This window comes from Lampetra fluviatilis, chromosome 2 (genome assembly GCF_964198595.1).
Source record: "Lampetra fluviatilis chromosome 2, kcLamFluv1.1, whole genome shotgun sequence".
In the NCBI taxonomy this organism is placed as follows: Eukaryota; Metazoa; Chordata; class Hyperoartia; order Petromyzontiformes; family Petromyzontidae; genus Lampetra; species Lampetra fluviatilis.
Window position 1 is genome coordinate 8900945 of NC_136276.1, and position 243804 is coordinate 9144748.

Here is a 243804-nt window from a genome sequence, read left to right on the forward strand (position 1 = left end):
TGAGCAAACATTGACAGATGTTGTCTCATTGGAGCCAAAATAACTGCAGCAAGGATATCCGACAATGGTATGTGCAGGTTGACTTCAGACAACTCAGTAAATAATAATGCTTCAAAACAACTATGGGAATGAATGAAGTGGGCCAACTTTCTACAATTCCAACAAAGCTCTTTCCTTGTGACATTGAATGGCCAGTTTCTATTGCAATGGAGTAGATTGGATCATACCGCCTTTATCTGTGCCCATAAAATGAAATAGTTTAGCCCAATTCATGGACTTTTCAGAAGGCCATTTCCAAACAAGCAACGCACTTTAGGCGTATTTGTTTAGCTATGCCATTCCCATAATGCTCATTACCGATGGGCCCAACGACGAAAGTGTTTAAATGATGTACATTGGCTTGTTTTGACACGGGGATCGGGAACATAGACATTGACAAAGAACATTGCGGAGAAATATGAAAAGTACGCAAAGAAGCACGGCATTGCACTGATACCCAAAAAGAGCAACACGTGGATGGGAGAACATATTGCAAGTTGGAGACGCGACTGTTATTGAACGTTAAGAAAAGTGAATTGGGCTGCAGCAGGAGACGTCGTTTGAAGGGATGATTTCATATCCGACCGTCGAGACCAACAACGCAGAGGATGGAACACCCTCATGGTGTTGCCGGTGCTGGGTGGACTGTTCCATCGCAGGACCGTGAGAGATTGCGACGGCCTTTGGAGACCATCCAGCAGTGGATTGACCATGGCTGATGGTGATGATTAATGCCCCACAATACGACACAATATATATATTTTTAATATAATACACAGGAAAAACTCGGCTTTAAACCAATGCATATACAGAATTTATATACAAAAATTCGCAATTTTAGATGTACGCAAATGCGTTTTATTGTTATCGCACCTTTATTTTCTTACGTGTATGTTAAGAAGACAAAGGCAAATGCTATTTGGGAGCACCTATGAAGGCCGACAGCAAACAGCAAACTCGGCGTGACCAGCACCACGCCCGGACACCTTTGTATCTCCGGTGTGGATATTGACACACCGCAACAGGAATTTCTCACGTATGACTGAGTCGACCTATGGGGAGGCCCAGCCAGTACCAGCTCAGATATTCGCCACTGATGTTGGCCGTGAGCGGGAATCGAACTCAAATAGTCGCCGAGCTTGGCAGTGCAGTTTAATGGCCATTAACCTACCGCTCACCAGCGTAACAAAACACACGAACTCCACGCACTCGTCGCACGCACGCACACACACACAGATACTAAAACCACCGCTGACCAACCCGCAGCTCGTGCCTATTTTGCAGGTCACCAGCAAGTGGCGATCTCAACATCGCGAGGCGCGTGGGGGCTCCTCCGCGCGCGTCCGATGCCATCGACCCCGCGGGCTATTGAATGCGGTGGCGTTTAAACCCAGAGCGCGGGGTTTGTGTGTGTGTGGGGGGGGGTGGTACCTGGGTTAATTGCGTCTCAACACCGCCGGTCGCGTGCTCGCTCGCATCTTCATTAAAGGCCCCCACACGACGTCTTGCTCCTGGCGGCTTAACGCGTGTCCAACAGCGGCTCTCGCAAAGGCGCCGTTGCCCGGGATGACTATTAATGAGCCTTGCAAAGAGAAACAAAAAAAAGTTAAACTCGGCTTCTCCGGTGGGTTTTCTTCTCTGATTTCTGTGCACCACAGAAGTCTAAGAGTAATTATCGCGCTGGCTGGCACGCATATAAATCAGGTGATGGGCCCCCCCCCCTCCACACTTATATCGTACCTCCACCCCCACCCGCCCCCCACGTCTCTTCATTATATATTGATGCCCTCCTTATCACGTAAAACATATTGAGCCGTGAACATAACGGCCTTGACACGTGTGTCCCATAATCAGAATGGAAGTGTTTTGCGGGGTGTCCGTCTCTCTGTGTTTTCACTGCCACATCGCGGGATTCAGTGCCGCCTTCATCTCGAACATGACGATGGCAGACCGCCTGCATTAAAGACCCAGCCAGTTGTCCTTGCTCCTGCGACTACCCACCCCCCCCAAAACAAAGACACCCCCCCCCGTATAGCCTTGACAGACTGTTGGGGCAAGCACTGTGAACGAGCACCTATGAAGACCGGCACGGCACACGAGGGGGGGGGGGGTTGGGTGGCCGACACCACGCCCGGCCGACACCACGCCCGGCCGTCTTTGTCCCACCAGTGGCGATGTTTTTACACATCGCGCCGAGGTGCTTATTTGAGGCTGAGCCGACCTAGGCGAAGTCCCGGACCCGTTCAGATAATCGCCACTGGTGTTGTCCGTGAGCGGGAATCGAACTCGGGTGGCTGGCTTCGTCACAGCGACACTCTAAGCCGCCCGCCTTACAGACCTCGCCAGCCGTCCCTGCTCCTCCGACTGCCCCCCCCACCCCAAATATTCCCATTTGACTGAGTTAACGATCTTTGGGATTTCCAACACTGAAAAGTTAACATCGACCTGAGGCTCAAGGCTAATTGGCGACTTCATGGACTCGCCTGCCGCATGCGCGATGCATTCAAACGCAGCCTACGCCGGGGCCTCTATGAAACACGTGGTCGTGTCCAATGATTTAGTTGTGTGCGGTTTTTTTTCTTCTTAAAATTGTATTCTAATTGTCCTGTCGGCGTTGTGTCACGAGAATAAGTGCTCGTTTTGTAATTCTCGCCCAGCAGCAGTGCATCCACTCCGCCCGTGTTCGAGAAGGTCGGGCGGAAGGAGATACTGTACCACTTGGTCTGAAACACATGGAAGTCGCCTGTCATCCACACTAGGGGCCGCTGCAATTCGCCACACGCCCTGATCTCGAGGCATGTTCGTCATCTAAGACGTAAATATGCGTCAAATAAACGAGAAAATGACATGCGTTTTTGGCATTGTTGATTGGGTTAACATAATCAGCCTCACCTTACCATATTAATACAAAGTGTGCCGTACTTGGCCCTTCCCCTCTTCAACCATTATATATACGGAGTGGTAGCTCTTGTAATCTCTCACTTACTTGATACAGCTGTCGTGGCTGTGACGGTTCCACCTGAAGACGGAAGCTTGTGTTGCCTCCGAAACGTCGTGATTTTTATTTTATTTTACTTTTATTAATTTAAATTTTTTACCTACGTGACTTTACCGAAAAAACCTAAGAATATGAATCCTTGCAGTCACGAAAGCTTCAATTCTAGAATCAAATCGATAATTGAGAACCCGGTGTAATCATGGGTGGCTGAAACTAGGATCGAACCCGGGATCTCACTTGTGCTGCCTCAGCTCTTAGCTGATCGAGACGATCTCCTGCTCGTTCTGGATGCCGTGTACTTTGCGAACGTTTAAACCGCAGAAGCCGTTCCAGTAACCTTATCCAAAGCTGCACTAAGTTGTACGTTTTCATTAAATCGTGCCTGCGAAACAATGCGATCACTTTAAGCAATGGGATAACGCAACACATTCATCATTTTAGGCGGCACTTTGGCTCCTAGAGCCTCCAAAATGATACTCTTATCACACAACGCTTTATTGTGATAGCAGATTAGCTCCGGGTTGAAGGGTGTAAATAAATCACAGACACACTCAGGATATAAACGGATGCAGCGAGCGGCACGTCAGGATAAAATTAATCACTGCCTGACTCTCGCATCCCATGGGTGCCCCACGTCACAGCCACGACATCAAGCAGACACGCCAAGCCTGAACATGAAACAAATATAGAAGAGGCGACGTTTCGGGAAATGGCCCTTATTTACAGCACATAGGCCAGAGAGTTATCGTGGATACGAGTTGGACAGCACTCTGTAAAAACCGTGGTGTCTGGAAAGACTTATCGATGTTTTATGATTGACAGTTGTTTCCATCATCCAATGCGTCGAGTGTTTTTTGAGCATCGGATTGGGTCAGTTGGATGGGGATGGATTTCTTCTGACGCAACAAGGGTGTTTCACCACCATCAGCCCTTGGTCAATAACTGCACCTAGCACCTATTTTGGGGGCTGAGAGTGTAAGTGTGCGCACGCGTGGGTGTGCGCGCTCCTGTGCTTCGTGAAGTGACGGCGGTACAACGGCAGTCGGAAGCAGTTCGCGAGCTGCACCACGATGTCGGCGCATGCACGACACGGGGGTGGCAATCTGAATCTCCACCTAGCCTCCCCATCGCCTCCGCTAGGTTGTCACAGCCTTAAATTACGACCGGCTACGGTGTGTGAACTTCATCGTCATGCTGTTCCGGCATAATTCAGTCGGCAACCACCGCATGCCGGGTGCGACCCGGCCTCACAGCGAACCAGCCTCAATCAGCGCTCACTCACAGCGTCTGCTGCCACAACACTACTACAGCGGGGGGGATGTGTGTGCATGTCTGTGCACGCATGTGCGTGTGTGTGAGTGAGATGCACTCGAGCCGTCCAGCGCGAACTGGGGAGCACGGTGACCCGGCAAGACAGCGTGGAGTCGCAGCTGAGCCTTTGAGTGAGACAAGGACTTGAAGGGGAGATCGGCTCGTGCGGACAGAACTCGCGACCGAACCCCCAATCCCAGCCCCCCCCCCAACCACCCCCCTCCGTCGGCAACAACAACAAAAACCCCCCCGCGAGGGAGCCGATCATCTGTGGGTGAGTGGGTGGGGTTTGGGAGAGCCCGTGGTGGCAGCGGCTCTCTGCACGCCGTCCCTTCTCGTACCGCAAGCCGAAGGCAAACGCGAGCGAACAGCGGCGCAGCGAGAGCGACCGGCGCGCACGCTTCTTCCATTCACCCTCCCGCACATCCCATCCAATCATAACAGTCGTCAGTCCGGGCCGGCAGCCAGCGAGCCAGCCGGTCAGCCGGTCAGACGGTCATCAGTCCGGACAGGCAGCCAGTCAGCTAGGCAAGCCCGTCAACCAGCCAGACAGTCATCAAGTCAGCCAGCGAGCGATCCAGCCAGCGAGTCGACCAGTCAGGCAGTCCAGTGAGTTAGGCAGTCAACCAAGCAGATAGTCAAGCAAACACGTAACCAGCCGGCCAGACAGTCAACCGTCCAGACAGTCAACCGGCCAGACACGATCCGTCCCGCGGGTCAGTGAGCGAGCCCGTCAGCCAGTCAAGCACTCATCCGTCCCGCCAGCAGGGACATCCCCGCGGGTCGCGTGAAGGAGACGCGCCAGCGGTTGTGTGCGCTGAGCAGGGAAGCCGGTAAGTTCCTTATTTTGCTTGAATGCCTTGCACATCGGCAGGCTATTAATTAACGCGCCCGCGGCAGCGACGCAGCTTTGCCAGTTGTCTTGTATCGGCAGCGGGATTCTCCCTATATTTATTGATGTGAATGAGCTTTTTTTTGGTTACAAATAATCATCATCATCGCTATTGACGCGCAGTAGTTTGTTGCTCTGGCCCGCGCGTGATAGCAGCGAAAGAAGTGGAGGATGGATTTTTATTTCGAGTGGAGTTTTCGGCCGATAGCCCAGCGCCTCGCCGGATGATCTACTCACGCTATATCGCCGTGTGTTTTAGCGCTGCTGCTTCTGCTGCTTGCTGCTGCTTGCTGCTGCTTGCTCCTGCTGCGGTCACATTATTGGCTGTTTAGATTTATTTTGCGGTACGTGGGCGCGCGCGTGACTCGCAGTCGAACACGTGCGCCGCTAACTCGGCTATTGCGTTCGCCACAGTCGCACCGCGGCACTGATGCAAAACGCCCGCGCCCCGTCACTGCGATTTACGGAGTGATAAAGCCGCGTGTGTATAAAGCGGGAAATTGCCAATCGTTTGACCCGCTGTTCGCCACATGATGGATAAAGGCGCGTCTGGGTACATTTACGGTCCTGAAGGGGCCACTGCAATCCCTCGTTATCGAGGAGTCTGTGCTGGGTGGGTTGGGTGATTGCAAGGAAATGGGGGGGGGGGGGCACTGCCCGGGTGGTTGAGTGAGTTGGAGTATGATGCGCATGCACGTGTGTGTGTGTGTATGGGGAGCGGCAGCGTAGCGGTTAGCGCATTGTGCTACGAACCCGGCGACTCGAGTTCGATTGCCACTCCCGGCCAATACCAGTGACGATGATCTGAATCCCTCCTTGGCCTCTCCTAGGTCGACTCAGCCTCAAATTAGTACCTGGTGCGATGTGTAAACAGTCGGGCGTGGTTGCTGGCTACCCACCCCCTCGTGTACCGTTCCGGCCTAATAGATACTCGCTAACAGCACTTGCCCCAACAGTGTGTCAAGGCTATACGGGGAATCTTTGTCTTTGTTATGTATGTATGTATGCAGTCGCCTGCTCTTATGACAAGGCTGCTGTTTCGCAGTGATTTTATTTGGGGCATCGATGACCCACGGGAGGGGTGCTAGTGGTGTTACCGCCGTGACAGACGGCAGTGGGGAGCTCCACGTGGTGGTGGTGGTGTAGTGTCGTGCTTGCACTGAGAGCCACGAGTCATTGCCACGGCGGCCTCGTGCTTTCGCATCGCTCACTGGGCACGATTCCCGTAATTCGTAGCGACGGGAGAGCGCGCGATCTTGAACCGCAAACGGCGTGAAAGCGACGCGCACGTGCAAAGTGCCCACGGCAAACACCAACAATCACGTTCGCATTCACGCGCGTGCTCGCGTGCGCATTCACACACACACACGTGCACTCAAATGCACACGCGTGCACTAGCGCATCCATCGGCACACAGGTGCACGAGTGTGCAGTCACATAGACGCTCGTGCACTAGCGCATTCACCAGCACACACAAAGATCCCCCGTCTAGCCTTCACAGATCGTTGGGGCAAGTGCTGTTAGCGAGCACCTGTGAAGGCCGGCACGGCACACGAGGGGGTGGGTGGTCAACACCACGCCCGGCCGCCTTTGTCTCCCTAGTGGCAATGCTCATACATCACACCAGGTACTCATTTGAGGCTGAGTCGACCTAGGGGATGCCCAGGAGCGGTTCAGATAATCGTCACCGGTGTTGGCCGTGAGCGGGAATCGAATACCGGGTTGGCAGATTGATAGAGCAGCGCGCTAACCCCTACACTACCGCTCCCCACGACGTGCACTCAAACAAACACACACACACGTGCACGAGTGCATTCACATACACGTACAGTCGTGGACTCACACAGACACACACGTGCACCAGCAGCGCGCACGCACACGTGCATTCGCATAGACCAGTGGTTCGTAACCTTTACCGCAGCCTTGCATCCCTTTGGTTCTCACTCGTAAAAAAAATGTAGCGATGTGAATAAATACACACAGAGGGTTTGATGAAACAAAGTAGTTGTACTTACGTGCCCGTACTTAGTTTGTGTTTTTGATGATTTACCTTCTAAAAAAAAATCCGGATTGTCGTGCACCCCCAGAAAGGGCATCTCGCACCCCCAGGTGGCGGTGCGTGCACCCCCGGGTCAAGAAGAAGAAGAAGCAGCACCACTGGCACAGACACAGACGCAAGTGCGCGTTGTTGATTACATCAGGCCGTCTCGCGAGGTGTGTGGAATGATGCGTCACCGTATACCTTAAGAGAAGGACCATCGACCCCCACGCGGTACATTTCGCGAAACGACCCGTGCAGCATCTGTGCACTCTCGAAATGACATCAACTTCACGCGCTATATATATATTACGGGAACCCCGCAGAGACGCGCGCACCGGCGAAGGTAATATTCAGTGCCGTTAGGAATTCTCGGAAAAGCACAGAAGAGCTGGGGACACGAAATGCGCTTAAAGTTTAAATTCGGAGCCATTTTCGAGTAAAATAGCGATACAAAAACAGCGATTGTTTCAATCTGTGTCCGCAAGGATTAATTTCCTTTATGAATAGTTGTCAGGTCGCTGGTAGATTGTAGGAGGCACGTGACTATGAGGCCCACCCGGAATGAGAAATATTAGGGATGTGGTGTGCCGGGTAATGCATATTTCTTCCGTATCACTGAACCGCATAGACCCCGGCTGAAATGAATCCCTGACCGTCAGCAGTGTTCAACGTCCACGGTGGTCCAAGTTGTTTCGACCTACCATGCAGCCATCAACCACTGCACGTGCCGTCTCATTCGCGTGCCATTTGAGGATATCCCGAACACTTTGTCTGGTCTGCGGTTCGTGGCGGGAGGCCCGAAGGGCGGAGGAGTTCGATGACCTCCGGGTCTCATTGTGTGCCCGCTTCGATGAGACGCGCGCGGTTGCAGAGAGGAACACCGTCGCTCTGTCACGACCAAATTGCTTGCCGCGACATTGGAAACTTTGTTGATTGAGACGAGCGTCATTCGCGCAAATCATCTCGTGTAATAAGACGCCCCTCCTCTCGCGCCAAATCACTGCGAATTAAAATATAAGTTGGGGGGGGGGGCGCGCCTCTGGCAATCAGACCGGCGTGTGTTTTTGTGTGACAAGAGTTGTATAACTGTATTGACGGCGGTGCACAGGTTCGGGGTGCATCGCATAATCCTGACAATGCGAAGGGATGCGCCACTTAATCTCGGTGTGGGTCAGAGTTTCCACATCCGTCGCGACCCACCACCACGGCGCGTCTCCCGAGTCGACCAATTTGCGCGCCTCAGTGACGAGTAAAGTGTTTATAACGCCGCACGCGCCCTCTGGTCGATCAGCACACGGCACGCAATGCAGAGCGCTCTTATTTAAATTGAATCAGCACCCCCGCTCCATCCGTCACGCGGAACGCACGCGCGCGCACGATCCCTTGATTTGAATTGGAGCACGTGGGTCGCGTTCGGCAACCGTCGGGCGTGTGCAGCGTGGAACGACTTAATTTGCCATTGCAGCTGGGTGTTAATTAGTCAAGCGGCGGAGCGGTCGCGGTGAGCGCGCTGCAACGATTCGACTATCGGCCACGGTTGGCGGCAGTGGATTCTGCGGCGAAGTGATGTCTGAACCGGTTTCGATGACCTCGTTTTTTTTGTCCACCCGCACGCAGTAAACAGCGTGGTAAAGTATAGACACATACACCCCCACGACCAGCACGGCGCGGCGAAGACTTCATCCAGAAGTTTATTGACGGAGAGCTGTGCGTTATCACCTTTAACGTATTCTCCGGAATGAGCCGCACTGTTGCCACTGGATATAAAGCAGAGGTTCGCGATGTGTCTGACCATATTTGTATGCATTTATTGACGCCGATGACACATTTTTGTTTGCGGCTTATTTTTATGATCAGGTACAGAAATGAAGTGAACTCGAAAGTCGTTCTCGCTGGTGGGTCTTGAGCAGTGGTTCTTCTTAGCCTGGGGTGCACGCAACCCCTGGGTGTGCGAAATGCCCTTTCTGGGGGTGCGAGGCATGCCCAGATTGTTTTTGTAGACGGTAAATAATCGAAACACAAATTAAGCACGGGCGCGTAAATACAACTACTTTGTTTAATCAAACCGATGTTATTTGTTAACATTATATATATTAACAACAGCAAAAACAACCATTGTGACTTAACCGAAGGGCTGCAAGGCTGCAGTAAAGGTTACGAACCACTGGTTCTTGCTGAGTGAGGATTGGCTTGAATGTAGACGATTGAAGACAGGGACGCGGTGAGTGGGACCTTGTGATGTGGGGAACTTGCTGGAGGTTTGGGTGCTGCGGGCAGCGTGCGCGCGACGTGCCTTGTCACCGCGGTCGAGAGGCATTGCTCTTGTGCGCGCCCTCCGCGCCAGTGTTGGTTCAGCCAGGATTGGTTGTTTTCGTCACGTTCGTGGTCGTCGTCGTCGTCTTCGTAGAATGTTCGTCTCGCAAGCTCTACCTCCACAGTGTCATCCGGTCGGTTTATCGGTGAGCTCGGACATTATTTGTGTAGAAACACACATCATCTTTGGTTCTTTCGGTAAAGTCACGAAGGTATAAAATCAAATAAATCAAGGCGTTTCGGGCGCAACACAAGGGTCAGTCATCAGGTGGGAAAGCTTGGTCTGCTGCTATATACACACACACAACCAATGATCGTGATCTTTGGTCTACTTTGGTGCTCTGCAGTGTCGAATAACGTTGCCGTATTATCCTAACCTGCTCCTTAATTGAGTATCGTTAATTTCGTCTCGTTATAGTCTTGTAAATTATATTGTTTTTTGTTTTGTTCTTAACAGTTTGCACATTCCCTCCCGCAATGTCCTGTGACAGCCGCCACTGCCGACGGTCTTGCGCCGTGGTGGTTTTCGTATAAGGTTGTTTTGCTTTGCTCAATGGGGCTTCGGCAGCTGAAACAAAGTCCGGGTGACGCTGTGGTGTTTGTTTGGAGGTTGTCGTCCTCGTCACGCATTCGCGATCTTCATCCACTCGCAAGTCAACGATGACAACAACAACAGAAAACACCCCCCACTTTTTTGCGTGGAAATTTTTTGACACTTAATTGTTGTGACCGAGTTAACTCTCAGCAGCAGAATTTTGATTTAGAATGGAGGAATCCGATGAGCTATAAAGATTTTGTTTTCTTCACAGATGTCCAGTAGGGCCAGGTCAGAACGTTACAACGACAACAATACAAAAACACGACAGCAGTGCAAAGTATAGGAAAGGTAAACAGATCACTTATATATACAAATAAAACTAAACTACTGTATGTAATTTTTTTCTTATCGGGTAAAGCCCACTGGGCTATTCGCTTCTTTTTCAGAAGCCACCTGGCCACATGATAGCTCAACGAAGTGGCTTATGCGGACATTTATAGCAGCAAAATAATCTAAATAATCTTAACTCGGGCGAGCACTTCGCTGGAAGTGCGTGCCCGGTTACTTTTTTCCTGTTCCCATCTTTCCAGCGTTTGGACCATTCGCAGGTGCAGGCCGTGCTGTAGTGTTGGGCGAGCGCACGCTATTGCCCATATGTTCGTTTTAACACCGATATTGCCTGCTCTTGCTGATAACCCAGATCACTGTAAATGCGGCTGATATGAGCTAGATTTTTTTAAGCTGAGCCTGGCTGCAACTTGAATGGGAGACTGCCTTGGAATAGGCTTTGGTTGTGAGATGACCAGGGGATAGCAGTAATAGCAATAGATTATTGCATCTATTTGTGCGACTCCTTGAATGCGTGGGGTTTTCTCGAACTATTTTGGTTTCCTCCTGCATGCCACACTCGCCAATATAATTGGTCAAACATCCCCGTTGCAGGACCCTCCTGAAAACGTTTTGAGACCCGGCGAGGCTTTCCTGGGTACTTAGTATGATAACGATTAAAACTGAAACTCAAGACCTTTTCAGGAGGGCCCTGAATCGTGATGCTTCGGACAATCCGTTTATTTAAACAAGTATTTTGCTGTGGAAGGAAATCGGTACCCAGAGAAAACCCCACGAATGCAAGGGGGTTAACAACACCGACCTTGTCCACGCACATTTGGGTTCACGAACACAGTGGCTGAATTGCAATTTCCTGACCACTTAGGGGGCCAGCAGGTTTGGGAATTTCATAAAAAATCTATGATCCACCATCCCTTGCTTTCAAAGGCGGTTAGATCAAGGCGCTTCGCGCTTACCCGCACGTCAAAGTGTTAAGTCAGCCCATCGAAAAATGCAACGTGGACATGGCAGAAAGGCGAACTTATGGATTTTTGAAGGTCACTTTTTATATGCGATAAGCAATTTTCATATGTTCCTATGCTCTAGGGGTTTGCATCCTTTATATTCATGCTTAACTACCAGTGGGCCAAAGTGATTTGAATAGACGTTGTTGTTTCTCCTCTGCTCTTTGTGGTTGACGGCAATTGTTTCACATTGTGAAGAAGGTCTGTTATCGATCTAGATGTGCGTGAGAATGAATGAGAGATATAGAGATTATTCACCAACGCAGCATTAGTGGAGCAAATGTGGCAGCTGCGTCGCATCTGGAATAATTACACTCGATGCAGGATGTGACAACAAAGGCTGTCGTTACACGAGTTGACACGTGTCACCGACGCAGTTGCATGCCTTGCGATGCGTCAGTCAGCGCACAGCAATGGAACCCAACTTACTCAGGGTTTGTTAGTTCCCTGTACCCATCCCACTGCTACCAGTTGCTATATATTTTTCCAAAATATGTCAAGGTCGAGTAAAAACGTGGTTTCCCATTCCAACGAGCCCGAGGGAGTGCTGGTCTCCTGCAGAAACGCCTCGGTCATTTGTGGAAATTCCACATTGCTTAAGTAACGGTTCGTATAGATTTGAAGTTTTCGTGACTGCAGGGATCCATGCTCTTTGGTTCTTTCGGTAAAGTCACGTGGGTATAAAAATAAAATAAATTAACTCCATTAAAGAGGCACTGTTGACTTCACTCAAAGCGGGTGCACATTTATCAATCGCAGACGAATAAAGGGACCGAGTTGACCCCGGACTGAGATTTGACCTCACGACCTTTCGATTGCCATGCACACAGTCTAACCACAGTGCCACTCAAGTCACCCAGCTGGCTCAAGCATACCTCTATGCAGGTTTTTATTTAATCTGTGCCTGTCCGAATCTGTGACCCAGAAAATATACATCCGGCACACCAAATTAAATATACATTTCGCTACGGTTGTGGCTACTAGTTGCGTGCCTACTCCAATCTACCAGGGAACTGAAAAACATTGAATAGGAAATTAAGCCCTTGCTTGTATATTAAAATGAGCATTTAAGAATAAATCTGAGCTCGTGGTGAGAGTGGTTTAACAGAAGTGTAATGTAATTAATGATAATACAACTATTTTAAACAAGTTTCACTGTTACACTAACAAAAATCAGTTCCATTTAATTTTAAAAATAAAATATAATTATGGTAATGCATACTGTGCGTACATTTACAGACCGCATGATGCAAAAAAAAAAACAGTCAGTAATTAATGCACTCAGCTCAATCATATATTTCAGCTTCATGAGATATCGACGCACACACTTTTTTGGGAAAATATGAAATTATTCCATTGGTTGGTTTGGGTTCTGCTCCAGTGTTCAGAAACAGAATCCTTTATTTAGACTGGAGGAATCCGATGAGCAATGAAGCTCTTTGTCACAGTTGTTCAGTAGGGGCGAGTCAGAACGTTACAAAAACCGCCTGGAGTGCAAAGTATAGGAAAGGTAAGCAGGTCACAAAAAATAAGTAAATCAAACTAAATCCAGTATATAAGTACACATTGCAAAAGTTTCTCAATTCCTGCCGATTTTTCAACAATGAATGCAAGCTTGGGCAAGGCAGTAAAACAACAACAGCCCAGTGTTGTGTGTCCGTGCGAAAATACTTGGGGCGCATGAAGTGCATGAGGTTGGGCTCGAGCTCGCGGGAGAGTGGCCCCACTCGTTGCTGTGACAATTGCACGACGGTGGGAGACCAAATGTGCACCGTCTTGTGAGATGTTATCACGTCTGGAACCAATGTGGGACTGAAAGCCAAATGGCCGGCATCGCACCTATCCTCTTACGAGCGCAGCATTGGCGTCGCAGAGAGACTGCGAGACAAAACAAATGACATGATATTGCTATTAAGAGGCTGCGTCATTGGCTATTAACCAAAATTAAGCATTTTGCACAGCCACTCACCTCCGCAAAGAGTAGCTTAGGCTGTTCACTCGGTGCATTCGCTCTTGATTTTGCGACAATGTAATCATCAGCTTACACGGTGATATCGAAAACCCACGGGGATCTCCCCCATGTGGCCACAAAGGGGCTCCCAACGTTTCAGAAGCATCTTAAAGAAATACACAGCCACGGCTTAACTACGAAAGGACTTTAACTACCACGGTGGCGAGATATGAACTACCTCGCTTGGTAAACAGGAGGTCGTGGTCCGATTCAGAGCCCTTCATCTGTATATTTAGAATTTGCATGTTCTCCCCGTGGTCGCATGCCCTTCCCCTGCACCTCAGATGAGCACGGTTGGCTACGTACGGTGCGAAAGAAGTTCTACACACATGCATACATTTACCTATCAATATTTCGCTTTTGAAGGTTAAAACGTCGTGGTCATTATCGGCCATGATGTTTCCTCTGCTGGATGAAGGCTTCCACGTGTCATCGCCCATCCCTCACGGGCTCGCCATGCCGCGATCCATCTCCCTCCTGCACGTGGGCCGATCTCATCGCTCTATTTCTACAGTACTCACCCTCTTGGGCATCTTCCCTCCCAGACAACATAACACAATAATGAATAGTCGCAGCGCTTTGTCACTTCTCTACTGAATGTTGGTCTATATCTGTGTCACGTTAATCAACATTGCTGGTTTTGACTCCACTCTATCAAGCTGGTCAATGCAGCTCCCAGGACCGTTTCAGATATTACTCAGAATCTAAAGCAACTAACTATTGCACCACTACTCTCACGGTTTTATAGAACATATCCAGTATCTTGTATGTTTGTAAAGCTGGAGGTCAGGCGTGGTGGGGGTAAAGTGCAGGTACTTCTGCCTTGTCCAAGATGTCTGGCCAACATGGAGGAGCAGGTCAAATTCCCTACAGGGGGCGCTATAGAACTCCTTCCAGTTGAGGCCCCTTTTGCCAGCAGCGACACAAGTTGGCAATTGCAGGGCTGGACCTTTACTTTTGCCCTATATATCTCTTGTTTTAAGCCATAATGTGAGATTGGTTTCACATTTACATACCCAGTGCCGTATGCTGGAGCAAGATAATTCACACTAGCCTAAGGCGTATTCTGAATCTCTTCCACACACATACACGTGTGTATCCAGTACATGCATATACGAGGAAGGCAGCTTTCATAGTGGATGCTGCTGGGAGCTCGACTGTTAAGGCAATGTCTGAGAATAAATGACGATGATTTATTTTAATCATGACGGGATGAGTTGTCTGAAGAGTTCTCACCTTTGAGCCCAGCATATGGGAAATTTTTAAATCGCCATATGCAATGTTTAATGTGAATTCTCAGATTACTTTTCTTTAGCTTCCAGTGCAAATTGGGTTCACATCTTGACCTTTACCCATGGCACCAGAAACTAAAAATGTCAAGTCCATCTTTGCGCCGAATATGTGGTGGTGGTCATGGTTTCCATGGTAAGATTAACCCGTTCATGTAGGAAATAACCTGATTCCGAGTTTGTTCTCAAATTGTTTTTGGAAATAAATGTGTAGAAGGCACAACACAATCCACAGTAGCAGCTGTGCTACAGAAATAGCTCGATACTCTACCGCAATGCGTTTCACAGGAGACTCGTGTGACTATATGAAGACGAATTCAACCATTGCGACTGCCGATTGCCGATTCCTTGTCCCACTGACTTGAAATCCCATTGGCGAACTCTCCAGCTCAACGAATACCTCATTTCCGTGGAAGGCCAACTCGAGTTTATCCATATTTCTCCCAAAACTCTAATGGACAAATCAATTTAGAAAAGTGAAATTTCCATTATTTTCCCAACTGTTCAAGTTATCAAGCGAGCGAGTGTGTGGGGCACGGCTATCGCAGAAAAAAATTATTCCGAGTACCAAGACTTTCCCATAATTTTACTGGCGAGTAAAGCGTCATCACTGCGTTGACGGCAGAATTAAATACTACATTTAATATAATATTCATATTTCTGCCGTAATCAACATTTTTTTTTATTGTGACACGTTTGGTGATGTGTTCCGATGTAAGCGATTTAGATGAGGCCCATTAAGCGAAATTTGCCCAGAGAATTTGGGCTCCAGTCCGAAGCACCAGCCATCCCATGGTGACTAAAGGATAGGAAACATGGGGATGGGCAAACGCAACTTGAGCGCGTACCCGAGTTGTCTGGCTCATGGAGGTAGAGAAACATTGTCCAAATATCCCCATTCAGCTCCCTTCCCAAAAAGCCTTGAGATTCAGTCGGGGCTTTTGAGGGTAAATAGAAGACATTGCTATTTATGTGCAACTATATATATTTTTAAGTGGACAGGTGGCTCGGTGGTAGAGCAAGCGGCAATCGGAAATGTTGGAAGTTTAAATCGTTGTTGGAGTTTGACTCGGCCCATCGTCCCTCAGAGGTCGATACAATAGGCACCAATTTGGTTGAAGTCAACAGTGGTTGTCCTCCGGATCGACTTACCCCCAACTCACAGGCATTCAGAATTGCTGGCTCAGGGCTGTATACAGGAGATGAGCACCGCCTTCATGCTCATTTGACCAGGAAATCACTTTGACTTTTGTTTACTTAAAGAAAATAATCCACATTGTGCTATTAATTTAAATTGAGAAATGATAAACAATGATTTATGTTATCAATATGATCAATGATCTCGGGCAGTACATTGGCAATTTCACGTGCAGTATTGGGACAACGGCCTAGCAATAGCAGTGATACTTGGTTTAGGCAGTAACGAATATCCAAGTGAAAAAACGCTGGCTTCGTGTTAAACGGACGTTGGCTTTGTTCGATTCACCTGTAAGGCTCGCGTCATAGCTCTGCCTCTGATGCTCTGATGCTATGAGGCATGCACAATCTAAAGCTTCTATTGAAGAATAACGTTAAAAAATAAAACAAAAAACGACGTTATTAAATGTTGCGTGCAAACGTATAACTAGTTTGTTTATTTTATGCAATTGTTTTCTTACAACTGGTAACTATTTATACAGAATGTTCCATCGCTGTATTTTGAGTGAAAAAAAAATCTGTTTGCTGTGAGATACACATAGATTAAAAAAGTATTTTAAACCCCTAATGAATGATAACTTTTGATGCTGCCTTTGATTTCCTAAGGAAACGCGTAGGAAGCAATTCTTGCCGGGGTTAAGTTTCATAACGGCTTTGGCATTCGGCTTGAATGCTTTAATATGGAACCACGTGGATGTAGAATATTAAGCAGCGCTGGTCGGAGAAAACACATTCCCAGTGCCTTCCATCCACCAATATGAGTCGGACCGTCAAGGACACTCGGAGGCATGGGAGATGAGGATTTGCGATGGGAAATTCTGCCACGGGGAGTCCTGTACGTCGGTCTCAAGCTGGCTTCTTCACTGAGCATCTAAATTATTTGGCGATGTCGCGATGGCGGCGGCGGTGGTGCACACGCACAAATACGAAGGGGGCCATTGCCCACAATGCTATGAGGAGCAATTTCCCGAAACATCTCCCTATTACGTATTCTCCCCCCCTTTTTATTTTAAAGAGGCGCTGTTATTGACGAACGGTGTTGCGTTTTGTGTTGTGAGAGTACGATTGCTTTCTTTGTTAATTCAACTTGACAGTCCTGCAGTGGCTTATTGTACACATTAACAAAACTACTGATGTGCACGAACGTTGTTATCGTACACACAAACAATTTCATACTTTTTACACCATTTAAACGTGCTTTTCCTAAACGATAATACGAGTGCAATATGTATTACCAGAGTTATAATTGCTATTTATTTGCATGGGTAATTCTGTAACTCAGACGCTCGGTTTTAATTTCCCTTTCATTTGATTCATCACGCCCGAACCATGGCTACAGCAGCAGCAGCAGCCGCGTGCGTTCTTAGGAATGGGAAATTATGTTTTGAAATTATGAAAATAAGCCGCACACTTTATTACATTTTTGCAGATATTTGTTGGAGCAAACAAAATGCACCGTATAAAAGAAACACTTTGTAATATTGCACGATAATTTGCTGTATAACAGCACACCAAGTACCAATCTCGCACGTGAAATTGTCATGCTTTGTGTCTTAAAACACTTTGAGAATTGCTTTGAAAATCTTTATTAGTAATGCCCATCATCGGTCGTGAATTGTTAACATGAAAACAATCTATATCCTGATTGTGAATCATGACTTTGAGTGCTTTGTTCTGAAGTATTGATAATTACAATATCGATTTAAAGTCAAATTTCATAATGTATCCTCATTATAGAATATTGATTGTAAAATATTACTCATGCATTTATTATTTTGCCAAAAAAGACAACAATGACTGTAATGTCCAATAGTTAAAATTCACTATCATGATACATAATCGGACTCTATGAGCGTCAGACAGTGTGGCTAGAGTGTGAACTCAGAGAATCGCAGTTTATGAGTGCGACACAGTACAGCTGATGTGCACATGCAGTTGTGTTGTTGGAGCCATGATGTGATGGTAAAACGGGTTTCTTGACACAAATTGGACACGGCTGCCAATACCGTTTTGGCCGTGGCGATTTTGCTGGGACTGCCGCGGAGTAAACGCAGTGTAAAGTGGCGTCGGCCAAGAATCTATAATTCTTCGTTGGACGGCCACACGCGCGAGGCCTCCAGAGGGACATTGATTACCATCGCACTTGAACGTACAATGTTCACACGCTCACGTTGAAAGTTTATTTCATTGAACAAAATTAGAACTCAAGAGACCAGGATATTTTCGTTCTTTGAGAGTGACCACTGCCCCCGGCTCGCCAAAAATGACAAAAGCAAGAAAGATAACAAGTACAACAATGCAGCAAATAGACATCGGTGCAAAAAAAATAATCGTATTGTAATTAAAACCAACTCGATAAGAAACATAAACCAACCGCGTTACAGAAATCTAAAACGGCGCACAAACGTAAATTTTAAATGAAATTATTTCCTGGAACAAAATCTGCCTCGGACAAATTACTTCACAAAGAAACTGCAGTTACAGAACAACCATAATGGATTTAGGATGATTATTGCACGCGTAAATCTTGACTTAAAGCTTTCGTGATTGCAGTAATTCATATTATTTGGGTTCTTTCGGTAAAGTCACGTGGATAGGTTAAAATAAAATAACAACAACTACGACGTTTCAATCGCAAGACAAACAGTCGTCGTTTCCTGATGACGACCGCTTGAGTTGCGATCGAAACGTCGTCGTTTTTTGTTATTTTCTTTGAACCTATCATCGCGACTTTACCGAAAGACCCAAAAGAATATCGCACTGGTATATAAACAGATAAGTGAATGTGTCGAATGCAATTGCAAGTTATACAGAATCGACAGCTTAGCATCACGTTGTGATTTTAGATGGAAGAGTAACCGAGGGCATTTATAAAGCGATGGAATTCCAGGTGTGTTTAGTGCAATAATGGAGAATGAATGATAACCATTTGAATTGCTTTATTCTCTGTTACAGTGCAATTCGGCGTTGCAGAGGGGGCATTGCACAAACAACACAGGTCCCATGATGTAAAGTGCAAAATATTTTTTTTTACAAAAAAAACCTTCAAGGAGGGTATTGTGGCGGGCAAAGTCACGCGGCTGGGCATTACAATGCAATTGAAATGGACAGGGACACGTCTGATTTACATAATTGACCTCATTGAAAGTTAAACGATAAACAATGCATTCCTGGTTATGGTTCATTGTAAGAGACGTCATTGTGTTTTGCACACGTCACAGCGTGTCTTCTGCAGGATATAAATTCGCAACAGCATGCAAACAAATCCGGCAGACATTAACCGGCCTTCAATGTGTTTAATCATTGGTATTGTATGCAATTATTAGCATCCAACTTATTATTTTTCACCGCACGATATTGCAGCATTAAAATCGATGTTCATCGTGGTATTGAGCGTGCACAACTTGATGTATAATCAGGGTATGGTTTCATGGTATCCGTACAATTCATAAACAGCCATGTTCTGTTCACTGCTGGATGAACGCCTCACCACGTCGTTACCATCCGTCATAGTGCTGCGACGCGACCGTGCATCTGAGTTCTGCACGCACGTCAACCGATTTCACTGCTCCATTTCTGCGGTGTCGTCCTCTGGGGCTTTGTTTTCTTTCTTTGGCAGCCGTCCCTTCAATTGATGCGCTCTGCCCAAGCCCACGTGCTTTTGCTCATCGGTGAATATGATGTCTCTCATTTCGGTTGGTTCCTTGAGCCACGCGTTCCTCCTCCTGCCTCTGATTGCTATAAGCAACGTCATCTCTCCACGCTTCTTTCAGTACAGTACTTATGAAGTACCGTTGATGACTCTTGGACACCGTTGGTGAGGCACACGTATTTATTCCCATAAGCTGCCATGCATAACGGCTCTCTCTCTAACACCCCTACACTTATGCAGCTTCAGTACCGTTTTCTTTGTCAGTGGCCATGTTTACGATCCATTACTTTTCCATAATGACAGAGAACAATTCTGCCATGAAAGCGATGCAACGTGAAGATGGGACACGTTGTTTTCTTTCTTATATTCATCAAATACGAATATCCCAAAACACTTCGACCTGCTCTCGCTAATCTCTTTCTACGATCATTTGCATACAGGGTACACCTTCAATAAACTCCCTACGTATGCATAGTCTAATGTGTTTTCCAATTGTGTCACTCCAACAAACTGAATTTTGATTTGTCCAGTGAACGTGTTGCACTGTATATGCATTTTATTTTGCTCACTTATCTTTAGCCTGGCCCTTCAGGTACCTTTGGTAGATTCTTTAAATAATTTCTTGCCATCCACTTGTTATAATGATTCAATTCTAATCGGTCTAATTTCTCCTGCCATCCTGAACTATGTATTGAATGTTAACCATCTTGTTTTTTGCATGTAACTTATTCATAGTTCACGTGAATGGAGCAGTCACACAGTGGCTAGCACACATCACTATGAACCCAGTAACCTGGGTTTGATTCACGACCATGGCAAAAGTCAATGGCGATCGATACCCGAACCAGTCCAGGGTCCTCCGGGTTTTCCCTCCACATTCAGAAACACGCGTTTAGATTATTGTCTGGTATACATTTACACATGATAAGCTACTTCGCTGATCTATCATTTGTGGCCAGGTTGCGCCTGAAAAAGACGCTAATAGCTCAGTGGGCTTTGCCTGGGAAAATAAAACTAGACGACTTAAAATGTTTTGCTGATTTGCTTACCTTTTCTATACTTTGCACTCCGATCGTGTGTTTTGTATTTGTTTTTGTTGTTGTAACTTTCTGACCAGCCCCTCCTAGACATCTGTGAAAAAGAGCTTTATAGTTCATCGGATTCCTCCAGTATAAATAAAGATTCTGATTCTAATTGAGTCCCAGCCTCTGCTCTTCACTAACCCGCACTGGCCAGCAGCCCACGTGACGGCGTTGTTGAGGCCTTCATCTAACAGTAGATTGACGCTGGGGTGTAAATTGTCAAATCAACAGTCCCATTATGCCTTCTTGGTTCTTTTAGTAAAGTCACGTAGAAGGGACATAATAAAATAATAAAAAGAAAACATACAATTTTTTTTATTTTATCAATAATTATTTTACTTTATTATTTTATTATCTGCCTTCTACGTGACTTTACCGAAAGAACCAAGAAGATGAATCCTGCAGTCACGAAAGCTTTAAATCGAAAAAAGCCCCATTATGTATGCACGTGTGAGTGCGAATTTCTCTCATTCAAATGACGTCGGTGACCATATGCGTTGATGAACAAATAGAGAGATTAAATAAGTCCCGTGTCTTATATTTACTCGGAGGACTTATCAAAGACATTGCACACGTGCGCACAGCGATACTGAAGTGTGAGGCACGTGACAAATCCCAGCGTGTTTTAATTTGGTGGCTGGCGATATTTATACGATTTCTCCCTCCGCTCACCTGATAGGCAGCTCTGCCTTCACTGCGCATCGCCGCTGCTGCTTCCCTCCTCGTGCGTTCGATATTGTCTGCTGTGATTTGGGTGCAGTCTCTCCTGACTCCCGTCCTACTCTGCCTCAAAATCGGCTGCGGGGTAGTGTCCCATAGGAAATGGGCAGTCCACAATCATTTGCCATTCGAGTAAAGAAGAATAAAAGCCGTCTTTGCATTCCAATGTCGCAATCACGATTCTACACCTGTATTCAAGTCCCCATTGTACATATGATCAACTCTGCACCGGCGTTGATAATAATTGAGGTTATGCAGCTCCCCCCCCCCTCTCCACTCCTCTCCCTGATTCATGTCCAGTGCTGTTCGTCGATACGCACCTTGGTGATGGGTGGCGCAGTGACACCAGCACACACAGGAGGATTGGATGGCGATCTCAGCCTGATGGACGAGCTTCCTTGCATGGCTTCCTTTGCTATGGATTAAGAAGAGCTTAACGGCCTGATTGCCATCCTGGAGAAACGGCACATTATGCCAGATTCCAACCGACAAATAGGCGCTTCTTATTTAAGTATGGGATGGGGTGGGGGTGGGGGGAAATGAAAAGGCTCCGATTTCGGAATGAAATGAGTTCACCTGGTTTCATGCTGTAGTGGATCGCAGTGACCCGATGCATGCATTGTATTACCTGTTCAGTCCTTCTCGACAAGATTGTCTTAACATGCAACGCTCAACCGCGCGCCATGTAAATTAAAGCTGACAGCGTCTGCGCCTTAAAACCAGTGTGACGTGGTGGAAATATCTCAATTGCGCAAACGTATCTATGCAGGCTAAATTTTTTTTAACCACGCATGCGGGATAACAGTGGAGAATGTGTGTATCATTACACGGACAAGCATTAAACACATCCTCTGTAACAAATTAGCACGGAGCAACGCGTTTCACCGAGGTAGAACATTTCACATCGAAACACAATCAAGGCTCGTCAAAAAACGAAGGGCCTTCAACATGGAGGTTCAATATATTCTTGTCGACGAGGGAATGCTGCGGCGTTTCATATTCAAACCGTCTCGGACATGTGAGTACTGTGCAAAGGATTTGAGAGCAAATACTGCGGTTTTTCCAGGCTAAGTTTGTGATCCAATTGTCTTTTAATGGCGGTGTGATGTTATCTTCCTTGCCCGGTATATAGGAGGTCGGGGGTTCGATGCAGACTCTGACATCTGCTGTATATTTGGAGTTTGTATGTTCTCTCTCCCCGTGGTCACGTGGATTTTTTTCCGGGTCCTCCGGTTTTTTTCTCCATATTAAAAAATATGGGGTTTAGAGTGTTTAGCTGCTATAAATTTCCACGTGATAAGCCACTTCGTTGAGCGATCATTTGTGGCCAGGTCGCTTCTGAAAAAAGAGCGGTATAGCTCAGTGGGTCTTACCTGCTAAATAATTTAAAAAAATAGAAAAAAACGTCTTAAACCGGGTTGTCACGTGTCGCGAGTGGATGGTTTCATCCCGATCAGCAACAAACTGCAAGAACAAATCTCATCATGTTAAACTTGGCATGTAATTGAATTTGTCTTAAGTCCAGTTCTGCAAATAAAAACAATGATCAGGTTGACTGCCATGTGATGAGCATTTATAATTTTGCAGGGTGTGTGGAAAAGTGGACCCCGAAAGTTTGTGAATTAAAGCAAGTTCTGTGATAGCCTCCTTCTGCAAGCCCCGTTATCGGTATTAACAGGTTGATACACTGCTCTGCAATCGCTCTCATGAGCATTGTTTTGCATCTCGTGCTATGACTGAAAGAAAGTAGCGCATAACGGCAAGATAAGTGGCAGAGAGCCACAATACTGGTCGTCATGGAGAAGGCGACCGGCAGGGAATGAGCGAAGTGCCACTCAGTGGGTACTCCGAATCCCCATGTAACAAAAAAACAGCTGGTTATTTCTTGACTTATTATCACCGTCGTGTGCTCGGTCACACAAGGTCCATAACGCCTGAGATCGCGGTGTTCTCTAAACACAATGGAAGAAGACAACAATGGTTTTTGGGGATCGTCAGTTCCGTGTTATACTCTGACCCAACACAGATTTGCACAGGAAGTATGGCATCACAGATTTTCTTTGTTGTTGGGAGAACGTGATGCTGTTGTTTGCTTATGCCTCACATGTCCCCAGCTTAATTATGACGATGACAGCTATTGCTATGCCATTGCTTTTTCTGTCAGTTGTAATTAGCGTTGGGCTACAGAGATCCTAACGGCAAATGAGTGCATTGCACTAAACTGTTGAGTTGAGCAGAGTACTGTATATATTCAAGATGTGGCCTTCACAGCCTAATATATACGTGTTCCCCCGGAGTGATGAAGTCTGCTTCTTTGCAAAACTTCAAAAAATACTTTGCAGTGTCAATTTCCACCGATTCTATTCCACGACATCCAAAGTGATCAAACAAATTACTCTCAGATCAAAATCTGACCGCAATCTGAGGCAGTTGCAGCTATTGGCTCACCGCCAGGAGAATTTAGTCTTGAGAGAAAGATTGCAGTCATTAACTGGAAGACTTGAAAGCTTTCATGCAGTCGGCCAGAAAATGTTATATCGCTGGCGAAGGAGCAAATATTTCCGACGAGCCTGTCATCTGACAGTCTTCGTCTTCGCATTCCCATCTGCACGTTTCCACGTTATCATGACAGGACTATTCTCTGTTTATCGAAAAGTAAAAAAAAAGAAGTTGTTTCTAACGGCTCAAACAAGCGTTGGGTAGCAATCATGTCTGTTGGAAGGCTGAAGCCAGTGATGGACATTCCACATTACCATGGCAAGGGCCAGTTTGTCCATAGGGCAACCTATGAAAATGCTGTTAATGTCCCATAAACTCGTTCGTTCCTTCATTTCTCAGTCCGCTTGTCCTGGTGAGGGTCGTGGCTCCCATAAAGTAGTACTCTTTTTATTCACCCAAGAGAGATATAGTGCTTATTTAACCCCTGGTTAGGATATAAACTTGTGACCATTGCACCACCTGGCTGGGATATTAAATATTTATTTCCACTTAGTCTTTTGTCAAGCCACAGTTGGTTGAAGGCCTCCCTGCACACTTGGGGTTGTTTGACCATATTTCACCATGGAGGTTGGCAAAAAGGGGGGCCAGGACTGTCAGATTCTCAATCTCCCCTCTACCCCTCCCGATTATGGCAATGGTGAAACAAAGTCAATACAATCTGAGGCAATGGATTAGGAAAGCCACTATCAAGCTAACAAACATCGCATCATAGTTGCCAAAATTAGGATGTTTTAAAGACGCACAAACGTTTCAACATTTATTTTTGCTGCAGAATTTTGACTGCTAAATCATTTTGGCTCCCGCAGGAGTACAACGGTTTACGAACTGCACTGAATCCGGTGGCCAGAGTTTAATTCCTGGCCATGGCTCACATTGATGGCAAGTTTTATCTGAGCCCTCCCTTTCCAAACACAAACTGATCATCGTGGTGAAGCCTAGGTCATACAACTCCCATTATTGAAATGGAGTAGAGAGGCCTTCAGGGGCGGTTTCTTCATTAGGGCGATTGGGCGACGCACCACCAATGTCATTCAACCACAGAGTCACGCTAGCCGTCACTGTGCCTCTGAATATAGTCCAATCAGCGTCATGCTACGTTCTGTGGAGTACCGCCTCTTTTTGGGCGATTTCCCTCCAGCTGAGAATCGCCCCGAGTGGTCCCATAGACTTGCATTCAAAGATGTTTTTTTTCGAACGGGGGCGCTGCAATGCATTCTCTATGGCTTCCGGGAGGGCTCGTCCTAACGTGCTTACGTCATCATACGTGCTTACGTCATCATACGTAAGCACGTTTCATCCAACAATATAATTTGTCGCCACCTAGTGGAATCTTTAATAAAATAAACCTGAGTGGTTTGTTTTAATAGTGAGTATAGAAACTAACAAGATGTATTGTAAGAGTCACTTTATTTTTCATTAATATTAAAGAAGTGAAGTTGCCTTTACATGCTTAAGCTGTTAATTTATCCATTGCATGGGTGGACCTTATCCTTATCAATCATCCAGACATTTGCCCCCCCTGAGAGATTTTGCAGGAGCCGCCACTGGAGGCCTTTATTCAGCAGCGGATTGACAAAGGCCTAAATCTTTTAATTTATGTATGCTAGATACACAGATTGTTGATGGACAAGACTGGTAATGGAATGACAGCCAAAGGAGATAATCCTCCTGATAGATGGCTATCACAGAGATCAATTGATGGCCAGGGGGTAAGTCCATCACAGAACTGTGACGAATTGTGGCCCCATAAGGGGACTTTTCATACAGCAGTAGATAGACCATGGTTGATGATGGTGATGAGATTTAGAATGCTTATAAAAGTTACATGTAAGTATTATGACCATGAACGCAATATCAATTTGATTTCGGTCGATCGTTTCGAATGCACAAACAAAGTTCCACTCAAGATTATAAAGGGCAATTGGTGTTAGCATGGTCAACAGAGATTAACCCTGATATTTTAAAAATGCCTAACTTATTTATCCGAGCTGTTTCCACTTTGGAGACATGGGCACATTACAGTGCTAAGAGGTTGGGTGATGTGCTTGTGTACCAATCCCTAAGCAATGCCTGACCTTTGTCCGTTCATGTTCGGAATTATAAATAACTCCCTTGTCCTCTGGATTATTATATTTTTGCCAACCCATCGGATTAACGCTTTTCCTATACATTTTTAGCGTTTACCAAAGGCAGCTTTTGGCATGAATTGATTTAAGCTTTTCCCTGTGTGTGTGGCTCTGCAAGAGACTGTTCATTGTTGGCCCTAAGATTGACAAGAGGGTTAGAACATTTAATTGACATTTTCATGCTGCTTGTGTCAGGCGATGCTTTTTGGTCGCATTACAGCCCTGAAATGACTTGCTCGTGCCACTCATGGCTCAACATTCTCCACTAGAAGGAGCTCCAAAGAGCCCCTCAAAAGGCTATTTTGATCTGCTCTTCTATGGTAGCCAAGCATCTTGGAGGAGGTATGAGTAGCCACAATTTACCCCCACCACCAGATGCGACGAACTCTGGTGTGTTCCCATTTACTGTACACTGCGGGGTGGATGGAGGCATCGGGATTTGAGACGCGTCCATAGTTTCGACTGCCATGGCTGGCGAACGAACTCGACCACCTCCTGGAATGCAAGTCCAGTGTGCCAACCACTAACACCGTGGCAGCATCCCACTGGCGTCTGGTTTGTGGGGTGTTTTTATTTAGTTCAGGTAAACGTTGAAAATTTTACTTCGATTTTCAGTTGCCTCAATTATCACACGTTGATGGTGACATCGCTCAATTAGCACGGTTGGCTACATCTGGTGCAAAAGACGTTCAAGTTACATACATACATTACACTGGTCAACACACTTTTTCTGGCATAAGGTATTCCAACGGTTTAAAGGTAATTTTGGGGTGCTGATTCCAAATCTGGCATCCGTTTTTGTCTATCACATCAGGTTCTTGAGATATCAAATATTGCATTTTCAATAAAAACTGCAGAAGAAAAATATTAAATAAATGTGGATATCTACTATCCTAAAAATACAGCACCATATTTTAACACTAAAGCAGTCACTGACTCGCAACAACTTGCAATCATAAGTGACAGAGTTAATTTCGGGTAAAATAAATGAAAATGGGGTATGCCGATAGCATAAAAATGAGATGTGATAGAGCAAATCTGAGATCAGATTTGGAATCAGCACCCTGAAATTAGTCTAAAACAGCTGCAAAAGTCCAGGCCAGAAAAAAATGTTTTTTTGTTGTTGACCAGTGTTATAGCTCTGTTTGACCAATTTACCTCTGGCATGTAGTCAAGGTCAAGCAATTTTCCTTTGGGACTGTATATTTATTGTATGATGATATAATAATAATAATGTCATAGATAAAAAAATATAATTAGGCTGCACTGATTAATAAACCTGAATTCCCAAATGTGGGAGATTCTCAACGTGATTTGGGTGTGTGGGCTTGGCAAGGCTCTGCTCCTATCATGCTTTTCCTCATAGCTGCTTATTTACACCTTGGGTGCGTAATGCAAAGGGATTAAACGCTGTTCCTGGCCGTGTGCACACTCTGAATCAATTTCAGTGGGCCACAGATAGTCGGATACGATCTGTTTCTCCGCCAGCTCCAGGGCACACAGATGGCTCTCGGAGGCACCGTTCTGTCCGCAGCACCTAAGCATTTCGGGCTAATGTGACACGGCAGTGGAGGCTGATTGAGGACATTGGGCATCCAGGCCAGCCAAATCAAGCCATTAGCCGCTTGCCGCAAAGAGGCGTTGTTGCAGCCAATGGCTATAATATCTCTAATGGCTGCTTAAAATGTGTGCCCATAGCACGTCGGTTATGGTGGCATAATTAAAGTATAGCGCTGGTTAGTTTTGCACGATAGAACAATAATGGCTTTCTTTGAACATCAGCATGCATTTGAATGGGAATTGTTGCTGCCGCAGTTTTGTGTTGTTGCCTTTTTACGAATTGTTCATAATAGCCCCATTATGTCAGTGTTAAAATGTAAGAAAAAACTTGCCCAATGCTTAAAGCTATTATCAAGTTTCCCCCCCCCCCCTATTCTTTATTTTTTATTTCAGCCTGCAAATGGGCATATAATGTATTCATGGTGCTTCCATCTTAAGATTAAAATTGCTTTTCCAATATTGGGAATTTAATGAACACTCTCCTCGTAGGATTACAGAGCTTACATAGGATTAGTGCAGCTTTCTTTTAAAAGCAATGACATTAGAAAGAGCACTAACACCTCTCTTTATTGACGCTAACGTGATGAAGATTAGGTGTTTCCTTGATGGCCGCGCCGTAGCTTTTGCACGGGGCGTGGAGGGGAGTGTGCACTCACGAAACACGAAGTAATGGCTCTGAAGTAATGGCGATCGGTTGTAGTGTGTTGGAGCTGATTTTGCATTGTTATAAGGAAGATGGCCTTTGTGGGGAAATTGTTTTTTTGTGTTTATTCCATTGTATATGCGTGCCATTTTGCTCAGACAAAGATCGCCCCTCGTAGACTTCACATGCTCGTTTATAATTCGTTTATTTTGGTTAAAATTGCGTAGGTAAAATTGTATTTTTTAAAACTATAATCCCCTACGACCCGACAAAGCCAATGAAATCAAGTTGTCACTTGGACAAAACTAACCCTCGACGAAGAAATAATTATACATCGTAATTTATTAATCCTAATCTTGGTAGGGAAAGCCAAAATATAAAATGTGCCTTAACAGACTGTTGGGGCAAGTGCTGTTAACGAGCACCTGTGAAGGCCGGCACGGCGCACGAGGGGGTGGGTTGCCGGCACCACGCCTTGCTGTCTCTGTCTCAGCAGTGGAGATGTTTAGACATCGCACCAAGTACTCATTTAATGCTGAGTCGACCTAGGGGGGGCCTGGCAACTGTTCAAATATTTGCCACAGACGTTGACTGGAGCAGGAATCTAACTCGGATGGCATGGTTTGTCGCGCACTGCACTAACTACGATACTACCACTTTACCATCAATACAAAGACCCCCCCCCCCCCATAGAGCCTTAACATACCATTGGAGCAAGTGCTGTTAGTGCACGGCACACGAGGGGGTGGGTGGCCAGCACCACGCCTGACCACCTTTGTCTCCCCAGTGGTGATGTTTGCACATGGCACCAGGTACTCATTTTAGGCGGAGTCGACCTAGGGGAGGTCCTAGACCGGTTCATATGCTCATCGAACTCGGGTCGCCAGGTTTGTAGCGCAGCGCGCTAACCACTACACTACCGCACCATCATGCACATTCACACACTCACTCACCTCAAAATAAATAATGGTTTCATATTGGCTGTGACCTTGTCAAAGCAGTTCCAGCTGTACTGTACCATGCAGGCATTGTTGATGTGTGTGTGATGCATGATTGTATCATTGCCTATTAGCAATGAGTTTCAGGTTTATTTCCTTTTTTAAATCCTTTATATTAAGTTCGCGTGCTTGCTTGCTTGCTTGCGTGCTTGCTTGCTTAGGACCGTGCAAATCTTTCGGTCGTTTTTTAACCCACTTCCCGTGATCCAATCGAGCTGACATTTTCCACACAGACTCGTTGTGCCAGACAATTATTGTTCGTGAAAAAAAATTCCCAAAATGTTACACTTTTTAGGCAAAAAAAAATTATTTTACATATATTTAAATAGAACGCATTCATGGCTTTGGCTGAACGTCAGAGTGTAAGAGCCCAGAGCGTAACCCCTCCACAGGCCGTGGCGGAGTAGCGCAGTTGGTAGCGCCCTCGCTTCCCATGCCAAAGGTCGCGGGATCGATCCCCGCGTCCTCCACAGGCGAATATATTTTTAAATCCTTTATATTAAGTTCGCTTGCTTGCTTGATTGCGTGCTTGCGTGCTTGCTTTCTTGCTTACGACCGTGCAAATCTTTCGGTCGTTTTTTAACCCACTTCCCGTGATCCAATCGAGCTGACATTTTCCACACAGACTCGTTGTGCGTGACAATTAATTTTAGTGAAAATTTTTTTCCAAAATTTTACACTGTTTAGGGAATTTCTTAAAAATATTTAATTACCAATTGCTTAATGCTGGCAGACAATCATCTGACCCATAGGTGGCAGCCATCTCAAGCCAGAGGACGAGAGGACTCTAGCCGCCACGCATATAAAGGATTTAGAGTGAAAAACTTTGTTTTTACGGGTTAATTTTTTTGCATATTTGATTCAAATTTAAACAACTTTCATTGTTTTGCATTGCACTTAATGGTTTAATTACTTTAAAAATGAAAAAGTTGAAGTAAATAAAGTTCGATAAGTAAAACAATAACTTTTATAAAAGCATGATTTGTTTTTCTTGCTGTGGTTGTCCCACCTGATGACGATTGCTTGTGTTGCGATCGAAACATCATGATCTATTATTTTTCTACCGACGTGACTTTACCGAAAGAACCAAAGAGTATGGATTCCTGCAGTCACGAAAGCTTCAAATCAAGCATGAATTGTTAAATTAATCAATCAAAAGTGACATGTGACAGAGCAATGAGGGGAAAATGTGGACGTGACTCTGGATAGGTGACGCGATTTGCCTTGATGACACACTTTGTATCCATTTCAAACAAAAATGTTTTCAGATCTATCAAACAAAATTCATAACTAGGCCACAGGAACCAAAAGTGTTACCACTGCACCAACCTCCCCGATATTTTTTCCAACCATTTTTGTTCCTGCGAAACAAGTTTTTGTATTGCTCATTTGACAGCCTCAGCAGCACCTCCCCAATGGACACCTTCAACATATACATATGTAGATTTGACCGTGCTGTATACTGGCACATCTGAAGCAGAGGATCTACAACAATATCTCTTGACTGTGCTTGGCCATAAAATGAGGGAAACGAAGCAAACGATCACATTTACATCAGGAAGAGTCTGTGATAAGGCATGCCAGCGCGCCATATGTAAAACTGGTTTGCCTAGTTGCCTGTAATCTGCAATTCTCTTACATCGTGATGGAAATTATTTTCACTGAGATGGTGCAGAGCTTAGAAACATTAACCTATTGGAATGATATGCATTTTCACTAGCTCTGGATTCGGTGTTGTGTAAGGGAAATGAAGTAAAAAAAACATATATTTGACATCACCCTTATTTTAGCAACATTTAATAAAGCCACTTTTTAGAATATGAAAGGATGACTTCAGAGCAACATTTTGTTGACCAAAACAGAGGTAATATGTTGTAAGTCTATTCTATGACAGATGGTTGAAACTAATGTAATGTAAACCTGCTTTCGTGCACTGAATTGTGTTGCCTTTGAGTTATAAACATTCATCTGTGTTTGGCTCAACATAAATATAAATTTTCTACCGCAGCAGCGTAACTCAATGAGGTATTGGGACAGAAATACAATGTCCAAATTAATAAAAAAAAAATCAACAAAAGAAATCCAACAACTCTCAGCACAGGTCTATTACTATATATTTTATATAGACGCTAGGCAATGTATTAATATTTATGACTTGTGAAATGTGATGGGAAGTTAATTTCCTGGCTACACAAAACAAATGGTGAATTGTCGTATTGACAGTAAGCAGGGCTTAATATATCTGTTGTTTGTTGCTGTGAATATTTGACATTTTCTGGCAGCAGATGGGAGGCATCCATTGTAACACTTGCAACACTTACGCACAATTCATGGCACCTATCTAGCGCAACGGCTTTTTTTTTTTATTCGAGACGCGGCCTTCAAAAGGTGTCCCAATGATATTCTCATGGTGGTAGGACACTGATTCAAGCATTAATTACATTCCGGTGTGCACATGCAAAGATCCAGAGCCCTGGTGAACCACATACACCTTTTGAGAATTGTACTTGAAGATACAAGCACGGGCGACTTCAGATGAATTTCAAACTTGAGCTCAGGTCAATGTTAACATGCACTTATTCCATCATGCCAGGAATGTAAATTCTGCCATGAATTGGATATTTTCAGCTCACTAGTGTCAGTAATTCTAATTCATGTCAGTGTCGTGAACACTGTGGAGAAAATTATATATCCATGGACTTGGTATAGTCATGAATTTGAATTTTTTGGCACCATGACTCTCACTCAAATCAATAGATGATGCCAACCCAGGGGTCCGTTCAAGCAAATGAAAGTGGATGAAGATTAAAATGATTATACCAATTCAATTGACATTCCTAAGTCACTTGGTGTTAGGCTAAGTCACCCTAACACACCATGGGCAATGTACTGAAGTTATCATAAGACGTACAAAATAAACATCTTAAAATAACAGAATACAGGTAGCCTGGAGAGAATGTTTTTACTTGAAGTAACCTGTTCACGTGACGTCAAGGGATTGTACAAATGGCTGCCAACAAGTAAAACAAGTAAACCCGTAAAAACAAAGTTTTTCACTATAAATCCTTTATATGCGTGGCGGCTAGAGTCCTCTCGTCCTCTGGCTTGAGATGGCTGCCACCTTTGGGTCAGATGATTGCCTGGCAGCATTAAGCAATTGGTAATTAAATCTAAAAAAAATTTTCCTAAAAAGTGTAAAATTTAGGCAAAATTTTTTTACGAAAATTTATTGTCACGCACAACGAGTCTGTGTGGAAAATGTCAGCTCGATTGGATCACGGGAAGTGGGTTAAAAAACGACCGAAAGATTTGCACGGTCGTAAGCACGCAAGCAAGCAAGCGAACTTAATATAAAGGATTTTAAAAAAAAGTAATATGTTCACACGATGGCATACTAGTGTTCATTTTGTTGTTGCCTACATGTCATCGGATAGGTGACCGGGTGGTTTACGTGCATCACATCTCACGGATGATCAGAGAGGAAATACCTCCTGAGTCACCTTTCCTCATCCATTCATAATCATGGCTGTATTTTTTGAAAGTAGTTTTTGCGGTTTGTAGAGCTCCATTTCTCCTGATGGACCGTGAGGGATCATCCCAGGATTGAGGGGAAGGGTGATGATTACAAGTGCTGTGGCAGGAATGGGTAATGCTAATGCTCGCGATTGATCGGGGGGGTGGGTGGGGGGTCCGGAACACTCTCCCCACACCCTGGCAAGCCCTTTATAGTTAGCGCTGATGAATGACACAGTTCAAGAGTCAAAATGCGTGTTCAAGCACCAAGCAGGAAGTTGTGCAGTATTTTGTGCCCTATTTATGGACAACATAAATAACAATTAATCCTCCTTAATGAGTTTTTTTTGCTCCGGTGCACTCGGGCTATCGTCAATGGGAAGCCCGCGAGAAGAGGCTAAAGACCAGGACAATAATTACGTCGCTCCCAGCAGTGACGAAGGGATACACTGGGTCTTACGCTACTGGTGCGGATAAATGTTGACAATTGCTGATAAACTTTACGGAGCTGCACAAATTGTAAATAGAATGCAAATGACTTAAATCCCGAGGCCATGATGGTTCAATGGTGTTGTGTTTTCTCCTATTTATTCCCATGAAATAAAAGACATTGAAAACAAATACTGCTTTGGAGCAAAGTGATTTAAGTCAACCCCCCTTTTCATTGTTGTTTGTCAGACGATAATTTCATGAACGCAAGCTAAAACACATTGTAAAGATTCATTTAAAAAAACAGGCTTAATGAAACATTAAACTGCCATTTAAAGGCGGAAAATTTAAATGGTGGAATACAGTATTTTTATAACTTGTTTTTCTAAATTGCTCTTAGTTGCTTAAATACCCCATCATTGAATGTGCAGTGATGTATGCACTGCAATTTGATGACCTCGAATCATATGCAACAAACAATATATTCATGTTTTCTTTTATTTGGATTAAGCTTAAATCCAGAGTAATGCATAGTATGCTTGGCCAATTATGAATGTTTAAATGGTGCTCAAATCTAAATTTTTATTTCAGTTACATGTGCAGTGGCAGTGCAGTCATTTGCACTGTGGACCTGAGGACTGAGCTCGATTCCCATCATGGCTAAAATGAGAAGTGAGTGACGTGTAAAATAATTCCCATGTTTGACCCCTTAACCACCAATTGGCACTGACCCGCTTGATGAAATATGGTCAAACAACCTCATGACTGACACAGCATGGCGAGACCTCCATTGAGCAGTTAGTTGATTGATAAATGGCTATACATCATGATTATTATTATTATTTAATATAATGGAATGCAATGCGTTTCATCACAATGCTAGACATGATCTACTAGGTGCAGGGAGGCGGGGGAAGTGCTGATGGGTAGAGTGAGATCTCCGTGTGGGCTCGAACGCTGGAATTGCTTTAAATTTGACTTGCGACGATGATGATGGCGACGTTTAATCACGACATTTTGAATGATTGTGATGTGTGATGCATGAGCTGTATTCCTTAATGAAAATGATCTCATTTCCCATGCTGGTATTGTCTGAGCACCAACCAGTCATTAGTTCTATATTACGTGCTTGATTGGGTGCTGGATAAGTGATTTATTGGACACTGGGCTGAAACAGGTGTTTTGAAATGATTACTGGTAAGCCTCATGTGCACAATAGTTTATGCTCACAACATCGTATTCACACCACACGCAGAGAGCACTGTACATCAAACCATCATTTAAATGTGTCAAGTGAAAAAGGTTACATACAAATTAATTACACTTAAAGTGAAATTATATTGCGCAAGATTAAGCCGATATGATGTGGTAGCATCGGTAGAATGTGAACTATCTTTGAGAAAACAAAGCCGAAAAGATAATGGCATCTGCACTGTGAAATTTCTTGCAATGCCAATTTAACGAATATGTAATTTTGAACGTATTTGTATTTTGGATAGCATTCGTTTTTAGAAAATGTGCCGTTAGTACATTTATCAATCGTACATTCATTATGTTAAGTAGCCATACATTCGGATATAGCCACAATCGGATGGATAAGTACAAGCACCACAAACACGTCAAACAAGTAAAAGTAACCACAGTACATTCCGAATACGACTTAAAAACACAGATCATCAAACCACACGCAAACGCTTGTGCATCGTTTCGCTGTGCATGAGATTCCCACGTTGATTTGATGTACATTGCACCAAGACATTTAGGCCAAGTAAAAATGTTGCCCTGGGCTAAGCTGAAGTTGGCTTAACATGAATCAGCTACTGCCCTAAGCCTTTGCTCGATAGCACCGAGTCGACCACCCGAGCAGATTTGATTTTGGTGCTGGGCAATTCCAATCCAAACCAAAGCTGCCCATGGCTTATCGCTCACCAATGCTGGCAGCTCTAAGGGGACTGTTTCTTCGCTGGTGGTGCCACGTATGAGTGGCAAAAAAATAAACCAGAGTAGACTGTTGGAAGTAGGACATATCACTGTACTTGAAGAGGGGGATAACGACATGTAATTGCATTGTTTGAGTGGTGTTTTAATATGCGACGGACACAATCCAGGACTTTTAAGGCTTACGGATATCCTATGGCAGCTATCGAAAAAAAGAGGACAATCCTGGAAAAAAACGTAACAGGTGGCAACCCTAACCTTCATTCGAGGATGCTGTTTGGGCGTAGAAGCTACTGGGTCCTGTTGTCGCAAACTGGAGCAAGTGTGCCAAAACAACGAATTGTATTTATTTTGGTTTTTCACTCTCACTGGAGCATGCTGATCCTGCGTGTATGTGAAATGTGTCTGTGTGGGGAGCGGGGGTGTAGCGATAGCGTGCTGCGCTCCGAACCCGGCGACCCGAATTTGATTCCCGCTTACGGCCAACACCAGTGAAGATTATGTGAATCCCTCCTGGGCCTCTCCTAGGTCGACTCGGCCTCAAATTAGTACCTGGTGCGATGTGTAAACATTGCCACTGGGGAGACAAAGGCAGCCGGGCGTGGTGCTGGCCACTCACTCCCTCGTGTGCCGTGCCGGCCTTCATAGGTGCTGCTTGCTAACAGCACTTGCCCCAACAGTCTGTTAAAGCTATACGGGGGTAGAGCGGTGGAACGGTGGTTTGGCTCATCTGCGTGTGGTTCCCTCGCGATGGGTGAAGTCAGTGGCGAGGTGATATCTAAAACGGTGCAGGGTGTTCCACCTTCACCAACCCACACTGATCCAGTGAGTGAAGTGTGGTCAAACATCCCTCATCACTGGTACGGCAATGGCAGGCCTTCATTTAACAGTGGATTGCTAAAGGGTTGTAAGCGATTCAACAATATTATTCAGTATAATTATATCATACCTACTAGATAGAAGCTTCCACCTGTGTACGAATCTAAAATATTTTTTGACAACGAAAAACACCAAACGGTTATTTCTACGCGTCATATTGAAAGAATTCCGTGTTGTCATCGAAACGTCGCACCAAAACTCACCGTTTTCTTGATCGATGCAAAGCGCCCTGTGTTTTGTCGCATCCGTTTTTTTGGGGGCTCTGTTGCGTTCCAGTCGGCGGCTGTGAGTGATGATGCCCCCCCCCCCCCTGTGGTGGAACAGTGGTGCAGCGGGGGGGCATTTTGTGCTCGTGTGGTCGCGCTAGGCCTTGGCAAGGTAAGGTAATTTACCCCTTTTACCGGGTAAAAGGGTAAAGGTGTCGACATGCCAAGGGTAAAGGGTAGGGTAAAGGTAGGCTCGTTGCTTTTTACCTTTTACCTTACCTGCTAAAGGGTAAAAGGTAGGGTAGAGTGATTGTATTGTGCTAAGGTAAAAGGTAGGGTAAAGGTAGGCTCTGTTTTTTTACACTTTTACCTTACTTGCCGTCATCTCAAAATGTTTAAAAAAAGAATATCCCACCCCAGTTGACGTACATTTTAATCGGCGGCTAAAAATCAAACACTCAAGTGAAAATGACCACGTTAAACGTTGCACTGAAAGGATGAACTGTGTTCCATGTAAACGATACTGGACTTGCAGGTACATTCCTTTCTTAGAAAGGAAATGTGAGAGCTTTTGAGGGTGGCGTTTTAAATGCTGCTACGTTGAGTCCCCCCCTCCATGTTTCGTGAAAAAAGGTGCACAAATTTGAGGAATATGGAAACGCTGTGCGCACCAAGATGTTGTACGGCTGAAAAGTTTGGAATGTGCGAACCTTTCGTATGGAATGAAGCCATGCTGTCAGGTTGGTGTATTCAATGAAAGAGTACTCAATCTTGAGTACTCTACTCAATCTGTTAGCAATGTGTATCGTACCCACATTTGACTACAGTATTATTATTTGCTGCACACCCTTTACATTCTGATTCTGATTACCAGTTGCGTTTTCGCGTGGAAAGGTTTGAATAGTCTGTACATCCTTATTTGACACGAACATTCATGGCCAACCAAACTAATTCCTGGCACCGGCTCAACACATTCTGGCACACTGCAATAATATCGAGGCAGCAGTCAGATATGTTTCCCCTTGGGATCAAATGGAAGACATAAATTATAGTTACGGTAAAGGTTTGGGATGTGTCAACTTACTTCTGATCGCTGATCTTGATAACATGTTGTGGGTATAAATAGATCTGTGATATACCAACTTTGTTAAACTGGACTCTAATGATTTTGTGAATAGGGAGTCGCATTGTGTTTAAGTGCTGTATTTTTTTTTCTGTGGCTGCTATTGCTGGCAATTTGCAGCCATGCATATTTATTAAAACCTTGCCTCCTTTCGCAGTTCACATATACCGCACACAATTATATATTAGAGTAATTACATTTTAATTGAACTTGCTTCAAGGCATTTGTTTATTAAAATTGTCTTAATTGCTAAGTAAGATTTGTTGGTATGAATATGGTGATTGCATACCAATCCACGACTCTTCTACGGTGCAATAAAATGCATTGTTGGATTGTATTTCATGCTCGCACATCGAAGCTTCTTGCCTACACTGACCCTCACTAACTAGCGTGGGGAAGTATGGTCAAAAACACTCCCACGACTCATACGGCGTGGGAAGGCCATCATCCGGCAATGGGTTGTTTAGAATTACTGTCAGAAATTATGACATTTTGATTTAAAGCTGCCGTGACTGCAGGGATTCATATTCTTGGTTCTTTCGGTAAAGTCACGTAGAAGAAAATTTTATTATTTATTATTTCCCTTCTACGTGACTTTACCGAAAGAACCAAGAATATAAATTATTACATGTTTAAAACGTTCAATCATTTACCTCTGCAGATCTCCTTGCCTTGAAACTCATCCTATTTGTCTTTTATCGAGTTCTTTATGCAATCTCAGTGTGCTTGTTCCATATTTAAAATATATATAAAAATAAAATATTTTATTTATTATGGCTTTAGTTTGGGATAGCTTGAATGACTGCGCCAGTTTCCACTTCACTCAAAACACCTTTCTCATCGTCTACAAAGGTCAGGGCACATTTGACCCCTTACCCATTGTGCGTGGTTATTGGTATAAATACAAATTTTTTTTTTAATCCGCTTATTCTCATGAGTGGTTGGTTTATAAATTGACCGTGATTCTGCTCCCAATGATCTTCAAGAACTCCTTGTGTCGATGTGTTTTAAGATGCGAGGCTTATGGGCTCTCAATTCTTCACATCGGTTGTCTCTCACCTCGCTTTTAAGTTACATTATTAATTTCTAATTATCATTATTGTCCATTTGTTTTGTATCACGTTGGAGAATTACATCTAATTTACATTAACTTTCGCTGCTCTTATTTATTTTGCGTTAACTTTTAATTTACTGTAGTTTGTTTGTTTCAATAATCAGAAGCATTTTGGATGATCCAAAATTTAATTTGGCAGCTTCTTTTTTATGATTACTAAGTAAACTGTATGGAATCAACGCAGATTTAAATCAAGAGATAACACACCGCGATGAGCAGAAAGCTAAATTAGCAAGCATCTGTCATGTCCTATGAAGAGCGCTCTTAGTAATTTATTTTTGATGTTTCTGTCATCACTTGTGTGTGTGTGTGCAATGCTACAATCCCGATGACATCGGTTCAATTCCTGGCCACGGTTAATGTCAGTGGCAAGTAATATCTTAACCGGTCCTGGGCCTAACCTAGGTCGACTCAGCCTCAAATGAGTACCTGGTGCGGTGTGTAAACATCGCCACTAGGGAGACAAAGGCGGCCGGGCGTGGTGTTGGCCACACCACCACCACCACCTCGTGCACCACGACAGCCTTAATAGGTGCTCGCTAACATCATTTTCCCTCCAACAGCTTGTGTAGGCCATAGGAGGGGATCTTTGTATTTGTGTCTGTGTGCACGAGTGTATGATTGCTTGACTGTGTGTGTGTGTGAGGAGCGGTGGTGTAGCGGTTAGCGCGCTGCGCTACAAAACTGGCGACCCGGGTTCGATTCCCGCTCACGGCCAACACCAGTGACGATTATCTGAACAGGTCCTAGGTCGACTCAGCCTCAAATTAGTACCTGGTGCGGTGTGTAAACATCGCCACTAGGGAGACAAAGGCGCCCGGGCGTGGTGTTGGCCACCCACCCCCTCGTGTGCCGTGCCGGCCTTTATCGGTGCTCGCTAACAGCACTTGCCCCTACAGTCTGTCAAGGCTATACGGGGGATCTTTGTCTTTGTGCGCACACACACATTGGGGTAAACGTAGCCTTAATTCAGAGCTGGTTCTGCGGCTCATATATCAGTGCAGCATGGCACTCCATCATTGCCTGGCCAGAAATAATGACACAGCTTGGAGATGGAGCCATGGGGTGGGACAGAGACGTGGTGACGCTGCGATTTATCGACGCTCGCACGGCGCGTTGTGTTTGTGCCATTTCTTCTGGGTGGTGCACGTGTCACAATGTCCAGGCTCGGGTCACGGCTGGTTTTGAGCGATGGCTATGGGGGAGGCTAAGTTGCGTCGTGGTGGACAATGGATGGAGCTCATTCATGCAGATGAGATGTTCTTCGTGAAACACTCGCTACAGGTGGTCAAAATAAAATTTCAAAATCGTCACTCTTGGGTGAAAACATTGTTGACAGTACTTGTGCGTTGACGCTTTCATATCGCGCATTAATCGATAAGCACAACATGATATGCAACATATTTCGGACACGTTTATATTTTTTGTGGTTGGTATTTGTATATTTCCTTCTGTAGTGCTTCATGTGTACAGATACATTCCCAAGAGTGTATTTAAAACGTGTCATTGCTAAACATTCAGCCGTCTAAATGAGAGCTAAAGAGCATCAAGTTTGTGCAATTTTGGAGACTTCGGCAGTATAGAGCTATTTGCGAGCATCCAGATGTGTTCTTGTGAGCTTGAGATTGTGTTTATTCATACCGTACAGTATCTTCTTGTTATTCGCGAGGGATACATTCCAGAGATGCTCTTGATAGCAATAGTTAGTGGATAATGATATTGGCATACGAATATCGTACGCGCAACATCTGCAAATGCTTCTAAAGCTTCGAGAAGTTTTTTCTATATCTCTGTCATCTCTATCGTATCACTTTCTCTCCCATCACTTTATCTCTAATCACTTTCTCTCCCATCACTTTCTCTCCCATCACTTTATCTCTAATCACTTTCTCTCCCATCACTTTATCTCTAATCACTTTCTCTCCCATCACTTTCTCTCCCATCACTTTATCTCTAATCACTTGATCATTCATCACTTTATCATTCATCACTTGATCACTCATCACGTTCTTTCTTTCTCTCTCGAAGCAGTCGTGTAGAGTTCCAGATGCGATTCACATGTAGCCAAAATTGCGGAAAGCAAGTTTGTAAATAACGAGGGAATACGGCAGTATTCACAAACACCACGTAGTCAAGTGATCAATGCAGGACAACAGCAACTACATTCAATACACATAGCCTATATATACTGGTTTTCTGGCAGGAAGGGGCCATACAATACTCCATGTTGCTGTTTCGTCAATAACAGATTACTGCAGTGCGTAATGTCCTAATCTGATTTCTGCACATGCTGATTAATGAAGTGCTCTTGCCTCGCTCCATAATAAAATTTGGAGGTTTCGTATCTGACCATGACTCCAATTGCCTGCCTTGCCGAAAGCCCATTCCAAGGGTGTCTGGCCATCTGCGAATGACCGCATGCTTTCCCCGTTTGCGTGTTTGCTGTTATGGGAGTAGAATGCCCTAGGCCAGAGTCAGTGCAGTGAGATTCTAATTTTCAGCTCTTTCGTGAAAACAGTAAAACATAGCACACGTTTGTGGGACTTGATGTTAACATTGAAATAATTCACATGTGTGTGTATCCCTCGGAGAGCTGAGGTATCTCAATGGAATCTACTCGCGTTCCGTATACAGTGACTCGGTTAACCGCAAACGTACTCTGCAGTTTTAGGGCATATATGGTAGACGCCTGCTGCATTCGCTTGTGGGAGCCAGAGCTTTGGCTAATCGCAGTCCAAGCAGGTAGATGTTCAAACTCGTTTCTGTTGCCCTAATTTTCAGTAAGCAGGTAATAATTAACAAGTAAGCTATACCCTTATCATGTTTCGATTTAAAGCTTTCGTGACTGCAGGGATTCATCTTCTTGGTTTTTTCGGTAAAGTCACGTAGAATGGAAATAATAAAGTAATAAAATAATAAAACATAATAAAATAATTCTCACGACGTTTCGGCCACAACGCAAGCAGCCGTCCTCAGGTGGAGAACAGGTCTGTCGAGAAGACAGAGTCTGAATGACACACCCCAGGCTTGGAGCGACTATTTAAGCTGGGATGGAGGGGGGAAGAGCGCCTTGACAAAATAATTTGCATATCAAGAGGAATTTAGCATATTCGCATTTCACATAAATATGCTAAATTCCTCTTGATATGCAATTGCTTTTGTCAAGGCGCTCTTCCCCCCTCCATCCCAGCTTAAATAGACGCTCCAAGCCTGGGGTGTGTCATTCAGACTCTGTCTTCTCGACAGACCTGTTCTCCACCTGAGGACGGCTGCTTGCGTTGTGGCCGAAACGTCGTGAGAATTATTTTATTATGGTTTATTATTTTATTATTTCCATTCTACGTGACTTTACCGAAAGAACCAAGAAGATATTATCATGTTTTTGAGTTAAATATTCATATTACTTTTTTTTTGGCGCTTGTAAAGAGTCTTTATTGAAAGGTTTATGAATTACATTTTAAAATAGCCATACAGATGATTGTGCAATACGTTTTCCTTCTTATGAACATGAACGCTACCGATTTTAATTCAAATGAGTGCAAGTTGTCGAAGAGATATTGACCAGATAAAAAAAAATACAATTTAAAATTGAACTCCATATGAAAAGGTAATGGAGTTTGAGTGCTGTCTGTGCCTCTTGTAACAAAGTATTAGCGATAACTTGATAATGGAGTCTGCTTCGGTGCCATATTTTCACAAAAGGATTAGATGTGTATATTGTAAGTACGTACGTTACAAGAATTGCATCGCGAATTCGTTGAACATCTTAAACGCCGAGCATGTCGCTCTTTGCAATGCTGTGCCCTGTCCTCTGATGTTGCCTTCATGCGGCGCAAAGGCTTGAAAGCTATCGGTTTGCTCTCGGCATATCCAGTTGCTCAATCAGCCTTTATTTTTGAGATATTTATGAGGGTAATGTGAGACGCTGGGAGTGGAGGGAAGGACGTATTGATTTTTATCATGTCCGGCCATCTGGCCTGGCAGGTATTGGAAGCGTGGTTTCTGTGAGCTCTCGGGCAATCGGAAGCAGCATTAGCCCAGGGGGTGGCTCGACAAAGGACGTCTTCTGCGAATGCAGTCACTGGTCGGCGATATCTCACAGCGCCGGGCGTGGCACGGTTAGACCGCTCACCCAGAAACTCCCGTAACAATGAAAGCGCAAGATTAATTAAAATATGTTTTTAAAGGCATTGTTCAACCCTAATTAGAACCTACTTTGCTTTAATGGCATAGAATATGCATACGCAAGTGTTCATGCAGCAAGAGAGCAGAACGGCAATTACAATTATATAATTTGTCAGATTTTGCGAAGTGTGTTTTATGAGGCATGTTTTTTGTTTGTTTACAAAGTCTTTGAACGATGTTAATGAAATAGAAGAGTGAGCCTGAGAAATCTGGTGCCGGCATATTTTACAAGTCATGCGATTCTTAATTTTTTTTTTGCCACACAACAAATATAATTATCTGGATTTTTTTTCATGGATTCCAAAAAGTAAATGCAATAGACTTTGTACCACTCTCTTTGTATTGAAGAGCCCGACAAAAACGATATTTCACGCAATAAGTGCGATATCAATAATTCAGTTACTTCCGCATTGATTTTTGCACCACCTCCAATAAATTTTCCTAATTGCCTGAATGCCAAATTACACGGCCAACAAAAGTAAAGCGAGATAAAATAGGTGCATAGAGGTGTTGCGCAACAACTGCATTATGTACCATCAACGAAAATGCGCATTACAAACTTAATTCACTAGTATGTATATTTGACATCTAGGCGACGTTTTCTAAATTATCCTTGATACATGTAGAACTACTAAACACTTAGTAATAGAACACGCACTTTCCCGTCACCGTGACATGTACGTATTCGCGGGTTCTGTCTGGTGTGCTGTTGGCGTGGGGGGGCTCTGAGATCACTCGGGTAATGCCCCCCGCCACCAGTAAAGGAAGCAACACATATGTTACAAGAAACAAGTGAAAGAGAGTAATTGAGTAAAATAGCAAGGCTGTTTTCAAAAAGGGTAAGGTGGAAAGTCGGGGAGGGATAACGCGCATCAACTGGGTTAGTTGTTCAATCCATTATTCATCTTGTTCGACTTTGTAAATGCTTCTGGGGGGGGGGGGGCACTGTGCGATAATTCAACTCAAACTCGGTTCTGGGTGATGGGAAATGGACTCGTGCTGGCAAGGAGTAGCCTCAGGCTAAACAAGCTACATTTGAGAGGCTCCACCCAGCACCACCAAAATCACGAGGCACCTCCACCCATCTCTTTCCTTTGAACATGATTTGGCCAACACCAGGGGGACCTGGATCAGTTACTACAGCACGGTCTTGGTGATTTATTGGGCAGAATTTGAGGGCGCAATGTTTGTAAAAATATAATTTTACAAATTAACGCCCTGAGCCGTAGCAATCAACCCGTCGGCTTCTAAGATCAAAGAACGTTGAATAAATAGAACATTCGACAGTTTTCTTGTAGATTAAACAAAACTACATAGTTGCCACCATGGTTCGTACACTGGTCGAGCTATCTCGAGGTCGGTGTGGCAGTTTAACCAACTGTGCGAGTTTCTCAATTCCCCCACCCGTGTCCAACCAAACAGTGGAAATAGGCACACCACAGGCGATCACGTGGTGGGGCGAACGGGGGAAACTCCAACCTCTTTCAAGATGTCTTGGCCAGCATGGAAAAGTAAGCCAAATACCCTCTAAATAGGCTCTGGAGATGTTTTTGTGGTGCTCATCCGCCAGTGGTGGCGCGATGTTAACTATATCATCTGGTATTCAGGAGGCCATTGGGTTCAATCCGTATCCTGACACCTGCTGTATATTTGGAGTTTGTGTGTATCTCTTCCCGTGGTTTTGTCGGTAAAGTCACGTAGGTAAAAAATTAATAAAAGTAAAATAAAAAATCACGACGTTTCGGAGGCAACACAAGCTTCCGTCTTCAGGTGGAACCGTCACAGCACGATTGCTGTATTAAGTAAAGAGAAATTCCAAGAGACCTGACCTATACAAGGTTCCACCTGAAAAAGGAAGCTTGTGTTGCCTCCGAAACGTCGTGATTTTTATTTCACTTGAAATTTTACTTTTATTTTTTACCTACGTGACTTTACCGAAAAAACCTTAGAGTATGAATCCTTGCAGTCACGAAAGCTTCAAATCTAGAATTCTCTTCCCGTGGTCGCGTGGATTCTTCACGGGGTCCTCCGTGTTTTCCCTCCACATTTAGAAACATGCGTTTAGAGTATTTAGCTGCTATATATTTCCACGTGATAAGCCGCTTTGTTGAGCTATCATTTGTGGCCAGGCCACTTCTGAAAAAGAGCTACATAGCTCAGTGGGCCTTACCTGGTAAAATAACAAATTAATTTAATAGTTCAGTTCAATAGAACAAAAATGCAGGACTGCACCTTTACCGTCTGTGCTTCAGCCAGCAGTGCATAAAGAAACATTATGTAATGGGTCGGTGATTTACCCCACACCCCCCCTCTACCTCTCCATCAAAATTCGATGACTCGTTACAATTGTGCGGTCGCAATTCTATTAAAAAATACGATTCTTTTTTTCCACGTTGTAGGACTTCTCATGGCTGCAGGAGTCACACACGAGTGTTTTACTAAGAAAAAATATACGACTCAAATACTCGATGAGTTGATGCACATATTTGCTTCCTTAATATGCAGCACAGAGAGAGAGAGAAGCAATTCGATGGCAAAAAAACCTACATCGGGCTACACCCTTCGATTGCTGTCAGTGAAACAGTGATTTGGCATATTACAGCAAGCAGCTAGCTTTTACCAAGCAGAGGGTCCAACCCCAAGCAGGTGTTTGCTTAAATAACAAGCGGTGTGTGCGTGCAGTATGTGTCACGAATGCCCATGAGGAAAAGAAGCCCTGTGTGTGTGTGTGTGTGCACGTATTAGCAGCTCTCCTTGTGGTGCAGATTGAGTGCTGCTTCAGCCACCGAAAAACAAGAGCACCGTCCTTTTTATTGACACTTATTAAAATGGCTGCTGCTAGGCAACACAATATAACCTGGCTCCGCTTTGAAATCCAGCTCCCACGTGTAACCATTTTCTCTCTCTCTCCCAAACTATTGCCAGCAGCAGCAGGAGTCCTCCACTGTTGGTAATTACGATCAACAACACCACCACCATCATCATCATCATCATGATGATATTCCATCTGTTGACGACGTTTTCTTGTCAATTCCACTCCATTCGTATATGGATCTTCACACTCCATCAGCCCATCCCTTACTCGGTCGCCCTCTGCCTCCGTTACAACTTTCACGAGCTCTGCCAAGACGCGAACTCGGGAGACGGGGAGGCATCGCCTCATGGGGTGGAGGGGAAGGGCCACCAGGAGCCACCACCCCGAGTGTTGACGTCCACACGTGACATGCGGTGACAAGAGATCACGGAGGTCAGGGGTCAACTGTTGCCAATCTGGCTGCGGGAAGGAAGCGACGGCACGTTATTGTGACATCAATAGCATTTGGCAGCGGTCACCTCTAGAACTTGACGTGAGTGCCTCCGCAAGTCACTCGGAGAAGCTGCCTCTGCATTGTGGGGGGGGGGGCACGTGGAGAAGCACTGCTGATCATTAGTGGGGGGGGCGGGGGGTGGAGGACTCCTTGAACTCGCCCACTGTCTCATGCCGCTCTCACCAACGCGATTCCTTCACTGTCCATAAGACCCACACTCAACTGCACCTTTGTTGTTTTTGAGAATATCAGTCTGACTCCTTTGCAGTGGATGAAAGGCGAGAGCTCCGATTGCCCTTGGTTGGTGTTGGGACTGCGAGCGGTATTTTAAACACATCTTGGGTTTCGATGAAATAATACAACAGCGGCATGTTATTATTATTATAATTATTATTATATAGTCTCAATCTGTAAACAGAATATTTGATTAAAGAAATCGTCATCAAAACACTGCAGAAGCATTTCGACATTGCTTGACCTAATGAGAAGCTCGTGAAAAATGCACAGGCCCTTTGTTCAACCCATCGCTGGATGAAGGATTTCCCCACCCCCTATTAGTTTTGTGGAGGTTGTTTTACCGTACTGCCCCATACTGGTTTACGTGGGTTGGGGAAGGCGTTGGAAATAGGACCAGCTCAGATATCACCTGGCACTTCTGTGAGCTGTGACCAGGAATCGACCGAATTCAGGTCACAAGGTTCATAGTGCAGTGCGCAAGCACTGTTCCACAACATTGTATTTTATGTTCTTTATATTCATTAATAATAGCGTAATATAATGCTGGTGTTTAGAGTCTTAAACTTGTTTTTTAACCACCGCTGCAGTAATCACAGCGGAGATTGAAGGTTTTGTTTTCAGTTACCCAAGTGCAAATATACATATATTTTTTGAAAAAAATCGTGACGCCTATTGCTGCGTGTGCAAGGCGGTGTGTAACAAGACACAGCCACGGACGATCATTTTCTGCTGCTTCCATGGCCTTTGTATTAAGTCATAATTGTATCACGCCACTGATATCACACTCCGGTCAGGTGTAAGCAAATCAGCGGCACTGCTACGACTGTGTGAGCCCTTGATGCGACCCATGGAAAGCAATGACCTGGCACACACGCGGGGCTGTAATTAATTTTTCATTTAATCACGTGGGTGGCGAGAGCCGACGTGTGAATGCATTGAGTGGTCCTCTGCATTAAGAGCCCCATCACTGGAATCCAACTTAACGGATACTCCTGCTGAGACGAAATCCCTAACGTCCGAATGCTACTGACCGAGAGACGTTGGGAATTAATACTGGTAGGAACCACCTGGTTACACCAGCCCACAGGGGATTATTGTGTCCGTCGTGCAGGGAGGGGCTGGGTGGGGAGGGAAGGGTGGGGAGGGGCTGGGTGGGGAGGGTGGGGCTGGGTGGGGCTGGGTGGGGAGGGGCTGGGTGGGGAGGGTGGGGATGGGCTGGGTGGGAAGGGGTTGGGTGGAGAGGGTGGGGCTGGGTGGGGGGTGGAAGGGGTGGGGCTGGGTGGGGTGGGGCTGGGTGGGGAGGGGCTGGTCACCCCGTGGTGCCCTTATAAAACTCAACGTTTATCCTACTCACGCCGGCTTGTGCCCGCCCTCACAGTCGGGCATATTTGCGGAATACACCACGCCGCCGTTGACCCTGGCCATTGACCGAGCAACCCAACGTTCCTACCAGCTCCCTCCGCAGGAATGTGTTAAATGCACAAGGGCATGGAATTTAGCAAACGGTTGGCAAAGCCGGCAGAGACGTTGGGAACCCTTACCCGCACGTCTGACGGGGGCTGTGTCTTGTATTGAAGCTGTTCCCATCGCAGGCTGCCCCTTCCGGACCATCTCCCCTGTCCATTTCTCACATCGTGTATTTTATTATTCATGCTTGAAATATTTGAAAGGTGTATATATATATCTTATTTTGAAATTTATACGTGTGCGTTTTATTCCAATGCTTTAGAGTCAACAGCTATTTTTGGCGGTTCTGCACTTTTTCACGGGCTAGTCTATTTTCTCTCGCCGTGTTTGTCACAGTGAATTGAAGATGGCAAGTGTTCGATATTCTGACTATAATAAGGTGCGCTCAGCTTTGCTGATACAAGCTATTACCGAAGGCTGGGAGGGGTATGCAGCCTTGGCTGTTCTGGTTTCTTTGAATGATATACGTCTGCAGACGACTCATAATTAACAAGTGCAGTCCTGTAGCTAGGATAATGAAGTGTATTATAGAAAACTAAAGTAATGCTAAAATGTGTCCGTGAAGTCCCATGAACTTTTGATATTCTCATTCTTGTAAATATTTGTTTCCTTTGTATTTTCAAAAGCAGGTGTGGTAGGCCGCTCGTATCTTTGTATTTGTTTTGCCAATTGTAATTGGGGGCTAACGGAGTACAAACCAAAAACACATTCACATCCAGAAACAGCAAAAAACAAGCCCATCGTCATTATCTGCCACGATGAATCTACTGCTGGATGAGGCCTCCCCAAGCCGTCACCACCTCTCATGGCCCTGTGGTGTAACAATCCACTGAGCACCGTCACATGACCAGATTTTATGGCTCCATCTCCGCGGGGAAACATTTGCTCAGACAACAAATAAGGGTGAAATTCCTCAACCTATTGCATCTGGTCGTAATGTACAGTATCAAAGAGTCATGCTCCGGTTTACATCGGAGATGCGTTTCCGAAATGTGCAGCGAATATCGAAACGAGGAAGATGAAAGCGATTTACAGGGTAGGTGGAGGAGTCTTCTTTGTTCTTTCGGTAAAGTCACATAGAAGGGAAATAATAAAATAATAAAAATAAAACATAATAAAATAATTGTCACGACGTTTCGGCCACAACGCAAGCAGCCGTCCTCAGGTGAAGAACAGGTTTGTCGGAAAGACGCTGTGGCCGAAAACGTCGTGAAAATTATTTTTATTTTATTATGTTTTATTTATTTTATTTTATTATTTCCCTTCGACGTGACTTTACCGAAAGAACCAAGAAGATGAATCCCTGCAGTCACGAAAGCTTTAAATCGAAATGTAGGTGGAGGCGTTGAAGGCTGGGGCGACGGACACGAGTAAGGACGGATAATGCTGTCGGTGACGTCACGTTTTTGGCTGAGGTGATACAAATCGAGTCGTGGTATTAATACAGTTGACGACGTATTTAAGAAACAACCTAAACCGAGGTATTACTGTATAAAATTCACTTAAGTAAATTTTTAAGGGATCGCCATTCTCGAAATTGAACGTCTTTTAAAAATTTACATTCTCGAAATAGCCTTGAAAGGAGGTGCGCCATGCCTCCCGGAATGTGTTTTAATTCATACGGTGTTATGCTGTAGTAAGTATGCATGCATGCTATGCTGTACCGTTCAAACTAATGTTTTAAATTTGAGGCAGGAATTAAAGGGTCCACCTTTTCGAGACTGTGAATGCTTGATTTTAGTTTTGCACGCAAGCATTTTATTTGAGAATCAATTCCATCACTGCAAGAAGCACATACTACTGTTCTCCTCTGAGGAGCTCTATGTGCGCTGTTGAGATTTTGTAACCTTGTACATTTGTTATATTGTGATTACACCGTTAGGACAGGTCTCGGATGTCGTGGTTGTGGCGGCGGGGACAAAATGATGGCGAACTAGCGGTGGCATGTAACGGCTTTGGCCATGACTTCTTGATCTCGAATTTGTCAATAACAATAATAATTCAGTTGTGGGAGTCTTCGCTCTCCTAATCGGAGAACATTCCCGACACAGCTCGCTTGGATGGTCGTGATCTACATAAAGCAGACAAGCTGATATTGATTACTTTACGCCTTTTGTTCCTTGCGTGACAGTCATTTTCAGAGAAGGCAAACGGCGACAATCAAAGTGTTCCACCATCAGTCGGCTTAACAAAGCGGCACATAAAAGTACACAGCCACTTGTGTTTAACAATTGCCATATAAATGGAAGGAAATTGAATGATGACAGCGCAGTTTGAAATCGGGCCCCAAATCTTTGTCTACACAAGGTACCCAATTGCATTTTCAAATACTGTCATTGGCAACAAAAGAATGGCACCATGAAATGTCCTGTTTTTTTTCGGTTTGAAAATATTCAATAAAGATTTTAGTCATTCTTGGTGGAAACATTAGAGGCAGGTCGATGTTTAAGCGTTCAAGTCTTCATTGGAACATGCGATTATTGTGATTAAGGTAATTTGTTTACGCGTATGTTTTAAATATACGTGCTTCATTTATAGCCTTAAAATGTTCAGTGTTAGTGGCATTTTATTATGGTAAATATTTTTGTAAAAAAAAAATCTTAGTCTTATTCCATTAACAAAACACATGCGTTTTTGTTTTGGAGGAGCAGTGGCATAATGGTGAGAACACTGTCATGAGTGTGATTCCCAGCCATGGCTGACATCAGCGGTAAATCTAAAACAGTCCTGCCCACCCCCTCCATGCTTTGCCTGCCCATACAATGTGGCGAAGTATGGTTAAACAACCCCTACAATGGACACAGCAGGGGATAGGCCTTCATCAATGGCTGTACATTTGTTTTATTAAAATGAGGTTATGAGACAAGACTGCTACATGTATAAATACGGCTTGGATTTTGGAGAAAAAAAAATTTTTTAGGAGAAACTTTTTCCTGAAAACGTGCATTGCGGATTTCGAGAAGCTATATGCACAACCTGCTGTTGCAACATCATTTATAATGACAGTGCGGTAGATTACAATGTGGGTCGCTGTATATTTTACTGCAGGGGGTTACCCAAAAGTGCTGCACAACCATGTATCACAATGGACAAGGTGCTACCACAGCTGCTATAGACTAAGGTTATTATCTAGCGCAGTTGTCATTTCTAAATGTTGATCATTAATCTGTGTGTATATTAATTTACAGGTGTATTTATATATATACTGCATACAAAGACAAACCTCCCGCCCGTATAGCTTGTACAGACTGTTGTGGCAAGTGCTGTTAGCGAGCAGCACCTATGAAGGCTGGCATGGCACACGAGGGGGTAGGTGGCCAGCACCACGCCCTACCGAGTGGCGATGTTAACACCAGGCACTCATTTGATGCTGAGTCGACCTTGGGGAGGCGCAGGACCAGTTCAGATAATTGTCACTGGTGTTGGCCGTGAGTGGGAATCTGGGTTTGTCGTGCAGCGCGCTAACCGCTACACTACCGCTCACCACACATATACACACACGGGTGCACTTTGAGGCTTCAGGGCATGTGAAGTTCTGTAAATAAACATGAAAATCTGCTACACACAGGTGCGCATTTTTTGCTATCTATAGAATAAATACTGATTAGATAAAGAAGGCTTTTGTTGTTCGTAGAAAGCATGAGCAGTGGCTCATGGGCCTTCTGAAAGTGTTTTTAAGTAGGGCTGCCTGTGATGTGAATGCTTTGTTTTTCCATGAAGGAAATGTGTTTTTAGGTGCACAAAGACTGACCAAGCAGTATTGTTATTATACGCAACCCATATTAAAAGAGACATTGTTAAACATTCTTAATTTCACGTAGAGTTTTTTTATTACTGCAAATTGCAATTATCTGTTCCACTGTCCATTTATTTCAGATAAAAATAAACCTAAGATATGTTTACATGATACAAGATTGCAAAATTTGAGATTTAGCAAAATTTCTCCCAAAGATTGCAAAATTTGAGATTTAGAATTTTTTAGCATTTTTTGGAAGAACGTAATCAACCAGGTAGGGTGTTGACTGTTGTGTTAGCCGACTCTCTGTGTTGTATTGCATTACATTTCTAAGTTTACAAGGTTTGTTTTCTCATTCATTCATACCTGATGACGGTTGTTTGTGTTGCAATCGAAACGTCGTATTCTATTACTTAATTTATTTTCTTTCTACGTGACTTTACCGAAAGAACCAAAGAGCAATTCTTGCAGTCACGAAAGCTTCAAATCAAGTTGGTATTGTACTTGTACCTGTTTAACGGTGGGATTTTATAGCAGAATACACAATGTACCACGAAGACAAATACTGGAGCTACAGCGGCACATAAACTTATTTTAATTTGCCAGATGGGCGGAGGAGCAGCTGGTGCTTTCGAGCCAGGACAGAGTGTGAGGCATGTTGAGTAGTGGGGGAGGTTGTCTGTGATTTGTTTCTTCCTCATGAGCCACATTGCGAGTGTATGTGTTTTTGTTTGGGGAGTGGTAGTTTAGTGGTCAGTGTGGTGCACCACGAACGCAGCGATCAAAGTTCGATTCTCGCTCATGACCATCACGAGTAACGATGTTCTGATCCAGTCCTGGTCCTTCCCGAGGTCTATTTGGCCTCGAATGAAGTGCCTGGCACGATTGTGTAAACATGGCCACGAGGGAGACGAAGGCAGCCGAAAGTGGTGCTAGCACGTACCACCTCGAGTCCCTTGCCGACCTTCATCGGTATTTTCTGACAGCACTTGCCCAAACATTCTGTTCAGGCTATACGGGTGAGCTTTGTCTTTGCAGAGTGTGCGCGAATTGGCCTCCGGCTACGACATTCGTAGCAGGGTCTGGTGAAATGTCTGGCAGCGGGAACAGTACATTGAGTAGTGTATTTTTCTTGTTCAAAGTCTATTGATTTACAATTTTAGTCGCACTTTTAAAAACGCTGAGACCAACTGGAAGAAATTTAATACATGTTGACGAAACACACGACTATGTTTTTGCTGGGTTGTGGTTCCTTCATAGCCGTGGCTAAGAACTCTGGAAGTCAGTATTGCTTGATTTAATTAATGCTGTGCATACACTTGTTTCTCAAGCAGCAGAGTCCTTTTATTCATGTTTTCCAGGCACTTTTATTTGTCTGATGATAACATTAATTTCGTGTGATAACAGAGGTGAGTTTTGAAGCGTATACTTATTTTAATTGCATCTGCCTCTGCACATTATGAACAAAAATAAAATGATAAAAAATATCAATAGATATTTAAAAAATAAATAAATAATAAATGCCCAAATAATTACAATTGCAGTAATAATGTAACATTATGTACCTATTCTACATGTTGGGCATGCATTGCATATGAATGGCTGAAATCTTTTATTATGAATACAATCTTAGTCAACTTATAATATATATGTTGGTAAACCTAAACAAAAATATCGACTTTCAGCCATTCAAACAAAGTTAATTTTAATAAAACAAACCCATGGTAAACAGAAAATTAGAAAATGGAAATTATCTCTAGTTCGGGAAAATTAAATAAGTAAATGATAAGCAGGCACACAAGCAGTTCAATAAAAACTAGACAAAGCGTGCTATCACTTTACCTTTGTTCTGCCCTTTCGCTGAAATTGTTCTGCCACACGATCAGTCAAGGTACTTATCAAACTGACTACACATGACTGTGAAATACAAGTTTTGGTCCACCCTTAAGAATGTCTGTATAGTTGTTCTACAAAGGTCCACTCAAGAATGTATGGGCCACTGTCAGAGAGAAATGTGTCTCTTTCAAGAAGAAATACCTCTGAAAGTAATTTTTAAGCCAACGGGTAAAAAAAAGAAAAAAACTATTCCCTGGCTCTGCCACCCCATCACCTTTTTCTTTTAAATGGCTTTGTCTCCTGTCCTGGGAGGTTTTGTTACATACAACATATTACATTACCATGCAAAGTGTCTCAGGGGAGTCAAAAGAAGAGACGCAGCAATCCATCTATCACGTTTGCAATTGCTCAATTCCCATTTCTCTAAACAGGCATTATCACGATGGACTTTTGTAGCATGCTTAGCTCGTCACGCACTTTGTTTTATTTAATTCGTTTTTCAAAACCTATGTTTAATCCTGAGCAAGAGTCTTAAAAGTAACGAAAGGTCTGCTTTCCGTACAGATGTGTCAGGAGGCAAAAGGCAATAACGTTTGACACTCCCGTGTAATATTTGTGGCCTCTAAAAAAAAAAAATCTTCTACTCTCGCGTCTGACAGCTCCAAAAATCGGGCGCTGGCATCGCGGCCCGATGCTGTGTCCGCGCGGGGTTAATTTCCGTGATCACATTCGGCCAGAGGTGAGTGGCTGCGCAAGCCCCTGGCTGTACGTGGATTTGAGATGGAATGGAGCACCTGGGAACAGATTGCTCGCTTTCAAAGCTGGGATGGCTGCCTGCGTGCAAGTGCCTTTTATCGGCGCCGAGACCGACGAGCAAAGGGAAGCAGCACATTGGTTTCCCTGGCGTGTGCAAGGGGTGAGTAGTGGGGAGAGCGTCACGGGCGGGTGGGAGGGTGGGGGAGATGTGGAAGCTGCAGCAAGGAGGCTCTGCAGGGGATAATGTGGTGAGTCTGCAAGGTCCTTCATTGGTCAAATTTGCTCGTGTTCGTGCGGGCAGGGAGCAAGTGCCTCCCCATCACCCCTTGTCGTGTGGATGATCCATAGGTAACCCTGCATGAAGACAGAGCTGCACGGTTTTTGCTGTTGTAAATAAAATATATTTTCTTGTTCTTGTGCACGTTTATGCAGCTCTATTTATGTATGTTAATACACGCACTGTAGTTTGATTCCCGCTCAACAGCCACTAACACCAGTGCCGATTAATGATCTAAACCTGTCCTGTGCCTCCCCTACGTCGGCTCAGCCTCAAATATGTACCTGGTGCGATCGTGTAAACATCGTCACCTAAGGAGTCAAAGGTGGCCGGGCATGCGTGGTGCTGGCCACCCATCGTGTGCTGAGCTGGCCTTAATATGTGCTCGCTAACAAGACTTGCCCTCACAGTCTATGAAGGCGAGATGGAGGGATCCTTGTCTTTTGTAGTGGGGTGTCTGTGGTCGAGTGTGGTCACTCGCAAGCAGCATTTTTGCTTCTTATAAAATACCTCTAGATTTGAAGCTTTCGTGACTGCAAGGATTCATATTCTTAGGTTTTTTTCGGTAAAGTCACGTAGGTAAATTTTTTTTTTAAATTAATTAAAGTTAAATAAAATAAAAATCACGACGTTTCGGAGGCGGAAGCTTGTGTTGCCTCCGAAACGTCGTGATTTTTATTTTATTTTACTTTTATTAATTTTAATTTTTTACCTACGTGACTTTACCGAAAAAAACCTAAGAATATAAAATACCTCGTCGGACATGCCTCGGCGGTTCATCAAAAGGGGTAACCACTCTGTGGGGAAGTGAATGGTTAACAGTTGACCTCATCCTCGCCGCTCACCTCCACCACTGCTGGCTCAAGCCCATAGGAGACGAGCAACCCCCCACCCCTCTCACCATGCGCAATTGAGCAGGGAACTTCTTTGACTTGGATTTTTTCGTTTTTGAAATATTTTTTTTCCCACAAAATCCAAGAAAGTACATCAAATATGAGACTCTTTTTTTTTTATTACACCAAGAGACTAAAACGCGATTGTAGAACAAACAAGAATCTGTCTCATTGAACGCAGTTTTTGACAAAAGAAAGGCACCGGCGCAGGATGCTACGCGACAAGCATTTGGCGATCGGTGGCTAAAACTCAGTGGCGTGGCTGACGATAGTGGAAACTCACTTTGTGGGATCACCAAAAGGGAAATGGAGTAGAAAAATCAAGTCGCACAAGGAACTGAGCTTCACCTAGATGCAAATCAAGATGAGCATGGGAAGGCCTTGATTCGGCAGTAGATCGAGATTGGCTGGTGATGGTAATGGCGATGGTGACACCTGAAAAAGTATCGTTCGGTTCGCGTTTCGTTTGCATATTCTAACGTTTTTCGCACCGTACCCAGCCAACCGTGTTAATCGGAGGTGTGTGGCGGAAGGACAGTAAACTAAACACAAAAATAATTTTTAAAGAAATTAGTTTTCAATCTAGATTTAAAAGTGCATAGCTCCAGTGGCTTCCTAGTATTGGAAGGAAGAGCGTTCCAGACGTCCGCAGAAGTGCATCTGAAAGCGCGCGACGCAGAGACCGTCTTTGTTCGATGGCCAGCCAAAAGCCGCTGCAAGGATTGCTGTTAAGATTGTTATGACTGACCAAATGTAGTGTTTGCCGCTCAGTCTGTGTGCGACGACGCTGCACACGCGCTTCGCAACACAAGTATTAGAGACCTGGCTTCAGTGAAGCAAAGTAAACGCAATGAGGTTGTATTGATTTTGTGGCAGACTCCAGCCACTCCACAATAATGTGGATCATTCACCACGCTACTTGTTGTATTTCACAACTTTGTTCAATAGAAAAAGCTCAATAAATTAGTTTCTTTTGGACTTGTGTGAGAATGTATTAGGACTGAGTTTAAGGATTACATTATGTTGATATTGGATTTTCATGTTATTTGGCCAAAGCTTTTTTTTTGTATTTTAATATTTAAATGTTGACGCCTTTATTTGTTTATGCATTAAAACGTAATCTCTTAAGAATTATTATAAAAGTTTAAGTTTAGATTTCTGTTAGTAAAACAGTCATTTTAGTGTAAATTTTTTTTAATATTAACGCTTTAAGTAAAAGTGACATCACGTGATCAAAATTCCGTCTCATCGCAGTACTTTTGGCAGTAAAACCACAAGTGATTCTATGGCAGTGATGTCACTTCCCGTGCAGTCACATTTTCAGATCAAACCGAAACAAACTAAAAATTTGCATTATCCAAGTAATATAATATCCAGACTGGATTTTCTAAATGTTCACATAAATCTGAAAGCCAAAACACATTCGTGGAATACAAATCTAACAATATACGCCAGGTGCCTCTGGTTAGGATGCTTAACTCAAAATCTCGGGAAGTAAGTCCACCATCCAGTCACGGGTCAACTCAGCCCATCATTCTACGGGCAAAATTCGACATGGTTGTCACGAACACTGCCTTAAAAGGAAAAAAAAGTATATGATAGGCCACGTATTGTGCAATCGCCCTTCTTCATTGCACACCATCAATTTATGGGGGTCGATAAAATGAGTACCTATTTGTGGGTTTGACCTGAGATAGATATATATATAGCATTAAATAAAACGACGTTCTTGTGGCTGAGCTGTACGTCCACCTTATTCTGCTATATTTGATCATACATGTCATGCACACCTTTGTCCAATGTATCTTAAATGTAATTGTTGCTTCCTTGTCAAAAAGTAATTTATCCACACAACCCAAGGAGTGTCTACTTATATGCTTTATCTGCCCTCATACGTGTAAAGATATCGTTGCAATCGAATCATTTAGTCAGCCACTGGATCCTCTGCTAAGAATTCACAAGGCAGCCTCCGTGCCGCCTGGCTGACGTTTCGCCCCTCTCTCTGGGATAAATGTGCGCCACCTCATAGCCAGCGAGCATGGAAACCATTGCCAGCAGCAAGGCACGCTGTTATTAGGGGGTTACGGGGTGGATTTAAGCCACGCTGGTAAATTCACTGTGCCCCCCCCCCCCCCAGTTCAATATTGCTCGTTGGATGACAGGCCATTGAATGTCGTTGTGGTGTGGCGTCTAGTGGGAGAGAGTGGGAGATCTGATTTTCTCACCACGCAGCCGTAGCAGCAGTGTGTCCAAAGTCAGCAGTGCATTTTGGCGCAGGGTTTAACGCTAATTACGGTGCCATACCCGACCTGCATCCTCCCCTTCCCCGCGGCGCAGAGAGGCAGCAGAACCACGTGACCGCCAGCGTTGAGCGCCGACCGCTGTGCTTGTTGATTTGTTGTCCTTTCTCCAAATTCTATTTTGACTTTTTTTCAGTTTTGGGGCCGTCCATAAATGACGTCACGCAATTTTGGACGATTTTTGACCCCCCTCCCCGCTTTCGTCACACGACGTCACAAAGTCAGATCTCCCCTCAAATGACGTCACAAAGCTCTGCCCCCCCCCCCCCCCCCAAAATTAAACATGCTTCAAATCGCTTTAAACTATTGTCATTGTAGTGCGTATTTCATGTGGCGCTGCACTCTGATGTTGTAGGTGAAAACATTTATTAAAAAGTCTATTTAATTAATTAGAACGTGTTGTCTATATTTATTTAAAGTTGCGCATTTTGATGTGACGTCACATTTCTCAACCCGCCCTCCTCTTCACACATCGTCACAAATGTCTGACCCCCCCCCCCCCCAGGTGCGTGACGTCATTTATGGACGGCCCCTTTGCTATGACACCATGTCATGAAAAAGAAGCGTTCATTAAGAGTTCTGGCAGAGTCACTGCCCGTGGAAGCAGTCAATCAAGAGATTCCTTAAAGCGATCTCTTTGTATCCAGACTAAGTGGGCTAGCTGCATTTCCCCAACTGCCATACAACGTTAAAATGTTCAATGCATGGGGCAGCAAAAACCACTGTTTTAGTCTTTGAGTGGAAAGTTTGCCAAGTAATGTGTAAAACCACATTTGATGTTATTTAATGCAATCATTAGTGACTGCGCTGACAATCAACTCGCTGTACTTGATCATTTGGTTTAATAATGGGTGGCTGGAACCTGGATTCCAGACTCAGGATCTTAGCGACGCCAGCTCAGTGCTCTAACCCCTACGCCACCCAGATACGTCCCCACTGAAGTGTTTATTTTTTTAAATCCTTTATATTAAGTTCACTTGCTTGCTTACTCGCGCTTACGACCGTGCAAATCTTTCGGTCGTTTTTTAACCCACTTCCCGTGATCCAATCGAGCTGACATTTTGCACACAGACTCGTTGTGCGTGACAATTTATTTTAGTGAAATTTTTTTCCCAAAATTTTCCACTTTTTAGAAAAAAAAAATTCATATTTAATTTAAAATACCAATGTGATAAAAATGAAACTCTTACTCAAAAAAAACAGAAATGAATAATAAAATAAAACCGATGCCACGCATATAAAGGATTTATAGTGAAAAACTTTGTTTTTACGGGTTAATTTTTTTAATTATCAGGCCACTCCAAGCCGACCTTTGCACAGTCACGATCCACTGCTTAGTACTTGTACAGATTCATTGTTTGCTGTACACACTTTGAGGTAATTTCTGAATGGTAATAAGAATGCATCTACAGTCAATTAATTGTTTGTAATTATTTTGTGTTCTTCCTTGTTCAGTGCATATTGTAGAAAATTAAAATTCTGGATGTATCAATAATTATTGCGTTCGGATATATTCCTATCGTTGTACTATCAGGCTTTATTTTTCTGTAGCTCATATAAAAAAAACTAAACTATTTTAATTACCAGATAAAACTCACTGAACTATTACCTCTTTTTCGATTTAAAGCTTTCGTGACTGCAGGGATTCATCTTCTTGGTTCTTTCGGTAAAGTCACGTAGAAGGGAAGTAATAAAATAATAAAAATAAAACATAATAAAATAATTCTCACGACGTTTCGGCCACAACGCAAGCAGCCGTCCTCAGGTGGAAAGCAGGTCTGTCGAGCAGGTCTGTCGAGTAGACTCTGTCTTCTCGACAGACCTGCTCTCCACCTGAGGACGGCTGCTTGCGTTGTGGCCGAAACGTCGTGATAATTATTTTATCATGTTTTATTTGTATTATTTTATTATTTCCCTTCTACGTGACTTTACCGAAAGAACCAAGAAGACTATTAGCTCTTTAATCAGAAGCGACCAGGCCACACGTGACAGTGGCTGATTTCATACGTGGGAATTTTTAGTAGCAGCCAAATAATCTAAACGCATCTTTCTAAATGTGGAGGATAAAACCATAGGACCTGGAGAAAAATCCATGTGACCATGGGCTGTCAGGGTCGGGATCGAACCCACGGCCCACCTGTATACCAGGCGAGGGAGCATCCTGTCACCACGGAGTGCCAACTAAACAATGCCATTGTTAAACATGCAACGTATACATGTTTATCACGTGTAATTAGAATACCTTTCTGTGCAAACTCCAGAATATTTACCATGTTTATTTTCGTTTTAATAAGAGCAATCGTTTCAATCATCAATAGTTGTCATGACAATGTCAGCATTCCATCATCTTCAAAATCATCACTGATAGTCGTTTGAATGTGCACTTGTTTTATTACAGATGTATTACTTGTGTATGCAAACAGGCAGCCTAATTGTGTACCTAGTGAGACATTTATGGAAATCACAGAGAAGCCAACATAATCTGAGCCATACACAAAGGTCACCTATGCAGATGCATTCATGAATATACCTTGTGAATATGATTGTCGGACAAAAATGCAGTGATCATAATAAAAAGCTATTTTCATATTTTGACATTTACTTTAAGTTTTATTTTGTAATTTCAAAGACATTTTCCGAAGGGTTTAATAAAGTCGCTGAGCCGTTGGTTACATCAAATCCCTTTGCGAAGAAATGTGGCTTTACACGCGTGCATGTCAGAGTTGGAGTACCGCGAGGTAAGATAAAACCACGCGGTAAGTGGCCAATCTGTTTCCGTTCACTTAATTAGAAGCTAATCCCCATGAAATCACATCTGCTGTGGAGTGTGGCAAAAGTTGAAGAGGTGCAAATGATGCCGGCTGAAGGTGAGACAAAGTGATGTGGGAGCGCGAGTGAGACAGACACAGGCATGAAGCCTGGGATATGGAGACTAAGAGCCATTTGCAGACAGGAAGACAGAGACGTGGGCAGAGCATGCATGGAGAATCACTCGCGAACATTGAGCCTCGAGGGGACGTCAGGTAACGCCACCCAATCTGCTACCAGCCAGCACTATCTCAAGATGACATTAACATGTCACTGAACTCCAGTTTATTTGGACAAGACCCAACCTCAGTGCTCTTGGGCATGTCTGCATGTCACCGTTATGCTGCACGCACCTGACAGCTACAAGAAAAATAGAAACCCCACAGATTCCAGGAAATCAACACAAAGGACCTACCCAATTAAATGGCTTCCACACTCCCAGCTGCACACTTACTTAATTGTTCGCTCTTTTATAGGGACATTTTGTTTGGCATTATTTGTAATATTTCTAATATGATAAATATCTGTCTCGTTCTGGTTTACAATAATACATACACATTGATTTTGTGAAACTGCATTGGCAGTGGTGCACAAGCACTAAAATTAAAAACTCAACACATTCGTCAATAACACTGCCCTTAGAGGACACAAATATATAACAGACGACGTTTTGAAAAAATGCCTCTTCTGCATGGCGCGGACGGAAGGGGCCATATCCTGTAACGTCACCCATTGCGTTTTTGTCCTTCCATACGGAGAGATGTTTTTGTCCAAATGATAATTTATGAAAATAAAAAAGTGTTCTCCAAATTCTTAAAAAAAAAGAAACAGCAATTGGATTTATCTCCCGCCATTTCATAACAAAGTGCAAATAAATCATAAAAATAATAATAATCGCAGCGCTTTGGAGCAGAAGATGAAAATACATTCCCTTAACATCAAAGGTGTGCCGTTACAGGGAAGCAATTAATTCTAATGCCTTTGGTGCTGCTGTGTATATGCTTGAGTGCGGCATTTGAGCGAGACGATGAAAAATTAATAATCAGACCTGTGGCGGAAAGAAAGTCAAGCAGATGGTCTGGCTTTAGGAAGATGGGACACTGGTTAATTTGGGCAGAGATAGAGGCTGAGAATTGGTGTTGGGCAAACAATAATCTGCTGGCTTTTTTGCCATTATGCTAATATAATTGGTTGTGCATGTGGTGTTCATCACGCCTGTTCCAATGTATTTTGCCAAACATTTTGGCAAATATTGTCAGTGATGTTATATCCTCTGCTGGATGAAGGCTCCCAACGTCATCACCATGACATCCAGGATATGTGAGAGAATGGGTGACATGCTTAAAAAGGCCTTCATCCAGCAGTGGATTGAGTGGGTGGTGATTATTATACAATCTGTACATTTTTATATTTGTATTTGTGTCCAACTACATTTTACGTCGACTTCATCAGGAAACGTTAATATAACCTGTGCTGTGCAGTGACTACTGTGCTGTTTGGCATACAAAAAAAATCAATCACTTCTTCACGTGTCATCAACTCCTGAAGCAGAGAAATCCCATGGTATTTCTCATAGGTGAGAAATGAGACCAAAAAGGCATCGTGCTATTTTCACGTGTCACTTGAAGATAACAAAAAAAATCAATGAAATTAATACAGCCTTGTTGCTATGCGTTACTAATTTAACTATTTAAAAAAAAACATGATGGGCAAAAAATAATGCAGTCGTAAAATATTTCCGGTCATTTGAATATTTCTCATTATCCAACATTATGTTTTCATATAATCTTTTTTTCCCCCCCTTTTTTTACTTTCTTAAATAATCCTTCATGCGGCCACTACAAATTTACCCTTTCTACTGCTTTGATCCAACTCTCCCGAAAATTACATGCACTGCTCATTATTCCTTCCTCTACATCGCACAATACTCATAATCGGCACAAAGCATGAAATAGTATTTCGCACACGCATCAAATATATGACTACTCCGGACCAGACGCGAGATTCCCTGTCAAACTTAGGAAATTTCAAATCACAAAGGGGTGGTTGGAAAATTGCAGCGTGACAAGGAGATTTCATTAAAAAAATCCTCACCTACTACCGCTTATAAGAGTACTTTATCTCCATAACGACTCCTAACATCAATATGTTTATCATCATTCGCTCATTTTCTATCCACTGCTGAATGAAGGCCTCCCCACACCATTACCATCCCTAGTGGGCACGGGAAGCCACACTCAATCGCAATTGTTTTGCCTTTGTTTTAATACTGGGAAGGGCAGTGGCTACGTTAAGTGTGATATCTGGAACCTCTTCTTCTGCCTCAAAACATGTTTCCCTAGGGTCTATGAATTTTTCTTCTTGTTTTATTTTTATTATTTTATTACTTCCCTTCTACGTGACTTTACCGAAAGAACCAAGAAGATGAATCCCTGCAGTCACGAAAGCTTTAAATCGAAAAGTCTATGAATTTGTTCATTTTTCTATATATTTCTGTATAAAATGGCAATAGTTATGCCATTTGGTGAGTTTCCCTCATTTCCATACTGCGAAGGGCAGTGATTAGTTATTAAAGTGCAACTTCTGACTCCATCTTCCTCCTTCATCTGAACCAAAAATGGGTTTATGAATCCAATTTTGCTATAGATCTTAAAATTCCTCGGATAGTTTACGAACCATCTCTATCATGCTCTCTAATGGGCTACCATTATTTTTGCTGTTTTATTGCTCCCATAGTGTATCAGACTATCTTTAATCACTTCCATGTGATGAAGTAATCAAGAAAACACTTTCATGTTTTACATGTTTATAACATTGACTTGATACAATTTTAGTTTCTTCAATGTTCATGACATTCTCTTGCATTACGTAACTTTGTCAAGTCATCAAAATCTGCTCAATTTCTTATTCCTGCGAGTCTTTGTATTTTGCTTATTCGTATTTACTGTATTATCTTTAACATTTTATATAAAAAGAAACTGCATTTCATCATATTGCTGGCCAAGGGCAATTTTCAGCTTAAAAGTAATAAATGAGCTGGCTTTTGGCCAGCCATTGGACAAAGACGATCACTGCATCGCACGCTTTCAGATGCACTTCTGCGGGTATCTGGAATGATCTTCCTTCCGATATTCGGAATGTAGACTGAAAACTAATTTCTTTAGAACTGCTTTTTGTGTTTGGTCTGTTGTCCTTCCTTAGCACCTCCAATTAGCATGGTTGGCTACGTACGTTCCGAAATAATTTAAACATGCAAACATACAAATACACTTATCTCTTGTGAAGACTGTGTTTGTAAAAAAAATAAACAGTTTTCATGAAAATTGCACTGATTTTTACAAAATGAAGAGCATGCAATGCCAACACAAAAGTAAAGGTACAAACATATATAAAATATATCCAGATTGAGCGTGGATTCCTGCACATATTTAGGTGGAATTACAAAACAACTCCAATGTTGACATCTCAGTAGAAGCATACTGGCTGTTTGTTATAGGTTATGGGGAAGTTACTAAGCCTCCAACCCCATACCAAAAGCATCCCGCACATTCACTTAAATAGCAATTGCACTGCGCAGTATCTGCAAGCACTCCGAGGCTTTGTCAGCCATTGTCTATTTTGGTTCACCTTTGATGAAGAGAGAACAAAAATGGGCAAATGGTGATTGCGAACAGAAGAGCTACCCATTGACAGTCTCTGATGAATTTACTGGCAGTCCCTGGGCTGAATTACATTGATCTATTTCTTCAAAAGGACCTCTCCCTTTAAAACTCGTCAGCGTGTGTAAGTTCATGAGTTTTGTTGAAGCAAAAAAATCGCCTCGGCGATGAAATTCCGTGTAATTCCATTTGTGTCACAAAGTGAATTACTGTCGCATTTTTCAACAGAGCCAAATGTGATTAGGCTTCAAGGGCTGCCGTTTGGATACATTTTACTCGGTGTTACTCTATCATGTTTAGACTATTGGTTGCACAATTAGCAGTAAGCCATAACTCTCTACCTCCCAGAAATGTTTCGGCAGAACTCATCGACCTTACATTCGGAAACTCTCCGTAACTATATAAATGATCGCGTGCTAAGAGTAGGAATATATGCTTGCATGGACATTTCCAATGCAATGCAGATTTGCACAACAAGCCTCAGGCCTTTGATAAATGCAACAGGTATCTCTGCAATTCTCCCAGGACACTGAATGATGAAAAGCTATCGCTGTCACTTGCATTCGACCCGTCTGTGTTCATATGGAAATTTTAGAAGTTTTTTTTCGTGACCATTCATTTCAAGGTAATTGTATATTCGAATAATACAGCATTGTGACATGCAGTAGACGTGAGCCTTCGTAATTGAGCAAAGCCGCTGGCAATGTCCTATGGCTTTATGCTGCCATAAGCAAGGCAACATTTGAGTTTTCTCAATTCGACATCCTGAATTAAATGTACACAAAAAAAGGCTGAAAATTTTAAAGTTGTGCCAATTACACTGTCAATTTTAATAATTACAATTTTAAACCAAATAAGTACAGACATTCTTAAATGCCCAACATCAAACGCTATTTTCTAAAGCTGTCCACATTACTGTGTATTCAAATAACCAAACTGGAATACAGTTTGGAATTAGTTTTGCATGTGCAATACTAACATTGTACAGATTTATGAATAATACATACTGTATACTGAAACTCCTCTGACTGAGTAGTGGAAAAGCACATTCACGTGTAAACAAAAAATATCCTCTTCCTAATATCTGTGTAGGTTTTTGTCATTGTTCTGTACAGCTGTCTGATGGGGTTTTGGGTCGTACCACATGCTGTTAGGTATCATGACCGAGGTTTTACTCCATATGCCCAGGAGCTACTTTGGAAACAGTATATTCAGGGAATACACATCGGTGAGAGCTATGCACCACCATTATCCTAAACATCTCGTCACTGATTGTGGAAACAGCGGTAGTGATGGCTATGAATATAAAGTAACAACTCTCGTAATCATCATCATCCTTATCTATTTTACTCATGGATAATCAGAGCCCATCCATGTGGATATTACGAGTTATACATACTATGAGTATTGTGCGAATGAGGAGTTTCAATGCATTGTATTAAAAATGCCACAATTCCCTTAATTTTTTTCCATAAACTACTCCAGCAAATTAATGCACAAAGCAGTCAAATTTACTCTCTCTTTATGGTCATCTTGTGCATGTTTGAAAACCCTCCCTTAATTTTCACAAGATTAAGCACGGGCAATTTAACCCCTTATTTAATGTACACATTTGAAATTAAAATATTCTTATATCATCACGGTCATCATTCATTATCGCCACATTCAGCCGTTAACCTCTCTCTTGAATTTCACAAATCCTACTGGAATATTTCTCAAAGCACACACTTGCCACAAATCATTCAAAGTTTGGTGTGCGAATGGCAGCAGTTTTGCACAAAATTTTCACTGCACTAGACAAACTCTTAATTAAGGGATATTTAAAATGTTGGCCATGGCATTGGCACATGATGCCTCATCTTTGAAAACAAAGGCACATGGGGTTTAATACCTCGGTATTCGACAGATGGTGTATTCAGATAAAGCCACAGAAATTAGCAGGTGGTGGGATTCAAACCATGGCATTCATGCGTACCGGCTTGGTGGCAAGAATGCCAAGTAGTTGGTGTATCCAGCGCCGTGCTCAGGAAAGCTATGTCCGGACTAAACATTTCTTTAAAAAAATACTGTGCAAAGTGAATTAAGAAAATGTGATGTGTCCCGCTGATTAAAATTTCAAGCAGATGTCTTCTTGAGATATTTTCAGACACAAAGATCTATATCTGCGGATGAGCATTAAAATATGGTGAACAAAAGCATCTGTTTTTATTAAATATTAAATTTGTATTGATTTATACACGTTTTTATATGTGTAAGGAATGAAAAATGGCCACATGAATTGAACGTTTGGGATGAAAAGTTGCTTCGTAAGGTTTGTCTTTTTGCATTGTAACATCGCAATTGCAGCTTGTTTTTAACTTTTTTTCGAGGGTTTTGTCGTCTGAACTAGGTAGTGAGTGGATGGTTACATAAATGGTTATGGATGAGCATGGCAATAATTGTACAAAGGTTCATTGAAATCACAGTTCTAAGTGTTGCCCTGTTAAGTTTTTCACATTATTATTACAATTCACGAAAGACAGCCAATTGTTTTGAGAATTAGACACCAAAAAAATCAGTGGAACCCTAACATTTGACCCATTTTTTTTAGAAGCCCCATGGTTATGTGCAAATCGCATAACATCATAATTGCATTGCTGTCAAGTGAATATACTGTACTGGTAATAAAGTAAAAGAGTGTTTCGATTTAAAGCTTTCGTGACTGCAGGGATTCATCTTCTTGGTTCTTTCGGTAAAGTCACGTAGAAGGGAAATAATAAAATAATAAAATAAAACATAATAAAATACAATTCTCACGACGTTTCGGCCACAGACGCTGTCTTTCCGACAGACCTGTTCTTCACCTGAGGACGGCTGCTTGCGTTGTGGCCGAAACGTCGTGAGAATTGTATTTTATTATGTTTATTTGTATTATTTTATTATTTCCCTTCTACGTGACTTTACCGAAAGAACCAAGAAGATACAATAGTGTTTTGAACGTGCAAACGTTCATCCAATAGCTCGTAGGCAAACGGTTCTTGGCTGTATTTTTACATTTGTCGACTTTATTCAGAATTCAGCCGTGTAAATTCACGAGACAGCACAGAAAACAGTGACTGGAATTATATTGCTCGAAATTTTCCGCAAAAAAAAATGACAGGCAACAGTTAGGGAGGTAAAGTACTGACAGTAAAAGGAAAGGCCTATTAACTGGTCTTTGGTGTGTGTCCCTCTGCTGGATATCCTTCCAGGTTTGACATGATTAGGCCTCTATAAAGTGTTGCGTGGCAGCAATTTGGCAGTACATTACTGAGCTTGCTGTAGTGTTTTTAAAGTTATATAATAGTGCAATATTTCCTATCTAACAGGTAATTTCCTCTCGAGCAGCGGCTGCTATATCCAGCCCATAATACAGCAGTCCAAAATCTAGGCTGACATTTGTTTAAATAAAAAATTGGTCTCATAAGTTCGTCACACGGTGGGGTTTGATGGATGATGGGCAAAACCCGCATGTAGAGGGCCCCCATCCACAAGAACACCAGCAACCCCAGCGTAGAGCCTGGCCACTTTCCACATTTGTCCTGGCTTGCATGACGACCACACTTTCCCAACTCACCGATCTCCATGGTCATGAAGCGTTTTGGAGAGCTGGACTGTGAGTGTGGTGATGGGATTTGGAGGGGTTTTTTCATGTCATCTTCAAAACATGGGTCAAGCCCGATTGAAGGTTGTTGTGATTATGCTCGCTGAAGACGTGGCTTGTATGAAGCCCCATTGATACAAATTCACTGTACTGCATACGCTCTGAAATATATCAAAATACAGCATTCATGAAAATTATACAACCGCTTTCAGAGGCATTAATGGGACAAACAATGATTGTGTGCTGCCTCGTTAGTGGTGGTAAATCTTAATGCTGTTTAGAGTTGTGAATTATAAGTAAAAGTTACAGCTTTGTCCAGAGAAGCTGCTCCGGCTGCAGATTGTTGTATTTTGCCACATGCACCCTTTGCATTGTATTGTCGTGCTCGTATATAATGTACTGGCAGGTCGGAAACGTCGAGGAATCTGTCTATGGGATGGATGCAATTTACAGTCTGATTGCAACCGAGTAACGCAAAATTGGAAACTCTTTTTCAAAGTGCACCTGCTGTCTCGCTTTGATCAAGCACGTACAGCCACTAACACAACCTGTGTGCATTCACGTTGCTTTCTCATTGGACACCGTTACCAGCATAAACCAATTTAGCAGCACATGCATTTATATACAGACAAATACTTTGGCATGATAGGAATGTGGACCTTGACTCGTACATTTAAGTGCAACGTTGTGTTGCAATATATATATAACTGGTTGTGTTCAGACTTTTCACTTCGTGTAAGTGTTATTATCTTCTGGTCGTGTGGTCAGTTTTGTTGTATTTGTTTAAAAGTTGTAATGTCATTGTGGTTCCAATGGAACTGCGCTACACTCATGTGCATATGTTCACAGAACACGTGGATACAATCAAAATTGGAACCTTAGACAACAACACTCTCGCATGTAACAAATCAGCGCGCATCTATGATTATAGCCTTTCCTTCCAATAAAAAAAGCTTCTAAATCCTGAATTAGAATTTTCACAGAGCAGAAAGTTGTAAAATGTTACACTTGGCATATTCAACCGGGGGAAGAATGAGTGTGCATACGTAATTAGATGACTAGGAGCTAAAGTATCCCATCTGTCTTGAAAAATGCAACTGTGTACAAGGTCACATTTGATAAAAGCCACTCTGCATTGGTAATGCACACAAGAAAACACGAATTTGGCCCCACGATGTGATTAAGCCTTGGCACCAGGCCGTATGCAATTGCTGTCTGGTGGCTCCTTAGTCAAGCATCCGTGGAGCCACGGTAATACAGAGTAGTGGCTATTGCAAATTAAACCACGCACTTTCGGTTGGTTTTTATGTTAAGTGTAATTGGCATTAAATATGACCCAATTTACTATTTAATGGGTCAGCTGAAGAGCATAGATTTAATAGAAAAAAAAGTGGACACGTTTTACAGTTTATTTACACAGTAATACATTAAGAACTAATTTTTACAGATTTGTTACGTAAACAAACGACTTCATAAACCGTATTAAATGCATCTGCTCTTGTAAGTAATCAATTGTATGTTTTAATTCAAGGTGAGCCCTAAATCCTGCGCTCACGCGGGTCTGCAGCTACAGCAATAGTAACTTCTCACCAGCTAGGAAATGCAACAGAGAAGAATGACCATTGCTCAAGGGATCTTTCGGCCGATGCATTCCATAGTCCTGCATTCGGCAATTGCTCAAGCATCTTGTCGGATAACTTGTAGTTGAGAATTACAGTACAGTATATGCATGAATATAAAAATTTGTGCAGATAAAAATGCGCAATTTTCAAATGTATTTTATGGCAAATGTTGTGTGGGGGGGTGCATCTTGTAATCCAGTGGGTGTGAGTGAAACCATACTTTGGAACTCTATTGACTCCAGGCACAAGTTTGGGGTATGTCTCAACTTCCGGAGCATTTTACAATCTGGAGAATACAGTGTGTGTGTATATATAATGCATAACATGCAGCGATTTAAAATGACAGTTCTAATTTCTGAAGAAATCTGTCCTTGACTCAAGACTTGTCCTTCCCTATATGTCTCATTGACTGCAACCGCAAACTCTCTGAATAGAAAAAGTTCTAAAAAGATTCCGCACTCATTCATTCACTGCACGGTGTCCTGCCCTTTATCCCGAGATACCATTTCCCAAGATTATACCTCACTTCGTAGAAGGCAAGCTGGGTAATGTGGCCGAGTGGTAGCACATTTTCCGATTATTGCAGAGGTCTGTGGTTCGATTCCAGAAGCTGCCCTTGGTTAATATTGTGGTAGTATTTACCAAAAATATGCACCGGCTGCTTCGTTGCGGATATTAAATATCCCCTGATGTCATTCGAAAAAGAATAGGCCATGTGTGCCAGCGTTGTGATCCAAGTGTGAAAAATTACTTAATTGGGTCAAACCGCGGAGCAACATTGTACCATATTGGCCGACTTTACTCGTCTGTGAAATATAGTGCCTCTTTCCACTTTATCAAGTGTGAATTATAAAATGTACTAGATTAATGTAAATTATAGCAACATTGTATCATATTGGCCGACTTTACTTGTCTGTTAAATATAGTGCCTCCGAAATAACTTTCCACTTTAAGAAGTGTGAATTATAAAATGTACTAAATTATTCTAAATTATCTACGTGCGTTAGGGGTGAAAAAAAAAACCTACGCAGACAGAATGAGTTTTAAAATAAGCTTATTCCGTGCAGGATTTCTGTTAACATATCGGTACATGGAGTAGTGCATCACACCAGCAATTCAATGTTATATAAAAGCAGATAAAGGTGCAGCCCTCTCATGTATTGCTCATGCTACTGCTGGCAAAAGTGGCTTCCACAAGCCGGAGTTCTGAAGAGAGTTTATGGCCTACTCTGCGATGCTGTCCATAGCTCTTGGAAGAGGAGGTAGTATCCTCGATTTACCTTACCACACGTGACCTGGCAACCGACGTAACTGTGGTATACCCATTTATGCTGCTGGGTGGACAGAGGCGGAGGAGTTTTAAGAAACTTGCACGATGGTTTTAACTTCCGTGCGGGGAGATATAACTGACGACCTCTGTTTGGATTGCAAGTTGGGTGTGCTAACCATTACACCACAGCAGCATCTAATGTTATATTAATATACAAATGGAAAACATCAATATAGAAACAGGACATACTAACTTTCAAGGTTTTACTGACCTTAAATTACAAATATCTTAATTGTAATAGTTTTGTTACCCTACCTTGAGCATTATAGTTTTTAATATCACTATTGTTTTGCATTTATATAATTACAGTATTTGATCTAAATACATTTGGCGACTCTAATTTAATAGCAAAGAAATGATCTGCATCAACGATAAATAAAAAAAACACTTAAAAAACAACTATTGTCTTTATAAATGTATAATTCCGGAAACCACCTATCTCCTTGAGTTATATTCGGTTGTGTTGAATAATTTGCGTCATAATCAACGTTTTTGGGTTTAGATCGCGTTTTTTATAAATGTGTCGTAACCCTCCACCACCCGACACGGCCAATCAGTAAAAAAGTGTCACGTTGACAAAAGACAAATAGTTCGCTGCTTTAGCCCTAAAGCCCTAAAGCAGTGAACTGTTTGTCTTTTGTCAACGTGACACTTTTTTTACTGATTGGCCGTGTCGGGTGGTGGAGGGTTACGACACATTTATAAATAACGCGATCTAAACCCAAAAACGTTGATTATGAATAATATTGGTCGCGAAAGCCTGCTACGTGTTAAAATAATTTGCGTGCTGGCTTACCGATAATTATTTTGTTGTTTCTCTTTCAGGAAGCTGCTGTGTTTGGGTAATTGAGTTTTTCATCGCTCCGAGGAAACTGTTATTTGGCCAAGGACGCGTGCCAGGAGGGAGTTGGATTGTGTTTTCATGGCACTCTTGCCTTGTCTGATGGAATTTGAGTCACAGTTGGCAATGTTGCCATTCTGAATGGCCATTGCGAAACCCATCTCAAAGAGGAAAAGCGAAGAAAGAATGGACATTCTTCTCAACTCTGCTGCAAGTCATCTTTTCGTTTGCTGACACTTGAAAGGAACTCCTCAACCGTCCAGACGTGTGCATCTTTCAAATAATGCAATACACACGGAAAGATTGCTGCCAAATACAGCACCCTCTGAATTTATAACATCTAAAACACTTACAGTTGTATATTGCTGAATCTTCTACAAATAAAAACCATTCATCAACAACCTTATGTACAGGCCTCAGGAATAAATTGTCTTAAACCACGGAGGATTACGTCTGTATAGTTGACATCCCTTCATTTTGTCTGCAGGGGAGGTACAACAGACCTTGGGACAAAAGTATTGACATGAATAAACTGGTTTTTAAAGTTTGCAACTTTGAAACATTTTCCTTCAGATGACGACTTCAATCAGAATCGACTGGATCAGTTTTCCTACCCTGGATGATTCATGAGGGACGTTTCTGTGCTTTCTATTGTTGACTGGCATTTCTGTGTTTTTACTTTTGGAGAAAGCAAAGCCCTTTGGGAGTTAAAAAAAACATAATTTTGAAAAGTGGGAAACTGCATCTGCTTTGTAAAGTTTGCAATACATCTAGCATGACGATTAGGTGTACCGTGTGCAACATTTTTCTTTACGTTATCAAGTCAGAATTAAATTTTCCATTTGTTATTTATTTGATGGTTTAGATAGATAAAAGGAACATTTTCATTTCAGAAAAAAAATCCCATCCCACTGGAAACGCGGAGAAAGAGAAGTCGGAGCAATGAAACGCATGATGAGGATTCAAAAAACGTCATTCGTTATTCTCGAGCACAGGCGCGCTGCTTCGTGGCGTGGAAGAATATCTCTCCTGCGTCTGATTTCCATTTCCCTGCTCGCACTGTGGCCTTCAGGCGCATCTGTACACGCACAGGTATCATTCAGCAGTCCGTACCAGTGGCAAAAAGGTACGTACGCTGGTCGGCAACGTGCACTCCTGCACCGTCACGACTCCTGTATTGTTACGCTCTGACAGGTGAACACATCACTGTTTTCATTTGTGTTCCGATTTCCATTGCTGCACCTGCAAGAATGCCTTCTATAGTTCTTGTGAACAAGTATGTCCAGTTGGAGAGTTCCATTTACGTGGCTTTGTCAGAGTCCTTGACATTTCGAACTCCGTAGTAAACTGAACAGTGATTTTCTTTTTCTCTTGCAAGAGCATATTTTTTATGACCATGGAATTGTGGTAAAGATTGTTAAAAAAATCATTTTCAATAGAAAATATTATATAAACAAATATAACTAGTCAACGAATAATCAAAACCGTGTGTGAAACCATCCCCAATGTTTTGTTTGGGGATGTAAGGAGAATGCAATCGGCTGGTAAAGTGTTTAAAATTCAGTGCAATTAAGATGTTGCTTCGAAATTCTGTGTCTGCATGCTAATCTTTAAATGTGCTAATCAGTGTGGGGCTAGGAATGTGCAGAGTTGATTGAAGTATTGCAACCTTACGTGTTCATTTTTTTAAAAACAACTATCACCATGGCTGATGGTGACATTCATGGGTTGAATAGGGAATTGAATGAGTTTGAAAAATCCTATACCTTTTAACATTCTTTTCTAGTTTCCCTCGAGTAATGCCTGTGCCATTGAATACTGCACTTTGTCAATGTGGATTGTTTTCTTTAGCTGCTACAATGTAAAATATTGCCTGTGTTGACTGTTTCCTCAAACGCATCAAAATAGTATTTCTTGGCTGTTGGAGTAAAATGCGCTTCTAGACACTGATAATTAATGATGAATGAAGATGGATTGCTGGTTTTGATGTTTCAGCCTTTCGGTGTGTTCATTAAAAAAACACCAAAAACCTTGATAAATCAATTGTGGTTATAGCACCGCTAATTGGAAGCATTTATTAAGGTTCTTGTCACTCCACAGACTATAAGAAATGAGTTATGACTTAGCTCTGAGAGCACTGCCATCATGCTGGGAACTAATCATAATGCATAATTCCCCTAACATTTCCACATTATACAGCACAGCATTAAAATAAAAAAAGAAACTCAAGATTGAAAACTTGAAAAAAAATTACGGAGCAAACGGGCGAGAAGCTATTCACGATGCCTTTTCCAAAATTACAGTGTGGAAAAGTGGTGTTAAACAAAACAAAAAGAGAAAAAACCGTGCCGGCGAACGCACAAGCGCTAGCATACATCAGCTCACCGGACGGTAACCCTTTGTCGCCCGTGGCAGCGGATTGCATTGCCGTGAAATGCATTCACCTTCTCGCTGGGAAATTGCCTTGGAGCGTGTGTTCGTGAGATAAACTCATCGCAGCCGCTCGACACTTTGCAACGGCCCCGCGTGCCGCAGCCACAGTTTAGAAAAACGCTTTGGGAAAATAAAACAAAATTAGATAAGCAAGTGAAGGTAGCAGCTCCTAATCGCACAACGCGACGTCAGCCTTTTGAGGAAGAGGCCTAGAACTTGGTTAAGCACTCTTAGGTATTTTTCGGTAAAGTCACGTAGGTAAAAAATAAAATTAAAATTAATAAAAGTAAAATAAAATAAAAAATCACGACGTTTCGGAGGCAACACAATTCTTCCGTCTTCAGGTGGAACCGTCACAGCACGATTTTTTTTTACCTACGTGACTTTACAGGTGTTGTGCATGCCGTGGATGGGAATGAACGTGCGGGGTAATCTGACACTCTCTCGCAGAGATTCTTTGCCCGTCTTTCTCTGTAGCCTCAAGTCAAGGGGGGAATCGAGAAGACTTGTGGTTGTTAGAAATAAATAAATAACGCCGCCAAACGTCTGTTTCTTTGCACCTGAACGGCTTTGTGGCGTTGCACCGATGGACCCAGAGCAAGCGTCGGTATTGACGAGGGGAGGCGGATAAGGAGAACTGCACGGGGACTTATAAGGAAGCAGATTACTGGCTCTGACGCTATTATGGAGGTTTAATGGATTTGAATTTTAATTAGCCATCAGCAAATGTTAAAAGACGAGTTCATTTTGGATATAATTAAACTTTACAACTCTCGGGAAAAAAAGTAAAGCTTTAGAAACAGGTTCTTTTTTTCTTCTTGGTTCTTTCGGTAAATTCACGTAGAATGGAAATAATAAAATAATAAAAATAAAACATAATAAAATAATTCTCACGACGTTTCGGCCAAAACGCAAGCAGCCGTCCTCAGGTGGAGAACAGGTCTGTCGAGAAGACAGAGTCTGAATGACACATCCCAGGCTTGGAGCGTCTATTTAAGCTGGGATGGAGGGGGGAAGAGCGCCTTGACAAAATAATTTGCATATCAAGAGGAATTTAGCATATTTATGGGAAATGCAGATATGCGATTAGTACTACTTGTGAAATGCGTAGGAGGTTTGGCGGGGGGTTTAAAGTCATATTATGCCCGTGCATTATGCAGGATTAGCAGCATCAAAGAGATGGGATAGGGGTAACATTAATAAAGGGAAAGAATGTTAATAGTATGTAGCTGCAGTAACTAAACCACCACGTAAACAACTAAAGTATAAACTACATAGTATCATCAGTATACTAAATATACTCTCCAATAAGCTGAGCTACTAACAGTAAGTAATACATTACAATTCTACGTCGCAAAAATATGATATGCTTCCAGCTAAACTTTATTCTCTTACATCACACCGGTCTACACCATACTATATACTGCAGTATATATAGTAAGATGAATCCCTGCAGTCACGAAAGCTTTAAATCGAAGGTTATTTTTGTCTGCAGTGCATGTTAAATGTGTAAACATATAAATAGGCATTCAATGTATTCAAAAGCTACGGCAGATGTCCAGAAACTTAAGCCACCCTTGATTGAAGCATTTGGCTTTGTCAGGGGGCTGCTGTGATCGTAAGTACGCACGAGAATTTCCGTGACATTTGTCTTCCGGATCAACCTTTGTGTGTAAGCAGCAGAGGCTGCAGTCGTGGTGTGCAAAGCCACGTGTACAAGCCCACTGCTACCACATCGATGCCGGGAGTGGAGTTATATTCGTAGGTTAACTTGGGGTTAAGCATGGTCAGATTTCACAACAACCACTGGACTTTCAAAAAGTCCACTACGATCCGCATGTGAGCCTCGGGAGAAGCTTCAAGGACCCTCAATCACTGTTAGAAATTGTGCTGTTTGCTTTATTCGCTGCTGTTTATATTCCGTACAGGCCTGCCACAGAGGCCGTGGGGAAGTGCGTGACAAATGTGCAAATACACTCTTGCCAGGTGCAACCTTTTCTCCTTTTACCGTGGAAAATGAAAGTGTGTTCACCCGTTCCTTGTCGTAAAAATATGCGACGAGGATGGAAGGTACATGAATGTGGAGAATCCCGAGGGAATGACCGCCAGTTTTTAGATTATTTGACAACATTAGCATGCTGTCATTTTTTATAATATCATGGTAAAAACACGTTTTTTACGAGAGCTTTCAAACCCAGGCCTTTGATGTCAGTGTAGATAGTCATAACAATCGGTTTTTATGAATATGATTTGGTCAAAAGCAAGATTATTTGGTTTGTGGCTATGGCTTATGCTGTTGGCATTTGTCCTACGGAATTATAATAATGTAGCTTTTGTTTGTATGTTTAAAAGATTGCTTCGAAAACATTAAAATGCGGTCTCAGAGACATGTTATTTTAGTTTATGCCTTTTATTACACATGAGTGATTAACGTAGTAATTACATTACATTAATTAATTGATGAATGGTGTTTGAATTATATTTGTTAAAGTATTCATTGGCGAATTAATTGAGTTGTTTAATTAGTTAATGCATTTGTTTTCAGACGCATCTCTTTAAAATCCTTTATATTAAGTTCGCGTGCTTGCTTGCTTGCTTAGGACCGTGCAAATCTTTCGGTCGTTTTTTAACCCACTTCCCGTGATCCAATCGAGCTGACATTTTCCACACAGACTCGTTGTGCCAGACAATTATTGTTCGTGAAAAAAAATTCCCAAAATTTTACACTTTTTAGGCAAAATTTTTTTTATTTTACATATATTCAAATAGAACGCATTCATGGCTTTGGCTGAACGGTCAGAGTGTAAGAGCCCAGAGCGTAACCCCTCCACAGGCCGTGGCGGAGTAGCGCAGTTGGTAGCGCCCTCGCTTCCCATGCCAAAGGTCGTGGGATCGATCCCCGCGTCCTCCACAGGCGAATATATTTTTAAATCCTTTATATTAAGTTCGCTTGCTTGCTTAGGACCGTGCAAATCTTTCGCTCGTTTTTTAACCCACTTCCCGTGATCCAATCGAGCTGACATTTTCCACACAGACTCGTTGTGTGTGACAATTAATTTTCGTGAAAAAAAATCCAAAATTTTACACTGTTTAGGGAAAACAAATTAAATATTTAATTACCAATTGCTTAATGGTGGCAGACAATCATCTGACGCATAGGTGGCAGCCATCTCAAGCCAGAGGACGAGAGGACTCTAGCCGCCACGCATATAAAGGATTTATAGTGAAAAACTTTGTTTTTACGGGTTTACTTGTTTCCCAGGATAGCTCTGTCAACGCACAATCAAACTTTTGGCATTGTATAGTTTCCATATTAGTAGGTTCTGCTCTGTGTCTATATGCATCACTAATTTATTTTGAACAATTAATTTAGGAATCGCGTAATATATGAAGGCTTGCATAAGTGCATCATGTCGAAGGATATCACTGGTCAACAAAAAAAAACATTTTTTATGGCCTGGACCTTTGCAGCTGTTTAGACTAATTTCAGGGTGCTGATTCCAAATCTGATCTCAGATTTGCTCTATCACATCTCATTTTTATGCTATCGGCATACCCCATTTTCATTGATTTTACCTGAAATTAACTCTGTCACTAATGATTGCAAGTTGTTGCGAGTCAATGACTGCTTTAGTATTAAAATATGGTGCTGTATTTTTAGGATAGTGTGTTTATAATATCATTTTATGTAGATATCCACATTTATTTAATATTTTTCTTCTGCAGTTTTTATTGAAAATGCCATATTTTATATCTCAAAAACCTGATGTGATAGACAAAAACTAATGCCATATTTGGAATCAGCACCCCAAAATTACCTTAACACCGTTGGAAGATCTTATGCCAGAAAAGGTGTGTTGACCAGCGTATTTAATCGGCTCAAAATAATGCAGCACAGAAAATCGGGTCTCCTGAGATGGACCATACTTTCAGTACCAAATCCACTGATGCGGATAGGATGCCAAGAATCATCCAATATTTAAACAAACACTTTAAATAAATAATTGCCAGAGTAATATTCTTTTGTTTTAATATCAATGATGTGAAGAACGTTTGCATAAAATACAAATAAAGAGCAGTTTCAGCGATTAACATTTGTATGTATCTCTCTGCCCCCGCCCCTTCTGCCTATTTAAGGCCACTCAACAGAGACGATCTCCCTCTCTGTACCTGTGTTACTCTCTCTCTATGTATCTTGGTGATATCTGTCTGCTTATATGTCTGTCTATAGTTTTTCTGGTTAGAATTTTTTGTTGCTATTTCATTTATACCTGATGATGATTGCTTGTGTTGCAATCGAAACGTCGTGATTTTTATTTTTATTTTATTTTACTTTTATTAATTTTATTTTTTTACCTACGTGACTTTACCGAAAAAACCTAAGAATATTAATCCTTGCAGTCACGAAAGCTTCAAATGTTGAACCTTTTTCGCACCGTATGTAGTCAACCGTGATAACCAGAGGTGCGGGAAAAGGACAATAAAATAATATCTATCTGCAAATTCATGCAGACAGAAATGCGATGTAACTATAATAACATTTTTTTTATATAGCTAGGCAGCTGCTATATCACACACGTGACTATTATTTTTACATAAACATATACTGGACTGAGTTTAAATTAAATACACCACTTTGCGATCCTTATCTCTGCAGAAGCATTACATTTTTTAAGCCTATTTCCCTAATGGCCTTCCGGGCTCATGTTAACCAGCAACATTGTTTGACAACGTAAACTCTAAACAAGTTTTTTTTATCTTCTTGGGCTCAGTGTGGAAATCGGTGTTTGAAGCAAAACACTTCCGATTTTACCAGATGATATGGTAAGTGTCACTTTTGCTATCAAAATGAAAACAGACATTTTATTTTGGAATATGACAGGGTGGAGGGTAAATCTATGTCATTACGGACGACCTGCCGTACCGGCGCTCGGTGATCTTTAATAGCGAGTCGAGACGTGCAGATATTGCCACAAAACGGGGGGAGGAGAGGGCCGGGACTGGACAATTGTCTTGGTCAAATTAGGCACCAGCAATAGCTGCTACACGATACGATAGGGGTTAGATGCAAATAAGCAACACTCTTTCAACCTGAAGGAAATACAAACATTATTACGTTCAACGGCTAGATCTAATATATATAAGCTAATACTTTGAACATTGCCTGGATGACGCATTGAATTAAACAAGCATTCAATTGTGCCTATGAAGACGTGCTCATACACAGTAATGTATTAAACTTACTGCAAAATTGTGAGCTGGATGCACACATGCACATGTATTGAAATCATTCAGATTTACGTAAGACACGCACGTTGAAAAATGTGCTGAATGAGTGTGCACGGTTTAAATTGGCACAGAAAGACCCGGCAAACAATGTCAGCCATGCTCCCAAAGAAACGTATTAGTGCTAGGAGTAGACATCATTTTTTTACAGTGGTACTTTAATATGCTCGACTCACAACTCTTATCACGCCACAGCACCCTTATTCTTACACTTTAAATGGGCACATTGGATCAATATGTAACACCCTGCAGCATGTTGCCTGTACCATGAGGATGTTTTGAGTATTGAATTCACCAAATCCCACCAGGGATACCATCTACTTCCAATCAGTGTGCACGCGAGAATGGAAAAATACACCGAGGGCACGTGGCCAATGTCGGGATGTGATGTGCGCGTGTGTGTGGATTGGCAGCATTGGGGGCAAATGTTGCACGTCGAGCCGTTGATGGCACACAGAGAACCGCTGCTAATGGCCCTGAGGCCTGAGCTGTTCCGTCTTTTGCTGCACGAGTTGCAGCAGCAACAACACCGCCACACTATGCCTCAATCAAAGACATCTTGGATGCATGCAAAACCAGCAAAGTGCTAAGCCACGAAGCCTGCACTCAACACCCACATGTGAAGGGCGTGCAAATGAAGTCTAGGTTTGCCTGGCAGTCAACGTTCAGAAGGAGAGCTGTTTCTTTGGATCGTGCGTGCCAATGTGTTCGTACAGGCTGAACGAAGTGCATGGGGAAATTGTACTTGATTAACAAAGCGTTTTGTAAGAAATGTGTTCTAAGAAGTACTGTACTGTAGATGTTTCGAAGGGCACTGGCTGATAGTGCTTTTACTGCGACGTGGTTTTCTTCTCCCTTTTCTTTTTTGCAATGCAAAGCCCTGTGGTGGTCTTAACGATACTTCTAGGGGCCATCAACATGCATTGAGGCACACGCGAATCAAGTGCGTGATCATACATCATGCTTCGTATAGACATATGATTTGTAAGCGTTTTATTTTTCATACACCTTATGTATCTCAAATGACAGCTGCTGCGTCTGCTTAATAAGGTTGGACAAGTTCTAAGCGAGTGTGTAAAGCTTTGCAGCATAAGGGATAATAATCGGCGGTTTGACACTGGAGAAAGAAACCCGTAATTGCAATGGCTGTATTCTCAATAATTCCACTCTGTGATAATACATTTTGAACTATGAAAGGACTTCCCTTATGATAATTTAATGATCTACTCACTGCGACTTAAGCCAATTAGTTTTTCTTCTTCTTTCTCTATAGAAATACATTTGCATGAATCCCAGAACATTTAATGCTTTTCCATGGTGGCAATTAACATTTCTTTGCATTAACACCACTACAACTGCAATGCGTGCGTGGAAGCTGCAGGTATCTTTCTTTACCTTGGGCATTTTACTACTCACCGTGTGCCGATTAGGCGGTATACTGTGTGGCACAAAAGGCTTGCAAATTAATAAATAAAAAGCAACTAGATTTGCATTCATGTCTGAGAGTTGCACTATACACATGTCATCAGGCTCGGTGCTCTGTAATCAATCAATTGGAGCCTAATTTGAATGTATTCATCTTAATTAATGCATACGTGTTTTTGAAGTCGCCCTGTAAAATTGCTGTTTGCGTGTGTTTTTTTTTCTCTCTCTCCGTAATATAATAATGCAAGCACATAAATCTAAAAGTGTCCTCGAGGAAAATGGCTTTCATAAAGAACATGATGTGACACAAACTAAAGTTCTTGATTGCACCTGAAAGTTGAACCTCTTTTACTCTCAAAGCTTTTACACTCTTGCTCATTTAGTCTCCGGCATTAGCCCGGTAAGGGATGGCCAAGGTCAAGACTACTAAAACTGATGGATTTAATAAAACAAAAACATTAATTTAATTATGGCGGTCTCTATGGTGGTGCCAGTGGAACTGCTTCTGAGAAATGATGTGCTTGGAAAATGTGAGCAAGCCAACAGGGTCAGCCGACAAGGAGATCCAAGAAAGGTCAACAGAGTATGCTGCAATCTGAATATCCATTGACTGAAGCGTGCACAAATGTACTGCGACGTGCAAATATGTTCAGCAGCGAAATACATTTGTTCAACGCTCCTTTATTGAACCTGTTTGTTGATGCAAAGCTGATTTTGTTCAACACGATGGGCACACTGTTGTCGGGTAAAGTAGGAAGAGCAGTGACAATAACTCTTTGATGTGGCACAACAATAGTGGCGTTCATCGGCACGGATGCCAAATGTGCCATTAATGCAGCGTCGCTCTTAGGAGAACTTAGTAAAACTCCGATTAGCATCGCAACGTGCGAAAACCACAATGCCAGCTCAACGCGACTGATTCCACTTACAAGTGTGCTCTGCAGTTGTTGTTTTGTCGTTATTGTTATTTAAAGCTACATCAATGTGCCATTAGCAACAGCAAGTGTTTTTGTGACCCCCCCCCAACTAAATTCAACCTAATGCATTTCAAGTGTGCAGACAAAAGGAATGTGTGTATACAGGAAATATATTAAAAAAAACGGTAATCCAAGTATATTTGTAGTTTAGAAGTTTATGGCTAATATATATAAACATATTCTTTGGGTCTTTCGGTAAAGCCACGTAGATAGAAAAATAATTTAAAAATAAAAATATCACGACGTTTCGATCGCAACACAAGCAATCGTCATCGGGTGAAAAATATAGTGGGAGAGCTGCTGAGGCAGGATGTTATATCGGTTTGAGATGGGTGTAGCCCAAGGGTAAGTGGGCGGGGCTAGAGATGGAATTTGCGTGTAAATGTAAGATCGGAGAGCTGATGTACTTCCACGACTACGAATCTGTGGGATCTGGCAGAGTGTGGAAGGCATCGACAAAGACTGTTGGCACAAACGCTTGTATGTCTATTTTCCTAATTGATAGGTCAATATATATACGGGAGTTGATGGTAGCCCATCTGATATCTTCACCATTTAACTTTGGTGTTCCGCCAGGATCTGTATTCTCTCCAACATTATTTCTTCTCTTCACTAAGGGCTTATTAGCTTTTACTCACGCTGCAGTCCACTTCCTTTGCAGATGAGAGAACAATTCAGGCATCGTTCTCATTTAAATCAAAGGCTGAAAGTATGAGACACTTAGCGGCCCAACACGCAGACATTTCCCAACAAATCATCAACTGACTTGAATCCAATAATACAATAAGTCGCTGGGTTGCGGGAAGTCCCGACTTACGGAAATCCGACTTTCCGGGAATGCTCCCATTAATAATGTAAAAAAACACCGTCAATTTGCGGACATGTTTTTCCATTTGGTTACGTGGGCACACTCACAGTGAAGTTGCGGCGAGTTCGCAGATGAGTAGCGCGGAGCGAGGCGTAAGGCGGCCCCGCTCCACCAAAACGCCGATCCCGGCCTTCACTCGGATTCAGGAAAATTGGAATTTCTTTGTAGCGTCACGTCAATCTTTTCTTTCATTTTTAGAAGTTTCTTTCACGATTTCGATTTAAAGCTTTCGTGACTGCAGGGATTCATCTTCTTGGTTCTTTCGGTAAAGTCACGTAGAATGGAAATAATAAAATAATAAAAATACAACATAATAAAATAATTCTCACGACGTTCCGGCCACAACGCAAGCAGCCGTCCTCAGGTGAAGAATAGGTCTTTCAGGTTAAGAATAGGTCTGTCGAGAAGACAGAGTCATTCTGAGGTCGGCTGCTTGCGTTGTGGCCGAAACGTCGTGAGAATTGTTTTATTATGTTTTATTCAACCAGGCTATGCGTTAATTGTGTGTTGACCGACCCTCTGTGTTGTATTACATTACATTTCGATATTTTACTAGGTTATTTAATTTTAGTGTGTCCTCCTGATTTTCAGGCTTACTTGCCGTGCAGCACCACGTCTGTTGACCACTCATTGATATGCACATTTTTTCTCTAACCCCCCTTCCTTCTCTCTGCCTCCGCCTCCCCCCTGTCTATTTAAGGCCACCCCACAGAGACGATCACCCCTCTCTGTTACCTGTGTTGCTCCCGCTATGTATCTTGGTGATATCTGTCTGCTAATATGTCTGTCTATAGTTTTCTGGTTAGATTTTATGTCGCTATTTCATTATACCTGATGATGATTGCTTGTGTTGCAATCGAAACGTCGTATTCTATTATTTAATTTAATTTATTATTTTATCTTTAGACGTGACTTAACCGAAAGAACCAAATAATAATTCCTGCAGTCACGAAAGTTCTAAAATTAAGATGGAATTTCTTTGTAGCGTCACGTCAATCTTTTCTTTCATTTTTAGAAGTTTCTTTCACGATTTCGATTTAAAGCTTTCGTGACTGCAGGGATTCATCTTCTTGGTTCTTTCGGTAAAGTCACGTAGAATGGAAATAATAAAATAATAAAAATAAAACATAATAAAATAATTCTCACGACGTTCCGGCCACAACGCAAGCAGCCGTCCTCAGGTGAAGAATAGGTCTTTCAGGTTAAGAATAGGTCTGTCGAGAAGACAGAGTCATTCTGAGGACGGCTGCTTGCGTTGTGGCCGAAACGTCGTGAGAATTGTTTCATTATGTTTTATTTATATTATTTTATTATTTCCATTCTACGTGACTTTACCGAAAGAACCAAGATGATTTCTTTCACGAGTTAGTTATTTACCGTACGCACTTTATTTAGCACAATTACACTTCAATTGCTTATTGTCTCGGCCAATAGCGATCGAAGAAGTCTCGGGCCTAGCCTCGTGCACGCTAAATGAACATTTGGAAGCGACCGCTTTCTGTTCACAATTAATACTAACATGTTTCGTGGCAGTCATCGTAGGAAGTGCAGAGCGTATCAACAGCGATACGATACACGCAGCGATAGAACACGGATGACAGCGCGATACGGTACTGAGAGAAAGCGAACTAACAGGGAGGCACCATTAAATTTCGATTTAAAGCTTTCGTGACTGCAGGGATTCATCTTCTTGGTTCTTTCGGTAAAGTCACGTAGAAGGGAAGTAATAAAATAATAAAAATAAAATATAATAGAATTACTCTCACGATGTTTCGGCCACAACGCAAGCAGCCGTCCTCAGGTGAAAACCAGGTCCGTCGAGGCGACAGAGTCTGAATGTTGTGGCCGAAACATCGTGAGAATAATTTTATTATGTTTTATTTTTATTATTTTATTACTTCCCTACTACGTGACTTTACCGAAGAATCAAGAAGAGGGAGGCACCACTATTTCCGACTATCGGATTTTATCTTGATTATAATCTTGATTTTCGGGGAAAATTGTTTAGTTCAGAAAAATCGGGCTACTGATCGTTTTCGGGAACCTAACCCTTCCATAACCGGGGGACTGCCTGTACAATTCTTAATTGTGATGACGAAAACCTGGTCAGGTAAAAATGACAATAGTCGGTTAATGATAACATTACATAGGGCTTGCAATTCCACAGTTCCTATGATCATATGTAATAATGAGATCCTTGTCAAAAATCTGCTTGACGCTGCAAACTTTTGATATGTATGCATGTTGAACTTCTTTTGCACCGTACATAGCCAACCGCACTTATCGGAGGTGCGGAGAAAGGACGAAAAATGTAACAAAGCGGCTCTAAAAAAATGAGTTTTCAGTCTAGATTTAAAAGTGCGTATCTCCAGTTGCTTCCTAATATCGGAAGGAAGAGCATCCCACGTGGCCGCAGAAGCGCATCTGAAAGCGTGTGATGCAGTGACCGTCTTTGTTTGATGACTTGCCAAAAGCCTGTCATGGAATAACTGCATTAGTCATCTGGCTAAGGATGCATTGGAGAATCTAGGTTTTCTTTTCCATGTCAAATCCTCCGTCGTTAACTGGGAAAAAGCATGACCTGCAATACAAAACACAAATTTGTCCTTAGCTGAAACTTTCTAAATACTGACTCAAACTCATTTGTGAGTTCTCTAAAGACGTGACCATGTAAACAATATATTGATTAGAAATGAGAAAAACAACAGCAGATATAAATTAATGCCAACATAAACAAATGACAGGTGCGTACTGCAACTATTGTATTAATAAAGAAACCAAGTTAAAAGCCACATTCATCACAAAAAAGAAAAGGCTGCGATGGTGATTTAGTTAGTGTGTACACTTAGGCACAAACTATTGATTTTGATCTGGAGATAAACACCACAACATTAGCCTTTCCATGCTTGTGTCCTGTTTTGATTAGTGCTGTATAATTCCCTGCATCGACCAGACGATTTATCTGATTTCCTCTCATGGCTGGCTTTGTGAGATTTCTCTTGTGTGTGTGCGCGTCGAGCAAGGGAGACAAACCCAGCATCTTAGGCTCAGTCTCGTGCGCCCTCATGGCATCGGAATCCTCACGACCGTGGTAAACCCAGCCGCAGGTAATTTGCAAGTCGATAAGGAAACAAAGCGTTGGTTTGTTTGGGGCCCATTTGCAGTTTTTGGAGTGGTATCTATCGGCTTCTTCAATAACAGGCAGCCATCAGTCGATCGATAGATAGCATTCACGTGTTTGTTACTTGTAGGCGTTGCGAACAGTGTCGCAATTTGACACGTGTTGTGACGCAGGGGAAACTAATGGCAACCACTATTTGTGGCTGTAGTAAATACACGGCAACGATTGCATGTAAATTCAGTTTTCAATCTTCAGATTGACTCATTTTTAATATTCATTTTTCAGATGTTTAAATGAAATGTCTGGCTGCTTTAAGCTACACCAACTGTTTGTTTAATTCGCTGCTGGAAAGCGAAGTGCGTTTCGCTAACTGCCTATAATAATCAAGCAAAAAAAAAATGAATGCTTTGGTTGCGACAGACTTTTGCATGTTTTAATTTAATTTTGTTTCTACTTGAACATTTCTCGAACATTTGTCGCTCGAGCGTAATTTGAGCGCAGCGTGGCATCTGTAATGTAGAAATAGCCAGCCCTTCATCATTTTAACGGTGACATGTAATGGCGTTGGCTCGGAGGCATATCAGAAGCTGGCGCGTCGCTAGAGGATTCCATTATATCGCTGGATTCCTTATCTGCACAACACAAATCCCTCTAGATGAGACCTCGAACGCTCACAAGAGACCGATCGAAAAGTTGTCTCTTTAGAAGCAAAGAGGTTGAATCTTGTGTTGCAGGTCAGTTGGATTTTTTTTGCGTAAATAGAATGCAGGGAATGCAGAGTTGTAAACAGCCTCCCCCCCCCCGTCCGTGACAATGGATGGGACCACAAATGTCCCAGAATATTTCACGTGGAACATTTCTGAGCATTTTAAAACGCAGAGGCTGTAATTGCTTTCGCGTGCAAGCTTTTCATAATGAAATCTTGCCGTTTTTTTGCTGCTTTCCTTTGTGAAACGTCAGAGCGACGCATTTATTATGCATATATATAGAATACGTGCGTCAACATAAACTCATTCACAGTTGCCGTGGTGTGCACTGACATGCAAGTTGAGTTTCCAGAGTCTTTGGCGTGTCCTTGGCATCGCATCGTCTCTACCAAGGTTGTGCTATTCCGTGAGCTTCAGATCCTTAATTAGACTCCGCTTCCCATTTCGGAGTTGCTGAGAAATGGTAACAAACTACGACTTCACCAACATTGCTATCCTCCCATCAGACAATCTATTGTCCACAATGTTTGCTCCTCTGCCAGACATGCCAGTGTATGGCAGTGCTCGCCCAAATGCAAATGCGATGGCTGGATGTTACTCTGGTTAGTATTCTTCAGGACTCACCCACTAAAACCTTTTTGGCAGCTGCAAATGTTGCACGTTCAAATGTGTGCCAATAAACATTAATATAATGATTACACCACGGTTCAGTGACTCGAACGACAAATATGCATTGCACAAATTAAATGCTTCTATTTTTCGGTGAATTATCTCGCCAGGGCCGGCAACAGATGTGATTAAGAGTGCCAATAGATCCAGCTGGCAGAGAGAGGGCATGGGAGCTGTGGAGAGTTGGATCGAGATAGTCACGGATTAATGGGATACACCCTCACTGGTTCGATTCGTCTCTGTGTAGTCCAGTGGGACGGTAGAATAAAGATGTCTAACTCGGAATTGTTGCGCAGGTGTAACAAGACAACATGCCTGTGACGATAGATTCTTATTATCAGCCTTTTGAAGGTGAAGACTGAACAAAGTGGCCTACTTGAATGTCAAATTTTAACAGAAACACAGAGGCACAAACAAAACACCTCTACGTAATTGTAACATTCCAGAGACGGATCCGACGGGGGCATTCGTTGTAAAATCGCCTTGCCTACGCCTCCTCCGTCCTTGGTGTCGTGACAAATGTTGCGGTGCATTCCTGCCTGAGAACGGATTTAAATGTGGTATGCTGAATGTGATTGATGCGTTTGGGTATCTAAATGGCTCAATGAATGTACAGTTCAATGAGAAGAGCTGCATACAAACTGCAGTGTAAGGCATAGCGGGAGGCATTATTCCTTTTTGCATCCAAATCCAGCGCCAATTAAATTTCAGACGGCAAACAACCTTTCATATGATTGTTCTGTGACGCACACACACGTAAAGCATAATTAAATATTTCAGCAATACAAATAGCCACTGCCATTGTAATGAATAGCCACAGTTTCTCTTTTCAGGCAAGACATCCTGCATTAGTCACGTAAGCGCTTCGGGTTTTTAGTGGCTTTCATTTGTTTTCACGATGTGAGCAACGGTTTTATTGCTTAAGCTTCATAACCCTACCCTAGGGACTTTACCACACACCGCCCTGTCAAAGGGAATGAAGGTTTGCTCCGGATGGCAACGTTGTGACAAGAGTGGGAATGCAAGGAACCTTTAAAATAATTGTTTATAAAGCACAACCGTGACCACAACGATGATCAGGGGCCCTGGAGGGACGGGTCTTGCGGTTGATTGTCAGCGCGGTCTCCGCATCGTATTCGCCGAGCGGAGCGTTGTGGGGTGGTGCTCTTCCGTATACCGAGCATTCACGTGTAGTTCAGCTTGCCTGAAAACGCTGACACCCGCTCTTCTTAAGGGTAGGCTTTTGTGCTCAAACTTCACTGCCTTTTTATGTAAATAGTATGTAAATGGGGTGCCGCGGTGGAAAGATGTTAACTTCCTCGCCTGGTCTACTGGAGTTCGTGGGTTCGATCCCAGGGACCTGTATTTTTGGAGTTTGAATGTTTTCCCCGTGGCAACGTGGATTTTTCTCTGGGTCCTCCGGTTTTTTCCCTCCACTTATTATAAACGTGCGTTTAGAATATTTGGTTGCTATAAAGTTCCACGTAAAAAGCCACTTCGTTAAGCTATCACTTGTGGCCAGGTCGCTTCTGAAAGAGAGCTTTATCGCTCAGTGGGCCTTACCTGATGAAAATAAAATAAAAACATAAATATCCAGCCCTGTGCCACCACCACTTTCATCAACCTGCCCGCCCTCGCCAACCGATCAAACAGTCCGACTCGGAGCAAGGGAGGCTTTCATCCAAGAGTGGATTGACGAAGGGATGAAAATTGTGGGGCTATTTAAAACAATTATTGTGTTCAAATGTCTCTTGCAAGGATTACAATGTCAGCCAAAGGAGGCAGAGAATATTTAATAAAATATTTTTTTCATCTTCTCATGTGACATTACCAGAGGGGCAAGTTTACCAGAATAAATAAATAGGCTGCTGGAAAAAACCCACGAGCCGAACATCATGTTCACGCAAGGACAATAGATAGAGCCATTGTGTTTCAGAGCAGCCCATGTCCAATACGAAATCACTGGAGCACGCACTTTAAAGTTTAGTCTTGTCGTGATAATGCAGCTTGTATAGCCACAGAAAGTGAATGCAATCCTTCTGTAAGGCTTATAAACGATTACCAGCACCAGCTCTCCCTTGCCTCGCCAGCTTCCTAGCAGACCCCGCCACCGACTGTTCCCCTCGGAAAGGTTTGTCTGCTCTGATGTTTAGTTCTAATTAGGGTTCTGCTCTTTGTAAAATATATAAAATAACACGATCAGCGTTGCAATGTAAATACGCAGTGTTCCGCATAATTAAACTATCTCATATAAAGATATTTAATAAAGCAATTAAGGAATTATTTCAATATAAGTTGTGTATAGATTTTTTTTATTCGGTTTTCCCTGTATAAATGTTTAAAATAAAAATTACGAGTTTGGAATGGTAAATTAAATAAAAAACTTGACCTCCAATAATGTATTGTATTAATGTAAGGCGAGTAGAATAGATAGGGGTTTCTCCTTTGCATATTCTTGGCAAAATGACCCAAGTTCACGGTGTTCATCAAGAGTCTATCGCAGCCATGATTCTGCTCTTTGTTATCACAATTTACGTGACCATCCTGGCCATAACTACTACAATCGCAGTGTGGCGGAGCGTTTGCCATCACCAGGGAAACACACTAAGAGAGAAGTAGTTTCATAGCTGTACTATATTTAAGTGCTACATCAAAAAGCTAAATTATTTTGTTGAGCAAATAGCTTGCTGCACTTACAATATTTTTAGCTTTGTTTTTCAAAATAAAAATTTGCTTTTATTCATGCTTATTTGCCTGTGGGGTCTGCCTCGGATGGTCAAAATCAATCATTCATTGATTTTATTTATATAACGCAGCTTTGGTCAACCACCCTATTTCCTCCCTTTGCTATCGCCTCCTATCCTGCTTCCCCCTTCTATAATTTTCTGTATTCCCCCCACTCTGCAGATCACAGCTGGATAACATATGTAACCCCTTTGCAGGTGTGGGCAAGCAAACTACGGTTCTGTTCAGTGCAGTTAATGAAAATGCAAAAAGAAATACGAACAAAAATAGCTCGCAAAAGTAATTACATTTTTCTAAGTGCTTAAATCTAACTCTGGGATATGGAATGGATAATAGCAAAGATCCTGTAACTGAGTGTTGGAGAGGCACTGCAGTATGATCAGTGCCTGCTTGATAACTCACTTGGCTTATTAGCAAAGAAAGGCAGCCGGGATTACTGCTCGCGTGCCTGTCCGGGTTCTCAGATGGTGATTAATCATGGCACTGCGGAGTACATCAATTGCAGTGGGTTAACGATTCCTAATAATGGACATATGGCCAATACTTTGCTAGCCCGAAGACCACTGCTTAGCGTGTGGTGATGATGATGATGGTGGTGGCAGTACTGTGTGCTCGGCGGTTTCGTGTGCAGAGGGTGCAAGGGAATGAGATGGCATGCGCTGTTGAGTCAAAGATCAGAGGCACGGAAGGAACGAGGGTGGATGGAGAACGGGTATTGCTGGAAACCCGCGGTCCCTTGGATCAATCTTGATAGGCTGCACGTATGATGGTTTTTTGTTGTTGTTGCTCAGTACACGCATGCACTGCCCTCTCGCCTTTACCGTCTGATATGTGACATTGTATTAAAATCCCACGACGTCTATTATGTTCTCCTGCCAAGGGGGGGGGAAAAACCCCCTGGCAATCAATCAAGACCGATGGACAAACATTCACGGCCATGTTTAAACAGTCATTGCCGATGACATTGGGTGGGTGAGCCTTGTGTTTGCCCAGCACTCCATTGGAGGTCATTGTGACAATGCAAAAAAACTAGAGGGGGCTGCGTGTTCTTGAAATCTGTCTCTTCACGGACTCGTATTGTCTCCCCCAGCCTTTGTTTCAACATCATCCATTCGTCGTCGTCGTCGTCGTGATTTTATTGTATTTGTTTTTATTATTTTTTTTTATTAACTTTTATTAATTTTAATTTCATTTTTTTACCTACGTGACTTTACCGAAAGAACTAAGAGTATGAATCCTTGCAGTCACGAAAGCTTCACATCTAGAATCATCCTCTCTATTGCGCATTCTTCAGAGATCATCTCTGCTCAGCTTTTATTCGTTTTTCTCTTGCGTGGTGATTGTCTCTGTACATCTTCATGGTTGCCTTCCCTTCATGCCCATTCTCAGTTGGATATGAACACTAAAGCTTCGTGTATGCCATATGGCATTTATCTCATATTTTAACGTGACATCTTCCTTGTAGTGTGACTATACATACGAGCTTAATGCTAAATAATAATAATAATAGCAATGATCATAAAATCGGCTGATGTGCAGGTGCTAGGGGGGATTATTGCATTGCAGGATCGTGAGAGATGATGGGAGCTTGGGTGAGCCCTTCATCCAGCAGTGGATTGACAATGGCTGATGATGCTAATTCTGAATCGTAATCACATATTTGTAATTTTTCCGCTGATAAATATTCCTCTAATGTACGTATTTTAAAGCAAACTTGTGTAGTGATATAGTTAATGAAATTAATGAATGATTTTAATCATTGTAATTTACAGTACAGTACCGTATTATATTTACTCTGTCCATGAGAAATGCTTGCGTCCCAATATCATTTATTGAATTCCACATGCGTCCTGATTTTTGTTTTCTTAAAGTTGCAGATAAAAAGGTTCCGTGGGTATTGTGATTACACACGAATGCACAAATTACAGAAACGTCAACAAAACCCCTCATAATGCACACACGAGTATTTATTTAGCCCCATTTGCAGATTTACAGATGCATGGAGTAGTGCGCAAGCTTGTTATTAATGTTCACGGAGTCAATTTAATATTAAAATAGTTCATTAACCTGTGGTTCATGAAGATCCATTATTTTCTGCCTCTGATGGACCACTGCCTACCCGAGCATTATTGCTCTGAGCAGGAGATGAAGGAGGAGGTACGGTGAAGCTATGTATGCTGTTCAAGGCTCGGAATGAATTACAGACGAGATGAGTGTGGCTTTGAGGGCCGAGATCGTGGTTTCAACATTGAGCCCTGGGGTTTAATACTTAAGACCACATCTGTGCTTGTGCTCATGTGGTCTCTGTTGCTTGCAAATGTATTTTAGTACCCTGGGGTCTTTGCGACATTTTAAAGGTTTTTCAAATTTTCCAAAGATTTATATGAAATGCATTTGGTGAAATGTGCAACCGTTTCATGGATGTTGTCACCTTTGGTGGTTTCCAAATGGCGATTCGACATTGCTCGGAGAATTACAAAACTCAGACGTGCCAAAAATGCCGATGATTGAAATCGTAAAAATATTGTCCAATGAACATAATTCTGGGGCAAATGCACTCGAGAGCTAAAGGGGGAAAAAAAAGTTGGCATCCACGCATCCATCAGCATTCTTGAAACTTTTAGTGAAGCCCCGAAGCATGTGAGGTGTGACAAATAGCAGCTGCAGTCAAGCTCACAAAAAGGAAACTGGAAACATAATTTGGGGTACAACTATACCTATTCCATTAATTGTTCATAAGAAAATTCGAAATTCCTCCAAAAAAAACGATTGGGGAAGAAATGGTGAGTGAAAGGACTGGCCACGTGGGCACGATATTACCCTTCACAGTGGCAGCTTTCATGCCACAAGTTGAAAATCTAAAGCTTTGGACAAGCATTTCATTATTAAAGGGAAAATATATATATATAAATTTGGGAATGTGTAATATATTGCAGAATATAATATATCACAAAGTTAACACACTGCATTTCTTAAGTCACCTTTCCTATGAAGCTAAAATACATCCATCAACCCATTCATGATCATTTATCTCAGTGGTAAAAGCAATTTTGTAACAAAAATAAATTGGGAGGGTGGGGGGATTTTGATGTGCCAGAGAAATGCAGTGACACGTCTCTCTCGATGGGAAATCATTGTGCACCGATATCCTTTGCACAGTTTTTGCGCCGCCACTGTGCATTGCAGCTCATCTCTTCCAAATAATTTGGCGTCAACTCTAGGCCATACAGTGACCTAAGCTCTCCTTCTGCCATGCAACAAAGAGTGCCAGCTGCACAAGCCTTTATTACCATAGGTCTTCCAGCATTGGTCTTCCAAGACCTGCTGGTTCTTGGGAACTCCTCTCCCCAATGCATTGGACAGATTTGTTGTTGGCTTCATCATCATTATCTTCAAAAACAGCATCATCATCAACAACTTCATCATCAACCATGATCTACCTCCTATAGGCCTCCCGAAGTCACTGCAATTGCCCACAGTCCTGCAATATCGCAATCCATCAGGCTGCTTTTAAATAAGCTCATTTTATTGCTCCATTTCCACGGTGGATGTTTGTGCATGTGTCTACCATTCTGTCGTTAGTCTCGACCACCTGCCACCACTCCTCTAGTGATGTGTATATGGTTGGTCGTAGAGAAGCCATTCCTGAACGCAGCCTGCTCACATGGTTGGTCAAGCATCTACATTTTCCAATGATCTTTGTGAACAATGGATGCGTACTTCCACAGAATTCAAATAGCTGAATTATAGAATGATTCTAGATTTGAAGCTTTCGTGACTGCAAGGATTCATACTTTTTGGTGGTTTTCGGTAAAGTCACGTAGGTAAAACAACCAATAAAATAAAATAAATGAAAACAACTCAATTAAATCACGACGTTTCGGAGGCAACACAAGCTTCCTTCATCAGGTGTAAAAAATGGCACAGCAAAATAAACCTCGTGATTTAATTTAGTTGTTTTCATTTATTTTATTTTATTGATTGTTTTACCTACGTGACTTTACCGAAAAAACCAAAGAGTATAGAATAGTGCTAAATAGTATTTTTCGAAAAAAAGTCAACAAATCCGACTTGAAGAATGACAGACCACGTTAGCCTCTTGGATTTATGTTACACATATTTTTAAAGGGCACGACAACAGCTGGCGTAATGAGAAACTGCCTGGTTCTTAATTCATTTTTAATCATTGCCCCCACTGCCGCTGGCGAAACGTGACTTTGATGTACAGCTGGGGTTAAAGAGGATTACTTAGAATGTTTTCATTGCAATTGCAATAGCACCTTTAGACGTAAAAGGTAACCTCCAGTTTGTGAGGTGACGCTCCGCTCGTGTGAGAGTTCATCAATTCGGGTTATTCCCATGCCCAGAGAGGATTCGTGTCCCTGTGTGCAGTATATTGCCTGTTGCACATTAAACGTGTATGCCAATGACTATTTCAAAAGTTTGGAAATGAAAACTGAAACATCTCACGTTAAGTAAATAATCCTTTCGTTGAGATCTCTGTGAAGTTTTGAAATGAGAGAATATTTTACGTGTTCTTCAAACTGGTTTTCTGATCTTTGAGTATCTTAAAATCTACATGTACACTGCAGAGCATGCTTGCATGCATTATAATATTTTGGTAATAAAAATACACGTCTGTCTCTATATAAATAGATGCACATATTCAGATAAATTAACATTTCGGTGCTCAATCAAACACATTTTTTTCAATACCATACATCTATAATAAAGATGTGTAGAGCCCATACATTGTAATTGCATACCAACGCTTTGCTTTGCTCGACATAAAAAAAAACCTGAAACATAATGACTACCAGCTGGAAAGAAATGTAAAAAAAAAATTGGTCCGGGTATATTGAATGCTTCAATACAATTCTCAAAATGTTTTGCAGTTGACAAGGCCATTCTGTATTTTTGGTTTCCCTGACGTGTTCATGAGGTGTACTGCTTGTTGTTCAGTAAAACGTCCAACGTTTTGCTTCAAGTAGAACGTCAAACATCACGCCGAACCAAAAACATTGTACAACTCTAAATCCCACCGCAGGGCTATGCAGCACAAGCATGAAAACCTACACACAGTAGGACGTCTCTCACCGTGCCTTTTGTCTCTCTCTCTGTCTACTGCCAGGACCGTGGGAGGAATGTCGAGGTGAAGCATGTGGAGCGGGTGGAACGCAGGTCAGGAAGGTGTGGTGTGAGCACGTGGAAGGCTGGACCACGCTTCGATCGAACTGCTTGCAGGCTGAGCAGGGGGAGGCCCAGGTAGTGTCTGAGCGGCCTGCCTCTCAACGGGAGTGTTTTCACGTTTGCGAGGAGCACCGTGCGCTGGCTACCTGGTATGTTGGACAGTGGAGACCGTGTGAGCTTCGTCCAGACTTAAACTCCCCATCGCTGGGGCCTGTCTGTGGGAAGGATGGACTGCCTGGATGGAAAAAGCGAGATGTCGTTTGCACGTGGAAAGATAATGGAACAGAGGTGCTCGACATGGAGCAGCTGTGTCGGGTGTTTGATCCAAGACCATCTGACCAGGAGGCGTGCACCGCTGCCTGCCCACGTGATTGCGTTGCGTCAGAGTTCTCCGCCTGGTCCCCGTGCGAGCGTGCCTGCGGTGCAGACTCGGGCCTGCAGTACCGCACACGCACCGTGCTGGTGCCACCCGAGTTTGGAGGAGCGTTGTGCCCCAACCTCACCGAAGTCCGCAGCTGCCGAGATGCCTCTGCTTGTGATGGGGGAGACGGTGGCTTCAAGTACAGCCTCAGAGTCGGACCTTGGAGCGACTGCAGACCCGCTAGAATCGGACGTTTCATTCGGGATGTGGGACACAATGCAGAACCAAATGGTACCAATTTCAGCAGGACTACAAGAGCCGAAATGCGCAATAAAACGGCACCCGATTTTCCAGTCAATGGTACTTCTACCGGATTGCCTCGAGAGGGTATAGAATTAAAACGATGGACCAAGGAGCAGTGGAGATCGACGCCTCATGATTGGCCTCGAGGGGGGTCCCCTTGGGATGTGCAGATTGGCTATCAGAGCCGACAGGTCCGATGCATTAGGAGCGACGGAAAAAACGCCCCACTGACGTGAGTTCCATTTGCTGCGCTGACGCTTTTCACCAATCGATGCGTAGTTTTCCAAATTAAGATAATGTTGGCTATTAACATTTGCGCAAAAACAATTTTGTTTTCCTTAACAGCTGTGGTGGAGAGGGTGACGCAGTGGTGAGTGCACTGTGCTACCAACCCAGCAACTTGAGTTTGATTCCCAACCGTGGCTCTAACATCAGTGGCGAGCGATATCTGAACTGTTCCTGGGCTCCCACAGTTTACCAACTCACGCCGACCTCTGTGGTGACATACATGGGGAAGGCCTTCACCCAGCAGTGGCTTGAAAAGGGATCGTCGATATATAATTATTTATGAACAGTAATCTGGAATTAAAAAGTGCCTGAGATTGAGTGGTGAAATCAATTTGCGTGCAGGTGCCCGCTGGAATGATTTAACATCGCACGACCGGTAGACGTGGCAGCAGCTCGGTGGCGGTTTGACCACGGCGGCGGCGGCCACTGCCGATGACCACGGTGACTCTCCTTCGCAGCTTGTGCCTGTCGGAGAGCCCCTCGCCGGCCTTCCAGCCGTGCCTGCTGCCACGCGACTGCGTGGTGACGGAGTGGGCGCCCTGGTCAGCGTGCTCGCGGACATGCCGCGGACCCGAAGGCGGCGCGGACGCGGGCCCCGGAGTTCGCACGCGCTCCCGCTCGGTGCGGGTCAGCGCCCTCGGAGGGGGCCAGGTCTGCCCCCCGCTCGTCGAGCGAGAAAATTGCAGCGAGGAGGCCGGGGAGACGCTGACGCCATGTCCACGGTAAGCACCCCCGAGGGGTTTTCTTGGTTTGAGAAGTCACCGGATTCTGATTACTGATTATTTCGTGTTGGGTTTGTTTTTTGTGCGTGTTTTTAGTTTGTTGACCTTTCCCCCGCACCTCCGATTAGCATGGTAGGCTACGTACGGTGCGAAAGAAGTTCAACACACACCCATACATTTGAGTTTTTGTTTAATAAGTGATGTGACGTAATCCTTCTTTTTTAAGTATCACAGTCGCTGGGCACGAGTCCCCACAACATCCAAGCTGCCAGCAACAAACCGCACTTGTTGAAGGTGTTATAGATGAGAGCTAATACGTTAGAAAGTTTGTTAAAGAGGCGATGCGGGGGAATTGTAGAGTCGAGCAGTGCGAGGAAATAAATGGAGAAGTCTTTCGTACGGCAGCAATGGTAATTGAGCACAGTGGGGTATTAGGGAACAAAATACACATTAATTTGATTACTGGCTTACATTTATGGTTATTTTCTTCAGACATACATTAAGTAGAGTTAGTTTTTGGAAATAAGCAGAATGCATAAGCATTTTTTATCTGGCAAGAAAGGCCTTGGTTTGATTTCGAAGTTGGCCACTTTCGTGTGTGGAGTTTGTGCGTGTGGGTTTTCTCTGGGGGTTCCGTCCCCCCCCCCCCATATCTAAAAACATACAATACCATTGGTGAAGGCCAGACATCTCAAATGCAGGACGCTCTTGAAAAAGAGTCTTCCTGGATAAATAATATTATATGCTATGGCTGCTGCTGTCCTCATGTCAACTCCGGTTTGCTGACATGATAATTTCCACACATTTTTTTGTTAAATACTTTTTTTTTAAATTCTGTATGAAAATGAAAGTAATTCGCTAAATTGTTATCTGGTACATTGTGATTGGAGCAATACAGCTGGTTAACATTGATACAATTGGTAATTTGATTATGTGTAACTGCTGCTGAGCGTAAGTGTCCCACAAATCAAACATTCGCTGCTACTGACGTTCATATGGAACAGCTTGCAACCGGAAGATTAGAACTTGAAGAACCGTTTAAATTATCAGCTTATAATATAAAGGCTCGGTCTCTCTCACCTAATGTATGGGGAGATCTATACCACACGGTCTCTTCCCGTTGCGATCAAGCGTGATAATGAGTCGGAAAGTCCCGTGTGACTTACTGTAATGGAGAAGAACAAAAATTAAGTGCACACGCCATCTCCCGTGTTCACGATGAGCACTTTTTTTAAGCACCGGGACTAAAGGATTCCCCATCACTGTAACTGTGGAGAGAAAACACAGGCAATCATTTCATTGTTGCAACCAGTGAAGAGACGCGCGGCCAGTCTTGTTGTGCAATTTGCCAGTGAATGGAGAGGATGTGTTTGACACGAAAGTCTGGGCTATGAGTTCATCTGTACACTCTTCTGGGCGTTGACATTTTCCTTCCCACTCGCAAGGTGCTGATTCTCTCTCAGCTTTCAAGAGCAATACGGAATTTGAAAGCAATGGTGGAACAAATACACACAACGAGTAATACTTATTCAACAGAAAAGAAAGGAATGCCATTGGCAGCTGCGTACGATCACAAATAAAAAATAATTTTGCCACATTTGTTATTTTCCACTCCTTAATACAGCAATATAGACTTTCAGTAGGTTCATATTTCAGGCAACGGTGATAGCTGCTCTGTAAAAGGGCCATTGCATGAAACTTAACTCACTACATTATTTTTTTTATTGTGTACAGGGTGTTTAAAAACGATGGACCCGATTTGAAATCGCTATATCTCTGCAACCACGAACCGCCCATGAATGAAACTCTTACCACTTGAAAGGGCGGGGCATAGAGAGGGCGGGGCATAGAGAGGGCGGGGCATAGAGAGGGCGGGGCATAGAGTTTTAAATGATCACCGCTCGATGCCTCTCCCAGCGCACAAACAGCCCCTAGCCTCAGTCATTCGCAAGATGGTGACCACGCAACACAAGGCGTTTTGCGTTCTGCAGTTCAGCAAGACTGAATCCGTAATTGCGGTGCAGCGTGCGTTTCAACGGCGTTTTGGCATTGATCCGCCAATGTCAAAGAGCATTCGTCGTTGGTACCGACGATTTGAGGAAGCAGGCTGCTGTTTATGTAAGGGGAAGAGCACAGGGCGACCACGCACCTCAGAGGAAAACGTGAGAAGAGAGGCGTTTGGGACAAATTCAACTATCGTCTCGATGTTGTCCGTACAGCTGGTGGAGGTCACATAGAGCATTTATAAAATGGTTAGTAAAACCTGACAACTCATTAAACCGTTTGTAACTTTTTGTGTAATTGTCACATGTTGCCATCGTGAAATATACTGCGTTGAAATTGGGTCTATTTTTTTGCAATACCCTGTGTATCAGGCCTGACCAATCCACTGCGTGTATCTGAACGCGAGTTGATTCATCATCCCCCTCTGTGCGGTGGACATCCTCTGAGGCATGTTTCCTCCTCATTCGTTAGTTGTATCTCTCTGACAGATATCTACAATTTGTTTGACAAACCTGTCGCTATGAATAACTTTAGTGAAAGCGTGTCTCTTGGTCCGACTTCTCTTCGACTCATACCTGTGTGTATTGGTCGCACCTTCTTCAGTTTTCAGTTCCAGTTTCAGTTATTTGGAATAACCCTGTGAGCCATTCGGCTCTCGATTCGGGTGCAACCGCAACAAACAATAAAATGACAAGATACATTTAAATTACAAGATAGATTCTTCATGTCACCTCAGTGCAGCTATTCTATTTGGCGCATTTACATGAGCATTTGACCGCACTGCAGGAAAAAAAGTACATAAAGAACAGATAACGTTAACCCACGCCATTGAACCACATGACGATAACGAAATGAGAAACTTTATTAAAACAATTTAAAGCTTTCGTGACTGCAGGGAGTCATCTTCTTGCTTCTTTCGGTAAAGTCACGTAGAAGGGAAATAATAAAATAATAAAAATAAAACAATAAAATAATTCTCACGACGTTTCGGCCACAATGCAAGCAGCCGTCTGAATTCAGACACTGCCTTCCCGACAGCCCTGTTCTTCACCTGAGGACGGCTGCTTGCGTTGTGGCCGAAACGTCGTGAGAATTATTTTATTATGTTTTATTTTTATTATTTTATTATTTCCCTTCTACGCGACTTTACCGAAAGAACCAAGAAACTTTCTTAAAACAAACAAGAGAGAGCTTGTAACAGTTTCTTACCAAATTCAAAATATGTTTTACCGTCCTCAAATGTGGCTGTTGTTATGTCGCCAACCGTGGGCGATGGCGAGGGCTCGGGCATGTCCCTTCATCCAGCGGTGCATCTCCGATTTTAGCACGGTTGGCTATGTATGGTGTGAAAGAAGGTCAACATTGCTTGTCGCGTCCATTATTAAATGGGACATATTTCAACTGCCTTGCTGGAAAGCACTCTCTCTCTCTCTTGCTCTCAGATCATTTCAAATGCCTCCAAAAGGCACCACCGTTTCCAACTACAGCATAACTAATTTAAGGCACGCACTCCCGCGCCGCCGTTTTTAGATTGTCTCTCCCACTCTCTTTTGGACTGTGGAATGAACAGAGGAGGGTAACTGCATACATCTTAATTCTGCACCAAATTGGCTTTGTGCCTCCGTTGCATAGCGTGATGCATTGAGGTGGGATTCTAGAGGTTATTTGTTAATGTGATTCTGTGATTGTCTTTTCAGTGGTGGGGAATGCCATTTAAAAATGCTGTAAATAAATAAATAAGGAAATAAATTGCAAGCTACAATTTAATGACTAAAAATGCAAATCTATGCCGTTTATAATGATCTGTTGTGCTTTTGAACATTTTGAAAAAGATCAGAACACGTCCCCCCCCCCCTTTGTTACACAAGCCTGTGCATCTTTGAAGGCAATTTATTAGGAGAAGCGGTTGAAAATCCTGAAGAGGAAAAAAGCAATGTTTGTATAAATTATGCTTGAAATTAAAGTCGTGCCACATGCAAATCTCTGTGCCATGTGCCACGTTACTTTGGAGTTTAACTACTTAAAACGAGGAATGGAAAAGTGTTGATGTGAATGCATTTTCATTTTGAAGTGAAGAGAGATGGATGGGCTGATATGGGTTTGAATTACTGGCACGTGAAGCCAAAACAAATGCTGAAAGAGCTGAAAATGTCAGTTAGCTCATAGCCGTGCACAGTTTTGCATTTGATGAGCTGAGGTTGATTGTATTTGTTTTTATCTGCCAGTAAGTGATGTACACGGGCATTGTAGTAACGTCTGTGAGAACTGGATTGCTTGGGCATGCTTGTACGTCTGTGCGCGCAGATCTGTGCGTTTGCAGAGAGCACTGGTGCAGTGGTTAAGGCAATGCACTCTGAGCACCACGAGCCAGGTTCGATTCCTAGCTATGGCTAATATCAGTGGCTCGTCATATCTGAGCTTGTCTGGGGCCTTAAATGAGGACGCGGTGCAATATGCAAGAAGCAATAGCACTGGCAAGAAAAGGCGTGTGGTGTCTGGGCCGCACCACTGCTCCCCGTGGTGCCTGCTGGCCTTCATCGATAGGTGCTCATGAATGGGACTGGCCCCAAACAGTCTGTTGAAGGATACACCTCCGATTAGGCGACTTTTCCCGCACCTCCGATTTAGCGCGGTTGGCTACGTACAGTGCAAAAGAAGTTCAGCATCACGCATATGTACGTACGTACGTACACGGCGGGGGATCATCGGTCTCTTTGTGTGCACAGATTTGTGTGGAAGGTGGCGCAGTGGAGCGAGTGCCGCGTGGAGCTGGTGATGGGAGCTCCGGAACGGAGGCGCGCCAACCACACGGGGCTGTGCGGTGGTGGCCTCCGCACTCGCGACGTCTACTGCATCATGGCCAACGAGAACCTCATCCTGTACCTAAACTCCCTCCACGAGCGGCAAGGTGGGCGGAGCTTTGAGCGCTGCCCAGCTCCGACCAGAGCAAAGCGGTGGCGAGACTGGCACTCCGCAACCCGCGCTCGTTCTGCTGCATCATCAGCGCTCGCCGGTTTCACCGAGCCTTTAAAAATCGACACTGTCAAATTGACATTATCCTCCGGAGGCAGAGCTTTCATTACCAGACGGCCTCTCTAAACAAGCTACAGCAGTCGCTCCAACACAGCGTGTTGGGGCATTTTTCGAATCCTTGGAAATGTGGTCGCAGCTTTTGCATTGCTGCTTTACTTGGGAGCATTTGGGTCAACATGGTCATCAATTGCCATGCATTGTGTGTCACTAAGAAAGAAAATGTGAGAATTTTAAAGTAAAATTTTCCTCATGGAAAACAGAAACTTTGCACATTTAAAGCAATTCATTTTCTGACACACTCATTATCAACGGTGCTACAGATTCAATTAAAAATACAGGAATATGGACATTTTTAGTGTAAGCAATAAAAAGTTGAGCTCTATATATTACCATCTGCATTGCTTTTTTTTATATCGCTAAGTGTTAAACATTTAATCCTTTGTTATTCCGAGGACAATTTAAAATGGGTATACTTTTGTGCAGATATGGTACAATTTAATTGCTTTTACAAGTAGCCAATGGCGAGTACGAGCTACTGACTTTAGTACTGCATTTGTTTTCCTTTATGTATCTGAAAAAAATCCATTTACTCGAATCGTTTAGAACACAGAAAACAGCAATGATTTGCGTAAATTAAATAATTTTCTCAACATAATTAGGCGCAATAGATAATGACTTTATCCCTTGCGAATGCATTTGCTTTATTGATAGCCAGGATTATTATTAGCAGCACATTAATAGCCGGTGCAGCGTTCCACTTAGTCACCTTGACTTGGCAACGCAAATCCTGCTTAATGGCCCATAAAGCTGCATTTTTCTTCTTCCTCCGCCAAAAGGTGCAGAGCATCCTCATTAAAAAAAAGGAGATTCATTTTCAGCTTAATGCATCGGAAAAAAATAAATATCATGCCCATTAGTGGTCAATGATGGCTTGGCGTTTTGTTGTCCACAGAGATGCTGTCCAAGTCAAGAATGAGGCCAACCGTGGCACCATCTCTCTCCATTTCCTACGAGATCTCAGGTAAACCGCTTATTGCTCTTGATGTGAATTTTATTACCTTCTATATGCCGTGTGAAAAAGGCAGTACGGGGAGTTATTTATTTATTTGGGTTTTGCAATTTAAACCTGTTGGTTTTTTGAGCCAGTAGCGGAGCGAACGGGGAGGCTATATTAATCTAAATTGTTATTGTTGAAGCATTAACAGTGTGTGTGCGTGCTTGGCACGCGCGCAGTTAAGGCATCGGATCACTTTGTGCCTCGCAAGACCTGCCAGTGGTGCTCGCCTCAACCAAAACAAATAGCACTCTAGATGTTGAAAAGTATGGACGTGCCATTCAATTTCAAGTATAACGCCAGCGTTGTTTGAGCACAATATCTCATCTTGGTTCTTACACAGTATCGCCGCAGGTGTCATCAATATGCCTAATTAACTGAACACAGTGCTGTGTAATTAAGCATGATAGATGAACGTTAGGCACTGACTTGTTTTGGCGAGTGCATCATTCTGCTTCTGTGCCATTGCGCTGTGCGGATTATTTGAAATGTTGACGTTCAAACATTTGTATATTCCAAAGCATACATTGAGTGTGCTGCATTTTAACTGCAAACACTTTGCAGATGAAATGCTGCACCCCTTGGCAAAAGTTACGACAGTAAATCCGCATATGCAAATAACTGATGGGGCATCCCTTTAGCATTGATGCCAAGTGTGCGCAGCGTGATTTGGATTTTGAACACGGAGTTAGTGTGAGCACGGAGCGCTGTGCTGAAATGCAACTCCTTGAGTGTAAAATAACTCAAATTCAAACATGACAGAGCAGCAAACACCAGTCTGCAGAAAGTGCCCCTGCCATGTGTCAATTGTGGAAGACTTAATGTCAGTCCAGAAACATTTTCAAATTGTAAATTGGGCTTGTGTTGGTCATTAGCGTGATGTTTTGAGTGCTGAGGAAAGAGATTGGCTTCCCGGGGAGTGGTGCGTGTTGGTATTCTGTCAGCCATACACCGCACACGCAACTAACGCTCCGTGATTCCCCCCCCCCCCCGCTAATGTTATGGTTCCTGCTGTTGTACACATTTTGTTTTCACGCAAGAAATAATCATTTGTTTGCTTCTAGCTTCACAAATTCTATCAACTCGGAAGTGTGACTTTTTTTTAAAGGGAGGAGGGCATACAAAAGTATGGGATGGAGGGAAACAGCCATTGTTAAACAAACTTAAAACAAATGTTAAACGCTAAACAATGTGACGATATGATCCAATTTCGTCTTTCGTGCATTCTGCTCTAGCTCTCACCTGTGTATATGAGGAAAGAATGTCACCCCCATCTCTTAATTGAGAATGTAGAAGGGGCTGAGTCCCCTTAAGGCCCTCCCCCCTCCGTGGATACAATGACTAATAGTAAATCATCTGAAACTAAAACGATGCAAGGCATCGCGATTAATTTCTTCAAGGGTGCTTCGAAGTCACTTTTTTAACGAGACTTTTAAGGCTCGGGTGTTTATCATATGTAGCACAAGAGCCAGGACCTACAGGCAGGGTTCTCTTCATGTCAGTGTCAAGGGCTCCCACTGGATGGATGTGTACGAAACGAGGTCGTATAAATCTGGGCCTCTTACAAGTGCCGTGTTGCGAACAAGTACGTTCTGCCCGGAAGTCATTGCAAACAGTGAAAACGGACCACGCAGCAATTTATGTGGAGGCAAAAGCTGCGTTTATAATGGACACACGTAAAACAGATGATGAGCGGTGGCAGGTGACTGCGAATGGATCCACAGAAGGCTCGAAAGGACGTGGCAGAGCCATGTGTCAGCTGTGTAGGCGGCATCAAAGGTGGATCAAGAGAGGGAGTTGAAACGGATCGGGGAAGAAGCGTAGAACTGAAGAGAACTTAGAAGCAGTGACGCATTGAGACAGTGGGAGCAGATGAGCCCCAACAGTGGTGAAGACCAAAGGCTTGAAGAGAAGACGAGTAGAAATATGCATCCATAAACGCAGCAGTTGGATGGATTAGTTGCCGAGTGCGACTACTCCTGCACCACATTTCATATTAATTGCCCATACAGTTTTTACTTAGCTTTCTACTTGGCACACAATCGACATTGTAATGGTTCCTCTGGCAAAACGTAAGGCTTATGAATGACATTACCTTATGTGGACAAGTAATTCATGGATAAATTAAACTGAAATGGCTGGATATAAAAGTAAGAGGGTTTGTTCCACATTTAATTCCGTAGCGAGCATTTAAACTTATTTTCACACCAATGACAATGGAAGCCAATGGTCATAAACCTGGTTAAACAAACTATTATATTAAAGTCACGTAAAAGGGAAATAATAAAATAATATAAATATAAAACAAAACAAAATTCTCACGACGTTTCCACTGCAACACAAGCAATCATCATCATACGTGACTTTACCGAAAGAACCAAGAATATGAATCCCTGCAGTCACGAAAGCTTTAAGTAAAAATTTATTATATCACTGCTAATTATGCTGAAATTGCTGCAAGTTGATAAATGTGTATAATGTTAACTAATTCTCTTGGCAAAATCAGGATTTGCTGGAATGTGGACAAGAAATAACTATGCGTGGCATTAATGGGTTTCTGGAAGTTTGCCTCCTTCGGCAAATCCCTGTGATGAAACTGACTTTTCTCTTAGCTCCCGTCTGAACACTCATCGCTATGCCGATTCTGTTACATCGACCCAATGTATTTTATCGACCCATTGTATAGCACGTACGTACGCAGGTTTCATGGCAAGCTTTTACGAGAGACCAGCAACAGAGCACAGAAGTGATCTGTTGCTGGTCGAGCACTCGAGGGGCACTTTGAGTTGCCTCCTCCGGCACTCTGCCTTCAATTACGTCAACGCAGGCTGCCTGTTCAGCCTGGGGAGAGAGGCTCCCTGACAACCGTCAGTACTGTCCAACAGCCTCAGCAGCCAGACCTGCAGCTACGGGAGCTGAGTGCAGTCCAGATTCATTTGACTCAACTCAGGTTAGAGACTGACAAGGTCGAACCTGGAAACTGGAAGCCACCGTGGCCCCTAAGATTCATGTTTCTCTGATGTGATAATGTTGATTGTTCTGACTGGAGCTGTGAAGGTCAGAGCTAGAATCACTGTGTTAGAGGTGAGTGTTATGGTCATTATTACAACAATGAAAGTAAAAGAGAATAGAATACTGTAATGGAAATTAAATAATTTTATTGTTGGAAATAATTGCATTGTAACAATCATAACACAGACAATAATGCAAATTCTACGACACAATACAACCGGATGTATGTGGCATCCAAATGCGACCACATCTCAAGATGCTGTACAGAAACAGGTGGCAGATTTATGATGTACAGCGAGGCAGTCCATCGTAGGCAGAGGAAACGAAGCAAGTTCTGGAGAACCCAGTTTAATCAAGGGCGGCTTATGTGTAGATTCAGACTCGGGATTTCTGTGGTGTCGGATCATTGGTTTGACTTTGGCATTCGTTTCCCAAGCCACTCCGTCACATAATTTAGGAATATGATTAATATCCTTACATGGCAGTCTTAATAGCCACATCATCGATTATATTTCCAATAAAGGAATCGTATACAGTATACAAATAACAAACATAAGTGATGTGGCTCTAACAGATGCTTTTCAAGATAATTTATCCCATTAATCATGAATGATGACCTTCCTATGATGGAATGATTATACTCTGCCAGATACAAGAAGAAAGACAAAACTCCCAACAACAATTACTGGCAAAGAAAATCAATTGGCAAAATATGTGAAAGGCACAAGAACCACAAACCACTTTGGCATTCAAACCAATCAAGGTGTTTAACAAACAGCAATGTCAGGTCAAAGATGTTTTATGGTGAGACCGGCAAGTCATGCTTCACGAAATTCGTTTTTTCTTACTCCAATTAGGAATTTCGCGTCACACGATGCAATCAGTGTGCCAGTGAAGGTTTGTGCCACGAACGTCGTTATCGCATCATATAGGCAAGGACAACCTGTTCAGATTGGTGAGACAAACCTCACAAAACTCGTTAATATTCATAATCTATCCCAAGTTTCTGCCTAAGGGGCAGGTCCATGGCTGAAGCTACCCTCCATTCTGTCAGATCCGTTCCCAGCCCCTCTTCGACTCATCACACTCCACGGGTGCCAACTTTTCATAAAGGCTGCACGTGTGCGTTTCATGTAAATTCTGGGGTGAAAATTGACGAGCGGATATAAGTTTTTAGGTAAAATAATGGAGATAGCTACCATGCTATGAATGCAATTACGCGTTTATGCAAATACACAAGTAAAGTTCATCTTAGTTTTAAACAAGGAACAATTTTCATGCATAGGCAACATGCCTTCTTGCATTTGTCCGTGGAAGTATTTAATCGGTGATAATAATATTACCTTCCGAGGTGCACAACAAGATTACGTTGCCCGTGATGACGTCACATGATATTTTAATTTTATTGAAAGTATTAACGCTGGTTATGTATTGCCATGATTTTGGGGAATCCTTTCATCAATTTGCTAGGTTTCTATAGAGTAGGTCCCTAATAGCAACATAACTTTAACCAATTTTTTTTTATTTTGGATCTTGTTTACGAGAATTACTATGACACCACGTTACAGTCAGATAAACAGATATAGCTAATTCATTGATTAATTCTTTCATCCTTACTTTTAGGAAGCATTAGAATAAATAATCTGATAAAAAATATGGGTTTCTTCTTAAGACTGGTCATGATGATCTATTTTAAAGGGTAAATAAAACGTCCAAGTTTAAGGGAACCACTGGCCCTTCACACAAGCTATGCTATAAAGAAATCTTAATTTCATGGAAAAAAAATATTTTCTCATTCTGAGAGCTGGAATTTTTCCAATAAATTAAACCAATTCTCATTTATATAATTGTTTTTTTTCTCATCATTGGTGACTGGACTGAGACCATCAACTCAAATACCTGAAAACACACTTTAATCACGGATGGCTGAAACCCAGATTCAAATCCATAATCTCGGTGTGCTCGCTCGGTGCTATGACCTCTGAGCCACCCAGAAACCTCCAGTAATGTATATTTTAATGGAGTCCATATCTGGAAATTGTAATAGTTAGAGGTAAAGCCCTGCAATTGCTTGCGCACGTAACGCTTGGCATAAGGCCCTCCACTAGAGGGAGCTCTAGAGAACCCTTATAGGGGCTATTTGGCCTGCTCTTCCATTTGTAACGCTGTGTGGAAAAAGGTATGGGAATTTAAGAAACCTGTCCATTCTTGTAACTGCTTTGCCAAGTCGTGGAATTGAACTGGAAATTCTAGCCCATTAGACCATGGTAGCATCACTCAAAGTTGTAATCCTGTACCATAATTTATTCAAAAGGATGATCGATTAAAACAAACTTTTGGTCATTGAAATCAGGCTCGGATGGACATCCCCACTCTCAGGTGACGAACAGGTCTGTCGGAAAGACAGCGTCTGAATTCAGGTGAAGAACAGGTCTGTCGGAAAGACAGTGTCTGAATTCAGGTGAAGAACAGGTCTGTCGGAAAGACAGCGTCTGAATTCAGGTGAAGAACAGGTCTGTCGGAAAGACAGTGTCTGAATTCAGGTGAAGAACAGGTCTGTCGGAAAGACAGCGTCTGAATTCAGTGAAGAACAAGTCTTTCCGACAGACCTGTTCTTCACCTGAGGACGGCTGCTTGCGTTGTGGCCCGAAACGTCGTGAGAATTGTATTTTGTTATGTTGTATTTTTATTATTTTATTATTTCCCTTCTACGTGACTTTACCGAAAGAACCAAGAAGATGAACCCCACTCTCGTGTGTTGCAGCGTCGCGACCTGTGGACAACAGCCTGTGTGGTGTGGATAAGCCTGAGACGCTGCAGGCATGTTCAGTGCCCTGTCCTGCTGAGTGCCGCTTGACCCCGTGGACAGCCTGGGGTCCCTGCACCTTTGAAAACTGTGGAGAAACCCCCGGCAAGAAAGGTATCTCGTGGAGAAGGCAGCAGCGGCTGCTACGCCGAGGAATGGCTCAAGCACAAAAAATGTTCACGAGCCATCGCAGGCAGGGGATCAACAACAACGTGGATTAATGCTTTGTCGAACTGGGCGACGGCTCACCAATCATCCCTCCATGGGAGGCCGAAAGGCCGCCGATTTCCGTTTTTTTTTACAACAGCTGCAGCGCTGCCGCTGAAATATGAGGAGCTGTGAAGCACGTCGGTGGCGTTCCGTGCATTTGGGACAATAATAAGGAGGCAGGATGCCATCTACACGAAATTGAATGCTGCTGTGCAGGAGCACACGGTGCTGAAAAGCCGTAACTGTATGTGCCGCATAAAGTGACAAAGGATTCATATTAAAATAGGATTGGGTAAATCATTGCAGCAAATCAATTTCATGGCTTTCAACTTGATAATAAAGTATTAAACTGATCCACAAATGCAAATCTGGTTAATTTTTATTTTAAAAAAATTGGATTTTAATTAACTTTTAATACATTTCATGGCTTATAAAACAAGCATATTTCACAAAGTAGCCAATAGGATTATGAACATCTTTTTGTGTTATTTTTCATGAAGATTAACACATGCTCCAGTGTGTTCTTCCGCACCTTACCCCGCCACCACCACCACCACCACATTTAAATTCAGTAGTTGTATAAATCACGAATGGTAAAACGCTTTTTTAAACCCTGTGGAATTCACCGTCGGCTCCGGATTAATTGCTCGACGATGACATTTGTTGCCCCCGTTGGTTCAAATCCATCGCCCAAGGATTTAAACGCAGGAGGAGGCACATTGTGAGGGAGGCGGCGGCGGGCGGCGGTGGAGAAGGCGACTGCTCTCACCTGGCGGAGGTGCTGCCTTGTGATGACCCCGCGTGCTTCCGTTGGGAGGTGGCCGGCGTGGGTGCCTGTTTCCCGGACGGCGGAGCTCGCTGCGGGGCGGGCGAGCGCGACCAGTTGACCGTGTGCAGGAAAGACACGGGTAAGGGAAATGTGAGAGGAGGAGGAGGGGAGCTGCCTGTTCCTCCACAAAATACGGCTGCCGATGGCGACACGCACACACACACACATTCCTGCTCTGTGGCTTGGATGGCCGCCGCGTTGGTTGTTGTGTGTGGACGTAAATATTCGGCATTAAGTTTGAGCTGTCTGCGCGGCTTGTCGTTCACTTTCCAGGTTTGTGCTGCTTCTGTCCCAACAATTATCGCAACTGCTCCTCCCATTGGCATGTAATTAACCCAAATTAATTATATATTTAATTCGTTAGATTTAAATTCATAATTATTATTATTGGTGGAATGATTAATCCCCTCTCCCCTGCCTCCACACCACCACCCTTCCGCCAACAAACTATTCCCAAAGCGAATTGGATAATTCGTTATGATTCAACGCTCATGTCATGAGCTTAAGAAGCAATTTTAATTGATGATTTGCCGCATCATTCTACCCTTCATGATTATCGCCACCATATACTTTCAGAACAGTATCCAGAAACTTCATCGCATTTATTCACAAAGTGTACACCATTAACGATGTGCATGCGTCCACTAAAATATTACTTGTGCGTACATATATATGGTGGCTGTAAAGTTTTGACATATTGCATTGTGCGTGTGTGTGAGAGAGAAGAAAATATGCATAAAAGGGATGGAATATTGACTTTCAAAACAGAGCTATTTTACCCCTGCTGGGTGATTGATCTGCCATTCTTGTGTAATGTATGACCCATTTCCCTTTGCCAGATTACAAGTCAGGCTCTTACAGATAATGAGAACGGGTGTCTCTCGATTTAATTTTGGTGCCAATCATCCCACACCAGCGCCAGACACATATTTAGTTGCTCGGAATCATTCAGCATCACAATTGGCAATTTTGAACCAAATAATAAAGTGGTAATGTCTCATTGAACTCTCATTAATGTTCAAAGAAGAATCAGAAAATATGAAGACATTTCGGAAATCCCTCCACGATTTGCCATTGTAACAACGGTGCTTTTATGCTTCATCTATGTCACACTAATCATGTAAATCAGAAAGGGAAATAAGATCTGCACACATGCGCACACAGTCGGGTGGACAGTGGTTAGCGCACTGCGCTATGAACCCGGTGTAACAGGCTGTAGTATACCCCCAGGCCGTAGTATACCTGGGGTTAAAACGGCCTCGGCTAGATTATACCCGAGTATATTATGGCCTTGGCCAATTTATACTCTGGGGTATATTATGGCCTAGGCCAAATTATACATCTCTAGGCCAAATCATACCCCCATGATAGTAATAGTGTTGAGCGATATACACATGAATTACTAAATTTTTCCAACATTTTATTTAAAACTGTAAACACATAGACTGCTTCAACCAGAAAAACTTTAATCATAATAACCCTAACCCTATCCCTAACCCTATCCCTAACCCTAACCTTATCCCTAACCCTATCCCTAACCCTAAAAATGCTTCAATTGATCAAATTGAGATTCTTACTTCCATTTACACGCTTTTTAGATATCGATTGAAGTTCATTTGAACTTTCACATGGGGCATATTCTGACCTGTAGGGGTATGGTCTGGCCCAGTCTAGTTTAAATCCCCGGGGGGTATAGTTTAGCCGAGGACACTTTATCCCCCCGGGTATACTCTGGCCTGGGCTAAACTATACTCGGGTTTAATCGGGGCAGGGGTTAGTTTAGCCTGTTACACCGGAAACCTTAATTCCATTTTGGACCAGGGCTAATATCAGTAAGCGAGTTACATCCGCACGTGTCTTGGCCACCCTACTGCCACCCCCCCTCCATCCCTTTCACCAACCTGCAGTGACCAGCATGGCGAAGTATCGTAAAATCACACCCATGACAAAAACAGCATGGGGAGGCCCTTATTCAGCACTGGATTGACAAACGGCTGTAAATTATTATTATTATTAAATGCTCATATATATGCAGTGCACATGTTTCGTGTTATTTACGGTATAAGGTTTGTAAAAGGTATTGTTGGGATAGGATTCAGGTTTTTGATGATGTGCTTAGAAAACCCATTACTTAAACTTGGGGCATTATCGACTGCTTTACTGGTTGTGCATATGCGTGGTGCGTTTGTGGAAAGTGTGATTTATATAGCACTTAACAAAGTCATTTCTGCCGAGCTGCACGGAAGAAATATTGTAAATTGCAGTGTCTTGCAGTGGATTTTTCTGCAATTCCGCAGGGATCTCAGAGATATCAATTACCCAATGAAAATGACAAACTCGGTCTACGTCAAGTTGCTTTCAGTAATCTGCAAATATTAAACAAGCTCAAGCAAAAAAAAACCGATAGAACAAAAAAATATTGCACACTGTGAATGTAAAGCTTGGTTGTTGTGTTTGCTTACTTTACGTAATTATTTTGATACAATTTGCATTGGTAATTATGCCATAATTTAGACTTAAAGTTATTACACTTTGAGAAGGGCCACGCATCTAATCTACTCTTCATCTGATTGCTTCGCCTATGCATTATTGTGACCTTTTTTTTTACACCACTTCGGCTATAATCACTCACTCTTTCTTAATCAACATTACACACAGCCAAAGTACACGGTACAGAATGTTTCATTTTATGCAATGATATAATGCATGTGACATGTACATTTGTAATTCAGTTTGTAGGCAGACAAGCCAAAAGAGTCCAATACACTCAGGCTCTTGCAAAAAAAAGAGATTTAATGCGATGCTATCGTTCATGGTTATGCAAATGGTATTGTATTATAGATGTTTACCCAGGGATGCTGCCATGCTGTGTTGGTTAGCGTGGAAGAGGAGGCCAAAATATCCCCTAGAGAGGTTCTACAGAGTTCTCTCAAGTGGATGGTCTTCTGTCAGCTGTGGAGTGAGGTAGCAATTGCAGGGACTGCACCTTTACCGACCTTGATCACACCCAATACCGAAAGAGGAGTAAATGGGTGCACAAGACCAGTTGGTGGAGACAGGTTTGGGCACTCACCGTTTCCATGTGGCCTCACCACTGTGGACAGGTTTTTCAAACTCCCGTCTGAGGATGGAGGAGGACGTGTGGAATGAGAGGAATTCAGAGCTGACCTGCACATCTGTGCCATATAATGCGTTTGTAAGATCAACTCGGTGGCTGGAGCACTTTATATCTATCGAGGAGAACCTGCATTTCCACCGTGTACCTGAGCAAATTGCATAACATTTGACGGATACAGCCCGACTTCAGGACATGTGATTTCACAGCATTGTCACGTTTGAGCGTAATGCCAATGCGTTGCTCCTTGGAGCCAGGAGAATTGGAGTTACAGAAAATCCATTTGTTACCAGGTGGGAGCTCACTCTTTTAGATTGCAGGATCGTGAGATATAGCAACGGTTTAGGGGGGGGCCTTAATCCAACAGTGGATTGAACATGGCGAGATGATGATGAGAAACTCTTCGAGACTGGACGTCTCTTTTATACGTTAAAATACAAACTGTTTAAATAGGAAGCAAATCCAAAGCGGCCAACATCAATGAAAGTAGTACAATTACAATATAATACAACGACTTACATGAGGATGACACAAACTAGCCGAAGCATTTGCACTCAAAATTTTCAAGAAAAATAATCCAGATGATGAATGTGACAGATCTTGTTCTTTCATATGGCATTGTGAAAAGCAACAGTTTTTTTTCTTAATGATCGTCATTAATGAATGCAAAGGTGACTCATCCAGTGCAATGATGTGGTTGACGCATTGTGGATATCAGCATTACCGCCAGGATGTGCATGGATAAAGCATTCATCGGTGATGTGCTTGATGGTTTGGACTTCTCCACAGACGCAGTTGGGCGATTCTTTGATCTTCCATTTATGGAATGTGTACACGCATCTGCTGTGTGTGTTCGAGCGCGGTTCAGCGTGGTCCATAGTCGTCGTGGAAGAGAGAATCCCGGTACTTCCACCGCCGGGTACGTGAATTATGTTTTTGTTTTCCACGTCCATAGCCACCCATGATTCAGACCACCGAGTGGCGGTGTCTTTATTGTCGGCTGCTAGGGTGGAGGCGCGTATCCAGCACGGTCTCCTGGATTTTAGCCTTGGGCGTGGGGGTTCCTTTAGATCTTGATAGAGCGGCAGAGTCAAGTTTTTCATTATCTTGTTGTATTCCCGTGTCGTCGCATCATTGCGTCGGATGTTGGCCGGAGTGATATTCGCCAGCACAGGAAGCCACGGGAGTGGAATAGACTTTAGGGAATCGCTGATGATATGACGCGAGTTGTTAATTTCGGTATCGACAAGGTTCGTGTGAGGGCTTGCACCCCAGGGCTTGCGTCGATATCTTCAACATGCTGACATCGCTTCCCAGGTTGTTCCTGCAAGTTTCTTAAAAATATTCACTCGTGCTTTCGTTTTACCTTTAGCTTGTTTGAGGTTGTGATGGTAGTTAAGCGTCCGATCCAGGGTAACTCCTAGATACTGAGGGTGTTCACCATGCCTTAGCTTTGCCCCGCGGAAGTTAACGTTCAACGTTTTCGAAGCTTGTCTGTTGTTCAGGTGGAAGGTGAAGACGACGCTCTTCGATGGCTTTGGCTTAAGGTGCTAATTCTTGAAGTATTCTTCCAGAGTTTTCAGATCTTTTCGAGGACTACCTCAGTGTCCTCCATTTTCCGTGCTTGGGTTGCGAGTGCGATATCATCCGCATATGTGAACTTATGGCGAGATGTCGCTGGAATATCACGAGTATAGAGATTGCGATGTTGGCCTTGGCAACTGCCTCGACGAGACCAACGAAACGACGGTAGTTGACTGCACGTGGAGGCGTCACTCCAACTGATCCTTCCAAGTCCGCAGTGAAATTCACCCATTCAGCTGATCTCAGACTCCAACGCGGTTTTGGTACGCAGCGGAAGAGCGCTATCTGAAGACCGATATGGATCATTGCAGGTCTATGTTGGCTATTTGGGAAGTCATCTAGGATTGTTCTCGTCGACGGCATCGGATGTCCGTTCTGGTCCCAAGACACAAAACATAAATCGGGCGTATAGCACTTTTTCCACCTCGCCGACTTGAAAGTACCGCGGTCTTTTGCGTCATAGAGCAAGTGCTGGTCTTCTGCCGCTGCCCATGATGTCAGTTGTTCACCAGCTCTATCGTTGGCGCTATAGCCCCACAATGTGTGGTGCCTGTTGAAGTCGCCTATGTGGATGATAGGGTGGCTTGGCTGCGGTAATGCCGGACACTACCATTCCATACCTGGAGGCTTGTAGACATTGACCACTATCACGTTGTTGATCTCGATGGTGATGTAGTGTGACGAGGTGTGTGGCACGACCTGGACCTTCAGGTCGTTCTTTACGTATGTTGCAAGGCCGTGTTTCGGATGGTGGCTTGCAGCAATGAGAGTGTATCTGATTATCTTTCACTGAGGGCACTGTCGATCCAGATGCGTTTCTTCCAGTGCAAGCACGTCGACCTCTTGAAACTGGAGAATCTTCGCAATGTAATCGCATTTCGCACTGGAGCGGCCCTCGACGTTAAGCTGCATGATTCGCAGTGATGGGCCGACATTCACATTGCTCCGATCTTGTGGAATGCTCTCTGTGCTGTTGCTTTTTCGGACCGGGATACCTTTGTCAGGCATTCGGCCGCCGGTGTGATGACATTCATTGTGCTTTCGCACGTAGTAGGGAAGACCGTGAGCAGGTTGTCATCTTCTTCTCCAATGTGGCAGATGTAAATTGGCTAATAAGGGTTGGTTAGGGGTGTGAATAACCTCCCAGAGTATGTGTTGAAAGGTTGACCTTATTCCATTTGAAGTGGGCAGACAAGTCATATTTAGGTATTAATATCAAACCTTTATTTTACCATTCCAAACTTGCACATTGCAGAACAAACTTTGGTATGCTACAAATCACTGTTGCATTGTGGATTTCTTGTTTTTCCATCTTTTAAAGAGTCCAACATGGGTAATTCTCAAATGTCCCAGAATACATTAATCATTATTGCTCTCTGATGTGTTTTCAGATTGGATGCCACAATGTCTGACATATCGCTCCACGTTCTGGGAGCTTATTCAGGAACAAAATCTAATTTTACCGAAGAAGCTTCCAGCACTCGGAGCGAAATATCGGACTTAGTGCCGAACAACACGCAGTACAACCCAACAGCACATCAGAGAGCTTACATAGCAGAACCGCAAAAACCATTAGTATTGGTCATTATTATTATTCCAGAACGTGGTCCAGTTGAATTTCCTGGGTGGTGGGACCCACTCTGCTGTCATTGCATGCTTGGTTAATTTGTCTCAGGAGTGAAGATGCATTCCCATCTCATCGCAAATGAAACGTGATGTGTGTGTTGACGGTGTGTGGGCTTTGAGCCAATTGTAAACTGCATCATTTAATCCAATTAAAAAAAAAATCTCACTCTAGGCAACATTTTTTTCATCTGTGTAAAATTAGAAATGTAATTTTGCATGAAATAAATATTTGCTGCGTGATTTTTTTTTTCCCTCTTCGATTCTTTTAAACACCTGACATGTATATCACAGGGCTTTAGCAAATCGTTTGAATGTGTTTCTTTTTGTAATTATCTTGCTTGTTAAAACATAGCATTATAGCGGTGATAAGTATTTTATAATTTTCGTTCTCTATTAGAAACAAGCACTATTTGTTCATACTTATCACTAAACCTGAATTATTTATTAATGAATACAATTAACTCCCTATTTTGTATGAATAAGCACAAACTGCATTCCAATTAATGTAAAACATATCATTAACATTCTGCATAAAAATGAAAGTACCTGAATTATTAATATTTTTATTCCACACAAAAAAAACTATCAACTTAAAGGTAAGGAAATATACCCTTAATGATGTTGCCCTGCATGTCTCGATTTTAGCTATGTCACAAGTGTAATTAACTTCAAATACCAGGACGACAGTTGGAGACCCTTAACGAGCCGCTGTCTACCACAATGACCACATTTTAAATGTCATCCGCAGCCTCTTTTCCTTGCAACATATCAAAAGAGGAAGTGGTTGTGAATACATTAATTAATATTGTGCTTGGATATTTTGGATTGCGTTTTTTTCTTTATTCTGCGAGGATTTCAACACAACTGCAGTATTTCTTTTCTCACCAAATCAATCAAAGTCAAACCAATTAAACAGCGAAATTTGATCATGGTAAATCAAGCATTAGCAGCGAAAGCCCTGTTATCGGGAGCCTCCATCCCAAAATTGCAATGGTCATTATTTGTTCAATGGCGAAATTGGCATCCGCTGCATTTCCCTCTCAAAACCCATCAGATGAAACGGACAGATTGGGTTGGACTTTGTACAAGTATTTGCACGTGTATCGGTTTGGAGAAATAGTAAATGAATACAAGGAACCACAGTCATATTTGTGGCTGTGGTTCATCCATCATTTTTAAAATAGGCTCCACGGAGACAGGAAAAACAACCTCCTTTTTACATAATCACATTGACTTTGTAAGTGTGTCGTATACATCGGTTAGACTCGACGCACATTTAATGACTTGTGCTCTATGTTGGGTGGCAATTTCTCCATATGCATGCAAATGCATCAAACATCTGGGAAAAACAGAAAATGCTGGTAATGGCTGCTATGTTGATTAATGTATAATTCGGTGGTGTGTTCATACTATAGGAGTGAGCCTGCTCATGATTATAATTGTGTAACATAATGCACCTGATTAATTTCTCACAAATTATTCATGCTTTTCAATGTATCATTGATTGGCACATTTTATGCATGTAAAACATTCCTGAGTGGTATTCTCCCTGAAATGGATTGATTCGAGCAAACCAAAGATAATGTTCAGTAATGTCCACAGCACTTGAAGCATTTCAAATGTGTAATATTATGTAGAAGCTGCTGCATTGGTGTGACATACCAGTGATAATTAATAGAAGAGGGCACAGTAAAAGTATAACTTTTGAGCCATATTTCTCTTCGACTTTTATATGCATTTGCTCATGAATTGCAACCTTTAGTGATACAATACATGCTGCTCTGGCCTAATATTAACATTCCACTGCACAACATTGGTATTATACAATAATTTATTTGGTGCTTTGGAAGGATTGTCAGTGTGCCCAGTGCAGTGTGTACTCGAGCAGGAAAAAAAAAACCTACTTCCATCGGATTAAAAAGAAATATATTTTCAACAAGCCATACAGAGACACAAAGAACGTCTTCCATGTGACTGAACTTAATCGTAGTGTTCCCCAGTTGAGATCCAGGGAGAAATATAAAGACGAGGGAGAGGGAGAGAAAGTTAGAAAGAAAAAACTTAACGGGTTTTAAACACGTAAACAACCAGTGTTATCATCTGATGTATCTTTCCTTTGACAAAAAAGGTGCAGACAAGCATGAAGCAATCTTCAGCAATGCAAAAGAGGTTATGTTTATCTCCTTGGTTCTTTCAGTAAAGTCACGTAGAAGGGAAATAATAAAATAATAAAAAGAAAACATAATAAAATATTTTTCTTTTATTATGTTTTAAATAATAAAATAATAACATTTAAGCATTATAAAATACTTTTATTTTATTATGTTGTATTTTTATTATTTTATTATTTCCCTTCTACGTAACTTTACCGAAAGAACCAAGAAGATGAATCCCTGCAGTCACGAAAGCTTTAAATGAAGGTTATGTTTAGTAGAGTTCTCAAGACCAAATTGAGCTCGATCAGTTATGATAAATGATACCCGGAAAAAGGAATTGACCTAAACTAAATGCTGTCTTCACAGGAGTAATATTTCAGTAATCGTGCAATAAAAACTCGCGTGATGATACTTCAATAAGTACACCTGGCATGACTGTGATATTCGTAAGAGCACAATATCTTGCGGTACGGTGGGAAAAAACTGAAGAAAGGTGCCGTAGCGACAGATAGGTGCAGCTCTGGAATTGTATTATGAACTTCTTTCGCACCGTACGTAGCCAACCGGGCGAATCGGAGGTGCGTTCTGGCCAGTCGCGCCTTGCTGCTTGGGATGTGAGCCTGGTAATGGCAATTTAATAAATAATACACATTTTAGTTAAAGTCTTGCACTCGATGACAACCGGTAGAATTTCATTCAAGTCCGAGTGGATTTAGTTTTAGTCATTCATCCCGCTTAGTCGAGGCGATAAATCAGTCAAAATACGTAGTCCACTCCTGGCTATTAAACGTTGGTGTGAGAAGCATGCAATGTCCCTCCTCCACCACCACCACCTAATATTATCAGGTCAGCCAATGCATGAACTCAGAACATCTCTTTATATACTTATTGAGCCAATTACCGTTTATGATTTTCTGCAGTGCACCGCAGCCTCGAATAACGTTCCTAAATGACTTGAGCCTACATATTCATTCAGACTCGATAATTTCATCTCTTCATGGCAGCAGTCGTGCTTTGATTTTGTTGAGTAGTTTTATTCATCGGCATGCTTTCAGAATCCGAATCATAATATTTATTTATACTGGAGGAATCCGATGAGCTGTAAAGGTATTTTACGATTGTGTCTACTCGCAGCCATCGTTGACTCGTGTGTGGATATACATATGGAAAATGCTTTTTCTATAAATATTTCTTCACTAATTTATTTCCCAAACATTAACGCTGGACTGGCAGGACTTATGCAGTTATCGTCGAGAGCATGCCAGGCTTGTAACAGAATCTCTGTCACCTTAAGAACAACTCGAGGCTGAAGCAGTGCTACATAAAATCGAAATTTCCCCTCTCTTCCCACGAAACCACAGTTGTAAAATATTATATTACTATGTCCCCGATGCTGTACAAAAAGTGCGGCTTCAGTTCACGTTCTTGTCGTGTTTAGTTCAGTCACCCGTGCAATGTGTGCATGCTAACCAATTTTCCTTTCTTTGAGCACTTGCCTAGACCAGCAGTTAAGGAAATGATTATGAATGTAATACCTGTGGCATTTCCCTTTAGAGGATGTACAACTTTTGAACTGCATGCGATGGGTAACAATTTGTAATGAAAAAAAAATTCAAAAATACGTGGAGACGATCATAATTTTTCACGAGCAATGTAACGTTAAAATATTGGTTTCAATTCTCAACAAAGTGGGTGTCTTTGCAAAAGGAAGTGGTATCTAACACCCTGGTCTCATCGCACATTTATGGTTCTGACTTATCAAGCAATTCAATGAATTCTCATGACTCGGGAGTTAGAAAACGATTCCGTAATCGTTTGACCGTCAGTTTTTTCCATCTCATTGATATTGTTTGTTCACTTTTCCAGTTATTCATACAGCGGTCACCGTCACGCCCCAACTATGAACCTTACAACACCATTCCAGTACTGAGTGCTGGGCACGGGAATGCTATTCTAATGTCCATCGTCATAACATTAGCTACGAGTGTTTGTTCATGCCATTTGCCCAAATGTTCCATTTGCGGACCATTTGCCTGAAGAAAGGAAATTCGGTACATGTTTTGGTGAGGTCACCATGATATTGTCCGCACACATTATGCTATGTGCCACTGTGGTGCCTAAATGCTCAGCAGTAGAAGCGAGTTTGAACAAGAGTGGCAGCACGGGGGTGTACCGTAGTATGGAGTGTGCTGACAGTTATTAGCAGCTGATAGTAGCCATAGGCAATGCCTCATGATGTGCTTAGCGACATCACCTAGGGTATCGCTATGATTTCTAGAGCTCGTCTACATTAGACATGCTCTCTTGGTTTTAAAATATTTGCTGTGGAGCGAGTGCACTTGAGCTATTGTTATTTCATGCTTACGATCCCGCAGCCTATTTGTTGTTTGCTACTCGTACGGACGGCTCTAGGGAAATACAGGAGTCGCAACTTTCCTACCGATTTTCGTGCATTCGGAGAGAGTTTTGAGTGGATAGGTAAAAGCATACATCGCCGAAGGGGGTTAAAACTGATAGCTTCGCGGTTCTGTGAATTTCCCGAACAAAATTTTGTTTTCGACATTGGTAAACAAAAATATACAAAGTCATGAGCACATTCTTTCGCCATTTAGTTGAAGGTTATAATCTTCACAGGGATTATGAATAATGCTTATATAATGAAGCTACAATCGTGATTAAAAGCCCTTCTTACTACTGTGATGTAATAATGTACTGAATGAAATGTATGTGTGGGATGTGTTAATGGCACCTTATGTGTGCTCAATAATGAGTGCCCAATAATTACAATAATAATTGTATACAACGTCCAAAATCGTGTTGTGAAATTGTCATCAACAGCTCTGATCAATCCATTGCTTGATGAAGGTCTCCACAATCCATCTCTCATGGTCTTGCCATGCAACAATCCATACAGCCCCGACACATACGTTGATCAATCTCCACAGTTGACACGTATTCGGCCGTGTTCTGAAACGATTTTGAAGGCTGTCTCATGCAAAGTTGTTACTAATGTTGTGCTCGCTCGCATTGTTCAGATGTTTCATAAATGAGGATGTCTACACGCTATAGTGAACACGTGCCTCACATCAGATCCTGTTCACGCATTCTTAATTGCGCACCGCCATATTTGTTAGCAAGCTACGATTTTCCAAAGTTTGATTTTGCTCAGACGTCATCACAAACGAAGCTTTATCATTTCACCGTATATTGGCACGTTAGTGTACATTTAAAAGAAAATAAGGAATGTCGAGTAATGCAACTGCAGATAGATTTCTCTCCCTAATCCTTGAAGGCACCCTGACATTGACAAAATAGATAGTGCATCTAAACGACCTCTCCATTATTAAAGAAACTATATTGATTGAATGATTCCATGCATTGATTTCCTCATTCAGTGGCACCAATTGAAATGATAAAAATCTACGATTTTTGCTCAAGACACATCTAATAAAAAAACGTGACCTTTCTTGAACTAGAAAGAATAAAATGTACAACTTGGAGTTCCCTTTTGTGGTCTAAGTATGCATATATCTTTTAAGTAGTTTTTGTTGTGCTTTCTACAGTAATTTGATGTGCATTGGGTTATTGAATGGGCACAGGAACAGCGGTTATAACAAATATATACAAGTGTTAAAACGTCATGCCTCTCTCAGTGTCTTCGAACTCTCTAGCGTGGGGTATGCATCTAGCGACACAGACAATGACAGCAGTCTTTTCATAGCGAAGATCAGCAGGCGATGCTGTGAATGAACGACTCCAGCACTTCTGAAGTGACAAACAATTGGATGGGCAATCGGGGGTGAAACTTCATCATAGTTTGCCACAACAACAAAAAACGCCGATGCTCATTTCCTTTTGCCTTAAAATAATATTGTTACTATGGGGGCAGCCTTATCAGATTTGGGAGGTTCTTTCATTTGTCATTGTCTAGTATGCAACGTGTACAAGCTGGTATATTGGGTTACAGCTCGAAATTGTTTCATAGCGGGTATTTCTTTTTGTCCATACGGTAACTGCGGCCACAGTTTGACATAAATATTGGTATTATGAAAAAAAAATACTTTACTGTGTTCTGCGTCAGCGAATTTCCATTACAAAACTCAAGATTAGATTTGTTGGCAATGGTTTGGAAATGTTCCAATGCCGCAGGTTCTGTCTTTGAGGCACCTCAAGAGTAACGAGCTGTCACCTGAGGTTCGGGCAGGTGGATGCAAGAGGAATACATTCACTGACATTACGCGTGTGATTTAGAAAAAAGGAAACCATTGTAGCCTTGTAATAAATCCTTATCCTAAACGGGAAATTGAAATGACTAATAATAACACTTAATCTTTTACACCGCATTCTGTAGGAGGCATAACTAGATTCTGTTAAGATTATGTTAGCTCTGCCATGTCACCCTTTGTTTAGCTTTAAGGGCCTGGGTTAGTTAGAATCAACAATGGTTGAAGATTCAAATTGAGACTTTTAGAGATTACGCCGACGTGGCTGTGATTCTCCAAACACAGCCGGACCCTTTGGCTCCCCCGAGGTCGTGGCAAACATTACAGTTGTTCTGTAAACATCGATTATGCTATATCCTTAATAAATGTACACCGATTAATAAAATGTATGTTGTTATTGTACTGTATTTAATATGCGCAAATAGGCATTTGCTTATGACATGTATTCAGCATGTACAGTTTCAATCCAGCCCCATCCTCCCTTGTGGTGTCCAGTCAACTCAGTCAATCAACCCGGAGAACCTGAGTCTGTCCTGTCACCACCTTCCAGTGGCCTCAAGGTGCACGCAGCCTGGCACGAGCGCTGTGGTGGCGCGTCACCTTCTCTTGGTGGCGAACGGTGGCTATTGTTGACGTTGCCTATTGTTGACGTTGCCTATTGTTGACGTTGCCTATTGTTGAAGTTGCCTATTGTTGACGTTGCCTATTGTTGACGTTGCCTATTGTTGACGTTGCCTATTGTTGACGTTGCCTATTGTTGACGTTGCCTATTGTTGAAGTTGCCTATTGTTGACGTTGCCTATTGTTGAAGTTGCCTATTGTTGACGTTGCCTATTGTTGACGTTGCCTATTGTTGACGTTGCCTATTGTTGAAGTTGCCTATTGTTGACGTTGCCTATTGTTGACGTTGCCTATTGTTGACGTTGCCTATTGTTGACGTTGCCTATTGTTGAAGTTGCCTATTGTTGACGTTGCCTATTGTTGACGTTGCCTATTGTTGACGTTGCCTATTGTTGACGTTGCCTATTGTTGACGTTGCCTATTGTTGACGTTGCCTATTGTTGTGCGGTCACAGGCGAGCAGGTGTCCCGGGAGCTGTGTTCTGGCCGAGCGGAGCCCCCTGCCAAGCTGCCCTGCCGGGTGCCCTGTCCCGGAGACTGCGTGCTCGCCCAGTGGTCCGACTGGTCTCCGTGTTCGTTCACCTGCTCGGGGAAGTCAGGCGAAGGTCGACAGAGCCGTGGCAGGGCCGTGCTTGCCCATCCCTCCGACGGTGGGTGGTGAAGCTTGAGTTGCCATTCTTAGATTTTGATTTAGGGGCCGTCCATAAATGACGTCACGCACCTGGGGGAGGGGGGTGGGGTCAGACATTTGTGACGATGTGTGACGAGGAGGGGGGGGGTTTGAGAAATGTGACGTCACATCAAAATGCGCAACTTTAAATAAATATAGACAACACGTTCTACTTAATTAAATAGATGTTTTAAATAAATGTTTTCTCCTACAACATCAGAGTGCAGCAGCACATTAGATACGCACTACAATGACAATAGTTTAAAGCGATTTGAAGCATGTTTTTTTTTTTGGGGGGGGGGGGGCAGAGCTTTGTGACGTCATATTTGAGGGGGGGGGGTCTGACTTTTTGTGACGCCGTGTGACGAGGGGGGGGGGGGGTCAAAAATCGTCCAAAATCGCGTGACGTCATTTATGAACGGCCCATTATATCTCATTTGCACAAAGGCACATTCCAATAAAAATTTCGAAGTTGGGGCGGAGGGGGTGGTGGGGGGGAGTTGAGTGGTGGCACAGTGGTTAGTGCACTGCGCTATTGACACGGAAACCCAGGTTCAATTCCTGGCCACGGCTAACATCAGTGGCCCCACCCACCTCCGCTACACAAACTCACCCCAACCAAGCAGGTGCAGCGAGGTCAAAACCCCCTATGACGGACCCAGTGTGCGGAGGCCTTCGTCCAGAAGTGGAATCGCAAAGGGTTGAAAATATACGAGCTGTCATGCCAGACAAATCAACATTTCTGGAGCGGGGTTTGTTTATCAGGCGCAATTTCTATCTCATTTACACAAAGGCACATCCCAATAAAGTAACACAATTCCGCTTTAGCAGTTCATAAAAAGCGGATCAGTCAAGCATGGCCCAATTTCTTAGTGTAAGTGGGCACTGCAGGCAAATGCAGAGGTTATTAAACAGCCAAGCGGATAATGCAGTCTCCCAGGTGAATTGGTTAGAAGGCAAAAGACGCATGGAAAATAGCGGGACACCACGCTTTATAATACATTTAGGGTGTGGGCTATCCCAAGGGAATCTAGCGGCTTAACATTTAATTAATTAAAATGTATTCGTCCGATTAATTATTCCCATACTGCAATTATTTTATTTTTATGAAGGTTCTTGTTTTTTTTAAATGTAATTATTTCAAGCTTACTTGGAGCCCAACTGGATTACTCCAAGTATTAAAAAATGTAAAGCGTATTGAATATGAATACATTAACATATTGCAAAAAAAAAAAAAACTTCTTTGTCGTAATTGTGTTATCAAATGTATAGTCACTTAAAGGGCAGCAATTATTTTTTATTCAAAGTATCCCCGATTAAGTTCATACCGTGGCGGCATTTAACGATTGCGCACGATGCCACAATGTCACAACGCACTGCTTAAGAGATAAAGTGATTGCATATACTGTCATTCTATCAAACTCCCCTTCACGATGTGGCACTCTTTAATTAACCAGCTTGCAATAAGTTCCTGCTGTACATGGTGATGGTCTTCATCATCCTGCGTGAAGAAATTGTGCCAAGAATACATGATTGAATCTCTCTGGGTCAGTGTCGGTGGCGGTGGGAGCGGCGGCACAAGTGGCCACGGGACTTCTGGCCACGGCTGAGAGCGGCAATGACATCTGAACCGGTCCTGAATACCACTCTGGGCAATGAACGCCAGCCGCACCGACACAGCATGTGGAGGCTATCAATCGTCAGTGCTTAAACAAAGGAGCTGTATTTTTAGGTTTTTTCGGTAAAGTCACGTAGGTAAAAAATTAAAATTAATAAAAGTAAAATTTAAAAAAAAAGAAAAAATCACGACGTTTCGGAGGCAACACAAGCTTCCGTCTTCAGGTGGAACCGTCACAGCACGATAGCTATCGTGATTTTTATTTTACTTTTATTTTTTTTTATTTTTTACCTACGTGACTTTACCGAAAAAACCTAAGAATATGAATCTTTGCAGTCACGAAAGCTTCAAATCTAGAAAGAAGCTGTATTTAATTTCAGTGCCCGTGTGGTAAAGTTTGTTATTTGCACACTTCTCTGCAATCGATTATGCATAATGTGTAAGTATCTAGTTGTTTATCTATACACGTGCGGAGAGTGGCGGTGCAGTGGCCTGTACACAATGGCTCCTGGCAACGACCAACGTCGAAGACGTAATGGTACCTGAACCCCGTTTCAGGTCTCCTCTACGTTGACTCGGCCTTAAATGAGTATCTGGCACACTAGTGATGGACTCGACTCATAAGAGTGCGCAATATCAAATGTTCTTACTTACTTGTGTATTTAGATGACCAATAAGTATATAAATGTAGCCAGGTGTGGTTCTGGCCACACATCCCCATTGTGTCTTGTCTGCAATATCGGCAAATTTTTCTCACGAACAACACTTGCTCCCACCAGTCAATAACACTTTACGTGATTATTGTGTTTGCGTGTGTGTGTATAAATAATCAATTGTGTGTGTTACGCGTGCGTGCGTATATCTTATCAACTGTGTACCGCGTAAAAAAAAAAATTCAGTCCTTTGTCAATCCACTGCTGGATGGAGCCCCACTCGCACTGTGTCAGTCACGGGGGTTGTGTGGCCATATTTCACTGCGCTGATCAGTTCGTGTTGGTGAGAAGCGGGGGGGGGGCGGGGATAACCGAGGCCGCGTGCCGGGCACCCGGGCGGCCAACGCAGCGCTCGACCGGCGGTGCCCAATCGGAAGGTTGCGACGTTAAATCCGGGGCTGGGTTAGGATTGGCTCGACTCACCATCCCTCGGGGGGGGCGGTCAGTAAATTGAGTTACAGTGATTCCCCGTCTTAGGAATGTAGAATTTCCACCGCTGGGGTCTGCAAGGTTGTGAACAGCAGGTGAGCGACGTGCGCCGTGTGGAGACCAGCTCAGGTGTCACTCGTCACTGATGTTAGCCACGGCTGGGACTTGAACTCAGGTGGTCAGGTTCATAGCTCGGTGCGCTAACTATTGCACCGCTGCTCCCCAACACACCACATTATAAGGGACAATATTTGTCTCATTAATTGAGAATCTTAATCCAAATCGCATAACTTATTAATAGCCCCCAAAGGCTTGGCTATCCACACACATTTACCCTGCGTTGTATTCTTTTGCATTTTGCATTTTCAACTGCATAGCCAAGCACTGAACATTTTCTCCACATAAATGTTAACGCATGAGACCGAGTTAATATATTCCCTTAGCTTTCACGAGCCACTCGCCAATATGAGTATAAGGATGGATCAATTAATCAAATATGATTGATTATTCAGATCATGATACACGAGTCATATCGCATGCTAAGGAATCCATGGTGTTAGTCGCATCTTAAATATTTTACGTAATAGGTTCGTGTGACCCTTGTAGCAACCAGAGGTGCTACCATTAACTGCATTGTTAAAAGCCACGTATTCGTTGGTTCTTTCGGTAAAGTCACGTAGATAGAAAATATAAAACTAAAGTGAATACAAATATCACGACGTTTCGATCGCAACACAAGTGGTCGTCATCAGGAATAGGGGTTAGCCTCTAAAGGCAAACTGTTTATAAAGGTTTTGGAGATGGGCGTAGCCCAAGTGTATCAGCAGCACCAGCAATGCCAATGCAGCAGCACCCTTAGCATCGCTGCTGCATTGGCATTGCTGCTGCATTGGCATTGCTGCTGCATTGGCATTGCTGCTGCATTGGCATTGCTGCTGCATTGGCATTGCTGCTGCATTGGCATTGCTGCTGCATTGGCATTGCTGCTGCAATGGCATTGCTGGTACTGCTGATACATTTGGGCTACATCCATCTCCAAACCTTTATAAATAGTGTGCCTTTAGAGGCTGATTCATTTTTCTGATGACGACCACTTGTGTTGCGATCTAAACGTCGTGATATTTTTATTCACTTTATTTTTATTTTTTCTATCTACGTGACTTTACGGAAAGAACCAAAAAATATGAATTCCTGCAGTCACAAAAGTTTTAAGTAAAAAAAACGCATGTTTTTCATGAATTGTAACTGTGACCCAGAGTAGCGGAAAAGTCACTGAATTGATAAGACGCTGAAATCATTACACCTCCTACTAACAGTGGTGTGGACGTGACACATGAAGGAATGTGAATGAGTTGGGACAGCAATTTCGAATTTTACATGCAGTGCATATCTCACGAAATTTTGGCATTTGTCGGACCATTTCATGGATGCGTAAATTGGTCACTCTTTTTCTCCCTGTCTTGGGAAATTTATATGTATCTATGTTGAATTTCTTTTGCACCATACATATCCAACCGTGCCAACATTATTTTTCAGGGTACGAATTTACCATTGCATTTTATATTACATATATTTGGCAACTCGTTATTGTTTTTTCCTCACTGGTGCTGATATGTTTCAAGACCAAACCATCGACAGAGCTGCGGAATTCCTCCCTGTTGGGTACAGGGCACCATTAGTGCTAATACTAGCCACTCGTTCTTTTTTAGTTTGCCCATTGACTGTCTGAGTCCTAATATAGGGGATAGTATTAAAGGATTACTTTTTGGTGTGGATCTACTTTTTAAAAACATTAATGTCAGATTATTTTGGAGAAAATGCGTATCCTTCCTGAATTAAAGCTTAAGCTGACTTTCTACGGTACACAATGTGGATTTTATATTTAAATGTCTACATTTTTACTTAAATCATAAAGTACACAAGTAGAAATATTTTAAATTATTATCTGAGGAAAAATGTGCATTTCTCAGTCTTTTCAGCACGACTGTATTGCAGTGTTTTGTATATCGACAGACTTTATAATAAAATGCAAATAACGAAGTGATTGTTTTTGATGTTACTATTTAAATGCTAAACTCGTGACATTGCCTCATTCAAAGCAATTTTTCATCCCGTCAAAGCGAATATGCGTCATGAGTTTTCAAAAATACCAATATTCTTTTCCTGCAGTCACCACACCATAGCAGAAAAGATACCTTGGTATGACTTAATATTGTGACTTATATGTACCACATAGGCTTTCGCGGCTGCGCTTTAGGCCTCTCCTCCGATGTGTTTTCGGATTCTACCACACATTGTTTGGCATTGATGGCTGAGGTTTCACTCCACATGCTGGGGAACTTCTTCAGGAACTTGACAGCTATGATTATAGCATTCAATTTGCATATGCACAGAGCAGTTTGTGGTACCTGCATACACTGTGGGGCTCACCCTCGCGAGACGCAACACATGTTGTCAATTTGACTCTGCGTTGAGCGAAGCGAGCCGACATATTTTCCCACCTGCACGGCAACGTTTGGGTATAAATAATGTATTAGCAGCAGTGGGTGCAGGTGCTGTTCACCTTGTGTACATTATACAATTTAATAGTGGATCGCTGAAAGTATATTTGATAGTAACGTGCTCTCAATCCCATGCGCACCGTTACCTCGATCCCCCTTACAGCTCCACACTGTTGGTTAGCGAGTAAGTACTACACTTACTGACCCAGCCCTTACTGAACATGTGTGAAGAAGAGTTTCATAGCTCATCAGATTCCTCCAATCTAAATAAATATTTTAACATCTCTTCTTCTTGGTTCTTTCGGTAAAGTCACGTAGAATGGAAATAATAAAATAATAAAAATAAAACATAATAAAATAATTATTTTATCATGTTTTATTTTTATTATTTTGAATAATAAAAATAAAATATAATAAATTAATTATTTTATCATGTTTTATTTGCATTATTTTATTATTTCCATTCTACGTAAAAATACAACATAATAAAATAAATATTTTATTATGTGTTATTTTTATTATTTCATTATTTCCATTCTACGTGACTTTACCGAAAGAACCAATAAGATGAATCCCTGCAGTCACGAAAGCTTTAAATCGAAATTTAACATCTCTTTTTTAATATATATTGTTTCATGTCAGGTGGTGCTCCGTGTACTGGGGAGGGCCAAGAGCTGCAGGAGTGGCAGCCATGTGCCCAGGTGCCCTGCACCGTCTACCACTGGCAGGCTGGCTCCTGGGGGCCTTGCACAGAGGACCTCTCCACCCCGCCCAGGAACGCCTCCCTCAGGGCGGCCCGACCTGCCCCGGCTGGGGCGTCTACCCGAGGAACCACGCCGGCCCACGTCGGCGTTTCGTCCTCGCCACACGACGGGCCTTCCTGCTCCTCGTCCGGCATCCAAAGTCGAAAAGTCATCTGCATGCGGATTGGCATTGGGCAGGTCGGCACCAAAAAGTAAGCTTCCCAAATACTTCAACGGATGTCTATTAAACGCTGTCATGAAATACCATGCCGGCATTTGGAGGGGTTTTTTTTTTGTACATGTTTCAGTGTCATCATGTGCTAGGAAATAAAAAAAATATGTATGATTAATTAAGGACTAAAGATTTATTTTAGAAATACTCTTGTACTGTTGAAGGTGTCAATTTCATAATATGCATGAGCTTTTAAAACAAATGTATTGACTAGCCAGACACCGATGATTCCTTTTTGTACTATCGTTATACTATTAATCACAAAAGGCATGGTTTTAATGGCATCTAACAAAAATCTTATAAATCACATTGAAAATATTGCTTGACATGCTGGATTTCAGTTATTCTGGCACATACACATACTCAAATGCAATTAATAACGTAATTCTCAGCAAAAGATAAAAAAAATAGTCAAACCTAAATAATGTGGTCCTTTCTAGCTTTGCACAAATTGGTTATGTGGGTTATTAAAGCTTAAGCATTATTGTTGTTGTTGTTTTACTACCATAATGATTATCGGGTAAACATACGATTATACATTGTAAAAATGTATGATTAAAGTAATCAGATTTTATACGTAGACTTTCACGACCGATATTATAAAACATAATTTATTTTGTACACTTTTAACAATTACCCTGCATCACCTGAAAGAGCCAATCAAATCAAGTCGCCATATGGGCAAATGTGCCAATTGATTTGGTATTTCCGCAAAACCGGAATATTGAAAAGGCCAAGCGAAACTATGACAATTTTATACGACGTTTCGCTGAAGATTACCATCCATGGATGGAATTTTGTTTGGAAATTCTTTCATCCAGCAGTGGATATATCATGGCGGATGCTGCTGCTGATGATGATAAGGGTTTCAGAGCATGACTTCAACATAGGTCTGCTTTGTCCACAAATATTGTAACATGTATTGATTAACTCATGCACATAGCTCTTTTTTTACGTAATTATTTGCGCATATTTCACATACTAATTCTTATTTATTTATTTTGGCATTCCTGGCTTGACCGCCAATACAATTATGTATTTTTAGAGCCGCATGACAAAACTTGCAGACATTTTCCGTGGAGCAGAAGATGCCATATGATAGTGGCGCTGGTCACGTTTAATTAATTCTGGCAGCTGAGAACAATGCGAATACACGTATGCGATATGCATGCAAGTATGTACTTCGCATAATATTACTGCATAATGCATGCCTTGCCTCAATGTGTAGCTTATTAAAACAAAGTGAGGGAGTTAGAAGATATCTTGCTGTGTTATGGAAAATGTATGCTCCACTAATGAATAGAAGATGAAAGCATGCCTGGGGTTACATGTGAAGAACTGCTATGCACATAGACGATGGGTGGCTGTGGCTAACGGGACTTAGTGTTGTTACCACCACACCTATTTGCCAGGTTGCATTTTTCAAACACGGCCAATACAGTAACAACCTTTGGAAGCTGGACTGGTTGAGAGTACAAGGTCCATTCTCATTTGCAAAAGTGACCTGGGGCATTAGTTTTGCCAGTAGAGGGTGATGATTGCTGAGTGGTCACAATTGAGTAATTTCCAGATATTTTTTTTATTTGACAAATTTCGACCCTTTCGCCGGCACACAACGGCCTCCTCTTGCGAATGACGTCAGGAAACTTGAGCGTCCACTGTGAAGCAGCATTATACTCTTAGGTTTTTTCGGTAACGTCACATAGGTAAAAAATAAAAAATAAAAATAATAGAAATAATAATAGAAATAAAATAATAAATCACGACGTTTCGGAGGCAACACAAGTCTCCGTCATCAGGTGGGACCGTCACAGCTAAATTTACTTGATACAGTAAATTTACTTGATACAGTAAATTTAGCTGTGACGGTCCCACCTGATGACAGAGACTTGTGTTGCCTCCGAAACGTCGTGATTTATTATTTTATTTCTATTATTATTTCTATTATTTTTATTTTTTACCTACGTGACTTTACCGAAAAAACCTAAGAGTATGAATCCTTGCAGTCACGAATGCTTCAAAACTAGAAGCAGCATTATGTTCACTACACCCACACAGTAATAACCAGGGTGGCCGCTGGATTTGAACCATATACCTCTGCAACAAGTGGCGAACACGCTCCCACTGGGCCACATCCGCCACCCATAACCACAAGCAGAGCACGTGGCAGACTGACGTCACCAGTGGACCCGTGTACTTGAGCGCGTCAGTCTTGCATGTACTCTGCTTGTGAGACAACCTTGCCCTCACCTGTTTTTTTATACGTTCATTAAAATATATATTCATTACAAATATTAATTCAGCCCTACCAAACAATAATTTTGCCCAGCACTTAGAGTAACTTCTGTCAAAATAGCAGGAAGAATAATCATAATTATAACGATAATCTCTCGTGAACAATACTAACGAAAAAGCGAAAATATACTTTTATATACTTGTTGAATAATTCGACTGCGCAATTATTTGCTTCAATAAATTATCAAAAGTACATGTGCCACAGGCATTGTTCGTGATGTTGGCACAAGTCTTTGAGCCATCTCAAGGGTGCCACGGTCTACCATGTGATCTGTCACGTGGCAGGGATTGGTTTTCCCAGATGCATACACTTAGTTTTTTTTCCCAATCTCCTGGGTGTTCTTTTTTTTGCTGACGAAGGGGGGGGGGGAGATATGAAGAGTTGATCAAAAGTCTTTCAGACAGCTCATACCGAATGTATAAGGTCTGTTTTCCCTCGTATACTGTACAGTATACAAGTCCTTAGTCATACATCAACACATGCATAACGCAATACATATTATCTATAAACACACTTGTCCACATAATCCTAATACGTTATGACATAGTTCAAACCTGCAACAAATATCGAGTAATTGGAGAAATGGTTATGATAAATTACATATTTGGATTTTACTTACAAAATAGCATTACGCATTATTTGACAAGCTTGATATGACCACATTTGCTGTTTGTGCCAGGCATCATGAAAAACATGCTTTAAATTACAGGACAATCCCTCATTTGCTGCGTATTAAATTGTAATGTCAATCTACACAGTAATATGATTTGTCATTTTCGTATTAAAACTAATTTCTGTTTCATGTGGTGTCATCATTTTCCGTATTTTTAAAGAATAATGTGGAAGACAAAAAAAGCAGAAACATAGTGAAAAAAATTACACCACTGGAATTTTAAATCTTTTCTCAATTCTTGACCAGCATCTAGGCTGTGCTAAGTCACATTCGCAAAGAATACAGTATCGTGCATAACAATTTTGCTTCACAAACGTGAAGCGATAATTTTCACATTTTCAACATCATCCTCATACTTTTTAGCCACTCCTCACGAATATATATTTACGATGTAATTCAACATACTTTATCAAGATTAGCATGTATCCAAATTACCTGGCCATTTAAAGTCAGACGGGAGGTGTTCCATCCCATTTAAGAGTAGACCAACGCCTCATTTGTTACTGCATGTCCACAGCACCATCAAATAGAAATGGATATTTGCAATTAGCACGTACACTTTCGTTTATTAACCAAATTACGCTGCTTACATGTAGGATTTATGTGTCTGAATTTAAGCACCGAAAAATCATCCATACGCAATTATGTTTTGTGATATTTACCTGAACATGCATTCGTTAGTTCTTATTATGCTATGAAAATGTGTAACTGTTCTGAAAGTGTGTTTATTGCAACAACAAAAAATGGATGCGGACGTGTCGAATCAATGTGCTTGCATTACTGAGACACTAATAGTGTGTAGCGATTCTACCCCCACCTCCGCACGGTGCCACGAATTGCCACGATTAGGGGTCACGATTAAGGGTCATGATGAGATTCAAGAGGGGATTATTTTTGAACGTTGTGTTGACTGCAGCGGCCCCGAGTCCATGATGTGGTCACACGTTCCTGTAACGTACAACATACACCAATTGGAAAACATTTATTCCTATACATGCACTTGAGTCGTGTATTATAAAGCCTAATAATTAATATTAATTTTCGATTTAAAGCTTTCGTGACTGCAGGGATTCATCTTCTTGGTTCTTTCGGTAAAGTCACGTAGAAGGGAAAAAATAAAATAATAAAAATAAAACATAATAAAATAATTTTCACGACGTTTCGGCCACAACGCAAGCAGCCGTCCTCAGGCGAGGACGGCTGCGAATTATTGTATTATGTTTTATTTTTATTATTTTATTAAAAGAATAATTAATATTAATGCGACTTATCGGTGTAGTGTTACACCCCTATTAGACACCACTTGGGATTTGTAATATTAATGATATACCTGCAGTGAGCCTTAATTAGAATATGCAAATGACCTACGTTTAGGGAGGCGATAGCCGCCCCTCTGGATGCAGGCGTATGTCAGCTCTCACGCCATGTTCCGTGTGTGTAAATACGTGAATGTGCGAGGCGATACATTTATTGACATTGCTTTAACTTGTTGGGTGTGACGGGTGGTCTTTTGGGATTTTTGTATTTTATACAAAACACAGTCTTCGGAATTAGTTATTTTAAAACATTTCCATACACAATTATGCAAAAAATGTTAAAGTGTGGCAAATGGACGTAATATATATTTGGCGAGAGAAACTTACTGTGAAAATGAAAGTAAAAATTACATCAACATATCAGGCAGGGAACAGCTACGTGAAAACATCTTAATCCTGCATAACATTTGGCTGCCTCTACTTCGATAATAAACAATATGTTCTAAAATTCAAAAGGAAAATAAACATGTAATTGCTTCTATTTACTTGAGGACAATTTCTTGCGGCTAGCTATAATGGAAATGAGTATACATTACGGACGGTAAATGTTGGTAGGCGGATTAGCCTCGGGCAATGAGGGCAGTGAGGAAATTATCAAAGCCAGCTGCCAAATCCCAGCTTGGTTCTCTCACTGTCCTTGCATGTCACGGTATCAGGACACACAAGGGAGGGAGGCTGATGGATGCCAACTCTGTTTTTTTTAGCAGTGAACCAGTACTGGCACACTCCTACTTCTCAAATGAATTGATGCTCTGTTTCCTGGATGCATGGTGTGTGCAAGTGGGCACTGTGGTGTCCCCAGGATTTACAAGGTGAGCTTTAACGGCAGCATGGGGCTCAAAGATTTGGCTCCTTTCTATCACCTTGTCTCACCCTCTCGGAAGCCGATTCTGGTTAGTATATGGATGGGAGAATGTCTGCCGTATACTGTAGCAGGTGTTGTGGGCTTAGGTTGCAAGGTGACCAGCAGAGGGAAGTGCAGGATTTTTTAAAATGTATAATATATGGAAAGCTTTGAGCGTTAGCCCCTCGAATGCTTGTGCTTTCTCCAGGTACTCGAGTTAATTTACACGTAAAGCTTAAGGTTCATAAATGTGTAGTGACGTAAATAATCACTATGGTATTTAGCGCCAGCTACTGTCACACGAGTGGAACTGTGCGTCTTGAGCCTCTCTCTGGCACCAGAGTAGGTATGGCATGCAAGCGGGCCCTAGGGGGCATAGTTTTGGTGATGGTCTGAGAGAGGGCAAGTAAGGACGTGACAGTCTGGGTGAACCCGAGAGGGCACGTGACCAGGACAGGGTAGCGAGGGGGTCTAAAAGGGGGCTCGTGGGACACGTGATGCTTAGTCGAGAACCTTCTGGTGAGATCCAGAAGGGGGCGTGGCCGAAGGCGGAGCAAGGCCACACTCGGGAGCATAAACGGGAAGTCCCAAGAGCGATCACGGCTGTCTGCTGGAATGGAACTCTCGGGGCTACGTCTCTTCGGTCTGCGGTCGTCAGTCTTCGGTCATTAGCTCGGCATCGTGGATCAGGCAACATGTTGCTGACCTGACCCGTTAATGTAGTTACCCTGTTGGGGTCCAGTTAACCAGTGTTGTAATAAAAGTGTTGCCTCCAAGTCAAGTGTGTGCCTCCGTGGAACCCACTACAAATGTAATTGGTCTAACATCGCAGTGCAGGACCCCACTGATAGAGAGTCTTGAGACAGTGAGACTTTCGTGGGAAAAAATATGTAAATATGAAGGGACAGCCCTGCAATTGCTTGCTCATCCCACGTTTGGATGAAGGGCCTCCACTATCTCTAGAAAGCTCATACAGAGGTATTTGGCTTTCTCCTCCATGCTAACCAGTTGTCCTGGAAGAGGTGGGAGTACTCATATTTTACGCCACCACAAGCCACCTGCCGATCGACTAACCTTTCTGGCTAAATAAAGGACGTGACTATTGCACGCTTCCGACACATCGCTGAGCATTCGCTGGTGCCAGGGCTGCAGACATAGGACATGACGGTGAGTCTTGGTCAAATTAATGAGGCCACGACGACGATGCCCCTTTTTGCGTCTTGGTGCAGATGCCCCGAGAAGGAGCGGCCCAACGCGGTGAGGCCGTGCGTGCTGATCTGCCGCAAGGATTGCATCGCCACCCCCTTCAGCGACTGGAGCTCATGCCCTGCTACCTGCCAAGAGCGTGCGTGCCTTTTACACATCCATCCCTGTTCACGTCTTAATGTCATCATTTAGCGTCCTTAATTAATAGTTGTTTCATTTATATTTATTTTTTGATCATTATACTTTCGTGCAAAAACAAAACAAAAACAGCTGTCTACGAACTGGCGAGGTGTCTCAGCTTTAAAGGTCGCATCTCGCAAATGCTGCTTGGCGCGTTGACTATGGACCATCAGTCCCTCTGTAAAATAATTCAACAGTGATTTTCCTTTTAATCGACATGCCCCCATGTTAGGATCGTTGAATTTCCACCATTGGCTCAGGAATGCAAACCGGAGATGAGCACCGCCTCAATGCTCATTTGAACAGGAAATCACTTTGACTTCTTTACTTTATAGAAATTAGGAGATCGGAGCTCAGGCATAGAGAGCTTTAACGCCTCTCGGCTGCTTTAATGAAGCCACGTAGAAGCCAAGTTTGTAATTTTTTTTTTTCTATTCAGCGAGTGACTTGCAGGTGAAAATTCAAGGAATAATTTCAAAGTTTCCAAAACCACATCACTGCAGAGCGATAATTTCATTTTTCCTCATTCTTTGTCAAAAAAGAAACCCATAAGATTTCTGTGCCCCAGGGTTATCGTGTTATACATAAAATCATGCTGCTTGCTCCATGTGACAGGGACTCTTTGTATTTACCGTCTACTCGTGACATCAGATGATAAACATTGGGCTGTGCAAGCTTTTTCTTGCTGCATATTCTACTGCTACGCAGAATTCACTGCTACTTACAAAAGGTCAATGGGCATACATTCAATATTGTGATATGCGGAAAGAAAATGGGAAGGGAGAAAAAATGTAAAGGCTTGTTTTTTTTTCTTTTCCATATCAAATACCATTCTATCCCATATTGTTACACGGAGTGATGTAATTATAGATAGCCCAAGTCATTATAAATTGTAAGGTGTTCAGCTTATTTTTTTCCTTAACCTGGTCTCCCTACATTATGGTTACCTATCTTAAAAAGTGTTTGTCGAATGACATTTCCCATGGCCTATTCAAATTAGCGGTACCTTTGTCCGTTGAAAAGCATAAACTTCCCCTCTATTAAACCAACATTTCAAAGCCCTTTCGTATTAAACTGACACATGCATTGAACAATATTGCAGAAATGAGTTGGCGGAGACATAACCTAAAAATAGGATTCGATCACCTGCACATAAACAAACAAAGACAAACAAAGATCCCCCGTGTAGCCTTAACAGATTGTTGAGGCAAGTGCTTTTAGCGAGAACCTATGAAGGCTGGCATGGTACACAAGGGGGTGGGTGGCCAGCACCATGCCCGACTGTCTTTGGCTCCCTAGTGGCGATGATTTTACACACCGCACCAGGTACTCATTTGAGGTTGGGTCGACCTAGGAGAGGCCGAGGACCAGTTCAGATAATCATCACTGGTGTTGGCCGTGAGCGGGAATTGAACTCGGGTGGTTGGATTTTTTTGCGTGGAGCGCAAACCGCGACACTACATGACCTAGCCACGCAGGCTCTGCAAGAGGTCCAACATATATGTAGTGACATCGGGGATGTCACTGTGTGGTGCCGGCCTGGGAAGGCCGTGGCGTGCGATTTCCCTATGTCGTGGACAGCACCGTGTGTGTTTCTGAGTGAGGCCGGCTCTAGCACAGCACGGCATACGATGATGCACCGTCATCGCGTACACCCCGTAGGTGGGTGTAGTACCAGCCCTAGTGGGGCTTGGTGAGCGCTGGGATAGCACGGGCACCACGCATAGCGTGCAGTGCGGGCTCCCACAAGGGGGAGCGGGAGAGTGTCAGCCCAGGGACAAGGTTGCCCAGGGACAGGGTTGCCCCAGGCCATGGCACTCTGGTTGACCCCGTAGGCACGTGATCCGGAGTGTCCACAGAGAGGCCCCTAGGTGGGGGGGCTAGGGGGTGACCACGTGTCCGAGGAGAGCTCTCGAGAGGGAGCTGGAACGCTCGCGAAGGTGGGCGGGGCCGAGGGCGGAGCCGGCCCCGACTCGGGAGGATATAAGGTGGGTCCCTGAGAGGGACCTGATGTCGCTTCGTTCTCCAAGCTGGAAGCTCTACGTCTACAAGCTGGAAGCTCTACGTCTACAAGCTGGAAGCTCTACGTCTACAAGCTGGAAGCTCTACGTCTACAAGCTGGAAGCTCTACGTCTACAAGCTGGAAGCTCCATATCTACAAGCTGGAAGCTCTATGTCTACAAGCTGGAAGCTCTACGTCTACAAGCTGGAAGCTCTACGTCTACAAGCTGGAAGCTCCAGTCTACAAGCTGGAAGCTCAACATCTACAAGCTGGAAGCTCTACGTCTACAAGCTGGAAGCTCTACGTCTACAAGCTGGAAGCTCTACGTCTACAAGCTGGAAGCTCTACGTCTACAAGCTAGAAGCTCTACGTCTACAAGCTGGAAGCTCAACATCTACAAGCTGGAAGCTCAACACCTACAAGCTGGAAGCTCAACACCTACAAGCTGGAAGCTCCAGTCTACAAGCTGGAAGCTCTACGTCTACAAGCTGGAAGCTCTACGTCTACAAGCTGGAAGCTCTACGTCTACAAGCTGGAAGCTCTATGTCTACAAGCTGGAAGCTCTACGTCTACAAGCTGGAAGCTCTGCGTCTACAAGCTGGAAGCTCTACGTCTACAAGCTGGAAGCTCTACGTCTACAAGCTGGAAGCTCTACGTCTACAAGCTGGAAGCTCCAGTCTACAAGCTGGAAGCTCAACGTCTACAAGCTGGAAGCTCTACGTCTACAAGCTGGAAGCTCCAGTCTACAAGCTGGGAGCTCTGCGTCTACAAGCTGGAAGCTCTATGTCTACAAGCTGGAAGCTCAACATCTACAAGCTGGAAGCTCTACGTCTACAAGCTGGAAGCTCTACGTCTACAAGCTGGAAGCTCTACGTCTACAAGCTGGAAGCTCCAGTCTACAAGCTGGAAGCTCAACGTCTACAAGCTGGAAGCTCTACGTCTACAAGCTGGAAGCTCCAGTCTACAAGCTGGAAGCTCTGCGTCTACAAGCTGGAAGCTCTACGTCTACAAGCTGGAAGCTCCAGTCTACAAGCTGGAAGCTCAACATCTACAAGCTGGAAGCTCCAGTCTACAAGCTGGAAGCTCTACGTCTACAAGCTGGAAGCTCTACGTCTACAAGCTGGAAGCTCCACGTCTACAAGCTGGAAGCTCCACATCTACAAGCTGGAAGCTCTACGTCTACAAGCTGGAAGCTCTACGTCTACAAGCTGGAAGCTCCACATCTACAAGCTGGAAGCTCTACGTCTACAAGCTGGAAGCTCTACGTCTATAAGCTGGAAGCTCCACGTCCACAAGCTGGAAGCTCCACGTCCTACAAGCTGGAAGCTCTATGTCTACAAGCTGGAAGCTCCACGTCTACAAGCTGGAAGCTCTACGTCTACAAGCTGGAAGCTCAACATCTACAAGCTGGAAGCTCCACGTCTACAAGCTGGAAGCTCTATGTCTACAAGCTGGAAGCTCTACATCTACAAGCTGGAAGCTCTACGTCTACAAGCTGGAAGCTCTGCGTCTACAAGCTGGAAGCTCAACATCTACAAGCTGGAAGCTCTACGTCTACAAGCTGGAAGCTCTACGTCTACAAGCTGGAAGCTCAACATCTACAAGCTGGAAGCTCTACGTCTACAAGCTGGAAGCTCTATGTCTACAAGCTGGAAGCTCTACGTCTACAAGCTGGAAGCTCTACGTCTACAAGCTGGAAGCTCCACGTCTACAAGCTGGAAGCTCAACATCTACAAGCTGGAAGCTCTACGTCTACAAGCTGGAAGCTCTACGTCTACAAGCTGGAAGCTCCACGTCTACAAGCTGGAAGCTCCACGTCTACAAGCTGGAAGCTCCACGTCTACAAGCTGGAAGCTCAACATCTACAAGCTGGAAGCTCCACGTCTACAAGCTGGAAGCTCTACGTCTACAAGCTGGAAGCTCCACGTCTACAAGCTGGAAGCTCCACGTCTACAAGCTGGAAGCTCCACGTCTACAAGCTGGAAGCTCCACGTCTACAAGCTGGAAGCTCCACGTCTACAAGCTGGAAGCTCTACGTCCTACGTCAGAAGAGGCACCAACACGTGGCCGGGACCCGAATGAGGGTCCGATCCATCGTCGCTGTAACTCCTGTGTGTAGTGTAGTTAATTGGGTGGTCACCACCCTAGGCTGTATCTGGTAAAGGGGCAGTTACCCCGTTGAATATACGTGTTGTGAATAAATGTGTTGCCTCCGAAGAATAACGTCTGCGACTCAGTTAGACTCACTACATATATGTAGCCTCCCCTGACGATGGAGTAAAGGAAAGTTGCACCATTTTACACAATGTAAGCAATCGCATACAATTACTCGCATCGTTAACACTTTGCGCATGAACCATCATTAACACTTTGAGTATAAACGTTCCCATTGAAACATACTGCAATTTGCACATACACTCAGAAGGCATACGGTTCAATTGCACTTTAGCTGAGGCAGCTCACTAGGCTGTCCATGCGTCCAATTGAAGGAATCCAAATGTTTGATGAATGTGCTGCATGGGAAGTAGAATGACTTTAAAAAATAAGACCCTGACTGTAATCTACAGGATCTCTTCATATTGTACCATGCTGTATCCTGCCCGATACACGTAAAAGTTTCCATATATTGGTTCTTTTTAATTGGTTGTTAAACTTTTTAACCGTCCAATAAAACGTCATCCCTTTCCCACTCACCTCCCATCTCGATAATAAGATGTGCCGTTAATAGACTGAGTTAAACATTAATTCCTCATCTGTTGTACGTGCATTATGATGCACTTCTCATTGACAGCATAATTTGCGTCACGTTTTTTGTGGAACTCGCTCTCTGTCAGTCTCGATACCATTTCCCATGGAATAAAAATAAAATGAACATACTTTCATTTATCCACTGCTTGATAAAGGCTTCCCCAAGTCATAGCGGCAATTAAGGTTGTTCTACTCGATACTTTTTTCACACTGGTTATTATGGATCGGTGAAGAAGGCACTCAGGACCTGTTCAGACATCGCTCACCACTGATGATAGCCAAGGCCGGGAATCAAACTCAGGTAGCAAGGTGCAAAGCGCATTGCGTGAACCGCTGCACCACCGCTTCTCCAACATAGTCCGTTCAACACTCGCTGTACAATTTATTCTGTCTTGTGCAAGGCATTCTTCATATAGTCATCACTTAATATGAAGGTTATTACAATTTAGTTTTTTTTACACATTTTGTAGTCACACTCTCTGCCTTGTTTTTGCGTTGCAGCACGTGTTGTTCGGCATGACATCTGACATTTCGCTCCACGTGCTGGGAGCTTCCTCAAGAGATAAATTCATTTCCCGAAGAGGTTGCCGAAGAAGCTCCCCAGCACGTGGAGTAGAATATTCCGAACACCACGCATTACACCCCGAGCGCACGTGGCAGAGTTTGTCTCTCCTCCCATGCTAAATAGAGAAAGATTACAAAAAAAACGATCTGTTGCGTTCTCCATGGGCAGGTGGCGGTTCCCCCAAAAAGCAGCGTCGTTGGCGCATGGTCATCCAGCAGGCATCCCACGGCGGGAAGGAGTGTCCGCAGAACCTGCAGGAGGAGCGCGACTGCCAAGACCGGCCGCCCTGCCACGCCTACAAGTGAGCGCCAGCTGCATTGTCCTTTGGCACATGTCAAGTCGAAGGTGCGCAGATTTATAGAGGCAATTTAAGGCGCTGTGACAGTTGGAATTCCGGCTGTGAAGCAGCTGGGGCTGAGCAGGCAGGAGAGCTGTAGATATATCTAGAAGGCCAATGAGCCATCCACAGAGCCATTATACATTATTCATTGCTCAAAACCGTGCGTTTGTTTATTCGGTGACATACGTGCATTGAAAAGTTTTAGCGAGCTTTGTTCTGCAAGGCGACGGTCGCTACAACGTACTCTTTTTTTGAGGTGCAAATTCCCTCTTCCAAAAACAAATCTCTTGGCAAGTGGGTTCCAGTGGCTGTGCATATCGTTTAGTATAGACTGCAGAGAATCCATCCAGTGCAATCTGTTCAGGGATGTGTGTGTGGAGGTGAAGGTTAGTAAGAGCCGGGCGCACAGCGGCTTTGTGATGCGTCCAAAGGAAAAAAAAATCGGGAAGACCGTTGTGCAGAAATTTCAATAAAAGCAAAGTGAAAGTTCCATAATCTTATGAAAGGTCTGCAGAGCAAAAATCTTTATTCAACTTTATCTTCATTTAAATGTGCATGCACGTCTACGGCAGTAAAACTAAAATGTAGGTGGAAAAATCACAACACCAGAACGGTAGACAAATTATAGGGGGAATGGGTTTAACATAAAAAGTTGATTTTGACCAACGTAGACACCCGCTACAATTGAATGCTACGTCAAATGCATGTAAATTGCCGTTTTTGTGTGCAGTGGTGAACATAATGTTTACCGTGAAGGGATCTGTGCTTTGTGCACAGTAATAAAAGTGTGCCGCTAGTAGCAGACATTACAGTGGCAATGTGCAGGTCATAAATGTTAATGAACTGGACTCTAATGGTGGGGGTTTTATGTAGACCTTGGGGAAAATAGTTTTCATTCAATGCTTTATTTGTATTGCACCCTTAAAGATTTTAGACACAGAATGACATCATCCCACAAAAGCGTTTAATGAATCTTGGAATGTATTTTCATGCGAGGCTGTCGCAATACTTTTCGTATTGAAAGGGATTATGGCTGATGTTTAAGAAGAATGGTGGAGCAACGGCTGAGGAATTGTAGGCATCCAAGAGAACTTACTGAAAGAGAAGGGGCGGGTGAGATCGACTCCTGTACAGGTGCGAGGTGGATTATTATATTGCAGGATCGTGAAAAAGGGTGACCCCGTGGGGAGGCCATCCATCATGGCTGATGATCGTGGTGATGATGATATATTAAGTGTGGTTACTATTCCATATTTAGTAATGTAGTGTTTAACAAGGCATCTATTTGGTGTTTGAACATTTTGAAACCTGTTTTATTGCCACAAAGGGAAAAGAATGTTCTTATTTTTTATACTTTGAAACTGGGAAAAAATTGTCCCATAATATAGCTGCTCAACTCGAGCTATCAATGGTCTATTACGTGCATTGTCTTTCTACTGTTCACCTTTTGGCGTTCTTTGGTCTGAAACTGGTGAGCCTAGGACACAAAGAAGGCCAATCAGTTCCGAAGACAATGCAATATCCTATCAAAGCATGTTTGTGTTCATGTTCACCACAAGTACGTGTGGTTAATGCAGACTCGATTTCTTGCAAAAGCTATCTATTTTGGTGTTTGAACATCTTAACGCCTGTTTGATTTCCAGAAAGGGTCAAACCTATTCTTATTTTTCAATGCAGTGTTTGTTATGCTACGCTTTAAGAAGCAAGACAAGCCAGAGCATTATGCATGCTTTATCTGAATGTATGCACCAGTGTCCATCGCCATTGTCAATCCTTAACTCATTGTAGAGGTCCACATTCCCGTGGTAGGAACCCCGATTAAAGTGGCACTCCACTTTTTCAGTCCGAGAGCTGACGGAGGACAAGTTGACCCACTGGTCGGCATTTGCGCTCAACACTTGTATGCCATTTGAACTCAAAGTAGAACTTTCGTGGGGAGAAACAGGGCTTTGATGCACTTCTGCATTCACATGGTAATTTAAGAACTAATTTTAATGTTAGTTATATTTTTATTTTATTTCCAATAATTTATTTAATGCTAAATTGCTACGAATAGAATACTGCTCGTATTTCATTAAAAAACTCATCATTTGTCAATTTTCCTCAAAGCCCCATGGTGTAACATGTGATCTTTGGTTAATACGTAAATTTATCTTTCTGCCCTTGCTCTCCGCGATGAAGATGTTTCATTGCACAAAATTACTTTTTTTTGGTTATCAGTCAGTATTATTGATGAATGCAGTATATTTTGGTTATTTCGATTGTTTTCATTTTCTTTAATACATTTATGAAATTTTAACAAATACATGTATTTGTTGAAGCGTGGGATTCTTATTTTAGTTGAAACGTATCGGTGATGAGCACACGTCGCCGCTAATCCCGTCTGAACGACGTGTGATCACGCACGGCGGAGGGGCGAGTGACGCCGTTGTGGGTGGTGTGCGTGTGCGCCTGGTGGCAGGTGGAAGGCCCACAGGTGGCGGCCGTGCCAGCTTGCTCCGGACTATGTGCGTCGAGGCATTCCGGGGGCAGACGAGGCATGTGGGCCAGGACTTCAGACACGAGGTGAGCGCGACCCGTGACCAACCTAGCCAGCCAGCCAGCCCACCCACGCAGCCACTCACTCACTTACCCCACCCCACACTCACCAATGCTCGACTCCCCCCACCCCCTCGTCGCCACTGCCCCGCCTGTGACATACATCATGTCAAATACGATTGCTCCTGATTCTGGCTTGGCGTGCTGTCATACGGGGTTGCTGCTTGTCCAAGAATCGCAGCAGTCAAGACAGTTTGTGGGAAGTGGGGGCAGCACGAGTCATCGCGTCGAGCTCTGCTGCCAAAGCCGGGTGAATAAAATGGCGGCTGGAACTCATTCGCGATTAACCTTGCTATACCCTGGCCAATTCACACCCATTTATTTGGCTCTTGCTTTGTCGGGTACACGTGTCAGTTGTATTGTAACAACGACGACCGACACACGTTCTTACTTTACTCTGAGCCTTTATTGTAGACACGAACACTATTTTTTAGGCGCGAATTTCGTCTATTCTCCAACCGTCCCTTTCCCCTTGAGCTGTCCCATTTCATATCCCTCGAGCCCCTTTTGTCGAAGGTTCGCTCAACCTATTTCCCCTCAACCAATCTTGGTCCTGCTTCTCGAATGGTTGTCAACCATTACCCCGACAGTCAACCCTCATTTCACCGCCTTTTACGATTGAATTTCTCTTCCAATCAGTTTAATTCTCTGACCGTAACCAATCCTCTTTGAGGCCTCCCTGCACCAATCAGATGCCTTTCTTAAATCCACTTGGCCTCTGTCCATCCATCGGTACAAATGGGTTCACGAGAGTTATTTGATTGGCTGGTCACGTGTGCCGTGGTAAAGTTTGGGTGCTCCCACGTGTTTCAAGCTGTCTGCCAAGCGTGCGGGAGTAGACCAAATACCCCGCAGAGGACGCTCTCTAGCACCCACTCGAGTGGAGGCATGTTTGCCAGCAATAACGTGACATAGCAATTGCACGGCTGCATCTTTACCCCTTTAAAAAAAAAAAATCGAAAACATAAAAACCCCCTCTGTGGGACCAAGTGTGCCCGTTTTTCGTCCAAGAGGGACATTTAAATATTTTTCATCTCAAAAAAGCCATTGAGAGGTGGGTACATGCCCTAGAGGGTTGGAGGTGTCGATTGCTTGATGTATTCTTTAGTAAAGGGCAACATCACTCGCCATCTGGTTGGAAAGGGCAGCATAACTCAGGGTGTCACTTGGCAAGAGTCGGAGAGCTTTGTTTTGCCGGGGCTGCTTCAAGAAGCAGATCGCCCACGGCTTTAATAGTGCAACTAATTTGTCATCGTTGTTGTTGTTATCATTATTATCAGATGCAACTTTTTCTATCCTCCGTTACATAATAATATCATGTAATGTGTAAAATTAGTAGACTTAATAAGGTAAAGACGATAGCAGGTACAGGGGCAGCCCTGCAATTGCTTGCTCAAGCCACTGCTGGTGGAAGGGCCTCCATCTAGAGTGGAGCCCCAGAGGGCTGCTCTTGAGACCATTTTGCGAGTGTCGCCGATCCACCCTGTCCCTCTGCTCCCGCTGTGAACCCTCACGAGGGGGGACAGGTCGGCTAAATAGATGACGGTAAAAACAATCTTCTTGGTTTTTTCGGTAAAGTCACGTAGAATGGAAATAATAAAATAATAAAAATAAAACATAATAAAACTCTGTCTCCTCGACAGACCTGTTCTCCACCTGAGGACGGCTGCTTGCGTTGTGGCTGAAACGTCGTGAGAATTATTTTATTATGTTTTATTTTTATTATTTTATTATTTACATTCTACGTGACTTTACCGAAAGAACCAAGAAGATGAATCCCTGCAGTCACGAAAGTTTTAAATGGTAAAAACAATTAAAAAAATAATAAAGTTCGGAGACGATGAATAGAAGTGGGCAACTCCACAACAGCTGAGCACCGGGGGGTGGGGGGGGTGTGAAACGGCGTAACTTTATTTCAAAGCCTTTCTCGGAAGGGCAATTGCATATCTACAATAGCGATCGAAAACATTTTCCACGTCACAACACCCCAACTGAATTCCTTAGTACGAAGTCTGTCCAAATCTAAATTGGGTGGCGTGCCCCGTATTCTGCTGTGCACATGTAGGATCGGGGTCCAATCCCTGATCATCATTGAATCACTGGATACCCATAGCGACACAAATTGGTGTCTTGGGTTCCCATTTACTGCAGATTGCACAATTATAAGTGTGGTAAATCACAGGCGAGCTCACTCGGCTGCACGAGCGAGATGTCTTGGAATAGGTAGGAATACCCACACTTTACCCCACCACATGTGAACCTGCCTTTCGATGGGAATCAACAAAGTGAGAGGGTTACCAGCTACATTGAGTCGATCTGAGCCATTTGTGGAAATTCCATATTGCTGTGACAAAAGGCGAGTCTTTCCATTGCACAACTTATCGTTCTAAGCCAGTTGCTGTACAATAGCATTTAAACACGTATAAGGTTTGTTTCATGATGGTGACGTGACTTTAACAAGTAGGCTTTCACGACCAATATTATCCATAATAGAGGTTTTTGAGTTAGATCGTGTAAATATAAATGTGTCGTTAAACCCACCACCACCTGACACAGACAATTAGTAAGGTTTGTCACGTAAACACAACATGCCAATTCGTTACTAGTTCAGCACACAGGTGTTGAAACACATTGCTCCCGTTCTCTGTGGAGCGATGATTACACACGGGCAATGCGGTGTGTGGGTCAGTGAGGTCAGGTTGACGCCAAGCCACTGTCAAGCAAAGGCACCGGGGCCACGGCTTCAATGTGAAAGTTGGGGGCGTATGACGAACCGGTGGCTTCCCGGCGGTTATTGGTTCGATTGCTGATGGGATCCGTGAAGTTCACCCCTTTCTTAGTCAGGAATAATTGTTGTGCTTTACTCTCATTCTATCACATTAACTGGCTCCTGACTCAGTACTGAGGCTGCTGTTTTTTTGCGCTAATGTGTATTTAACGGTGCTGTTATCAGCAACGTTATCAGCATTATTGTCACATTGTTGAAGGGAGAAAAGCAAGGACTATAAAAAAAAGATACCGTGATTCTCTTGTCCAAATTTGTGTGGGTGTCTCTTATCCATGTCTAAACATCTTGGGGTATGCGGACCCCCACAACACCCGGAGAGTGGATGTGCCCCTCACAGGCAATCATCGCAGTCCTCACACTGTGAGGAGCAGTGGCACCTGGCGCCGTAAACCACGCGGGTTGCAGACAACCCCACTTCCACATCCAAGTCCTACAAAAAAACACTCTGCGGTTGGGCTTTTTGCCATTTCCAATATGAATTATAATGTTTCTCCAAACCCCTGCGTGGTACCGGTGATAAATTGAGGGGGAATGCTGCTGGCCAGCCTACACATGGCAGGGACGGGTTATCTGAGTTGACCTTGTGCAATTCAATGAGCTGTGAAGTGACAACAGAAACAGTGTGTGGCACAGACGTCTGCTCTCTTCGCTGCAGGCAGTACACATTTTGATAAAAGCTTGTTAATTTTATGTTGCTTGGATCAAATTACATGCCACGTAGTGATTATTTTATTTATGGTTTTACTTGGTTAGCTCCTTAACGCTGCGGAATAGCCGGCATTGTTTGGAAGAATCGTAATATTGTATAACTAGTGTGCACTGTATTGTCTATATACCTGTGATCTTGACAAATATGCGTTGTTATTTATCTAGACATGTGCAATGTAGCTGCAAATTAGTAAGAGTGAGGTGGGGGGATGGCAGAGAGATTTGCACACTGTGCTATGAACCCGATGACCTAAGTTTGATTCCTGGCCATAGTGAATTTTGGTCAGATAACTTCCATGGCTTTTACACAGCATGGGGAGACCTTCATCCAGCTGTAGATTTACATAGCGCTATACATTATTATTATGATAATTCATAAGAGTACATTCCACAGATATATGATTAACTAACAAATGCAATTTAAAGTGAGCTTGATAACAACAACAAACTACGTATTGTTATTCAGGTTTGTTTTCAACAATGTTTTGGTCTAGTAATGTTTTTTTTAAAGTCACAAAACGCAATTGTATTGTGACAATGTTGAGAATGCATGACCTTTCATGACCAAAAGCATCTCATGGTGGTAATACATATCTGCTGCCACTGACACACTCGTACATATTGCTCCTTTGTGTGGGATTGGGCCTATTAGTGCAATGAAGAAAACCCTTTCCATTCCTCACACGAGCTTGTGAGTGCACAAGACAAGCAAATGGCCTTCTCTTCAGGGCCACTGGAAACCTTTTATACGCTGATATATTCCGGCTTTCCTCTCGCAAATGTAGACTGAATAGCTTTTTGCCAACTCCAAAGAATTGAATAAAAAAAGCCGCATCCCCTGATATGTTCTGATAACCTGTCACACTCACATCAACGGCAAAATATGGATGCAACATTCGTGGTCAGGTCAGAGACAGGGAAGGGAGTGAGAGAGATGCACCAAAGCACGTAAAAAAAAAATCGCACAGCACTTCAATCGCAGGCTGATTGTGGCGTAAAATCACGTTCGCAGCCAGGTCCGGATATTATTATTATTTGGAAAACTGTTACAAAATGTTAAGGTTTGTTAAGAACATGATATGAAATGCGATTAATAATTCCAGGCTATTTATTTATATAGTTATATATTTATATATTTATTCAGCGAATTATCTCTGTGTACAAGAGGCCTGAATATGGCAGCTGTTATTCCACCAAAAGGTGGCAGAATGATGGCTTGTTGCATGTTTACACCACGTTGCTTACATCTTGAATGTTTAAAACATTACTACAGTTAAAGGGTATTTAAAAATAATTCATAATAATTGGTGTAATTAAGCTCACTTTAAAATGTATTGATTATTCATTCAGGTGTTTGAGATGTGTATCTCATTTTGCATCATAACAATAAGAGCAATTTCCAGCATTTCGGTTAATCATTGCTGGACAAAGGCTTCCTCACGCTGTGTTCGTGATGCGGACTATTTGACCATATTTAACCATGTTGATTAGAAGCGGAGTACTGGTTCAGATATCACTTGCCGGAGAGCAGTCATTCGAACCACTATCATCATCATCACCTGTTTGTAAGCCGCACTAAGCCGTTTTTAACATCGTGCTACATCCCGACCCTCAGTGGATGGCAGAAAAAATCTCTCGCACACAAACACGCCTATTAGTACTCTTAGGTTTTTTCGGTAAAGTCACTTATGTAAAAATGAAAGTAATAATGGAAATAAAATACACAAGTCTCCGTCATCAGGTGGGACCGTCACAGCTAAATTTACTGCATCAAGTGCAGTAAAAACGTCGTGATTTATTATTTTATTTTATTTCCATTATTACTTTTATTTTTACACACGTGACTTTACCGAAAAAACCTAAGAGTATGAATCCTTGCAGTCACGAAAGCTTCAAATCTAGAACGCCTATTAGTAGTATGTGTGTTCGTGGTGCTGGCCCACCCACTCCTTCGTGTACCGTTCCGGCCTTTCATAGATGCTCGCTAACAGCACTTGCCCCTACAGTCTGTTCAGGCTATACGGGGGATCTTTGCCTTTGTCATTTTGAGATGGATTGAGCCTGATTTGTCCGGCCTGTTCTTTTCAAAATTCCGACGTCCGCACGCCTAGTTTGGATTCTCCTTGCCACTGTTCTCGCTGCTAATGGGCTGCAGGAGTGTTCGCAGAATGGGGCATCACCCTTTCCGCACGGTACAAGGGGTCAAAAACTGCCACATTCATTAGGAAGATTACGTTCTACAGAATTCCCACGTAAAATCAGAATTCTACAAGTGTGCAAACATACGGTACGCAACTCATGTGCAGTCTATTTAGGATTAAACGCGGGAACAGATTGCGACGCTGGAGAAAATGAATAAAAAGGCTTTCAGGCTCGGTGGAGAGATATCATTTTGTAAGCATGTTGTGGAACTTCTTTCGCACCGTAAATAGCCGAACGCGCTAATTTGAGGTAATTTTTTGTGTTTAGACCGCTTTTAAACACGAAAAAGCAGTTTCAGACAGTGGAGAACACCCAACAGTTATCTAATTTGCCCGGTCAGTCAAAACATTGCTGGATACTGTGTTGTGAACCAATTTCTGAGCTTCAAATGCGACTGCTCATTTTTTGCAAGCGTACTTTACAAGGACTGTGTCTCGATCAACCGGAATGCACCCGATATCGTCAGACTTCGGAAGCTAAGCAGGTTTGAACCTTTTTTCTTTGCTGCATGGGAGACAACCTAGAAGCTGTGAGAATCAGAGGGCAAATTTCGATTTAAAGCTTTCGTGACTGCAGGGATTCATCTTCTTGGTTCTTTCGGTAAAGTCACGTAGAAGGAAAATAATAAAATAATAAAAATAAAACATAATAAAATAATTCTCACGACGTTTCGGCCACAACGCAAGCGGCCGTCCTCAGGTGGAGAACAGGTCTATGAAGTAGACAGAGTTGCGTTGTGGCCGAAACGTCGTGAGAATTATTTTATAATGTTTTATTTTTATTATTTTATTATTTTCCTTCTACGTGACTTTACCGAAAGAACCACGAAGATGAATCAGAGGGCAGTGCAGGGAAATCCATCTTTCTGTACACACCCTCCCCCACTCCCATCTTCAGCAATCCACACTGACCAGAGTGGTGAAGTGTGGCCACTAACCCTCGTGACCTGTACGGCGTAGGGGGGACCCTCATCTAGCAGCAGATTGACAAACGGGCTGTACACGTACGTTATAAACTTGGCCGACAAAACTGTATAACCATGTGACATGGCTATAAGAAGTTCTACTTACGGGGTACACTGAAACACGATATCTCTTCTGCGAGGAGACTTTGCAAATTTGCTCCAACATATATTAACGTGCGTCACAATATCTTTGTCGAATGTTGTTAACGTGAACACTTTGCCTACCCTTTCTGCATTGCTTCTACGAACACAATGGTGGATGCCACTTCTTTCACAACCATGGGATCAATATTTTGTTGTTATATTTGTTGATGCATTCGCTTTCATTTTATGTAAAAAGCGACTCTTCTGTGCCAATGTAGTTGATGCATTTTCCTTTTAGATTCTAAAAGCTTTTATGAATCATCCTGTGTTGCCCTCTGTGTAGAGAGAATATAACAGTTGCACGTTAACAGTTATGCATTACGCTTAGCCACCTCCAATGCCCTTGAAGCTTCTGGCAGCCTTTATCTGAGCTCAATTTGGTATTGTCAGTCTCGTGAAAAAAGCACACAGTCAGTGTTTTCTCACCTAGTACTGTCTGTGAGAGCCACTTGAAATCAGTGTGATCAGCGCCCCTTTTAGGTTTTTCATTTACAGCCTACGCTGGGCATGTTTGCGTTTGAAGGACCTGTTGAAGCCCAGGTAATAAACGGGAATACTGTGCATGGCAAGAGTCACAAGTTGAGTTTCAACCCTCCCCATCGCTTGCGATGTAACATCCTGCAAACACGTGCCAATAAAAACGACCACACAAAACTCTACCCACTTCATTATCGTCAAATGCAGCAACATGCATCGTGAGTTGTTATCTCAGTGCTTGTATTGAGTACATTGGAAAAAAGTTACTTTAGAGCAATTGCTTCCACCTAGCATGATGATGATGACATCTGAGGATTCATTCAAGAAAACATATGTCTGAAAGCTTTTAAATTGCATTGCCTTTATTATGTTGGTAATGTTGGCCATGTCTGGCTACTGAATGATTAAGTACACGAGGAAATCTGCAGCAGGAGCATGTTAGAAGTGGAATATGATACAGAAATTGTATTTGGGTAGAGCAATGGTGCAGTGGTGAACACACTGTACTTGGAAACAACCTGGTTGACCTGATTTCAATTTCGTGCCACAGTTTACATCAGTGGCCTCTGATATTTGGACTGGTCCTGCGTGTCCCTCCTATGAGCGTGCCTCACTGACCAGCATGGTAAAGTATGGTCAAACAAACCATGACCGGCATGGCATGGTTTGTTCATCCATCGGTAGATTGACAAAGGGTTGGAAGTGTTATTATGCAATACAATAATCAGATAACTCTTACCGTAGTTGGGATGCATTTATTTGTAAGCAATGATATAATACTGTGGTTGTTTTACCCAATTCCTATACAATATATCTGTTTGTGTATTGTTCTCAGAATTTAAACATACGTTCTTGATGCAGACCTGCACCGCAGCAATTGTGATCTTGAAGTATTTGTGTGACATTGCAGTGAACAAATACATGAAAAGTCAAACTCCTTGATATTAAGCCATGTTGTACGGTGGAATGTCATCGCATTAGACCGATGCATATGAGCACCGTTTGGTGTGCTTGACCCCTCTCTCATTTCGCACAGATCGAGTTTAAATGGCCTAAAGTGGAAGTGGCTCCTCATGTGCCGAGTGCCTCGACACACGGGGACCCACTTCCTCAGCCCCATGCGCCGATGCATCTTGAATATATAATAATGTCAGGCTGGGTGTTAGCGCCCAGTTTGAAAGGAGGGGGATGGGTGCTGAGCAGTTAAAACCCCGCCGTATGTGTGCTGCGATGATGTTGCTACCTTCATGACACCATTGCTTCTGTTAGAATTCACCGATGGTACACGGTGATCATCTGATAATGCTCACAGGTTAGTCTGACAAAAGAGCAGACGGCAAAGCTACGCAGAAGCGGTAATTGCTTTTTGTTTTATTTTGTCGCATTAACGTCTGGCTTTAGCGGTTTTAAGTGCGGTTGTCATAGAGTCAATTGTGTCACTCCACTGTTCTCGTTAATACCTAAATGATGTCCTGGCTGTTAATTTTACATGTATTAACATATCATCGGGCTGTAATGAGTCATTGGGCTTGCCAAATTAGAAATTGGCAGGCTTGGCTGCTTTATGGCTTGCACGTGTGAGTGAAGCTTGTGCGGAGAATGGATTGATAGACATTTTCTTTCTGAATTTTTAGTTAATCTATCACAAATGTACATGAGTGCGTTCATAGGATTGAAATTAATCCATTGGCAAGAGATACACAATGCATACAAACATATAGAGGAATTTCTGAAATTCAACTATGAACGATATGATCACTGAAACGCAAGGATTTGTGTAAAATGCTTTTGAAAGGGTAACGGCATAATTGTAAATGTTTAATGAGTAAGACGCCACTGTAGCATTATTCTTGGCATGTGCTAGCTTTCTAAATAATAGATCAATGCAAAAAATATGCAACCAAACGTTTTAAAATAGATTTCCACCAGTTAGGATTTGTTTGTCACAGACTTGACTTGTTTGTAAATTCAATACTCACAAAGTATTACCTGAATTCAGATCACTTTTGTGATGATGGTACAACAGCCTACTCTTGATTATCTGGGTTAATGTGGAGGGATGAGTGGAGGTGTGGGTGGTGGGGTAGAGGGCGTTGAACAAAACACAGATGGATTCTGGCTTAGCAATCATTGGACGGATTTGATAAACCATTTCGGGTCTTAATTGATTGTGTTCACGCTTACGGTGACTTTCAGACCGCATTCCATTCTCTTCTTCTCCCCCCTCCTCTTTTCCGAACATAGATGGACTCGTCCATCTGACCAACTGCCAAATCGCTGTCCGTGGTGCTGACGTAAAAAAAAAACTGCCACTTTTTTCAATTTTCTTGCTGTGGATTTCACACCTGATGATGATTGCTTGTGTTGCAGTCGAAACGTCGTGAGAATTGTATTTTGTATTATTTTATTATTTTAGTATTTCCCTTCTACGTGACTTTACCGAAAGAACCAAGAATTCGAATCCCTGCAGTCACGAAAGATTTAAATCAAAATTTCAATCAAAATTTAAAACACAGATAGTGAAAAAACATGGACTTTTAACACGTATTTCTTTTTTACCCACGTAAAATGAGAGTGAAGGTTGAGAATGCGAGTGCGTTTTCATTATTTCTCAAAGGAATAGGTCACTGACGTTTGACTTGGGAACAGGTATTAATAGACGCAGTGTGTGTGGAAAAGGCACGAATTAGTGTTAAATGCTCAGTATTCTACTTCCAATCCTTTTTTTTTCAAAAGCAAAGTGAATCCACAACCTGAATAATCCACCCAGAGATAACCCAGGAGTTAACTGTGTATTTTGTATAATTGTCCACGTGGATTTATAGTCGTCACATTTTTAAACATCTATTTAGCTGAATCATCATGAGAAGGACATTAAAGAAATGTATCTGTTTTCAGTCATTATTGCAAAGCTGCTGCAGGTGTCTCAAAGAGCCAAGCAGTTTTTCACCGTTGACATCAGACGCTTTCAATGCAGGCACCTCCAATTGTGTGCCTGCCTCCTGCAAGGCTTAATTTCAATTAAACATTTTTACTTTATGCTACAATTTTTCTTCAAATGTTAATGCTTTTTGTTACCGTTAATTATTCTGCTAATTGTATTACCCAGTTCTTAAATTACAGAAAAGACAGTCGTGGAAAATATCCTGCCATTGTTTTAAAATGTCAATAAAAACATGACTACATTGTCATGGCCTGATTAATCTGTGTGTGCATTTCGCATTATTCACTTACTGGGTTCACATGTACGACAGACCTGGTAACAGTAATTATTTTGGTAAAATAAAAACTATAATTGCGGAATGCTGCAAACACTGCACACTGCAAAATTGTAGGATGCATCATGTAAATATAGAAGTTGTCAGTTGCTGGGCACAGTTGTCAATGTTTAAATTGTTAATGAAAATAATAAATATCCTCATGAAGTCATAGTGTGATTTTTACTGTGAACGTATAAGCAGTGGTATTGTAGCTTAAAGCCAAGTTGCCTATGATCTAATAAAACACTAGAATTTAAAAGTACATAATCGTGTAAAAAACACAAACACGCGATAAACATATGAAAGAAAGCCCATTCATATCAGAATTAAGGGAGGAATTGGTATCAAAGTCTCTAATTGCATGGAAATACTCTGCATGGAAATGTTTGGAAAATGTTGTGATGAGTATCTTGTATTGAACTAAATGCATCACCAGAGTCAATAACGAAATAATCACATTTCAGAGAAGAAGAGCAAGTGCAAGATAACCTAGCCTATTCTATTTTCTCTTCGAAGGCGGTGCCAATGATAAATGTGCTGATATTTTACTTTTACCTGCGCGAGCACCACTGGTAAAGCAAGTGTCCTGAAGCTTCCATCATCTCTCCTGAAACGTGTTGTCCTCATATACGTGCATCTGATCCCTCCACTCCCTCCCACAACCCCACCCCATCCTACCCCCCCCTCCGCCTCCACAGCTGTGACCTGCCGGCAGGAGGATGGGAGCCAGGTCGACCCCGAGCTGTGCCTGGCGGGCGCGGGCGCCCCGCCGGCCCCGTCGCAGGCGTGCCGCGTGCCCTGTCGCCACGAGTGCACGTTCAGTGCCTGGTCGCGCTTCTCGGCCTGCGCCGGCGGTTGCGGCTCGACGCGCTCGCGACGGAGGTCCCTCCTCGGTACGTCGTGCGGCCCCGTTTGATGTTACGTCGTCATCGGCGGCGTCGGCGTCGTCATCGAACAACGCTCTTTGGGGCGCGTCGCTATAGAAGGGGACGGTGGCCTGATGGTCAAGAATAGTAAATCGTTTTAACGCGATTTTTTATATGTATTCCACGCTTAGAGCTGTTAAACACAGAATGCCCGTCACCATCGTCATCATAACATACACGTTTCTAGAGTAAGAATATGGGAAAAAGTGTTTTTTTGTGAGGCTCTGGGAATATAGAATTTGTTTTCATATTGGAAGGGATGATAGCCGATGGTCAAGATGAACAACAGAGTGGCAGTCAAGGAATGGGACGGATGAGAGAGGACTAATCCTGCGGAGATGGAGCGATGAAATCAGCTCGTGTGCAGGTGCTTGATGTGTTGTTGGATCGCAAGATTGTGAGAGGTGGCAGTGACCTTGAGGAGGCCAGTGAGTTGACCGTGGCTGATGTTAATTATTAGACGTTTGCTCAGCAAATGTAACAGTTCAGTCCCCCTGACTTTCGCCCCCTGCACCCGCTCAGAATAATGTCTAAATTCGCCAACATGTCATAGGTGTATCACGTGTTTACTGAACTGCTTTCTCTGACTCAGGTTTCCTTGAAAAATATATGGTTAGTCACAGTGGGCTGTCACATAGTTGTAAATAAAGTACATGAGTGAATATATGGATGTCTTGTTACTTGGCCTCACTAGCACCAGGCATGGCATTGCCCTCCCTCTCTCCCATCAGAGTTTGACAAAGTGAGGAGCAAATGGGACATTTGCCCAAGGCCCCGAACTGTAGAGGACCTCATGCAGAGAAATGCATTGTATTGTTTATTTAGCGAAATACGACTGTTATTCCTTTTAGATTTTTTTGTATGGAGAATATAAACGATGCTGTACTATATATATGAATCCCTGCAGTCACGAAAGCTTTAAATTGATACTGTACTAATTCTTATTATTACACTTGTTTACCCAGTAAAGTCTCACTGTGTCTCAGGACACTTTTTAGGAGGGCCCTGCCAGGTTGTCGCAGTTGGGGACGATGTTGCTTCGTTTAATCCCAATTTGATCATTTCAGGAAATTTTTCAGCATTGAGAAATGTGGCCTATGCTCGTTATATTTTACGGGTTTTTTTTGTATAGCTATGGTAAGAAAGCAGTCGACTCAGAGGACACCCATTCAGAAGAGGGAGAGCACATATAAACTCGGGTCGGGAATCAAACCCAGGCGCTCCTTGCTGCGAGACACAAGTGTCACCACTGTGCCACCCAGCCATTCTACGACCTTTGCTACCTTCATTAGGAGCATAGATACCGAAATCTGGCCCTCTGTCCTATGTCCCCCAGTCCTCGGTCCTTACCACCTTCCTCCATCCTCCGAGATGGCATAAAAAGTAGAATTTGCTGCTACTCTGTATTCTCGTGATCCCCAACACCTCACTCGCCTCGACAGCAAACCCCACAACTGACTCGGTTGAATCAAGACCATTTAAAAATCACAATTCCAATGAAATCATCACCTTCATGATTATTTTAAAATCACCAACAATAATTTTGTCCCTAATTTTAGGGGATGTTATTCACGATTACTATCTAGAACTAATTTCCATAATAACTTGTTCACAATGGTCAAGTTTATGGTCACCTCGCCTCAATCACGAATCGGCTTATTGTTTTATTATTAGTATTTCAGTTTCTGTTTTGTTTGTTTTACCACACTTACCATATTCCGGGTTTTACAGTGTTGTTATATTCTTATGAACAAAATGGCATAAGAGATAGGGAAGTGTTTTTATTTATTTTATTTCAGCAGGCAGTTTCCATGATTTATGTATTTCGGAGCAAAGCCGACACCCCTCTATTATGCGCCGGGCTGAGAATATTCATATTTGGCAAATAATCCTGTGAAACTAACTGTACAGATGGAGGCAATTTTAATAGACAAACCAACTGTCCTTAGTGATGAGTAACTAGCTGCTGCGGCAGTGGCGGTGTGGGGTGGTGGTGGTGCTGGTGGTGCTGGCCAAAGCGTTTTGTCAGCAGCATTTGTATTATAATCCACCGGAGGGGTTGCTCCCACAGGGCCCTTGTAAGCCTGATTAAAAACCTGCGCTGCTTTAAATGTGTATTTACAGATGCGAAGGCGCAAAAGCACGTGTTATCGACACACTGCTCCCCGCGCACATGCTCTCACGCTCAGTTTGTTAATCCCACGGCAGCACTTTGCACTGATGTGTTCCTAATTCCTAAAATCCCTTGGACCCACTTAATGGAGATGCATTGGCACACGGAGACATTCGCAGCAAATACTGTTAATCATTCGTACATTCAAAAAAAGTTAATTACTGTACTTTACATTTTTCAGTAAAGTTGCTCATTCTGCTAGAAGTGGGGGGGGAGGGGAGCTTTAATCCCTCCAGAATGTAGATTAAATTTATAAAATTTGAACGGAGATCAAGGGATTCTCTTGAATACATGTAATCTGTTATTATTCTCTTTTATCCAAATACGCAGTTTTAATAATAAAAATTCGCTATTTAATGTTCAGTGATTTGGCTGTATAAATGGGGAAAAAGTAATCTTTTTGGCCACTCCCAAAACTGCGATATTACCTTTGAGGATTAAACTACCTTGTGAGCAATGTAGAGCACTCGATATTTGACAAGGATCATATCATAATGAGGGGCTCGGTAATACCGACATCCAGAGGCCTTGCCTCAAGATCCCAAGGAACACAGCTGACACTGGGGACTCCAGCCAAAAGCAGGGATTGTAGCTGTAACCAAGGGCACAGAAGCAAATTACGGGTATTGACCAAAATAAAGGATGTCATCACTGACCGACGATCTGAACTAGGACATTAACTCGCATATAAAACCGAAGATTGAAACCAAACCCCAGTGTCATGCCCAACTGACAGAGCATGCCACAAGCTAAATTGAAGGAATCCACAGGAATCGGAATTCTATTCTCCTGCGTATTTCCAATAATGCATTGCGCACTGCAAGTGTAGCTTTCCCGCACTGCAGCACATACATCAGCTCGACTATATTAGGTGTAACTTCTTTGCGTGACCTTCCCATGCTTTCTGCTTGAACTCGCCATTACCAATGCCCTTCCTCCATCACAGCCTAAATGTTAAGACCCTGCATGGAATTGGAACTAGTCTATATACTCCGCTAGCCTGCTTTGGTATCCATTAACAAACTGTTGTCCAGGAGCTTTCTAATTCTTCATCTTGTGAAGGGAAACGTGTCCTTTTTCACAGGGTTTAATTGCTCACTGATATCTTCCAAGTTGGCCGGTACTCTGGAGTATGTGGCAAGCAATTAGCAGCCATATTGAGAGGGATATAGGATGTAAATATGTTCTGGTTCACTGGTAGACTGGAGTGGAAAGCAAATGGTAGCTACAGCCATAGTGAAAGGTATGTTGGATATGGTGTGCCAGGAATGTACATTTCTTTATTTCTCATTTGCTTGTAGACTGGAGTAGGTGGAAAACCACGAGTAGCCACAGCCATAACGAGAACAATACTGGAAGTGATGTGCTGGGTGTGTAAATACATTCCAGGCCCCTGTCCAAATAGATGGGCCTGGATGAAATTGAGCCCTGCTTGGAAATTCCTCCTCTTCATCTAAACAACGTTTTGATTCCCAGTATATATATATTTTTTCTTCTAGATGTTTTCCAAACATTCAGTTGGAAAAACAAATGCATAATATAAATGGAGAAATCAGCGGTATAACTTATAATATCCACTGGAAATGAGCTACAGAAGATCTTCGAATAATTTAATCAGGAAGGCTGCAAAGATGGACTCAATGTACACATGAGTAAAGCAAAAGTCACGTGCTAAACAAGTTCTCGACACAATTGGATTTATCTGTCGAGGGAACGCAACTGCAATACCCATTCGAATATGAATACCGAGAACAGCTATTGAAGTTAGAACGAGATCATGTTGATGAAATAGAGGTGAACGAGAGTGAGTTCCAGTGCTTTTGGAAAACTTAACTTGATAGTGAAAAGCAACATACCTGTTTGCCTACATGAGACAGTTTGACCTGCTATGAATTATGGATCAGAAACATGGATATTGACACTTTTTCCAACAAAAGCTGAAAAGTGCACAAAGAACCATGATGCACAGATGCACGCTTCAAATGCTTTTGAGAGACAGAGAGAAACGTAGATTAGAGAACGCACACACACAGACAGGTTCGAGACAAAATGAAAACTGTAAAGGAAAGTGAACGTTCGTGGGCACGACTCGTTACTAGAAGGGACAATGTCCGAAGCGATTAAAGCGGCTTTTGTATTATTCTTTGGTTCTTTCGGTAAAGTCACGTATAAAGATAAAATAATAAATTAAATTAAATACTAGCATACGACGTTTCGATTGCAACACAAGCAATCATCATCAGGTATAAATTATTTAATTTATACCTGATGTATGCTAGTATTTAATTTAATTTATTATTTTATCTTTATACGTGACTTTACCGAAAGAACCAAAGAATCATTCCTGCAGTCACGAAAGCTCCAAATTAGGCTTTTGTATTGTTTGTTAATTTCTGACCCGCCCCTTACTGGACATCTGTAAAAACGAGCTTCATAGCTCATCAGATTCTTCCCGTCTAAATCAAGATTCTGAGGTGCTAGGTAGATTGTTACATCGCAGGGCCATGAGAGATAGCGACGGCTTGTGGAGGCCTTCATCCAGCAGCGAATTGATCGTGGCAGATGATGCACCTGTGAAGTTGATCTTAAAATACGAATACTTCATCACCATTGGAACCTCATTTGCCAGAAGAAAAAAAATTATATTTGGTTTTTTACCCTTTTATCTGGCAACAAAACTGACACCTTTTTTGCTGTCTCGGGTGTGGACCAATCAACTTCAAGGACAGTGCATACATTTTCAGAGTTATGTTTTTTGTTTGCATTATGACTGCAGGTATTGTGGTCTATGAAAACATGACTCCTTGTAAAAAAAGGTGTCAGTTTTGTTACCAGATAAAAGGGTAAAAAACCAATTATAATACTTCATCAGTTTATAAAATAAACTTAATTGCCTTTGTCTTGTAGCCCGACCAGCAGATCACCTATACACGCTTGCTTAATGGTGTACAGAAAATGACCCATGCGTTTTACAAGCGTGCCCCTGAGCCACATAGATCCGCGCGCGTATTTTGCAGACCAGATGTGAAAGCATTTTATACCTCGAAGCTGTTTCCAAAAGTGTGTGTGTATGTTTACGCGATACATTCAAACAAACAGTACATTAATGTCTGATTTAGTTAATTTCAAAATACTGTACACAGATATCTTATGAGGAGTGGTGTGGTGTTTAGCAAACTGCTATAAACCTAACGATCTGAGGTCAATTGCTGGCCATGACTAACTTCAGTGGTGAGCGATATCTGACCAGGTCCTGGGGAGGGGTCCCTTTCAACTAATCCACAGGGTATAACATTTATTTCACGTGAGGTCAGGCAAGGACGTGCATGCCTGTCTATTAGTACGATTGTGTCACACCGGTGTGGTGAAATATGGTGAAACATTCCCCATGACAGACCTTAATCCAGCAGTGGATGAGCAAAGGGATGTCAATTATTATCATTCACTGTCATTTATTTCGATCGAATAAATAGCACTCGGCTATAAATATGTATTTCTCGAGGTTGGGATCTGTATTTTATGAACAGCATGCGCATTATTAATTCATCGGTGGGGGTCTCTAAATGTTGCTAATTTTTCACGAAGGAGAAATAAACAGTTATTCATGGCCTTGTTTCCTCTAAGCTCTCTCAAAACTAACATAAACCTATAGAGGGTAATGGAGCACATTCGCATCTGCTCGCTTTTTGGACGTATATGATCATGGCTAATGTGACTCCAGCATCTGTTCCTCCAGAGCACTCTCTGGGGCTGTGCTGCCCTGATGTAATCACAATTTTAAGGCATCTGCTCTTAGTTTAGTGCAACCCGTGGGGGTGCGTGTTACCACACTCTATATTAGTATGGCATACAGCGCAGTGCATGCACATACACCAGCCAGCACATTTTCCACTTCCTGAGCAGTGCTCGTTACGGAACGCCCGCGTTTGCCCGGCTGGTATACTAAAAAAAATTAGTGCCGGAGATTAAATTGCAGCATTCACCGCATTACCATTGACCGGCAATGCAATTCCCTCCCCCAAAAAAACTCAAGAACTGCTCGATGCAGTGGTTGAGCCTTTTTGGTGTTTGGATTTGCTTTGTTACGTGTTGTTTGTTTGCATAACTTTAGCAATGTTTCTAAACATTTATATTCATATTCTTAGGTTTTTTCGGTAAAGTCACGTAGGTAAAACATCAAAATTTATAAAAATAAAATAAAACAAAAATCACGACTTGTGTTGCCTCCTAAACGTCGTGATTTTTGTTTTATTTTATTTTTATTAATTTTGATGTTTTACCTACGTGACTTTACCGAAAAAACCTAAGAATATGAATCCTTGCAGTCACGAAAGCTTCAAATCTAGAATTTCTAAAAATTGTCATGGGTTTTTAAGCAGCCATTTGCATGAAGCAAAAATACAATTGCATTATTATTACTAATGAGAGGATACAATACTTTGTTACATGCCAGTTTTTTAAATAATATCTAATCACATTATGTAACAACCTTTGAAATTTACAGTGAACTCTTCACATGGCTTGATAATAGTAATACTTTACAGATATATTGATGGATCAACTTATGGGGGTTGTTTGACCATACTTCACCAAGCTGGGCAATGTGAGTTGGTGAACAGGGGGCCCAAGACAGGTTGAGATAACACATTCCTGCGGAGGGAGCTGGTAGGAACGTTGGGTTGCTCAGTCAATGGCCAGGGTCAACGGCGGCGTGGTGTATTCCGCAAATATGCCCGACTGTGAGGGCAGGCACAAGCCGGCGTGAGTAGGTTAAACGTTGAGTTTTATAAGGGCACCACGGGGTGACCAGCCCCTCCCCTCTCCACCCAGCCCCACCCCTCCCACCCAGCCCCACCCTCCCCACGCAGCCCCTCCCCACCCAGCCCCTCCCCACCCTCCCCTCACCACCCAGCCCCACCCTCCCCACCCTCCCCTCCCCACCCAGCCCCTCCCTGCACGACGGACACAATAATCCCCTGTGGGTTGGTGTAACCAGGAGGTTCCTACCAGTATTAGTTGCCAGTGGTGTCAGCCATGGCCAGGAATAAAACGCAGGTCGCCAGGATCAGAGCATTTTGTACTAAATACTGCGCGACCACCAACTGCTCCTCATATCGCTTTGTTTGATAAAATACTGTACATTCAGGATATGGGACATTGATTTTATAACTTAACTATTGTAGAGGTTCCGTTGAATAATGTATGTCTATTTGAGCAGCTTGGCATGATGACACGCATGCACATCATTTTTAAATGAGTCTAATCTAATGAGATAATTCAAATCAATTGACATTGCCATGCCAACGTGAAAACTAAAACTCCCGTCTGATTGATGTTAACGGGCCTAGAAAGTTCAGTGCTGGTTTTTGCTATATTTGTAATATATGCTGTATAATAGGTAACATTGATTCAATGTTTTAATACATTTTATTTATAATGTTGTACATTAACCTACAAGGATCAATTATTTAATGCAAATTACATTTCTATACAAAGTCTATGTGTAATATACCAACAGGAAAATATAACAAACAAGATAAAGAGTTTAAATACGGAATAAAACAAGACTGCATTCATGAGACAAAAGACATTAAATTCTTTATTCCAATTGTGACCATAAATATTAACAACTCATCTTGAGTTTCCATGAGTTGGGAGTGAACAATCATAAAACTACTAAGCATAAATTAGGATGTATTGTCTTAAGACAATTATCAAAGTCATTTCGATGTCATCTCTTTGACATTGCTCTCAGGTTGATAAAACAAGTACCATCCATATTGGATTACCGACCCTTACAGAGGAATGAGGCATTTCCACCACGACTTCAGGACCGTCAATACATGAGGCATGCTCCCCCATGTCTATTTACAGTGGGAGAGATTACTTTATTTTAGACTTGACTCAATTATTTTCGAGTGTCAGTGGATAACTCCAAGGCGAAACGGTGTATTTAAACCTTAATGCACCTATCTTATTTCAAGTATGAAATCATTCTGACGTTGATATTGCTCTTGTTGTTATTGTGCCACGTTCTAATGGGACTTAAGATTTCGTACATTGTTGTTACAATGCTGCCGAGGTGTAATGGTTAGCACACTCGACTTGCAATACAGAGGTCACTGGTTCAGCCTGCTGGCACATCAGTTGAAATAACCGACACATTCCTGAAATCCACTCAATTCCGCCTTAGTCCACTCAACAGTCTAAGTCGGTATACCACCATTAATCATCGGCAGGCCACGTGTGGTGGGGTAAAGTGTGGCTACTCCCACCTCTTCTGCCTGGCTAGCGTGGAAGAGTAGGCCAAAATACCCTCGAGGGGTTCTGTAGAGCTCCCTGTCTTGAAGGCTATGTCGTCAGCAGCATGAACAAGCAACTGCAGGGCTGCACCTTTATCCCTTTTATATGGTCATCAATTACCCGTCACGATATACGTTGAGTGTTGTTCTTTATTGTATTGTTTTATTTGACCCACGTCTCGCTTGAAAGAGAGACGGTCGCAATGGACTCTGACCTGGTTACAGAGCACACTGATGAATGCATTTACTTTCTTGTGATCAAATACTTTGAGATGTACGTTTTCATATATTACTGATAAAAATATGCAACCTCACCAGAAATGAAAGTCCTACAGTATCACATGCATAAGATATATCACAGAAATAAAACTCATTTTGGAAATGACATGAGATTATAAAACATGCCGTTCTCCTTTAGCATGTGCATATTTTTGGTTGATGAATGCGTAAATTAACTTTTTGCATCAATATTTTACTTTCCTACAGTGGTGTTGCACTGTTATAGTGTTTGGTAGGTTTACATGCAATATACTGTAGTTCTTATGATTCTGTTTGGAAAGTATTTCTTGCTTGTCCTAAACACAATCACAGTGGTTTCCTACTCAAACAACGATGTCTCTTATTTACAGTCCTTAGCTAGTGGTGGAAATTCCACATTTCTATGGTGGGGTTGAGTCAATCATTTGGACATCTGCTGTAGAATTTACACAAAGTAGGAATTCATTTTATCACCCCCAGAAGAGTGACGTGCTTTAGTTGACTTCTGAAAGGAATTTAAATTCGCAACCTTTCAACGATCACGTTTTAGAAAGATTGAAAAAAAATACTGTTATGACAACCATTACATAACAGGGACTGCGAAGTATGGTTAAGAATTTAAGGAACAAAAATCTATAAGAATATTTTTACAGTGTGACTCTAAGTAAAACAACAACACACGCATGTGTCTATGCATGTATGTACGAATAACTAAGTTATCTCAAAGTTAATGAACTTTAGTGCTGGGTAATTAGTCCATAAGGCTGATGAATCCAATAAAAACTGTAATCGACTATTCGCGTGGTCGGTTACTCTGGTTCCTGTAAAAAGAAAAGGCAGCCACCCCACATCCTGCCTCCCGACGGCAGACAAGCCATGAACGGCGTGACAATGGGCTGATGGATGTGGATGCTGTCACCATGCCCCGTCCATCACCTCCCATCCAGCAGCACAAGTGGGAACACAAAAGAGACTTTTCTCTCAACTACGTTTGTGTCATCCGACTGGTTGAGGAATAAAACTAATACTTGGTAGGGCAATCGTTAGTTGAGTAAAGAAAGAGGAAGCGATTACTTGATTAATTTGGAAAGCCTAGCTCGAATACAAATATAAATACTAGAATATATGGCAGTTTCCATACATTTATGTGTGCTTTAAAAAACGCGATCCTGTATTTGCGCCACGCATATTGTGCGATGCCACTGCGTTGCCATCTCTTTCCCCTTCCTGAAGGCAAGAGCCGCCGCGTGGACAAGTGCAAGGACCTGGAGCTGTACCCCCAGGTGGACACGCAGACCTGCCCCTGCCGGGAGTACTCGGCCCGTCCCGTGGGGCCCTGGTCCGACTGCCTGCTGCCCGAGGGAAGGGGCCGAAGCCGGGGACCCGCCAGCCCCCCCAGGGAGACGGGCGACTGTGGCCAAGGCACACGCTATCGAGCCCTGGCGTGCTACGACCAGCAAGGCCGGCTGGTGGAGGGCGGCAATTGTGCTTCTCCTGGTGAGAAGAGCGGCCACTGGCGCTGGCAACAAAAACAGCGTCACCACCTTTGACTACATTTGCACCAGCCACCAACATTTCCCAGTGCGAGAAATCGTATTCATTAATAGCAGGCCAACGCCAATTCGACCTGCACCTCCAACCAAAAACACTACAGCTAGCACCACTGTCACCAGCACCAGAACCCCCACAACAACAATCGCCATCACAAGCACCTGCACCGCCACCTGCACCAGCACCAATATCACCAACAGTAACACCGACAGCATACTAGGACTAACCGCACTACTACCAAGAGCAGTCCCAGAAAACCAACCACCAACAATAAAATAACAAGCACCACCAACAGCCACCAATAACAACACCACCACCACAATTGTATTCCTCCTTAAAGTGCGTTTGATTGATGTTGAACAGAAAAATCATATAACTGAGCATTCATGGTCTCAGCTCTGATTTATTTGAGCCACAAATGACTAAAATCTTTTACCGACTAATAACAATCATTTAAAACAATAAAACAGAAGCAACAATGTCTGAAACAAGAAAAAAGTTTAATTGTTAAATAAAGAAAACATTATTGAGATTAATGTGTAAAATGCATCTAAACAGATAGCCTTCCAAAATGTAAAAGTCTTCAAATATAACTTTAAAAGGTACTCGTGGCTCCCAGGGTTGCTTGCTTGCGTGTGTGCATGCACTGCTCATGGCCAACCGGTCCTGAGACTCCCCTAGGTTGACTCAGCCTCAAATGAGGACCTGGGGTGGTGTTCAAACACCACCACTGGGCAGACAAGGGCGGTCAGGTGTGGTACTGGCCACCCACTCCCTCGTGTTACCGTGCCAGCCTTTATAGGTGATCGCGAACAGCACTTGCCCAAACATCCCATGTAAGCTATACGGGGGATCTTTGTCTCTTGTATGTCATTCCTTGCCATCATTATTTTGCCATGCTCTTTGAGACGCCTCCCAATTGCCATCACGACACTGACACTGTGGCAGCTGCAGCAGTGGCAGCAGCACTGCTTCCACTGAGGAAACAGGACTGTGGCACGAAGAGGCAACTGTCACCATGATTTCTTTCGCTAAAAAAATACACAGCATATTTTACCTGGAGACCTGGCAGAGGCATAAATATGCAAAGTAGATCAATTGCGGGTGTCCGCATATTGTTAGAAGGCATTCATCACGACCTTCTTGCTTATTGTGTGGAGAATGGCCGTGTGCCACTTTGTTTTAGAACGTTTGCCTTTTTACAGCTCTACATGGTGTGCCTCATATCAATTGCCTCCTCGTGTTAATACAAGTTTCAGGTTTGATTAAATGTCCTTTTCCTGCTTCGTATTAATTGTTTTTAGTTTTTAGATATGTCAGTGTGCACGTGTTCACACGTGTGTGTGTGGGTGCGTTTGTTAGCGTGTCTTTGTCTTTGGGGAGTGGTGGTGCAGTAGTTTTTACGCATTGCGCTACTCACCTTGGCCACCCGAGTTCGAATCCCACTCAAAACCAATAACAGTGGCATATATGACTGGCGCGAAGCTTTCCCTAGGTCGACTCAGCCGTAAAATTAGTACCTGGTGCAGTGTGTAAACATCAGCCACTGGGCAGACTCACCCACCCCCTGGTGTGCTGTGTTGACCTTCACATACAGTAGGTGCTCACTAACAGCACTGTTAGAGGCTATGTTCATGCGAGTCAACAGCACTTGCCCAAGCAGTCTGGTAAAGGATATATGGAGGATCCTTGTATTTGTTCGTATGCTTGTTGGCATGTCTGGTTATGTTCGCGTATGTGAGTGTATGTATGCATGTTGTGTCCATGGGGAGCGGGAGTACAGTGGTTTGTGCACTCCGCTATGAATCTAGCAACTTGTGTTCAATTCCCAGTCACGGGAGACAAAGGCAGCCAGGCGTGGTACTGGTCACAACCACCCTCAGAGGCACTGTGCTGAGCTTAACAGGTGCTCACTCACAGCACGTTTCCCAGTCGTCTGCAAAATACTCCACCGGGGAATACTTGTCTTTGTTCGTGTCCGTCCCATCTCTCAGTTCACCAGGAGGAGTCGTGTGTGGTGGCCTGCCCGTCAGACTGCCGATTGAGTGAGTGGTCTGGGTGGTCGCCCTGCAGCAAGTCATGTGGCTCAGGTGTCAAGGTGCGTTCCAAGTGGCTACGGGAGAAGCCCTTCAATGGCGGGAGGCCCTGCCCAAAGCTGGATCACACAAACCAGGTAAGGTGCAAGTCAGCGCGGCACATACTACGGACATAGGCTTGAAGGAACAATCAAACCCCATTACGATGACTTTATCGTAGGCTTGAAGAAACAATCAAACCCCATTACGATGACTTTATCGAAATATTAAAATGGACCAACGCCCCGTCTATTTGTTGCCACATAAAACCCAGCTTCCTTTCCTGTTGCTATTATTCATTTACTTTCACATCTATTTGTAGTGTTTCACACATTCTTGTTCAATCCACTGAATTTTTTGCAAAGAGTATTCTACGCTTAAACTTAAGGATTAGACAAGGATGGTACTTGAATCACAATCACCCAATTGATTATAAATGCAATGGCCAGGTGAATTATACCTTGATGGTAGTAATAGGCTGATGCACTCGTGGCATGCTAATAACCTGTATTTTTAATTAGTACACTTCACTGCCATGTACATTAGAGGAGTTGAAAATTGACTTTCTTTCTAATTTAATTATGGAAATGTTTTAAAATAATTGCATTACATTCTTTCCCATTATTTGCCAATTTACAATTGTGCCCGACAGTTATTTATGCCAGCTGCATTGATACCAAGTTAATAATATTGATGGCTTTCACAGTAGGTGTGCAATACTCATTATGAACTGGTCTCTACCCGTATCAATTGCAGCATCACACCACCTATGCCCACTTGACGTGGCCTTTGCTCTCCAATCAATTGTCAACTGCCGTCTGCGAACTTCCCCCCGCCCTTCCCACCTTCTCGAGCTGCCGCAGGGCCTCACCACCTACCCTGGGTATTGCCGTAAAATGTTAATTCCTTTCCCCTGGGCGAGAGACGACGTGTGCGCAGTAATCTCTCTCGACGCGCGCAGTCGCCCAGAAAGGCTGCCCGTGCCGCCGGCAAAGTAAAAATGAGTTTCCAGGCTGTGGCCGCCCTGGGTCGTGAGTTATCGCAGCGCTGAGCGGTCCGCGTGGCAAGAGATGTCGACAGAACAGATACCTTCAAAGTACAAAGGGAAGCACTTTATTTGCAATCAATTATTCATTACGGGACGGGGCATAGTTGGCTCGTACCTGCACTTAAGTGTCTGCATTTTCCGACAGTAAAATTGGTTCAACAAACAGACTGATAGAAGAAGGGCTGATCAGAGAGCGCGTCCGAGATAACAAAGCATGTTATTCAGCAGGCTGACAGCTTCATGACATTATTTCTACGACAAAACATAAAATTGTACATTTAAATGTGTCACAATAACGTTGTGGATTTGTGGATACTGCTGAAGTTAATGCTCTTATTTCAATTATGTATTAAAACTGTAATCTGTATGGAAGACATTGATAGAAGGGATTATGGACAACGGTCAAGAGTAATGACCGAGTGCCAGCTAAGGAATAGAATGCATCTGAGAGGACGTCCACTGAGGAGACCGAGCACTGGAATCAGCTTTTGTGAATTTTCCGCACCTCCGTTTATCACGATTGGCTACATACGATGCGAAAGAAGTTCAACATACATACATACATACTGTACATGTTTGCATCGTGGTTTCATGATAGATGCCATCAGTTTGTGGAGGGCTTTATCCAGTGGTGGTTTGAGCATGGATGATGATGGTGAGAATAACAACAACAAAATAAACACATTTTGCATACTTTTCCCCAAATTTATTTTGGAATGGAAAAATCATACAATAAAATAACAACTGTACCCATTAATATTATGATACCAATAGCACAACATCTTATTTTTATGAATTTAAAAGGGATACAGGCCCAAAGCTATGTAAGTTAAACTTATTTCGCACCGTATGGAGCGAAGCATGCTAATCGGATGTGTGGGGAAAGGACAACAAACTAAACACAAAACGCAATGATAAAGAAATGGGTTTTTTATCTAGATTAAAAAGTGTGAAAACTCTTAAATGTTTTTTTTGAGAATTTTGGTTTTTGAAAATAAACAAAAGTAACGTCGTGTGCTTTCACGAGAAGCACACTCAGCGCACACAGTGGTGGTGCCTAGTACAGTTGCGTGATTCAGAAAGTGTGGCCAGCTGATGTAAATGCCATTCAAGGTTGCATCAGAGGTCAGCGGTGCATTTATGTTTTGCTGGAGGCGAGCGTTTGGCTCACCGTGTATCAATCTACGCATTGGTTTTCCGAGCAAGAGTATTACGTCATTTATGAAAAATCTAAAAGGTCTACGACATACAATGGCCATGTAAATATTTTAGGGGATGGGGGGCGGGGAGCACCTGCCCCTCCCCACCCTATCCCATCCCCGGGTGCAAGTGATGGTTCCAGGTAACACTGCATCGGTGTTATTCTAAAATGAGCCCCTGCAGTATGTTATGTATTCTTAAATATATGCAAACACGGTTACTGTGTGCGATGGGGGAGCATTTTTACCTGTACTTGCAAGGGTGATAAAATATGTAATCCCGTGTTTCGATCTTCAAACCCCAAATTGACGGCAATAACAAGGCACCAAGTCTGCATTAACCATACATACTAGTGGTAAAAAAATGCAAATAAATATGCTTTGATAATGTATGCACTGTCATTAAAACTGATTTGCCTGCACCAGAGACAGATTCTCTTATGGCATTGTCTCACCAGCACCAGACTAAAGGCCACCAAAAGGCGAGCAGTGCAAGGACAATGCAAACACCAACGCATGCATAGCTCGAGTCAAGCAGTTAGAGACTTTATTTCCCATCAATATTTTGATACTGGTGAAAGAATCCCATAGCGATGTAATCGCAGTTTTTGTTTATTATTTTTTTGCAACATTTTTTGTTCTTTAAAGTTATTCATTTGTTTGTTTCTGAACATCTGAGTTACTGTTTAGTTTTCACTGTCCGCATGAACCTGAATATTTTTTGCATTCGCCAGAGCCCATCCACGTCGCAGGGCACTTGCTAAATTCTCGGTTCATCCCCCACCTTGCAGTGCACAGTCGTGTAAAATTAGTCTCATTGCTTAGTATTCACCGAACATGCTATTTCCCAACAGGAGTCTCAATTAGCAAATGGCATGTGCTTTATAGACAAGTGTTTAAACATTGCGGTGTACACCCATCAAGATGTGCTCTTGTTGGCCGGGCAAAGGGACCGCTGTTTATGCGTGGCGACGCGTGGCTTACTGCTAAGGTACACAATGCAGGCTGGAAGACACTTCCCATCTGCTTATTTTGCCCCGGAGTGCTGACCTCACACCATCATACTTTTGTTTTATTCTATAAACCGAGGCACACGTGATGAGAACCGCCTCTCTGATGTGAGTATGACCTTCCAAGTAATGTCCGAGAATGGTTATAATGCTGCTGAAAGTACACGTCGACACACACACACGCACGTGGCAGTTTTATTTTCTTCAGGATCGAAAAGCATCGATCTAGCGATATGAAGAATGCATCAAGAGGGGAGAAAATAGCTTTTCAGTAATCAAACGTGTGTTGAAAATCCTGGGACAGGTGTTCCAGGAAACATTCATTGGTCCCAGACCATATCGAACCGCGCTCAGAAATTGAAATGCATCAGGATTAGAGTTGCCGAGCAGGAGTTTAGATCGAATAATGAGAGTTTGTGATAATTGCGCGGCGGTCTAATGCATATATCACTTTCAGCACGCAAATAAAGTGCACATGCCTGGGTTGCGTGCAGTTTTATATTCGAACGAAAGCAGCAGCGCTTACTCAACCTCATACCCTGTAGCTTTCAATATCATTCTTAAACATCCAGTGATAATAATTACATTTTACATGCCCTGAAAAGTGCGGAAAATATTGCTGTTGTCACACTTCTGGTAACATTCCGCAGTTTGAAATGTGCAACGTGTTCACATTTTAGATGAACACGTTGCACAGGTTATGAAAGTCTTGACAGTTCAACATTATAACTTGAATTTACAGTTGGCAAAAGTAAAAAATTCACGTAGATGATGCCACAAGTAATGTGTGCAGTCTTCACAGGTTACAGCAATTCAGGAAAAAACAAACGGTTTTAATTTTTAAACAGTGGCACTATGCACAGTGTTAATTATGAAACTAATTTACATCTGATTAATGTTTCACAATGACACACCACAACCTTAAGCCTTTTTTTTCTGATTCAAAACTAAAATGGCCTCCATCCCACCAGCTTCCTCCCCCACCCATGCCCTGCTTCGCCCCCCACCCCTGTTATTTATTATTTTACTTTTTTTTATTATGCTTGACGACTGAACAAGTCGCACATTTATCTGTCCGTGTTTGGCAGATTCCCCAGTCCCCACACCCATTTTATCCCTGGGTGGAAGCAATGGTGTGCAGTGGTTAACGCACTTGCATCCGACCACCTGAGTTAGATTTTTGTCCATAACTCACATCGATGGTGAGTGACATCTGGATTTGTCCTGACCCACACCAGCTGCCCCCCCCACCCCTCAAACTCTTCACCAACCCACACTGACCAGCATGGTGAAATATGTCCAAATAACCCCAAAGACTTGCACAGTGTGGGGGAAACATTCATCCAGCTTTAGATTGACAAGTTCCCGACTCTGCATCGTGATCATTATAAATATCAGGTAAAGTCACGTAGATAGAAAAAATAATACAAGAACACGACGTTTCGGTCGCAACACAAGCGCCCGTCATCAGGTGAGGATGACGGACTTTACCGAAAGAACCAGAGAGTATTGGAACCTCTTTTGCCAGTAGCAAAATATGATAATTGTTTTTTTACCCATTTATCTGGAAACAAAACTGACACCTTTTTTACAAGGAGTCATGTTTGCATTGACCACAATACCTGCAGTCGGAATGCAAACAAAAAACACGCGCCTTTTGGCGTCATCTGGATCAACACCATGTGAGACTAGGCTCTATGAAAAGCTGTCTCGGGTGTGGACCAATCAATTTCAAGGACAGTGCATGCATCATCAGAGTTGTGTTTTTTGTTTGCATTCCGACTGCAGGTATTGTGGTCAATGCAAACATGACTTCTTGTAAAAAAGGTGTCAGTTTTGTTGCCAGATAAATGGGTAAAAAAACAATTATCAACCAGACAGTATAATATCAGGTAGTGTCATTTTTGAGACTGCCCACTGTGCAACGGCGGTGATTATGAGGGAGGGCACTGCGCCACAAGCTGCTCTGTCCTGCTCGACTCCCCAGGAGATCTTCTCACGAGTCGACTGCCGTGACTCAGAGGCTACCGAATTTCTCAATGCAATCATGACTGTATCTTCATTTTGTTGGACCTTACCTTGTTAGTCTTATACACACGTGGTCACGATATATGCACTGTAATTTTGTGTGTTTCACAATACGGTATCCTTAAGTCTACGCCAAATCGCGCTGTCTTGTTGGGCACAAGTGTGGTATTCACCCGGTGACAATGTCCGTTACAGTTTTGACGTCTTCTGGCCCTGGACACTTTCCCTCTAAGTCGTTACCCGCTTTTCTTATTTATCTTTTCCTTATGTTCTCTGTTATTCTGGACGTGACCTTCAGCAAGCCCAGGTTGGTGACCACATCTGCATGCCACAGTCATGCGCGGAGTGCTAGAAGGCCGCTTTGCTGACCTCTCTGTGTTTTTGTCCACTTCGTTATCTCGCTGCAGGTGGCAAAGCCATCTCTCGTTCTCGCTCGCTCCATTCAAGAGGATAAACTTTTTATCTGACCCGCTCTCATGTTCTCCATAACAAATCTATTCTGTGCGCTTGCTGTTGGGTTTGCAGGAATTATAATTCGTGAGGGAGCTGCCTATTACGTGTGAACATGCTTTATCGGTTTACTGTGAAGACTCTTATTTGTTTATTTATAATTTTATAGTTATGAACATGCACATCACTCATCTATATGTGTTTACACAGCCAAGGCTCCACAATGAGGCATGCATTAAGAAGGTGATATATATGATTATTGTCCATAACGCTTCTATCTAAATCTGCCATTATTATTACTAATTACAGTCGGCTGTGCCGAATTTATTTTACAGCCCCCCTTAGTACTTTAATCTTTTGCTATTAAATAGTGACGGCTGCATGTGTGCGGTTTCAGATTACTCTGCAGATGGTGCAGCGCGAGTGAAATGTTGCTCTGGAATTCCAGCGTTCATTCACAATCAACTTTGCACATTTCAGATTCTTAATGCGTGCCTTAGTGCAAGAGAATGTAAAAAAAACAACACCACCACCAATCCCACGCCTTGCATGTCACACTCTGCATTGGCGCGCTTTGCCACATGTCTCGCATTAGAATGCCCATCTCATCTGTGTCTATGTGTTACAATGACACACACAACACGGTGCGCAATTAACTGAAGATAAACATTTCTTGCCTGTGCGGGCCAGACTCACAATCACAAGTCAACATTCACGTTTGTACATCAGCTTGTTCGTCTTCCGCGTTTACAATGATGTGCATTACTGCACTTTTGCAACAGAATTTGTATTTCCACTTTTATGTATCCCGATTGAGCATTTTTATTTCTTTGGTATTTTTGATAAAATAGCGATAGTAGTGTGTGTGTGTTTTTATTTTCCATTGTATGGCATTTGAAAAGCAGCTCATAAAACATTCTATTTGCATTTTGAGTTTAGGAATCTATTTGATGGCATCAGGAGTTGTTTGATAATATATTGCACATTTAACAGCCATTATGTAATACTGCAGCACTGTAACTGCAGTACATTGTTTATTTTAACAGGTTTGTAAAGCCATTATTTGTCTAGGTTTTAATTGTGCATGTGTTACCATCCTGAAATAATAAGATACCTTTCTGTGCACCCATTGAGGCTTAGGTCTGTCAAGTAATTATAATTTGTTTTTGCATTTTACCTTGAGGCCACCAATTACTAAAATATGAAAATCTGTAAAAGTCTATCGCTTTCCAGTTATATTAGTTTATGATGGATGTAAGGCAATGTCCATGTTGAAAACAAGCCACGTGTTTTTGCACAAACCCAATATAACCCTAGGCGAATCGGTTTGATCTTCTATTAAAGCATAATTGTTGCATAGTTACATAGGTATTAATTAATTTTCCACATAGACCGGAGTCGGCTTATTGTCCGCATATTTTAGGTTGTGAAATAAGTGAAGTTGCTGTTGCTTTGTTGGTGCCCATATCGATTAACAGAGCATAATATTGTAGCGTTTGAATTTTTGTCGTCAATTCATAACCATGTTTTTTTCTGCTGCTCCTCCGAACCTGCCCCTTATAAGCACTTAGTAAGCAGCCATAATTAGGACTCGCAGCTAAATCAACTTTAATGCTCATAAAACACGCAAATAATACGCTAGATTCCCAAAGTTCCCTCTCCAAAGAGATAATAAAATGTGTTTAACACATGACATTAGCCGCACGGCCTTCTGGGAGTGCATCATTTTGCAGCATTGATTCAACACAAGCAAAATTCTGGACCAGTTTTGACGTTCAGTGCCTCATCAGCAATTAGATTTGCTTGAAATAATGCTGGTGAGCTTACATATTTTGTGTTATTTCTTATGCTCATTTGAAAACTCCGAGCGTGGCATTAACATAGTACACTTAACATTCGTGTACACTGCTCTCATAAGTAAAAGTTACGTATGTGATTTTAATGTTATTTCGTGTGATCTGTTCTGAGAACGAATGTCATAAAATGCGATAAATTAAATAATTTTTCCTGTCAAAGCGCTTTCTCACATCCCTAGAACTGGGCACAGAACACTTTGGGGCCAACCTCTACCGGACTGCTCAAGCAAAGCGGCCCCCTTAATCTGCTGGCCGAGGCTTTTGTGGCGTAAATTTCCCCTTCCCGTCGGCCTTGGGTGTCCCTCAGAAGCTTTCCTTTACCCTCCGCGGTGTGTCCCGTGTGCGCCGAGCAGGTGTATGAGGTGGTGCCGTGCCACGTGACTTGCCAGCAGCACGTGTGGGTGGCGGGACCGTGGGGGGCCTGCAATGTGAGCGGCGCGGTGGGAGGGTGCGGGGAATCCAGCGCCGGTGAGCAGGTGCGTCAAGTCAGGTAAGAGCTCGCGTGTGCGCGACAGTGAAGCAGGCGGCACACGTAGCTTTCGGGAACATTGCGATTAGGTTTTTATTGTTGCTGGATTTTTTCCCCTCTTTATTTTTGTTTTCATGGAATTTTCCCGTTCTCTAAAGCCTGGGCAGCTTGCTCAGCTTTGCAAATAATTCCCCAGGCTCTAGTTAAATCACACATATTGGCCACTCGGCAGTGTCATCTGAAAATTTGATGATCAAGTTATGCATTGGCTTGTGATATCCATTTAGACTTTTTTTTTGTCTAGACAACACTTGTTTGCCAGTATTATGTTGCGCTGTTGTGTTAATTTTGCTTATTTTATGGTTGAGATGTTCATCAATATTGGTTATTTATTTTGTGCTACATTTTCTTGTTGCCATCAGACGTGCAGAATATTGATGGCCAGCAGTGGTCAGCTGTTAGAAATGCTGTCACAGTAATACAGCTTGAAAATTAGATTTTGAGCATTAAAAATGTGACATAACATTTCGTCGTATGATACGATGCCCTGGAATGTATTGGCAAGTGAGCTAACATTTTCTCATGACAGCGTTTAAAATTAGTATTTTTTTTTATACAACAAAATACAAAATGATAGCTGTGAAACGAGCACCCTCTCAAATACATCACATTTATCACAGAACGCGGTCACGCTTTTACATTACAGAGCTCTGATTGAATTAGATATTCACAACGAATATCAAAAGCAAATACAGAGAGGTTTAATTTATTTGAAAATGTTGTGCATCTTCTAATTTATGAAGCGAATGCGATTGGTATCGCACAGTCAAGACAGTTGCAGAGTGTTTTTTTATTGAACCTTTGTTTGGTCTTAAAATGTGTTGATAATTCACGTAGAAGGGAAGTAATAAAATAATATTATTTTATTTTATTATTTCCCTTCTACGTGACTTTACCGAAAGAACCAAGATGATGAATCCCTGCAGTCACGAAAGCTTTAAATCGAAATGTGTTGATAAGTGAAGATATGTTTGTAAACGCATTTTTGTTACGTTTTTAAAGAATGCAAAGGGGTTTTGAGGGTGCCCGTCTCACGTTTGGTTGTGGCCCTTACAAATAGACAGTTCTGCACATGTATAATAATAATTCAAATGTATTAATTCTAGATTTGAAGCTTTCGTGACTGCAAGGATTCATATTCTTAGGTTTTTTCGGTAAAGTCACGTAGGTAAAAAATTACAATTAATAAAAGTAAAATAAAAAATAAAATAAAAATCAGGACGTTTCGGAGGCAACACAAGCTTCCGTCTTCAGGTGGAACCGTCACAGCACGATAGCTATCGTCGTGATTTTTATTTTATTTTTATTTTACTGTTATTAATTTTTATTTTTTATCTACGTGACTTTACCGAAGAAAACCAAAGAATATTCAAATGTATAATGCGCATCACATCCTAGGATCCCGATGCACAATGCATGGAAAGCAGGAAACAACAACAGAACCAGGAAAACCGACCAAACTAAAGAGGGAAAGCCACTTTAAAGAGATGGGTTTTCAAAGCAGACGTAAATTTATCTCCCGACTCCGATTTCCTGATTTCAACGCAATACAAAGAGACGGTCAACTGAACACATAGTCAAGATAATCTCGGATGCTGCTCACAACCGATTTTTAACAACATCTTTTTTGCAAAACGTGACCTCGGTATTTTTTTTTTAAGGAAGAATAAATAAGTGTGTGTGTGTGTACGTATTGTGGTAAACGATGTAGCATGCTGACCGAGTCTCCTCACAGCCAGATATTACGAGACGGAACACGTATTGTTACCTATTCCTGTGTTCGTGTCTCTACACAGCCTAATGGCATGCTCTTTGGGGATTTTTAGCTGCAGGTTCTCAGTATCGGGTAAAATTCCCCAGAGAGGAAGTGGTACCCTGCTTCAACAACATTGCATTAATACGGGTACATTCCCAGAAGTATAAACCCTTTTGAACTACTCTACTTATTTTCCCAACATTGGATTTGTCCAAAGAATGGAGGTGCATGATTGGAGAGCGTTGCTTCTCTTGGTATGTGCTTGCCGTCAGGGTTGAATGACAAAGCCGGTTGAGATTCTGGGCATTGACAATGTGACTGGTGAATGTAATGCAGCGAAATGATAGAACTGCAGTCTTGTTACGTCTTTTTAAACGCTGTATAACATATTTTTGATTTAAAGCTTTCGTGACTGCAGGGATTCATATTCTTGGTTCTTTCGGTAAAGTCACGTAGCAGGGAAATAATAAAATAATAAACACTTTTTTTTCCTTTACCGAAAGAACCAAGAATATATTTCGAATTTTGTCTCCAATTAAAATTAAATGTTACAAATTAGAGCATAATACCGGAGAGGAAATTAGACAGTGTCTGCGAATTGTTAAATCTCAATTATTATCCTTTAATATCGTCGCCATTATATTCCTGTAGAAAATAGTGTTCCAATTTAAAATGTGCATGGTGAAGGAATAAGTTAAACCCCTTGAGATTTTGAACACTGCTACGAACAAAAGGTGAACACACGTTCTGACTATAGGAAAACGCATCCGTGTATGAGCTTCGTTCATTTAAAACAATTGTGGGGATTAGGGAGTGGAGAATTCTCTGTTTGGTCTGGAGAGTGTGACAATGAATGCAGGTCCAGTTGTGCCACTCTTTAAATGTCTATGAGCATACAGTATTTGGGACTGGTTAATGTATGCAATCTAATTTAAGGGGGATGTTATTTTATTACGAAGGAAAAAAAAGCACAAATGAACGTTCGTAATTCAGCGGACGCCAAAGAAATGGCAAACACCTTTGGGCAACTGTTGATTAATTTCACAAGTAAGATGATGCATCAAAATGACCCAGGTTATACATTTTACGAGTACTTTTTGCCTTCACGAACTGTCAGTTGTTGATGCTGTATATCCATTCAATTACACAAGGCAATATTTTATTATAAGACAGATTCACTAGAATATGATACAGCTGGAGGTTTCATGAGTTTTTACTCTGTTGTGAGCACAATATTGAGACTGATAATGCCGACTGACAGAGCAGTGGTATTCTTAGAAACTTTGCGTGAAAACAAATCTAACGTAATTATTAGTTAGCTATAAGTATCGCATCATAAGACATCATTACCCTTGGAGTAGACAACTCAATCCTTGAATGTCTTGTATAATTTGCGAGTGATTGTTGTCTCAGTAGGATTCTTGAGTAATAAGAGCGGGAGCTTTTATTCCCCATGCCCCTAATTTTTCAGCATTGGTTTTGTATCTTCGTTTGCTGGAGCAGCCCACACTATAATAGGGCTAAACGAAGCGACAATTTCTCCCTCTGGGGGGTGGACAGCCCACTTCAGGACTAACCCAGAATTTGCTCATTAGTGCCAGCAGCGAGCAAAAGAGGATGTTTCGTATGCACATATTTATGTGCCTTGGCGATTACTGCTTAAGAATTGACCTTGCATTGTCCTTAACCCACAACAGACATCATTACTGCACAGACACGGAACGAGAGAAATTTTTATAGATTTCTGTTTTTTCACATTCAACATAATAGGTCGTTAATGTGCGACTAAAACTATTGTGTGCCTACACATAAAAGTTCCCCCCTCCCACTCCCATTCAGTGTTCCATTCTCTAGGTTACGATAACATAGATGCATTTTCACATTCACCTAAGCATTAGCAATTGCCTTTTTATAAACCTTGTAATGCTCATGGATACTTCAAGGACAGTATTTGGTTGTGACGGTACAACAATTTTAAATGTGAAATTGTGTATCCTGATATCCATTTAAAAACCATTTATCGCAACACTGGTTGAAGTTTCTTGCTATTTCATTTCCGACTACAGTATATACTCTGGCAGCATGCGATATTGTGGGCTGCCTCTAGCTGAGAGCGCTGTGCCAACCAGCGGTAACAGAAAGAGAACATGACTCGAGTTATAATTAAAATGTACTGTTTGGTGTTAAGCTCATCTGGCAAGTGAGCCCGCGACTTTCATCGCAACTGTTGGCATTCCCCACCAGGAGACCGGTAAATCTCCCAGACTTAAACCACCACAGGAAAAGTTTATACTATTAACATCTTAACAGTTTTTTTTATATTTGTGTACACCCAAATCGATTTGTTGGGGTTTAATGCGAATATTGAGATGCAACTTCTGGCAAAGTGAGAGACGTTTCCAACAGCTGTCAAATTATTACAGAATATTCACTTATATCTGAAAATGTGGAGGATTCTTTTCTTCATATTTCTTTTGAACCAAAACTTCGCACATAGGCGGAGGAACACAGACACGCAATCCATTCCACGTGGGCATGGTGCTGTTATGTATGCAGAGTTAAAAAACCGGAGGCACCCTAAGGATACAGACACGGGTGCTGCTGCTGACCCAGTCTGGACCCAGATTTCACCATTATCAAGCTAGTCATGTGCATTACAAAGCTTTTATTTTGTGCTATCAATCACTTTTGCAGCAGTTATACATTTACCGTGTATGTTTTTACAGTTGTGCTCTTTAGATCTCCGATGTGTTTTCCGGTTGTTCGCCAGATATGCATGTGTTCTTCTTTTGCTCGAAGTGCTGCATTACGGCCGGTGTGTGGCTTGCGCAGGTGCACTGTGAACACTCCCGATGGGCCCAGCGAAGTGGCCGATGCACAGATGTGCGATCCTGAAGCCATGCCTGCTGCGCACCGGTCGTGCTGGCTTCCCTGCCCTTGGGAGTGTGTCTTGTCCGAGTGGGGCCCGTGGACAACCTGCGTACAGGTACACAGTGGCAAACGCGCACCACTTCTAATGTCTTCAAGCCAAGACCTCTGTGACCCGGGTTTGCGTAATGTGGAGGTGGCACACAAAACAAACAACTTCCACGTTGACTGTTGAGGATTCCAACTTGACTGTTGAGGATTGCACTTTCACAGTTGGGGATTCCACGTTGACAGTTGAAGATTCCACGTTGACTGTTGAAGATTCCACGTTGACAGTTGAAGATTCCACGTTGACTGTTGAAGATTCCACGTTGACTGTTGAAGATTCCACGTTGACTGTTGAGGATTCCACGTTGAAAGTTGAAGATTCCACGTTGACTGTTGAAGATTCCACATTGACAGTTGAAGATTCCACGTTGACTGTTGAAGATTCCACGTTGACTGTTGAGGATTACACGTTGACTGTTGAGGATTCCACGTTGACTGTTGAGGATTCCACGTTGACAGTTGAAGATTCCACGTTGACTGTTGAGGATTCCACGTTGACTGTTGATGATTCCACGTTGACTGTTGAGGATTCCACGTTGACAGTTGAAGATTCCACGTTGACTGTTGAAGATTCCACATTGACAGTTGAAGATTCCACGTTGACTGTTGAAGATTCCACGTTGACTGTTGAGGATTCCACGTTGACTGTTGAGGATTCCACGTTGACTGTTGATGATTCCACGTTGACTGTTGAGGATTCCACGTTGACAGTTGAAGATTCCACATTGACTGTTGAAGATTCCACATTGACAGTTGAAGATTCCACGTTGACTGTTGAAGATTCCACGTTGACTGTTGAGGATTCCACGTTGACTGTTGAAGATTCCACGTTGACTGTTGAGGATTCCACGTTGACAGTTGAAGATTCCACGTTGACAGTTGAAGATTCCACGTTGACTGTTGAGGATTCCACGTTGACTGTTGAGGATTCCACGTTGACTGTTGAGGATTCCACGTTGACAGTTGAATATTCCACGTTGACAGTTGAAGATTCCACGTTGACTGTTGAGGATTCCACGTTGACAGTTGAAGATTCCACGTTGACTGTTGAGGATTCCACGTTGACAGTTGAAGATTCCACGTTGACAGTTGAGGATTCCACGTTGACTGTTGAGGATTCCACGTTGACTGTTGATGATTCCACGTTGACTGTTGAGGATTCCACGTTGACAGTTGAAGATTCCACGTTGACTGTTGAAGATTCCACGTTGACAGTTGAAGATTCCACGTTGACTGTTGAAGATTCCACGTTGACTGTTGAGGATTCCACGTTGACTGTTGAAGATTCCACGTTGACTGTTGAGGATTCCACGTTGACAGTTGAAGATTCCATGTTGACAGTTGAAGATTCCACGTTGACTGTTGAGGATTCCACGTTTACAGTTGAAGATTCCACGTTGACTGTTGAGGATTCCACGTTGACAGTTGAAGATTCCACGTTGACTGTTGAGGATTCCACGTTGACAGTTGAAGATTCCACGTTGACAGTTGACGATTCCACGTTGACAGTTGAAGATTCCACGTTGACTGTTGAAGATTCCACGTTGACTGTTGAGGATTCCACGTTGACTGTTGAAGATTCCACGTTTACTGTTGAAGATTCCACGTTGACAGTTGAAGATTCCACGTTGACTGTTGAAGATTCCACGTTGACTGTTGAAGATTCCACGTTGACTGTTGAGGATTCCACGTTGACTGTTGAGGATTCCACGTTGACAGTTGAAGATTCCACGTTGACTGTTGAGGATTCCACGTTGACAGTTGAAGATTCCACGTTGACAGTTGAGGATTCCACGTTGACTGTTGAAGATTCCACGTTGACTGTTGAGGATTCCACGTTGACAGTTGAAGATTCCATGTTGACAGTTGAAGATTCCACGTTGACTGTTGAGGATTCCACGTTGACTGTTGAGGATTCCACTTTGACTGTTGAGGATTCCACGTTGACAGTTGAAGATTCCACGTTGACTGTTGAGGATTCCACGTTGACAGTTGAAGATTCCACGTTGACAGTTGAGGATTCCACGTTGACTGTTGAGGATTCCACGTTGACTGTTGAAGATTCCACGTTGACTGTTGAGGATTCCACGTTGACTGTTGAAGATTCCACGTTTACTGTTGAAGATTCCACGTTGACTGTTGAAGATTCCACGTTGACAGTTGAAGATTCCACGTTGACTGTTGATGATTCCACGTTGACAGTTGAAGATTCCACGTTGGCAGTTGAAGATTCCACGTTGACTGTTGAAGATTCCACGTTGACAGTTGAAGATGCCACGTTGACTGTTGAGGATTCCACGTTGACAGTTGAAGATTCCACGTTGACTGTTGAGGATTCCACGTTAACTGTTGATGATTCCACGTTGACTGTTGAGGATTCCACGTTGACAGTTGAAGATTCCACGTTGACTGTTGAAGATTCCATGTTGACAGTTGAAGATTCCACGTTGACTGTTGAGGATTCCACGTTGACAGTTGAAGATTCCACGTTGACTGTTGATGATTCCACGTTGACTGTTGAGGATTCCACGTTGACTGTTGAGGATTCCACGTTGACTGTTGAAGATTCCACGTTGACAGTTGAAGATTCCACGTTGACTGTTGAAGATTCCACGTTGACTGTTGAAGATTCCACGTTGACAGTTGAAGATTCCACTTTGACTGTTGAAGATTCCACGTTGACTGTTGAAGATTCCACGTTGACAGTTGAAGATTCCACGTTGACTGTTGAGGATTCCACGTTGACTGTTGAGGATTCCACGTTGACTGTTGAAGATTCCACGTTGACTGTTGAAGATTCCACGTTGACTGTTGAGGATTCCACGTTGACAGTTGAAGATTCCACGTTGACTGTTGAGGATTCCACGTTGACTGTTGAGGATTCCACGTTGACTGTTGAGGATTCCACTTTGACTGTTGAGGATTCCACGTTGACAGTTGAAGATTCCACGTTGACTGTTGAGGATTCCACGTTGACTGTTGAAGATTCCACATTGACTGTTGAGGATTCCACGTTGACAGTTGAAGATTCCACGTTGACTGTTGAGGATTCCACGTTGACTGTTGAGGATTCCACGTTGACTGTTGAAGATTCCACGTTGACTGTTGAGGATTCCACGTTGACTGTTGAGGATTCCACGTTGACTGTTGAAGATTCCACGTTGACAGTTGAGGATTCCACTTTGACTGTTGAGGATTCCACGTTGACAGTTGAAGATTCCACGTTGACTGTTGAGGATTCCACGTTGACTGTTGAAGATTCCACATTGACTGTTGAGGATTCCACGTTGACAGTTGAAGATTCCACGTTGACTGTTGAGGATTCCACGTTGACTGTTGAGGATTCCACGTTGACTGTTGAAGATTCCACGTTGACTGTTGAGGATTCCACGTTGACTGTTGAGGATTCCACGTTGACTGTTGAAGATTCCACGTTGACAGTTGAAGATTCCACGTTGACTGTTGAGGATTCCACGTTGACAGTTGAAGATTCCACGTTGACTGTTGAGGATTCCACGTTGACTGTTGAGGATTCCACGTTGACTGTTGAAGATTCCACATTGACTGTTGAGGATTCCACGTTGACTGTTGAGGATTCCACGTTGACTGTTGAAGATTCCACGTTGACAGTTGAAGATTCCACGTTGACTGTTGAGGATTCCACGTTGACAGTTGAAGATGCCACGTTGACTGTTGAGGATTCCACGTTGACTGTTGAGGATTCCACGTTGACTGTTGAGGATTCCACGTTGACAGTTGAAGATTCCACGTTGACTGTTGATGATTTCACGTTGACAGTTGAAGATTCCACGTTGACTGTTGATGATGCCAAGTTGACAGTTGTGGAAGCATTGCATATGCAAAGCAGAATGTTCTCTCCAATTTTGTGAAAAGATATATAAGCCTGCTGAGCAAATTAGTTTCCCAATGAGGGTAATATATTTTAGGGTTATTCTTTTTTATCCTTGCCAAGTTTAATTTCGGATAATTCTGGTGGAATTCAGTTTCCAAAGCAAAAAGTTGTAGAGAAATAGCTGAACATAAAACAAATGTAATTGTAAACAAGTACTGTATTATATTTCGAGATGTCACCTTGGAGTTCATAATTTATAGACTTCACCTCTTTTGTCATGTTTTTTTCTTTAAGAAAATTCTACTTTCCTTGAAGATGTGAACCAAGAAATTGCTTTTTAGCTCTCCTTCAATATGCAAGCTGAAGGCTGGCTTATCAAACAGGCTGAAGGCCGGCATATGATGAAAGTAATTTTTCAGAGCATCTGCTGGAGGTGACACAGAGACAAAGGATTATTCAAATACCAACCCGTGAAAATGTGTTCCCAAAGGAATGTCTGCTGAAAGAATAGCTACACATTTTGGTGTGCCAATCTCTGTGTTGCCTTTGTGTTAATTCACTAATCTCTGTAAGTAAAGGGTGTTGTATCACGGCGGCGTCACACAGCGCTCGTTTGTCCGTGGGCAGTGGTAAGCCAGCGGTAGACATGACGTACTCGCAAAGTCGGAACCAAATGACCCATAGATTTACTCACACACGTCATCTCATAATCATCTGGGGTAATGTGGGGTGTGCGGTGGCCTAGATTAAACAAAAAATATTGTTCGTATAGAACGGGGTGGGGGGGGGTGAAGACTGGAGTCATCTGTTTTTAATGCTCGTAAAATAGTTTACTTTCCAACATGTTTGTTGTCATGTGGGAAATGACTCAATCCAATTGGTAGCAATTCATATCTGAAGCGGTACTGGCCCCCTTCACCCACCAACCTGGTGAAGTATCGTCAACCCGCCGTTGCATGACGCAGTGTGGAAATGCCTTCATCTGGCGATGGATTGACAAAGAGCTGTAAATTATTATCATTATAAATAGATGGAGACAAAAAGCATCCATTATAAAATATTAAAAGCATGATGTACGATGGCATCAATAAAATATGAAAAGAATAATGTACAGCCTGACAGTAAATGTATTGGTGCAGATAACCATGGGACAGCAGTTGTGTTGTACTGCCGTCAGCGGTGTCGTGTGGTTGGCATGGGCCCCAGTGCAAAGAATAAAATAAGGGGGGAAGCTGTCCCATCCCCCCCACCCCCCGGATTCTGTAGCCCAGCGCCTGTGCAGTTGCACCACCTGCACACTCGGCAGCTAAGCCGCTGATTGGATTAACAGTGCGTGCTCGTACCGTGCGTGTTATCCATTGTTATAATCATCATCACCACCAGCAATCGGGGTCAATCCACTGCCGGACGAAGGCCTCCCAAAGTCATCCCCCACCTCTCACGATCAAGCGATGTACCGATGCACCTATGACCTGCACGCGAACCACTTTATGTCTATTTCTTTATTGCGTCGTAGCCCGACAACAGCTCCATGGCGCGGATGCGCACCCGCTCCGTGCTCCGCCCCGCCGCGCCTGGAGCGACCTGCGCTGCCCTGAACGAGAGCGAGTCGTGCGCGCTCGACAAAAACTACTTCCACCACCAGTACAACCTGACAGGTGCGGCCACGGGGGGTGGTGGGCGAGGGTGGCACCTGTGCCCCGATCGGCCAACGTGCTCACCGGTGGTGTGACCCTGCTCCCCAAACACCTCCTTAATGATTCGACGATTGTCACGATTTCTGGTCGCGAGTCTGTTCATTTCTTTGGTTGCTCGAACTTGCTGACCCGCTCCTACTGCTGGACATCTGTGACGAAGAGTTGTATGGCTCATCGGATTTCTGTAGTATAAAAAGAGATTCAGATTTTTGGCTCCCTTTAGCTGCCACATTTGTATCGTTTCTTGTATCTTGTGTGGGTAGACTTGTGCAATTTTCCTAAACATAACACGAGCCTACGGCTTTCATATTATGTATATATTTCTTAAATAAGGAATAATGACAGAAAATGCAGCAGACAACCTGATTCCAGGCTGCTCATCAGTGAGTGTTTTTAGATTAACTTGAACAACATACACACACACATGGAATATATGGCAAGTTTATTGGAATTCTGGTAGATGAAAATCCGTACAGATGCGGGACATTCCACATAAATGTGTTCCAGCAAAATGAATGCATCATGGCATTCAAAATTAGGCCAATCTTGCCATCGGTGTTATAGGATTTGTTTTAATAAGTTATCGTTGATAAATGACATAATTGCACGTTTTTAATTACAATTCTTTTGGAAAGGTTAAAATTTAAACTGCTTTCACGTTGTGTTGGAACTTACACCGATCTGAAGGTCATTTAGTAATGAGAGGTCCAAGCCAAACCGATCACAAGACAGCCACTCGGCAAACCGACACATGCAGCTTCCATTAAGCTGGTGTGTGTGTGTGCTGACAGCATGAATTTGCTGAAAGTGTTTTCAAATTTCCGGAGTTCTTATGGAGTGCCCTTCATCTGAACTCACGCAAAAAAAATGCATATGACCACAGCTGGCACAGATGATGAGTGGGGGCTCGCGTGAAATGTTTGCAAGAAGGAGCACACACTGGAGAGCTTTTATTAACCTGCATTACATTCAGATCAGTTGTTTATTTATGTCATCTCTCACTTTCTTTAGCATTTTGCGTTGATGGACGTGTGTGCGTGTGTCCCTTCAAATCCACACTGCCGTGCAAGTGAGCACGCTTTGCATTTCATTATAACCTCTTGATCTGAAGTGTGACATTTTGTTCCAGAAAATGGTCTTACACTGGGGCATCTGGCATCGATGTAGTTTTTTTTTTCTGCGTGACTGCAACACAACTTTTGGCATGTTTAAATCTTCTTGCTTCAATAAGCCTGTGTCCATCCGATGGAATGACTTCCCAGGAGTGTGCTTATGTTTAAGCCATTTTGGCCCAACTGTATTTTGTAGACACGCTCCGTTATAATCTTCAATGCTCATATGCGCGAAACCGTCTGGTTATGCTTCCTACTGCACCGTGTTTCTTTGTGCCTGCAATCAGTGATGTTTGTTCATGAAAATGCATTTTGTTAATGAGCGGTGCACCTGCACAACGTGAAGGGCTTCAGCATTGCAGTTCGTCCTCTGCCATATGTCTGTCCAGAAATAACCAGGCATGTCGACAGGTCCACGGGATTACCGTGTAAGGGTTACGCAACCTCAATGGGCTTAGAATTCCAAAAAACAACGCATAAATTATATTATTAAATAATAAACAGCCCTGAGCCAATCCACTTCTGGATGAAGGCCTCCCCACGCCGTGTCCATCATGGGGGATGCGTGACCATACTTCACGCAGATCCGTGGTGAGAGTTGGTCATTTGGGGGCCCCGTTTGCAGTCCAGATGTCATTCGCTTGGAATCTAATTCACTCCACCCCAATGTATTCATTAACCTCGCATTATGCACTGACCCCAACTTGTTTCTTGGCTCGACGTGAGTCTCCACTACCTTGACTCAAATGAGTACCTGGTGTGTCACGTGAGCCTTAATACGTGCTCACGAACAGCACTGGTCCAAATGACATACACTTTAAATACACTGTACTAATGTCTGGGAGTTCAGAATCAGGACTTTTTCGATAGCATTGCAAAAGCACAAATGACTGCAGCATTATTGTACACCGTGGAACATGAAAATAAAAAAAATGCACCAAGCCATTCTCAATCCACCAATGGATGAAGGCCTCCCAATGCCGTATTAGTCACGGGAGTATTGTTGATCATACTTTATTACGCTGGTCAGTGTGGGTTGGTAAATGGGGAGGGCAGGACCGATTCTGATATCTGTCTGGGAATCCAATGAGCCATAGCCAGGAATCGAACTCTAGTTGCCAAGTTCATAGCCCAGCACGCTAAGCGCCGTGACACCACTTATTTCCGGTATAACATTACAAAGAAATAAAGCACGTAAATTGAAAAATAGAAAAACACATTTTCAACAAAGCTGTAGATGTCATGCATTGTCTCAATTCGTAGCAGAACTCTGCATAGTGCAGCTTCTCTATGCTCATGCTGTGGCCTAGCATGAGAGAAGGGATGATTTCATCGCTTTTGTTGGCACAAATGTATTCTGTCTTGGCGGTAATACGAAATGCATTTTGAAGGACATGTATCTGCAGCGTCGTGAATTATTCCAGCTTTTAACTCACCAATTCAAAAAGCAATAAATAATGTTCACGCACATGTTAAAAATAAGAAATAGCACGAATTACAATTTAGGCCCCCAATTTGAAGGAAACATTATGGCCAAACTGTCATTAAAATCTTATAAAATTCTGGAATTACTTTCAGCCAGCTCGTTGGTTAATTACATCAGAGGTTTAACATTTAAATTGTTGAGCAATACTCGTTACTCAGAAATTATTTCCTGCCCTCCTCACTAGACTGGGGTGACGCTGCCTTCTTTTTAAAGCGTGCTCCACTATCTTCTTGGTTCTTTCGGTAAAGTCACGTAGAAGGGAAATAATAGACGTTTCGGCCACAACGCAAGCAGCCGTCCTCAGGTGAAGAACAGGTCTGTCGGAAAGACAGCGTCTGAATGAGCACCACCATGCTTGGCAGCGTATATTTAAGCTGGGTTGGAGGGGGAAGGGCGCCTTGACACTATTTTTGAGGATGCTGCCATTACGTAATGGTGAGCACACTGGACTTGCAATCCTAAGATCACTCACGCTATCTCCCGGAACGGCAATTGAAACACTAATCAAGTTTGTCAAATGCCTCCGCCTCTGTCAGTTAGTCGATCGCGTGTGCTGGGGTAAAGTAGAAGAGTGGGCCAAAATATCCTTTAAAGGGACACTTCCAAGCTCTCTCGTCGACGCACCTTCCGCCGACAGTGAGTGAGCAAGCAATTGTAGGTCCACACCTTTACCTTCCATAGTATTTGCACTGATTTAATTTATTGCGACTCGGAGCTAAGGATTCATTCATTCATCCTCACCACTCGTCAGTTTGCTTACAGTGACTTGAACGAAATGATAATGGTGCCGTATAATGGATGATGCGTGTTCTACAAATGTACAGAAAACCACAAAAATATCTATTTTGAAGGCTGATGTGCAAATGCAATCGGGGGAGACCTGTATCGCATGGCGAACCAGCTTTGTACACAGAGCAAGTGTGTAACATGGTAGAGACATATTGCTACGATGAAGCCTGGTTTTTTTTTGTACATCACTTGTAATTCTGTGTTGCTCTTGGTAGACTTGAGCAAATTATGTACACACATGTAAACACCGCAAGATCATGCCTTGCGGTGTGCAGTCATTCTTCAGAGCATTTCCCCACCGTGTATGGACTTTGGCAGTTTGAAGGCTAATTAATGTCTGAAAAAGTTTGTTGAAAATAATAAAAGCTTGCTACAAAAAATTAGTGAATGCATTAGGTTAGTGCATGCTATTACACTGCAGTGGTGTCGGGGAGTAATCCAGCACAATTAACGAGATTCAGGGCTTAAATTCTCATTAAAACATTTAAAGATGTGCTGTGTTTGCTTTCATAGTTTCTTTCATCTCTACCCCAACAACGATCCACCCCCCGCCCCCCCACTGTGCCTCTTGTTTCCACTCTCCCATTATATTTATGTTTATAAATCTAACGTAACCACTTGTGCACGAAACAATTGCAAATAGGAAATGTATCGCATAGCTGCATTGTGGGATACGCAAGGCCATATAATAATGACTTGATACTAAACAAAGTAATATTTTTTTAAAGTACACTTTTCTTTATATTTATCCCGTGCTGTTTGTAACACAGTGGTATCTTTTGACTTGCATTTGCTTTTTTACCGTCCACATGTCAATTCGATAGCATTCGCCCGGTACCTGCAATTCCTGCTTGATGATGTTCAGAGCCCTGCAGTTTCAATTTCTTGCTCACGCGACTGCTAGCGGAAGGGTCTCCACTCGAGGAAGGTCCAGAGAGCCACTCTTTAACTGGGACGTTGAGCGACCACTTTCACACTGACCTAATGTCTTCGAAGAGGTGGAATTACCCACACCTTACCCCACCACTTGGAACCTGCCAAATCGACTATCTAGGACAAACCCGACCCACAGTCAGTAAAATTTTCAAATTAGAAGTTTCATACAAGTTAGTTTATTAATGTATACTTATGATTGATTCATTAATTTGTACTCAAAACTACTATTAGGCAAATATTCATAAACCCATTTAAAAACTGGTCATCAGAATTTTTTTTCAAATGTAATTCTCATCAGGCCCCATGGTGTTAAGTGCAGCCTCCAACTCTTATTAACTCTTACCTCTCTGGGCTCTCTGTTTATGTGTTATATAGAAGGGCCATTGCGCAAAACATCACCAATTGTTTATTTGTTTTCTTTCTTTTAAGGCACTGTTGTTGATGAGTGTTGAGTTTATTTACTAACATTGGCGTTATGGTGCACCCCTTATACTGCTGGGTGGTGGGTGGACAGAGGTGGGGGACGAGGTTCAATAATAATAATAATTGTTCTAATTTAAGCGTGCCCATCTTTCAAACCGCCACACCAGAGGTCGCAACCGGGTACCCGATACCCGTAGCCTACCCAATACCCGGCTACCCGTACGCGGCCGGGTACGGGTACGGGTAGCCGTTTGTTTGCGACCCTGGTGCGGCCGGGTACGGGTAAGGAATCAAAAGCCGTTTGTGACCTCTGCGCCACACCGCATGTCACCGACAGCCGTTTGGTTCGAAAGAATTGGCCGCGACCTTGATCGTCGCAAGCTGTAACAATTCGCGCGTTGGCTATTGGCTTGTTGCCCCCACCCCGAGCCTGAGACGTGCTCGTGGCTCGCCGTGTCCGCAGAGTGGAGCACGTGCCAACTGAGCGAGAAGGCGGTGTGCGGCGTGGGAGTCGTAACCCGCATGCTGGACTGCGCGCGGAGTGACGGCAAGTCGGTGGACATGGACTATTGCCAAGAGGTGAGTTGACTTGAAATTTCACGAGAGCTCCCCCCCCCCCTCCAGCCCCATCCCCTTTGGCTCGAAGGGCAATTGGCACTGAGCGGAGGTGTGGGGGTAGGATGTGGTGCTTCTTTCCGAGGAAATGCAACGTAAGCCGCAATAAAAGCAGCGTAAGTTAATTTAACATGAGCGTTTAACGGGCACCGCTGGCCCACTTTCTTACTTCCCCCGCCTTTGCCGCTCCGTGCGCAAGCAACTCGAGTATCCACAGCAGCCTCTCTCCATCCAACCAGAGCAGTCAGCAGATTGGTTCTCCCCACCCGCTCGTCCATTTAAAAGCATATTAAGTGCTGTGCGCATGTGAACGGGACATGATGCTCGCTGTGCCCATGGTCTCGGCTACGCCTTTGCGACCGCGGCACCTGAACTCTGGAATTCGTTGCCCTTCGAGGTCAGGGGACTTCCAAGACACTTTACAAAATGCTCAAATCTCGACTTTCTTCCCTCGGTTAATGTTAAACTATTTCCGCCTTTCCATGCGCAGTGCCCTGAGAACGATGTTTAAAGGGTCCTTTATAAACTTACATTATTATGTGTACACATACAGCCCTCTTTGTGCAATCTCATTGGCCGAATATTTTTATTTGATGAGGTTTAGGGCAACAGCCCTTCTTAATGTGCTATGAAGAAGGGCATTACCCGAAGTTATATATATTTTTAAGGCCTCAATGTTTTAGACGAATATGTTGAGTTTGTTGTTTGTTGTTGTTAACTGGGCTTGTGCACCACTGCCAACGCAGCAGCTTCTTTCTGTGCAGGTCGTGTGGGGGCTGTTTGACCATACTTCACCACGTCGGTCAGTGTGGATTTGTGAAGTCAGGCCTAAGGAAGCAAATAAATATAATAACACAAATATATATTTTTGCAATGCCCTCTGCTGCCCCCAATTGTAGCAACGCAGGCAATATACAGGGTGTTTGAAAAATATGGACCCAGTTTCAAAGCAGTATATTTCACGATGGCAACATGTTACAATTACACAAAAAGTTACAAACGGTTTAATGAGTTATCAGGTTTTACTAACCATTTTATAAATGCTCTATGTGCCCTCCACCTGCTGTACGGACAACATCGAGACGATAGTTGAATTCGTCCCAAACGCCTCTCAAAGTGTCTTCTTCCACTGAAGTCACTGCTGCCGTGATTCTGTTTTTGAGGTCTTCCAAATTAGTCGCTAATGGTGGCACAAAAACACGGTCTTTGACGTATCCCCACGAGAAAAAGTCGCAGGGTGTGATGTCTGGGGATCTTGGGGGCCAAGAGGGTAGCGCCAAGTCTTGGGGTCCCATGCGACCTATCCAACGTTGCAGCAGTGTGTCTTGCGAATGACTGAGGCTAGGGGCTGTTTGTGCGCTGGGAGAGGCATCTAGCGGTAATCATTTGAAATGTTATGCCCCGCCCTCTCTATGCCCCGCCCTCTCTATGCCCCGCCCTCTCTATGCCCCGCCCTCTCTATGCCCCGCCCTCCTCTCTATGCCCCGCCCTTTCAAGTGGTAAGAGTTTAATTCATGGGCGGTTCGTGGTTGCAGAGATATAGCGATTTCAAATCGGGAACCATATTTTTGAAAAACCCTGGATATAAAATCCATCCAAGCGCATGGTGGTTATCCATCCAAGCACTATCCAGGATCAACCTTATTTATCTTCTGTGATCTGATAAGATGCGGGCGCTTTCCATGTGATTTGGTCACAAGGCACTGGTTCTGTTCATCGTCCATCACATCAGAGTTTTGTTTCGCTGACAGACAAAGAAGGTTAACACAATGCTTGTTTGTTAGATACAAAATGACCAACAGGATTTTGCCATGGTACACATCGTGTTGCCTGTTCTGACACTGGGCTTGCTGCATGCTGGGATAATACGTCTCTCTTGCTTTGCTACGCTGCACAGGGGCTCTGCATTAATTAAAGGTCCCAATTGTATGCAAGAGCCTACCTGCCAAAGCATTTTCTCTTTGAGCAACTGCATTGATTTATGGTACAAAATTAACCATGAGGGCCTTGTCACATGTGTCTACAGAAGCATATTTGGTCTGCAGAGTCTGAGCTTGTGATTAAAAATAAATGTAAATAACCAACGCTTGCGGAGATGGATGATGGTCTCATCGGTTCTAATTAAGATGATCATGCAATTATGGTCAGTGTGCAAAGCCACTCGAGCAGCGAATGGCAGTCTGTGGATGGCCTATACTCTCTCATGTGCCCTTGTTTATCTGGTAATTTTAAATGCAGCACTGTATTGAAGGAAGCTAGGATTACAATTGAATTATGATGATATGAAATTCTTTAAAATGCCCATGCAAGAGAGAAGTGGAGAATGATCCACCTGAATAGTTTGTTTTATCGACAATGATGAAGGTCTGAAAGTGGCACATGTGGGTTAGAGAATATAGGCAGTTTAAAGACATCATTCAAACTCTTAAGAAAAGTAACGGGTTTGTGCGGGACACATCGCTAGAAGAATGTTGACTGACGGCCAAGAATGATGACGGTGTCAACCAAGGAAAGGAACTCGTCGTGAAAGGAAAGTCGGCAGTGGATTAGTCATAGCTGGTGATGATGAGCCATCCCCAGGATTCACTGATACAGATGGTAAATGTCATCATTATGTAGAGTAGTGTGAGCAACCACGAGGGGGCAAACAGAGGGAGGTGCGAGCGAGTTGACAGCGGAGGATGACGTCATGTCACGGGTGCTGTAAGGGGGGCACCTTCGGGAACAAAGGCGGGTCCGAGCTAGGGGGAGGAGCCACCAAAGGGGTACTTAAGGGGGACCCCGTGACGAAGGCGATGTCGTCGTGGGGAGCCAGGGCACGGATCGGCTGGAGAGGTCTCTCCCTCCTCGCCGCCGGGCGGTGTTGGTTGAACCCCCGTCCCGTGCAGACGAGTGGGAGAGCCAAGGGGATAGCCGAGAGTAGGGCTCCGAGTGTTCAGTACGGATCGGCTGATAGAGAGAGAGGGTAGGACGAAAGACCCAGATAGAGAGCACCTGTGAGCTTAGAGTACTGAATGTAGCAGTGGTAATAAAACGGCAACAGCCCTTGTAGAAATCGCGTCTCCGTGGGGTTCTACTGCACAACAATTATGTCAGTGAAATGTGACCCTCTGTCCACCCGAAGATACCTTAGATGCTTTCACGAAAAATTACGAAACCCCGAATAGCACAGAGCTTACCAATCCCAATAACAGGTTTATATAATTTTTGTGGAAGATTGCCTAGAAATACGATTTTAAAAAAAGTTATCTTTAGTTAATTTTTTTTATATATATGTTAGTATGCTATGCATCTGCGCAATTGGCATGTTTGCCTAATGTGTGTGTGTTCGGTAAAACAACGTGACATATAAGGGGTGCCTTCAATGCAAATGTAGTTAGTTATAAATATTGCAGGGTGGGAGGATGATTTGTAAATTTGGCATTGGAGTGAGGAATGAGAGAAGATACATCTCTATGATTTGTTTGCGGCTCGTGGGGAGGGACATGAAGACAATGAACACCTTTAAAAAAAATAAGTCGATTATAAAATGGGTATGGCGGAGCCCATATGGATGAATTAAAATGTAAATTGACCTGATTCTCACGGACAAATTCGACATTGTTAGATTTGTCTCTGTCCTCAGCAAATTCAACACAGCAAACGTATTGCAGGCCTGTGTGATATAATTTATACTTCATAGCTAATTGCTGGCAAAAACAAGACGACGAACATCGAAAATTAGTTAAGAAGGTCGGAGAATTTTGGTTGATTCTAAGCAAACACAAATTTAAATCCCTAGAGAAGCTAAATTATTCAACAGTTATCACCTCTTTATGTGATGAAATAATCACTATTGTATATAAGAACCATGTATATAAGAACCATTTATAAAGGTGGAACTACACTGAGACTGATTTAAGAAGGGAAAAATAGAAGTCGGAGAGGAATTGGGCAAAGATCGGCTCTCATCAAGGCCATTCACAGCAACATGGGAAAATATACTCTTAAAATTTGCTGGGAGTAATATAAGACTAAAAATAAATAGAGAAAGTATTGACCATCTTAGATTTACTGATGCCGTAGTTATTATAATAGCCAAATTTTTGGAAAAATGTAATAAAGATGACTGCAAGGTTGGTCTCAAGATAAATGTGAGCAAAAAAACGAATTCCATGCAATAAGGTCTGTAAACAATTGGAGACATTTGTCAGAGGGACACAACCGAAAAAAAACGTCAGCATCGGTCTACCGAGGACAGTGATTGACGGAAGATAAGGATCAAAATGTAGAAATAAAAAAGGCAGCAAGAGCAGGTTGGAATGCTTTTCAAAAATTTAATTTTATATGTAAAGCAGCGTACCAAATGTGGTTAAAAAAAGATTAGTGAATTATGCATATTGCCTGCTATGATATGTGGATCGAAAACATGGACAATGACAAAGAAAATTGAATGACAAAAAAAATATGAAAAGTACGCAAAGCAACATAGGAGAGTTGTTTGCTCGGAATAACACTGAGGCACATAAAATAAAACGTGTGCATCAGGGAACAAAAGCAAAGAAGGGGCATGTTGTTGGCTTAAGAAAACTAAGTGGGCCTGGCCGAAACTACAACTGCTCTAGAGATATAGTGGTCCAATTCGCTCATGTGTAGTAGTTAGATGGTTTTGTGACATCGCTGCACCGTGAGGGATGGTGACGGCATGGGGAGGAGGTCTTCCTCCAACCAGTGGATAGATCACGGCTGATGATGGTATTCTTTGTATGGGGAAATCCCATAACAAAATAGCCGGCTTGTTTATGTCCTCGGCAGATGTTTGTGACAAACATGGCATTGTCACTTGCCTGAGAATAAATGTGCAAGTTACTGTAAAGACATGGCAATTCAATCTGACACACTGCAGTGTAGTTACATTGCATTTCATCATAAACATTTTTTATCACGTTTTCATTTATTTATGATCCATTGAGCAGGGGAAGATATAAGTGTGCACACGGCGTCTGTCAAGAACTTTTGAGTTCAGAAAAGTCACAAAAATATGGTGTTAACTTGAGTTTTTAAAGCCACAAACTTTAGAGAAAAAATAGATTATTAGGTACAATGGATACGAGCCAACTAATTTTGTAGGCTACAAGTGTATGTGGTAAATAAAACAGCTCTGTCACTGAGTGTTTCAACATACTTCATAACTCACATCCAATTGCGGTCACAACATCCCGTGTGAACCTACAATAAGTGATGTAACTAGTTTATTTTGAATTGTAAAAAAGGGTAAGCTGACTGAATTGTATGAAATGGACATGTCTGACATTTGCCATCATAACAGTATAATGCATGCAGTCTGGGTGAAATACGCTGTTGGACGGCACACCACTGAGGCTTCCATACAAAGCATAATTAATTGCGAGTTAGAACGAACTGAGGCACACAATCAATCATATATGGGTAACGCACGAAGAGTTTTGGCACTGCTATAGTCACTGCCATTCTGCGTGAATGGAGCCTGCCTTTGTCTACAGACCATTCGGTCAGATGGCGATGCTGGGGATAGAAGTTGTAGCCTAGAGCCCCAAAGTAAATGAAAAAAAAAGCTCTTTTCAGCTGCACATTGATGCTAAGTGCAAGAACAGGAAAGGTTACAGTATGAAAGCAGGTTTAAATGGCAACGCAACTGATGAAAAACGCAATAATAGTTTAAAACCAATCTTGTGGACTCGGCAGTGCATGACGGCGAATGTGCCCATCTCCAGGTGGGCCTGCGATGTGCTTCTGCATTGTCGCGGTGTGGGCTGGATTGATCTACAGTCTCATATATGTGGTTAATGAGGGGCGAAAAACAGTCCTGGAAATAGGGCAACGTGGGCGGGTGTGGGCTGGAAATGGGGAGGAGAGCAGGTTAGAAATCCATCTGCTGGAGCTCGCCAAGTGTGACGGCAAAGCCGCGGATGTTCAGATATTTTTCTGCCTTGAGGATATCAAGGTGGCTGTATATTGTGCATTGCAGGTCGAGGTGACTTGAGTTGACGATTACAATTTAGAGGCTAGTTAACCGCTTGAGAAAAAGTACACGCAGCCTTTTGCAGTAGGTGAAAATCCTTAGCAGACTGAAATTCTAAATTCCCCTAATGTGATGTTGAATAGAATTGCCAGTGACTGTAATGCAATTACTATGGTATCTGCAAGAGAGGAGTAAGATTGATTACAGATGGGAATGATCTTGGGGAAAAAAATTCGACATGGGAAGGTTTCATGCAGCAGTGTATTATCCATAGCTGATAAGGATTGTGCACATGACATTTTATGGAAATTGTCTTTGTTTCGACGCTTGGCATGGAATGCATGTGTAGTGATCGACTTCCGTGACACGTCGACTAGAAGGGTTCTTATTTATTAAGAGCACACGGGGCGATACACTTCGTAACGCAGCTGCACATAGGCGATCCTAACACGCAGCCCATCTCCACCATACACTACGCTAGCTGTTTGACTAGCGTAGCGGCGGTGACGGAGCTGGTCTTGCAGAAGAACCGCCATGTGGTCGAAGAAGAAGAGATGACGGCGATCAGCGACGCAGCCAGGACCCGCAGAACAGCCCCAAACCTCTGGTTCGGTCCCCCTTATATCTGCCCGGCGCGGCCCAAGCTCCACCTCTGGCCACGCCCCCTTTCCAGAACCTTCAAGCTGGTTCCCGGAGCTTCTCAACTGACTCCGCCCTTCACCTTTACCCCAGATACGCCCCCTTATAATAAGGCATTATGTAATGCAGCCATAACCGTAATTACCCCTACAGGCCGGCAGGTGTCACCCTGTCATTACACATATATTAAGCAAAGTCATTGCCTATGCGTTACACATCAAGTAGCGCGTGGCATGGATGGGACGTGGCATCACAGCAGAGTCAACCTGCACCAACAACATTTTGTTATGAGCATAGGCGCTATGGATGTTTCTCACCAGAAGACTTAATGTTTTGGATTACTAATACTGGTTTTGCCCTTTGCTATATATGGCACAAGATTATATTGCATACCCACAATATTTTACATGCACCAAACATACTTTGATACATTTAAACACGTCCGTTTGTCAGTAGACAACGTGGGTCTTCTAGACGAACATCAGTAACCTTTATTTTAAAAAGCTTTCGCTGGGGCAGTTTTAATTTTGCACAACAGCCCATAATGCCTTTCGTGTAGCTATATAAGCCATCATTCGTCTCAAAAGTTCCGTAATGACAGCCACTTCTCTTTAAAAGCAGTCACATTTTGCAACTTTCAATTCTTGAATGGCCATTTCTGTACAAAATGGAACCATTCCACCACGAGGCAGGATACATTTCCAGAATGACCATAGGTGGACATGGTTTAGGGCCGGAGTCACAATTGTGAGAAGTTGCCAGAAACGCGTGGAGCCCGACTGGTCAGCTTGGTCCCTTGGTGGGACACAAGGATCAGCGTTTTCTCAGTACCCCCAGGACACTGTTTGGCTGTTAGATTTCAGTGGAATGTGTCTCCACCAATACCGCATGACGGATCATACACGAACATGTCAAGTGTGCAGAATCAAACTTTACACGGATCCAATTCTTAAAGGCTTGAGTATGTACGGCTCATATTGCAGTTTAATTGCTTTGCAGGCAGGAGGGCATAATGCCTCGTGCACATTTTGGTGTCTTTTTTTTAAGATCGTGGCCCAAGCCGTTGATGCCACTCCAGTACTTGCCAACGCTTCCTCCCGCCTGCTGCTGCAGTGGACACGTGACCTCCAAGATGTGGTGCCCTAACCGTTTACAGTACTTTGTAATAAAAAAGAGCCATAGGCCCCTGATGCGCATCTGAATTGTATTAGCAGCCAAGAATATTAGTAGCTACTAGCAAAGAGCTGTAACCATGGCAATGCAGAGTGGCTGCTCATCCTGGAGGTTGTCAGAAAATACCAGCAAGATGTAAACAACGGCTGTTGTGTCTCAACCAGAGGCCGCAACCGGGTACCCGATACCCGTACCCTACCCGATACCCGGCTACCCGTACCCGGCCGGGTACGGGTACGGGTAGCCGTTTGCGACCCTGGTGCGGCCGGGTACGGGTAGGCCGTGAGTCACTGGTGAGTAACCGTTTGTCACTCATTTCGGGTAGGGTACGGGTAGGGAACGGGTACCCGTACCCGGCCGGGTACCCATTTGCGACCCTGGTGCGGCCGGGTACGGGTAAGGAATCAAAACCCATTTGCGACCTCTGGTCTCAACTGGGCCATCCCTTGGTTATAAATAAATGTAATAATTAAATGTCTGTTTTGTCAGGGTGGAAACTAAATCTATTGACGTGTTTATTTTCGTAGCTTTTTGTCATTATTGGATTTGCTTTGTGTGGCATTGGTTGATGCCAAACAAGGGGATTGTTCCCTGAATGCTGTGTACTCAACTTTACACTTTCATATCAACGAAACAATTTGCTCTTATTAGCAATGCATTTAACTTGCTGCATTTTCTCATTCTCCTAAGTTATATAATCCACAGACATTTCATTGGTAAATGTTTACAACTTCACTAAAATGTTATTTTCAACACATACTAGTGCATTTGATTGAAAATAAATAAAAAAAAATCAACAAATAGCCCTTGCGTTCAGCAACAGGGCACGCGGTGCTCGATTTTGGATATTCCATTAATCTGAAACCCAAATGTTCCTTCTTATAAAAAATCTAATTCTGGCCTCGATGGGCTCTTGTCTGCTCATGAACAAAGTTCACCTGTCTGTTTACTGGTTAACCAGTCTATCCACACAAAAGCGCCGACATAACTAAGTTATTATGTTAATGGGAATGCGTTTACAATGTACCACATTGTATATTCTGTTATTTCAAAACGACTACACTACGCACCGGTCGTTCTCCAGTGAATATGATGAGAAAAAGCTTTGTATGTCCAAGAACCATCTTCATCATCTTCATTATATCCATCATCATCATACTAAAATATTGTGCAAAAATCTTTTCTGATAATAAATAGATCTTGACAAAAAACCGACGATTTCTTTAGATCCATAGCAATATATATATATTTTTAAATATCTCCAATATTGTGCTCAGTAAAGAATTGACTTGCAGCCACTGTGGTTGCTCCTGCGAATAGAATTTAATATGTTTTGTGAACTATTAGATAACCCTACTCGTTGAATGGATAAATGCTCTGGAGAAACAATTTTTTTCAAAGTCGACAGATTTACCACAAAGAATTGCACACTGTGCTGATGTATTTTGTTGCGTGTGCGCTGTCGTGTGTATGCGTGTTGGTATATGTGGTGTACATGTGTAGTAGTCACTTCAGAGACGCAAAGTAGGAGGCACACACGTTTATTCTATACTTCCACAGTACAGGGGATAACTACAGCCGGCACACTGCCTGAGGAGGTAAGATGGGGACGGAGACTTGCATAGACGATGGGTTCCATTCCAAACGACAGCCCTGACCCAGCGTCGGGGCCTCCCTTTTATCCTCCCCAGCGTGGCCTGGCTCCGCCCTCGCCCACGCCCCCTTCTGCAGCCTACCAGAAGGTTCAGGGCCCTGCCCCATGTGTCCCCTCTGCCATCTTTACCCCACATCCCTCACCCCGGCCTATCACGTGCCCTGCTGGCAGCAACCAGCGCTAAGCGCTTTAGTGGGACAATTTACCTGCCCTGCTGGTAGACCGGGCTACTATACCCACAATCCCGCTCTCTATCAGTAACCAGCGCTACGCGCCCTCGTCACCCATTCTATGTCACTACACAGGCGTCCGTGCTTGCACGTATTCGTATACTGTACATGTACTTGTGAGATCATTTATTTGAGCGTAGCAGTATCACACTTTAGTAGCTGGCTTTGATTCCTGGCCATCATTAACATTGGTGCCAATTATTTGAAACAGTCTTGGGCCACTCCTATGTCGACTCATCCTTAAATGAGTACCTGATGCAGTGTGTAAGCCATCAGCACTGGGGAGACAAAGGTGGCTGGGCATGGAGCAAGCCACACCACCCCCTCATGTGCTATACAAGCCTTCATAGGTGCCCACTAACAACACTTTTCCCAACAGTCTGTCACCTGCAGGGGAATCTTTGTTGTTTTTTGTATGTTATTGCATACTGTATATCAGTTGACTTTCCCACATTAACACATTTCTGCGGAGGGAGCTGGTAGGAACGTTGGGTTGCTTGGTCAATGGCCAGGGTCAATAGCGGCGTGGGGTGACTGTGAGGGTGGGCACAAGCTGGTGTGAGTAGGTTAAACGTTGAGTTTTATCATGGCACCATGGGGTGACAAGCCCCTCCCCACCCAGCCCCACCCCTCCCACCCTCCCCACCCAGCCCCTCCCCACCCTTCCCTCCCCACCCAGCCCCTCCACACCCTCCCCACCCAGCCCCTCCCCATCCTCCCCTCTCCACCAAGCCCCACCCCTCCCATTTTTGGATGCACGACGGACGGACGGACACAATAATCCCCTGTGGGCTGGTGGAACCAGGTGGTTCCTACCAGTACATGGTAGTTTAAAGTGCTGCTACAATTTTTAGTCAGAGCTTTTTATATCGAGTTGAAACTTTACCATTAGCCCTGTAAAAGCAAGAGCCCTGCCTGGGTAGTTGTTGCCATCAAACACGACATTATGATCAATTTCCATGAGCAATAAGTTGCGGCAATTGCTAAAGGAGTATAGGAGTTTTATTTTACACAGCTAGTGTTTTCATCTTTTTCAAACTGCCCAGAGAAAACTCTTCAAATTTAATATGCTGGAATTATTTCATTTGATAATTAATTGCACATTTAAGGTGCATAATACCTTAGTCCACATGCAGCTCATCGGCTGTTCCGCCACATTCGCAGGAATTGGCAATGATCAGGGCTTAATTTCTCACTGAATATTTGTATGGTTGCTCGTAAACTGAAGTAGGCACGTAACTAATAGCCCCTTCCATGTTCCGGACACAGATCTGGTTGACATGAAGCCCCGATGATCATGAGGATGATATCACCTTAATCTCTTTTAAATACGACAAACATTTAAAATATACCCGTGCTTTCTGTCTTTCATCCCAATGGCCTGCCCGCACTTATTCCTAGGCAATACCTGGTTTGATGAATGCAAGCTACTCAAATCTGTGACCCCATAACATGTCATTTGACCTGTCAGCGAACCTTCTCCACTCTGCGTGGTCATCGTCGTGGTATGTTAAGTACCCCAAGCTTGGCACTGGCGCCAAGGGGATGCCTCCAGCACTTAGTGGGTGAATGATGATTGTTATTGTTGTTATTGTTGTTGCTGTTATTGTGGGAAACAGTGGCGCAGAGGTGAGTGCATTGCACTTTGAATCCAGCAACTTGCGTTTGATTCCTGCACATCGATAACATCTGTAACAAGCTGCATCTGAAACTGTCGTTGACATCCCCTAGGTTGGCTTAGGCTTAATTAGGTCTATGGTAGAAAGCCAGCACTAAACCTGACTGTCTACATTATGTCATGTCTTGTGCTGCCCTTAATAGGTGCTCACGGACCATGTAAAGATAAATGGCTAAACAGAGGTTCTTTATCTTTTTTACGTTTGATTGTTCATTTATTAATGCATTTGTGCGCATGTATGAGTGAGCGTCATTGCATACGTGTGTTTGGGGGGGAGGTGGTGGCGCAATGATAAGTGTACTGTGCTATGAACCCATATCTATGTACCCATAGTACAGTCACAAAGGTAGCAAAGTGGTATCGAAACCACAGTTTCTGAACCGTCCCCTAGGTTAACTTAGCCAGGTGGCATCACGGTGGCAAGATGTTAACTACCTCTCCTGGTATACAGGAGGTTGTGGGTTCGATCCCGACCCTGACGCCTGCTGGAAATTTCGAGTTTGCATGTCTGTCTCCCTGTGGCCACGTGGATTTTTCTCCGGGTCCTCCAGTTTTTCCCTCCATATATTATGAATCAACACGCGTTTGGAGTATTTGTCTGCTGTAAATTTCCACGTGATAAGCCACTTCGTTGAGCTATCATTTGTGGCCAGATCGCTTCTGAAAAGATCTAAATAGCTCGGTGGGCCTCACCTGTAAAATATAAATATATATAATCATAATAGGGTTTTCCCCTTTTTTCTGGAAACAAAACTGAAACCTTTTTTAAAGGAATCACGTGTGCATTAACCACAATACTTGTGGTCAAATGATGATGATGACAAAAATTGTTAAAACATTTTTTTATGTGTTTAAATGAGTACCTGGTGTGGTATGCTAACATCAGCACCGGGGAGACAAAAGTAACCAGGCTTGGTATTAGCCACACTATCCCCTAGTGTGCTTTCCTGTCGTTAATAGGTTCTCATTAACAAACACTTGCTCCAACAGCATTTACAATCCTATCTCGCGGATTTGCGTCTTGATTGTGTAAGGGCCTGTGTCTGTACATGTGTAGTGGACACGTTGCAAATGTATGCAGTTGTGTGTGTGCTGGTGTTACCAATACATGGGTATTGTCAGTAGATGGCTGCCGTGTGTCTGTGTGTGTCATCCATCATGTGGGGAGCGATGGTGCAGCGGTTTGCATGCTGAGCTCAAACCCAGTGACCCGAGTTCAATTCCTGCTCATGGCTAACACCAGTGACGATTATCTGAACCAGTCCTGGGCTTCCTCTAGCTCGACTTAGCCTTTAAATGAGTACCTGGGGCATTCGTTAAACATCCAAACTGGGGAGGCAAAGGTGGTCTGCTGTGACGCTGGCCGCCCACCCCCTTGTGTGCCCTACGGGCCTTAATAGGTGCTCGCAAACAGTCACTTGCCCCCACAGTCTGTTAACGGGAATACGAGTGGGATCTTTGTCTTGTCTGTCACCCCTTATGCCCTGTGGTCGTTTGCATCCACAGAAGGGACTGGAGTCGCCCTGGAGGCTCGCTGTGCCCTGCTTGGTGCCCTGCCCAATCAACTGCCAGCTGTCGGAGTGGTCACCGTGGTCTGTGTGCTCGCACACCTGCGGCCTGGCAGGTGTGGGACCATTCGCTACACTCTCGCTCGCTCGCTTGTTTGTTTGGGACACATTTATTATTTGTTTTTAAAATTGCACCAACAAAGTACATTTCTTTTGTGGCAGGAGTCAAAGAATTGCATATACCAAAATATATATTTTATTAGCCCCTTGAAGATAACGCATTTCATTGTAAATAGAATACAAAAGTTCGGTGCTGTATCTTGCACCAGAGAGCCACCAAACCATCTCTGCATGGGTGCAAGAGTTCTTCTGATAAATACGAAATTTGGCTCTTATTTTCATATAGACTACTTTCATAGTCTACCCAAACATGTTATCTTCAAAAGTGTATTCTGTACGGAAGAGTTGGACGCAGTTAAATAGTGACTGCTATTGGTGAACATAGAAAACATGACAAGCACTCTCCAGTAAGCTCTCGATTCTGTGTTTCCATTTGTAGGCTTTGTTTCATGTTGATTTCATCTCAGCTCTCGGTGGCTAACGTGAAGATAGCTAATGTAGTGCCATAAACCTGCAAGACATGTTTTTGCATGATACGTGCGATCACCTTCATTTGAATCATTCGATTTTAGCAAAACTTGTTCGTTCTTAAAAATAAGATGTGTTGCCAAATGTGCAATTGGGAAAAGTTTTAGTTTAAAACCAATGTACGAGACCCTATAATTAAGAACCAGCTAAAGTTTTGATTGCAGAACAATCCAGAACGTACATAGGTTACACTTGGTGTCATCGGTGAAAATTATGAAATTAATTCTCACACATCTCCATATAATGTGGAAAAAAACGCTTCAATATTAAAGAGAGTTCATTCAAATTCGCAAAGTGTCCTTTAATTCTAATTATTCTGCGTTGGAGCTAGTGCTAATTACTGTACAACTTGCAGTTATTTTGACCATGGCTGGCTAATGGTCTTGACATAATAATGTCAGGAAGTAATTTCAATCTGTGTCCAGAATCCCTATAAACAGCGTGTTGCCTTTCTTCATATCAATGTCGAGCATAGAAATAACTTTGGCTGGATGCGCGTCTGGAGAACAATGCATCGACCATGCACCGCTGCGCCTCCGTGAAATTGTGTTCCCCACATGCATAACAAATAACCAAAGTAATGGTTTTAAATTCAATAATAATAAATGCAGGTGCTCAAAGCAAGAGGCAGAACCAATTTCTGTCATGGATCAAAAGAAAATACGTGTCTGAATTAAATTGAATCTTGATTTAATTCCCAACTGAGTTAGGCTGCTGGACATTACCCCCCACGCCCAACTACCCCCACCCCTTCTCCCCCTCCTCCCTTCGTGCTTATGTTTAATAATAATAATAAAAGAGTTGGGGGAGGGGAGCAGCCAGGTTATGCGGTATGGACATTAATATGGACAAAAGAAGAGAGTCGCACTTGCAAGCAATTCTGGTCATCGTGCCGTAGAAAATTCCCCTGCAGGGATTATTCATCAACCCCCACAGACTTGTGCAAGGAGTTGAGCTGATAGCTCTGTCAGCCTCATCAATTTCCCGCTGCCGTGGAGCGAATGGCTCTGTGAAATACTGGGGAGAAAGGAAACACTGGTGACGCCAATGCCTGACATGGTACCCACCAAAAGGAAAACCGTTGCCCGTTTGCGTTTCTCGTGTGAAAAATGGTCACCGATTTATTTACGTATTTTTTAGTTTTAGCAGTGTGAAAAATGGTAATTTTGTATTTCTTCCTCCTTGTAGAAAAGGCTAATGTGGCAGTTTTAAGTAAATGTTGAGTGTTTCGTTATTCTCTGCTTCGTTCACATTTCTCACCCCGTAACTTCACTGCGCAAACACAGCCAAGCCTCCGAGAGCTTCTGCTGCAAGTTCAATTTTCTCTTTTCTGATAGCTTTTCTTTTATCTGATGAGGTTTATTTGACTCTTTTATTTGCCGCAAACCCACCAGTGGTGTGCAGTCAGTGCATTTCATCGGCACTTCCTTATGAAAATATATGAATTCATTATAAAGCTCGTGTTGTTTTTTATTGCAGCATCAGCAATAGTCTCTTGTTTGTAAACAATAGTGACTTTTTTTCATTACACGGTTCACAATGCACGGTGGAACGGGAATGCACTGAACTGCAGTCGCCTTTTTCAATTTTATTTTAGCTGAGACATGCTTTGGAGGCATTTCAAATTGGCAGCACATTCCACGAGAAGGGCCTTAATTAGGGGCTGCCTTGTTTAAGTGGCCTCTTCATGCTAGGGAGATGTAAGCTTCACACATGCTCTCATCTCTCACCGTCACCTGTCACTACAATGCCTGCACTTCCCCGGCAACCTTTAGTCAATTACCAGTTCCCCTTCAGAGACCTCAATCCACTCAATCTTTGTCCTGCCTCTTCACACTTGGCTTTGCTTGTATTTTTATGCTAAATCATATTTTATCACATTAAGGAAAATATTCCTACTTTGCAGCGATGGCAGCAGTAGCATTGATGTGGCTTCGCTGCGTTTTTCTGGCCTGTTTGTGATCGTGCATCAGAAACCATTTTAAGCAGAGAGACAAAACACCTGTATACAAACGAAGTAAAGAAATAAACAAGCATGATGAAGCAATTTTGCACTCAGGAATGTATACATGAGAGTGAAAGAGAGAAATACATTATTTTCATAGTTGGGTTTACAAACATTATTGTTGACATTTATAGGCTTTCATGAATTTTATGAAACTCTGCCACGTAATATAGAAAGTTACTCTCTTGGCCACCTTTTTATAATTTCAAGAGACTTCAGGAAAGCATCTTTCAAAACAAAAAAAAAATCAAACAGGTTATGTTTCATTATTTGTCAACAACAAAAGGTGAATCAAATTGTTTTGAACGGTAAGCTCCTATGACGGGGACTCCACTAAAATAACTGCTCCACTCTCCTCCACTGGCCTCAATTTCTCAGTCTCATTTCCTTCCCATCAGTCATTGCCCGCCAAGATGTGTGCCCCCCATTTATACGCAAGTACACTCATTTTGCAGTGTATAATATGCACGTTTGTCTATAATGTGCTTCTCTATTTATATGCATGTCACTGCATATATTGCGTGCACGTGTGTGCATAATGTCTAGGTGTCTGCTGTTTGGGGAGCGGTAGTGTAGCGGTTAGCGCGCTGCACTACAAACCTGGCAACCCAAATTCAATTCCCGCTCATGGCGAACACCAGTGACCATTATCTGAACCGGTCATGGGCCTCCTTTAGGTTGATTCCGCCTCAAATGAATACCTAGTGCAGTGTGTAAATATCGCCGCTAGAGAGACAAAGGCGGCCGGGCGTGGTGTTGGCCACCTACCCCCTCCTGTGGCGTAGGCCAGCCTTCATAGGTGCTACTCGCTAACAGCGAGGGGTCTTTGGTGTCTGCTTTGTGTGCCATTTTCATTGACGGGCAGACCATTAGCAGTCTGTTGAAATACGTGGTCAACCAGGTTAGTGTCGACTGGTTTTGCATCACATTATGTTTCTAAGGTTTGTTGAGATCTCGTCTCCCATCCTCTTGTTGTATTTGCGTCCGTGCAGTTTACCGTTCTCCGTGTGCTACGTGCGTGATGTCCCCCTGTGTGTTCCCTCGCTATGTGTTCTACCCCATTTCCACCTGATGATGATCGCTTGTGTTGCGTTCGAAACGTCGTGATTTATTTAAATTTTATTTTATTTAGTTTTGTTTTATTTCTACATACGTGACTTTACCGAAAAATAACCAACGAGTATAGACCATTAGGTGTATAGTGCACATTTTCTACAAAAACACACTGTGTGTATGTGTGTGAGATAAAGCTGTCATTTGACTAAAACGCAACTAACTATGCCCCGTTGGTGAAGCTCAAAAGAGTTTATAAACACATGTCCATATTTTTTTATTTTTGAGCCAAATAAACATAAGCTTTTTTTTTTTTACTATTAACGAGGCATGATGGTGATGTGATACCGATCAGCCCATCAAGTTACACTCGTGCTACATCACACAGCGGTGGGACACACCGGGGCTTTACATGCAGCCATTGCCTCTTGAATGTAGGTCTTCCATATTCGCCCTTTAGTAACCCCTTCACTGCAAACCTGCCTGTCCTTCACTGATCCGCTCCATCTGTGTCACGCAGAGACAGTCGCTTGCGGCGTGTCTCTTTGGACTCTTTGTTTGTGTCGCCCCTCTCCATCGACTCAGCCGCCTAGGATGGTCACCTTTGCGAGCAACTCGAGCTCCTGGATGAACGAGGCACTGAAAGCCTCCTACGACCTTAAGGTCACAGTCCCAGCGACGGCAACTAAAATGCATCACCTTAGAAATGCGGTGGGGAAATGAAGATTGAATTGGGTGAGGAACAAGCGGATCGGGGACACAGTCGGAGAAAGAGAACTCCTTGAGACGATGGGAAGACGATGGCAAGAGGCGAAAAAAGAGGGCTAAGGAAAAAGTGGGAAGATGGTGTCATGGAGGCTTTAAAAAAGAGTGATAGGGCTGCAGAAGGATGGGAGAGAGAGAAAGAGATGGTAAGACAGGAAGGCATGCAGACATTCTATTTATTAACTAACCCAGGACATTTCTGGACGTGGAGATGATGATGACAACGATGATGATGATGATAGTGTCTGTTATTGTGCATATGTATTTGTTCGTGTGTACCCACGTGTAGAAGCACAAGTGTTCTGACCCTTTGCTCTACTGTTCTGAGTGGCCTGATTCACCAGGCAACTGGGTATTTACCTGATAAGCCAAGCCTGGAATTGGGTCATCACACAGCGTGACATGAATCTCGGCTTCAATCAGTTGCCTGTTGATTTAAGTTGCCTGAAGGATGAGGCGCCTCGGACTCCACGTTCGGCGTACCAAACGAATTCCCAGTCGCCCAGATGCCCGGCCTGAACCTGTGTTGTGTCGTGTCGATTTAGGAGTTATACGCAGGGAGAGACGAGTGCTGCGCCCAGCCCAGGGAGACGGGAGGCGCTGCTCATCCCAGCTGCAGCAGAGCAAGCCGTGCCCCGTGCTGCCCTGCTACCGCTGGGAGTACGGCCAGTGGTCCGGCTGCCTGCTCCAGGTGCACACATTTGAGTTTTTCCCCAACCGCTCCCCCCTCTCCAATTTTATCCCAGTTGTGCCGTCAGTTTCATGTTACGAGCCGAGGATGTGTTTCGGAGCAGTGCAATCTGTGTCTATAACAGAACGCCCGAAGTAAGCAGATGTCATAGAACTACTACTGAGATCCTTGCAAGTGACCGCCAGCAAGATGTTTTCTTGTTCATGTTTTTTTGTTTGTTGCGGTTGCACCCGATTCAAGAGCCGAATGGCTCACAGGGCTATACCTAATAAATGAAATGAACTTTGAAGCAAGTCCACACTGTATAAGGAACCATTACTCATGCGATGAGTAATTTTCATCGCATGACAGCCAAATTAATATTTCATTTTCAAACCTGGAATTTATCCAAATTAAGTGCAGAACCACATTTAATGTGATTGTCTTTTTTTGTGCGGTCATTGGTGACTGGGCTGAGATAATCAACTCACTGTCCTCGAGAACCTGATTTAATCACAGGCAGGACCGGGGGTGCATGGCCCCAAGAAAATCCCACTGTGTGGGTCCCCCCCCCTCCCCCCGTTGCCTTCAAACTAAACCTCAAATATTACATCTGACACCGTGACATCAAAGCGCGGGGCCCCCCAAAGCGCGGGGCCCGGGACGATCGGCCCGATTCGCCGTACCCTCGGGACAGCTCTGATCACAGGCCTGTAACCACTCGGCCACCTCTATAGATTGTATTTTTATCGATCTACAGCGCGGGCGTTCCATGGCTCCTTTGATGATAAATGATGTCGCTTGTTTTTTATTGCAGTTCGATGAATGGTCGCGATTCAGCTATACTGTTCAATAAAAAGAAAAACAAATTAACGTCGCGGCGCAATGTATTGGCCACGAGTGGCTGCAGGAGCCACGTGAACCCATTGCATACAAATTATAATAGATTTAAAGGCATCGGTCCAATACAATTTGATCCATTTATCATGAGCTTACCAATATTCATAAATGCATCAATGCATCATTACATTCCTAATCATCACATGTTTCAACCTTTCACCAATATTTAATTACTGCTAAATTCTGGCTTAATTATTTACGTCGCCAAATGTCAAATTGTCTCTCTCCCAAAAAAGCAAAGGGGAGTCCAGTCTCTCTGCAGGACAACCACTTTTGTCTTTCCACACAGATTTTTCTCAACCCCAGAGGTGTGACATGTTAGATCAACCCCCATCCGACAAGGATATGATAGGAATTCACATGTGCATGAATTCAACTATTATACTCAGGCCAGGCATTCCTCAGAGTGATATTATTGATCACATGGGCTTAGGCCCACGAAGGATCCAGATAATGTTGTTCACTGGGTCATCTTAAATGGCTTCATTGAGCCTTCATTCTTGATTTGAAGCTTTCGTGATTGCAGGAATCCATACTCTTTGGTTCTTTCGGTCAAGTCACGTAGGTAGAAATAAAATAAAATGAAACAAATCAAACAAATTAAGAAATGAGCATATTCTTAGGTTTTTTGGGTAATTTTTTACCTACGTGACTTTACCGAAAAAAAATAAGAATATAAATCCTTGCAGTCACGAAAGCTTCAAATCTAGAATTAAGAAATGAGCCTTCATGATTTGTCTTTGCCAGCTGAGTCACTGGGAATGTATTGGTTGTCAGAATACCTCCGGAGTTGTTAGCACACTGCACTACGAGTGCAGCAACTTCATATTGATATCCAGCCATGACTAACATCAGTGGCGAATTATATCTGAACCGATCACGACCCCCCCCCCCCCGCATTGACCAGCGTTGTGAAGTATGGTCAAACAACCCCCATGGCAAATATAATGTCGGGAGGCCTTCTTCCAGAATTAGATTGACAAGGGCTGTAATATAGTACACGGTATCTATCGGTGTCATTAGTTCACTTGGTGAGAAATTACTACAGGAAAAACAAATACATAGCTGACAGCTTCTAGTATTAGATGACATTTCCAGCTTCAGTAGAGTCCACAGTCGGTGTTTCCCAGTGAGAGATTTCTGGGCCACTTGGGAACCTGAGGCTACTGCAGTAAAACTTTTTTTCTGGTTTTTTTCTTTATTTTTATTTTTCTGAGACATTGATCCTGTAGTATGCTTTCACTGCAAGGAGTATGGTGGGGTTTAGGCACTAACCTAGCACTGGAATACACACATGACTAGAGTAGTTCCCCAGTGGTTGTGCGGATTTTTCACAGTTCCATAGGCAGTTGAGGGCAGTGACATACTCTTAGTTCTTTCGGTAAAGTCACGTAGGTAAAAAAATGAAATTAAAATTAATAAAATAAAACAATAAAATCACGACGTTTCGGAGGCAACACAAGTCTCCGTCATCAGGTGGGACCGTCACAGCCAGATTTGCTGCATCAAGTGAGGCAGGGATTCAAGATGCAAGCAAGCGACATAGCCGAGCGGTCGCGCGTTTGCCACTTGTTGCAGGGTTTTAAAGGCCAGAAGACTCCCTGGTTAATGCTAATCTGCTGTTACATTAACCACAACATGTGCATCTTTTGCTTCACAATGTAGACCCGATGAAAAAAAAGTAGGCCACGTCTACTGCCTTCATGGTCGAAATTTGAACATTACTCACAAATTACCTAATCTCGTAAAACCACATGGCGACATCACTCCCACTGTAAAACGACTCCACACGATTCTGAGCTGTGAAACGGAGCACTTTTGTGATAGTCTTGCACCTCCGATTAGGACGGTTGGCTTACGCAGAGTGCAAAGTTAAACATACATTCAGACGTACAATGGCACGAATACGAAATGAACCAATGATTTGATAGACAAGCTACTGATAATGTGTGTACACCCATAATCTGACGTCTAAGCATCAAATGTGATTATTTGAGGAGTGCAATGCCCACCCACAAATTCCGCCCTTTAAAAAAATATATATATTCTGAACGGTCGCGCGAGGCTGAATTTGTTTAAAATTCCCCGTGTTTAGCTGCGGAAGTCCTGAGTGAAGGTTGAATAAACTGGGAGCAGTGATGTGCCCATGTGGACATGTGCACAGTGTTGGCAGTGTCGTTCATACATTTGTGTTCGGAATGGCGTGCTGCTACGATGTGGCAGCTGTTTCTATATGGAGACGTGCCAAGGCAAGGGTGCCAATCCGCTCATGTGTGCACGAGAGAGTGGAGCCACAAAACATTAAACGCGTGTGCCTCTGACTGAGCCGACTTTCCAATGCAGGATGCACAGTGCGGGGAAGGTGTCCAGGTGCGTAACGTCTCGTGTGTGGTGACGGACGGGCTAACCAACGACTCGGCGATGGCCGTCGAGGAGGACGACAAGTGTGGCGAGCGGCAGGATGTGCCAGATGGAGAGGTTGCCGAGGAGCTGCAGAGAGTCTGCTCCGTGCCCTGCCCAGGTGACTGCTAAATAGATATATATTTTTTAAGTTGTTGTCTTTTTCCCCCAGTGCTCTATCGGTGCCATGTCATGAGACCAGGTGTCCACCGAGAATTGCTCCCAGAGCAGTGGATCACTCCCGTGTGAGAGAATAGTCGACGAAATGAGATGTCAGAATTATTTCCGAGATATGCTTCAAGCGGCCCTTTTCATGCACAACAATCGAGGGTGTACTTTGATGCACATAATGCCACATGAAAGTCAAAGCGGTATTTTTTTTTTATTCCCAGAGCAACAATTTAACCGAGTGTATAAACAAATATAATATGTTGGGTGTTTTTTTTTTGTGGCGTCATGTCATTAAGAACATGGTTCATTCATGAATGGCTGAAACCCACGTTTAATCTCAGAATCTCAGCAGTGCCAGCTCAGCAGTCTGGTCTCATAGCCACTCAGACACCTCAAGTGCAGAACTTCTTCTTAGAGTAACGGCTCTCCCCGTGGTTTCCCTTCTATTCACGTGGCTGTGTCAGCTGGGCAATAACTCTCACAAACATTCAGACGTTTGCGCCGCCTGCACATGCGAAGTAAGCAAAGCTTTCCTTGCGAAGAGGCACGGATGCAACTCATGTCAAAGCCAATGATACATCGCCAGCTCCCCACCCACCCAAGAGCCAGATGGCCTGTTCACTGCATGGCTTCGCCTGTCTCCCACTCCTCTCACAGAGAGGGCCGAGCAGAGGACGTTTTGTAATCACGTACGAGTGGGTGGGACACCAACCATGAGCCTCCCCATCATTGTTAATCTTACGAACGAGTGCTTCTCAGGACTGTGTCTGCACCATGAACTGCCAAGATTGTCTGTCGATTTATATTTTGTGTTGGAGAGGTTTTTTTTTGGGATATTTAGGTTTCATTACAAAAAAAATACACGTTTTTTTTTCCCCTGGTGTTTAAACGTTGCTATCCAGTGGTCAAAAATAAAAACAACCACATGTATTGAAAATACAGCTTACTAGTAGCCATATGTGAAAAATGTGAACATTTATTTATTCGATAACACGTGTGTATCTTTGGAATGAAGCTGTGTATTTACAAGCATCTCATTAACGGCAACTTATATAATCAATATTAACAAAAGTTACTTGAATATAAAACAAAAACTGTGTAAATGAACACGTTATTTGGTATTTTAGTGGGGTGTGGCAGTGCAGCAGTGGTTGACCCACTGTGCTTATTAACCTGGTGACCTCAGTTTAATACCTGCCCTTTCCTTCACCAACCCACACTCACCAGCTTTGTGATACATGGTCAAACACCATCCATGAATGATTCTACAAGAGGGAATGCCTTCTACCAGCAGTGGCATGACACGAGCCCTAACCATTATCATAGCAAAGGTCATGCCAAGTGGAATTCATTGGAGGAACCACAGCGATCAACCACAGGAGTCGCGTGCATTTCCAAATGCATCATGGTTCGTTAAAACATATAATTTTAGTAATTTAACTACATTTTGAGGACTTTGTTTTGTCCACATCGTACGTGCTGACGGGGCCTCTAAATGTGGGGAATGTCACGACATCCGAGATGTGGCCACATTTAGGGACTTGATAATTCCGAATTGCATTGTACTCTTAATACTGGCCCAGCTTTCTTGAAAATTAGAAGCAACCATTGGCTCCTTTCTACTTTAGTAGTCACATCAGACCAGCTTTGACCGCACGGTTGGGACATTTGAGAGTGAATTTCGAATCAAAATGAGTGTATCTGTTTGGCTAAGCTGAGTTGTTTGGGTACGAGAAGATGGAAAACAGAAAGTTATGAGATTTCTGCTCTTATTGGTGTTCTGCAGAAGATTTTGGGGAGCACTGCAAATAAAGGAAAATAAGGGCCTGTGGACGAGCTTAAGGTACAGGTGAAGGTGAAACCCTGCAATGTCTCACTCACGTCATGGCTGGAATGAGGGCCTTCACTAGAGGGAGCTATAAAGAGCCTCTCCTTGTGAGCTAATAAACAATTATATTATTCATACTCTTTGGTTCTTTCGGTAAAATCACGTAGGTATAAAATAAAATAAATTAAATCACGACGTTTCGGGCGCAACACAAGCATCCGTCATCAGGTGGGACAACCACAGCAAGAAACAATTGCTGAAGTGGGCAAAAGGGCTGCTGTAACAAGTGGCTATATAGGTAAGAGAAGGGGGAGGAGTCAGGGAGGAGAGATAGAGCGGGGGTTGTGGGTAGGGGGAGGGGATTAGGAAACGAGCAAGGGAATGCTGGGGGGGGGGGGTGGGGGGAAGTGGGCGGGGCTGGGAGTGGGAGGCTGACGTAACAAGAGATGCGGTTATTAGGGGGGTGTGGGGTAGGGGAAGTGCAGCACTGCAAGGAGGGATAAAGGGCGAGCATGGCAAAATGCGGGGGGGGGGGCGGCGGTGAGTGGGCGGGGCTGGGACTGGGAGGCTGAAGAAACTGGAGATGCGGATATGAAGGCAACACCATAAAGCAGCTACATCATGGGACCTCTTTTGCCAGTACCAAAATATACTAATAGGGTTTTTCCTTTTTTTGGCGTCATTTGGTCGAACACCATATGAGACGAGGCTCCAAAGAAAGCTGTCTCTGGTGTGGACCAATCAGTTTCAAAGACAATGTATAATTACCAGAGTATTGTTTTTTGTTTGCATTTGACTGCAAGTATTGTGGTTAATGTAAACATGATTCCTTGCAAAAGGTGTCAGTTTTGTTGCCAGAAAAAAGGGGGAAAACCCTATTAGTATACCATAAAGCAGTTAAGGTTTTACCTGGTTAATAACATCCTTCCAATGATTGCTTAATTTGTATCCATCGTCTCGGTTGAATTTATGTGTGTGTTTATATATCTGGATGGCTTCATGAACAAACCTTTGATCGTAGCCCGACGGTTTGCAGAGTACCTTGGTCTCTGAAAAAACAATATTATGAGAGCCCACCGCGTTATAGCAATGGCCAGCCACGGCAGATGTATTCGTTCTGCCATGTTTCAGATCTGACTTGTGCTCGCAAACACGGTCCGAGATATGTTGTTTCGTTTCCCCAATGTAACACCCCTACAGGTGCAACTTAGTTTGTAGACTCCAGGATATTGCATGTCAGGAATGACATCCTTCACAGATGGGATTAGATCACGGATTTTGTGTACTGTACTGAATCGGACTTGGATCTTGTGTTTGTTTAAGATTTTTGAAATCTTTTTGGTAACCCCTGCTATGTATGGTAACGTGATGGTTTTGATCGGCGTCTCAGGGGGTTGTTTCTCCATGGTTGGAGAAACAGCTTTGCGAATAATGCGGTCCGAGTACCCATTCATCTTGAGGGCCTGGTGTACGTGTTCCAGTTCACTGGCTAGGTGGTGTTGGTCAGAAATGCAGTGGGCCCTATGGTGTAGTGTTTTGATGAGGGAATTCTTCTGTGCCGGATGGTGGTGGGAATCAGGTATCAGATAGGAATTTGTGTGGGTGGCTTTCCTGTAGACAGTGTCCCAACGAGCCATCAAGTCTCTTCTCAAACAAAACATCCATGAATGGTAGCTTACCATCCTTCTCCACTTCCATGGTGAATTTGATGGATGGGTGTTATGAATTAATGTGGTTGAGAAATTGGTTCAATGCTGGCAGGCCATGTGGCCAAATGACGAAAGTGTCATCTACATATCTCTTCCACAAGGAAGGACGTAGGGTGGATGTCTGGATGGCATCTGTTTCAAATTTCTCCATGAAAACATTCGCTATCACTGGTGATAACGGGAAACCCATGGGGGTACCTTAATTTTGTTTGTAGAAAGTACCATTCCAGGTGAAGTAAGTGTTTGTAGCCATCTTGTTACAGCAGCCCTTTTGCCCACTTCAGCAATTGTTTCTTGCTGTGGTTGTCCCACCTGATGACGGACGCTTGTGTTGCGCCCAAAACGTCGTGATTTAATTTATTTTATACCTACATGACTTTACAGAAAGAACCAAAGAGTATGGATCCCTGCAGTCACGAAAACTTCAATTATATTATTCCAATTACTATAAATGTAAAGAGACATGAAGAATGGCTATTCTTCTGCCAGAGAGGGGGCAACAAACATGAGTGAGTGACTGTCAGATAATGCCATTTGATATCTCCAAAGCATGACACACTGAACACCTCTGAAGAATGATGCATGTCTTTATATAGTTTAATAAAGACAACATGCAGATATATTGTTGCTGCTGTTAACAGCAGATATGTTCACAGGAAGCTACGTGCACATTTTACCTATTCTCGTTTAGCACATTTACTCAAGATCCAATAATGAGGGTTTTAAATGATGATCCCTTGGACTTTCCAGTAAAACTCTACACTTCCAGGCCACCACTTACCTCAATAGTTTATTACTTATCTGCTTTAATTAAGGGTGCTTATTTCACCCGTAAACAAGATGCGACGTTTTGCTTGCTTGCTTGCGCGCTCTGGCATCAAAATAAATAAGCTTAAACGAATGCATGGTTAATTTCAGAAGAGTCAATACAAGGCCAAAGAACTATCAAGCCCAGCAATAAAGATAGGGCTACGCAGCGTGCACTTGCAACGTGTGGCGTATGTTAACGTGGTAATCGTCAGGTGCTCCCCGGAACAATAACTTAAAAATCGATAGCAGCCTGGCCCGAATGCCTGCTTGGGGACGTGACACTTCACAGAGAAATGGAGCGTGCAAGCAGTCGGGAGGGTGGATTTCTACGGATGGTTTGCAGGCTTATTGGAAATCAATTGAATTTTTAATTAACTTTTTTTTTTACATGCGTCTGCTACATGTTTTAGTGTAACTCGGGATTTAGCTGATATGTTAGCATTTAAAAGGACAACTTTCCTTTTAAAGAAAGTCTAGCCACACCTCAGCCAAACCTCGTTTGAAACTTTCATTGCAGTTGACATGATGTGCATAATACCTTGAATGCATTGCTTTGTTACAAAAACCCTGACGCCTGCTGTATATTTGGAGTTTGCATGTTCTCCCCACGTACATTTTTCTCCGGGTCCTCCGGCTTTTCCCTCCACATTTAGAAACATGCGTTTATAGAATTTGGCTGATATAAGTTTCCACATAAGCCACTTCATTGGGCTATCATTTATAGCCATGTGACTTCTGAAAAGAGCTATATAGCTCAGTGGGCCTTATCTAATAAAAGAAAAAAATTGTTTAGTTTAACTCTTTTCATGTCCCAAGAGCCATCACATTTTTGTCAATTCGATTTTGATGGAAATACGTCAGAAGTGAGACAAGTCTTATCTTGTGTTAAAATGATTTTGGACAGCAATTTTACTCTGCAATGATGGTTCAAATGCACTTGGCTGTCTCAATTAATCAACAATTTGATAAAAGATTATATGAAATAATTACATTCGGTGGGATCCTGTGGGGAGGCTGAGTACTGTCGACATCCTGATTGTAATTTTGTTTGACTTGCTGCTCAAACAGGGGACCTGATTTGCATGAGACATCAATAATGTCCACTCCACCCAGATTCTACTCGTCAAGTTAATTAGCAGCATGTAATTAATGAAAATAATTACATAACACCAGTTTGTATGTGCGCGTGTGTGATAACGACCTGTATTGACTTGGCATTGATCTTAATGAGCTTGGAGCAAACCATTGTCACATGTTGTCGTCAATGTGCATGTCATAACATTACAAAAGTCACGAATGTAATCAGCATTTAATTACATATCTATGAGAGCTGCGATATTTTATTATTTCATTAAACAATCACTCTACCGATTATTGGTTCGTTTATGCCATGAATCGAAAAATACGAAAATTGTTGGGATAAACAAAGTCACTTCTGTTCCTATGTGGAGCTGTGGATGGAAGACGATGGGCATGGTTTGGTGACGTCATGATCCTTGTCATCCGGGGCGTGGCTTGTAGGGGTTTCCCACCTTTGGGGTGAAGGATGTGGGGGGCGTCCACAATTTTTTATTAGGCACAAGTGATCGACTTTAAAAAAATTACAATGCATCAAGAATCATCGAATAGTTTTGAATGTTTTCCACGGTATAATGCAGCACTGGCTTCACAAAGAGGTGTACGTTATTATCAACCCACATTCGTAGCACTAATACGTATGTAAGTCTGAACACTTGTTATCTTGCACTTCTACGAGTCCAGTTCATCACATATGCACGCTGATCACACAGTGTAGGCTCTTGTTTCATGTCTGTTGCAAAACTGGCTCGGACTCGAGGATGGATCTCAAAACAGGTGCCGGTAACTGGTTGAAGGTCTTTTGTTGATCCGAGACCAGCAACAGTTTACATCCAGAGTGTGTAAATACAGGAGAACGTTTTTTTATTAACCATTTTGTAAGGGACCAAAATCGCAGATCCTGTTTTCCCTGAATTCCGATTTATCCGTAAAAAAAATTGTTACTGATAATTGGAAAAATGTGGCCACTCTTGATAGATCTTGCAGACTCACCGACTTGTGCAGATGATAGAAATTGTGGGTGAAGGGGTGACAGAGAAGATGAATTCCTTCCCGTACGTGTAATGTTTGTTATTTACAAAAACAAGTATACGTATTAAATCAATGTTGTTGAATGACCACATTGGTTGCAATAGGTCTCACTGTCACATAGTTTGACGTGTTAAATACGGATGATCATGACTTTAACGCATTTTGAGAGACTCCATTCACTAGTAACCTTGGCCTCAGTCCATGAGAAAATTCAGACTCCGGGGGGAGTCGGTAGAATCTTCCAGCAGTACGCCAACATGGATTCTAACGGTGGATCTGTCTCGCTTTTAAATGTTCGACTTAATATATTGGATTGAGAAGAGGAGCACCCCGATCTTTACATTATTGCTTTAAAGCTTGAATGTAGTTATCCCACTTATGATTACAATTGATAATACAATTATGCAAATTCTTATTTTGTCAAATATTATTCGTAATTTGACTTGTTTTGGCGTAAGAAATGTAATTCCTGCCCATTTGGTCGCATTAGGTTGCCCATTAGTTTCCTTACACACGTTTTACAAGCAGAGTAATTTGGCGTAATCAAGGTAATGATTCGAAATTAACAGTAACATCTTAAGTTTTGTGAGTAAAAAAGAATCTGTACTTTTCATATGACAAAAATCACATTTAATTTACAACCAAATGACAGTAACAAAATACTTTGACATGATAAATTGGACAATTAAATACCGTTTGCTAAATTCACTCGCTTTTTTTTTATTGCAGCCTTTACACCTTATACATGTCTTTGAGAAGCAGTCATTGTTGCAGGTGACAAGCATTAAACTTGAGTGTGTATCCATTAGGCCGGTAACGATACATCAATTTAACACGGACATTGACGCCACAGGCACCGCTGGTAACCCAAGTGGGGTTGTCCGGGTAGTGGAGCCGCTTGCTGAGCGCATCTTCTCTGAAGCCATCACCCCCGCGCTGCTGTGGGCAACCTCAGGAGTTGAATATTGGTTCTACTGGAGGAGTTGAATATTCACCATTAGAATATTTTAGTATTCACTCTCCGGGAGTGAACGTTCAGTCTCCAGTAGTTGAATATTGGTTCCTCTGGAGGAGCGGAATGTTCCAATTTCAGGAGTAGCATATGGGCTCCACTGGAGGAGTTGAACATGATAAATCCCATATTAATTCATCGATTTGTTAATTAAAATCTATTCTTACATGAAAGAAACACTCAATATATCATGCTGTTGAGAATCGACTATCCATAATGTGATGAAAACTATATGCTAATGTTATATTTAGGCTAAACGAGCAAATACATGTGAGATGGAAATAAACTATTACAAATACAAAGTAAAGAAATTAGACAATAAAACAATTAATTTGTCTCATTGAGTTGCAGCCCACAGTCACAGAAAAGCTGGGGGGTAAATCATGATATCCCTCATCTCCAAGCCTCTCTTGTGTCAACGCAAGGTTAAGCCATGAACATTCCCCATAAGGCAATTCCAGAGGTGGGACAAAGTCATTGTTATGCAAGTCCAAGTCGAGTCGCAAGTCATCAAATTCATGACTCGAGTCTGACTCGAGTCCAAGTCACATGACTCGAGTCCACATCTCATAGGTGGGACAAAGTCATTGTTATGCAAGTCCAAGTCGAGTCGCAAGTCATCAAATTCATGACTCGAGTCTGACTCGAGTCCAAGTCACATGACTCGAGTCCACACCTCTGGGCAATTCACACGTGTATATATATTTTCAAATATGCATATTCAAAGGCAAAAACCTTTTTTGCAGATATTTGTCAAATGTACACATCCATCTTAGAGGCAAAAGTTAATTATTTTTCCGTGCTGTCTTTGAGCATAATGTTTTATAGTGCAAACTTTAATCATAAAAAAGTAATTTCCCAAAGTGTGGGAAATTCATTAAAAGAACCGGAGTCACTTGTGTTCTACAGAACATGGACAATTAAAAAGCGAACAACCTCTGTCTGCTGCTAGTGTGGAGCTGCCTTTGGTGATAGCGGGCAATGGACCTGGCTATTATTGAAGGAACTTTTAATTTCAACACTCTCCATAACATCATGGGACCTCATTTGCCAGTACCAAAATATGATAACAGGTTTTCCCCCTTTTTTCTGGTAACAAAACAGGTGTTAAGATGTTAAAACACCAAACTGAAACCTTTTACAAGGAATCATGTCTGCCTTAACCACAATGCTTGTGGTCAGAATGCAAACAAAAACATACTCTGATAATATATGCATTGTCCTTAAAACTGATTGGTCCACACCATTAACAGCTTTCAGAGTATGTGTTTTGTTTGCAGAGTATGTTTTTTGTTTGCATTATAACCACAAGTATTGTGGTTAATGCAGACACGATTCCTTGTAAAAGGTTTCAGTTTGGTGTTTTAACATCTTAACACCTGTTTTGTTGCCAGAAAAAAAGTGGAAAAACCTATTATCACTCTCCAAAATATCTATAAATGGTTAACGCATCGCTCTACCCGCCTGCATGTCTGTCACAGAGGGTCACGATAACTCTCACAGAGATTATTCAATATGAACACAACTTTTGCTGCTTATCGAAAACTGGCAAAAAAAATTTCAAAGGAATACCCAACAATTGGAAACAAACCCAGAGCTTACAGGCAAAGTGTGGATCTTCGCTCTCTGATGATATATACCTGTGACATCATTTTACAACATCTCATGCAATGCGATGCCATCTTACTATGCGGCTTCAAACGTTACGTTTGTTTCCCGCTCACTCAGACAAAGATCCCCCCATATATCTCTTGACGATAGGAGCAACTGCTGTTAGCGAACACCTATGAAGGCCGGCATGGCACGCGAGGGGGTGGGTGGTGATGTTTACAAACCACACCAAGTACTTATATGAGGCTGAGTCGACCTAGGGGAGGCCCAGGACCAGTCAAGATAATCGTCACTGGTGTCAGCCGTGAGCGGGAATTGAACCCAAGCTGCCGGGTTCGTAGAGCAATGCGCTAACTACAACGTTACCGTTCCCCTATCACTTACTAAATACATCTCAGGACAAGCGCATGTTGGAAAGCGTTACGGAATCCTTGCACCTACATGAATTTTCTCCCCAGTTTAATTGCACCGTTGTCCCCCCCCACCCCGGCTGCTCCACGGCGCGCGTATCACGTGCTTCTCCGTCCCAGGAGACTGCCGCCTGGGCAAGTGGTCCGACTGGAGCGTGTGTCAGCTGATGTGCGCCACGGGCAGCAACGTGGGGCTGCGTGGCGTGCAGGCGCGCTCGCGCGTCGCCCTCGGAGCTGCGGTGCCGGAGAGCCGTGCCGCCTGCCCGGCGCAGCTCTGGGAGTCGCGCCCGTGCGACGGTGAGTCGGCCTCCTCTTTTCATGCCGCGTGGTCCGGCTTCTGTCGTCGCGACGATTAAGCTTTGTTAACGCGCAATATTGGCAATAATTTTCCACCCAAATTAAAAAAACGACACGTGAGTTTCCTCCGAGACGCCAAGTAGGTCCAGGTATTCACGTGGAGGATCATTTCCAGATTTCCTTGGTTTCGGTGATGCAGATGATTAAAAATACCGATGTGTTCAGTCGTTTACTTGTTCTGCGGTTTGGAATTGTGTGTAAGCGATTCAGCTGTGCAAGGTGTTCATTTCTGCTTGAGGTGGCATGAGGGTATAGAGTTGATTATTTCGCATTCTCTCCTGAACTTGAGCATTGTCACTTGGAACGAAGACGTGCTCTTAATATTCACTGGCTCACTCACATTCCGTGATTCACGGAGGCAACATCGTCCCCAGGGTGGTCACTGTTGGCACCTTCCGGCGATCGCTCTTCTCTGACTCGCATTGCTCAGCCGTAGTTCTGCAGCTGTGCTGCCGAGCACCGAGCAGAGGTGCTCAATCATTTTCAAACCTCGGCAGTGTACACTGGCCTAGGGAATTGAACCTCTGACCTCCCACTCAAAGCAGACACTCTAACCATAAGGCATTGGCTTACTCCGGTGATGGTCATATGTTTTGGTATTGATTTTTCCATAGTTCTGGTAATGCTGCAATGCTGTGATAGCAGCTGTGGGACTAAAGCAATTTGTAGCGGTGTGCCGTTCATTTTTCAAAAAGATAGCACGTACAGCGCCGTTTAATTTTTAATGGCAGGACGGGGAGTCGTTACAATGCAAGAGTTACATACATTGCTTCGTGGTGCTTGCAAACAGATGGAAAGTGCTTTCAATACCAGTGGAGGTCAGGGCCTTGGCGAGGGACGGAGAGAGAGGTCTGGTGTGCCCGCTCGGATGGCATCAATGTGACCGGTATGATCGTGATTATTGTTACTGTGTTCTTACAAACCCCATTCCAGAGCATGACGTTTAAATTGCATTCAACCCTTAACACGCCCTTCTCCGTATTAAACACAGGTGGTTGTCTCGCTTCATCCGAGCCGCCCAGGATGAGATCTTGCCAGCCACCCTGCCCGAAACCCAACTCATTCTGTACACAGGTGGGGAGACCGCAGTTGATGTTTAGATGACACGTTCATCATCTTTATCTATAAAAAATAAAAATCATCGTTCATCCTTTTACACGGTGCCAGAATTTGTGAGATGAGATCAGTTGAACCATTCGCAGAGCCTCAGCCACTCCTGGTGATGAGGCTTGTCAAAGCACAATGTTCAATATAATAATGCCAAGTGGAGTGTGGGAGGGATGGGCTTGATTCTACGGTATATTTTAACTGAACTACTGCGAGAGACAACTCGGCCACTGGAAAACATTGTGGTAGGCAGAGATAAGCGCCGAATAACATCGTTTTTGGATGTCCATACTTAATTAGGAAAACAATTAGGCCACCACATGTTTGTCAATATCTTTCTGTGTGATCTTGTTCGGGTTTGTTTGTTTGAAAAAAACCTGCCGAGCATTTTTGCAATGCTAAATCGGGAAGGACGAATGGGGCATTTATTTAAGGTTTGCTTGAGCAAGTCAGATTTGGCCAAATCACGAGCACCTTTTTAAATCCTTTATATTAAGTTCACTTGCTTGCTTACTCGCGCTTACGACCGTGCAAATCTTTCGGTCGTTTTTTAACCCACTTCCCGTGATCCAATCGAGCTGACATTTTGCACACAGACTCGTTGTGCGTGACAATTTATTTTCGTGAAATTTTTTTTCCAAAATGTTCCACTTTTAGGACTTTTTTTTTCATATTTAATTTAAAATACCAATGTGATAAAAATGAAACTCTTACTCAAGAAAAACAGAAATGAATAATAAAATAAAACCGATGCCACGCATATAAAAGATTTATAGTGAAAAACTTTGTTTTTACGGGTTAATTTTTTCTTATAATGCACTCTGTGTAAGTGAGGCTGTCAATAATGGTGCCAGACGTGGTTGTGCATGTCTCTGATCCAGCAATTTACAGGCAGGAGTTAGTGGATCGAATAGATTTGTGAAACTCCAGAACTATCTTGGCTCTGAGGTGGATAGGAATGTGTTCATGCTAACCTTCAAGCGTTATTCAATTATATGGATGGATTGTCTCCAAGTGCATTGATATCTTCCCACACAAAGGAAAACACTCAATTAAATTAAATTGGCCAAACATCCCAGTGCAGGAGCCTACTGAAAAATAGTGTTGAGATGTATTGAGGCTTTTCTAGATTAATGTATTACATTATTATACCTATCATTATTATTACTGCATACGTTATAGCAATTGTTTGTATCTTGTGGTTGTATCTTGTGTTAATCGGGTCATTATCCAAAGTTTCACTCCACGTGCTGGGAGTTCTTACAAGAAATCAGTTCTTGAATTGAATTCATGAATTCACATGGAATTATTCAGTCACTGGAGCGAAACATTGGCCATCATGCTGAACAACCCAAAACCCCATCGGGAGAGAGCTATCTATCTATCTATCCATCTATAACTAATATAAACTAAACTACAAAATGAAACTATTTTTTTTTACCAGGTAAGGCCCACTGAACTATATAGCTCTTTTTGAGAAGCGACCAGACCACAAATGATAGCTCAACAAAGTGGCTTGTCACGTGGAAATTTATAGCAGCCAAATACTCTAAATGCGTGTTTCTAAATGTGGAGGGAAAAACCAGAGTACCGGGAGAAAAATCCACGCGGCCACAGGGAGAGAGACATGCAAACTCCAAAGCTACAGCAGGCGTCAGGGTCGGTATCGACCCCACGACCTCCTGTACACCAGGCGAGGTAGTTAACATCTTGCTACCATGGCAAAGCTATGTAATATGATTATAAGTGCATTGAATAAGTACAAACTGACGGTCGTCATTGTCGTCGTTCTCTGCTGTGCGTGAGCAGGCGGGGACGTGCGAGTGTGCGCGGGGGTTCTCACGAGCGAGTGCGCTGGGCGGGACGGCGGTGCGGTGCGAGCGCGTTACCCTGACAGCTGGCGCCGGTAGTGGCGGCAGCGGCAGTGGAGGCGGCGGCGGCGGCGGCGGCGGTGGCGGTGGTGAGCACAGGGCGGACGTCGTGGCCGGTCATGGTGCTGGCCGGAGCCGGCCCGACGCGAACGGCGACACGAGGCTCGGCGATGTTCTCCGCACATGGTCCATGCAGCCCTACGGCCCTGGTACGCGCACAACAGTTGTGGCTAATTGCCGAGCGCGGGCTGTCACCGCAGAGCACCGCCCGTGCGTGTTATCTCGTGTGGCCTGGAATATTTGCAGATGCAGAAGCGTGTGCGAGGTTTGCCACCATCCTGCAATGTGTTTCAATGAGAAGTGGGAAGAATGACTATTTTCAAAAAGTCTAAATTGCCACGCTTTCATCACGAGCCTATGAAGAAGAGATATTACCCATCACATCGTCCGTAATGTATTTTTCCGTGACGGCCGTGTTCATGACGAATGTGTTGAGATTCTTGTTTATGCGTGCTCTGTCCACCACTGCCAAGGCAGTTTCTCCAAAAAAAACATGTTTTCGTCTTAAGTTCAGCAACTTACCATTTGACAAAGTGTATTTACTCCTCTGTCATGGCCTCGACTGGCTTCGTGTGCTGTGATTTACATGTTGCTCTATTACAGTTGCATCCCGACCATAATTGTAATTGGATGAGAGTCATCATGTGTCACTGATTAGGTAGTGGATATGCTTCCATTAAACCTGCACAGGCAAGTAAGCGACCCTGCTACCCATGACCTTCAGGTCCCTTCTAATACAGAAGGGTCCCTGGTTGGGGTTATAAGGTGGTTATTGCGGCTGGCTGGGACAATGTCTAGTCAGGTGAACAAATTGCCAGACAGATCAACAGCTGCACTGGAGAAACAGATGGCAGAGGGGTGCCTTGAGCACCAATGTCATACCGCAACAGAGGGCTTGTACTGGCTCCAATAATAAAATGACCTTTACAGCATTCCGGACTGGAGAAGCGCACTACTGGGTGTAGCTTTGCACACTGAAACTTGGGTGAGAAGCACCATTTTCCATCGGTTCCCGTGTCTGTAAATTGAGGCTGTGGTTGAACGAGTAACGGCATCTCTACTGAAACTCGTCTCGTTCCTGGCCGTAGGGAAACCTTTTATTCGCAGCTCCACGCTGGAGGATTGTGCAGCATATGAAGGGTCTGGGGCAAAGTGCACAAGGTGCCCAAATCCTGATGGCAGGGTGCTTTGGTGTTTACTTGTGGTTGGTCGGAATGAGCGTTGCTGGGTTGGTGCTGCAAAGGCATATGTTCAATGGGTATGCTCTGCGGTTAATCTTTGGCGGTTATCCGTGCGGGCACCTGGAAATATCCTCTCTCTTGCCAATGACAGTCATTTTCCCTTCACCTCGGCTGAGCTTTGTAGGCTGTGAGTTTAGATAGCTGCTTTTTTTCCTATTTTCAAATACATCACTTGGAAAATCCCTTGAGAATGGAATATCTCATTTGGAAGGGTGACCAGGGTGTCACTTGCTGCATTGCCCTGGGAGTGGAGAGATCGTGAAGGGAGATGCACCGACCACTCGTCTGGATACTCTGTGAGTGAGAACCAGAAAAGGGAATATGGTAGCATTCTAAAGCAGACTCGTTTTGTCGGTTAAAAGTGCTACTGTGGAGAAGGCCCTAGGGTCATCTACAGGCCAATTGGCTGCGTTTGATCGACTGTTACTGTCGAGACATGGGGCGAGGAAGGGAGGTCGCTTTGAGGGTTTGCTGGGAGGGTCGCTAGGGGTTGGTACCTGAGCGTGGAAGGTGCTACGCGCTGTCTCTGCATAATGAAAATGTGATGCACTTTGCAAGTCAGGCGACTTTTGTTTGGAAGCGCTTTTATATACATTTGTAGCCGTCCGATCGAATGTCTAAATAACTTTCATTCAGGTAATGGTACTTACTCAAATTAAAAGTAAATTGCAAATCTGATATATATGTCATTTAAATGAAATCGGTAATTATTTTGGTCTGTTGGCAACTCAAAGCCTAGAAAAGTCAAACTTATACGGCACTAATTCCTGGTCAAAGCTTTTCCCATTACTACTGTGAGGCAAATTCCATTTACATTAAAATCCCATCATTACTGGTTTTTCCCATTTGCACTTCACCTCTCCCCTATCTTCACTTTCATTCTCTCTTACTTTGCAATGCGGTTTTTAAGATTATCTAGCAAATGTCTGGTGTCTGATTTCTAATACAGATTAATGAATATACCTATTATGAGGTTATCACTGAATTTGCAGGCCTGTCAATTTACTTGAAGATGTGTTTCTCACAAATGCATGATGTTGAAAAGACATTTAATTTTTCTTATATATTCATGAAATATTCATGTCCCTACTCTGTATCAGACTGTTCACACATATAATGAATTTAATATTGCTTACTTTAGCAAATTGACGTACATTTTTTTAAATTCAGATATATAGTGCTGCAGCTCACACAAGATAAGTTTTTTTTTTATATACAAAGGATATTCAAATGTTGTCTATACTGCTGATGGACAATATCAAGGTTATGTCAACACTTTTCAATATATTAATTTCAGTCACTCCAGTCTTGCAACCCATTCTCATGTTTTAATAACCTCGGCCTCAAATTTCCTTTTCGAGAAAATTGCACGGTGCGCTGAACACGATGTGAATGCGACCTTCTGTTTCAATAACGTACGCGTCGGGTAGGATGTGAGTCGGCATTTCTCGTTTGCAGCCTTACAGGCGATCAATTGATCGCGACTCCACCGGGCACCACTTCCCTGTTGTTTGTGCTGTGCCTCTCTCGTGAATGTGGCCCATGACCAACCTGGACAGGTAGGGCAGTAAATCACAGCCCTATTGGACTCATTGTTGAGACTTTATACATTGCATTGAGTTCTCTGTTGAGACCTACATTCCATTAGGCATTAAATTACACGCCTGAAATCACTGCAAATTCATTGTCCAGGGACCCAGTACGCAGACAAAATTTTAACTTTTTTTTCTCCCCTCGCCAGCTATCACTTTACTTTCCAAAGTAAAATGCTTCTCAAAAATAAAACGTACAAATCTAAAACAGTGAAATGCATGCAATATTTCTTGCTACTGCTTTCGTTTTTAGTTTGTTTGTGGGTACTTAGTAGTTTTGAAAAGAACGTGTTTCGTCAGTGCATGTCATCTGCTTATGCCGCACAGAGCATAAACAAATGCACAGTGACAAGGAAAATGTAACCACAGCAAGGTGGACGCTTGGACTAGTACACTGCGAGACAATGGTAGAGGGATTAGAGAGCATAGCGCGTTATAGACATCACATTGACTCACAGGAAACGTGCGTGAGCTGGGGCAGAGCACCTCACGAGAAGGGATGATGGCCCTCGGCTGAGATAAAACAATGGCGTGCGGCCAAAGGAGGGAACATGCCCGAGAGGATGTCCATCGTGAAAATTGAGCAATGACATGAGCCTGTGCGTCGGAGGCAGGAGCTACAATGGGATATTGCACCGTGAGAAATGACGATGGCTTGGCGAGCCCTTCATCCAGCAGTGGATATATCATGGGTGCTGATTATGGGTTCACTGGGCTAGTGTATATTTTAATAAGTTTGTGGCGGGGGCAGGGGGGGGGGGGTTTCTTACATTATGAATAGTGACATAAACATGATACAAGCTCAGGTTGACTTCAGTGGTGCGCAGGGAAAAAGACATCATTGATGTTGTCTCATGATGTGGACGGTCAATAGAGCCAGAGTGCCGTGATTAATGTGTTCTGCCTTCGCAGGTGCACCAGTTTTCCTGCGCCCGGAATAATGCGCCCATTTCTGCATAAATGACTGTATATCAGCGAGCTGGTTGTGAAATAGTGTCATAAAATTCGAATGCTCTACCGTTTGTGCCTCAACTGGCATCCCTTTTAAAATTGCCTCGTCGTACGGAAACGAGGCTTGTTTTTCACGGTCGAGCAAACGCTCACCGAGTGTTTCGGAGACACACGCAACACTCTGGAGGACCCTAACCGTTAAAATGTTTTGCCGTTATGGATTTTCTGATTTCGCGTCTCCATCTGCCCTTCCTGTTTGGAACACGTTCTACATTTTATTTGACAGCGAATCCTTGTCTACTTTCCCCGCGCCTGTTTCTTTTCTCGTTCCCCTTGTCCTGTCGGAACAGATGGCAAGCTCAAAGTGTGGGTTTACGGTGTGTCGGCGGCGGCGTGTGTACTCCTCATCTTCATCGTCTCCATGATATATCTCGCCTGGTAAAGTATAATAATAATTATTATTATCATTACTACTAAAGCATGCACGGTGCAGTAAATACACAGCGAGTAGCCGTGTAATGATGTTTCGATTCTTCAATCAAAATTGATTCTTATGCTCGCGACACGTGCAGAAAATTGTGCGAGTAAGTATCGATTATTTGCAATTCCTATATCTTGTACGTACAGTAATGAGTTTACGTGAACCATTCGGCCGCGAGAGGCACCACCTTCGCCACAACATAAAAACTAAATTGATTCTTAAATCAAATCGTGACCCTAGATTGTGACAATTCATTGAATAATGAGGGGAGGGGTGGGGTGGAAGGAATCGTTACATGTCTATTTTTGAGGGGTTACTGTTGCAAGATACAGTAATAGAAAACGTAGGGAAGTGGCGGTGCAGTTGTTGGCGTGTTGCACTATGAACCCAGCAAACCTCAGTTTGATTCCCGACCTCGGCGACAATGAGCGGCGAGAGATATCTCAGCTGGTTCCTCGCCACCCCCCTCCCCCCTTCACCAACCTGCAGTGACCAGCGTGGTGAAGTATGGTCAAACAATGCCCATGAAGGACAGTGTAAGGAGGTCTTCATCCAGCAGTGGTTTGACAATGGACTATCAAATATCATCTCAAATATAAAACGTATGAAGGTGTTACTTTTGAAATCCCATTTTTTTTAGCTCCTCAAATTTACATGTGTAAGCCAAGAGGCCACCTTCTGTTAGCTTGAGCATTAATAACACGCTCTTATAAAATATTGTGTTGTTTGTGGAAACTAAGAATTCAAATCGCGCCGTTAAGGAGTGGCGATAGCTATAATTAGTGTGGAGGTGCCCTGGGACTGCGAGATGATCAATACTCACCCGTGGATTCTTCTTTCATTAGCGTTTGTGCAGAATAATTTGTCAGCATGAAGGATGCAATTAGCTACATCCTCCCTGCGGGCTGAGAGTTGAGACACGGGGGAGGGATTGATTTGGAGCCAACGTGAGCCCAGGAGATACTAAAGTGCTAGACCCAATCGCTCTGAAATTGCGCATTGATTTTTGGACCTTAAAATAAATATCAAGGGTTCATATGAGTTATTTTTTTAAGTGTGACATCGTTTTCTGCTTGAAAAAATTGAATGCCTCGTAAGTCGGATTCGGCAACAATTAGGTGTCTAACGATGCATCAAGTCGTCGAATTGTGTCCGTTGAGAATGTGTGAACGACAAAACAAATGAGTCGGTAAAACGGAGCAACAAAAATCTATTGGTGAATTGAATTTTTAATTGCCCCAGGGGTTGGGGGGGGGTGGAGGGCGGCTGAGGGGGGTGGGAATTGAAGGGCACGGTGTGGTGAATTGTAACAATAATAGTAACGCTCGCATAACACTGTGTGCTTACTGGCAGCAACAGTGTTGTTTGGGATTGAGTTCCCGTTGCTGTGTTTACGATTCACCTGCTTGCACGGGTGAAGAGCGCAGAGGGCCCATTACGACCGTTTCTTTTCAAAACTCAGCTTCAACCTTGCTTCGTTGTTTTGCCTCCCATTTAAATCGAACGCTTGTGTAACTCGATTGAACATTCCGTCTGCCGTCCCTCCAATTCCCCTTCCAAGCAAACGACCGAAGCGGCCCATACGCAGGCCGGTGAAGCGCCCCTCTCCGAGGAGGCCGGTCACCCTCGCGTACGACGGTGACATCGACCTCTAGGAAGCGGCGACCCCCTCGTCTGGGCAGGGTCGGCGCAACCAGCGAGCGGATTCCACGGTTCGTTGTCGGGGTTTTTGTTGTTGTTGTTGTGTCCAGTGGACTGAACCACACAAACTTTTATGGCTAGACAATCATCTGCTTTTTTGGACCTTGTGGAAAATATGTACATACCGTGTAAAGACTTACACTTGGTGTATGTATACATACAAAAATAAGTTACATAATGAGATAAGACCAACATAATTCTGATTCATGCAAGCTCTTCTGTGGGTATCAGCACACACGCTGCACTACAGAGTGCATTTTGGATGCAAAAGCAACGTGCCTGTATCAGACAAAGGAAGCAACTCGTCCACCACTTGAGAGACCTTTGTGTAAATGGTGAAAACCATGAGGAGGAACATCGTCGACATTGGCAGCCAAGAGAGCAAGAACCATGACAGTGGATGGCCAGAGCAGTGATGCAGCAGTCAAATCAGAAGACGTGGAATCCGGCAGAATTTAATCAGTCAAATATGGATGAGTATAGAATCCAAAGTAATTTTACCAGTCAAAGTGGAAGACATGGAATCCATCACAGTGGAATCAGTCAAATCAAGACAAGTGTAGGATCCAAAAGCATTTTACCAGTCAAATCAGGACAATTGTGGAATATGGATGTGTGCTTTTATGTTTTTTCCTCTCTTGCCATCGGGATATTGTTTTTGGGATCTTTGACTAAAAGACCAGCCTCTCTACAACAACGTTAGTTTTTTTACAAAGCTACACAAGGTTGAAAAAAATTATGCTACCAGCCCATAGATCGCTGCATAAGAGTGAATGCATATTCACGGCTGATGCCATTAAGGCGGCCAATGAAAGTTGCATCAAATGGTGGATTATGTAAAATCAGTTGAGCTTCAAAAGAGAACATGATGCCAAAATATGTAAGGCACTTAATTGACGGAGTGGAACAATGTTTATGCAGAACTCATCACAGCTTTCAACAAGCAGGATGCCACTACACCAAGCCATCCTCCGGAACACAGAAGCTGGACACTACATCATGAGTTGTTGTATACATGCAGAAGAAAAAGAATCAGCTCTAAAAATGACCGGACTTCACCCACACCCACATTAATGAACAATAATTTTTGCCGATCTGTTTTATGTTTTTTGCTGCAAATGAATTGCGTTCTGCATTTGATAATAATAATAACTGTCTTAACAATCCGTGGTCCTGCACAAGCGGAGCATGGATGTTGTTTCTCTATTACCTTTTTTTGTACCCGGCGCTATAAATTCATTGCACTGTCTATTGACTCTAAAGCGTAGCAATTTTACAGCCTAGAGAACACATGCACAACTTCTACAATGTTAAACGTGAAACCTGCGCTCCTGTCCTGTGCTGAAGCACATTGTTGTTGTAAATGGGGGGGGGAGGTGTATTTGTTATTAACGGGGAGTCGCAATTACATAACTGTACTCTGCGTATAGTCATTTGGATGTGGTTCGTGTCAGGCGATTTATTTATGGACAAGAGAATTGGAACCGGTGATTGCATGCAGAGGCAATCGGGCTGAGTTGCGACGAGACCCAATCACATGGTGCTTTTTGTGTTTGGTCAAGTAAAAGAGAAAAAAGCCTTCGTGTGAGACGTTGCCTGGCCTGACCTGGGTAAGGATAACTATTTGCACTATGTTATGGGCACACACACTTTTCCATCATCGTCCTGATAATGAAATGCGTCTCGCACGAGGCTCTGGGTAGAAGCCGTTACTCCTGGGACTCCGTGAAAATAGACACGTGGAGCGATGTCCTTTTGCCATGGCGTTGTGGGAAAAAAAGCCTTTATATCATTGTTTAAAGCTGTGGGGGGGGGGGGGGTTTGCCGAGCAGAAAAAAAATAAGGTGATAATGTTTTACTTTACGTACTTGATTGTGTAACTACTGTGTTGTGTCGACATGCTGTTGAATTTCGAAGGGTATCCTTGCAAAGCGGGTGTTCGCGGAAAATTCGTACAATACAGCGCTATGTAACAACAATGTAAAGGTTTTGTTTTGTAACGAACTTTGCATTTTGTTTCCGAAACGTTTCTTTTCTTTAACAAACGGTGGCATTATGACAAAGAACTAAGCAAAGTATTCGTATAAATATAATGCTTGTGTACAGTCATTTGAATTCATGATTTCTTATATTTAAATAGCGTAAGGGATTTGGAAGGATTACATGTGCACTGACTTGTCAAATACTTAATTTACATTGTGTGTTACAAGGTAACCTGTATATCTGTATTTAATGTAAAGATGATAATAATTACAAAAGCCAATAGCGAAATCTTTAACTGCCATGGAGTGTAATAGGTGATAGTTAAACATGTTCAAACTGCCTATGGAATTTGTTGAGTGTATGAGTCTCGCTGTATTTCACTGTGTATACGTCGGCATATTGTGGATGCACACTGCATTAACCGGGCATGCAACAATGCATCAATTAAACATTTGTTTTGTTGTTTATAGATTATGATCGCAAAAAAACACGCATTGACATAGGATGGTTTCTTTACGATGATGCAACGTATATGCAAATTTAAATGTGTAATCTTACATTTAGTCTAATAGCGCAAACTAAGCTATATAAGGGAGTCGCAGAACAAATGAAAACGATCGAGACACAATGCAAACGAAACTAATAACGAGACAAAATCCATTTTTCATTTGCATCGTGACCCTGAAGCTATTTTTCACAGATGTCCAGTAGGGGCAGGTCAGAAAGTTACAACAACAAACGATACAAAAACACGATAGGAGTGCAAAGTATAGAAAAGGTAACCAAATAAACAAAGAAATATATACTAAAAATACACTATTCTTGGTTATAATAATAATTGGTTTCTTACCCTTTTATCTGGCAACAAAACTGACACCTTTTTTTACAAGGAGTCATGTTTGCATTGACCACAATACCTGCAGTCGGAATGCAAACAAAAACACAACTCTGATAATGTATGCACTGCCCTTGAAATTGATTGGTCCACACCGGAGACAGCTTTTCTTAGAGCCTAGTCTCACATGGTGTTGGACCAGGTTCTTTCGGTAAAGTCAAGTAGAAGGGAAATAATAAAATGATACAAATTTAACAATTTTTTCCCCATATAGCCGTGACATAGTTTTGGTGCAAGTGCTGTTAGCGATCACCTTTGAAGGCCAGCACGGCACACGAGGGAGTGGGTGTTCAGCACCACGCCCGGCTGCCTTTGTCTCCCGAGTGATGATTACACACCGAACCAGGACCTCATTTGATGCTGAGTCGACTTAGGATAGGCCCAGGACTGGTTTAGATAATCGTCACTGGTGTTGGCCGTGAGAGGGAATCGAACTCGGATCGCTGGATTCGTAGCGTAGTGTGATAACTGCTACACCACCACTCCCCACAACTAAAGACGTACATTATCACTAACGTTTAAATTCTATCAAACTTTTTTTTTGCGAAATTATAATAATGTGTCACTCATTACGACTTGTATGCGACAAATTGTATATCAATGAGCTCTCCCTCGATTAATGAAAGGACACTGGATAGAATTTAATCATGCATATTTTAAGCTCCCCAGACACTTTCCCGACAACAATTTGAGGAGTCAATTACACATGGGTCACACTTTCAATTTCAAACAAGAAAATGCGAATTGTATCTGCTGTATTGCAAAAAGGCCTATCCCAAGCCCATTAATGCCGGAGCGTGTGTTGGCTTATTTGGGCCAGGGTTTTTCAACGACATTGTCTGGTGGACCACAAAATAAAATTGGCACATCTGACAGGCCACGTGAAGGTCATGTCATTACGTCACTTGGCTTCGTGACAATGTCTGTATATGACCTCTTTATCTGTCCCTCGAGTGTCCAGGTCTCATTTACCTTGCTTATCGTGGTTTCATATCACGAGTCATTATCTATTGTCAATACCTCTCAAATTTCGAGATGTTTATCTCTCTTTCATCTCAATAACCGGTATCCCTTTATGTATCAGTGAGCCATATATCTTGGCGGGCTACTGCCAACGGCCTTCACGGGGCCACATGTGACCCGCGGGCCACGAGTTGAAGAACCCTGATTTGGACAAAATCACCCCATGGTTACCCCAGTTCTCTTGCAGTCACTGCTTATCTGAGCTTTGAACGTTGTGGCTAATCTATGTATTACTGGGCAAACAAGAGTCTGGGTGTAAAACAAAAAAACATGCTTCGAATTGATCAAAAATAGGAATATGTGTTGAACATTATACAGTGTATAATGGATAAATATACACTAGTATTGAGGAAAAAAACTAAGTCAAGGTGGAATTTCTTCAGTTTCACAAAGTCCATGCAAGAGCAGCATGATACATTTAAATGAGTGGCATCAGTGAATGTTTGTCTGAATCCGTGATGAATAGGAGGGGATAAGTGCTCACAGTATTTGATCAATTTAAACAACTTAAAATGATGCATTGTTATTCACGTCTACGCTCACACGAAAGCAGTTGCATGTTATTTCAGATTAAAAGTGGCGGATCTGACGAGGTACCGCAGTTGTTGGAGCATACAGGTCCACAATTGGAAGGCTCCCGAATTGAAATCATGATTGATAAATTATCACTTTATCAGAAATCCATATTGGTTGTCTTATGGAATTACTCACTCCCACCATAGGAATGTGGAATTTCCACCACTGGCGTTGGGCTGTAAACATGATATGAGTGCCATCCCATAACCAATTCAGCAGGAAAGCATTCGACTTATTGGCTTTGAGTGACAGCCACTGCATAGGTGTTCGCAGTTGTGCTGTCTATCTCTGATGTGTTTTCAGGTTGTGCCACGTGTTCTTCTGGATTATGTCCGATGTTTTGCTTCATGTATTGGGAGCTTCTTTCAGAATTCAGTTCCTGAAGAAGAGCCCACCACGTGGCGCGAAACGTCGGATATCGTCCTGTACAACACGCAGTACAACCATAAAACACATCAATATAACTCACGAGTGAGGAGCTTCACAGATTTTAAAATAACTATAATGTTGACAGCGTGCCCAAGTGTCCGCATGAAACGGTTGACCTTCGAGGAACCTCCATTAGTGTTATGGGACTCTCAACTGGGTCCAGTCGAGAGTCTCATACAAGTGCATCTCTAACTTGGTAAACATCTCACCATGTTTCGATTTAAAGCTTTCGTGACTGCAGGGATTCATCTTCTTGGTTCTTTCGGTAAAGTCACGTAGAATGGAAATAATAAAAGAATAAAATAAAACATTAAATAATTCTCACGACGTTTCGGCCACAACGCAAGCAGCCGTCCTCAGGTGAAGACCAGGTCTTTCGGGGAGACAGCGTCTGAATGAAACAGCACCATGCTTGGAGCGTATATTTAAGCTGGATTGGAAGGGGGGGAGGGCGCCTTGACAAAATAATTTGCATATCAAGAGGAATTTAGCATATTTTGAAATGCAAATTCCTTTGTCAAGGCGCCCTTCCAACCCAGCTTAAATATACGCTCCAAGCATGGTGCTGTTTCATTCAGACGCTGTCTCCCCGACAGACCTGGTCTTCACCTGAGGACGGCTGCTTGCGTTGTGGCCGAAACGTCGTGAGAATTATTTTATTATGTTTTATTTTATTATTTTATTATTTCCATTCTACGTGACTTTACCGAAAGAACCAAGAAGATAATCTCACCACGTGTTTAGATGTAGATCTCTGATCCGGGAACACTGTCTCATCCTTTGCGAGTGCATTGCAAATGTTATGCTGCCAATTACATTTGAAAAATGCCACCTTCAGAACTGTGGTGCCATTTGGTATGAACAATGTAATAAATTAATGCTGTGAGAAGCATGATTACAGTTGAGTCAACAATGAAAAAGAAGAAAAAATTACGGCGTGTGACATCAAAAAATTTAATAAAAATGCGCGGGTAAGTGCTACTTATTCAAAGGACATTGTGTAAATGTGTTGTGACAGCACAGGGACATCTGTTTATCAAGCATTGTTGGGATCTTCTCCGTTACGTCGTATAAATTCCCAAAACATTTACATCTCCGCTGCGCAGTGGCTTGATATTTGTATGTTTAAAGCCTCCATAGGCTTCGTGCAGTTTCAATGTATGCTGCCTCTCCGCAATGATGATGCCAATACAAATAGCTGATTTTCACGCAACCACCAGAGATGGCATTACAGCAATAACACCGCCTCAAAGACTCTCGACGCAGAAGATCCCTGTCTTCAATCTTCCGCAAAGCTTATGGGCAACCATAATTGTTAAAACACTCTCCCGCGTGCAACTATGGTCACCCAGAAGATACCCGATTCACAAATGCGAAGGAGGCATCATCACAGTGATACACTCCACTACTGACGCATTGTGGCACGACCACCTCAACGCTTACACTGGTCACACTTTTTCTGGCATGAGGTATTCCAACGGTATTAAGGTAATGTTGGGGTGCTGATTCCAAATCTGGCATCAGTTTTTGTCTATCACATCAGGTTTTTGAGATATCAAATATTGCATTTTCAATCAAAACTGCAGAAGAAAAATATTCAATAAATGTGGATATCTACATAAAATGATACTATAAACACACTAACCTAAAAATACAGCACCATATTTTAACACTAAAGCAGTCACTGACTCGCAACAACTTACAATCATAAGTGACAGAGTTAATTTCTGGTAAAATCAATGAAAATGGAGTATGCCGATAGCATAAAATGAGATGTGATAGAGCAAATCTGAGATCAGATTTTGAATCAGCACCCTGAAATTAGTCTTAAACAGCTGCATAAGTCCAGGCCAGAAAAAAATGTTTTTTTTTTGTTGACCAGTGTTATATGTCGTCGTTGGTCTACATTACAACATCAGCCATACGAAGAAGATGACTGCAATAATCTGTATCCATGTGAAACCCCATTTGGTTGTCTGGAGTTTCTCTTGGCGCTCCTGTTTCCTCTTCCAAGGTAAACACTTTTAATGGAATTTACCAAACATCAAAATGCTAAATCCTCCGCAGTCTTCAAAATCCTCCAGGGTTTATTGAATAAATAAACTAACATTATTACTCCTACTTCCATGACGTGAACCTGTAAATTGGTTTTAAGCTCGCTGAGCATCAATTCCACCTGTTTTGAGTTGGTATAAGAAGAACATAGAAATAGTTTTAGTGTAGAAAAATAAAGGGTGAAGCAATGCATTAAAGGCCACAGGGAGTTGAGTTCAATTTCTGGCTACAGCTAGCATCAGTCGAGAGTGACACTTGAACCCGTCATGTACACCCTGCTAACAATTCACCAACCCGCACCTACGATTAACGCGGCTGGCTACGTACAGTGCGAGAGAAGCTCAACATAAAAAACATACGACCAGCGTGGTGAAGTATGGTCAATTGTCACCCCCGACCGACACGGCATGGGTGAGGCCCTTCGTATAGCAGTGGTTTGGAAAAGAGCTGTGATAAAAAACGCAAAGACAGGACATCGGCTTTGACACAATTTGTGCAATGTTACTATTCCCCCCTAAAAAAATCGATTGCGTACAATTTCACCGCACGCGCGCGCATTTTGTCTATAATTTGCAGCCTCTATATATTTTTTTTTGTTTGGGACCGGCCGAAGATTTGTAGAGCCACGTTTGCACTTCGTGTTTGTCCGAGCTGTTTGGACAGAGGTCGCCGCGACCCCTGTGGGAAACGCGGCTCTTATCGCTCGAATCAAAAAAAAATCCTCTGGCACAAACAAGAGGCCGATCCGACCAGACTCGCGGGGACGCGCGCGGACAGCGCAGAAGGAACGAGAGAAGATCCCCGCTCCGACCACGAAGGGCCAACCCGACTACCGCCGGTATTGATTTCACCGCGCTGCGTAGTATGCCATCAGAGCGTCTTCAGATATTCTACGGATGATAAGACGCAATTTCCACTGCCCCCCCCCCCTTCTCTCTGTATTTTAAAAGCAAAAGTTTGAGGTTCCGTCAAACAATCCGGCAGGTGTGTGTGTGTGTGTGAGAGACCGAGAGAGAGTGACCAGCTTTGCATAACTTTCTTTTCACTGGGCGCACGTGTGGACCGCGTCTTACTTTCCGGTGCGGATTATGATGCGTATTCCGTGGCAATGCGCAACCGTAGGAGCAGCAGCAACAGCACAACCACCCGAGCGAATTGCGTCGTGTCGGCGCGTATTTTGAAGATCGGTCGCGCGATTTATCAACGGGGCCAGGTGGTTCTGCAGCGTGTATGCGAGGCAAGGCGGTAGGCGAATAATTCACGCTCGTGCGGTTAAACGCTTCGATCCGGCGCGTAACGCCGTCGTGTCGGACGCAGAGCGTGGGGGGTTGGTGGTTTCCGTGGTGGTGGTGACGGTGGTGATGCCCCACTCGCTCCGCACTCGCGATGGAGATGAACGGCGTGGGCGCGCCGCGCGTTCCCATCGCGTGCAATCTGGCGCAGGTCAGAGCAGGCGAGCGCGCTCTCTCTCTCTCTGTCCGTAATTGGTTCATCTCCTCGAGGGACGCGCTGATCTATCGGCGCCCGCTCAGCCTCATTTAAAGGGGCTGATGCCATAGCCCCCGCCACGATCGAGAGTTATAGAGAACCATATAGACTCGCGTGCGGAGCGCATGTGCGTGCGTGGTGGTGGTGATGGTGGCGGCATTTGTTTCAACAGTCTGTTAAACGCTATACGGGGAATCTTTGTCTTTGGTTGTGGGGAGCGGTAGTGTTTCGTGGTTAGCGCTCTGTGCTACGAACCCGGCGACGCGAATTCGATTCGCGCTCAAGGACAAAATCGGTGACGAATATCAAAATCGGTCCTGAGCCTCCCCTAGGGCGACTCTGCCTTAAATGAGTAGCTGGTGCGGAACGTAAGCATCAGCACTGGGGAGACAAAGGCGTCCGGGTATGGTGTTGGCCACCCACCCCCGTCGTGTGCCGTACCGCCCTTAATAGGAGCTCGCTAACAGCGCTTGCTTCATCCATACGGGGAGGCGCTTTTCATGTCCCAACAGCGCAAAAGGTGATTTTATTATTTAACCGAAATATCGTCCCATTTGCAAGAGCGACTTGGGTCACCAAACGACAAAGAGGAAGAAACCCCCCTAAATAAGTAAGGAAAACAAAACAAAATGACCGCAACATATAATATCTCAATAGTGAATACATATTACGCATCAATCGTAATTTAATATATCAATAGTAAATAAATAACAACACGCTGCATCAGTTTCGGTCAAATTACACTTTCGTCGTCAAATCAAGTAAATTGTTGCGCAACCTAGGATATACTACACATATATTTGCGGGTAAAGTAATAGAGTATGGAGGTAGACATTTGCATAATAATTATTGAGATGGAGGCGTAACGAGCGACAGCTTTGAAGCGAAAAACAAAATCCCAAATCCGGCCAGGTGGCTACAGCGGCACGGCGAACGGCACGGGGAATTCAGTTCCCGGTTGGGGGGTGGGGGGGGATAAACTCAACCCATTATCACTCCAGGTTTCATCAATACGAGTACCACGTTGCAGGGAAGACAGCAGTGGTTGTCCTTTGGATAAACTCGCCCCAACCCCCCCCCCCATCGTAATGGGAATGAGGAATTTCCACCACTGGCTCAGAGCTGCAAGCAAACATGAGATGAGCACCACCTTAATGCTCATTTGAGCAAGAAATTACTTTAACTTTATTTCATCAACTCCCCGCCATTCCAGAGAAGAATGGATAATTAGTCCATTGGCGCAGAGATGTCAGTTCCACCTCATATGGCAAGACGTTAAGGCCACCAGTGTCTTTATGTGGGCGATAGAAGTGAATTATTTCAAAGCCTGTTTTATATGAGTACATTACTGCATGGTTCACTTTAATTGGCCGTATAAATAAATCTGTACCAATAAAGTTTTGCCACCTCCGGCTGGTGCTAATTTCTACTCTTCCACGGACTAAAGTGTGTATCTATCACACAGTTTACGTGCGGCAGGTGACAGCATGGCAACTTGCAGATCGGGATTTGTTGATTCGCCGTGGTAGCGAGACGTTAACTACGTTTCCTGGTATACAGGTGGTCGTGGGTTCGATTCGGACCCTTACGCCTGTATATTTGGAGTTTGCATGTTCTCCGCGTGGTCGAGTGTATTTTTCTCCGGGTTCTCTGGGTTTTGCTCCACATTTAGAAACATGCGTTTAGAGTATTCTATTCTTAGGTTTTTTCGGTAAAGTCACGTAGGTAAAACATCAAAATTAATGAAAATAAAATAAAACAAAAATCACGACGTTTCGGAGGCAACACAAGTCTCCGTCATCAGGTGGGACCGTCACAGCCGAATTAGCTGCATCAAGTGAAACGTCGTGATTTTTGTTTTATTTTATTTTCATTAATTTTGATGTTTTACCTACGTGACTTTACCGAAAAAACCTAAGAATATGATTCCTTGCAGTCACGAAAGCTTCAAATCTAGAATTAATGCGTTTAGAGTATTTAGCTGTTAGAAACTTCCACGTGATAAGCCACTTCATTGGGCAATCATATGTGGCCAGGTCGCTTCTGAAAAAGACCTATATAGTTCAGTAGACTTTACCTCGTAAAATAATACTTTTCGTTTTTTGTTACTCCGACAACCATTTCAACATGCTAATGGAACTGTTATATCATAATCAGCCTTGGTAAATCCACTGCTAGATGAAGGCCTCTCCAAGCCACCGCCATCTCTAACGATCCTCACACCGCCGCATGAGATTATTTCATCACTCCATTTCTTCAGTGGATTCCCTCTTCTACGCACTCTTATATTTGTAGTTCTATATTGTAGAGTGAAATGCTCTACCATTAAAACAATACTGACACTTTTTTTTTTTCTCGAGGTAGAGATCATTGTAAATCTGTCATTCTTCCCGGGACATGGAAAATCCAGGTTTTTTTTTCAGTTGCGTAAAAAAATACAGCGCTCAAGTCAACGCAGTTGCATGTATTTATCCCGCATCCTTGAAGTATGATTCTCTCTTGCATGACACGTCCTGCAATTCGTACCTTGAATCCATGGCGGTGTGTTAAAGATCGAGCCTCACTGACGGATATTGCTGTTCGCTAACTGCCTCGGGACCTGGCCTTCTATTTACAGGGAACAGGGTCTCTTAAATGGGCGCTTTCAACGATTGAAATAATGGGAGGAATCAACCGCTCTGCTCTGCCTCTCTCTCTCTCAAGTGATTGCTCATCAATTGGTGGGCCATGATTGGTGATGTCCATGATTCAAACGGCCACGCGACGTCCGCATCAGAGGCCCTGTAAAAACACGCGTGCTCATTGATAAAGAGAAATCGGTCTGTTTACATTGACGTGTACCTCTGACTGCAATCGATGAATTCTTATAGAGCGCCAATACATAAACACGTCAACTGAGCCCCGTGCAAGGCTTTGGGAATGCAGTGCACGTGTTTACTTTTGGAGTGATGTAATGAACACACGAGACAAAAGGAATGATTCATTCCTTTTGCCTCGTGTGTATTTATCACGACGTTTGTCTCACGTTTGCACATTTGTTTCACGTTTGTACAATAAGG

The 243804-nt window shown here is 43.1% G+C and overlaps 1 protein-coding gene across 4 annotated transcripts; it reads left to right on the top strand.

Moving 5' to 3' along the window:
• The first annotated feature begins 4369 nt into the window (after positions 1 to 4369).
• Positions 4370 to 238290, top strand: LOC144941816 (thrombospondin type-1 domain-containing protein 7A-like). 4 transcript variants are annotated; one of them, XR_013639273.1, is made up of 29 exons: positions 4370 to 5181; positions 71325 to 72466; positions 94703 to 95657; positions 96172 to 96435; positions 101166 to 101347; positions 102425 to 102493; positions 108303 to 108458; positions 109250 to 109462; positions 123163 to 123357; positions 129281 to 129593; positions 135972 to 136087; positions 141612 to 141744; positions 144245 to 144348; positions 155623 to 155817; positions 165817 to 166080; positions 168129 to 168307; positions 176154 to 176290; positions 180918 to 181071; positions 186431 to 186572; positions 191821 to 191936; positions 204833 to 204950; positions 209851 to 209996; positions 213219 to 213396; positions 223056 to 223232; positions 224083 to 224366; positions 226209 to 226479; positions 230465 to 230552; positions 232157 to 232307; positions 233218 to 238290. XR_013639273.1 is itself a non-coding variant. In XM_078868309.1 (29 exons), the coding sequence occupies exons 2-29, from the start codon at positions 72283 to 72285 to the stop codon at positions 232248 to 232250; spliced, it is 5322 nt and encodes a 1773-aa protein (XP_078724435.1). In that variant the 5' UTR covers positions 4370 to 5181; positions 71325 to 72282; the 3' UTR covers positions 232251 to 238290. The 4 variants fall into 4 exon arrangements, 3 of the variants coding, with proteins under 3 accessions (XP_078724435.1, XP_078724413.1, XP_078724422.1); XM_078868309.1 differs by having other exon boundaries at positions 224083 to 224178; positions 224284 to 224366; positions 232157 to 238290; XM_078868287.1 differs by having other exon boundaries at positions 71325 to 71832; positions 72234 to 72466; positions 232157 to 238290.
• The last annotated feature ends 5514 nt before the right edge of the window (positions 238291 to 243804 follow it).

Bases quoted from the DNA above. Each gene is read 5' to 3' on its own strand.
- LOC144941816 (XM_078868287.1), top strand. From the start codon at position 72,283: ATGAAACGCATGATGAGGATTCAAAAAACGTCATTCGTTATTCTCGAG. The intron at 209,997-213,218 runs GTGCACACATTT...TTTCCAATGCAG, and splicing joins GGTCCGGCTGCCTGCTCCAG to GATGCACAGTGCGGGGAAGG. The intron at 226,480-230,464 runs GTACGCGCACAA...CTGTCGGAACAG, and splicing joins CATGCAGCCCTACGGCCCTG to ATGGCAAGCTCAAAGTGTGG.